Raw genomic sequence first — 258,899 nt, forward strand, 5'->3', positions numbered from 1 at the left:
AGTTGTTCAAATCTGGTTTTAAGAGAGGGTTGATGATTACTACACTCATCTGTGGATAGTTCGGAGAAGGCTTCACGTGCATCGTCAAGCCAAGACTGATCATTAATAGGCCCCGATAAAAATCCAGCCATACCAGAAGACTTTAACCAAACACCGAATTCGATATCAAGGTAATTATATTAAACCAAAAACCGAAAGACTCAAATTACCCATAAAACAATTTTATTACATATATGCCACAAACAAGGTACACACGTTAAAAAATTGATGAGAAGAAAGGTGAGAATCAATACATTCTACTCCTCACCCTTCCTGTCATACAGGGGTCGGCGTCCTAAAGTTTACTGACGCCCCTGTTCCTCGTCGGCTTGAGCCCTAAGCAATCCCTCCACTCACACTAAAAGAACACCGTGTGCCCTAATTCAAAAGTGGGTAAGGTGAAACACCCAAGAACCCGTATAGACAGTATGTGACATCCTAATTCAGTCAAAATACTCTGTCAATGGATGTCATCAATCTATGTATAGGGGAAGCTCTGGCTCAGTCGACTATTTGTCAAGAGGAATAAACAAAGGATCATAAAACTTTTGTTGCATTTGTCCAGGATGTACCCTACGCGTTTCGCCCTTTAAGTCAAGTAGGGCTCATCAGGGGTATGGCAGCATAGATCCTTGACATTTTTAGCACAGCTACAGCCTAGAACAAAAACAAAATTAAAATAAGATAGAACACTGTTACCAACTCACAAGGTCCATAGTCACCTAGAAGAAAACATGGACAAAAAGCACAATCAATACTGACCAGTAGTAGTGGATCAATACCAAAGGAATTTCCACAGTTAGTGAAGAAACCTCCTCCAGAAATACGACCAGAATGGAATATCTAATGATGCAAACAATACAGACAATATATATATCTATAAATACACAGAGGCAGGTCCACAGGATATATCCAGCCAGGCATGTTTAAATAGATGTATCTACCTGTTTAAAGTCGGACCAAGGTATATATATATCCCTTACTGTATCTGAAGGCAATCCAAAAGTCCAGGCACAGTCATATGTGCAGCCTGCAAAGAATGTTCAACACGAGACATATAACATAGTTCCATGTCTATTCAAAGGGGGGCAAAGATAATATACCTCCAAACCCAGTACCTGGTCCAAATCAGGGTGGAAATATTCACACCTAAGGATATATCCCGCAATGCAGGTTCACAAGCATGTGTGATGATACTTTTGTCCGTAGGACAAATATCCCTTAAAGACAAAGCACATATATATCCACATGTATGTATGGTATAAGGGACACCAAAGAAGAATCCGGACTGAAGGCACAAACAGTACTGACCAGTAACAATGGATCAATGCCAAAGAATTTTCACAGTTAGTGACGAAACCTCCTCCAAAAAATATATCAAGGTGGACGTCTTCACATCTGAGGACACATCCCGCAATGCAGGCTCACTTGCATATATAATGATGCTTATGTCCATAGGAAAAACATCCCTTTAAAACAAATACAAATATATCCACTTGTATGTATGGTATAATAATGAAAAAATACCACCACCTTATCTCAAAGGCCATCAGTACAGAAAAAGAATAACCTTATGCCCCATCAAAGGTGCCACACATACCTCAGGAAAATCCTGATCCTGGAAGGAGCACAACACCTCCGCAATACCTAGAGGGAGAGGTATAACCTGGCTCAGATCTCCCACATTAAGCATTAACAGTATAAGATTCAACACAACAGAATAGCAAGTTGAAAAACTTTTTCTTGCAAATACCTGGTCAGTTGGTATCACCTGGGTAACGGTATGTATCCAGTGCGGGTGTCAGCTTAAATCCTAGCTGGCCCGGTCGGCTTTTAAATGTCCTGTTTCGCGCCAAAAATGCAGCCATTCAACGACCCCCCCCAAACGTCACTTACGGGGAGCGCAACCAAAAAAGGATTCACCCGGATATACGGCTGATAGGTATGGTACCACATAGCTAAACGTTCCTAGTCATTGCGCATGCGCAAAACGCGCATGCGCATAACCTCAAACATAACTCAAGGCGGTCCTATTTCGCACCACCGCGGCAGCTATTCAGCTACTCCCCCGACGTCATTTCCGGGGAGCGCAATCACAAAAGCATTTCACCCGGACACATGGCTAATAGGAATAGTACCGCATAGCCGAACGTTCCTAGTCACTGCGCATGCGCAAGTCGCGCATGCGCATAACCATAAACGTAACCCAAAGCGATAACACAGAACGGGGGCTAAAATCAGTTGCGCGTGCGCAGTCAACACATTCTACGCGTGTGCTAGAAACCACTACAAACCACTACAAAGATGCTAAATGCTAATAGGAATAGTACCGCATAGCCGAACGTTCCTAGTCACTGCGCATGCGCAAGTCGCGCATGCGCATAACCATAAACGTAACCCAAAGCGATAACACAGAACGGGGGCTAAAATCAGTTGCGCATGCGCAATCAACACATTCTACGCGTGTGCTAGAAACCACTACAAAGATGCTAAATGCTAAGTTAAGGCACCATCCAACTTATTACCAATCTTCAGGGGGCATGCGATCCCACCAATGGGAGAGAAGTATATAAACCAGGTATAAGTGCGCGAAAAAAATATCATATTGACCAGATATACAATCTCAGTCAAATATAATGATAGTATAGTCACAGAATTTTATAAGGCATTCCAGAAGATTATAGCTCAATAAGCCATGTCCATATCACACAATCATAGACCAAAAAAGAAAACAACAGTGTTCTACACCTAGAAGCAACAATTAATAATAGTCCCAGTTTACCACTGGCAACCTGATTATGTCACATTTTGTCACCATCAGTAATAATGTCCACTTGTCAACAAATTTGGTGGACAGTAATTTCAATCCAGGCCTACTACAGGCCAAGTATATTAAGATATGGTAGGAATTACTTTTATCAAATTAAATGAAGCAAGTATAGCTAATATGTTCATTCAAGCCACTCGGATGCACGGACTCCAGCCAAAAAATCCACCTAGCCTCTCTTTGTAACAAAATCTTGTCCCAGTCCCCTTTCCTCTCCGGTTCTGGGACAGATTCAATAGATTTAAACCTCACATCATCATATCTGCCACCATGCTCCTCATTCATGTGCCTAGCTATTGGCGTATCCCTTTTGTTACGAATATCCCCCAGGTGCTCTCCTATTCTAACTCGCAGTTGTCGTTTTGTTTTGCCCACATAATTTTTCGGGCAGCTGCAGGTGAAGAGGTATACGACCCCCTGGGTACGGCAGTTCGCAAAGGTACGATTCCTATACACCCTGCCAGTTGACACACTTTTAAACTCTTTAGATGGATCAATATAGTTGCAAAATTTGCAGGAGCAGCACTTAAAAGTACCATGCTCCCTTTGTGTCAGCCAACTAGTCCCACGCATGTCTGGAGGAACATAGTGGCTTTTAACCAAACGGTCCCGGATGTTACAGCCCCTTCTAAATGTAACCGAAGGAAAAGAATGAATAGTATCTTCTAGTTCTTTATCTTGTCTGAGGATACCCCAGTGATTCCTTAGGATCCTCATTACTTGAGAGTGCTGATCGTCATATGTTGCAATGAGGCGAGTCTTATTTTCTGCCTCCTTCTTTTTGGTCACATTTAGTAGACTATGTCTATCGGTCCGGGCTGCTTGGGAGAAAGCTACATCAATAGTTTTTTTCGGGTATCCCCGATCAGAGAACCGCTTACCGAGTTGTAATGCTTGTCTATTAAATTCCTCCTCATTCGAACAGTTTCTGCGTACACGCAAAAATTGTCCCTTTGGGATCCCTTTTCTTAAACTCAAGGGATGATGGCTTTCCCATCTCAAAAAACTATTGGTGGCGCTTGGCTTCCTAAAAAGTGTGGTATCCAGCAGGCCATCTGCCCCCTTTTTGATAAAGATGTCCAAAAAGGATATTCTGTCAATACCAACTTCACATGTAACTTTCAACCCCAGATTGTTAATATTAAGTCGTCTTACAAAGTCTTCAAAAGACTGAGCACTTCCAGACCAGATAATAAATACATCGTCGATGTATCTCCCCCAGAAAACTATCCGGGGGGACCACTCAGTCACCTCATCACCAAATACTATCGTATTCTCCCACCAGCCCAGGAGCAAGTTGGCATACGTGGGGGCACAAGGGCTCCCCATTGCTGTGCCCCTGAGCTGGTGGTAGAATTTGGATCCAAAAAGAAAGATGTTCCTAGTGAGAATAAATTCCAAAAGCTCCAATATGAACTTATTATGGGCCTCAAACTGGTTCCCTCGTGTTTTCAGGAAATACTCTACTGCAGATAATCCGGCGGAGTTTGGAATACTAGTGTATAAAGATTCAACGTCAATAGACGTAAGGATCATATCATCATCAAGTGTAATCCCTTCCAGTTTGGTTAACAGATCCAGGGTATCCCTAATATACGAAGGTAATGAGGTAACAAAAGATCTAAGGACGCGGTCCACATATGTGCTACAATTCTGGGTAAGGGAGTCGATACCCGACACAATTGGTCTCCCCTTAATCGGGTTCGTCCCCTTGTGGACTTTAGGTAGAGCATAGAACGTTGCAATCTTTGGGAATCTGGGATAGAGGAATTCAAATTCGGTTGAGGATATAATTTTGTTGTCCTTGGCCCTAGACAAAATTTCTTTCAGTTGTTTTTGATAGACACCGGTTGGGTTGTCCCTTAAATATTCATAACTAGATCTATCCTTTATCAGGACCTCACACATTCCTGTGTATGTATCGTGGTCCATAAGTACCACGTTTCCTCCTTTGTCGGAGGGTTTAATTATCACCGATTTATTAGATTCAAGGGACTGTAAAGCTTTTCTCTCAAGTTCAGTCAGGTTTGGTAAGGAAGCATTTCTCTTAGGATGGATATTCCTAATCTTGTCCGTCACCATTTTACAGAAAATATCAATGGCCGCATAATCTCCAATAAGGGGGATTTTTTACTTTTATTTCTCAAGTCCGTGAAAGGACCTTCACCTTGAGTCCTAGTCCCCTCATTTTCCAGCTCCACTATGTCCAGATCTTCCAACATATCAGGTGTGACCCCAAGTTCAGAACATCTCCTCTTGTCAGATAAAGAAAAATACTTCCTCCATTTTAACTTCCTAACAAATAAATTCACGTCTTTAACCCAACTAAAGGCATCAAACTTTGTCGTAGGGACAAAAGACAGGCCAGTTCTTAATACCTTCTCCTCAATCTCAGATAGCTGGTATTTAGATAAATTGATAATTTGCATGTCATGATCTATTATGTTGTTGTTCTCTCTTTTACTCGATGCTCTCCCCCACTTCTCAGATTGTATGTATTCATATTCGTTTGTTCTAAAAAAGAGGAAGAGGTAGATGAGGCCGATGATGATGATGCTGCGGATTTTGGGGTATCTGTCTCCACATGGGTTCTGTACCCTTGATTTTGATATCCTTGGTACCTCCCCCTTCTCCAGTTGCCCTGACCCCTCCATTTTTTCTTATAGTATTCTCTCTGTTTAGGAAAGTTGTTGCTCCTCCCCTCTGTATCAGAGGTCTCACCGTCAGTGGATGATATATCAACAGGTGCCTTATTCAGGAACGCATACGCCTGCTTATCACGAAAGTCCGCTAGGTCTCTTATGAACCTTTTATGCTTTCTATCCTTAATTGTGGTTCTAAATTTTTCCACAGCGGTCTTGAGTGATAACTCCCTTGTTTTGAAATCAGTCTCGTTTTTCGACTTCAATGTCTCATCAATTAGTTCCTGTAGCTTCCCTGACGTTTTTTCTAGAGTAACCTTTTCCTCGTCCCGAAGTATGGTCATAAAACGGACTGAGGAGGCAATAGATTCCTCTTCCCACTTCTTTAGGAGTTCAGGTGATCTACACCTACTGGCCGGGGTGATCTGTATACGTAGACCCCTGGGGACTACCCTCTGCTTAATATAATTCTCTAAGGATTGAACCTCCCACCAGGACTTAATATTGTTTTTGTAGGCTACATACAGTTGTTCAAATCTGGTTTTAAGAGAGGGTTGATGATTACTACACTCATCTGTGGATAGTTCGGAGAAGGCTTCACGTGCATCGTCAAGCCAAGACTGATCATTAATAGGCCCCGATAAAAATCCAGCCATACCAGAAGACTTTAACCAAACACCGAATTCGATATCAAGGTAATTATATTAAACCAAAAACCGAAAGACTCAAATTACCCATAAAACAATTTTATTACATATATGCCACAAACAAGGTACACACGTTAAAAAATTGATGAGAAGAAAGGTGAGAATCAATACATTCTACTCCTCACCCTTCCTGTCATACAGGGGTCGGCGTCCTAAAGTTTACTGACGCCCCTGTTCCTCGTCGGCTTGAGCCCTAAGCAATCCCTCCACTCACACTAAAAGAACACCGTGTGCCCTAATTCAAAAGTGGGTAAGGTGAAACACCCAAGAACCCGTATAGACAGTATGTGACATCCTAATTCAGTCAAAATACTCTGTCAATGGATGTCATCAATCTATGTATAGGGGAAGCTCTGGCTCAGTCGACTATTTGTCAAGAGGAATAAACAAAGGATCATAAAACTTTTGTTGCATTTGTCCAGGATGTACCCTACGCGTTTCGCCCTTTAAGTCAAGTAGGGCTCATCAGGGGTATGGCAGCATAGATCCTTGACATTTTTAGCACAGCTACAGCCTAGAACAAAAACAAAATTAAAATAAGATAGAACACTGTTACCAACTCACAAGGTCCATAGTCACCTAGAAGAAAACATGGACAAAAAGCACAATCAATACTGACCAGTAGTAGTGGATCAATACCAAAGGAATTTCCACAGTTAGTGAAGAAACCTCCTCCAGAAATACGACCAGAATGGAATATCTAATGATGCAAACAATACAGACAATATATATATCTATAAATACACAGAGGCAGGTCCACAGGATATATCCAGCCAGGCATGTTTAAATAGATGTATCTACCTGTTTAAAGTCGGACCAAGGTATATATATATCCCTTACTGTATCTGAAGGCAATCCAAAAGTCCAGGCACAGTCATATGTGCAGCCTGCAAAGAATGTTCAACACGAGACATATAACATAGTTCCATGTCTATTCAAAGGGGGGCAAAGATAATATACCTCCAAACCCAGTACCTGGTCCAAATCAGGGTGGAAATATTCACACCTAAGGATATATCCCGCAATGCAGGTTCACAAACATGTGTGATGATACTTTTGTCCGTAGGACAAATATCCCTTAAAGACAAAGCACATATATATCCACATGTATGTATGGTATAAGGGACACCAAAGAAGAATCCGGACTGAAGGCACAAACAGTACTGACCAGTAACAATGGATCAATGCCAAAGAATTTTCACAGTTAGTGACGAAACCTCCTCCAAAAAATATATCAAGGTGGACGTCTTCACATCTGAGGACACATCCCGCAATGCAGGCTCACTTGCATATATAATGATGCTTATGTCCATAGGAAAAACATCCCTTTAAAACAAATACAAATATATCCACTTGTATGTATGGTATAATAATGAAAAAATACCACCACCTTATCTCAAAGGCCATCAGTACAGAAAAAGAATAACCTTATGCCCCATCAAAGGTGCCACACATACCTCAGGAAAATCCTGATCCTGGAAGGAGCACAACACCTCCGCAATACCTAGAGGGAGAGGTATAACCTGGCTCAGATCTCCCACATTAAGCATTAACAGTATAAGATTCAACACAACAGAATAGCAAGTTGAAAAACTTTTTCTTGCAAATACCTGGTCAGTTGGTATCACCTGGGTAACGGTATGTATCCAGTGCGGGTGTCAGCTTAAATCCTAGCTGCCCCGGTCGGCTTTTAAATGTCCTGTTTCGCGCCAAAAATGCAGCCATTCAACGACCCCCCCCAAACGTCACTTCCGGGGAGCGCAACCAAAAAAGGATTCACCCGGATATACGGCTGATAGGTATGGTACCACATAGCTAAACGTTCCTAGTCATTGCGCATGCGCAAAACGCGCATGCGCATAACCTCAAACATAACTCAAGGCGGTCCTATTTCGCACCACCGCGGCAGCTATTCAGCTACTCCCCCGACGTCATTTCCGGGGAGCGCAATCACAAAAGCATTTCACCCGGACACATGGCTAATAGGAATAGTACCGCATAGCCGAACGTTCCTAGTCACTGCGCATGCGCAAGTCGCGCATGCGCATAACCATAAACGTAACCCAAAGCGATAACACAGAACGGGGGCTAAAATCAGTTGCGCGTGCGCAGTCAACACATTCTACGCGTGTGCTAGAAACCACTACAAACCACTACAAAGATGCTAAATGCTAATAGGAATAGTACCGCATAGCCGAACGTTCCTAGTCACTGCGCATGCGCAAGTCGCGCATGCGCATAACCATAAACGTAACCCAAAGCGATAACACAGAACGGGGGCTAAAATCAGTTGCGTGTGCGCAATCAACACATTCTACGCGTGTGCTAGAAACCACTACAAAGATGCTAAATGCTAAATTAAGGCACCATCCAACTTATTACCAATCTTCAGATGGTGCCTTAACTTAGCATTTAGCATCTTTGTAGTGGTTTGTAGTGGTTTCTAGCACACGCGTAGAATGTGTTGACTGCGCACGCGCAACTGATTTTAGCCCCCGTTCTGTGTTATCGCTTTGGGTTACGTTTATGGTTATGCGCATGCGCGACTTGCGCATGCGCAGTGACTAGGAACGTTCGGCTATGCGGTACTATTCCTATTAGCCATGTGTCCGGGTGAAATGCTTTTGTGATTGCGCTCCCCGGAAATGACGTCGGGGGAGTAGCTGAATAGCTGCCGCGGTGGTGCGAAATAGGACCGCCTTGAGTTATGTTTGAGGTTATGCGCATGCGCGTTTTGCGCATGCGCAATGACTAGGAACGTTTAGCTATGTGGTACCATACCTATCAGCCGTATATCCGGGTGAATCCTTTTTTGGTTGCGCTCCCCGGAAGTGACGTTTGGGGGGGGTCGTTGAATGGCTGCATTTTTGGCGCGAAACAGGACATTTAAAAGCCGACCGGGGCAGCTAGGATTTAAGCTGACATTCGCACTGGATACATACCGTTACCCAGGTGATACCAACTGACCAGGTATTTGCAAGAAAAAGTTTTTCAACTTGCTATTCTGTTGTGTTGAATCTTATACTGTTAATGCTTAATGTGGGAGATCTGAGCCAGGTTATACCTCTCCCTCTAGGTATTGCGGAGGTGTTGTGCTCCTTCCAGGATCAGGATTTTCCTGAGGTATGTGTGGCACCTTTGATGGGGCATAAGGTTATTCTTTTTCTGTACTGATGGCCTTTGAGATAAGGTGGTGGTATTTTTTCATTATTATACCATACATACAAGTGGATATATTTGTATTTGTTTTAAAGGGATGTTTTTCCTATGGACATAAGCATCATTATATATGCAAGTGAGCCTGCATTGCGGGATGTGTCCTCAGATGTGAAGACGTCCACCTTGATATATTTTTTGGAGGAGGTTTCGTCACTAACTGTGAAAATTCTTTGGCATTGATCCATTGTTACTGGTCAGTACTGTTTGTGCCTTCAGTCCGGATTCTTCTTTGGTGTCCCTTATACCATACATACATGTGGATATATATGTGCTTTGTCTTTAAGGGATATTTGTCCTACGGACAAAAGTATCATCACACATGCTTGTGAACCTGCATTGCGGGATATATCCTTAGGTGTGAATATTTCCACCCTGATTTGGACCAGGTACTGGGTTTGGAGGTATATTATCTTTGCCCCCCTTTGAATAGACATGGAACTATGTTATATGTCTCGTGTTGAACATTCTTTGCAGGCTGCACATATGACTGTGCCTGGACTTTTGGATTGCCTTCAGATACAGTAAGGGATATATATATACCTTGGTCCGACTTTAAACAGGTAGATACATCTATTTAAACATGCCTGGCTGGATATATCCTGTGGACCTGCCTCTGTGTATTTATAGATATATATATTGTCTGTATTGTTTGCATCATTAGATATTCCATTCTGGTCGTATTTCTGGAGGAGGTTTCTTCACTAACTGTGGAAATTCCTTTGGTATTGATCCACTACTACTGGTCAGTATTGATTGTGCTTTTTGTCCATGTTTTCTTCTAGGTGACTATGGACCTTGTGAGTTGGTAACAGTGTTCTATCTTATTTTAATTTTGTTTTTGTTCTAGGCTGTAGCTGTGCTAAAAATGTCAAGGATCTATGCTGCCATACCCCTGATGAGCCCTACTTGACTTAAAGGGCGAAATGCGTAGGGTACATCCTGGACAAATGCAACAAGAGTTTTATGATCCTTTGTTTATTCCTCTTGACAAATAGTCGACTGAGCCAGAGCTTCCCCTATACATAGATTGATGACATCCATTGACAGAGTATTTTGACTGAATTAGGATGTCACATACTGTCTATACGGGTTCTTGGGTGTTTCACCTTACCCACTTTTGAATTAGGGCACACGGTGTTCTTTTAGTGTGAGTGGAGGGATTGCTTAGGGCTCAAGCCGACGAGGAACAGGGGCGTCAGTAAACTTTAGGACGCCGACCCCTGTATGACAGGAAGGGTGAGGAGTAGAATGTATTGATTCTCACCTTTCTTCTCATCAATTTTTTAACGTGTGTACCTTGTTTGTGGCATATATGTAATAAAATTGTTTTATGGGTAATTTGAGTCTTTCGGTTTTTGGTTTAATATAATTACCTTGATATCGAATTCGGTGTTTGGTTAAAGTCTTCTGGTATGGCTGGATTTTTATCGGGGCCTATTAATGATCAGTCTTGGCTTGACGATGCACGTGAAGCCTTCTCCGAACTATCCACAGATGAGTGTAGTAATCATCAACCCTCTCTTAAAACCAGATTTGAACAACTGTATGTAGCCTACAAAAACAATATTAAGTCCTGGTGGGAGGTTCAATCCTTAGAGAATTATATTAAGCAGAGGGTAGTCCCCAGGGGTCTACGTATACAGATCACCCCGGCCAGTAGGTGTAGATCACCTGAACTCCTAAAGAAGTGGGAAGAGGAATCTATTGCCTCCTCAGTCCGTTTAATGACCATACTTCGGGACGAGGAAAAGGTTACTCTAGAAAAAACGTCAGGGAAGCTACAGGAACTAATTGATGAGACATTGAAATCGAAAAACGAGACTGATTTCAAAACAAGGGAGTTATCACTCAAGACCGCTGTGGAAAAATTTAGAACCACAATTAAGGATAGAAAGCATAAAAGGTTCATAAGAGATCTAGCGGACTTTCGTGATAAGCAGGCGTATGCGTTCCTGAATAAGGCACCTGTTGATATATCATCCACTGACGGTGAGACCTCTGATACAGAGGGGAGGAGCAACAACTTTCCTAAACAGAGAGAATACTATAAGAAAAAATGGAGGGGTCAGGGCAACTGGAGAAGGGGGAGGTACCAAGGATATCAAAATCAAGGGTACAGAACCCATGTGGAGACAGATACCCCAAAATCCGCAGCATCATCATCATCGGCCTCATCTACCTCTTCCTCTTTTTTAGAACAAACGAATATGAATACATACAATCTGAGAAGTGGGGGAGAGCATCGAGTAAAAGAGAGAACAACAACATAATAGATCATGACATGCAAATTATCAATTTATCTAAATACCAGCTATCTGAGATTGAGGAGAAGGTATTAAGAACTGGCCTGTCTTTTGTCCCTACGACAAAGTTTGATGCCTTTAGTTGGGTTAAAGACGTGAATTTATTTGTTAGGAAGTTAAAATGGAGGAAGTATTTTTCTATATCTGACAAGAGGAGATGTTCTGAACTTGGGGTCACACCTGATATGTTGGAAGATCTGGACATATTAGTGGAGCTGGAAAATGAGGGGACTAGGACTCAAGGTGAAGGTCCTTTCACGGACTTGAGAAATAAAAGTAAAAAATCCCCCCCTATTGGAGATTATGCGGCCATTGATATTTTCTGTAAAATGGTGACGGACAAGATTAGGAATATCCATCCTAAGAGAAATGCTTCCTTACCAAACCTGACTGAACTTGAGAGAAAAGCTTTACAGTCCCTTGAATCTAATAAATCGGTGATAATTAAACCCTCCGACAAAGGAGGAAACGTGGTACTTATGGACCACGATACATACACAGGAATGTGTGAGGTCCTGATAAAGGATAGATCTAGTTATGAATATTTAAGGGACAACCCAACCGGTGTCTATCAAAAACAACTGAAAGAAATTTTGTCTAGGGCCAAGGACAACAAAATTATATCCTCAACCGAATTTGAATTCCTCTATCCCAGATTCCCAAAGATTGCAACGTTCTATGCTCTACCTAAAGTCCACAAGGGGACGAACCCGATTAAGGGGAGACCAATTGTGTCGGGTATCGACTCCCTTACCCAGAATTGTAGCACATATGTGGACCGCGTCCTTAGATCTTTTGTTACCTCATTACCTTCGTATATTAGGGATACCCTGGATCTGTTAACCAAACTGGAAGGGATTACACTTGATGATGATATGATCCTTACGTCTATTGACGTTGAATCTTTATACACTAGTATTCCACACTCCGCCGGATTATCTGCAGTAGAGTATTTCCTGAAAACACGAGGGAACCAGTTTGAGGCCCATAATAAGTTCATATTGGAGCTTTTGGAATTTATTCTCACTAGGAACATCTTTCTTTTTGGATCCAAATTCTACCACCAGCTCAGGGGCACAGCAATGGGGAGCCCTTGTGCCCCCACGTATGCCAACTTGCTCCTGGGCTGGTGGGAGAATACGATAGTATTTGGTGATGAGGTGACTGAGTGGTCCCCCCGGATAGTTTTCTGGGGGAGATACATCGACGATGTATTTATTATCTGGTCTGGAAGTGCTCAGTCTTTTGAAGACTTTGTAAGACGACTTAATATTAACAATCTGGGGTTGAAATTTACATGTGAAGTTGGTATTGACAGAATATCCTTTTTGGACATCTTTATCAAAAAGGGGGCAGATGGCCTGCTGGATACCACACTTTTTAGGAAGCCAAGCGCCACCAATAGTTTTTTGAGATGGGAAAGCCATCATCCCTTGAGTTTAAGAAAAGGGATCCCAAAGGGACAATTTTTGCGTGTACGCAGAAACTGTTCGAATGAGGAGGAATTTAATAGACAAGCATTACAACTCGGTAAGCGGTTCTCTGATCGGGGATACCCGAAAAAAACTATTGATGTAGCTTTCTCCCAAGCAGCCCGGACCGATAGACATAGTCTACTAAATGTGACCAAAAAGAAGGAGGCAGAAAATAAGACTCGCCTCATTGCAACATATGACGATCAGCACTCTCAAGTAATGAGGATCCTAAGGAATCACTGGGGTATCCTCAGACAAGATAAAGAACTAGAAGATACTATTCATTCTTTTCCTTCGGTTACATTTAGAAGGGGCTGTAACATCCGGGACCGTTTGGTTAAAAGCCACTATGTTCCTCCAGACATGCGTGGGACTAGTTGGCTGACACAAAGGGAGCATGGTACTTTTAAGTGCTGCTCCTGCAAATTTTGCAACTATATTGATCCATCTAAAGAGTTTAAAAGTGTGTCAACTGGCAGGGTGTATAGGAATCGTACCTTTGCGAACTGCCGTACCGAGGGGGTCGTATACCTCTTCACCTGCAGCTGCCCGAAAAATTATGTGGGCAAAACAAAACGACAACTGCGAGTTAGAATAGGAGAGCACCTGGGGGATATTCGTAACAAAAGGGATACGCCAATAGCTAGGCACATGAATGAGGAGCATGGTGGCAGATATGATGATGTGAGGTTTAAATCTATTGAATCTGTCCCAGAACCGGAGAGGAAAGGGGACTGGGACAAGATTTTGTTACAAAGAGAGGCTAGGTGGATTTTTTGGCTGGAGTCCGTGCATCCGAGTGGCTTGAATGAACACATTAGCTATACTTGCTTCATTTAATTTGATAAAAGTAATTCCTACCATATCTTAATATACTTGGCCTGTAGTAGGCCTGGATTGAAATTACTGTCCACCAAATTTGTTGACAAGTGGACATTATTACTGATGGTGACAAAATGTGACATAATCAGGTTGCCAGTGGTAAACTGGGACTATTATTAATTGTTGCTTCTAGGTGTAGAACACTGTTGTTTTCTTTTTTGGTCTATGATTGTGTGATATGGACATGGCTTATTGAGCTATAATCTTCTGGAATGCCTTATAAAATTCTGTGACTATACTATCATTATATTTGACTGAGATTGTATATCTGGTCAATATGATATTTTTTTCGCGCACTTATACCTGGTTTATATACTTCTCTCCCATTGGTGGGATCGCATGCCCCCTGAAGATTGGTAATAAGTTGGATGGTGCCTTAACTTAGCATTTAGCATCTTTGTAGTGGTTTCTAGCACACGCGTAGAATGTGTTGATTGCGCACGCGCAACTGATTTTAGCCCCCGTTCTGTGTTATCGCTTTGGGTTACGTTTATGGTTATGCGCATGCGCGACTTGCGCATGCGCAGTGACTAGGAACGTTCGGCTATGCGATACTATTCCTATTAGCATTTAGCATCTTTGTAGTGGTTTGTAGTGGTTTCTAGCACACGCGTAGAATGTGTTGACTGCGCACGCGCAACTGATTTTAGCCCCCGTTCTGTGTTATCGCTTTGGGTTACGTTTATGGTTATGCGCATGCGCGACTTGCGCATGCGCAGTGACTAGGAACGTTCGGCTATGCGGTACTATTCCTATTAGCCATGTGTCCGGGTGAAATGCTTTTGTGAATGCGCTCCCCGGAAATGACGTCGGGGGAGTAGCTGAATAGCTGCCGCGGTGGTGCGAAATAGGACTGCCTTGAGTTATGTTTGAGGTTATGCGCATGCGCGTTTTGCGCATGCGCAATGACTAGGAACGTTTAGCTATGTGGTACCATACCTATCAGCCGTATATCCGGGTGAATCCTTTTTTGGTTGCGCTCCCCGTAAGTGACGTTTGGGGGGGTCGTTGAATGGCTGCATTTTTGGCGCGAAACAGGACATTTAAAAGCCGACCGGGGCAGCTAGGATTTAAGCTGACACCCGCACTGGATACATACCGTTACCCAGGTGATACCAACTGACCAGGTATTTGCAAGAAAAAGTTTTTCAACTTGCTATTCTGTTGTGTTGAATCTTATACTGTTAATGCTTAATGTGGGAGATCTGAGCCAGGTTATACCTCTCCCTCTAGGTATTGCGGAGGTGTTGTGCTCCTTCCAGGATCAGGATTTTCCTGAGGTATGTGTGGCACCTTTGATGGGGCATAAGGTTATTCTTTTTCTGTACTGATGGCCTTTGAGATAAGGTGGTGGTATTTTTTCATTATTATACCATACATACAAGTGGATATATTTGTATTTGTTTTAAAGGGATGTTTTTCCTATGGACATAAGCATCATTATATATGCAAGTGAGCCTGCATTGCGGGATGTGTCCTCAGATGTGAAGACGTCCACCTTGATATATTTTTTGGAGGAGGTTTCGTCACTAACTGTGAAAATTCTTTGGCATTGATCCATTGTTACTGGTCAGTACTGTTTGTGCCTTCAGTCCGGATTCTTCTTTGGTGTCCCTTATACCATACATACATGTGGATATATATGTGCTTTGTCTTTAAGGGATATTTGTCCTACGGACAAAAGTATCATCACACATGCTTGTGAACCTGCATTGCGGGATATATCCTTAGGTGTGAATATTTCCACCCTGATTTGGACCAGGTACTGGGTTTGGAGGTATATTATCTTTGCCCCCCTTTGAATAGACATGGAACTATGTTATATGTCTCGTGTTGAACATTCTTTGCAGGCTGCACATATGACTGTGCCTGGACTTTTGGATTGCCTTCAGATACAGTAAGGGATATATATATACCTTGGTCCGACTTTAAACAGGTAGATACATCTATTTAAACATGCCTGGCTGGATATATCCTGTGGACCTGCCTCTGTGTATTTATAGATATATATATTGTCTGTATTGTTTGCATCATTAGATATTCCATTCTGGTCGTATTTCTGGAGGAGGTTTCTTCACTAACTGTGGAAATTCCTTTGGTATTGATCCACTACTACTGGTCAGTATTGATTGTGCTTTTTGTCCATGTTTTCTTCTAGGTGACTATGGACCTTGTGAGTTGGTAACAGTGTTCTATCTTATTTTAATTTTGTTTTTGTTCTAGGCTGTAGCTGTGCTAAAAATGTCAAGGATCTATGCTGCCATACCCCTGATGAGCCCTACTTGACTTAAAGGGCGAAACGCGTAGGGTACATCCTGGACAAATGCAACAAGAGTTTTATGATCCTTTGTTTATTCCTCTTGACAAATAGTCGACTGAGCCAGAGCTTCCCCTATACATAGATTGATGACATCCATTGACAGAGTATTTTGACTGAATTAGGATGTCACATACTGTCTATACGGGTTCTTGGGTGTTTCACCTTACCCACTTTTGAATTAGGGCACACGGTGTTCTTTTAGTGTGAGTGGAGGGATTGCTTAGGGCTCAAGCCGACGAGGAACAGGGGCGTCAGTAAACTTTAGGACGCCGACCCCTGTATGACAGGAAGGGTGAGGAGTAGAATGTATTGATTCTCACCTTTCTTCTCATCAATTTTTTAACGTGTGTACCTTGTTTGTGGCATATATGTAATAAAATTGTTTTATGGGTAATTTGAGTCTTTCGGTTTTTGGTTTAATATAATTACCTTGATATCGAATTCGGTGTTTGGTTAAAGTCTTCTGGTATGGCTGGATTTTTATCGGGGCCTATTAATGATCAGTCTTGGCTTGACGATGCACGTGAAGCCTTCTCCGAACTATCCACAGATGAGTGTAGTAATCATCAACCCTCTCTTAAAACCAGATTTGAACAACTGTATGTAGCCTACAAAAACAATATTAAGTCCTGGTGGGAGGTTCAATCCTTAGAGAATTATATTAAGCAGAGGGTAGTCCCCAGGGGTCTACGTATACAGATCACCCCGGCCAGTAGGTGTAGATCACCTGAACTCCTAAAGAAGTGGGAAGAGGAATCTATTGCCTCCTCAGTCCGTTTTATGACCATACTTCGGGACGAGGAAAAGGTTACTCTAGAAAAAACGTCAGGGAAGCTACAGGAACTAATTGATGAGACATTGAAGTCGAAAAACGAGACTGATTTCAAAACAAGGGAGTTATCACTCAAGACCGCTGTGGAAAAATTTAGAACCACAATTAAGGATAGAAAGCATAAAAGGTTCATAAGAGACCTAGCGGACTTTCGTGATAAGCAGGCGTATGCGTTCCTGAATAAGGCACCTGTTGATATATCATCCACTGACGGTGAGACCTCTGATACAGAGGGGAGGAGCAACAACTTTCCTAAACAGAGAGAATACTATAAGAAAAAATGGAGGGGTCAGGGCAACTGGAGAAGGGGGAGGTACCAAGGATATCAAAATCAAGGGTACAGAACCCATGTGGAGACAGATACCCCAAAATCCGCAGCATCATCATCATCGGCCTCATCTACCTCTTCCTCTTTTTTAGAACAAACGAATATGAATACATACAATCTGAGAAGTGGGGGAGAGCATCGAGTAAAAGAGAGAACAACAACATAATAGATCATGACATGCAAATTATCAATTTATCTAAATACCAGCTATCTGAGATTGAGGAGAAGGTATTAAGAACTGGCCTGTCTTTTGTCCCTACGACAAAAGTTTGATGCCTTTAGTTGGGTTAAAGACGTGAATTTATTTGTTAGGAAGTTAAAATGGAGGAAGTATTTTTCTATATCTGACAAGAGGAGATGTTCTGAACTTGGGGTCACACCTGATATGTTGGAAGATCTGGACATATTAGTGGAGCTGGAAAATGAGGGGACTAGGACTCAAGGTGAAGGTCCTTTCACGGACTTGAGAAATAAAAGTAAAAAATCCCCCCCTATTGGAGATTATGCGGCCATTGATATTTTCTGTAAAATGGTGACGGACAAGATTAGGAATATCCATCCTAAGAGAAATGCTTCCTTACCAAACCTGACTGAACTTGAGAGAAAAGCTTTACAGTCCCTTGAATCTAATAAATCGGTGATAATTAAACCCTCCGACAAAGGAGGAAACGTGGTACTTATGGACCACGATACATACACAGGAATGTGTGAGGTCCTGATAAAGGATAGATCTAGTTATGAATATTTAAGGGACAACCCAACCGGTGTCTATCAAAAACAACTGAAAGAAATTTTGTCTAGGGCCAAGGACAACAAAATTATATCCTCAACCGAATTTGAATTCCTCTATCCCAGATTCCCAAAGATTGCAACGTTCTATGCTCTACCTAAAGTCCACAAGGGGACGAACCCGATTAAGGGGAGACCAATTGTGTCGGGTATCGACTCCCTTACCCAGAATTGTAGCACATATGTGGACCGCGTCCTTAGATCTTTTGTTACCTCATTACCTTCGTATATTAGGGATACCCTGGATCTGTTAACCAAACTGGAAGGGATTACACTTGATGATGATATGATCCTTACGTCTATTGACGTTGAATCTTTATACACTAGTATTCCACACTCCGCCGGATTATCTGCAGTAGAGTATTTCCTGAAAACACGAGGGAACCAGTTTGAGGCCCATAATAAGTTCATATTGGAGCTTTTGGAATTTATTCTCACTAGGAACATCTTTCTTTTTGGATCCAAATTCTACCACCAGCTCAGGGGCACAGCAATGGGGAGCCCTTGTGCCCCCACGTATGCCAACTTGCTCCTGGGCTGGTGGGAGAATACGATAGTATTTGGTGATGAGGTGACTGAGTGGTCCCCCCGGATAGTTTTCTGGGGGAGATACATCGACGATGTATTTATTATCTGGTCTGGAAGTGCTCAGTCTTTTGAAGACTTTGTAAGACGACTTAATATTAACAATCTGGGGTTGAAAGTTACATGTGAAGTTGGTATTGACAGAATATCCTTTTTGGACATCTTTATCAAAAAGGGGGCAGATGGCCTGCTGGATAAAACACTTTTTAGGAAGCCAAGCGCCACCAATAGTTTTTTGAGATGGGAAAGCCATCATCCCTTGAGTTTAAGAAAAGGGATCCCAAAGGGACAATTTTTGCGTGTACGCAGAAACTGTTCGAATGAGGAGGAATTTAATAGACAAGCATTACAACTCGGTAAGCGGTTCTCTGATCGGGGATACCCGAAAAAAACTATTGATGTAGCTTTCTCCCAAGCAGCCCGGACCGATAGACATAGTCTACTAAATGTGACCAAAAAGAAGGAGGCAGAAAATAAGACTCGCCTCATTGCAACATATGACGATCAGCACTCTCAAGTAATGAGGATCCTAAGGAATCACTGGGGTATCCTCAGACAAGATAAAGAACTAGAAGATACTATTCATTCTTTTCCTTCGGTTACATTTAGAAGGGGCTGTAACATCCGGGACCGTTTGGTTAAAAGCCACTATGTTCCTCCAGACATGCGTGGGACTAGTTGGCTGACACAAAGGGAGCATGGTACTTTTAAGTGCTGCTCCTGCAAATTTTGCAACTATATTGATCCATCTAAAGAGTTTAAAAGTGTGTCAACTGGCAGGGTGTATAGGAATCGTACCTTTGCGAACTGCCGTACCCAGGGGGTCGTATACCTCTTCACCTGCAGCTGCCCGAAAAATTATGTGGGCAAAACAAAACGACAACTGCGAGTTAGAATAGGAGAGCACCTGGGGGATATTCGTAACAAAAGGGATACGCCAATAGCTAGGCACATGAATGAGGAGCATGGTGGCAGATATGATGATGTGAGGTTTAAATCTATTGAATCTGTCCCAGAACCGGAGAGGAAAGGGGACTGGGACAAGATTTTGTTACAAAGAGAGGCTAGGTGGATTTTTTGGCTGGAGTCCGTGCATCCGAGTGGCTTGAATGAACACATTAGCTATACTTGCTTCATTTAATTTGATAAAAGTAATTCCTACCATATCTTAATATACTTGGCCTGTAGTAGGCCTGGATTGAAATTACTGTCCACCAAATTTGTTGACAAGTGGACATTATTACTGATGGTGACAAAATGTGACATAATCAGGTTGCCAGTGGTAAACTGGGACTATTTTTAATTGTTGCTTCTAGGTGTAGAACACTGTTGTTTTCTTTTTTGGTCTATGATTGTGTGATATGGACATGGCTTATTGAGCTATAATCTTCTGGAATGCCTTATAAAATTCTGTGACTATACTATCATTATATTTGACTGAGATTGTATATCTGGTCAATATGATATTTTTTTCGCGCACTTATACCTGGTTTATATACTTCTCTCCCATTGGTGGGATCGCATGCCCCCTGAAGATTGGTAATAAGTTGGATGGTGCCTTAACTTAGCATTTAGCATCTTTGTAGTGGTTTCTAGCACACGCGTAGAATGTGTTGATTGCGCATGCGCAACTGATTTTAGCCCCCGTTCTGTGTTATCGCTTTGGGTTACGTTTATGGTTATGCGCATGCGCGACTTGCGCATGCGCAGTGACTAGGAACGTTCGGCTATGCGGTACTATTCCTATTAGCCATGTGTCCGGGTGAAATGCTTTTGTGATTGCGCTCCCCGGAAATGACGTCGGGGGAGTAGCTGAATAGCTGCCGCGGTGGTGCGAAATAGGACCGCCTTGAGTTATGTTTGAGGTTATGCGCATGCGCGTTTTGCGCATGCGCAATGACTAGGAACGTTTAGCTATGTGGTACCATACCTATCAGCCGTATATCCGGGTGAATCCTTTTTTGGTTGCGCTCCCCGGAAGTGACGTTTGGGGGGGGTCGTTGAATGGCTGCATTTTTGGCGCGAAACAGGACATTTAAAAGCCGACCGGGGCAGCTAGGATTTAAGCTGACACCCGCACTGGATACATACCGTTACCCAGGTGATACCAACTGACCAGGTATTTGCAAGAAAAAGTTTTTCAACTTGCTATTCTGTTGTGTTGAATCTTATACTGTTAATGCTTAATGTGGGAGATCTGAGCCAGGTTATACCTCTCCCTCTAGGTATTGCGGAGGTGTTGTGCTCCTTCCAGGATCAGGATTTTCCTGAGGTATGTGTGGCACCTTTGATGGGGCATAAGGTTATTCTTTTTCTGTACTGATGGCCTTTGAGATAAGGTGGTGGTATTTTTTCATTATTATACCATACATACAAGTGGATATATTTGTATTTGTTTTAAAGGGATGTTTTTCCTATGGACATAAGCATCATTATATATGCAAGTGAGCCTGCATTGCGGGATGTGTCCTCAGATGTGAAGACGTCCACCTTGATATATTTTTTGGAGGAGGTTTCGTCACTAACTGTGAAAATTCTTTGGCATTGATCCATTGTTGCTGGTCAGTACTGTTTGTGCCTTCAGTCCGGATTCTTCTTTGGTGTCCCTTATACCATACATACATGTGGATATATATGTGCTTTGTCTTTAAGGGATATTTGTGCTACGGACAAAAGTATCATCACACATGCTTGTGAACCTGCATTGCGGGATATATCCTTAGGTGTGAATATTTCCACCCTGATTTGGACCAGGTACTGGGTTTGGAGGTATATTATCTTTGCCCCCCTTTGAATAGACATGGAACTATGTTATATGTCTCGTGTTGAACATTCTTTGCAGGCTGCACATATGACTGTGCCTGGACTTTTGGATTGCCTTCAGATACAGTAAGGGATATATATATACCTTGGTCCGACTTTAAACAGGTAGATACATCTATTTAAACATGCCTGGCTGGATATATCCTGTGGACCTGCCTCTGTGTATTTATAGATATATATATTGTCTGTATTGTTTGCATCATTAGATATTCCATTCTGGTCGTATTTCTGGAGGAGGTTTCTTCACTAACTGTGGAAATTCCTTTGGTATTGATCCACTACTACTGGTCAGTATTGATTGTGCTTTTTGTCCATGTTTTCTTCTAGGTGACTATGGACCTTGTGAGTTGGTAACAGTGTTCTATCTTATTTTAATTTTGTTTTTGTTCTAGGCTGTAGCTGTGCTAAAAATGTCAAGGATCTATGCTGCCATACCCCTGATGAGCCCTACTTGACTTAAAGGGCGAAACGCGTAGGGTACATCCTGGACAAATGCAACAAGAGTTTTATGATCCTTTGTTTATTCCTCTTGACAAATAGTCGACTGAGCCAGAGCTTCCCCTATACATAGATTGATGACATCCATTGACAGAGTATTTTGACTGAATTAGGATGTCACATACTGTCTATACGGGTTCTTGGGTGTTTCACCTTACCCACTTTTGAATTAGGGCACACGGTGTTCTTTTAGTGTGAGTGGAGGGATTGCTTAGGGCTCAAGCCGACGAGGAACAGGGGCGTCAGTAAACTTTAGGACGCCGACCCCTGTATGACAGGAAGGGTGAGGAGTAGAATGTATTGATTCTCACCTTTCTTCTCATCAATTTTTTAACGTGTGTACCTTGTTTGTGGCATATATGTAATAAAATTGTTTTATGGGTAATTTGAGTCTTTCGGTTTTTGGTTTAATATAATTACCTTGATATCGAATTCGGTGTTTGGATGCAGTTTTCTGCCAGGAGGTGCAAATTTTGGCGCTGAAATGTCTGCACCAAATTTGCACCCCCTGGCAGAAAAACAGTTTGTGTTTTTTTTGCATTTTTGGGCCAAGAGATGCACATTTGGTGATAACATTTTTACACCATATTCATGCATCCAATCTGCAAAAAATGCACAAAACCACATGAGGGATGATGCGGTAGTGATGCTATTTTTTTTGCCACATCTAGAACACAGGAGATAGAGACGCTGGTCTGTACAATGGAGCTCTATGTTGTATGTAAGAGGATGCATTGTAGATTCATCTATATAAAATCCTCCACCTGACATCCTCACTCCTTGTGGCTCAGTAGCTAAGGCTGCTGTACACATGTTTGAAAGTTGCTGGTTTGAATCCAAGGGGGTGAAAATAATCATATATGTATATTTGTATTTTTTTTCTCATTTCTTTATAGTAGTTTTGTAGAAACAAATGAATCTGATTCTTACATCCACCTACACAGAGATGCAGTATCTATCTATCCATCCATCTACTATATGTATCTATCTCTCTATCCATCTATTATCTATGATCTATCGATATCTATGATCTATCTATTGTCTATCTATTATATCTATCAAGTATCCATTTATCTATCTATTATCTATCATCTATTATCCTGTTATCTATCTATTAGCTATCTATTATTTTTCTATCCATTATCTATCAATTATCTATTTATCCCTCTTTTATCTATCTATCTATCCCGCTATCCATTACCTATCTATCTATCTATTATCTATCAATCACCTATCTGTCATCTATGATTTATCTATTATCTATCTATCCATCTATCTATTATATCTATCAATCTATTATCCATTTATCTATATATTATCTATCATCTATATATTATCTATCTATTATATCTATGATCTATCTATTATCAATTTATCTATCTTTTATCTATTATCTATTTTTCTATCCATTATCTATCATCTATTATCTATCAATTCTCTATTTATACCTCTTTTATCTATCTATCCTGCTATCTATTACCTATCTATCTATTTATCACCTATCTATTATCTATCTATTATCTATTTATCTATCATCTATCTATTATGTATCCCTCTCTCTCTCTATATATCTATTATGTATCTGAATAATCTGCTTCTGGTTTCTGCTATACAGTTGTCAAGGTTACCAAATCTGCTGATGTCTTTCATTAGAAGCAGTAGCTCAGTGGTAGATGAGTTCACGAGTTCGAGTCATCCCGGAAACCCAGAGCAGGTGACAATTAAATTTAATTTACTCCCTGCACTGAGGGGAGGAGCCAGGACAACAGCTGTGAGCCCCGGGACTGCGAGAGAGAGTTCTCAAATTGGGACAATCCCGCAAAATCCGAGTTGGTTGGGAGGTATGGTGACACTCTGAGCATGTCGTTCTGTAGTGTTACCAGCTAGCCATGTCCCCTATGGCATATGCCTGGGTTCTTGACTTCACGTCCTATAGATGACACTTACTTGCCCCTCAGATGATGCACACCATGTCATCTTCACTCTGCCTACTCATGCGCAGTGTTGCACTGGGCTTCACAATCCAAAGGTGAACATGTTTGTTATGAATCCAAACAAGCATGTCTTCTCCCTAAAACAATTCATTCTGCCCCAAAGAACAGGCTACATGCTTTCTGAGTAGATATCCTTGACCCCACATTCTCCAGTTTGTACAGCTCACATCTCAGGATGATGTAGGAGGTTGACCCGTGCCCTGCAACCCCCCTGAAGACATCATGATTTATTGGTGTATATGTGTGCAATGTTGTTTACATGTGTGTACTTTTCAGGTGCAGTGTTGTTCAGTCACCACTAGGGGTCACTTCTCGCTGTACCTTTAGCTTAGGGTAGAGCTTAGGGCTGAGATGGTGTAATAGGTCTGAAGGAGTTAAAGGGGAAGGAGGCCGGCCCATTGTAGGGGTTAAGACAGAGAATACTTGCTGATTCTATTCAGATAGGAACACCATGAAGTAGAGAGAAGAAGCTGTGTCTGAGGGATATAGTGAGAGAAGTCAAAACAAGAATGCCGCGGAGACACGATCACATGTTTCTCAACACTGGCAGGCAACTAACCAGGTCTTTCACCGGGAAGGAACAACCATGGGAAGGGCAGTCTCCAGTCAAGGAAACCGCCTATACCAAAACATCTAAATCCATCCACAGACAGCTGTTTTGGGGTATTTGCCCCTCATCAGTGTGGAGTAGGAAACTGGCTAGTGGGAGCAATGCCTAGTAGAAGAGTACATAGGTAAGGATGGTTGACCTCGGGGAGATCAACATCCAACACCGCGGAGACACCATCACGTCTTTCTCAACGCAGTGACACAAGAACAAGGCCCCCTGGGAAAATATGCAAAACAAGAATTCCGCAGAGACACCATCACATGTTTCTCAACGCTTGCAGGAAAGTAGCTAGGTCTTTCACCGGGAAGAAACAACCACGGGAAGGGCAGTCTCCAGTCAAGGAAACCGCCTATACCAAAACATGGTATCCATCCACAGACAGCTTTTTCGGGGTATTTGCCCCTCATCAGTGTTTTGGGAGTAGGTATGTTTTGTGCAGTGTGTGTGTTGGAGGAGTAGTCCTGGGGAGAGAGGAGTATAATAGGAGGAGTAGTCCTGGGGGAGAGGAGTATAATAGAAGGAGTAGTTCTGGGGAGAGAGGAGTATAATAGGAGGAGTAGTCCTGGGGTAGGTGTCTAATAGGTGGAGTAGTCCTGGGGGGGAGGTGTATAGGTGCCCAATGTGTGCGGGGGGGCATGGCCGAGCAGGCAAAGTGCGCTGGGGGCATGGCCGAGCGGGCAAAGTGTGCGGGGGGGCGTGGCGGAGCAGGCAAAGTGTGCGGGGGGCGTGGCGGAGCGGGCAAAGTGTGCGGGGGGCGTGGCCGAGCGGGCAGAGTGTGCGGGGGGCATGACCGAGCGGGCAGAGTGTGCGGGGGCGTGGCTGAGCGGGCAAAGTGTTCGGAGGGCGTGGCCGAGTGGGCAAAGTGTGTGGGGGGCGTGGCTGAGTGGGCAAAGTGTGCAGGGGGCATGGCCAGGCTGAGCCGACAGTGTGCGGGATTCGTGGCCGAGCGGGCAAAGCGTGCAGGGGGCGTGGCTGGGTCAAGCGGCCAATGTGTACAGGGGGCGGGGCCAAGCCGAGTGGCCAATGCGTGCGGGGGGCGGAGCCAGGCTGAGCCGAGCGGCCAATGCGACGGTTGTCACTGTAATTACGTCATTTTGGAGCAAGACAGACAGACAGAATAAGGCAATTATATATATATATTTATATTACATATATATATATATATATATATATATATATATATATATATATATATTATATGATAGTCACTGTCAGAGGTCCTTTTGGATTGATGAGAATCCCTACACCAACCATTATCCTATGTTGCAGTTCTCGTGTTTTGGTCTTTTGGCGCCACCTGCTGACCACTGTTTATAACACCTGTATTTGTTATTTTTAACAATTTTCTAATAAACAATTGTATTTTTTAAATTACTTGGTTGTTGGTGTACAGAATTTTTTCAGTTTGAATCTTGATTTCTGTATTAGCCATTATCTATGACTTTGGGCACACATTTACATTCCTTTTATTTGAGATGTGTTTTTTGTATGCTCTCTGCTTAATACACACACATGTACGCAGACGACACGTACACACAGCGTACAGGCATATACACACACATGTACACAGACGACACGTACACACAGCGTACAGCCATATACACACACATGTACACAGACGACACGTACACACAGCGTACAGGCATATACACACACATGTACACAGACGACACGTACAAACAGCGTACAACCGTATACACACGTACACAGATGACACGTACACACAGCGTACAGCCAAACACACACACACACACGTACACAGATGACACGTACACACAGCACAGCCCAAGAAACACAACACCAGATACCAATATACAGCACACAACAAGGAAGAGACAGTGCACAAGGGTGAATACCGTGAAATAACGCAACGCATACAATACACAAATGCAGAACGATGACATACAACAGATATGTTGGAAAGCGCAAACAGTGTGACACATGTACACTGCTCCTGTCAGCACCACTAAGCATAGACAGATGTTCATTTCACTGCACTCCCGATGCGATAGCATAGGGCCTATTTTTAGTAATGTCATAATATCCACTGTTTTACTACTACTGTACTACTAAATATGGATTGGAACCCTACTCTGGCAACTCATCACCTATTTCCAGAGTGCTGTATATGAATCATCCACAGTAACAACAACATCACATGTTCTGTCCCAGCAGAGAATTCAGCTACTCAGAGAGTTACTGTAAATAAGTCATTGACCTTGCTGTTGCTTGTTTTGTTTAGTAAGAGCACCACCTGCTGGTATTTTTATATATCTGTTCTGGTTCAATAGCAAGGTATTGTGGGAAGTCTCAGGATGCCTTATGGTTTGTTTGTCACAGGTTCAGCAGCCATGTTAATCTTCCACCATGGTGAGAAAACATTTTAAGTGCTCATCAGTATCTTGTCACACATTAAAGTCTGTTAGCTAGCATAGATGGTAAGAGAACTACAATGGCATGCTGTGGTCAAAATTACTGTTATTGTGAACTTTATGCAAGCTGAAGGTGAAATGATCTCAAAAAGGCATAAAGATAAAGATGACACATTTTCTTTGTATTTTAGGCAAAAAAAATATTTGAATCTTTTACATTTTAAAAATTACAAAAAGGAAAATGGACTAATACAAATGTTTGGACACCCTTGGGGATTTTTGTGCTCAGATAACTTTGATCAAAGTATCAGACCTTAATTAGTCTTTTAAGGTTAAAGCTTGTTCACTATCATCGTTAGAAAAGGCCAGGTGATACACATTTCACAGCTTTATAAAAACCCAGCCACCTCTAATGTTGTGCCAAAAAGCAGCAGCCATGGCCTCTTCTAACAGCTGCCTAGCACTCTGAAAATGAAAATGGTGGAGATCCACAAAGCAGGAGAAGGCTATAAGAAAATTGAAGATAAGTGTTTTCATGTTGCCCTTTCCTCAGTTTGAAATGGAATTAAGAAATAGCAGTTAACAGAAACAATGAAGGTCAAGATGAGGTCTGGAAGACCAAACAAAATTTCTATGGTAGCTGCTCTTAGGATTGCTGGAGAGGCTAATCAGATTTCCCTGCCTAAAGGCCAAGTCACACACAACGACTTACCAGCGATCCCGAAAACGATGTGACCTGATGGGGATCGCAGATAAGTCGCTGGGAGGTCGCAGGTGAGATGTCACACAGTCAGATCTTACCAGCGATGCAGGAACAATACAGGTCGCAGTAGCGACCTGTATAATGATCTCAGCAGTCACTGTGACCCTGTCACACAGTGTCAAACACAGCGATGTGACCTGCCCAGCAGGACATCGCCTTTGAAGAAAATGACCTGGACCATTCTGCAACAACTAGAGATCTCACAGCAGGGGCCTGCTCGCTGGTAGGTGTCACACATAAGAAGATCGCTAACGGGATCGCTACTGCGTCATGGAAACCGTGACTCAGCTGCGATCTCGCTAGCGATCTCGTTATGTGTGACGGTACCTTAACTGCAAAAGACCTTCAGGAAGATTTGGCAGCCTCTGGAGTTGTGGTACATTGTTTTACTGTTCAGAGACATTTGCACAAATATGGCCTTCATGGAAGAGTCATCAGAAGAAAACCTCTCTTGTGTCCTCACCATAAAATTCAGCATCAGGAGTATGCAAAAAAACATCTAAACAAACCTGATGCATTTTGGAAACAAGTCCAGTGGACTGATGGGGACAAAACAGTACTCTTTGACTACAATGATCATAGGTTTGTGTGGAGAAAAAAGGGCATAGAATTTCATGAAAAGAACATCTCGCTAACCATTTAGCATAGGGGTGGATCAATTATACTTTGGGTTTGTGTTGGAACCAACCAATGATAAGGTGAGCATGGATTAAATACAATTTCAACAAATTCTTAATGCAAACATAACACCATCTGTAAAAAAGCTGAAGTTAAAAAGGGGATAACTTCTGCAAATGGATACTGACCAAAAAACACACATCAAATCCAGAATAGACTACCTCAAAGCTGAAGGTTTTACAATGGCTTCACAGTCCCCTGATCTGAACATCATTGAAAATCTGGGGCTAGACATCAAAAGTGCAGTGCATGCAAGAAGACCCAGGAATCTCACAGAACTGAAAGACTTTACCAAGGAAGAATGGATGAAAATCCGTCAAATAAGAATTAAAAGACACTTTGCTGGCTACAAAAATAGTTTACTTGCTGTGATACTTGCCAATGGGTGGGCTACTAGGTACTAACCATTCAGAGTATCCAAAGTTTTGCATAAGCCCATTCTCCTTCTTTGTTAATTAAAAAAAATGCCTAAAACACTAAGGAAATGTGTCATCTTTAACTTTATGCCTTTTAGAAATCATGTCATCTTCAACTTGCTTAACTGCTCACAATAACTAATTTAGACTAGGGGTGCCCAATTTTTGCATGCCACTGTATTCATATAATCTCATTCTATGTCTCACTGATTACCTGTATTTTTTGTATTGTACAATTACATATTCTGAAATACCGTTGTTATATCACCCCATAGTTTCACCCTTGCCTGTCATATCTACCATGAATAAATAAGGCTAGTTTCACACTTGCGTTTTTTTTTCCTTCAGTCGCAGTCCGCCGTTTTAGAAAACAGCGGAATCCGTTAACGGATTCCGCTGCTTCCCATAGACTTGTATGGATGACGCATTGTGACTGATGGCCCTGTGTTGCATCCGTCGGTCGATGCTGCGTTGCATCCGCCGGGCGGAAAGAACGCAGCATGTAGCATTTTTCTGCACTTCCCAGAGCGTCAAAAAAACGCAATGTGCAGGATTCCATCGGCGTCCGTTATTTTATACTCAGTTGAGTAAATTGCTGAAAAAAAAGCTACAACGGATTCCGTTGTTTTGCAGGATCCGTCGCATCAGTTGTGCCACTATATGCAACGCATCCGTTACATCCGTCACACAACACAATACGGCGGATGCCACACAACGCAAGTGTGAAACTAGCTTAAAAAAATGTACAGTTCAAAAGACTCATTGTTAAGTAGAAAACAGGGGGTTTAGCTACATGTCTCACTACACAACATGATAATGCGTGAAAACTGTATAGTGAAACGTCTGTTTAGAACAGGCATAGAAGATCAGATCATTCAGAGCCTACCACTATCCATGCAGAGGCCACATATACATATCACAGCAGCCTAACGGTCCCACCAAATTATCCAACCATATGGAGCCCACCAGAGCCCGCATATGGATATCGCTGCAGTCTCCTAATTGTCGTATTATGTCTCAAGTAGAGTATCTTCTTTCAAGACAAGATCACTGGTTGGATCCTTAAAGGCATCATCTGCCAGCAATGCCTCTGGAATCACCCACGCAAAAGCTAAAGCAGCCAAAGTACTAGTCACTTTTGCTGAGCAAGAGATCCAACTCAAACTATAGCAAGTATCCCTGGATGCAGTAAAGGCGCGCCTAGAAGCAGAAAGAGCCTGTGAAAATGCACTTCTAAAAGCATAAAGAGCAAGTGAAAGGGTGTGCCTAGAAGAAATAACAAAGCGACATTAGAGAAGCGCAGTATCAAAAAGGAAAATCTAAAAGTAGAAATAGTACCAGCACAAATCCGTGAAACTAAAAAAATTAAATTTATAAAAGCAAGAAAGTAACTAGATAAAAAATATATATAACCAGTGCAAGACAGGTACAGGTAGCGCGTTTCTGGCCCAACATGGCCTTTAGTCTCAACCACGTTGGGCCAGAATCTTGTTACCTGTACCTGTCTTGCACTGGTTATATATTTTGTATCCACTTACCTTCTTGCTTTTATGCCTATTTATACTAAATAAATTCAATTTTTTTTTTTACAGATTTGTGCTAGTACTATTTCTACTTTTGGATTGCCATGGAGCTGCTCTGCACTGTGCACTTTATCAGGTGAGCTGAAAAGCCATTCTCTATATCAAAAAGAAAAATAATAGATGCCATAGTGGAAGCAGAAGGTAGCCTTTTTAGAGTCAACCATATCTCCAGACAGTGAGTAAGGCAGACGCAGTAGCATTCTTTTAGTCTACAGCAAATTCCTCATGATTCACTGCAGTGTACTTCCGAGTACGACCATCGATATTCCAAGCCGTATGATGACTCAGATCCACGGCCGGATACATGGCATCTTGTTAACAAGCTAAGCTTATCTGATTATTAGGACCAACAGAAAGTCAACTATGCTGTAAAAAAGGAGAATAATCATCAGAGTGAAACTGGCTACAATCATCCTTCTCCAGAACAGAAGATCCGTAATGTGCCCCAGCTAAAAGACACACCCTTCGCTTCAGAAAGGTGTGAAGCCCCACAGGTGTTGTGTCGGTGCATTACCTTCAGGGACTCCACGTAGCTGGATCTGGTCACAGGTAGGAGATCTTCTTCTTGTCGTGACGCCACTCTCAGTATTGCGGCCAGTAGGGACCGCCACTGCAGGTTGAGGGTCGCCTGGGGCTGATGGTGTGTGCAGTTAGTTGGAATAGCCTCCTGAGAGTGAGGCAAGCCCCAGGGCCCGATGTAGGTGCGTAGTACCACAAGGCGCAGAATAACTCCACACAGGCAGAATTGTCTTTCAGGGTTTTTACTCACTTCAGGTGGCAGGGTGAGTAACCCGGGCGTAGCTGGGATGAACCAGATGGGAACCAGGTATCCTTCAGGCTGACTTTATGAGGGTGACTACTGACTCGCCTTCCTTAGCCCTTGGTGGTTTGGGGTGACCCCGACTTTGAGTCCCTATGGGGGTCACCCAGGGAAGTTGCTGAAGCCTCACTCCCCTTTTTGGTTGCCGTTTGCTTGTTCCCCGGACCAGGCCACTCCAGCTGCTTGCCTCCTGTGACCTATGGGCCCTCACTGCGGTTACGTGGCTGCGGCTTTTGTGGTGTTGTGGTGTGGGCTTTGAGAGCCCCACACCGGCAGGTTTAGCAGAAGAAAGCTGGATCTATCTTCGCTTCGGGATCTGCCGCCCGGTTGGGCCTGGTGCTCTCTAGCAGTCTCCTTACTTCCCACTCCGTGCTTTCTCTCTAGCTGAAGCTGGCTTTCAGGTAGCACTCCTAGTTGACCGTTCTCCCCCGTCAATAGCCACTGCGCGGGCGCTGTTAGACAGCAACAGCCCCACAGGTCTGCTCCTCACTGAGCCCTACGGAGTTCTCTGCTCTAACTGACTCACTGCTCCTCCTCTCCTGTTCTTGCCTACGCCACCTAGCAACCAGACTCTCTTACCACACCCCTTGAGAGGAGATGGAGGCTTTTGGCCCCCTCCACTATTCCAGTGAAGGTCAAGGCTTTTCCCCCTCCTGGGATCCCCAGGGGTCCTCTCATGGGTACATGTGTGAGAGCTGATTACTATGCGCCTGTGTTCCACACCCCAGTCAGCCTTCTGGATTACCTGTATTGTACTGTCCCCAGCACGGGTGCAGTACTCAGTGGTGCCTGACCAGGTCAGGGGCGCCACATTCCCCCTTAGTTATCACCAGCACGTCCTCGGGCTGCAAGACAACATTTTAAATTGCATAAAACATTAAAACATGTAAAACATTTTTAAAAGCACCAGGTACCATACATCACCACCCTCCACCCACAAGTCCGTTAACCCACCCAAAACCCTCTCACGTTGGCCGCGGCTTCAGCCACTTCTGGCAGGATGTAGAGGCGGCTTACATGGGCTGGTGGTTTCAGGGTATACCTGGCCTGGTGGATCCGCGCCTTCAGCCTCTTCTGGCAGGATTCAGAGGCGGCCTCCACAGTTGGTGCTGACCAGGTGCCCTCTTTGTGGTGGAGAGCCAGGCCCCATAAACAGGCATGCTCTCTGGTCGCAGGTGAGCCAAGGCCCTATATACGGACGGGCCCCTCCTGGTTGCAGACGAGCCAAGCCCCTAAACAGGCTGACTCTGGTGGTGGTGGTGCCCTCTGGTGTAACTATTTACACTGCGAGAGTTTGTGGCTATAGCCAGTTCATAGCCTTAAGGTTTATGGTTTTCTCACAATAGTTTTTGTGGGCACATTACTTGAACTTGAGAACGTTGCAAAACAATCTTTTCAAAACTTTAACTGATAACTTCTTTCTTTACTTTACTTTACTCCTCTTTACCAGGGCTTGAGCCTGTATGGCGGTGGCACCTGCTGCTTTCCTGCTCTCTGTCGTCGTCTGTGGTCGTCTCATCCGTAGGTTCTTTTTCTCTGCTTTGTCTTCCTTCTCTTTCTTTAGGACTTTGTGTTACGTCCAGGGCATACAATCCTCTTTCACCTTGATGCATAGTAAACTGGACTGAATCTCCCATCTTTAGATTTCTGCCAGGGTGTCCTCTAGGCAGATGAGCCCTCACATCTCTTCTGTTGACAAATATCCCTTCTTTGATACCAGGTGCTACGATGAATCCATATCCACTTCTCAGATTAAAATCCTCCACTACTCCTCTGCAATGGGGTCCTCTGACCTGGGCTTTGGCTCTTCTCAGGAACCTTTTCTCCTGTAGGTCTCTGGCTGTGACTTCTCTCTGCTCTGGAGACTGTGGTGCAGGGGACAGCGTTGTCCTGTTGCGACGCCTTGTCTTGCGGGCTGGGTTCTGCTGGGCTGTTACCTCAATGCCTGCAGGACCCCAGGTGAGGTTTCTGGGCTGATCTTCATCTGCAGACGGTGTCAAGTCCTCCTCATCCCAACGGGAATAGGGTAACATCTCCGGCTCTGAGTATTGCTCCACTGCCGGTGGCTCCGGAGCCAGCTCCTCAGCTTCCTGACCTCCTCTCCCCCTTAGTGCTTCTGAGCACTCTGGTTGTGGTAGCGCTGGAGATGAGTGGTCCTCAGCTGGTCTGGGCGGTGGACTCTCTGGCGCGGCTGCAGGGGTTGCCTGAATCTCCTTGGGGGTATGCGGAGGGAGCAGATACCGATCCACCATCTCTTGTGGGAACTGGGCCTCTAGGTCAGCCTTCAGCTTCCAGTATTCGGGGTCCTCTCCTATCAGGGTCTTCCTAGCAGGGACCTCTTTGGACTGGGGAGCGGTGTCTGCTCTGGCCTTGCAGGCCGGGGTAAATGATGAGGTAATCTCTTCTTGGCGGGCCGCGCCTGGCATGGCGGCGGCCTGGTCTTGGCGGGCCGCGCCCTGGATGGCGGCGGCCTGGTCTTGGCGGGCCGCGCCCTGGATGGCGGCGGCCTGGTCTTGGCGGGCCGCGCCCTGGATGGCGGCGGCCTGGTCTTGGCGGGCCGCGCCCTGGATGGCGGCGGCCTGGTCTTGGCGGGCCGCGCCCTGGATGGCGGCGGCCTGGTCTTGGCGGGCCGCGCCCTGGATGGCGGCGGCCTGGTCTTGGCGGGCCGGGCCTGGCATGGCGGCGGCCTGGATCTGTGTCGCTGTTGCAGGGGGCTCTGTGCAGGCTGGGCTGGTCGTCGCTGCAGCAGTCTGGGCTTGGCGGGCCGCGCCTGGCGTGGCTGCGGCCTGGTTCAGCACCTCACTTGCGGCGCGGACGAGCGTTGCTGCGGCGGTGGGGTCTCGGCGGGCCGGGCCTAGCAGGGCGGCGGCCTGGGTCAGCGTTACGCCTGCGAAGCGGATGAGGGTCGCGGTGGCAGCCGGTTCTTTGCGGGCCGGACTGGGCGTTGCTGCAGGGACCGGGTCTTGGTAGGCCGAGCAGGGCACCGCTGCGGCCGCTGGGGCTTGGAAGGCCGCACCTGGCGTGGCTGCGGCCTGCTTCAGCGTCGCCGCACCGGACGCCTCTTCGGGGACCGCGGGCGTGGCAGCAGGGGTCGGGGCACTTGCGCTGGCCGGGGCATCACTCGACTCACCCACCGGTGGCAGCATCGGGGTCTGCGTCATCGCCGTCCTGTCTGGCACTCGGCGCGCGGCTCTCCTTTCATAGGCCCGAACCGCCGCGGTCATCTCCAGCATTTCCATTCGTTCTTCCCGGATCTGCTCCACAACCCGGGTCTCCAGTCGGTCGCAGAACTGGGCCAGCTCCCGATACCACCAGGCAGCGGAGCCCGGTTCTGGATTTCTGCGGTCAGACGCCATTTCTCCTGCGCCCTCTTCTGCACGACTCTCCAGCTGTGGACTCGCCGTTGCCTCTGATAGCAAGCTGTTCAGTTTCTGCTCTGCCTCTTTCAGCAGCTCCTCTCCCAGCAGCAGGCTTGTGGCTCCCTTTCTGTCCCGACGTCTCTGGACGCTTCCACTCTCATAGCTGGCAAGGTCAGAACTCTGCAGGGGATCTCTGGGTAGCCACACCTCTTCGTGGGCGGTAACTTCTTCCAGCGCGGGCTGCTGTTGTTTTTCAGCGCGCTTTTCATGGTGGCAATATGGCGGCGCTTCCAATTTTTCAAGCGGACCGCCCAGGCACATGGTCACCTGTCTGAACAGGTCTAGTCCTTATCCTGTTCGTGATGCCAGATGTGAAGCCCCACAGGTGTTGTGTCGGTGCATTACCTTCAGGGACTCCACGTAGCTGGATCTGGTCACAGGTAGGAGATCTTCTTCTTGTCGTGACGCCACTCTCAGTATTGCGGCCAGTAGGGACCGCCACTGCAGGTTGAGGGTCGCCTGGGGCTGATGGTGTGTGCAGTTAGTTGGAATAGCCTCCTGAGAGTGAGGCAAGCCCCAGGGCCCGATGTAGGTGCGTAGTACCACAAGGCGCAGAATAACTCCACACAGGCAGAATTGTCTTTCAGGGTTTTTACTCACTTCAGGTGGCAGGGTGAGTAACCCGGGCGTAGCTGGGATGAACCAGATGGGAACCAGGTATCCTTCAGGCTGACTTTATGAGGGTGACTACTGACTCGCCTTCCTTAGCCCTTGGTGGTTTGGGGTGACCCCGACTTTGAGTCCCTATGGGGGTCACCCAGGGAAGTTGCTGAAGCCTCACTCCCCTTTTTGGTTGCCGTTTGCTTGTTCCCCGGACCAGGCCACTCCAGCTGCTTGCCTCCTGTGACCTATGGGCCCTCACTGCGGTTACGTGGCTGCGGCTTTTGTGGTGTTGTGGTGTGGGCTTTGAGAGCCCCACACCGGCAGGTTTAGCAGAAGAAAGCTGGATCTATCTTCGCTTCGGGATCTGCCGCCCGGTTGGGCCTGGTGCTCTCTAGCAGTCTCCTTACTTCCCACTCCGTGCTTTCTCTCTAGCTGAAGCTGGCTTTCAGGTAGCACTCCTAGTTGACCGTTCTCCCCCGTCAATAGCCACTGCGCGGGCGCTGTTAGACAGCAACAGCCCCACAGGTCTGCTCCTCACTGAGCCCTACGGAGTTCTCTGCTCTAACTGACTCACTGCTCCTCCTCTCCTGTTCTTGCCTACGCCACCTAGCAACCAGACTCTCTTACCACACCCCTTGAGAGGAGATGGAGGCTTTTGGCCCCCTCCACTATTCCAGTGAAGGTCAAGGCTTTTCCCCCTCCTGGGATCCCCAGGGGTCCTCTCATGGGTACATGTGTGAGAGCTGATTACTATGCGCCTGTGTTCCACACCCCAGTCAGCCTTCTGGATTACCTGTATTGTACTGTCCCCAGCACGGGTGCAGTACTCAGTGGTGCCTGACCAGGTCAGGGGCGCCACAAAGGTATTACATGGGTTGGACTAAACCAGAGATATTTAACAGGTATGGCCGCACAGCACACATGTATTCTGCCAACACACCATCAGCTGGTTTCAGTACCAATTAAGCCACAATCGACTTTGTCAAGAAGTTCCTTGTTCAATGCGAGCTGGTCACCAAGGGACTTGTAAAGTTCAGCAATTGTGCAGAAAACGACGGCGCTTGGCAAACTGCCTTCCAAAATGCCATCAGAAACTATCTAGATCTATCCTGTAGCGAAGAACTAGATTTTCTAGTAATCTGGCTTAGAAGTGAGTCCTCTGAGCATGCTAAGAAAATCAGAGACATTAATGTGAATTATCCAGATGGTGGTTTCAAAAAAATCCGGGATAGACAGGGTGAATGTTATGGCTCCATAGAAGCTATAAAATGTGCATTGTTTAATAGAATAGAGGACTTTTCTAAAATAGTGAACAAAAACTATCCAAAGTTTAGAGAGTTAACAGACTTGTTAATGGAGTTGTGTGTGACAAAGACAGAGGGAGATCTGGTAGGATTGACATTCCTTGACATTGTAGTGCCCCTGAGCCACTCGGAGCACTACAAGGAACTGCAGCCTCTTGGGGATGCCGGACCTACCCCCTGGGACCTGGAGTACCAGTGCTGAAACCACCAAAGCACAACCAAAATCCTTGTTCTCCACTCCACACTGGGAATATGGGGTTAATCCAAAAAGGGGATGTTCGCCTAGAGGTAGGAACGAGTCCTGGGATTAGCCAGCCTGGTGGGAGAGGTCAGCAGTCAGAAGAACGGTGGCACACAGGTGTGTGGACGTGCCTAAGCGGGGTCCATGCAACGGTGATCAGGGGGCACGGGAGAGCGGTCACCAGGGCTGGTGCGGACAGGTATCGCTGGGAATGGAGCACGCACGGGGCACAGGGCCCTAGATAAGGCGCCAGTTCTACGCGGCTTGATAAACATCTGCACGGTGAGGACACCTTTATGAACTTTACCGAACCAAATAATCTGGGGGCATCAGCAGGAAACTAGAATTGGGGTTCGGACACTTATCTCCCAACAGGGTCCGCATTGCCCGCCGTACGGAGAAGGAGACTGTTACCCCAAAAGGGACAGTCAGGCCCCAAATACTCCTCGCTATGGGGACCCAACCAACAGAGAGTGCTGGGGACAGAGCTACCTGGGTTACTACATTGGCACTGATTCTCCATGGGACCTGAACCAGTAATCCAAGGGCCTGAGTGAGTAGAGACTGTTCATGACAACCTGGTGTGGTCTACGTTATTGCCCTTCAGATCTCCCAGGCATGGCTCTACCTGCAGAGAACCTAACACCATTGCTGCAACCACCACCAGCCATGGGAGTGCCCACATTCAGCAGCGGCGGTTCTATACCCTTAACCGGTGGCGTCACGTACAATAACTTTCACCCCTACTTTAAATAACTCCCCTTTTACAAGAGAAGCCCCAGGGAGGGACCAAGCAATGGCCACCAGAGTGATATTCCGATTTGCAACCGCCCGGGACTGAGTACCCCCTTCCCTGGGCAATGGTTCAAAAGCTCCCACACAACCTGAAAGAAAAGAGAGTCACATATAGATTTTGTCTCTGAGCAAGTGAGAATTAGAAATGATCCTAGTCCAAGAGCATAGCAGAGAGTTGAAGAACACAATTATTGACACTCCAACAGTTACTTCTAAATGTATAGAAGTTTTTGGAGACTCTAGGGGAGGCAAGTGATGCTTTAAAATCACCCTAGTAAAAGTTAACCCAGCAGATGAAAGGGTCAAACCCATCAATGTATATGCAATTTTAGATGACCAGAGTAACAAATGGCTAACCAAGTCTGCCTTCCTTCATAGCTTTAAAAGTAGAGGATCTAGTGCCCCATATTCTAAGAAAACATGTGCCAGTACAATAGAGACAGGTGGTAGGAGAGCAAGAGGCTACATAGTCGAGTATATAAATGGCCAAATGTGTCTGCCCTTACCAATTATGCTGGAGTGTAACCAGATTCCCGACAATAGGTCCAAGATACCTACGCCTGAACTGACATAGTATCATCCTCATCTGAACTGTATAGCCAGCCTGATCCCTAACCTTGATCCAGAGGCTCAAATAGTTTTGCTCCTTGGGATTGATATCATACAAGTCCACAAAGTTAAGGCCCAGTTACACGCTACGATATATCTAACAATATATCATCGGAGTCACGTCGTTAGTGATGTACATCCGGCATCGTTTGACATATCGTAGTGTGTGACAACTATGAACAACTGTGAACGAGCAAAAATACTCACCTTATCGTTGCTCGTTGACACGTCGCTCATTTTCAAAAAATCGATCGTCCTTCTGCCCGCCGGTTGTTCATTGTTCCCGAGGCAGCACACATCGCTCCGTGTGACACCCCGAGAACGATGAACTGCAGCTTACCTGCGGCCGCCAACAATGCGGATGGTAGAAGGTGGGCGGGATGTTACATCCCGCTCATCTCTGTCCCTCCACTGCTATTGGGCGGCGAGGTTGTTCGGGAGGTAAGTACGTGTGACGGGGGTTACCGACTTTGTGCGACATGGGCAACAAACTACCCGTAAGGCACAAACAATGGGAGCGGGTGCGATCGCACATGCGAACGCACGATAAATTGACACATGTAAAGCGGCTTTTAGACAGCAGATCAATATGCCCAGAGACTTGAACTAGAATGGATCATCGTAGGAGAGGTCTGCTTAGGATGTGCACACATGTCAACAATAATTAGGAGCATACTTACCAGTATGCTTGAGAATGGACATCTATCTCTCCTCCAACCATGTGAATTACTACTTCATAAAGGAACTGCCACATAGAACATTATCACTAGGTACCTTAGTAGGTTATGCCTACGATGATTGCATCTGAGATGGCGACCAAGATCCCCTTAGATGCACAGTCTTTCAGAAGACAAAAGAAGACAATTGTACAGTGATGTGTTTCAGGGTAGACTCTCCCTAGAGATAATGGAGCAAGGAATGGGGCAGGACAAGACCAAGAGCTGGGTTGCACCTCTACCCTTCAAGCCTCAAAAACAATGTTTACCCAACAATAGACAGCAAGTTTGCAAACAATTTGTCTCCCTTAGGCTAGTTTCACACTTGCGTTGGGTTGAATCCGCTGGGTCCGTTGCTGCGTCGTTTTGACGCATCCGTTATTTTTGTGTTGTCAACGGATGCAACGGGTCCATTATTTCACAGGAATCCGTTAGCTGATTCCTGTGAAATAACAGACCCGTTGCATCCGTTGCATCCATTTGGCGTCTGTTAGGCGTCCGTCTAACGGAATGCATCGGCTCCGTTTTTGTTTTTTTTTTTTCCATTTTTTTTTCATTCTGGGCATTCTCAGTAGAAATTAGCGGAATCCAGCGGCGGATTCCGTTGTAAAGCACTTTGCAACGGAATCCGCCACCATAGGGATCCATAACTATTGACGGATGTAACGGAATCCGCCGCACGGCATCATTTTAATGCAAGCAATTAACGTTACATGCTGCGTTCCTTCCGCTCGTACCTCCAGGTACTTTTGGCACAATCCGTCATCCATACAAGTCTATGGGAAATAGCGGAATCTGTTAACGGATTCCGCTGTTTTCCAAAACGGCAGATTGCAACTGAAGGAAAACAACGCAAGTGTGAAAGGACCCTTAGGCACAGCCTATGCACTAAACCTGAGATGAGAGATCATTTCTTTGAATTCATGAAGAAGATAATGAAGAAGATCATTCCTAATAATGATCTTTCAAAAAGACATTATGGAGTATCGTATGAAAGTACATATCTTTGGTAATAGTCCTTCTCCTGCAGTGGCCATCTACAGGCTGAGATGTGCGACTCGAGGTTGAAGCAAAGTATGGAACAGACATCAGATTTTTTTGTAGAGAAGGATTTTTATGTAAGTGACTATTTGAGACAAACACGCAAAGATGAGGCTGCAATTAGTATTCTTAAAAGAGACCATGAAATGCTCGCCCAAGCTAACCAGAGGTTAATTAGATTGCTTTTAATAGTAAGAAATTGATGGAAGCCTTTTCTTTTGAAAACCACTCAAATAATTTGAAGAATTTAGATCTTGGCCTAGACTTCCCACCAATTCAGCGGAGCATCGGTCTGCTCTGTGACATAAAAGACAATACCTTTATCTTCCAATTCAGGGGAGAAGAAAAGCCCTTCACTTGCAGAGCAGTACTATCAACCATAAGAGCCACTAGGATTTTCAGTTCCTGTAATCGTCGACGGCAAGGCTATGTTTAGAGACTTCACCAGAGAAGTGTCAAACTGTGATACTCCACTTGCTTTGAAAGAAAAAGCCAAGTAGATGGCCTGCAGAAATTCCATCACAGCCTTATCAAGCCTTCACATATGCATCTGTACAACTACTGAGATCAAGACACAAGCTGTGTTTTCTTTCACACTTTAATCAAGGCGATTGGTGCTGTAGCTTATTGAAGATGATAAGCACTAATAGACAATGCCATGTAAGATTCATCATGAGCAAAGCAAACTTATCACCGCTTAGTAAACACACCATAACACTCCTGGAACTGTGTGCAGCTGTGTTAGCCATACCTCCCAACTTTTAAAGAAGGAAAAGAGGGACAAAGTTTGCGGCGCGCGTAGCGCGCGGCGGCAAATTTTTAGGCCACGCCCCCTAACCACACCCATTTCACAGTCATGCCCATATCCACTCCCCATCCACACCCATTCAGCACAAACACGCAGGCAGCCGGCGGGCCTCCAGCACGGACACGCAGGCAGCCGGCGGGCCTCCAGCACGGACACGCAGGCAGCCGGCGGGCCTCCAGCACGGACACGCAGGCAGCCGGCGGGCCTCCAGCACGGACACGCAGGCAGCCACAGTGAGGCGGCCGGTCGCCTTCACAGACAGGCGGCCGGCCGCCTTCACAGACAGGCGGCGGGCCGCCCGCACAGAGAGGCGGCCGGCCGCCCGCAGAGAGAGGCGGCCGGCCGCCCGCACAATGAGGCGGCGGGCCGCCCGCACAGACAGGCGGCAGGGGGGCGCCCGCACAGACAGGCGGCAGGGGGGCGCCCGCACAGACAGGCGGCAGGGGGGCGCCCGCACAGACAGGCGGCAGGGGGGCGCCCGCACAGACAGGCGGCAGGGGGGCGCCCGCACAGACAGGCGGCAGGGGGGCGCCCGCACAGACAGGCGGCAGGGGGGCGCCCGCACAGACAGGCGGCAGGGGGTGAGGGGGGAGGGAGGGAAATCAGCGCTGGGGAGATTAGTTTACTGTACCAGCAGCAGCACAGGCAGCGCTCCTCTCTATGCCACGTCTACTAGGATGGTAGGAGGGAAAAGCAGGGAGGCGGAGAGAGAGTGGGTGGGCGGAGCCCGGGAGCCGGCCGTCCCGCCCGTGGCAACGGGACAAACAACGTAAAGCGTGAAAGTCCCGCTGTATCCGGGACGGTTGGGAGGTATGCAGCATGTTAGAATGTGTACATAAGATCCCGCTGGTGGTGGCCGCAGCTTATAGGCCCCAAATCTGGTGACAGGTTCCCTTTAAAGTGAACCTGTCAGGTGCAATATGCACTCAGAGCCAGGAGCAGTTCTGGGTGTATATTGCTAATCCCTGCCTAACCGTCCCTGTATACACTAGCATAGATAAAGAGATCAAGAACAAATATTTTTAAAGATCTTATATCTTATGCTAATGAGCGCGGGGACTAGTCACAAGGGCGTTACTTCACTTGGCTAGTCGGCTCGCATAGCATGTTAGCATGTTATTACGCCCCTGTGTGAGTACTAACACGCTATATGAGCCGACTAGCCAAGTGAAGTAACGCCCTTGGGACTAGTCCCCGCGCTAATTAGCATAAGATATAAGCTCTTTAAAAATACTTTTTCTATAGATGCCTTTATCTATGCTGGTGTATACAGGGACAGTTAGGGAGGGATTAGCAATATACACCCAGAACTGCTCCTGGCTCTGAGTGCAGATTGCACCTGATAGGTTCCCTTTAAAGGGAACCTGTCACCAGAAATTTAGCAAAAAAAATAAAAGATTCCCCTCTGCAGCTCCTGGGATGAATTCTGGAAAGGTTCCTGTTGCTATTGTGCCCCCTTTGAGACCTAAAATAATACTTTATGAAGTCTTACCTTTTTGTATGCAAATCTGTTTTTATGGTCACGGGGGCGGGCTGCCTGGCGTCCGTTATTCCCCCTCCTGCCGTTGTACGCCGTCCCCCATTGCTCATTTCCATACATGAGGACGCCTTCCTCATGTAACTGTCCTCCTGAAGTTTTGTGCATGCCCAGTGCCACTCTCGCGGGAGTAAGCACTGTGCAAAGTGTGAACGCTTTTGAGGTGATTGCGCAGGCGCGAGATTATGGGCGGCGCTGTGATTGTCATCAGCAGCGTCATCCAAGTACCTTCCCATAATCTCGTGCCCGCGCTTCTCACTCTGCCTCCACCGTTATGCGCAAGCACTGGCCATATGAACCACGTTACCTATTACCATGGGCGCGAGATTATGGGCGGCGCTGTGATTGTCATCAGCAGCGTCATCCAAGTACCTGCCCATAATCTCGTGCCCGCGCTTCTCACTCTGCCTCCACCGTTATGCGCAAGCACTGGCCATATGAACCACGTTACCTATTACCGTGGGCGCGAGATTATGGGCGGCGCTGTGATTGTCATCAGCAGCGTCATCCAAGAACCTGCCCATAATCTCGTGCCCGCGCTTCTCACTCTGCCTCCACCGTTATGCGCAAGCACTGGCCATATGAACCACGTTACCTATTACCATGGGCGCGAGATTATGGGCGGCGCTGTGATTGTCATCAGCAGCGTCATCCAAGTACCTGCCCATAATCTCGTGCCCGCGCTTCTCACTCTGCCTCCACCGTTATGTGCAAGCACTGGCCATATGAACCACGTTACCTATTATCATGGGCGCGAGATTATGGGCGGCGCTGTGATTGTCATCAGCAAAGTCATCCAAGTACCCGCCCATAATCTCGTGCAAGCAGTAATAGGTAACATGGTTCATATGGCCAGCACTTGCGCATAACGGTGGAGTCAGAGGGAAAAGTGCGGGCACGAGATTATGGGCGGGTACTTGGTTAACGCTGCTGATGACAATCACAGCGCCGCCCATAATCTCGTGCCTGCGCAATCACCTGAAAAAGCGTTCACATGTGCAAAACTTCGGGAGGACAGTTACATGAGGAAAGCGTCCTTGTGTATGTAAATGAGCAATGGGGGACTGCGTAAAGCGGCAGGAGGGGGAATAACGGACGCCAGACAGCCCGCCCCCGTGACCATAAAAACACATTTGCATACAAAAAGGTAAGACTTCATAAAGTATTTTTGTAGGTCTCAAAGGGGGCACAATAACAACAGGAACCTTTCTAGAAGCAGCCCAGGAGCTGCAGAGGGGAATGTATTACTTTCATTGTGAAATTTCTGCTGACATGTTCCCTTTAACTGGTAGAGGAGCCAGGATAAAGCAGAGCTGAAGCTGTTGGGAAGCTAGGACCCAGCAGCTCCACAGGCAGGAGACCACTGATCGGTAATAGAAGCCTGCAGATGTCACTCTGCATAGGTTATTGCCAGTGCTATCTGCAGGAGATAAGTGCTGATTGCACGGTCTCCTCAGCTTCCTGACTCCCCGCGTGTCTGCAGCAGTGAGAAGCCGCACACGGGGAATCAGAGAACAGCTGCAGACAAACGCAGGCTCCGGGACTGGGGGGGGTCGGCTCTGGTGCAGGGGGGGGGGGCTCTGCTGCAGGGGGGGGTTCGCTCTGCTGCAGGGGGGTCGCTCTGCTGCAGGGGGTGATTCATACCTCAGCAGCAGTCACAGGAGTAGGTGCGCGCTCGGCTCTGTAATGAATAGTAGAAGGGAGAAACAGCGAGGCGGGGCTACAGTGGGTGGGTGGAGCCGTGACAAACAGCCTCACGGGCGGGACCCGGGATCAAAGGCTCAGAAGAGGGACTGTCCCGCTGTATCCGGGACGGTTGGGAGGTATGGTGTTAGCAGTTGAGCTAGCCAAACTCGTCACTATGGAAGTGAACATAGAGATCAATGAAGTTAAGTTTTACAACGACAGCAGGATAGTACATAGATACATCTATAACAAAGCAAGACATTTTTATGTCTACATCAACCACTGGATGCTCAGAATCAGAAGGTCTACCTCACTTGAAAATGGTGATATGTACCTACAGATTTCAACTCTGCAGACCAAGCAACCAGATCCTTTGCTGCCAACAGCATCAAGGACACAATTTGGTTTACAGGCCCACTGTTTTTGTATAACTCACTGCCCACTATTACAGAAATATCCTTGTTTAAACTAGTAGATCCACATGCCAAAGGTCAAAATATGCCCTCAAGTATCTGTATTGCATACAGAGTCTATGAACCATCACCTGGGATCGCATCAATTTAAACACCTGAGGAAGGAGACAGATCATCCCAGAAATGCATATTGTCTGTCTAGCCGTAACCTTTATTATTAAACTGAAACTTTCACTTTTAACCTTTCCAATTCAGTGTCGGTTACCAGATCGTCTGCACGCCAATAACCATATTTTTCTTTTTCGCCTATGCTACACCACCTGGTAGTGTATGGTAGATGCTGCAGCGATCGTACCAACCCATCTGTCTCTTCTACCTTATCTTCCCCGAAGGCGGTTGATGCAAATCAGCTCTTGCTGGTAACCTCCAGTGTGATTCAGAGGTTCCCCGTACACTGGGCAGCGGAGGCAGTGAATCATCAACTCCCGTCTCGAGTACTCTCTTGACACGGCACCAGTGATATCCTCCTGCACTGGGCAGTGAGCGGATCTCCTCCATCATGTACCACAGCTTCTGAGGCAACCGACAGTGCAGAGGAGACAGTGCTGGGACAGGTCAGTAGCAACGAATTATTCCTTGGTTCCATCCACATGCATACCAGTGTTGTGCCTGCAGCGCAACCTGCTTAGGAGAGTTTGATCACGCCCCTTTTTTTGTCCTATTAGTCCTAAAGGTTCTTCTAATAAGCGCTTTTCTTGTTTTTTTCTTTTTGCAGTAATTGACAGCAGCATCTAATTGGTCACAGAAGTGTTTGGAGCTTGGTCTGAGCACTGCTATTCAAGACAGATGCTGGCTATGTTACACAGTCTGCATCTGCCGCATATGAAACAGGGTAAGCTGCAGAGTTCACTTTGTACACAACGCAGAAGTAAAATAGAACCATATTAAAGGATTATTCGCAACTTAGCCTTTCTTGTACTAGATGGAAATAGCTGATTTTAGTTGCCAGCCATCAGATGAGGGGCTACAAAAACAGCCTAGTGTAGCTATACTGTTTGCGTAACTCTTGGATCAATAAATGTAGGTTACACTGTTTCTGTAACTTCTATTCAATTCTATAGAAGATAAAGGGACTCAGCCATCCCCAAAGTGCAAATTAAACTGCATAAAATTTTATATAATGCCTTAGCCCTTATAAAAATCATACCAGGGACCTGTATGTTACTGTTATATTTGCAGTGTGGCGAGCGATTAGAGGGGGGAAAAGTGTTGAAGAGTTGTGATCGGCAAGAGCCAGACGTTAGAGCACTGTCAACCAATATAAGGGACTTGGCTTAATATGCAAATCAGAGGGTGTAATGATGCCCATAGCCATAGGACACTCCACACTGCACAAAAACAACCTTATTTTCCTTGTAAATAAAAGTTGATTTTCTACAAATATAACAATAAAATCTATATGTACTGTTAATATAATTGTCAATGTACAGGGGTTAAGCCCCCTATATACATTTTAATAGGATAGGTGCACTTTCGGGAAGGCATGCTCCGTTTAAGCCATCAGCATAGTGTAATGTAGCTGTACCTGGCTGTTTTGACCCTGCCAACACTAAGAAGCATTTATTCCTAATTTGGCCATGAAAGGCAGAGATGGGAACAATCTTTTACAACTAGTGATAGGCGAATATTTTAGCAACTCGATTGAGCAGCGGATTGAGCTGACGCGGTTCGAGTATAATCTAAGTCAATGGGAAATGCGAGCATTTTCTAATTCAAATGCATGAGGGAGTAACGAGCTGTGGTGAGCACGTTCACCCACCACTATTTACAACATCTGGTTTACAGTAGTTTAATTTAGTTTTATATTTTGATGTCAAAAGAAAGGGCTCGTCCAGGATTTGAACCTGGGACCTCTCGCACCCAAAGCGAGAATCATACCCCTAGACCAACGAGCCTGTTGTACGTGCTGCTCCCTGCATGTTTCTCAGTGCTTAGCCAGTCCTCACAGCATCACTAAGCAGTTGGATCATATTACTTTCTAGAAATAGCTTACACAGCAAGCAATGCATAGCACAGTGTAATCTCCACTAGTATGGGACAAACGAAACTTGAAAGCAGAAATGGCGTAAATCAGTGAGAAAAATATTATTCACTTGTACACTCCCAGTCACATTTACCATGAATCAGACTAAATTGCAGCCCAAAACACCCATCGCACATAACGACACCTGACACCTCTGATCCACCTCAAAACTTTATACCTAATACTAAAAAGTGCAAACATAACAATATCAGTATGCTCAGGTTAGTTTCCAAATCACTGTTGTTTTAACATTAATAACCAATATTAAAATGCAAATAAAATAATAAGTGAATATCTGTTTAGTGACATGAAACTTCCCATAAAAAAATACATTTTATTCAAGATAATAAAATCTCAGGAGAAAACCTGATAATGACATACAAACGAATCGACACTTTGCATACAGAAATACTATAATTAGAATGTGTAAAACTCACAAGGCTGCGGACGTGAAGCGATACCTCATGGAGACCTTCCTACAAGTCATTGGGTATGGTGGCTGCATGGAGTGACCTCTACGCTCACCTGACCTGACCCCTTTGGACTTCTTTCTGTGAGGTCACATCAAATAGCAGGTGTATGTGACCCCTCCACCAACATTGCAAGACCTATGATGACGTATCACAGATGCTTGTGCAAATGTCGCGGGCGGGGAGGACACCGTCGCTGCTGTGCTCTCGCTAACACTCGGGTCCGGCACTGCTGCGATGGCTGCTCGAGCGGTGGGCTGGATCCGGGGACTCGAGCGGTGCTCCTCGCCCGTGAGTGAAAGGAGGGGGGTTGGTTTGGGGGATTTAGTCAGTGACGCCACCCACGGGTCGTGGTGAAGATGGGCACCACCGCTGCTGGTGATGGGGATCCCGGGAGCGATGGTAGGGAGCAGCTGGGATGTTGTTTTCCCCCTCCCTGGGTAGGGGTCAGTGGTCCCAGGGCCCGGTGATATTGTTGTGATGGGGAGGCAGGGTTGGTGAGGTGCAGGGTTGCAGGGAGAGCGCGGCGCGGTGCCGGATGGCACGGGTGTACTCACTCAGCAAGAAAGGTACAAAGTCCTCGGTAAACCAAACGGCTGGATGGATGGGTCCCGCAGCCGGCTGCAGTGTCTCTCCCCGGACAGGTGATGGCGGCTGTCTTTCCCTGCACCTTGATGTTCTTCTTTCTGACTACTATGGATTCCCAATGGTAGTCCGCTCCCCGGTGTATGGGTACCGGAGGAGCCTGTTTGCCCACAGACGCTGTCCCTTGGGTCTGTAGCCTTAGGCGGTAGCTGTATACCCTCACGGTGTGGGCTGTTGCCTTCAATCGAGACTTTTGCTGTTGTGAAACCCCTGGGGTTCCAGTCACATTCGGATCTGACTATTGTCGGCGGCTCCAAGCCTGGTCGGGGTCCGATGGCCCTGCCTATGTGTGCTGGCTTCACTTCGCTCCCCGGTCGGTACCGGCGGGCCGTCACCCGTCCCCGGTCCTACGGTTCCCCGTTGCTCCACCACTCCTGCAGACGGCCACCACCGTCTGCCAACCTTGCTGTCAGTGCCTGGGCCACAAACCCAGACACCCAAGTGTTTACTCCTCTCTCTTCCACCTCCTGGACTAAACTGTCACTTTTCCCGCCTCGAGGCCTGTGAACTCCTCGGTGGGTGGGGCCAACTGCTTGGCTCCGCCCCACCTGGTGTGGACATCAGACACTGGAGGGAGGCAACAAGGGTTTTTGTTTGGCTGGTGTCCCTCTCAAATGGGGTGGGGTTGTTGTATGATCCCCCTAGGTGAAATGCAGACCGTCCGCGGGCTGCCCGTCCATCACCGGTTTTATTTTTCAAAACTGTAAAAAGATATAAATAACATGTAAAACATTTTAAACATAAGCATTTCTTGTAAGGACACTTCAACGTTGCACATATATAACATGTTTAATAACAACAGACGGACGGACGGATGTCTTCCACTCTCCCACCCAAGCAACCTAGCCCTGATGCTGCCCCTAAGAAGTGGGCAGCACCCCTTGACCCCAGTCCAGGTTCAGGCTGCCCGAGCGGGAACGGGTATGGTTACTCGCACCCGGCTGTCACTTCAGGGGACCCCACGTCCTTGGGGGACCCCTGACCCCCGGAGGATGGCCACCGGTTCTGGTGGTGGCCGGGCCACAGCCTGCTCTGCTGCGGGCCCTTCCTCCAATCTGCCTCTCCGGAGGCGGCAACGGTTCCCATCCCTCAACTTATTTACAAGCCCACAAGTTCGTGGGTGGCCTGCCAGTTCTCGGCCATGTCCATGAGCAGTCTCTCATGCAGGTTGTAAACACACAGGGTCCCTCCGGGGACAACTTGCCGGCAACGGCCGGAATAATCATGTAGACAATCAGGTAAAGTTTCACGGTTCATTAGAGTCATTCATTCAAACTGCTGAGGGTCCCAACGGGGGACAACTGCTTGCAACGGAGGACCGCTGCCATTACTGCTCACTTTCGTACTCCTCACCCGGCTCCGGGTGCAAAAGCACGGGTTCCAGCCCCTCCAGCGCACGGCAGGCGCGACAAGGAAGAGCTGCCCGGTATCCATTATTTCCGCTCCGAGGGATGTAAGTGGCCTCCATGTCATACAGGCCGAATACTCCCTCCTCCTCTGAGACAGGCTCCGTGTCAGCCCCCGAGCCGCTGTCCTCTGACTCCAGGTAACCACTGGTGGGACTTGGCAGGCCAGTAACGGTTTCCAGCTGAGCCCAGACTCGTGGCTCCTCAGTGGCAAGTGACCCGTCATCGGCTGGGGTGGGGAGGTCTGCTACCGGTACGTCTACGTTACCCGCTCCAGCGGTTGATGGGTTGGCTTCCTCTCGGGCCTCTGGGCCCTGGCGGGGCAACACGGACTCTGCCACCTCCATCGGGGACGGTGATCTGGGTGGGGTTGTATGGGCGGTCAGCACAGGCGATGGGTCGGGTCCTGCTGGGGCCAGGGGTAGACTGGATCCTTCAGCCGCAGTGGCCAGTCCTCTAGGAACACAAGGGTGTGGGTCTCTCACCAGCTCCTCTAGCATGGTCTCTATTTCATGCGCCCGCACGACCGCAGCCAGCTCCTCCATCTCAGCGGTCCAGCGATCTAACAGGTTCCGTACTTGGACCCGGTTACGGCAGCACAACAGCATCACTTGGGTGTTCAGCCAAGCCGCCGTCCCGGGGGCAGGCTCCGGAGATTCAGGCCTCTCTGATGCTGCGCACATGTTGCAAGCTGCTTCCAGGAACCGGTTATGTTTGCAGAGTCCTGGCGTCCCTGCTTTTATAGCCTCGGCTACATCAGGCAGACACACACTCGCGCCCCCTTGGAACTCTTCAGCACTTCCGTTTGTTGGGGGCGGGGCTTCGCTTTCGCGCCTTCCCTGCTCGGAGAAGATGCTCGAGCGGGAGATTTTCGCGCCAAGATGGCAGCGCTTCAAAATTTTCGGCCACACACCGCCGGCGGAGATCACAAGGCGCACTTCTACTGGTAAGTAGATGGGTTCAATCTTGTTCGTGACACCAAGTTGTCGCAGGCGGGGAGGACCCCGTCGCTGCTGCGCTCTCGCTAACGCTCGGGTCCGGTGCTGCGGCGATGGCTGCTCAGTGGCTCGAGCGGTGGGCCGGATCCAGGGACTCGAGCAGCGCTCCTCGCCCATGAGTGAAAGGGGTGGTTGGTTTGGGGGATTTAGTCCGTGACGCCACCCACGGGTGGTGGTGAAGATGGGCACCACCGCTGCTGGTGATGGGGATCCCGGGAGCGATGGTAGGGAGCAGCTGGGATGTTGTTTTCCCCCTCCGTGGGTAGGGGTCGGTGGTCCCGGAGCCCGGTGATGTTGTTGTGACGGAGAGGCAGGGTTGGTGAGGTGCAGGGTTGCAGGGACAGCGCGGCGCGGTGCCGGATGGCACGGGTGTACTCACTCAGCAAGAAAGGTACAAAGTCCTCGGTAAACCAAACGGCTGGATGGACGGGTCCCGCAGCCGACTGCAGTGTTTCTCCCCGGACAGGTGATGGCGGCTGTCTTTCCCTGCACCTTGATGTTCTTCTTTCTGACTACTATGGATTCCCAACGGTAGTCCGCTACCCGGTGTATGGGTACCAAAGGAGCCCGTTTGCCCGCAGACGCTGGCCCTTGAGTCTCTAGCCTTAGGCGGTAGCTGTATACCCTCACGGTGTGGGCTGTTGCCTTCAATCGAGACTTTTGCTGTTGTGAAACCCCTGGGGTTCCAGTCACATTCGGATCTGACTATTGTCGGCGGCTCCAAGCCTGGTCGGGGTCCGATGGCCCTGCCTGTGTGTGCTGGCTTCACTTCACTCCCCGGTCGGTACCGGCGGGCCGTCGCCCGTCCCCGGTCCTATGGTTCCGCGTTGCTCCACCACTCCTGCAGACGGCCACCACCGTCTGCCAACCTTGCTGTCAGTGCCTGGGCCACAAACCCAGACACCCAAGTGTTTACTCCTCTCTCTTCCACCTCCTGGACTAAACTGTCACTTTTCCCACCTCCACGCCTGTGAACTCCTCGGTGGGTGGGGCCAACCGATTGGCTCCACCCCACCTGGTGTGGACATCAGACACTGGAGGGAGGCAACAAGGGTTTTTGTTTGGCTGGTGTCCCTGTCTAATGGGGTGGGGGTGTTTGTATGTTATCTGTGACGACCTGGCTAGGCCAGGGCGCCACACAAACATGTCACCTACCATATTGCACAACATGCAGCAAGATACAGAATGCTGTCCAGAGTCCAGATGTGCATTGCAGCTGACGGTGGCCACTTTGAGCATCAAAGTTAAATGAGCGCCATATGCGTGACCAGCATTCAATGTTTTGGGGGGGTCATGGGTTTCATATCATAGTATTTCCATATGCAAGGTGTCGATTCGTATTGAATTGATGATGCCCTACAACTTTGTAATTCATTTTTTTTCTCGTTGCGTTTTCAAGATAAAAATGCTAACTCCGTTGTTTTCCATCAAGTGGTGCTATAGGTGCTTTCATTGCGTAACGCATGGCTACTTTACTATACCTAGACACCACTTCTATGCCTATAGCTGCCGCCGTTCTCAAGTTAATTGCGGTGGACAGGATATGGGTTGACACACTGTATAAATGAATACATATGAAACCGCAGGAAAATCCACCGTCCCATGGTAGATAGAATGATGCAATAAACTCCAAAGCGAGATATTCAGCTCCCCTAGTATGTTTTAGGACACAGTATGTAGAATAAGGGAGGAATTTGAGGATAAAGTATGGGGATCGGGAGGGGGAGAATTTTAGGACACAGTAGGGGGAGCAAGGTGGGGAAGTATGAGGATACCGCATAGGGTGGAGAGAAATTTGAGGACAGTGTATGGGGAGCAAGGGGGTGATGTATAGGGAGCAATGGGGATATAAATGGGGACATAAAATGGAGTGTGAGCGAGGGAAAGAAATTTGAGGACACAGTATGGGGAGTGAGGGGAGAGAGAAATTTGAGGAAACAGATTGGGGAGTGAGGAGGATGTATGAAGACATTGTATGGGGAGAAAATGGGGGTTGATGATAGTATGAGAAGCAAAGGGGGATGGATGAGGAGACAGTATGGGGAGTGAGGAGGGAGAATTTTAAAATAAAGTGGGTGAGCGAGGAGGTGGGATAGGTATGGACATAATATATAGAGAGAGGGTGGATTTGAGGAAACAGTATTGGGAGCAAGGGGGGGATAGGTACGGATACAGTATGGGAAGCAAAGGGGGTACAGTATGTGAAGTGAAAAATAGAAGAAATTGGAGGACACAGTAAGAGGCCCGAGGAAGTGGAACTAGTATGAACACAGTATTGGGATCGGGGGGGGGGGGGGATTTGAGGACATAGTATGGGGAGCAAGGGAGTGAGATGGGTGCGGACACAGTGTGGTGAGTGAGCGTAGGAATTTCAGGAAACAATATGGGAAGCAATGGTATAGAGAGGCGGTAGCATTGGGCAACAGCAAGAATAGGACAGTATGCCGAGAAGGGGTAGTGTGATGAAGGGGCACAGTGTAGAGATGGGGTAGCACTATAGGGGGGACACAATGTGAGAGGGGGCCCAATATGGAAGAGAGATGGCAATATGGAGAGCATATACCATAAAAGGGACAGTGTATGGGTCATATTTTGTGCAGAGAACACAATGAGTGACAATTATTTATTTAGGGACAAAGTGTAAGGCAGATATTTTTTTTCATGAGCATTGTAATCACACTGCTATTTTTAAGGGCACCAAGTTGGCATATGCCGCAGAACACTGCAGGAAAGATAGAAGTCTGCAGAGACGAACTGTGGTTTTGAGAAGTCACCCAGCTTATACCTGGATGTAAATATTCATTTGTGATACTGACTAATTCTCATTAATACTGTGGTCCCTATACAGTATACAGTCTGATGACTCATAACAACAACTCCTAATAATTCTTTTCCATTGCTAAGGACAGTCTGGCGGTTGTAGATTCATGTGATACAAATGTATACGAGGCTGACATTATAATTGATGTACCATGTACTGATGATAGTTCTGGTAATGTATTCATGTTTCAATGGTGGTTCTTGTGATGAATTCCTATACTGATGAAGGTTGTGATGCTGTGTTTCTCTACTGATGGGGGTTCTAGGTCCAGATGTGGGCGTCGCTGTGGAAAACCCTCCTGATGGCACTAGAGAGACTCTTAGCCGATACAGCTCCTAAGGGTCTCCAGAGACCCTGCCCGTCCAGCTCTTCCTCCTGCTTCTGCAAGCCACAGGATGCGTCAGGGGGACCACTTGTGTGAACAGCGACAAGAAGTCTGGAATGACCCTCATCCTGGGGCTTTGAGATTGTCACGGAGGAGATCGTTACAAGGAAGGTCAGAGTCAAGACAGAGGTCATTGTTAGGAAGGAGCCCAGCATCAGTGCGGAGGTCGTCTTCAGGGTGGAATTCGCATTCAAGGAGAAGATTATCATCGAGGAGGAGGTCGTGATCAAGAAGGGGATCATCCGTGAGGTCATCTAGCACGTAGTTCTCTCCCAGGTTTTCCGGACACATCTGAGCACGCTGGCTTTCCAGGATCCTCCTGCTAAAGTGGCTTTAGTGAGTGATCATCCTGGGGTAGATAGTAGTATGGAGATCGGCGTTCCAGCTAGTGTGTTTTGTGAAGCCTGATTAGTATAATTCTATGTTATGTGCGCCATTATCTAGTTCAGGTTTTCCCTCAGCAAGTGGTAACCAGGCTCAAGGTATCAGTGGGAGTCTCAGTTTTATCGTGGTGAATATGGCCATGGTAGGGTCCAAAAGTAGGATTGGCAGTGTATTAGGGAACATTTGGAAGTTGTTAGAATGATTCGATTGGTCAAATACTGGGTTGGTGGGGTCCCCCATTTCCGTTTTGGTACCGGGTGTTGAGGCGTCAGGGCGAGCTATGCTATTCTTGGTGGTGGGGTCTCGATGTCAGTGCGCACTGAGAAGGATCAAGAATGGGATAAGATAGTTTTGGACGATAGAGCGAGAGACAAAGTTTGTGTCTTTTGAAGTTTCCCTCAGAGCTCACTTGAAGAGGTTGAAAGAGAAGATCTAGAAGGATGAATACGCGGAAATATTTTCTCTCCTTCCATTATAAAGGTTTAATTTAGACAAAGGGAAGAAGGACAAATGTAAAAATGAAGGGGAGGAGAAGCAGAGGTGGAGTTTTATTCCTCAGATTTAAATTAACTGGCTTCAGATGTTTGCCATTCTAGCCAGTGTCATAGGTGAAAGGCTCCGGAAAACTGTTCAGAACTGTTCTGCTATATGGATGCTATAGGGGAGGCTCAAAGGATTTATGGTGGGCAAACTTGATTGAGCTATGATGAGAAGTTTAGGCAGAGGAAAACCATGCGGCCCAGCATATGGTGGGATCAGAAGGACATAGCGCTTGGTTAAAGGAAATGGCACCGGCTCCTTACAGTCAGTTTTTTCTGGAGGGGGGGCAGGGCATTCAGCCAACATTCTGCAAGGGGGCCATGGCCTATGCTGGGAGAGCCGGAGCAAAATCTGTTGGCAGTTTAAGGAGGTTCGGTGCAAGTGTGGTGGGAACTGCAGGTTTAAACATCAATGTTTGAGATGCGCAGGTTCGTCACACAGAGTGTCTCATTGTTTTAAGAAAATTAACAATAAATCCAGGAGAGATACTGGGAAAGGGAGCGAGTCCAGTGAGTCTTCACATGATAGTTCCTTATCTAAATAGATACCCTAAGCAGGATAGGTGGTGTTTTTAGTGAAGGAAGGATTTTGTTTTGGTTTTAAAATTCCTTCCCTGCAGTTTCCTTTTAAGTTAAAATTTTGATGTTGGCTCACCATGACCCGTTGGTAGTAGATAAAAAAAATTGTCATGAAATATCATGCGGACGAATAGCAGGTTCAATTAAATGTCCCCCGGTTCCTGGTTTAGTTATTTCACCATTAGGCGTCATGCTTAAGAAGGAGCACAATAAATTCCAGCTCATTCATCATTTGTCATTTCCAAAAGGTTTGTTAGTAAATGACGGCATAGATCCAGAGCTTTGCTCCTTGGTCTATGCTTCCTTTGATGCAGTAGTCGGTTGGGTCCGGGCGTACGGACAAGAGGCATTGTTGGAAAAGACAGACATTGAGTCGGCTTTTCATTTGCTATCGGTGCATCCTGAAAGTATGCATTTGTTAGGACGGTTTTGGATGCTTCGGATTTCGTAGACAAGTGTCAACGGATGGGTTGCTCAATTTCTTGCACTTATTTTGAAGCGTTCAGTTAATTTTTAGAATGAGTGATATGTGATGTGGCTATGTTGCCATCAATAATTCATTACATTGACGATTTTTTGTTTATTGGGCCACCTAGGCCCCCCAATTTGCTGAGGACCGTGGAATGGATAGCTAGTCTGTTTGGAGTGCCATTAGCGCAAGACAAAACGAAAGGCCCTAGCACCTGTTTGACTTTTTTGGGAATCACCATTGACAGTGAGAAGATGGAGTGCAGATTACCCAATGAAAACAAAAATCATGGCTTTGTAGGCAGAGGTTTGTAAGGTGGGTTGCAATTTTCAAACTTTGAAATTTTATCGGAGAGTTATGTCACACAAAATAGTTACTAAATAATATTTCTCACATGTCTACTTTACATCAGCGCAAATTTAGAAACAGATTTTTTTTAGTTAGGAGGTTAGAAGGGTTCAAAGTTCATCAGCAATTTCTAATTTTTCCAACAAAATTTACAAAACCATTTTTTTTAAGGGACCACATCACATTTGAATTGACTTTGAGAGGCCTAGGTGACAGAAAATACCTAAAAGTGACACCATTCTAAAAACTGCACCCCTCAAACTGCTCAAAACCACATTCAAGAAGTTTAATAACCCTTTAGGTGCTTCACAAGAACCAAAGCAATGTGTAAGGAAAAAATAAACATTTTACTTTTTTTACACAGCAACTTTAGCGATAAAATTTTGCATTTTCACAAGGGTAGCAGAAAAAAATTCACTATAAAATTTATTGTACAATTCCTGCCACGTACGCCGATACCTCATATGCTGTGAAAGTCAACTGTTTGAATTTTTGAAAGAAAAATTAGCTGGAATCATTAGTGGATGCCATGTTGCATTTGAAGACCCTCTGTGGTGACTAAACAGTGGAGTTCTTCCACAAGTGACCCCATTTTGGAAATTAGACCCCTCAAAGAATTTATCTAGATGTTTAATGAGCACCTTGAACCTCCGGGGTCTTCACAGAAGTTTAATAATGTTGAGCCATGAAAATAAAAAAAATACATTTTTACCACAAAATTGTTACTTTAAAAACCCCTTAACGACCGCGGGCAGTAATATTACATCCTAGCGGTCATAGTGTTACTGCCCTCGGTCTGCCGCCAGCAGCACGCAGCGATCGGCACACATCTCAGCTGATTTTCACAGCTGAGATGTGTGGCTGCTAGGCACGAGCAGAATTGTTACCTGCCCGTGCCGTTTAACCCTTTAAATGGTGCTGTCAATATGTGACAGTGCCATTATAGTGGCATCGGCGGTAAACATTTACTTACCGGCCGATACCAGAAGTCACGTGACGTGATCACGTGACTTCCGGTGGTTGTCATGGTAGCACAGGGTCATGTGATGACTCCTGTAGCTCACATGACTCACTTTCAGTTTCACCCGGCCGAGAGCTGGGTGAGACATGAATCGAGCTATAGCTGGGATCAGCAGATATGGCAGACAATCAGTTTGCTGATCCATATAGTCCCCTGGGGGGCTAGTAAAATAAAAAAAAAAGTAAAAAAAAGTTTTAAAAAAGAAATTAAAAAACCTAAAAGTTCAAATCACCCTCCTTTCGCCCCATTGAAAATTAAAGGGTTAAAAAAATAAAAAATATACACATATTTGGTATTGCCGTGTTCAGAAATGCCCGATCTATCAAAATACGAAATCAATTAATCTGATCGGTAAACGGCATAGCGGCAAAAAAATTCAAACTCCAAAATTACGTTTTTTCGTCGCCACAAATTTTGCGCTAAATGGAATAACAGGCGATCAAAACAAAGCATCTGCGCAAAAATGATATCATTAAAATCATCAGTCTGAGATGCAAAAAATAAGCCATCACTGAGCTATAGAACCCGATAAATGAGAATGCTACGGGTCACAGAATATGGCGTAAAACATGCCCCACTTTTTCAGACAAACCTCTGATTTTTTTAACTCCTTAGATAAAAGTAAGCTATACATGTTTGGTGTCTATGAACTCGCACCAACCTCAGGCATCACATCCACATATCAGTTTTAACATATAGTGAACACAGTGAATAGAATATCTCAAAAACAATAGTGCTATCGCAATTTTTCAGCATTTGGAATTATTTTGCTATTTTCCAGTACACTAAATGGTAAAACTTATGGTTTCATTTAAAAGTACAGCTCATTCCACAAAAAATGAGCCCTCACATGACCATATTGCTTGAAAAATAAAAAAGTTATGGGTCTCGGAAGAAGAATGTCAAAAAAAAAAATGGAAAGCAAAAAATCGGCCGGCCGTGAAGGTAGTAATCAGATAGCTTTTTTTTCCCACAAAGATATAAGGAAAAGTGTACATAAAAGTTATTGTGAAATTTCTCCCGAGTACATTGGTACCTCATATGTGGTGGAAAACAATTGTATGGGCGCACAACAGGGCTTGGAAGGGAAGGAGCGCCATTTGAATTTTTGAAAGCAAAAATTTCTAGAATCATTAGCAGACTTTGTTTGGCTGCTGTCATCCAGGAAGGTTGAGAAGTCTGAGTCAATCCAGATCTTGTTCATTTTGATAAGTCAGCCAGTCAGTCAGACACAACTATAAGTTATTATGCCCCCGACAGCGCTAAAAGCCTGCTCTGACAAAAAGCTAGTTGCAAGACAAGCCAGCACTTCCAAGTTGTAGAGGAAGAGTTCATGCTACTTATCCAACTTGGATACCCAATAGTTGTATGGCACAGAGGAATCATGGAGGAAGGTGGTACTGTCATCTGGGTACTCGTTCACCATATTCCATAACTTTTCCCTCCTTGTCAGAGGACCCCAGGCATCAGGGAATGGGTGCTGGGAGAGTCTAATGAAACTGTCCCAGGCCTTTGATAGTGTTCCTTGCTTCTGATGGACCTGGTGTGTGTCTCCCTCCTCTCTTTTCCTTGATTCCCAACGAATTATCAACTTTGCTGCCAGCATTGTCAGATGTGAATTTTTTTACCAATTCTTCAACTATGGCCTTCTCTTCTGGTATTCCACTGTTTTAGTAGCCCTCTCTGCCACAGGAAGGAGAAATGGAAAGTTCTCCATGTATAGGTGGTCGAGAAAGGTGAACAACCAGTAATGTCCAAAATGCACATAATGCAAGGGTCACAGGAAAGGCAGCAGAGCATAAAGTCAGGCATATGTGCTAAACTCCCAAAAGGCAAGACTTTCTCCATCTCCTCCATCTATTCCTTCTCCTCTTCTTTAGGAAATTGACACTGAACAGACAATATGAAGCTGGTGTGGGTAGTACCCTCTGTAGCACAGGCAACCATGCTCCTCCTCATTATCACCCAATCTGCGAGGCAAATATGGGATGAGGCTGGGCTGGCTAGTATTGTAGGAAGGGGCTGAATAGCGCCCTCTCCTACAAATATAGTGCTAGTGTAAATTGCATGTGCTTGCAAGTATATTGTCTATTGTAATGTATATGGAGAATGTAGCAGAGCCGAACGGGCTCACCGTTCAGCTCCACCTGGTGGTCACCGCTGGTCATGTGGTAGGAAAAAAGTATATGTCTATGTATTGCAAATACCGTGTAAGGCCTGAAACACACTTCCGTTAAAAACACGCACGTGCCGCGAGACACGTATTTACCCTGCGTGTTGCTTGTGGTAAGTACGTGTTTCGGGTACGTGCGGTCCACGTGTGTTCTACGTGTGCTATCCGAGATAACACACGTAGAACCGGTAATTTGCATACTCACGTGGTCCGCGCTGCTGTCCGTGGTGCTGATCTTCGGTCTACAGCCATGCCGTCTCCCCGCTGCTGCTGCTGCTGCCGGCCGCAGTGAAGTGAATATTAAATGAGCATAATGAGCGGCGGTCGGCAGCAAGTGGCAGCAGCGGCAGAGACAGGAGGGCTGGAGAAGGTGAGTAAATGTTTTGGTTTTTTTTCACTGACACGTGTGTTTTCTCCGGTGCGTGTCACACGGGACCGCATCCACACTACATTCGTGTGGTACGGGTGCGGGCCGTGTGACACCCGTGCTGCTGGAGAAAACGTGGACATGTCAGCGTGTAGAAAAACGCACACACGTACAAACGCACACGGACACACGTTCCGTGTGGTTTTACATGTGTGTGCCTGCTACAATAGGGTAGCATTGCTGAACGTGTCTCCGTGCCGCCGGTATGTGCAAAAAATGGCAAACACGTACCGGCGGCACGGATGTGTGTCGGAGGCCTAAAGTGTATAGAGAATCCAGCACCCTTGTGCTGTGTTAGGCAGGGGATGTGGTACAGGCCAGGCTTATTATAGATGCAAGTTTAGGAATAGGAAGTAAGGTTAGATGTAGTATTAGTAATAAGATAGGAATAAGTGGTAACTAGGGAAACAAGCAGCAGAAGGAGGATTGGAAGAGTAGTTAGTTAGCATAGGAGTTAGACTGGGAACACAGGAAGGGCAGCCAGTTGGTTACCAGGGAGATGAGACAGGGGGAGGAGAAAAGCAGAGGGTGTAGCATGTGTGCAAAAAGAGTTAGTCAAGTGGCAGGTGCTGAAACAGAAGCAGGACCCAGTGCCAGGGCCTGCCTAGTAAAGGGGGTACCCCCTAGGTGTCATGATCTCACTCAACAAACAGGCGGCAGGTTGACCTCATACCGGTAGGACATTGGCACTTGGAGACTCCAGCGGGACCTTGTACTGACCAGGAGTGGCTGCGCGCCCGGACAGGGGCACGAGTGAGACACGGTAGCTGCACAGAAGGGATTCTGTGTGACAGAAGACATATTGGGCTTAGCCGCTGGAAGACAGTACCCAGGGCAAGTGGTCCAGGGACAGTGAGGTTTTTCTGCGAGGTTAGCTGGAAGCAGCATGACCAGTCCTACGGACCTGAACTGACGTACGGATGCAGAACGTGCCACAATAAAGGAGTTCCAGTTGTTTTTATTAGAGATTGTCATGTGTTCATTGCCGCCTCTACCCCGTCTAAGATGAGGAGTCAGCAAGGAGACATGGGGACAATCCTGAAGGTAACACACCCGTACATTCATATGTACAGAAGTCAGGGAAAGCAATGTCAGCCATCACATGGCTCTCCACTTCACTATCACTCTGTGAACTTTCTTCTTCCATCTAGTTAGTTAGCATGCAAAGATTTCTTTTAACTTGTAAGCAGCAAGCATTTGAGTAGACACAGAAGTGGGATGATTATCCTGATGGCATCAACACCACTCACCATCTTGGTTGATTCCTCAAAGTTTTAGAGAACTGCACAAATGTCAGACATCCATGCCCACTCTTCAGTTCTTATGTGCAGAGGCTGCCTTCACCGGGAGCCGCGGAGGAGGACATCGTTGCTGACGACACCCAGGTACTGTCTCAAGCTGCTGTCAGTGACCTGTCAGCAAACTGTCCAGTTGCAGAAAAAGAAATCCCTGAACCGGGCAATAAGGGAGCAGTAATCGCCACCTGGGAGTGGTCCGAGGTTGAGGAGAGCACCCGTGGGTCATGCGAGGCCATAATCACCAAATTTGCCCAGGAGCAGGAGCAGCAGGAGGCTCAGTGGGCACAGGCGGAGGCCAGAGACCTCCAGGAAAAGCAGCGTCTGCGATGTGCTAGCTACAGGGCATTGGACTGCTCTACCGGGGAGTAGTGGAGTTTTTCAGCATGAAAAAGGGGATGGGGTTTCATTGCAGAGCCCGGTCTGAAGGAGGTAGTCTTCGTCTCCTGCCGGGATGTGAGACCCCATCTCCCTAAAGGACACCCTGGTCGTGATCTCCACTTGGGTGATGTAGTCACCTATACCCGCCACTATGGCTGGTATGCCCTGGATGTAGAAATATGTCCAGCAGGAGCCACTACGGAGATACCAGCCACCGCTCCTGCAACAGCACCAGTTCCCGAGCTGCCACCAAGAGGCAGTAAAGGTGCGTGGGACCAGTGCACTCAAACCCAGAGTGGTGATCCCAGAAGGCCTGTTGATCCAGAGGGCCCCTTTCTAGTTCCCTGGTAGATATGACCCGTTGTGCTACCAGTTGTTTGTTTGTTTGTTTTGGTTCCAGTGGTAATGCCTGAAAGAGTTAATGTTACCTTTACCCAGTTTCAATAATGTTTGATAAAAATGGACCCAGACTGCAGGACTGGCAGCAGTCAAAAACTTTACCTGTACATAAGTTGCACCAGTTGTGCCTACTACCAGAGTACAACTCTGCCAAAAAGTACCCTCATTGACATTACCAATAAGGAGAGGAAAAGGTCGCAGGAAGGGTCTGCGGCAGAGGCGGCCGAGACCCAGTCACCATGGACACCAGTGATCTTCCTCCTAGGGGTTTTGGGACCAGGACATTTGGGTGGTGGTTGATGGGGGTGTACTCCAGTTTGCAACGTTTAAGAAAGTGCCTCCCCTGCACGGGAAGAATGTTTTACTGTCTTAGAGATATCAAAAATTAAAAAAAAGGCTAACCTATGTTAACCTTTGCAGCCCGAGGACGTGCTGGAATTAACCAAGGAGGAATGTAGCGCCCCTGAACCCATCAGGGCACTACAAGGTACTGCATCCTGTCAATGATGCATGGTCTACCCCAGGGACCTGGAAGACCAGTGCCGATAACAGCAAAACACATTAAAATCCCAGTTTTCCCCCATCCACACAGACTGGTGACAGACTAGAACCGGACCCAATGGATGGCCACCCAGGGGTGGAGCCGATCCAGTCCACTAGACAATGACCAGGTGGGAGGAGACAACAGTGAGAGTTAGTAAGTGGGAGTGAGAGGACACGGACGTAACTGCTCTGACACGGGAGTGTGACGGTGACCTGAGGGCCCAGGCGTGTGGTTGCCGATGCAGTATGGCGAAGTACTCCTGGAACCCTAGCACCGACGGGGCACAGAGCCGTAGGTCAGCCAAAGGCTCCAGGCAGACCTAATAAACATCTGCACAGTGAGGGGACCATCCAGGACCTCACTGACCTTAAAAATCTGTGGGCATCAGCAGAAACGGGAGAACCAGGGATTGGAACCGAACACCGACCCAACAGGGTTCACACTGCCACCGTATGGACCAGAGACTGAGAGAGAAACAGGAGGGGACCCCAAGACACTCTAAGCCATGGGGACCCACCAACTTGAGAAAGATGCAGGGGAAAGAAGCCACCAGGTCATCAACTGGCACTGGGACAAAGGGAACCAGAGGTGAATACCAGCCATCTTCCGGGTACCAGATACCATCTCCTGTGAGTAAAGCAACCAGTTACACAGCAACACCTTGTGTGGCCTACGATTATTTCTGCGCCTAACCTCATCACCTAACCCCCTGGGGCCCCGGCCCTACTTGCGGAGGGCCCAACATCCAGGCTGCCCTCACATCAGCCCCGGGTAAACGGAGGAGAGAAATACGGGTATAAGCCGCACTAAAACCACGATATCCAGAAAATTTGATTAATTCTCTTTTTATTTTCACAGGTCAATGCGTTTCAGAGATATATCCATCTCCTTCATCAGGACAAACCAAAGGAATCATATATCAGTAGCTGCCAAACAAGGCTCATATACAGTGGTACCTTGCTTAACGAGAACAATCCGTTCTGGGACTGTGCTTGTTAATCAAGGTACTCGTTCAGCAGAGCAAGATTTCCCATAGGAAATCATTGCAATGCTGACGATCCGTTCCACAACTTCTAAAATGTCCCATCCTGGTCCCCTATTCTGTCATTCCACACATGCACAAACACACACAAACACACACAAACACACAAACTCACACAAACACACATGCACGCACACACACGCACATATTATATGCTCATCTTACTTTCCGTTCCATCGCCGGTCTGCTGGGACTTGCTGTTCTCTGGTAAGGGTCCGGGCTGTGTAACGCGTTACCATAACTGTGACGCCCTGGGCAAGCCAGGGGTCACAGGTCATCACACCACCACACCCTACACCCCAGTTAGGAACATCCAAGCTACCAAAATCCTTGTTGCCTTCCTTCAGAGGCTGATGTTCACACCAGGGGGTGGGCCAGGCGGTTAGCTCCACCCACCGAGGAGTTCACAGCTCTGGAGGCGGGAAGATCCAGGCAGTCCAGCTAGGGACGTGAAGGAGTAAACAAGTAGTGAAGTGAAGGAAGTAAAGTGGTAAAGGAGGACAGTAAGAGTGGTGACAGAAAAGAAAGAGTTTGAAAAGCCTGAAGTTGGTCCGGCTGTGTGCCCGGACTGACACCGCGGGACCCGCCGCCCAGATTCCTGGCAGTGGGCAACATCCAGAATGTCCCGCGGGGCCCGACCCGTGCGCCGGAGCTCGCAGCAGCGCCGTATTGGGATAGGGAGCCGGTACCGCTGGGCCTGGAGATCGGTGAACGGGAGAGAAAGAAGGCCGAGCTGGTGGCCCGAGCGATAAGGGAGAAGGAGAATCTCCGCCAGGCCACGTTCCGTGTCCGGGGTCCGCTGTACGAGGGGCAGGTGAGGCGGTTTGATGTCCGCCGGGGCTATGGGTTTATTTATGAACCGGGCCTGGAGGCCGAAGTGTTTGTAGCCCGGCGGGATGTAAATGCCCACCTGCCTGAAGAGCATCCCGGCTGCAACCTAATGCCAGGTGACATTGTCCAGTATACCCGGCACTGTGGAGAGAGGGGGTGGTTCGCCCTGGATGCCAAACTGAGGGGCAGCCAAGAGAGCCGAGTGAGTCCTGCACCCCCTCCCTCGGATGATGCTCAATATCCGGAGTAAGGGCAGCGGAGCATCGTTGTCCAGTCCCCGTTGGGACCACCACTGAGTTGTGTTTGTTTGAAAGTTTGAAAAGTTGAACAATGATGAAAAATGATGATAACCGAAGAAGTAACCTGATTGACCGTGATTTGGAAAACCGGCCATTGCCGGCACCGTTGTCCCCGTGGGGACCGTTTAAAAAAAGTTTGCATGAGGAACTGCTCATGGACAAGCCCGTGAACTTGCAGGGCAACCACAAACGTTAGTGGCTTGTAAATAAGTTGTTTACCGTTACCGTTTCCGTATTGCCGCCTCCGGAGAGGCAGGTTGGAGGGAGGGCCCGCAGTAGAGCCGGCTGGGGCCCAGCCACCACAGGGACCGGTGGCTACCTTCTGGAGGGGAAGGACAGATCCCGCTCGGGTAACGTGTGCTGGACTTGGTGACAAGGGGTGCTGCCTGGGTTTTAGGGGCAGCATCAGGGCCAGGTTACTTGGGTGGGAGAGAGCGGAAACCGTAACCGTGAACCATTTTGCAACGTTTAAGTAAAGTGCCTCCCGTTATGGGAAGAAGTAATAAAAATGTATATATGTTACTGTTTTACAATGTTATATATATTTTCAGAAAAATAAAACCGGTGTTGGACGGGCAGCCCGCGGACGGTCTGCATTTTGCTAAGGGGGAATGTGACGCCCTGGGCAAGCCAGGGGTCACAGGTCATCACACCACCACACCCTACACCCCAGTTAGGAACATCCAAGCTACCAAAATCCTTGTTGCCTTCCTCCAGAGGCTGATGTTCACACCAGGGGGTGGGCCAGGCGGTTGGCTCCGCCAACCGAGGAGTTCACAGCTCTGGAGGCGGGAAGAACCAGGCAGTCCAGCTAGGGACGTGAAGGAGTAAACAAGTAGTGAAGTGAAGGAAGTAAAGTGGTAAAGGAGGACAGTAAGAGTGGTGACAGAAAAGAAAGAGTTTGAAAAGCCTGAAGTTGGTCCGGCTGTGTGCCCGGACTGAGACAGCAAGGTCAGCAGACGACGGTGACTGTCTGGAGGGGTGATTGCTCGGAGGTTCCTGGAAGGACCGCGGACAGGTGGTGACCCGGCGGTCTGGAGCAGTGTACAAAGAACAGTCAGCACCAGGGCAGGGGCCTATCGGACCCCGGCAAGGCTAGGAGTCGCCACAATTTGCCAAATCCGTCAGTGAAGGGGACGTCTGTCTCCCAACAACCAAGTCCCGATTGAAGGCAACAGCCCAACCATTAAAGCAGAGACACCGCCACCGCCAGGGCACCAGTTTCTGAGGGCCAGCGCCTGCGGGCAACGAGTAGAGCTACTCCGGTCCAGCTTGAAGCCGGGGAGCGGGTTACCGGTGGGAACCCATCGCAACCATCATCAACATAGGTGCAGGACAGAGGGACCGTCACCGTCACCTACTGGGGAAAGCAAGTGCAGCCGTCCGTGGGAACCGTCTTTCCAGCCATGTGTTTTACCGAGAATTGTGTCATCGTCTCTGGCTGAGTGAGTACCACAGTGCCGCAAGGCACAGCGCTGCCCCCGCGTCCCTGCGCCCACCAAGCCCTGCATCTCCCACCTCATCACTGGGCCCCGGGATCACCAACCCCTACCCACGGAGGGGCAACACAACAACTAGCTGCTCCATCCCATCATTCCCGGGATCCCCCACACAGAGCAGCGGTGGTGCCAACAAATCACCACAACCGTGGGTGGCGTCACGGACAATAGACTATATCCCAAAACCCAATGGCCACCCAGTGACCCATCCCAGTAATACACTGCCCAGGACTGAGTACCCCATAGCCCTGGGCGGCACAGGACCGCACTGTCAAAAATGCATCCGAAATGCATGTAAAATGCATCCAAAGCGCATGAATTTTGGATGCATTTTTTTTGTCAAACGCAGTGTTTAAAGTTGTCCAGTCTGCCAGGGGGTGCATTTTTTTTTGACAGTTGCAGAACGCAGCGTGCGCACATACCCTTAGACAAATTGTCTATAAATGGACCCACTCCCTTAGATGAAAAGCAACACCACATATGAATGGTCCCAAGATGCTTTGCTGTTGGCATGTCACAGTAAGCATAGTTTAAGGGGGAACACTTCTGTTTATGGACAGTGCTAAGCTGTTGTAAGGAGACTTATGTCGCGGGCGGGGAGGACGCCGCTGCGCTCGCTAACGCTCGGGTCCGGCGCTGCTACGATGGCTGCTCGGTGGCTCGAGTGGTGGGCCGGATCCGGGGGCTCGAGCAGCGCTCCTCGCCCGTGAGTGAAAGGGGGTAGTTTGGTTTGGGGATTTGGTCCGTGATGCCACCCACGGGTTGTGGTGAGGTTGGACACCACCGCTGCTGGTGACGGGGATCCCAGGAGCGATGGTAGGGAGCAGCTGGGATGTTGTTCCCCCCTCCGTGGGTAGGGGTTGGTGGTCCCGGGGCCCGGTGAGGTGACGGGGAGGCAGGGTTGGCAAAGTGCAGTTTCGCCTGGATTGCGCAGCGCGGTGCCGGATGGCACGGTTGTACTCACTCAGCCACAAATGTACGCAAAGTCTCTGGTAAACCAAACGGCTGGATGGACGGGTCCCGCAGCCGGCTGCTGTGGCTTCTCCCGGACGGTTGGTGGTGGCTGCCTTTCCCTGCACCTTTGTGTATGTTCGGTCCCGATGGCTTCCCACCAGTAACCCGCTCCCCAGCGTATATATGTGCTGGAGGAGCCCTTTTGCCCTCAGGCTCTGGCCCTTGGAACTCTAGCTGTGGTGGTAGCTGTATTTCCTTTTGCTGGTCGGACGGTTGCCTTCAATCGGGTCTTGGCTGTTAGGAAACCCCTGGGGTTCCGATCACTGACGGATTTGACCTCTAATGGCGACTCCAAGCCGTGTCGGGGTCCGCAGGCCCTGCCTGTGTGTGCTGGCTTCACTTCGCTCCCCGGTTCGGTAACGGCGGGCCACCGTCCGACCCCGGTCCTACGGTTCCGCGTTGATCTGTCTCTCCTGCAGACGGCCACCACCATCTGTCAACCTTGCTCTTAGTGCCCGGGCCACACACAGTCAGTTTACTCCTTCTCACGCCTCACTTCACTCCTCTCACTTCCACTTCCCTAACTGAACTGACTTCCTTTCCCGCCTCAAGGACTGTGAACTCCTCAGTTGGTGGGGCAAACCGCCTGGCTCCATCCCACCTGGTGTGGAAATCAGCCCTTGGAGGGAGGCAACAAGGATTTTGTGTCTGGCTGATGTGCCTGTCTCGGGGTGGGGGTGTGTGTTGTAGTACCTGTGACGACCTGGCTAGTCCAGGGCGCCACACTTATAGGCCATGCAATGTTCCTCTGGGAATTTAAATATGCAAATGGCCTCTTCAGAAGTAAAGGGCTTGAATTGTAGCACCATCTATTGGATATAGCAATCCTAAAAGTCAAAATCCACCCTTTAAAATGTCTTGCCATATAACTTATGATAGCAAATCAGACTCCATTTGCAGACACTTTTCAGGGTGTTTTCCCTTCATCAGTGCAAATCAATAGATCTAAAGCGGGCTTTACACGCTACGATATATCAAATGATATGTCGTCAGGGTCACGTCGTAAGTGACGCACATCCGGCATCGTTTGACATATCGTAGCGTGTGACAGCTATGAGCGAGTATGAACGAGCAGAAATACTCACCTTATCGTTGCTCGTTGACACGTCGCTCATTTTCTATAAATCGAACGTCCGATTGTTCATTGTTCCCGAGGCAGCACACATCGCTCCATGTGACACCCCGGGAATGATGAACTGCAGCTTACCTGCGTCACGCTGGCAATGCGGAAGGAAGGAGGTGGGCGGGATGTTTACGTCCCGCTCATCTCCACCCCTCCGATTCTATTGGCCGGCCGCTGTGTGACGTCGCTGTGACGCCGAACGTCCCTCCGCCTTCAGGAAGAGGATGTTCGTCGCCCATAGTGAGGTCGTTCGGGAGATAAGTACGTGTGACGGGGTTACCAACAGCAAATTGCCCATGCCGCACAAACGATGGGGGCGGGTGCGATCGCAAATGCGATCGCACGAGATATCGACGCATGTAAAGCAGCCTTAACTTGGCTATCTGACAGGCCTTGGACAGTTGGTTTAAGGCTCTGTTCCTACAAATGAGTGTTGTGTGAGTTTTTGATGTTGCAGATTTTACAAAACCATCTCTAAAAATTAGGAGTCATCTCACACACAGTCAGACAGACTGTAGATAAATGGAGGAAATTCTAGACCCTTATTACCTTCACTATCACTTTGTTATTGGAGTGTGGAAGGACACCCACAGAGAAAATACAAACTGGCAGATAATGTCCTTGGTGGGAGTTGAACTCAGGACAGTAAAATGTATTGAAGGGAGAAATAAAGTACAGTTCCTCAAAGTCTGTGCAGGACTAATCATCAATTAGAGGCTTAGATGCAGTTATTGCTGAACAAGGAGATCACACAAAATACTGAAAACAAAGGTTTATATACTTTTGTGAAATTGGATCAATTTCCACAATACAAAAATGACAAAGTCTAATATTTTTGATTCATTTGTTTGATTAGGTTTTCTTTATCTACTTTTAAGATATGTATGCCAAGCTTATAGTTTTACATCCAATGTATGCACAAATATGGAAAATTCGGAATGGCATACAAATATATAGACAAGTGTACATTTTCATTTAATGATGCAGAAATCGAACCCGCAGTTTCTAGACACATTCTAGTATGAGATGTGTCTCAGATGTATAAATAAATCCTTTTCTTAAACTCTGCACTATGAGTCAGAGCATCTATAACTGTATAAACCTTTTACAAGAGGCTTTCCATAATACTTTGCAGTGCAATATAAGCTAAATAACTGTGTTTATGGATAATAAATGGAACATCTCGCTGAAATGTTTTCCTCCTTTTCTTTATATTGTATCTAAAGTGTGCAGGTCGGTCTGACTGTCCCTTGACCAGAGACATACACACAGCTGAAAGCCTGTGTGCTAGAACAATGGATAGGCCCCAAATTACTAAGTATTCCCAGCACCCACTGTACATGGTAAAGGGGCAAAAATTGAGCTCCTCCCTACTGTAAGTGGAAATATACTTAAAGGGAACCTGTCAGGTCCCATATGCATTCTGACCTACAATCAGGGTGATGTGTGGTCTAGAAACCCCTTCATATGCACATGTGACGCCCTGGGCAAGCCAGGGGTCACAGGTCATGACACCACCACACCCTACACCCCGGATAGGAACACCGAAGCTACCCAAAAATCCTTGTTGCCTTCCTCCAGGAGCTGATGTTCACACCAGGGGGTGGGCCAGGCGGTTGGCTCCGCCCACCGAGGAGTCCACAGTCCTGGAGGCGGGAAAACCAGGCAGATCAGTGAGGGTTGGAGAAGGAAGTGGTGGAGGAGCAAGTGAGAGGAGTAAAAGTGGAAGAGAAAGTGACAGTTGAGAAAGCCTGAAGTTGGTCTGGGTGTGTGCCCCGGACCGAGACAGCAAGGTCAGCAGACGGCGGTGACCGTCTGCAGGAGAGGCTGATCGGAGGTTGCCGAAAGGACCGTGGACGGGTGGTGGCCCGGCGGTACCGGAACGGTATACAAAGAGAAGCCAGCACCATTGGCAGGGGCCTTTCGGATCCCGGCAAGGCTAGGAGTCGCCGTGAATTTGCCAAATCCGTCAGTGAAGGGGACCTCCTGGGTCTCCAAACAACTAAGTCCCGATTGAAGGCAACAGTCCAACCGTAGGAGAGAGACACCGCCACCGCCAAGGCACCAGTTTCTCAGGGCCAGCGCCTGTGGGCAAAGAGGGGCTCCTCCGGCCCATATCCAAGCCGGGGAGTGGGTTACCGGTGGGAACCCATCGCTACCAACATTTCACTAGGTGCAGGGACAGAGACCGTCACCGTCAACTACCGGGGAAAAGCAACAACAGCCGTCCGTGGGAACCGTCTTTCCAGCCGTGTGTTTTACCGAGAACTGTGTCATCGTCTCAGGCTGAGTGAGTACCACCTGCCATCCCTCATCCTTCACCTCATCACTGGGCCCCGGGACAACCACCCCCTACCCATGGAGGGGAGAACTAACAACTTTGCTGCTCCCTGTCACCGCTCCCGGGATCCCCATACAGAGCAGCGGTGGTGCTATCAAAAATCACCACAACCGTGGGTGGCGTCACGGACAATAAATCCCCAAAACCAAAACTCTTTCACTCACGGGCGAGGAGCGCCGCTCGAGTCCCCGGGATCCGGCCCATCGCTCGAGCCACTGAGCAGCAGCAAGCCGCAGCAGCAGCGGCAGCCGGACCCGAGCAGTGGGAGAGCGCAGCGTCCCTTCCTCCGCCCGCAACAACTTGGCATCACGAACAGGATCTTACCGCTCTGCCGTTGGGTAGAGGTGCGCCTTGTTACCGCCGGAGGTATCCGGCCAGAAAATTTCAGAAGCCGCCATCTTTGGCGCGAAAAGTTCCCGCTCGAGCGTCTTCTCGAGTAGTGGAGGCGCGAAGGCCAAAACCCCGCCCCGATAGAGGAGGGGCCGGAAAGAGGCTAAGGGGGACGGAAACAAGATGTCTCTTGAGAGACGGATTAAGAACATGGTCGTTCGAAACGCGTCCTCAAGTGGGGCAGTTTGATTTAACATGGACTGTTTTTAATAAGGATTTATAAATAAAATAATGAATTTTAAATGAAGATTTTTTCCATGGACTTGCTTGCTGGAACATTTTTTCTGATCATGATATGAGTTCTGCTACCTTCCTTTCCGTGCACGGTCCTGGATAAGCGGTCTCCTGTGAGAAGCAGGTGAGCTGGACAAAGATTTTGGGTTGTTTTAGGGTGGTGCGGGAGTATGAGCAAGTTTTCAGCAAACATCCACTAGACTTTGGGCAGATCAAAGGGGTCCAACACCACATCCCCACCGGTGAGCACCCCCCTATCAAAGAGAGGTACAGGCCTATTCCCCCTGCGCATTACCAATGTGCCAAAGATATGTTGAGGAACATGAAAGAGGCAGGGGTTATTCAGGACAGCTGTAGTCCCTGGGCCGCCCCGTTGGTACTGGTCAAGAAGAAGGATGGCACCATGCGGATGTGTGTGGACTACCGGAAGATTAACCAGATAACGCATAAAGATGCTTACCCACTGCCCCGTATTGAAGAGTCTTTGGCCGCACTGAGAACTGCGAATTACTTCTCTACCCTTGACCTCACCAGCGGGTACTGGCAAGTGGCAGTGGCACCGGAGGACCGGGAGAAAACCGCCTTCACCACCCCAATGGCGCTCTGTGAATTCAATAGTATGCCGTTCGGGCTGTGCAACGCCCCTGGAACCTTCCAACAGCTGATGGAGTGCTGTCTGGGGCATCTAAACTTCGAGACCGTCCTGTTATACCTGGATGATGTGATTGTGTACTCTCAGACGTATGAAGCCCATCTGGAGCACCTGGCCGAGGTGTTCGCGTCCCTTACCAAATACGGGATGAAGTTGAAGCCCTCTAAGTGTCACCTACTGAAACCCAGAGTGCAGTACCTGGTGCATGTAGTGAGTGCAGAAGGTGTCGCCCCTGACCCCGAGAAGATTACTGCCATCCAAGACTGGCCGAGACCAACCACAGTGAGAGAAGTAAGGCAGTTTCTGGGTCTGGTGGGGTACTACCGACACTTCATCAAGGAGTACACGAAGATGGCTGCCCCCATGCAAGACCTCCTCGTGGGACAGACCAAAGGTGGTAGACCCATCGGAGCCCCACTGGTGTGGGAAGACAGATGCCAGAAATGTGGGTTTGGGGGCAGTCCTATCCCAGGTCCAGGACGGGAAGGAAAAAGTGATTGCTTATGCTAGCTGAAAGCTCTGGCCGACTGAAAGGAACCCTGAGAACTACAGCTCCTTCAAGCTCGAGCTCCTGGCACTGGTATGGGCTATCACCGAGCGGTTCCGCCACTACTTGGCCGCAGCAAAATTCACCGCTTTCACGGATAACAATCCGTTGACTCACCTGGACACGGCCAAGTTGGGCGCGTTGGAGCAGCGGTGGGTGGCCAGGCTAACCAACTATGACTTCACAATCAAATACAGGGCCGGTCGTGTAAATATTAATGCTGATGCACTCTCTCAGATGCCCCACTTGTCAGAAGAAGGGTGCGAGGATGACGACCTCGAAGAGATCGAGTTGCCTGCATTTCACCAGCCACCAACTGAGAAGGTACATGTCCACCAACAACGGGTGAACTTGGATCCACTGCCCAGTCAGGAGTGGCAGGAAGCTCAAAACCAGGCGCCCGCTGTCCGCCTATTCAAGACCCTGGTGGAGCAAGGCGCTGCTGGGATGGACCCTGCCGCCCCAGCTGAAGCCCAACACTTGTGGAAGGAACGGACCCGGCTGTATCTACATCAAGGGAAGTTGTACTGTGAGCTGATCAACCCGAAGACTCATGAGAAAATCCGCCAGTTGGTTATTCCCCAAGCTGATGTGCCCACTGTTCTGCAGGCATACCATGATGGTGCCGGACACTTCGGATGGAAGAAGCTGGAGATGCTGTTGAGAGAGCGGTTCTATTGGAGTGGGATGCGGGAGTCTGTAGAGGCCTGGTGCCGAGAGTACGGTCCTTGCACGCTGAGGAGGAAGGACGAGGCCAGCCAGAAGGCGCCCCTACACCCGATTATTACACATCAGCCGCTAGAGCTGTTCGCCCTGGACCATGTCAAGCTCACCCCCAGCCGAAGTGGGTACACCTACGCGTTGACCATAGTAGACCACTATTCGAGGTTCATGGTGGTTGTCCCAGTCAAGGACCTAACTGGTCGTACTGCCGCTAGAGCGTTCCAGGCTTATTTCTGCCGAACACATGGATACCCAGAGAAAGTGCTTACTGACCAAGGCCCGGCCTTTGAAGCGGAGGTGTTCCATGAGTTCTGCCAGTTGTTCGGCTGCAAGAAGATCCGGACCACCCCTTACCATGCCCAGACCAACGGCATGTGTGAGAAGATGAACCACTTGGTCCTGGGACTCCTCAAGACATTACCGCTGGAAGAGCGGAACCTGTGGCCAGAGAAGCTACCCGACTTGGTCGATATGTACAACAATATCCCTTCCAGTTCGACGAAGTGCACCCCAGCATACCTGATGAGGGCTCGGCCCGGTCGGCTACCGGTGGATCTGGACATGGGATTGGAGGCCCCAGAAGCACTCCCTTCGACAGCTGAATGGGAAACTCGGCGGAGGGTACAATACCGGCAGATTCAAGAATATGTCGAGAAGAACTTGAGTCGGAGTCGGGAACAGCAGGAGCAGCGCTTCAATCAAAAGGCGTCTGCTGGCCCTTTTCAGCCTGGAGATGTAGTGCTGAAGCGGAAGAGGAGAACCCACAAGCTGGATGATCAATGGGAACAAACCCCATACGTCATACAGCCCACAGGATGGGAAGATGGGAAGGCCTACCAAATCAGTCGTGACCAAGGGGGCACTTTGGCAACGGTTTCCCGGGACCATCTGAAAAGGTGCCCACCAGCATTGAGGGCAACGGCTGAAGTACCGGTTCCTCCACCAGCAGAGAAGGCAAAAGAGGTGATCCACACTGTGATGGGTGACTTCCCAGCAGACTGGCCTACACAGAACTGCGCGGTGATTCTTCCAGTGATACTGTTCCCACAACCCATGGATGAAGAAGTGATGGAGGCGGTCAACCGTGAGTCAGTGCCAGTGCCCAGGGATGAACCTGTACCCAGCTCCCCTATGCCTCCGCCTGCCCCACACAATATCAGGGAGGAGGAACTGATTGTTCCCTCTGAACCACTGCCTAGCCCCACTTACACCGGACCCCGGAGGTCCACCCGTCCCAACCTAGGTAGACCCCCACTTAGGTACAGGGAAACCGTCCTTTCAAAGGGGGGAGGAAGTGTGTGTGTGTTTGTTTAAAAGTTTGAAAAGTTTACAAATGAAGAGAATTAACCGAGTAAGTCACCTGATTTGAACCGTGATTGGAACCGGCCGTTGCCGGCATTGTTGTCCCCGAGGGGATCATCTAAGATGCATAGAAACTTCTATGAACAGGCCCGAGAGCTTGCAGGGCAACCACAAACGTTAGTGGGTTGTAAATAAAAATATGTTTGTTGCAGCTACTGTTACCGCCTACGGAGAGGCAGGTTGGAGGGAGGGCCCGCAGTGGAGCAGGCTGGGGCCCAGCCACCACCGGAACCGGTGGCTACCCTCTGGAGGGGAAGGACAGATCCCGCTCGGGTAACTTGGTGCAGGACTGGGGTCAAGGGGTGTTGCCTGTTTCTTAGAGGCAGCATCAGGGCCAGGTTACTTGGGTGGGAGAGAGCGGCAGCAGCAACCGTTTAAATGTTACCGTAACGTTTAAGAAAAGTGCCTCCCGTTGTGGGATGATGTTATTCTACTTGTATTGTCTTTCTTTTTATCTTTTAAGAAAAATAAAACCGGTGTTGGACGGGCAGCCCGCGGACGGTCTGCATTTTGCTAGGGGGGAATGTGATGCCCTGGGCAAGCCAGGGGTCACAGGTCATGACACCACCACACCCTACACCCCGGATAGGTACACCGAAGCTACCCAAAAATCCTTGTTGCCTTCCTCCAGGGGCTGATGTTCACACCAGGGGGTGGGCCAGGCGGTTGGCTCCGCCCATCGAGGAGTTCACAGTCCTGGAGGCGGGAAAACCAGGCAGATCAGTGAGGGTTGGAGAAGGAAGTGGTAGAGGAGCAAGTGAGAGGAGTAAAAGTGGAAGAGAAAGTGACAGTTGAGAAAGCCTGAAGTTGGTCCGGGTGTGTGCCCCGGACCGAGACAGCAAGGTCAGCAGACGGCGGTGACTGTCTGCAGAAGAGGCTGATCGGAGGTTGCCGAAAGGACCGTGGACGGGTAGTGGCCCGGCGGTACCGGAACGGTATATGAAGAGAAGCCACCACCATTGGCAGGGGCCTTTCGGATCCCGGCAAGGCTAGGAGTCGCCGTGAATTTGCCAAATCCGTCAGTGAAGGAGACCTCCTGGGTCTCCAAACAACTAAGTCCCGATTGAAGGCAACAGTCCAACCGTAGGAGAGAGACACCGCCACCGCCAAGGCACCAGTTTCTCAGGGCCAGCGCCTGCGGGCAAAGAGGGGCTCCTCTGGCCCATATCCAAGCCGGGGAGCGGGTTACCGGTGGGAACCCATCGCTACCAACATTTCACTAGGTGCAGGGACAGAGACCGTCACCGTCAACTACCGGGGAAAAGCAACAGCAGCCGTCCGTGGGAATCGTCTTTCCAGCCGTGTGTTTTACCGAGAACTGTGTCATCGTCTCAGGCTGAGTGAGTACCACCAGGGGCGTAACGACCGCGGTCGCAGAGGTCGCCACTGCGACCGGGCCCGCAGGGTTATAGGGGCCCGGCAGCCGCTCTGGAGAGCCGGCTGCCGGGCCCCTATGTGTAGTGCCGCTGTGTAGTGGCCGACTACGCGACCGTCAGGGGGCCGGCCTGTGAGAGGGGCTCTCTGACCTGCGGCAGAGCAGAAGTGCTCCTACACAGCACACGGAATCCATCCTTCCAGGACCTGCGATGATGTCACGCCCATGTGACTGTGTGGGAGGAGACACAGGATGCCGGGGAGAAAGCAGAAGATACTGATTCCTGAACGATTTTGGACATATGACTCGTAATGAAAAAAGAGAGGACATGAGGGGGCTGCAGGGTGAGTGGCAGATGAGGGCTGCAGACTTTGACAGAAGGTTGTGAAGGGGTGCAGAGTGTTTGAGAGGGGTAAGTTGAGGTACAGGCAGCAGGGTGTGAGACATATGAGGGTGTAGTGTGTGTGATATGGGGGGTGCAGGCTGTATGGGGAGCAGGGGTGTGACATATGGGGACAGGGGCATAACTACTGCGGTCCTAGGGGTCGGAAGGAGAAGAGAGGTACTTGTTTTTTTATTTTGCTGGCTGCATGACACATGGAAACCATGGTGGAGCTGGCTGCATGACACATGGAGGCGGGGGGGGGGGGGGACGCTGGCTGCATGACACATGGAGGCCCTGGTGGGGCTGGCTGCATGACACATAGAGGCCCTGGGGGGGCTGGCTGCATGACACCTGGGGGGGCTGGCTGCATGACACATGGAGGCCCTGGAGGGGCTGGCTGCAAGACACATGGAGGCCCTGGCTGCATGACACATGGAGGCCCTGGTGGGGCTGGCTGCATGACAGAGAGGCCCTGGGGGGGCTGGCTGCATGACACCTGGGGGTACTGGCTGCATGACACATGGAGGCCCAGGGGGGGGGGGGGGCTGGCTGCATGACACATGGAGGCCCTGGTGGGGCTGGCTGCATGACACATAGAGGCCCTGGGGGGGCTGGCTGCATGACCCCTGGGGGTGCTGGCTGCATGACACATGGAGGCCCTGGTGGGGCTGGCTGCATGACACAGAGGCCTTGGGGGTGCTGGCTGCATGACACATTGAGGCCCAGGGGGGTCTGGCTGCATGACACATTGAGGCCCTGGGGGGGCTGGCTGCATGACACATGGAGGCCCTGGGGGGGCTGGCTGCATGACACCTGGGGGGGCTGGCTGCATGACACATTGAGGCCCTGGGGGGGGGGGGCTGGCTGCATGATACATGGAGGTCTATGGGACTGCATAATAAAAATGAAGGACACCTTATACATGGACTAGGGGTGCATTATACATGGAGGAGTATGGGGCTGCATAATACAATATGATGATTTATGGGGCTGCATTATAATACATGGAGGACTATGGAGCGTACCTTATACATGGACTATGGGGGTTATAAAACATGGAGGACTGTGGTGTAGTATAAAATATGGAGAACTATGGGGTGAATTATAATACATCGAGAACTATGGGAAATGCATTGTAATACATGGAGGACTATGGGGGTGCATTCTAATATATGACGGGTTATGTGGGACCCTTTATACTATATGGAAGGCTATGTGGGGGCCATTATAGTATTTGGAGAACTATATACAAGGGGGACAAAGATACAAGCATGGGATGGTAATATTTTGTGGTGAAGGGGAAAAGGCTCTTTCCCTCAGCACCCACCTTTCCCATGCTCTGCTATACATCTTCTCTCAGCACCCAGCTTTCCCATGCTCTGCTATACATCTTCTCTCAGCACCCACCTTTCCCATGCTCTGCTATACATCTTCTCTCAGCACCCACCTTTCCCATGCTCTGCTGTACATCTTCTCTCAGCACCCAGCTTTCCCATGCTCTGATATGGGAAAGCTGGGTGCTGAGGGTAAAATGTGTAGCAGAGCATGGGGAAGCTGGGTGCCGAGGACAAGATGGATATCAGAACATGGGAAAGCTTGGTGCTGATAGAGGGATTTCAGATCATGGGAAACCTGGGTGCTGTGGGTAAAAGCCAAGTGTCAGCGTCATTATCCTGTACACTGAGTGTCAGTGTCATTATCCTGTACCCTAAGTGTCGGGGTACGTAGAGGGGGGCCCCGGTCCAAATTTCGCATCAGGGCCCATCAAACTCTAGTTACGCCACTGAGTACCACCGTGCCGTGAGGCACAGCGCTGCCCCTGCGACCCTGCACCTCGCCAAGCCCTGCACCGGCCCTGCCATCCCTCATCCTTCACCTCATCACTGGGCCCCGGGACAACCACCCCCTACCCACGGAGGGGAGAACTAACAACTTTGCTGCTCCCTGTCACCGCTCCCGGGATCCCCATACAGAGCAGCGGTGGTGCTATCAAAAATCACCACAACCGTGGGTGGCGTCACGGACAATAAATCCCCAAAACCAAACCCCTTTCACTCACGGGCGAGGAGCGCCGCTCGAGTCCCCGGGATCCGGCCCATCGCTCGAGCCACTGAGCAGCAGCAAGCCGCAGCAGCAGCGGCAGCCGGACCCGAGCAGTGGGAGAGCGCAGCGTCCCCTCCTCCGCCCGCGACACACACCTCAGGAATCTTTTGAGACTGCGCAGTGCGCTTCTGAAACCGACAAACAAGCACCCGGAAATGAAGGCTGTGGGAATGGTAAGCGCGCATGCGCGGGATCTCTAGGGGCTGACGGTGACGTTGCTTTTGTAAATCCATGGTATCACACCCACAGGGGCATGATACTACAGAAGGCATGCAAACTCCCACGGGGCGATGCGACACCCTGGAGACTAGTGTCTCTGATCATTTACATAGGGAACATGTAAGTAATAAAATGTTTTTTTATGCAATCATATTGCACAATATTACAACACAGGGATGAGTAGGAACGGGTTTCTAGGCCACACATGACCCTGCTTGTAGGCGAGAATGCATATGGGATCTGACAGGTTCCCTTTAAAAGTATTGGATTGATGTAAGGTAGTAAAGGGTTTGGGCTTTTTTACTATTGGTTTAGGTTGGTGAAATTGTTAGTCAAGACATATCTGGAAGGCTATATGATAGCAAATGGGTAAATTATAACATAACTGGAGACGTTGAACAATAAATAGTTTCAATGTGACCAATCCATGTGAGGCGCTAAACTGAATATTGCAGAATTGGGCAACTTGCTTAAAAATTATCACTTGTCAGAATAAAATTTCACCAAGTAATAAGTTGCTGCCACCTTGTTAACATGTTTTATAAATGATTACCGACATTTCATCCACTGCAACAGTTATCTTTTGAGCAACATTTGCTTGTATAATAATGAGCTTGTACGAATGACGACGTGATAAATATTTGCTTGTCATTTAGTATTGTTATAAAATGTTCCTGTCTAATAGGGCTTTAAAGAGAATCTGTTAGCAGGTTTTTGCTACTTCATCTGACATCAGGATCTTGTAAGCAAAGTGATTCTGAAACTAATCCATGTTTAACTTAGATCACTGTGAGCAGCCCTTCTGTTTTTATCTAAAGCTGGGTTCACACTAAACGACAGCGACAACGACGTCGCTGTTACGTCACCATTTTCTGTGACGTAGCAGCGACCTTGTAAGTCGTCGTTATGATCGCTGCTTAGCTGTCAAACACAGCGACGCAGCAGCGATCATAACGTCGCTACATGTGCAGAGAGCAGGGAGCCGCGCACACTGCGCTGGCTCCTCGCTCTCCTAGCTACAGTACACATCGGGTTAACCCGATGTGTACTGCAGCTACATGTCACAGTGCAGAGAGCAGGGAGCCGCGCACACTGCTTAGCGCTGGCTCCTTGCTCTCCTAGCTACAGTACACATCGGGTTAATTAACCCGATGTGTAATGCAGCTACATGTCACAGTGCAGAGAGCAGGGAGCCGCGCACACTGCTTAGCGCTGGCTCCTTGCTCTCCTAGCTACAGTACACATCGGGTTAATTAACCCGATGTGTACTGCAGCTACATGTGCACAGAGCAGGAGCCGGCACTAGCAGCAAGATCGGTGGAGGCTGGTAACGAAGGTAAATATCGGGTAACCAGGGAAAGGTCTTCCCTTGGTTACCCGATGTTTACAGTGGTTACAGCTTTCCGCAGCTGCTAGATGCCGGCTCCTGCTCTCTGTTCGCTTCATTTCGTCACTCTCTCGCTGTCACACACAGCGATGTGTGCTTCACAGCGGGAGAGCGACGACGAAAAAATGAAGCAGGAAATTCAGCAACGAGCAATGACCTCACAGCAGGGGCCAGCTCGTTGCTGGATGTCACACACAGCGACAGCGACGGGACGTCGCTGCAACGTCACAGAAAATGGTGACGTAGCAGCGACGTCGTTGCCGTCGTCGCTTTGTGTGACACCACCTTAAGACTTGAGTTTAGCAGAGCTGGGAGCTGTCCCACAATCATATGAGGCTCTCAATAGAGATTGTGCATTGACTGTGAGGTGTCAATCACAGCAGGGGGGTGTGTCTGACTGAATTGCATGAGCCAAGGAGTCACACCAATGTTAACCACACAGCAATAAACCCTTTAGTTTAGATAAACTATAGCTGGAACACAGATAAGAGAAGCACAGTTGTATTAAATTTTTTAACCTTGCAGCATTCTATCCTTGGCTAACAATGCAAAATCCTGGTCACAGATTCGCTTTAGGCTAAGTTCACACACTGCGTTTTTTTGACGCTGCGTTTTTGTGCGTTTTTTGGCCGCTAAAACCGCACAAAAACGCGGCAAAAAACGCATGCGTTTTTACCGCGATTTGGTGCGTTTTTGGCTGCGTTTTGCTGCGTTTTTGATCTCTGCGGTTTTCCAATGCATTGCATGGGGGGAAAACGCAGAAAAACGCAGGAAAGAATTGACATGTCCATTTTTTTTTTAAGCTCAAAAACGCAGCTTAAAAAAACAGTTGTGTGCGGACAGCAAAAATGAAAACTCATAGACTTTGCTGGGGAAGCAAAGTCATGCAGTTTTGAGGCCAAAAACGCACCCGAAAAACGCGCAAAACCGCCGCGAAAAACGCACTGTGCGCACATAGCCTTAGTGTGGTATACTCAAATCCATTAAGACGTTATCAATGTTGGTGTCTTTTATGGACCAACAAATAGCTGTACTTTGCCTGTTGTTTGGCCTGTCAGTTTAGTCCAAAACCAGTCTGAACTGTGTGAAACAGACATTGAGTGAGGGGGACACTTAAAGGAAATTGTCCCACAAAGCACATTTTAATGACGGTATCTCTGTGGTCAACCTATAGGATTTGATAATGGTAACGTCATTGACGGGCGGCTTGGCTGTTAAGCATAGGAATGAAGATCTTTGTTAGGGTCATTGGAGCCCTTTAAGTGGACTGGCTTTGCTACTGTAGATTTTCAGAGCATGTTGCCTCTGGATTGCTGACTGCCAATTGCGATATGCTTAATATAGTAGTGGACGCCGCAGGAAACACTGTAACACTTGACTCTCCTAGGAAATAGAGACAATCTATTGTTGCTGGCGGGGGTTGCTGCCGCTTCTCTGGGCCCGCTCGGATCCGGGTTTGCTGCTGCGGCTCGAGTGGTGACCGGACCCAGGCTCGCACGGCTGTCTGTCCTCACAACCGTCAGAAAGGGGAATATTTACAGGGGGGTTTTGTTGTGTCGGTGACGCCACCCGTGGGTTGCTGTGAGGGATGGTGACACCGACGCTGCCTGGCGATGGGGCGCTTGGGGCTGGTGTAGAGGGGCAGCAAGATGGGATCCCCTCTACGGGTAGGGGAGGTGTAGTCCCGGGGCCCGTGGTCGGTACACGGGAGTAATGGCTGCTGGAGGTGGCGTGCCGGGTTGGACCGGGGGTCAGTGGTGTACTTACAGTTCAGTAATCTCACACAAGTCCAGTGGTAAACCAAGTTGCCAGTGACCGGCTGCCGTTGGAGGGTGTATCCGGGCCCCACACCCAGGTTAGTGAACAGGTGTCCCTTCCTCCTGCACTCCGTGTTTGTCTCTGCTGTCGGACGACTTCGCATGGAAGGGAGAAGTTCACTCCCGGTACTGTGTATGATTGGGAGCTGTGGCCCACGAAATCGGACCCTTGGGATTTCTGTGGGTACTGACGTACACCCTATCCCCCGCGTTGGGCTTCTGTTTCGCTCTCTGGGCTCAGGGAGAACAAGGCCTGAAACCTCGTCCTCTGCTGGTTGATTAACAAGGGGCATGCAACCTTCCCCGTCCTAGGGTCCAGGCGCCCCTGTCTGTGCATGGCTTTTGGACCGGATTCCCGCTGTTGGCACTGGCAGGCTACGACCCTGCCCCGGTCTACTTAAGGTCTCCTGCGAAAGGATCTCCATCGCCTGTGGCCCTGTTCACTGTCTGCCACCTAGCCAGGTAGTCCAGGGGCCCCTACCCCTGACTCTATTGCTGTCAGACTTGAACTTTCACTTCCACTCTCTGCACTTGACTGTGGTGTCAAGTAGACTCTTGTGTAACCCAGACTTAACTGTTGTGTTCCCACCTCTGACACCTCAGGACCCCTAGGTGGGCGTTCTCATCCACCTGATACCGCCCACTGGTGTATCCTTATTATCATGAGGGGGTGGTTAGGCTTTAATGGCTGTGTGTTGTACCTGGGTGTGGGTTTTTGGTGGTCACAAGGAGGGTGGACACTTTTGTGACTACCTGGTTTTGCCAGGGGCGTCACACTATCACCACTGAACACTGAGGAAGGACCTTTATGAACCAAAACATTTGTGCTTGGTAGTGTCTTAGAATAAAAATCACAGTTCTTTCACGTCAACTCCTGAGTGCCAAGTTGTCTATTATAATGCCATTTGCGGTATGGTAGCCAGCTTGGAGATTTCAAGGTATCTGTGAATCAGAAAATTTACTTGCCAAGCTGTGGCAGGAGTGGGGATTGATAACAGATGCATTTAATCCCAATTTGCTTGTAAACCTGAGAAAAAAGGTCTGTAAATTATTCTACTATATATTTGGGTTAATCAAGAAATTGTGCAACATTGTCTACTATAGCTGTCAAAGTGACATTAACCAAAAAGTTATATTTGTCTTCAGTTCTATTGTTTGCGTGCAGCAAAATTGAACTGGTGACATAATAGATTGTTTTATTTTTAAAAAGAAAACACTTAAGAAAATCTTACATCACCTTAGGTTATCAACCGTCCTGCCATATGCAGTACAAACAGGAGCTTACCGGAAGAACAGTGACACATAGGGTGACAGCAGATTTGCACCCCAGCACAGGACAAACCCTTTATGGCTGCTCACAATAGCACAAGCAACATGCAGCCTTGCGTTGTCATGTTAAGAAATGGTTCCTGGGACACTTTGGGGAAATGGCCACAGCACTGGTACCACCACTGACCCATTACGCACTGCAAGTGAAATTGTTTGATGGCTTAAGGGTGCTTTACACGCTGCGACATCGCTAATGATATATCGTCGGAGTCACGTCGTTAGTGACGCACATCCGGCGCCGTTAGCGACATCGCGGTGTTTGACACCAAGGAGCGACGATCAACGATTGCAAAAAGTCAAAAATCATTGATCGTTGACACATCGCTCCTTTTCATAATATCGTTGGTGGTGCATGCCGCTGGTTGTTCGTCGTTCCTGTGGCACCACACATCGCTGTGTGTGACACCGCAGGAGTGACGAACATCTCCTTACCTGCGGCCACCGGCAATGAGGAAGGAAGGAGGTGGGCGGCATGTTCCGGCCGCTCATCTCCGCCCCTCCTCTGCTATTGGGCGGCCGCTTAGTGACGCCGCAGTGACGTCGCTATGACGCCGAACACACCTCCCCCTTGAAGGAGGGATTGTTCGGCGGTCACAGCGACGTTGCTGAAAAGGTATGTGCGTGTGACGCTGCCGTAGCGATAATGTTCGCTACGGTAGCGATCACGATCACCAAATGTCGCACGAACGACGGGGGCGGGTGCTATCGCGCACGACATCGCTAGCAATGTCGCAGTGTATAAAGCTCCCTTTACGTTTGGTATGCAACATTCAGTCTCACACACCAACCAGAAGGTCTTTAAATAAACCTTTCATGTTGTTTTTTTTTATATTAACCCACCTCCCCAATGTGTTTTACATGTTGCAGTGTGCATCACTAACATGGTTAAAAAGAAAAAAAATCCATGTATTTATTTGAACCCCTTCATGACCGGACAATTTGTCGCTTTCCATTTTTTTGTCACCATTCTTCTTCTGAGAGAGGTAACTTTTTTATTTTTCAGTCAATATGGTCATGTGAGGGCTTGTTTTTTGCGGAAAGAGATGTACTTTTAAATGAAATCATACGTTTTGTCATATAGTGTACTAAAAATCTAAAAATTCCAAATGCGGAAAAATTGCAAAAAAAAGTGTGATAGCACTATTGTTTTTGAGATATTTTATTCACTGTGTTCACTATATGGTAAAACTGATGTGTTGGTGTGATGCCTGAGGTCAGTATGAGTCTGTAGACACCAAACATATATGAGTTTACTTTTATCTAAGGGGTTAAAAAAAATCAGACGTTTGTCCGAAAAAAATGGGGTATGTTTTTCGTTATATTCCGTGACCTGTAGCGTCGTGACCTGTAGCGTTTTTATTTTTCAGGATCTATGGCTTACTGACAGCTTATTTTTTGCGTCTCAAGCTGACATTTTTAACGGTACCATTTTTGCGCAGATGCTACATTTTGATCGCCTGTTATAGCATTTAACACAAAATTTGTGGCCACCAAAAAAACGTAATTTTGACATTTGGATTTATTTTGCCAATACGCCGTTTACTGATCAGATTAATTTATTTTATATTTTGATAGATCGGTTATTTCTGAATGTGGCGATACCAAATGTGTGTATATTTTTTATTTTTTTAACCCTTTAATTTTCAATGGGGCGAAAGGGAGGGTTATTTGAACTTTTAGTTGTTTTTTTATTATTTTTTAAAACTTTTTTTTACTTTTTTTTATTTTACTAGGTCCCCTAGGGCACTATATGGATAAGCTGTCTGATCGCTCTGCCATATCTGCTGATCACAGCTACACAGCTTTGAACAGCAGATATGCTCCTAACCTGTCTCACCCAGCTCTCGGCTGCATGTGGCAGGAAGTGAGTCATGTGAGCTATAGGAGTCATCACATTACTCTGTGCTACTATGACAACAACCAGAAGTCACGTGATCACATCACGTGACTTCCAGTATCGGCCGTTGAGTAAATGTTTACCGCCGATGCGATTATAATGGCGCTGTCACATATTGCCAGCGCCATTTAAGGGGTTAAAAGACATGAGGGGATTCCGATTTTGCTCGGGCCAGGCAGGCACACATCTCAGGTGTATAAATCAGCTGAGATGTGCGCCGATCGCTACAAGCTGCTTGCAGCAGACCGCGGGCAATAACACTATGACTGCTAGGACGTAAGATTACTTCCCGCGGTCGTTAAGGGGTTAAAAAAGACTTTATATTCTTAAGTGAATGCAGTAAATACCTTAGATTTCAGTCATGACGTTGGTGCTTTTTTTGGGATCAGTCAGTGTCACTCAAGTTCAGGCATGATTCATTTTTAAAACTTAGTCCCACCCCCCAGCATTGTGATTGATTAAACTCCAGGTCCTTCAATATCACTTCTCTGATGAACTCCGGCCATTACGGTCACATGATCGTGAAAGCACCAGTTGCATTTTTTGACTCTTTCTAAAATATCTGAACAAGTAAAGTCGTCGAGGAAGAATAAAAAAAGACTAAAAAAAAAGAAAGACGTCGTAAAAAAATGGCGCAAAATGTACAGAGAATAAGGCGCAAATACTAAAGTCAGTGAAAAGATAAAATTCAGAAACTGGAGAAACAGCAATGCTGAATAGAGTTCCTGATGAGAAGGCTACTTGCACATGTTGAGTATTTGTAGCAAAAACCAGGAGTGGGTTAAAAAATACAGAAGTGGTGCTCGTGTTTCTATTATACTTTTTCTCTAATTGTTCCATTCCTTATTTTGACTTACTAATACTGAGGTAAAAAATTCATGAAATACTCAACGTATGCATGATACCTAAGGTAGGTAGAGTTTTCCAATTTGGATAGCACTTTTAGGCTTTGTGCACACATTGCATTCGTCTTACATTTTTTTATAATTAAATAAATAAATGAATGAATGAACAAAACAAGTTGGGGTCCCCCTTTTTTTTGATAACCAGCGAAAGTAAAGCAGACAGCTATAGGCTAAAATTATCAGGCCGGGAAGATCCATGGTTATTGGGCCCTTCCCAGGCTAAAAATAGCCCGCAAGCACCCGAGAAGTAGCACATCACATTAGCTGAGCCAATTCTGGAACTTTGCCTCAGCTCTTTCAAATTGTCATGGTGCGGTGGCAGTCAGGGTAATGGTCGTTGGTGTTAGGCCTCTTTCACATGTCAGTGATTCTGGTACGTTTGTGCTTTTTTTTCACGTACCAGAATCACTGACATACGCAGACCCATTATAATGAATGGGTCTGCGCACACATCAGTGATTTTTCACTGACCTTGTCTCCGTGCGGCGTACCCGCGTGTCCGTGATTGTCGCACAGAGACATGTCCATTTTTTTCTGGCATCACTGATGTTCCACGGACCACGCTGTGGTGTAATCCGTGAAACACGTGCCAGAAAAAAACGTGCATATAAAATAAAAATCATTTTTACTCACCCGGCTCCAACGTCGCTCTGTGCAGCCTGTGCTGCCTGCTGCTTCTAAGCCGGCTCATTTCTGTCGTGCATATTCATGAATACACGACACAGCCGACGCGGAAGCAGCTGCTGCGGAGGTCAGCGCCGGCCGGATGCTGCACCGCGGGAGTGTTCAGCAACATGGAGAGCGGGAGCGGGCACAGGTGAGTTGATCTCTATGTGCAATCACGGACCACGGAGAACGGAACCCGGATTGCACTTAGACAACCCATATGTGCCGTGAATCACAGCCCACGGAGGGACATAGGCGTGTTTTACACGTCAGTGAAGAGCGTCTGTGTTTATCACTGACGTGTGAAACGGGCCTTAATGTCAGCTGTGTAGTGTCAACTGGCATCAGGCCATGGTATTAGTAATGGGAGACGGGTCTATCAGACACCTCATTACTAATCCAGTAAGTAAAAAGAAAAAAACAAACACTCAAAAATATACTGAACAATAATATAAAAGCAAATCTTTGAAAGAAAAGATAAGTAGAACACCGTGCATCAAGTGGGGATTACATGTAATGATGCTAAACAAATAACACCCAAGAAGTCCTTTTAATACTCTAATAATAGGTTAAGTTTCAGGAGAAATACTTTTCCGGTGGTGTCCCGGCTGTAATGGAGTTGCGTATGGAATAGCGTGTGACATAATAGGGTCAGGCAGTGAGCACTATGGTCTCACACTAGGTCCAAAAACCAATGCATTTCAAAGGACTGTGCATCCTTCTTCGTCAGGGATTACGGATCCAGGAGTGAAACTGCTATTTAAAGTCATGGGACCCCTAGTGGCGGATCCGAAACAGTACATGCTATCTACTTTATTCACAACTTGCTAGAATCCCTGCAAACCTCACATTGAACTTTGCATGCACATCTATATATGTGTCACGCTCCCCGGCTCCTCTGCCATGCTCCCCGGCTCCCCTGCCATGCTCCCCTGCCTTGCTCACCGGCTCCCCTGCCACGCTTCCCCGCTCTCATGTCACGCTCCATCGCTCCCGTGCCATGCTTCCCGGTCCCCCGCTCCACAGCCTCCATGCCCCATCACCTGCGGTCTCCAGGCAGCCCGGTCCCCGCTCCCGGCGCCCGTCGGCAACGCTGAGCCAGCCCGGCACTCCTGCCTCCTGTGCACCGCTCCCTGCTCTGGCTTCTGGCACCCGGGCCTCGCGCATGCGCATTAGGGCGCGCGCGCGGTCATTAACCCTCTCTTAAAGGGCCAGTGTCCTCCAACAGGATATTGAAGAATCAGGTACAGGGTATATAGGGGGATCCTTTCCAAGTGGGCGGGGCCTGTTCTTCGTGTTTGCTAAGCTAGGAGTCAGGTCTCCCTGTGTCTTCTTCCATACTTACCTATCTCTCTTGTAGAGTCGCTCCTGTCTCGCCAACCGGTCCTGACGATTCCCGAACCCCGAACGGTGACTGTCTGCCACCTCGTCAGTCCATACCATCTCCGATCCCTGGATCCGTGTGGTGACCCACCTCCTCGCTCCGTTGGTTCCGGATTCTGCCTGACATCATCTCGGCCTCCGAACCTGAGCTCCGTCACCCGGACTACCTTCAGAGACTCCGTGGTCCCAGGGACTTCTTCACTCCACTCCTCTGAACGGACTGTCCTTCTACCCGTAGTGCTCCAGCTACCGGGCACCTTGCCCTCGGTGAGGTGTTCAGCCCAGTGGATCCACCTCCTGGGCCTACCCGTCCACCTGGTCCTAACAGTAAGAACAGGCCATGGATCCCGCCGAAGCACTAGCGGCCCAGCTGGGCAACTTGCAGCAGGAACTCGGACGACAGCGCGAGACCCAGTCCCGCATGCTGGCCTTCATGTCCTCGGTGGATACCCGCCTGAACACGCTGCAAGAAACTGCCACGTCCCTGGCATCTCAGGCTTCTACAGCACAGTCCACGGCCGCAGTTCCCGTGGCGGCTTCCTCGGAAGCTTCTAAACTCCGCTTGGCCTCTCCACCCCGATATGCCGGAGATCCTAAGACCTGCAGAGGATTCTTGAATCAGTGCTCCCTCCACTTTAAGCTGCTTCCGCACCTGTTTGCCTCCGACCAAGCCAAGGTGGCGTTTGTGATGTCCCATCTGGAGGGTGAGGCACTGGCCTGGATGAACCCCTTGTGGGAGAGGGAGGACCCTGTAACTGCTAACATCCAGGACTTCCTGCAGGTGTTTAGAACCACCTTTGACGAACCCGGATGTGCCGCCGCGTCCGCCTCATCACTCCTCAGGCTACGTCAGGGGACCTTGACGGTGGGCCAATATGCCATCCGCTTTCGCACCTTGGCCTCAGAATTGGGGTGGAACAATGAAGCCCTTACCGCCGCCTTCTGGGAAGGACTCTCCAGTCGTATTAAGGACGAGCTGGCAGGCCGCGATGTTCCTTCCACTCTGGATGCCCTAATTGCACTAGCCACCCGCGTTGACCTCCGTTTTCAGAAACGATCCAAAGAGGTGTCCCGCGAGAGACGTCCGATACGGCATTCCTCTCCTCCGCAGAAGCCCGTCGTTCCTCAGTCGGCATCGTCTGGCGTCTCTGTCCACGAACCCATGCAGATTGACTGTCTGAGGCAGTCCGAACAACGCCGAGCAGAACGGCTCGCTAAGGGTCTCTGCTTCTACTGCGGAGAGGGCACACACCTGCTACGTTCCTGTCCAGAGAGGCCGGGAAACTCCAAAGCCTAGGGTTGGTAGGAGAGGCCACCCTAGGTGCTGGGACTCTCTCAGACCCGGTTACATGGACTGTTCAAGTGACAACGGGAGAGACGCGGTTCACGGCCGAGGCGTACCTCGATTCCGGGGCAGCAGGCAATTTCATCCAGCAGGCCACGGTGGACAAGTACCAGGTGCCGGTTACTCCACTCGACAAACCCCTTGTGATTGCCTCTGTAGATGGGAGACCCCTCTCTGACACCATCTCGTGGATCACCAAGCCAGTAGAACTACGTATCGGTGCCCTGCACACCGAGAACATCACTCTCTACGTCCTCCCACACATGTCTCATCAAATCCTGCTGGGACTCCCCTGGTTACGGACACACGAACCGTCGGTCAGCTGGCGTACTGGTGAAATTACCCGATGGGGCTCCTCTTGCCACGAGAACTGCCTGAAGTCTATACAGCCCATCCGACGACCTCCGGTTCCGGAGTCCCTACCAGGACTGCCTTCAGCCTATTGGTCCTTCGCGGACGTCTTTGATAAAAAGGAGTCAGAGGTACTGCCGCCACATCGTCCTTACGACTGTGCCATCGACCTACTCCCGGGAACTACACCACCTCGAGGACGGATATATCCTTTGTCCCCTGCTTAAACAAGAGCCATGTCTGCCTATATCACTGAGAACCTGGCAAGGGGATTCATCCGGAGATCCTCCTCTCCTGCTGGAGCAGGCTTCTTCTTCGTTAAGAAGAAAGAGGGCGACCTGCGCCCATGCATTGACTACCGGGGATTGCACCAAATCACCGTAAAAAATAAATATCCCCTGCCGCTCATCCCCGAATTGTTTGATCGGCTTGGAGGAGCTCGTGTGTTTACCAAGTTGGATCTTCGGGGTGCCTACAACCTGGTCCGCATCCACTCTGGGGACGAATGGAAGACCGCATTCAATACTCGCGATGGGCACTACGAGTATTGTGTGATGCCCTTCGGCCTGTGTAACGCACCAGCAGTCTTTCAAGAATTGGTGAATGACGTGTTCCGGGACCTTCTCTACGTCTGTGTGGTGGTATATCTGGATGACATCCTGGTCTTCTCTCCGGACCTCCAGACCCACAGAGAGAACGTGCAGCTGGTACTACAAAGACTGAGAGAGAATCGTCTGTACGCCAAGTACGAGAAGTGTGTCTTCGAGCAGTCTTCTCTTCCCTTCCTGGGTTACATAATCTCCGATACCAGCCTGCAGATGGACCCAGAGAAGGTCTCTTCCATTCTCAACTGGCCCCCTCCTTCTGGACTGAAGGCAATTCAACGGTTTCTTGGATTTGCGAACTATTACCGTCAGTTCATCCCTCACTTCTCTGCCCTGACTGTGCCTCTCTCCGCCTTGACCAAGAAGGGGGCTAATCCAAAGGACTGGTCACCTGCGGCCGACGCCGCGTTTGGCTCCCTGAAACAGGCAATTGCTTCCTCTCCTGTGCTCCACCATCCTGAGTTAAACCGACAGTTCACCTTGGAGGTGGATGCCTCCTCCTCTGGAGCCGGAGCAGTGCTCATGCAGAAGTCCTCCTCTGGGAAGATGGTTACTTGCGGTTTCTACTCCAAGAGCTTCTCAGCGCCTGAACGCAACTACACCATCGGTGACCGAGAGCTATTAGCAGTCAAACTGGCTCTGAAGGAATGGCGCTACCTTCTGGAGGGAGCAGTGTACCCCGTGATCATTTACACGGACCACAAGAACCTGGAATACCTGCGATTCTGCTCAGCGACTGAACCCACGACAAGCCAGGTGGTCCTTGTTCTTTGCCAGGTTCGATTTTCAGCTCCATTTTCGGCCCGCGGATAAGAATGTGCGAGCAGATGCCTTGTCCAGGTCATTCGTGCCCATGGAACAGGAGGAGGAGACATCCCAGCCCATCATCTGCCCAAGTAAAATCATTCCGGTGGTGCCTGTCACTCTGGCCCAGATACCGCCCGGGAAGACCTATGTCTCTGAGACTGACAGACAAAAAGTGTTGCATTGGGGCTATGTCTCGAAAATAGCCGGCCATGCTGGTCAGAAGAGAACATGGAGTACAATTGTACGTCACTACTGGTGGCCATCCCTTCGCACGGACGTCTTTTGTCTCAGCCTGCTCCTCTTGTGCCCGGAACAAGACGCCCAAACACCTGCCATATGGTCGCCTTCTGCCGCTGCCAATTCCCTCCGTTCCGTGGCAACACATTGCAATGGACTTTATTACAGACTTGCCCTTGTCCGCCGGACACACAGTCATATGGGTCGTGGTGGATCGGTTCTCCAAAATGGCTCATTTCGTCCCTATGGCTGGACTGCCCTCTGCCCAGGAACTCGCTGACGCCTACATACAGCACATCTTCCGGTTGCATGGCTTTCCATCACACATTGTGTCCGACAGAGGAACTCAGTTTACCTTCCGCTTCTGGAGGGCCCTCTGCAAACATCTGGGAGTGGCTCTGGACTTTTCTTCAGCCTACCATCCTCAGTCGAATGGCCAAGTGGAACGAGTCAATCAGATCCTGACCTCCTTCTTGCGTCACTACGTTAATACCCATCACGACGACTGGTCCACGCTTCATCCTTGGGCTGAATTCTCCCATAACCACCACGTCAGTGAGTCCTCCTCCAGCTCTCCCTTCCATGTCGTTTACGGACTTCAGCCTTCCGTCCCATTACCTGTATCTTCTTCCTCAGATGTCCCTGCTGCTGATGCTGTAGTCCGTGACTTTACAACGATTTGGGACTCTGTCAAGACGTCCCTTGGACGTGCTTCCCTGCGGATGAAGAGACATGCAGACAAGAGGCGTCTGGATCCTCCGTGTTTCTCTGCAGGAGATCTGGTCTGGCTTGCTTCCAAGTACGTCCGATTGAAGCTACCATCGTACAAGCTGGGTCCTCGCTACATCGGGCCGTTTAAAGTCATCGGCAAAATAAATGAGGTCTCCTACAAGCTGCAGCTCCCAGCCACGATGAGAATCCCCAACTCCTTCCACGTCTCCCTGCTCAAGCCGGTTGTCCTTGGTCCCTTCTCCGCTGCTGCCGGTTCTGCTCCTCCTCCTATTGCTGATGATGACATCTATGCGGTAAGGGATATCGTGGCCATGAAGACCGTGCGGGTCCGACAGTTCTTCCTGGTGGACTGGGCTGGGTATGGTCCTGAGGATAGGTCCTGGGAACCCCGGGAGAATGTGGGTACTTCCCTGATATGTGCCTTCCTGTCCCGGTTGCGGGGAGAGGGGCGTGGGGGAGGGGGTAATGTCACGCTCCCCGGCTTCTCTGCCATGCTCCCCGGCTCCCCTGCCATGCTCCCCGGCTCCCCTGCCTTGCTCACCGGCTCCCCTGCCACACTTCCCCGCTCTCATGTCACGCTCCGTCGCTCCCGTGCCATGCTTCCCGGTCCCCCGCTCCACAGCCTCCATGCCCCACCACCTGCGGTCTCCAGGCAGCCCGGTCCCCGCTCCCGGCGCCCGTCGGCAACGCTGAGCCAGCCCAGCACTCCTGCCTCCTGTGCACCGCTCCCTGCTCTGGCTTCTGGCACCCGGGCCTCGCGCATGCGCATTAGGGCGCGCGCGCGGTCATTGACCCTCTCTTAAAGGGCCAGTGTCCTCCAACAGGATATTGAAGAATCAGGTACAGGGTATATAGGGGGATCCTTTCCAAGTGGGCGGGGCCTGTTCTTCGTGTTTGCTAAGCTAGGAGTCAGGTCTCCCTGTGTCTTGTTCCATACTTACCTATCTCTCTTGTAGAGTCGCTCCTGTCTCGCCAACCGGTCCTGACGATTCCCGAACCCCGAACGGTGACTGTCTGCCATCTCGTCAGTCCATGCCATCTCCGATCCCTGGATCCGTGTGGTGACCCACCTCCTCGCTCCGTTGGTTCCGGATTCTGCCTGACATCACCTCGGCCTCCGAACCTGAGCTCCGTCACCCGGACTATCTTCAGAGACTCCGTGGTCCCAGGGACTTCTTCACTCCACTCCTCTGAACGGACTGTCCTTCTACCCGTAGTGCTCCGGCTACCGGGCACCTTGCCCTCGGTGAGGTGTTCAGCCCAGTGGATCCACCTCCTGGGCCTACCCGTCCACCTGGTCCTAACAATATGTACATGTTTGTGCATCTATCTCAGTGTATATTTAAATAAGACAATGAAAAAATGAGAGGATGTTAAAATACATTTGTATGTAAATGACTGGAAAATTAAAAAGGGCAAGATAGGATATAATTAAATTTTTTATTTATAGATTAAGGGGGGGGAATGTAATGAATTGTGAGTATTAAAAATTATTTTTCAATTTAATACAGAATGAATATATAACAATGATGAAAATGTAAAAAATATAAAATATGTAAATATATAGATTGGAAAAATATATACATATATATACAGAGGCTTGGGAAAGTATTCGGCCCCATTGATTTTTTTTCAACCTTTTCCCACATTTCAGGCTTCAAACATAAAGATAAAAGTTTTAATGTTATTGTGAAGAATCAATAACAAGTGGGACATAATTGTGAATTTCAATGAAATTTTTTGCTTATTTTAAACTTTTTTAAAAAAAGTGCAATATTATTCGTCCCCTTTACTTTCAGTGCAGCAAACTCACTCTAGAAGTTCATTGAGGATCTCTGAATGATCCAATGTTGTCCTAAATGACTGATGAGGATAAATATAATCCACCTGTGTGTAATCAAGTCTCTGTATAAATGCACCAGCTCTGTGATAGTCTCAGTGTTCTGTTTAAACACATAGAGCATCATGAAGACCAAGGAACACAACAGGCAGGTCCGTGATACTGTTGTGGAGAAGTTTAAAACCAGATTTGGTTACAAAAAGATTTCCAAAACTTTAAACATCCCAAGACGCACTATGCAAGTGATCATATTGAAATGGAAGGAGTATCATACCACTGCAAATCTACCAAGACCCGGCCGTCCCTCAAAACTTTCATCTCAAACAAGGTGAAGACTAATCAGACATGCAGCCAAGAGGCCCATGATCACTCTGGATGAACTGCAGAGATCTACAACTGAGGTGAGACAGTCTGTCCATAGGACAAGAATCAGTCGTACACTGCACAAATCTGGCCTTTATAGAAGAGAGGCAAGAAGAAAGCCATTTCTCAAAGATATCCATAAAAAGTGTTGTTTAAAGTTTCCACAAGCCACCTGGGAAGCACATAAACATGTGGAAGAAGGTGCTTTGGTCTGATTAAACCAAAATCAAACTTTTTGGGCACAATGACAAACGATATGTTTGTAGTAAAAGCAACACAGCTCATCACCCTGAACACACCATCCCCACTGTCAAACTTGGTGGTGGCAGCATCATGGTTTGGGCCTGATTTTCTTCAGCAGGGACAGGGAAGATGGTTAAAATTGATGGGAAGATAGATGAAGCCAAATACAGGACCATTGTTGAAGAAAACCTGTTGGAGTCTGCAAAAGACCTGAGACTGGGATGGAGATTTGTCTTCCAACAAGACAATGATCCCAAACATAAAGAAAAAATGTGCAATGGAATGGTTCACAAATAAACGTGTCCAGGTGTTAGAATGGCCAATTCAAAGTCCAGACCTGAATCCAATCGAGAATCTGTGGAAAGAGCTGAAAACTGCTGTTCACAAACGCTCTCCATCCAACCTCACTCAGCTCGAGCTATTTGCAAAGGAAGAATGGGCAAGAATTTCATTCTCTCGATGTGCAAAACTGATAGACACATACCCCAAGTGACTTGCAGCTGTAATCGCAGCAAAAGGTGGTGCTACAAACTAGTATTCACTTAAAGGGGACAAATAATATTGCACGCCCCACTTTTCAGTTATCTATTTTTTAAAAAAGTTTAAAATAAGCAATACATTTCGTTCAACTTCACAATTGTGTCCCACTTGTTGTTGATTTTTCACCGTAACATTAAAATTTTTATCTTTTTGTTTGATGCCTGAAATGTGGGAAAAGGTTGAAAAATTCAAGGGGGCCGAATACTTTCGCAAGGCATTGTAACTTTGTCCAAGGTTTCAGACCTTAGTCTGTTTATGGTTATGGCTTGTTCAGTATCATTGTTAGGAAAGGCCAGGTGATACAAATTTCCTCTAGCCTTGTGCCAAAAAACAGCAGCCATGGGTTCTTCTAAGCAGCTGCCTAGCACTCTGGAAAGGAAAATGGTGGAGGTCCACAAAGTAGGAGGAGGCCATGAGAAAATGGCGATGCATTTTTAAGTTTTACTTTACTCAGTTTGAAATGTAATTATAGTTAACAGGAACAGAGGAGGTCACGATAAGGTCTGGAAGACCAAGAAAAGTTTCTTTAAGAGCTTGTGGGATTGCTAGTGAGGCAAATCAGAGCCCCTGCTTCACTTCAAAAGACCTTCAGGAACATTTATCAGATATTGTTCTACTGTTCAGCGACATCTGCACAATTATGGCCTTCATGAAAGAGTAATCAGAAAAAACTTCTGTCTGCTCACCATAAAATTCTGCGTCAGAAGTATGCAAAAGATCATCAAAACAAGTTTGGTGCATTTAGGAAACAAGTTCTGTGGAGTGATGAAATTAAAATAATAATATTAATAATAATATTTATTCATTTATATAGCGCTTTTAATTCCACAGCGCTTTACATACATTGGCAGCACTGTCCCCAATAGAACTCTTCGGTCACAATGATCAAAGGTATGTCTGGAGAAAAATTTCAGGAATTTCAGGGAAAGAACATTTCGCCAACCATTAAGCATGGGGGTGGATCAGTCATTCTTTAGGATTGTGTTGCAGGAAAAAGCACGGGGAACATTTCACGGGTAGAGGGAAGAATGGATTCAATGAAATTTCAACAAATTCTTTATGCAAACATAACACCATCTGTAAAAAAGCTGAAGTTGAAAAGAAGATGGCTTCTACAAATGGATAATGATGCTAAACACACATCAAAATCCAGAATAGACTACCACAAAAGGCGCAAGCTGAAGGTTTTACAATGGCCCTCACAGTCCCCTGATCTGAACATCATTGAAAATCTGTGGCTAGACCTCAAAAGAGCAGTTGCATGCAAGACGAGCCAGGAATCTGACAGAACTGGAAGACTTTTCCAGAGAAGAATGAATGAAAATTAACAAGAAATGAAAGACTCTTGGCTGCATACAAACATAGTTTAAAATTGTTATTTTCCAAAGGGGGTGCTACTAGGTACTAACCAAGCAAGGTGCCCAAATTTGTGCATTAGCTTAACTGTTCACAATAACAGTCATTTTGACTAGGGGTGCCCTAACTTTTGCATGCCACTGTAAATCCACATGCTGTCGTGTAGCTACATAGAAACAGACACCGTTTACTATAAACATTGTTACATATGTAATACACTGTGTACACAATATTACATGTACTGAATACCATATACACACTGTCATGTACACTATATACTACATACTATTATGTACACTATATATTATATGCACTTCTATGCAGTGCTGGATATCCCATTAGGCACAGTAGGCACTATGTCTAGGGCCTACAAACTGAAGAAAAGTAATATCCGAAGGTAACAAAAATAATGTGAACTAATACATTTTTATGTGATTTTAATAGGAACTTCCAATAAACTAGAATCATATAATATTTCACAACATATTGAAATTAATACAGAACTAATCCAGGCAGTTTCTTATGGCTTCTCTTTTCACTAAAGTCGTTAATGATGTCTCAAAATTCCATACTTTTTGTCAATTCACTTTCAATGCACAGAAGAGCCAAAGATGATAGACGATCTTGACCAATGGGTGAGCGGAAATAGTTGTTAATGTGCTTCAGCTTAGTCAGATAGTATAAAATGCTTGGGATCGAAAAGTGTCTCTTGCAGTTATTTCCTTTTCTGTTTCTCCTTCAAACAAGAAATTTATTTAGCATTTTCTGTCTAAGCCTTCTTTATACTCTACATTTGGAAGAAGCTCTTTTGCAGCCTTTTCAAACTCATTAAATTTTTCTTCACCTTGAATATTAGCCAAGTATTGCAAAAGTCCGTCATGTAAGGTAGCGATTGTGCATAACTATACCAGTTCTTGAATTGAATTGCTTTGCTTACCAAGTTGATGTTCTTTAAGATATCGTCCCAAACGATGGTCATTAAACCATTTCAAATCTGTTCAAATGTGTTAGTAAAGCACTGAGTTTGTGAGCAACTGCTGGTTTTTGTCCTTCCCACTCAGCAATATGAACTAATACTGTGTTTGTTTGTTTGTTTGTTAAAAACAGAGAATTTTTGGCCGTAAAGTAATTTGTAATTACTGTGTTCCAATGGAAACGTTCCATACGTTTTGATTTTAAGTTGGTGTGCCTAGGGCCTACGAAGGCCTAAATCTGGCCCTGCTCCTATGCACTATATACACACATCATATGGCATACACTTTATACTACGATACACCATTACATACACCATACCTCCCAACCGTCCCGGATTCTGCGGGACTTGCACGATTTATCAGGGCTGTCCCGCACTCCCGCGGCTCACAGCTGATGTCCCGGCTCCTCCCCTCAGTGGAGTGAATAAATTAAATTAAATTATCATCGGCTCTGGAATTTCGGGGCGGCCGGGACTCGAACTCGTGGAGCTGTGAGTTCATTGTTTCAAAGGCAGCAGCTCTAACCACTGAGCTACTGCCTCTATTGAAACCAATAGGAAGATTTTGTTATCTTGACCTATATACTGCAGACAACAGAAGCAGGTTATTCAGCTGCAAAGATGGATGGAGGGATGAATGGAGGGATAGAGGGAGGGATAGAGGGAGGGATGGATGGATGATAGAGGGATGAATTGAGGGATGAATGGAGGGATACAGGGAGGGATGAATGGAGGGATAGAGGCAGGGATAGATGGATGATAGAGGGATGAATGGAGGGATAAATGGAGGGATAGAGGGAGGGATGGATGGATGATAGAGGGATGAATGGAGGGATAGAGGTAGGGATAGAGGGAGGGATGGATGGATGATAGAGGGATGAATGGAGGGATAGAGGGAGGGATGAATGGAGGGATAGAGGGAGGGATGGATGGATGATAGAGGGATGAATGGAGGGATGAATGGAGGGATAGAGGGAGGGATGGATGGATGAATGGAGGGATGAATGGAGGGATAGAGGGAGGGATAGAGGGATGAATGGAGGGATGAATGAAGGGATGAATGGAGGGATGAATGGAGGGATGAATGGAGAGATAGAGGGAGGGATAGAGGGAGGGATGGATGATAGTGGGATGGATGGATGATAGAGGGATGGATGATAGAGGGATATATAAATACACGACAGATAATAGATAGATAGAGATAGAATCATAGATAGATAGAGGGATAGAATCATAGATAGCTAGATAGATAGATAGATAGAATCATAGATAGATAGATAGAATCATAGATAGATAGATAGAGGGATAGAGATAGATAGATAGATAGATAGATAGATAGATAGATAGATAGATAGATAGATAGAGGGATATAGATAGATACATAGATAGATAGATAGATAAATACTGTATCTCAATGTTGGTGAAAGAGTCAGATTCATTTGTTCCCATAAAACTACTATAAAGAAATGAGGAAAAAAATACAAATACAATGTTGTTTTTTTTTTATCTTCACCACCTTGGATTCAAACCAGCAACCTTCAAAACTTGTGTCTAGCAACCTCCTGGCTTTCCTAGCTGCTCTAGCTGTTGAGCCACTAGGATTGATGATGTCAGAGGGAGGATTTCACATAAATGAACCTACAATGCAGCCTCTTACACAGCAGATTACACAGGACACAGCTACATTGTACAGAGCAGCATCTCTGTCCTGTATTCTGGAGGGAGAGGAAAAGAGGATTTTTTTTTCTTCTAATAAAGTTACTAAAAATAATAAAAAAAAATAGAATAATGTAATTTTATTGCACTTTTTTATAAAATAATAAACATCACAAATCAGCAAATAACATGGACATATTTGGTGTCCCTGTAATCGTAATGACCTGAACAACACAGCGATCAGGTTATTTATGGGGATCGGTAAATGGCGGGAAAAAAAGGCGCAATTTATTATTTTTCATTATTAAAACCCATAAAAAATGTAATAAAAATGGATCACTGAGGCCGTGTACACACATAGCGTAAATGCGGCATTTTTTCTGCAGGTGTCCGCGCCACGAGTGCAATAACAATGTTCTATGATTATTGCGTGTTTGCGGTATTTTTTATGCATTGTTCCCCTTATTTGATACATGTTTGTTGCTGATGTGAATCCTGAAGCTTATAAAGAAAGAAACACCAAATCCGCACAGTTCAGCGGCATCTTTCCACGCACCAGGGGCGGAGATTTCAGGACGTCTCATCAACTTTGCTTGGACAATTAGTCCATATTCACATGTAGTGTAAATGCTGCATTTTTTTCTGCTGTTTCTTTGCACATTTATTCTGCTGTGTGTAATTGTCCAAGTAAAGTGGATGTGATTCCATGAAAAGACGCTGCTGAATTCTGCGGTTTTCGGGGGGGGGGGGGGGTTCTCTGGAGGTTTCTATGTGGAGCTTAAAAAATGCAGGGAAAAGCTTCTCTGTACAATAAAAACACTTAAAAACGCAGATTCACATCTGAACCAAAAAAACAGAGAAGATTGTTATTGTGTAGTTTGGTGCAGACAGAAACAAAAAGAAACAGAATTTATGCAACGTGTGAACACGGATTGATAGGCACAAATAAGCAACATGTCATATAGTGACACATAGAAATATAAAAAAATTCTGACTGCTATAAATATGAATGAACAGTCCGGGGCATCTGCTGAATGACCCTTACTGCTAAATGGGTGTGGCTAGGGGTGTGGCTAGGGGCGTGGCCAAAATTTGCCGCATACTTTGTCCCTCTTTCCTTTCTTGAAAAGTTGGGAGGTATGCATACACTATCATATATACACACTCGTATACACTATTATCTACACTATATATTTACCTACATACTTACATACACTAGTATATACACTCTAAACTGTATAAACAGTATTAGATTTACTTACCTACCTTGAAGTAATCTCCAGAAGCTGAGGGGCCTGTACACATACCTGCTCCATCCCAGGACAGCAGCCATGACCAGTGCACAAGTCACTGGTCAGAAAGAAATAGAGGACACAGCCCAGGATAGGACTGAGAGCAGAGCAGCTCCCTGTTACAGGCTCTGCAGACAGTAAACCTGCCATGTCTTCACTGTCCCTCTGCTCTCAGTCCCGACTACTTCTAGTGAGGAGAAGCAGGGCAGCTGTGGAGAATGGATAGTGCTAACATGGCGGTGGTGGGAGCTTTCGTACTCGAGAGCCTGGACACATTCCTGCACCCCATACTGCCTGCAGCATAAAACTTCTCACAAGTCTAGCAGGCAGCAGCATCAATCTGTGATGCCGTCACCTGCTAGACACAATAATGATGTTTATGTAGTGCCCCTGAAGCCATCAGGGAGCTACAAGGTACTGCATCCCCACCAGAATGCAGGGCCTACCCCCAGGGACCCAGAAGACGAGTGCCAGTAACAACAAAAACTTTTCCATTAATCCCTGTTTTTCCCCAAATTCCCCATAGACTGGTACCAGACTAGGGTTGGACTCATGGATGGCCACTTAGAGGTGGAGCCGATCCAGTCCACTAGACGACCAGGTTGGGAGGGCCAGACAGTGGACAGTCAGACAGTCAGTCTGCAGGAGTCGGTGACAGAGAGAGGAAGTGAGCAGACGCACTGACAGGAGTGAGACAATGACCTGAGGGCCCAGGCGGTTGGTTGCCGGTAGAGTACGGTGGAGTACTCCAGGAACTACAGCACCGACGGGGTACAGAATCCTAGGTCAGGCAAACGCTCCAGGCAGACCTGATAAAATCTGAACAGTGAGGAGACCATCAAGGACCTCACTGACCTTGAAGTTCGGGACTCAGTAGCAACGGAAGAACCGGGGAATAGGACCAAAGACTCCAACCCCACAAGGTTCATGCTACCTTCATTCGGACTACAGTTAAGAGACTATCAGGAGGGGACCCCCAGTTTTCACCTTGCTGTGAGTAAAGGAACTAGTTATACTGCAACCCCTTGTGTGCCCTACCTTCTTTCAACACCCATCTACATCATCTATCCTCTGGGGCCTGGCCCTGCTTGCGAAGGGCCTAACATCCAGCCCCAGTAGTGAGAACTGTTCAGTGAAGGCTCCATCCACATAGCCGCAACCCACAAGTGGCGTCACGTGATAAACTTCAATTTAATTCCCCTGTAAATATACCCATTTTAAAAAGCACCCAGGGCACGGAACCGGGCAATGGCAACCAAGTCACATTTCCCCAGTTATACACCGCCTGGGACCGAGTACCCCATAACCCTGGCTGACACATTTACTAGTCATTAACTCACCAGCAGCATGAAGGCTGGTGTCCAGGGAGTGCAGAGCTGCCACAACCCCACCTCAGGTTACCCAGAAGGAGCAGACAGAGGGATTCTCAATGTAATTCTCAGTGTGTGTTTGCGGGCGGGAAGGACGCCGCCGCTGCTGCGCTCTCGCTAACGCTCGGGTCCAGCGCTGCTGCGACTGCTGCTCGGTGGCTTGAGCAGTGGGCCGGATCTGGGGACTCGAGCGGCGCTCCTCACCCGTGAGTGAAAGGGGTGGTTGGTTTGGGGGATTTAGTCCGTGATGCCACCCTACAGGTCGTGGTGAAGCTAGGACCACCGCTGCTGGTGACAGGGATCCGGGGAGCGATGGTAAGGAGCAGCTGGGAAGTTGTTTCCCCCCTCCGTGGGTAGGGGTCGGTGGTCCCGGGGCCCGATGATGTGACGGGGAGCCAGGGTCGGTGAGGTGCAGGGTTGCAGGGACAGCGCGGCGCGGTGCCGGATGGCGCGGGTGTACTCACTCAGCGAGAAAGGTACAAAGTCCTTGGTAAACCAAACGGCTGGATGGACGGGTCCCGCAGCCAGCTGCAGTGTCTCTCCCCGGACAGGTGATGACAGCTGTCTTTCCCTGCACCTTAATGTTCTCCTTCTGACAACTATGGATTCCCAACGGTAGTCCGCTCCCCGGTGTATGGGTACCGGAGGAGCCCGTTTGCCTGCAGGCGCTGGCCCTTGGGTCTCTAGCCTTAGGCGGTAGCTGTATACCCTCATGGTCTGGGCGGTTGCCTTCAATCGGGACTTTGCTGTTGTGAAACCCCTGGGGTTCCAGTCACATTCGGATCTGACTATTGTCGGCGGCTCCAAGCCTGGTCGGGGTCCGATGGCCCTGCCTGTGTGTGCTGGCTTCACTTGGCTCCCCGGTCGGTAGCGGCAGGCCGTCGCCCAAGCCCGGTCCTACAGTTCCTCGTTGCTCCACCACTTCTGCTGACGGCCACCACCGTCTGCCAACCTTGCTGTTAGTGCCTGGGCCACAAACTCAGACACCCTCCTCAAACTCCAAAACTGTTCTCTCTGTTTTTCCCACCTCCAGGCCTGTGAACTCCTCGGTGGGTGGGGCCAACCGCTTGGCTCTGCCCCACCTGGTGTGGACATCAGACACTGGAGGGAGGCAACAAGGGTTTTTGTTTGGCTGGTGTCCCTGTCTAATGGGGGGTGGGGATGTTTGAGTGTTATCTGTGACGACCTGGCTAGTCCAGGGCACCACATGTGCCCCTCTCTCCCCGCAACATCTCCTGCAGAGATCCTGTCAACGGTGGCACAAACAGTAATGGGAGATGCGGTGCCCATGACAGTGTCATTTGCAGAGTAAAGCAGAGCGTACCCTCTGACACCAGATTGGGCATTTTCCCCTCCTCTAATTAGTGTTCCTGCTGCCAATGATGAACCCAGCGTCTTCTGTAGTTTTTTGCCCCCCTCCTTTGGGCCTCTGTGCAGCTGGACCAGCTGCCTTCTTGATATATCCGCCCCTGTGTCCTTTAATAAGAGGGGTTTAGTAAGAGGGGTATAATGAATTGTAATAAAAGGAGTTATAAAAAAGGGTTACTAATGATTTGTAATAAGTGGGTTTATAATAAGAAAGGTAATAATTACTTAGAATAAATGGAGTTATAATACCTTATATTGATGTAATAAGAGGAATTATAATAAGAGGGGTAATAATGACTTGTAATAAGAGGGGTAATAGTGACTTATAATAAGAGGGGTAATAGTGACTTCTTGTAAGAGGGATTATAATAAGAGAGGTACTAATTACTTGTAATAAATGGGGCAATAATGACTTGTAATAAGAGGGGCAATAATGACTTGTAATAAGGGGGGTAATAATGACTTGTAATAAGAGGAGTTATAAGAGCGGTAATAGTGACTTATAACAAGATAATAAGAGGGGTAATAATGACTTGTAACAAGAGGGGTTATAATAAGAGGGGTAATAATAACTTGTAAAAAGAGAGGTTATAACAAGAGGGATAAAAAATGATGACTTGTAATAAGAGAAATTATAATAAGAGGAGTAATAATGACTTGCAATAAGAGGGGTAATAAGAAGTGTAATAATTAGTTGTAATAAGAGGAATTATAATAAGAGGGGTAATAATTACTTTGAATAAGTGGAGTTATAATACCTTGTAATGACTTGTAACAAGAGGGGTTATAATAAGAGGGGTAATAATAACTTGCACCAAGAGGGGTTATATTAGGAGGGGTAAAAAATAATGACTTGTAATAAAGAGGAATTGTAATAAGAGGGGTAATAACTTGTAATAAGAGGGGTAATAAAAGGGGTAATAATTAGTTGTAATAAGAGGGGGTTGTAATAAGAGGGGTAATAATGACTTGTAATAAGAGGGGTGATAATAACAGGGGTAATAATGACTTGTAATGAGTGGTAATAATAAGAGGGGTAATAGATAATGACTTGCAATAAGAGGAATTATAATAAGAGGGGTAATAATTACTTAGAATAAGTGGAGTTGTAATTCCTTATAATGACTTGTAATAAGAGGGGTTGTAATAAGAGGGGTAACAATTACTTGAAGGTGGCTCAGTGGCTAGCACTGCAGTTTTGCAGTACTGGGGTCCTGGGTTCATATCACATGAAGGACACCCTCTGCAAGGAGCTTTTATGTTCTCCCTGTGTTTGTGTCGGTACACTCCCAAAGACATACTAATAGGGGATTTAGATTGTGAGTCCCAATGGGGACAGTGATGATAATATATGTAAGCAATGCATGATAAATAAATAATCCTTAATAAATTCAGATGATATAGGAGCCATACAAGTTGTCCCTTCATCTGATACTTTTTCCAGGAAATTTTATTCTGAGTCACTCCCCACTTGTTTGGTACGTTTAATAATAATGATAATAATAATAATAAAAATAATAATTAATAATAAATATATTGATATTTAATTTTAAGCAGTTACCCTATATTGTATGCCCCAATAGGGACAGTGTTGCTGATGTACTGTATGTAAAGTGCTATGGAATTAATAGCAGTATATAAGTGAATAAATATTATAATAAGAGGGGTAATAATTACTTGGAATAAATGGAATTATAATACCTTATATTGACGTAATAAGAGGGATTATAATAAGAGGGATAATAATGACTTGTAATAAGAGGGGTAATAGTGACTTATAATAAGAGGGGTAATAGTGGCTTTTTGTAAGAGGGATTATAATAAGAGAGGTACTATTTACTTGTAATAAATGGGGCAATAATGATTTGTAATAAAAGGGGTAATAATGATTTGTAATAAGAGGGGTAATAATAACTTGTGATAAGAGGGGTTGTAATAAGAAGGGTAAGAATGACTTGTAATATGAGGAATTATAATAAGTGAATAATGACTTGTAATTAGAGGGATTATATTAAGAGGGGTAACAAATTAATGACTTATAATAAAAGGGATTATAATAAGAGGGGTAACAATGACTTGTAATAAAAGGTGTGATAATCAGAGGGGTAATAATGACTTATAATAAGAGGGGTGATAAGAGGGGTAATAATTACTTAGAATAAGTGGGGTTATAATATCTTATAATGACGTAATTAGAGGGATTATAATCAGAGGGTTAATAATGACTTGTAATAAGAGGGATTATAATAAGAGGGGTAATAATTAGTTGTAATAAGAGGGATTATAATAAGAGGGGTAATACTGACTTGTAATAAGAAGGATTATAGTAAGAGGGGTAATAATTACTTATAATAATAAGGGGTAATAATGCCTTGTAATAGAGGGATCTGGCTCAGAGAAACCCATGTGAAGCAGTAGTTTGCCAATAAATTAAAATGTAGGTAGTTTATCGGTACACTAAATTTGTTTCCCATTTCATTAGGTATGATATGATACGTGCCCAGGGAATAGATGCCAATAAGCATAATATGTCCGCTAATACCATTGGATCAGGCTTCTAACAGAAATAGAGCACAGACATGTTAATATCTGGGCTTGCACTACAATCTTGGCTTCCTCAGCGGCTAGCCCTCTTGCATACAAATACAGGCACACAGAACTCCAGTGGAGGTACTGTATGTTATGTGCCTCCTTCCTCCTCCTCTGTAAACGCTGCTTAGTAACCATTCAGTGGAGGAACAGCAGCCCTCCTCCTCTCTAATCCTTGATTCTTGCTAACAGAGGTACCAGGTCGATTCCGATACACTAGGCTGGGACTGAACATCTGCAATACAACCCTCTCTACCAAAATTTCTGGTAAGGATCCTAAAATTATTATTTAATATTGACTAAATCCATCCGTTGCACGAGTAGCTTTCATCTCGCTTATCTTAGATCATATACTTTAGTTGAGACCATCTATGAAATATTCTTCTCCCTGAATTGCCGGTTTAAGTTTACTGCAGGGGAGCGTTGTCCTTTTCGTTACTCCATGGTCGGCTGATTTCTGAAATTTAAGTCACCAGTAATGATTGTTCTTGACAAATGACAAACATGTCATTGCGATGCAGGACTTAATCTCCTAGTCATAATGCATATATTGTCATAAAGTGGTCCCGTCAATCAGAATTCAGAAGGATTTATTTGGTGGTGGCCAAGTGTTGGCATAAACAGCATTGCGATGCAGATTAGAAGCAGCTGCAGTGACAAGTTCTGTATTCTCTCTATATCTAGAGGTAAAAAATATAGGTAGCTTTTCTTTACATTAAGTCGTTTTATATGAAAAAAGCATATTTAGAAACTAACACGCCACAAAAAAAAATATTGGTATCACCTTATTCCTCATGGACCAATCTACAAAAATGTAAATTTTCCCCATGCCATTGCCTTACTGCAGTGAATGCTACAAAACTCTGATATTGACCTGCAAAAATGGAATAACCGCTCAAAATTAAATATCAATATAATTTTATTAAATGTTATTATAATAAAACACATCAAATAAGTGGGGAGTGACTTAGAATAAAAGTTTATGAAAAAAAGCATCAGATGAAGGAACAACATGTATCACTGCTATATCATCTGAATTTAATAGGGGTTATTTATTTATTATGTATTGCTTATATATTATCTTCACTGTCCCCATTGGGGCTCACAATCTAAACTCCCTTTCAGTATGTCTTTGGAGTGTGGAAGGAAACCCACACAAACACGGGAAGAACATACAAACTCCTTGCAGATGTTGCTCTTGGTGGGATTTGAACCCAGGACCCCAGCGCTGCCAAGCAACAGAGCCAAGGGCTGTACGTTAAAAACATAATATTATACATAGCTATAGAATAAAAGCTAAAATGTTTTAAAAACGACAAGAGCAAAGAGAGATAAAAGAGAGAATTAACCCACACTATGCCACATAAGGTAAAAATAGACCCAATATTAAATATACCACTGCAACAGCAATAATATCAAGGTGGACATGCCATTTGTGTTATAAGACGGACCAGACATTGAATGTGTGGATATGCTTTTACAGGCTGAAAACACAAAAAGTCGTTTTCCATAAACATATAAGGGGCTGCTGATAAGTCTTTGACTTTACCCAAAAAAAAACGAGATAGGATGATGAAACTTCACATTTATTCCACATACTCTCCACTGATGTCAACATACTTCTTACTTTGGTATTCCAGGTTCTGTAAGCCTAGCAAAAAAGAAGGATTTCAGTTGTGCCTCAAACCAGGCATCCGTAGCAGCCATAGCATCAGAAATGGAGTGAAATTTAGTATCCTTGAGGTATTTCTTCAGGTTTGGAAACAGATGATAGTTAGAGGGAGCTAGATCTGGTGAATAAGGTGGGTGGTCAACCAGCTGGTGCCCAGCTCTGCCAGTTTTGCCGTGGTTGCTTGTGCAGTGTGAGCGGAGGTGTTGTCTTGCAGGAACAAGATTCCTTTGGACAGCTCGCCACACCTTTTGGCCTTCAGAGCTGCCTTCAATTGGTCCAAAAGTTCAATGTAATACCTTGCATTGATGGTGGAACCCTTTTGAAGGTAGTCCACTAGCAGCATACCCTCCTTATCCCAGAACACAGATGCCATTACCTTAGTGGCTGATTTTTGCACCCTGAACTTCTTTAGACGAGGAGAACCACTGTGCCTCCACTCTTTTGGCTGCTCCTTGTTTTCAGGGTCATACAAATAAATCCACGTTTCATCCATAGTGACCATTTGATCAAAAAAGTTCTTATCAGTCCGGAAACGCTGACAAATGGACCGGGGAGTTTTCACTCGCATGCTTCTCTGATCGGTTGTCAAACATTTGGGGACCCACTTTGCAGATAGCTTCCTCATGTCCAAATGTTCATGGAAAATTACACAAACACATTTATGGAAAATCGCCATGATATCTGCTATTGCCTTAGCTGAAATTCGTCGATTCTCAAGTATGAGGTTGTGCACAGCATCGACAATCTCCGGAACAAAAACCACTCTTGGCCGTCCAGGACGTTCCTCATCATTGGTGCTGAAGTGGCCCGTTTTAAATTTGGCAACCCAGTTCTTAACTGGGAATATGAAGGGCATTGATCCCCCAATGTCTGTTACATATCACCATGAATATCCTTCGTGGACTTTCCTTGCAGAAACAAGAATTTTATCACTCCTCTGCTCTCAGTTGCTGTGAATATCACATTAGGCTCCACCATTTTTTTTTATCACAAGTTGCCATAAGTAACAAACACAAAATTGTGAAAACATACTGTATATTAGACACATAAGGCTTTCATGTGATGTAACATTCGTTACCATAGAAACAAAAAAAGATCACAAAACCAAAGACATCGGCAGCCCCTCATAATCAGAAAATATGCTTTGGCCACCCTTTGGTGATATGCGCTTCGCTGTGAACTGTTGCTGTCACTTTCGGTTATGCACGTCTGGTTGGATACATTAGGTGGTGCTCATTTCACCAGCAGGTGTCACCTCCAGAGTGTCGTAAGGTCCACTGTGGAATGGACTGGCGTTCCACTTTCAAATGTTTTTGTCACTTCCAGTGCTCATGATATACAATGCACACCAATACATTTAGTAAGCACATATAAATAGACAACACATTCATTGGACACTTATCAAAACCGACATATTATATCAATATGCTATTTCCTATCTTGATCCTCATTGGCTAAATCTGGCTTAAATGGTGACTAGAGATGAGCGGACCCGTTGAAGTTCAGATTCTGTGGGTTAACCCAGATATTCAATAAAGTTCTGTTCTGGATCTGACCTTGACCTGAACCTCATTGGGAGTCACTGATTGCGCAGTTCTCTCCTTAAACATACGGCCAGCCATAAGCAAAGCACTTCCAGCGTAGGCAGAGCGGGAGGTTTTTTTTTATGCCCACACTACATCCGACAATGTTGATTTTACTCCCAAACACTGCAAGTGGCTTACACTGGACCGACCATACCCAAGCACAGAGATGCTCGCTCGAGTGGTTTGCATACGCAAAGCACCCAAACTCCGAACTCGAACACCAATTGTTTTGTAAAGTCTGTGATTGGTACCAACACCAAATTTTAAAGTTTGGATTCACCCATCTCAAATTGTGACTGCTTCCTTTAAAAAAAACACTCACTCCTTGAAAAAGCTAAGGCAAAACATATGTTGGAGTTCAACAAATGATGTGTATTACATTGATATTACTAATGTTGTATTGATATATTGAATATTGGGTCTACTTATACCTTAGTAAAAGTAGACCCATCCCTTCCATCCCTCTTTATCCTTTATTCTATAGCCTTTTATGATATCCTATTTTCAATGTAAAACCTTTATTAGAGTCAGATTATTCACAGTCCATACATTTTGTCCCTTGATCTGATGATTTTTTTCATGAATGTTTGTTCTGTGTCACTCCCTACTTATTTGATGTATTTTGTCATAATATATTCAATTCAATTATATTAATATTTATTTTTGAGTGGTTATTTAATATTTGTGTGTCTTTATCACTTGGAATATTCACTAAACATTTATATTAGCGATTTGCTGCTATTTGTAGGTTAAAACTCTGATATTAGTCTATTATATGTAATGTTAACTATAGATTTTTGCATTTGAGTGTTACATTTGTTGGAGTGTCCTATCACCAGATGGTCCAGCAGTTGTTGCCATCTCCTATTTCGATTGCACCTTTTGTAGAACGGATTGGATATTTCTCTTTTCTCCATTTTCTATAAATTGCCAGAGATGACAAATTATTTGGTCAAATGCTTCATTCTTTGTGACCACACTACCATTCACATTGTAACATTCTCTTCTACTGTAATTTGTGAGGGCAAGAACAAATACGTAGAAGAGAAAATTCATTGATACAAATGTTGGTGAATGAAAGCTGAAATAATCTTCATAGATACATTCAGTTATTCAATACTTACCAGGCACAAATCACTGACAAGGATCTTACTTTTCTGATGATCAGTTTTATGTCTTACCTATGGGCATTTTCTAAAAGGTAGCAGATAGTGGTAGCATAGTGGCCTCCATTATACCCACTGCTATAGGGGCTTACAAGCTATTTTTGAGTTATTTTCTGGTGTAGTCCCAAGAAAGAGTAATCTCAAGTTTCTGAGAGGTAGTCATTTATTTTGCATGAGTGGATTGTGAACAAAATGATTAAATATTGCTGAAAAATTTTGCCCACCCTTCTTTCCAAAGGTAATTTAATTTGCTGGCTCCAGTTCTGGCCATATCGCCTCTGGTTTATTAGGATTATTCTTGATCAGAATATTCTAAAGCGGGCTTTACACGCTACGATATTTCTAGCAATTGCTAGCAATATCGTACGCAAAAGCACCCACCCTCGTCTTGCATGCGATAGCGTGTGATCGCTGCCGCAGCGAACATTATCGCTACGGCAGCGTCACACGCACTTACCTAGACGGCGGCATCGCTGTGACCGCCGAACAATCCCTCCCTCAAAGGGGAGGTGCGTTCGGCATCACGGCGACGTCACTAAGCGGCTGGCCAATCAAAGCGGAGGGTCGGAGATGAGCGGGACAAACATCCCACCCACCTCCTTCCTTCCTTATTGCGGTCGGGACGCAGGTAAGGTGAGGTTCCTCGCTCTTGCGGTGTCACACACAGCGATGTGTGCTGCCGCAGGAACGAGGCACAACATCTATAAACAACCATTAACAATTTTTGATTTTAGGACGACCTCTCCATGGTGAACGATTTTCACCACTTTGGAGGACGTTTAAGGTCGCTGGTAAGTGTTACACGCTGCGATACCGTTATTGACGCGGGATGTGCGTCACTAACGACGTGACCCCGATGATAAAACATTAACGATATCATAGCGTGTAAAGCCCCCTTAAGGGTCCCACAATGCAGAAGATACAGATCAAGGTGGAATGAATAAGGGTGCAGATTCTGTGATGGGGCGTTGATCCAGGAAACCTAATGTGGAGCTTACTGTCTGTCACATGGGGGGTTTTTTCTGCGTTGAGACTCCTAACAGAGGATCCATGGACCTTTTTTGATTTACATGGGTTTTTTTGGCTTCCTCTGGATCAACATGTTAGATTAGGTCATGGGTTGAACTCAATGGACTTAAATCTACTTTCAAGCTTAAACACTATGAAACTATGAGTTTACAGGTAATACAACAGAGTTAGCAGAAACTCATGCACTCAATCAACTCCATAGATGCAGGTGGTCTTAGACCTTATGTGTCTGCGGCATTAGGGGATCCTACCTTAAGGGGAACCTGTCACCAGATTTGGCAACTATAAGCTGCGGCCACCACCAGTGGGCTCTTATATACAGTATTCTAGAATACTGTATATAAGACCCCAGGCCGCTGTGTAGAACATAATAAAACACTTTATAATACTCACTTAGGGGACCAGTTCAGTTCGATAGGTGTCACTGCTCAGGTCCGGCGCCTCTTCTCTGCTGCGATCTCTGTCCTTCTTCTATCCAGCCTAGGCCAGCATTGTGGTCCTGCACAGTCGCACTTTGATCTTCCCTGCTGAGGGCAGATCAAAGTACTGTAATGCACAGGTGCGAAGAAAGGTTAAAGACCGCCCGCTCATGCGCCGTACAATACTTTGATCTGACCTGAGCAGGGCAGATCAAAGTGTGCTTGTGCAGGACCTCAATGCTGGCCTGTGTGGATGACATAGGATACATCATACACAGGGACCTCAGAAGAAGGAGGACAGAGATCGCCGCAGATAGGAGGCGCCGGATGGGAGTGCAGCGACACCCATCAGACCGGACTGCCCCTTAGATGAGTATTATAAACGTGTTTTTTACTTTCTACACAGTGGCCGGGGCTCTTATATACAGTTTTCTGGAATGCTGTATATGGCCGCAGCTCATAAGGGAAAAACCTGGTGACAGGTTCCCTTTAAATTAAACCCATTACTGCTATAAGTCATGTACTAATAGACATCCTCCATAAAGATGTTGATCAAGACATACCCATTTTCCAAATTTGAAGCCCCTGAGGTTGCCACAGGTCCTGAAATAGATCCTGCTGATGGTTGCACAACACTAACTACAGCGCCCATTCAAATGAATGGGCAACCATGGAATTCTTCAGAATGGTAGCAGCTCTTAGCTGATTATACTGTATTTGAGCCTTTAGTCGGTAGTATATAGACAGTGGTAGGCTGTGGTCTTCAAAGTCAATTTTTCATGGCGTTACACTAAACTTAGTAAGATATGATTGCCTGGGAATGTGATAGTTTGACAGCGCCCAGTACCTGGATTGATGGACTTACAGAATACAACACTATAAATCTTTCACTTTACCCATAAAGCTTCAGAGTATTGATAGGGTCATTCACATCTACAGACTCCATTAGGAGACTGTGTGGCAGATTTAGTTATTTTTACTGAAATAAAGCGCAGCGTGTTCTTTTTTTCTTGTAAAATGATAGAAAGCTAACAGATCCCAATTTGAGTCAGTGGGTCATCTGGCACTGCTGGTGTCCATAATGTGACGGATTTGTTTTAGCATGGATTCTATTTTTTTATTCCTTATACGAGGATAATAACTGAATTCAAAATTCGACAATAGCAATACTGTAAGTTGTAGAATAATAGGATTAGACCAAAGATGTAAGGGACAATGGTCCTCAGTTAGTAGAACATTGGACTAATGATGAATGAGTGTGCTTAGCACTGCTCATTAATCGATTGAGCTCCAGGGTGCTCGGGTACTCCTGGAGCTCGGCCGAGTATTGCGGGTGCTTGGATGTGAAACGATCACAACGCACAGGCTTGCTTCACTGCATGATGTGAACAGACACCACAGGGAAAGTCTTTCACAGTCTCTGAATGGCTCTCACTAGGGTTAAAACAACATTTTCGGATGTAGTGCATCCAAAGAGAAAAACCCTGCCCTCCCTTTCCCCGGAAATGCTTTCTTTATGGCTGGCTGTATGTGGACGGAGAGACAAACTGGCCAATCATTGGCTTCCATTAAACTCGTTACTCAAGTTGAGCACTTTGAGAGCATCTGACCTGCTTGATTTGAGGATCGAGTACCCAATCGTTTTAGTGCTCGCCCATCTCTACATGGGACCATACATTCCCTAACAAGATATGTTGAGTTGAGTGTCCAAAAGATTTCAGATAATACATTGCCTAAATAATATGATAAAATCAGAACAAATAAAAATTCTGATTCAATGTCAGATCCAAGATATACTTGGAGAACATCTGAGGTACATACTCCCCAATTGTGTTTTATATAATTGTAAGGTCTAGCCAATAAATCTAAAGCATATAGATTAGACCTCATTGGGTTATCTTTACAAGGTGAAGATAAATCTGTAATAAAATCAGCTACCTTACATAGTAAATTGAACTTCATGCTTCCTGAAGATTCTGATCATAGAAATATTTATTGGCCTTTTTAAAGACTTAAGGCCGCTTTACACGAAGCGACATCGTTAGCGATGTCGCTAGTGAAAGCACTCGCCCCCGTCGTTTGTGCATCATGGGCAAATCACTGCCCGTGGCGCACAATATCGCTGGTACGCGTCACACTACTTACCTTACAAACGATGCCGCTGTGGCTGCCAAACAACCTCTTCTGTAAGGGGGCAGTTCGTTCGGCGTCACAGCGACATCACCCAGTAGAAGACCAATTGAAACGGAGGGGCAGAGAGGAGCCGCAGGATCGTCACTCCCACCTCGTTGCCGGAGGACGCAGGTACGCTGTTGTTCGTTGTTCCTGGGATGTCACACGTATCAATGTGTGCTGCCTCAGGAACGACGAACAACCTGCGTCCAAAACAAGCAACGATATTATGGAAATGAACGACGTGTCAACGATCAACAATGTGGTGAGTATTTTTCGTTAGCGGTCTCTCGTACGTGTTACACGCAACAACGTTGCTAGCGAGAACGGATGTGCGTCACGAATTCCGTGACCCCAAGGATATCTCGTTAGCGATGTCGTTGCGTGTAAAACAGCCTTAAGGAACAGATATTAACTCTTACCAGACACCTCCAAATTAATTTTCGCTATGAAGACAATAGCACACAGCTAACACAAATTGACAATAAGGAATGCACCACACAAGTGAGAAGAATTCCACAGCTGGACACAGCAGACACTTTTCATGTTTTGTTGGTGTGAGGAATGTTATGAATGACCTTCAATGGTGGATGCTTGTGGAATGAGTCCTTAGTATGAACTACACAATGGTATATACTTAGAGCACTTGTTTTATGGCTGTTTTGGCCCATGGCCAATGTAATCTATGAATAAGATGATCTAGGAGATCAATAATTTTTATGTTTTCATCTGTTTAGACTGTCAGTTCCTTGGTTGCAGCACTGTGACCATTTTCAGTGACTTGTAGAGATGTAGACCATGGTGTACTTTTAACATACTTCAAGGCTGTTATTTCAGCTATTTTTTCCGAACAGAAATTATGCAAATTGTATTATGAAGTGCGTGGTTCAGTACTTGGCCCCCTGTGTATTCATATATGCTTAAATATATATCTTTCAGGCATTTATTGCATGCTTCTATGTATGTACAAATTTAATACCATGGTAACCAGGATTACAGTTTCTGTAGATAATAAGAAAAAAAATTACAGTCGCACGAAATTGAATTATTTTCTAGTTTTGAACCATCAAAGTACCAGTCAGGTATCTTTCTGTCTATACCAAAAGTACTGTCTAATTAACACCTTATAATTACACAAATGCTGTATATCGGCACACAACCTCCCTCGGTTCAAGGGTGCACCTGGATATTTTACTTTGGGGGTCCCTGAGCTGTGGACAGCCTCCACAAGTGCCTGGCAGATCCTCAATCCCTCGCTAACGCATCATCTAGTGCTGTTAGCCACGTCTGACCTCATCCTTGGCTTATCTAACATGATGTGGAGACTGAGGTGATACAGATTCACAGCATTGAAACCATATTCATGAGCATCAGGCGGCTGACATGCAGTTTTCTTCTTCAGGCTCTGCTGATCGGTTCCCTGTTTGCTGTAACGTGTTGATGTTGGAACTAATTCAGGAATTAAATCTAGTGTAAGAATATAGAACAGGGATGGGGAACCTTTTTCTGCAAGCAATAATTTGGATATTAATACTAGTGATGGACGAGCACTAAAACGCTTGAATGCTTGTTACTAGGGCTGAGCGGATCCGGACTGTAAAAGTCCAGATCCGTGCCGTTTCAAAGATGCCCAGGTATACGATCCGGATTCAGCACTGGTGAAATTAAAGGAAAAATAAAAAAAACAAGAATTAAGCGAGTATTTCATACTTACGGAGACTCAGTGTCATGGTGGCAAACTCCTTCCGGGTCGCGCATTCACTTCCTGTACTGTGCAATAGGCTCGTCGCATACACACAGCTTTCCATGCTTTCCGCGCACACCAGCCATCCTGTCGTCTGTGATTGGTTGCAGTCAGACGCACCCCCAGCCTGTGACAGTGTCTGCCTGCAGTCATTGCTCATTACAGCTCAGTCATTGTCTGCACTCACAGCCGGCTGTCTTGTTCTATGGCCGCTCGCTGTGAGATGTATCAGAGCTGGAAGTGGCGTGGGACCCCGTGTGGATTACGCCAGACCTGGAGGGGTGTTTGGGATTAATACAGTGGTGAAAGAGGGTATATTTTTGTATTTTTTTCCAAATAAAGAATTTTTTCTCTGTGTACTTATTTACTTTCATGTACAGGTTTGTGATGCAGGTAGACTATTGTGCCATCACTAACCTAGGATTTAGTAGCAGCTGTGCACTGTTATTAACCCCTGCTATTACCCCAATTGCCACCACACCAGGGCAACAGGAAGAGCTGGTAAAGCACTGGGATTGTCACACCTAATGGATGCGGCAATAGCGGACGGCTGCGGGCTGAGAATACCAGCCCCCAGCTGGCTTTCTCTTTGCTGGGTATCTAAATTGGGGGACCGCACATCGTTTTTTCTTAAATTATTTAAATAAAAAAAAAGCAACATGTGGTTTCTCTTAGGCCGGAGGCACACTTGAGAGGGTCTCCTGTTACATCACCCGGCATAGCTACATACAATCCAAACAGGAGCAGGTCTGCCATTGTGTTTCTATAGAGCTGCATGCTCGTGTTCGGAGAGCGGCAGATCGTGCCAGGTGATGTCATGCCAGACTCGCACGAGCCCGGCATTGCATCACCCGGCACAGCCGCACACTCTTCTGACAGGGGCGGGTCGACCGCATGTGTTTCTATGTACCTGAACGCTCATGTTCGGAGAGCCGCAGGCCATGCTGGATGATGTGATGTGAGTCTCTCGCACGTGTGACTCTGGGCTTATTTTGATACACAGCACAGATAAAGCCCAACAGCTGGGGGATGTAGCCATGGGCTTTATCTGTGCTGGCATCAGAATATGGGGGATCCTGCACTGATTGTTTTATTTATTCATTTATTTTTATACCACCATACTGACCTGCAGACACTAGCACTACTTTCCCCGCCTACTGGTCGTCCTGGCATCTGTGATTGGCTGCAGTCAGCTGACACGCTGACACTCAGGGTGGGGGTGAATCTAACTGCAACCAATTACACGCACTGGTGGGCAGGCAAAGCAGTGAATATTCAGTGAGAGTTAATTGTCAACTCCGGAAGGGAATGCGTGACCTGGAAGCTAGTTGCCACCATGACACAGCCTAGGTGAGTACACCGCACGCACACCTACCCCCATAAGCCGTTTACCAACGTTTGTAATCTCCGGATTCTGGTCCCATTGAATTATATGGGTACCAGATTCCGGATTCTGTTTTTTTTTTTTTTAAAATTTAGCAGGGTCCCGGATTTTTTATAACCACTGGTCCCGGATTTTTGCGAGTTCGACCCGCTCTACTCATTACTAAAGTCAAGCTGCTCAGATGCTCGAACGAGTTTGATGTAACAAGTAATATGGAAAGTCAATGATTGGCCTGTTCGGGGTTCTGCTCACTTACAGCCAGCCATAAACAGAGCATTTTCGGCGCAAGGGAGGGCGGCGTTTTTACTTTTTTTTTTGGGTGGGAGGGGTTTCACACTATGTCTGAGAACCACTGGCGGACACAGACAACTAGGGGTTCCTGTGCAATAACAATATATGGGTCCTTTGTGTCCAATAGCTGATCATAATGCACAATTCCACCTGCTTTGAAGGTGGAAATGGGCACCCTCATTTCTTAAGCTCCCGTATGACTACACAGGTTGCATCAATGATATGTCCACCCCTGACAAGAATATTGTTTTATCCTCAGGGAAAGCCATTCAGAGACTGTGAATGGCTGTCCCTGGGGTGCTGAACACATCATGCAGTGAAGCAAGCCTGTGTGTTGTTGTCGTTGTTTCACGGGCCATGCTCCGCGAGTACCCAAGCACCCCAATGCTCGATCAAGTGAAGAGCAGTGCCAAGCACAACGGCTCATCACTAATTAAAAGCATCATTCAAGGGCCAAACAAAATTATTAACTTGAAATTTATCCTACTTTGTTTGGTCAAATACTTACTTGGCCTATCACACTCCTTAGCCGAATTAACTTCACATAGCTCCTCCTCGACCTCTCAGAACATAACTCCACGTCAAACTCCACCGCACCAAAATGAATTTCAAGTTTTTGGCTGACTGGTTCAGGCAGCCTTCATCTATCCCCATTTCTTTGAGATGGTTGGATTGTCATTGTAAATAAGCACTTATACCTTGTCCCCAACCCCCACCTTATTGTAGATTGTAAGCTCACACGAGCAGGGTTGTCTTTTTTACTACTCTAATTATTGTATTTTCTATAACTGTTATTTGTTTGTATATGAAACTCCTGAATTGTAAAGCGCTGCGGAATATATTGGCGCCATAGAAATAAAGATTATTTTTTATTATTATTATTTCACTGACCCTTAATGGGACAGGTGGAGCTGCTTCTCTTAACGTAATGTATAATGTTAGGTGATATTGATGTGGCTACAAGCAACCACATTTCCAAATCTGCGTCAGTCTGGTGCACAGTCGACTCTTTGCGATTAATTAAAAGGAGCACTAAAATACCACATCCTAGATTTTAATGAATGAAATATTCCAGTTGCAAATCTTTATTGATTACATAGTGCAATGTGTTGAGAACAATTAAACATAAAAATGATCAATGTAAATCAAAATTAATATTTATGGAGGTCTCTAGATTTGGAATGATACTGAAAATCAAAGTGGAAAATCAAACTACAGGCTGATCTAATTTCAGTGGAAATGCCTTAAAATAAGGAAATGATGCTCAGTAGTGTGTGTATGGTGGCCTCCACATGTCTTTATAATCTCCCTACAATGCCTGGACAGTTCTCCAGAGGGATTTTCTCCCAGACCTGGATTAAAGCAACAATCAACTCCTGGACAGCCTGTAGTGCAATGTGGCGTTGGTGGATTGAACAAGACATGATGTGCTCAATGTGCTCGACTGGATTTAGGCCTGGGCAATGGGCAGGCCAGTCCATAGAATCATTGCCTTCATCATGCAGGAACTGCTGATACACTTGACCACATGAGGCCTTGCATTGTCATACATGAGAAGGAACTCAGGGCCCACTGCACTTGCATATGGTCTCACAATGGGTCTGCGGATCTCATCCTGGTACCTAATGGCAGTCAGGGTACCTCTGGCTAGCACATGGAGGGCTGTGCGGCCCTCTAAAAAATTGATTCCCCATACCATTACTCACCCACTGCCAAACTGGTCATGGTGGAGGATTTTGCAGGCAGCAGAACGTTCCAAATGGCATCTCTAGACTCTGTCACATGTGCTCAGTGTAAACTTGCTCTCATTCGTGAAGACCACAGGGCACCATTGTCGAATCTGCCAATGTTGGTGTATTCTGGCAAATGCCAATCATTCTGTATGATGTTAGGCTGTAAGCACAACACGCACTTGTGGACATCGAGCCCTCATACACCCTCATGAAATGTTTCTGACAGTTTGAGTAAACACAAGGATATTAGTGGAGCTCATTTTGCAGGGCTTTGGCACTGCTGCTCCTTGCACAAAGCAGGAGGAAGCAGTCCTGCTGCTGGGCTTTTGCTCTCCTAAGGCCCCCACCAGTGGCGTAACTACCGCGGTCGCAGCGATCGCGACTGGGCCCGGAAGGATAGGGGCCCGGCGGCCGCCAGGCAGATCAGCAGCCAGCTCCTGTCAGTGTGAGAGGAGCTGCGCTGATCTGTCACAGACCTCGCAGCCGCTATTTGACCCGCTGCCGCTGCCGACACCGGGCCCCCCTGCCTGATGTCAGCGGCGGCACCGGGGCCCCCTACCTGGTGTCAGCGGCTGCGGCGTCTCCCCCGTCACCGCGCACAGTAATGATGAAGCATAGCGCGGCCGGTGCCGCGCTATGCATCACCATTCTCCCCCTGTGCGATGACGTCACTCCCGAGCGACTGCTGTGCTGAGTGCACAGAGTGCAGGACAGGAGGACGCCGACCGCAGCACCGGGAGAACGAGCAGCGAGGAGGACAGCAGCGGTGGAAGGAAGAGAGAAGGTGAGTACTTGGGGTTTTTTTTAATATAAGTGAGTAAACGGCGGCCAGAGGCTTGGGAAGGCAGTTCTGGGGAAGCTGCATTATTGTACATGGAAGACTGGAGAGGCTGCTTTATACATGGAGGTCTGAGGAGGCTGCATTATATGTGGAGGTCTGGATAGGCTGCTTTATACATGGAGGTCTGAGGAGGCTGCATTATATATGGAGGCCTGGAGAGGCTGCTTTATACATGGAGGTCTGAGGAGGCTGCATTATATATGGAGGCCTGGAGAGGCTGCTTTATACATGGAGGCCCTTAGAGGCTGCTTTATACATGGAGGTCTGGGGAGGCTGCATTATATATGGAGGTCTGGGGTGGCTGCATTATTATACATGGAGGCCTGGAGATACTGCATTATACATAGAGGCCTGAGGAGGCTGGGTGCATTGTTATACATGGAGGCCTGGAGAGGCTGGCTGCTATATTATACATGGAGGCCTGAGGAGGCTGGGTGAATTGTTATACTTGGAGGTGGTCTGGAGAGACTGGGTGCTATATTATACATGGAGGCCTGAGGAGGCTGGGTGCATTGTTATACATGGAGGCCTTGAGAAGCTGGCTGCTACATTATACATGGAGGCCTGAGGAGGCTGGCTGCATTATTATACATGGAGGCCTGGAGAGGCTGGCTGCATTATTATATATGGAGGTCTGGGAGGGTTGCATAATACAAAATGAAGGACACCTTATACATGGAATATAGGGGTGCCTTATGCATGGAGGAGTATGGGGCTGCATAATGCAATATGAAGTTTTATGGGGTTGCGTTATAATACATATAGGACTATGGGGGCTACATTATAATATATGGAGGACTATGGAGGCTACCTTATACATGGACTATGGGGGTGCATTATAAAACATTGGGGACTATGTGGTGCAGTGTAATATATGGAGAACTATGGGGTGAATTATAATATATGGAGAACTATGAGAAATTCATTATAATAATTGGAGGGCTACTTTATACAAGTAGGACTATAGGGCTGCATTATAATATATGGAGGCCTATGTGGTGCAGTATAATACATGGAGAACTATGGGGTGAAATATAATACATAGAGAACTATGAGAAATTCAAGATAATAATTGAAGGGATACTTTATACATGGAGGATTATGGGAGTGCATTATAATATATGGAGGACTATGTGGTGCAGTATTATATATTGAGTACTATGGGGTGAATTATAATGCATGGAGAACTATGGGAAATGCATTATAATACATGGAGGACTATGGAAGTGTATTCTAATATATGAAGGGTTATGTGGGACCCTTTATACTATTTGGAAGGCTATGTGCCATTATTGTATTTGGAGAACTATATACAAGGGGGGACAAAGATACCAGCAGGGGATGGGAACGTTTTGTGCTGAGGGAAAAAGGCTCTTTTCCCTCAGCACCCAGCTTTCCCATGCTCTGCTATACATCTCTCAGCACCCAGCTTTCCCATGCTCTGCTATACATCTCTCAGCACCCAGCTTTCCCATGCTCTGCTATACATCATGTCTCAGCACCCAGCTTTCCCATGCTCTGATATGGGAAAGCTGGGTGCTGAGGGAAAGATGTATAGCAGAGCATGGGGAAGCAGTGTGCCGAGGACAAGATGGATATCAGAAAATAGGAAAGCTGGGTGCTGATAGAGGGATTTCAGATCATGGGAAATCTGGGTGCTGTGGGTAAGAGCCAAGTGTCAGCATCATTATCCCGTACCCCGAGTGTCAGTGTCATTATCCTGTACCCTAAATGTCGATGTATGTGGAGGGGGGGCCCGGGTCTGAACTTTGCACCGGGGCCCATCAAACTCTAGTTACGCCCCTGGCCCCCACCATGCCTGCTAGTTTATTGGCCTATCTCCTGCTCCATGCTCTGGACACTGTGCTGACAGACACAGCTAACCTTCTTGCCACAGCTCACATTGATGTGCCATCCTGGATGAGCTGCACTACCTGAACAAGTTCTATGGGTTGTAAACACCGCTTCATGCCACCTCTAGGGGAGAGAGCAATGACAAAATGCAAAACTGACCAAAACAACAGCCAAAAAGGAGGAGAACAGAGAAATGGTCTGTGGTCACCACCTGCAGAACCACTCCTTTATAGGAGTTGTGTTGCTAATTGCCTCTAATTTCTACCTGTTGTCTGTTCCATTTCCACAACAACAGGATTAAATTGATTGACAATCAGTGCGGCTTCATAACTGGACAGGTGGATTTCACAGAAGTGTGATTGAATTGGAGTTACATTACGTTGTTTAAATGTTGCCTTTATTTCTTGAGCACTGTACATCACACAATGGTATATACTTAGATCACTTGTTTACGGCTGCCAGGGCCAATGTAATCTATGAACAAGATGATCTAAGAGATCAATATTATTTATGTTTTCATCTATTTAGACCGTACTTAATTATGACCTAATAGACAATAACAGAGCTGCAGGAGAAAATGTCAGTTCCTTGTTTTCAGCACTGGGGCCATTTTCAGTGATCTGTAAAAATGTAGACCATTGTGTACTTTTAATATACTTGATACTTAATGGCTATTATTTCAGCAATTTTTTTCCGAAACAAATTATAACAGACTGCTTTATATGCATCACTCAGGAGACAAGGGGACTGAAGCATATACATTACAGGAGATGCTGGAGCATATATGTCACAGGGAACGTTGGGGCACATACAGTCATGGCCAAAAGTTTTGAGAATGCTACAAATATTAATTTTTACAAAGTCTACTGCTTAAGTTTTTCTAATGGCAATTTGCATATACTCCAGAATGTCATAAAGATTGATCAGCTTAACAGCAATTACTTGCAAAGTCAATATTGGCTAAGAAAATGAACTTTAACCTCCAAAACACATTTCAACATCATTGCATTCCTGCCTTAAAAGGAGCAGCTAACATTGTTTTAGTGATTGTTCCATTAACACAGGTGTGGGTGTTGATGAGGACAGGGCTGGCGATCAATCAGTCATGATTAAGAAAGAATGACACCACTGGACACTTTAAAAGGAGGGTGGTGCTTGGTATCATTGTTTCTCTTCAGTTAACCATAGTTATCTCTAAAGAAACATGTGCAGCCATCATTGCTCTGCACAAAAATGGCCTAACAGGGAAGAGTATCGCAGCTACAAAGATTGCACCTCAGTCAACAATCTATCGCATCATCAAGAACTTCAAGGAGAATGCTTCCATTGTTGCCAAAAAGGCTCCAAGGCGCCCAAGAAGGACCAGCAAATGCCAGGACCATATCTTAAAACTGTTTCAGCTGCGGGATCGGACTATATACATCTCAGAAGACATTGGGGTATATATGGGATATATACATTTCAAGAGACACTAGGACTAGAACACATACACTGATGAGAAAAAGGGTAACAATGTTTTGAACTAGCAAAAGGGTAACAATGTTTTGAACTTTTGACTTTCAACTCAATATCTCACCATCTACTACAGTTTCAAATGTGAAACTACCTTTATTTTATAGTCAATCATCTTGGCTATCTCATACATAAATTTGACTTGCAACTATTTAGCTTAAGATTAGTTATGCAGATTCTTGCCAGGTCACTGCATTGTTATTGTTTTGCTCCTGGTGGTGGAACAATCTTTTTCTTCTTGTATACTACAAATTACAACCAGTTCTCACATTCTCTAATAGCATAGTGCGTTACTAGGTTGATCCCCAAGCGAAAGATCACTGGTTCAAATCAAGGTCCAGCTATGAGAAGGATTTCCCAAAAAAAAAGAAACAGTATCATCAAGCTCATCGATGGTGGTCTTTCAGCCAAGAGAATTGTGAAACTGCCTCATGCTAGTGTAGCGCCCCTGAAGACATCAGGGTGCTACAAGGTTCTGCATCCCCAAAAGATGCAGGGCCTACCCCCTAGGGACCCGGAGACCCAGTGCCTGTAACACCAAAAACCCAGGTAATCCCAGTTTTTCCCCAACATTCCTCCATACAATGGTATATAGCTAGGGTCGAGACCAATGGATGGCCGCCTAGAGATGAAGCCAGACCAGTCCACTAGTTGACCAGGTGGGAGGGGCAGACTGTGGAGAGTAGTCAGTGAGTTGACAGCAGTAGAAGAGTGAAGGTGGAGGTGAAGCAACGTCCTGACTCAGGTTAACGGTAACCTGGTAGCCAGGAGAGTAGTTGCCGGTGGAGTACGGTGGAATACTCCCGGAATTACGCACCGACGGGGTACAGGACCCTAGGACAGGAAAGGGCTTCAAACCAACCTGTTCAACACCTACACAGCGAGGGGACCATCAGGGACCTCGCTGACCCTAAAAATCTGAAGACAGTAGCAAAGGGAGAACCAGGGACAGGATCAGAGACTCCAACGACACAGGGTTCACGCTACCGTCAGGCAGACAGAAGTGGAGAAACCACCGGACGAGGAAACCCAGTTGCTCTACGCCACGGGGACCCATTTACCAGAGACAGGTGCAGGGGAAGAAGGTACCATTGTACTAAACTGGCACTGGGACGAAGGGGTCCGGAAGGTGTAACCAACCAGCCTCGGGTAACCTGTTACTTTCTACAAGCAGTGAGTAAAAACCAGTTGCACTATACCTTTGTGTGGACTACCTTCTTCTGACGCCCATCACAACACCCATCCTCTGGGGCCAGGCCCTGCTTGCAGAAGGCCTACCATCCAGGCTGCAATTACCACCAGCCCCAGTAATGATATTCTGCAGCGGCGGTTCCATATATATATAGCCGCAACACCGCAAGTGGCGTCACGTATAAACACTAACTTAAATCCCCTGTAAATACACCCCATTACAAAAAAGGGCCCAGGGCACGGAACCAGGCAACGGCCATTACCGTGACATTCCCAATAGAGACTCTGCCCGGGACAGAGTACCCCATATCCCTGGGTGTGACAACCCTCTTTTCCTGGTGTCACGAACAGGATTAAACTGGACCCATTCAAACTGGATGACGGATGCCTTAAAGACTGTGTTTTGTGTATTGTACTTTATTGTTTGAAAAAGCGCCACCATTTTGCTGTGATAAATAACTTTGCCACAGCAGACCAAAAGACGCCAAAAAGAAAGGCCTGCCCCCTGGGAGTATCCGGAATGTAAAACGAAGCCGTAAGCAGGGAGCCTGGAGGCCCTGCACCAGAATGCCTCCAGGACTGTATCCAGGAACATGTCTGCTTCAGGGGATCGTGCCAGTGCACCAGGTCAACCAGGGACCTGGACCGTGGAATGGCTAGAGGCAGAGGTCCAGCGGCTGTGCTGGACTCTGCGAGTGGAACACCTGCAGCGAGTCAAGGAGTGGAAGGCGGAGATGATGGAGGTGGTGGCAGCCATGTGGGCTCAAGAGAGTGGAATTCCGCTTGACAAGGCTGCACTGATCCAGACACCGTGATTCGTCCTCGACCAGGCCGTGTCGCCGCCAGAGCCAGAGAGACCAGAAGTGGTCGTGTGCCGCCCTCGCGACAGCCGACGGGGTGCTCGGACCTGGATCCGCAGTGGTTCGAGGGGTCTCGGACCACCGTGGAATGGCTAGAGGCAGAGGTCCAGCGGCTGTGCTGGACTCTGCGAGTGGAACACCTGCAGCGAGTCAAGGAGTGGAAGGTGGAGATGATGGAGGTGGTGGCAGCCATGCGGGCTCAAGAGAGTGGAGTTCTGCTTGACAAGGCTGCACTGATCCAGACACCGTGATTCGTCCTCAACCAGGCCGTGTCGCCGCCAGAGCCAGAGAGACCAGAAGTGGTCGTGTGCCGACCTCGCGACGACCCGGATCCGCAGTGGCTCGAGGGGTCTCGGACCCGAGGCGGGGTCGCGCGGCCGCTCGAAAATCAAAAAGGGGAAGAAACGATGGATTGGATAGTGTTCGTGACGCCACCGACGGGTCATGGTATATGGGATACCACCGCTGCTGCATTTAGGAGAAAGGGAGAGCGCCCGGGAGCGATGGGATGGCAGCTGATGATGTTAACCCCTCCGTGGGCAGGGGAAGGTGTCCCGGGGCTCGATGATGGCAGGCTGGGGACCCGTTGGAAGCAAAGGCGCACAACATACTCACACAGTCCCGAGATTCTGACACTGACACCGGGTAAACCAAAGTCTTGAACACCCTGTAGCTTTAGTTCGAACACGCTGGGTCCGTGCCCTTTTGCCATTGCTGGTTGGTCTGAAGCCTTGTCCCTTGGCACTGTGTTTACACTTGGTGGATCCCTTTTGCCTAAAACTACTCTGGTCCCGCTCACCTGCGTGGCTAACAGGCTGAGATTGCTCTCAGGGTTCACGCTTGGGATTTTCTGGATGGTTTTGGGAAGTCCTATCCCCCTCATTGCGCTAGTACCCCAATTTCGGAACGGGTGGAGAACAGTTCATGAAGATTTCGTCCTGGTCGGGTGAATTACTGGGCTGCATAAAGCTACTTCCCAGCCTGGGGTCCGCGTACCCCGTTGTGCCCTGGCCCCTGTCCGGTTGTAGCACAAGGCTGCTGAACTGCCCTCCGTGGCAGTACCGTACCCCTTGCCACTACCCCCTGCGACCGGGGTTCCAGCTCCTTCCAGGCCAGGCCAACGTCTGGCACCTGGGACGGGTACAGGAGCCCAGCTCCGCAGCATGACCTTTGCTGTCACTGCTCACTGACACTCTCTGACTACAACTGACACTTCTGGCCCTCCTTCTACCATCCCTCCATCTGGGCGGCCTTATTCCCCTCAGGCTGCCCAATGGGTGATTGGTGGGAGTGGTGCAGAGTGTTACTCAGGATTTGTATTTACCTGTTCTTAGCAACACCAAAGGGACAGGACCCACCATAACCAAGGAGGAGCAAGTACCATGCAGAAGGGCAAATTGCACGGCACCCTTGTGATGACCTGATAGGCCAGGGCATCACAGTGGCATCTCCTTCTCCGCTGGAAAAGGGCAAAGTGGCACCAGCTTCCCCTGCCAGACCAGAAGCGGTCGCATCACCTTCTCCGCTGGAGAAGGAGCAAGCACCCTCTGATCCAGTGGCGGCAGCCCAGGCGATGATGTCATCGGGAGCCGCGGAGCAGGCCACCGCCAGTGCTGACAACTGTCCCCAGGTACTGTACCCAGTCGCTGTCAGGGACCCGGCAGCGAGCTACCCTGAACCAGGTAGCGGGAAGTCAGCAGTTGTCACCTGGGAGTGGGCACGGGTTGAAGAGGACACCCATGGAGGCTGCCAGGCTATGATCACCCAGTTGGCCCGGGAGCAGAAGCAGCTGGAGGCGCGGTGGCCACAGGCAGAGGCCAAAGACCTCCAGGAGAAGCAGCGTCTGTGACTCGCCACCTACCAGGCAACAGCCACCACCGTGACATTCCCAATAGAGACTCTTCCTGGAACCGACTACCCCATATCCCTGGGCGCAACATTAGTGCCATGACACGTAATACTCCTGCTCATATCACCCCCTTTCAGCCCTTTGAAAATAAAAGTTAAAACATGTTAAAAAATACACATATTTGGTATCGCCACGTTCATAAATGCTCGATCTATCAAAATATAAAATCAAATAATCTAATCAGTAAGCGTGGTGATAAAAAAATTCCAAATGCCAAAATTAAATTTTTTTGGTCATTGCATTTTAAAAATTTTTTGCAATGACCAAAAAAATTTAATTTTGGCGTTTGGAATTTTTTTATCACCACGCTTACTGATTAGATTATTTGATTTTATATTTTGATAGATCGGGCATTTATGAACGTGGCGATACCAAATATGTATCAGGCAATCAAAACATAGTATCCACATAAAAATGGAATAATTAAAAACGTCAGCTCTAGATGCAAAAAATAAGCCATCACTGAGTCCCAGATCCTAAAACCTGAGAACACTACGGATCTCGGAAAATGGTGACAAAAGCGACACTCTTTTTTTGGACAAATTTCAGAATTTTTTTCACCCCTTAAGGCTGCTTTACACGCTGCAATTAATCGTGCGATCGCATTTGCGATCACACCCGCCCTCATCGTCTGTGCTGCATGGGCAATTTGTTGCCCGTGTCACACAATGTTGTAACCCCCCGTCACACACACTTACCTTCCAAACGACCTCGCTGTGGGAGGCGAACATCCACTTCTTGAAGGGGGAGGGACGTTCGGCGTCATAGCAACGTCACACAGCGGCTGGCCAATAGAAGCGGTGGGGCAGAGATGAGAGGGACATAAACATCCCGCCCACCTCCTTCCTTCCGCAATGCCAGCGGGACGCAGGTAAGCTGTGTTCATCGTTCCCGGGGTGTCATACGGAGCGATATGAGCTACCTCGGGAACAATGAACAACCTGACGTTCGATTTTTTGAAAATGAGAGATGTGTCAACGAGCAACAATAAGGTGAGTATTTTTGCTCGATCATACTCACTCGTAGCTGTCACAGGCTACGATATGTCAAATGATGCTGCATGTGCGTCACTTACGACGTGACCCCGACGACATATCGTTTGATATATCGTAGCATGTAAAGCCCGCTTTAGATTAAAGTAAAAGTATACGTTTGGTATCTACGGACTCTTACCGATTTGAGGCGTCATACCAACACTCCAGTTTTACCATATAATGAACCCAAAAACTATCTTGTAATTGCATTCTTTTGCAATTTCACCGCACTTGGAATTTTTTTTTCTATTTTCCAGAAAACTATTTGATAAAACGATTTCTTTCAAAAGTACAACTCGTCCTGCACAAGACAAGCCCTCATATGACAATATTGTCGGAAAAATAAAAAACGTTATGGCTCTCGGAAGAAGGGGAGGAAAAAATTAAAATGAAAAACGAAAAATTGCCCAGGGGTGAAGGAGTTAAGATATTTAAATCATTAGTTATATTTATTATAGTTTTAAAAAAAAACAAACAAACAAGCCTTGAACTTTTAATTAAAACATGGAAATCAATTGTTGTGAAGACCCCTTAAAATTGGTAATCAGATGTTTAGCTTACAGATAACGTTTGCTGCATCAGGTTTTGTAAGAGGGGCATATACAGTTAATATTCATGGAATAGAACATTTCTGTACTCACACTGTAAGTCAGGGAATGAACAGCTGGAGAAGTCATTTCATCAGTACATGCAGGAGTGAAATTTGATCTGACCTCTACTTCAGTGTGGATGTGGCACTTCTACATATAATCTGGAGACAGATGTTAACAGCTGGCTCGTTGGTCTAGGGGTATGATTCTCGCTTAGGGTGCGAGAGGTCCCGGGTTCAAATCCCGGACGAGCCCTTCTTTTATTTGGAATTTTTATGAATTAATTCGTACATTTACATAATTATCTATTCTCAGAACTTTAGTATGAAATATCCAGCTTAAATATATTATGTGTAAAATGCAAATAGAAGCAATCCGTATTTGAAAAGAGCTGGTTGAGTATCATTATACATTAGTTTTTTTATACACAAAAAACACTAGTGCCTACCAAGGGGGGTAAACAAATCCGTGATGTTAGCTGCTGGCAGACCAATGGGACCTGTGTGCTGACCCGGGGGAAATTGTAATGAATACAGAGTGAAAACAATTGTATTGCTGCACATATTGAATATGCAAATGACTAAAACACAATTACCTATATACTAACGTGCTAGTAATATACAAGAGATAAAACCAATACATCAGCAGCTGTTAGACATATGAATAGACACTATACAATAAAGTTAGTGCAACAAATAAGGTGCAGTAGATTGAGAAATATCCCATTTAGCTACAAGAATGGACAACCTGATAGCTATAGTTAGTCAATGGGTGGAGTCTCCCAAAGGAAAATGCTAACATGCCAATAAGTGGACACAACAAAGCATAAAAAGCATCTTCTCCAAGAAAAATGTGAAGATCCACTTACTCCAAGTGCTCTGTGTGGACACACCAATATACCAAACTAAATAGTGTACCATACACCATCAGTGATAGTATAGCGGACAATCAGCAGTATACACCAAATACAAAAATAGCAGCAATAAGGTTATACAAAGTGCTTAGTGCAATGTTAGGTGCTGTTGAAAATATAAACAGTAGTGGTATTAAATTATAAAGTACATTCAAAGTGCTGGAGGTGTGCCGCCCCTGTACCAGCAGCCGGGCTGCTCGGATCCGGATCTGCAGTGTGGCTCGAGGGATTCTACCGGACCCGGGGGTCACTTCAAATAAAGGGGACGTATTTGTACGGGATTTGCCGTATACTGTCTGTGACGCCACCCACGGTGTATGGTGAAGTGTAGCACCACCGCTGCTGTTGTGGGGCACCCCAGGGGCGATGGAATGGCAGCTTGATGTTAACCCCTCCGTGGGTAGGGATGGATGCCCCGGGGCCCAATGTCTCTGTGTTGAGGGTGATGATTGCAGGGGCCGGCGCACCCGGTCAGACCGGGGATTATTAGTTTACTCACACTTAAAGAATTCAGACAAGTCCACTTGTAAACCAAGGTGATGGTGGCCGGCCGCCGCGGCCGGTGTATTCGGGTCCCACACCCGGGCTAGTGGTCTGTATCACTTCCCTCTGCACTTTTGTAAGTTCTCTTTAGGCTCTCCGGTTTGGAACACGGAAGCCCACTCCCAGAACTACTGGTCGGAGCCGTGCCCGCTGACGCTGGCTCTTGGGATCTACCGGGCCCTGGCAGATGCCCTATCCCCCGCGGTGAGCTGTTGTCTGCTTTTGAGACTTTTGGTGGGACAAGACTTGTAATCCTGCCCTCAATTGGTTAATTAGCTAGGCCGTTGGTTCCGGTCCTGGCTTCAGGGTCCAAGTACCCCCTCTGTGCACAGTTCCCTGTCCCGGTCCACGTCGGATCTCCGGCAGCCATCTTCCTGTCTCCTGCAGACACGGACCACCATCTGCCACCTAGCCAGCATGCCGAGGCTCCAACCCCGACGACCTTGCTCTCTGAACTTGAGCTCCCACTCCTCTCTCTCCACTTGAACTTCAGACTGCACTCTCCGCTTAACTAAACTTAACTCAACTGCGGTTTCTCCCTCTCCGAGTTCTCCAGACCCCTAGGTGGGCGTTTCTCATCCGCCTAGTCCGGCCCACTGGTGTGTCTGTCCTACCCTAAGGGGGGTGGCTAGGATTTCAGGTCGGCTGCTGTAACTCTTTGTGGGAAGGTGTTGTGCGGGGGCCTAAACTGTGTGACTACCTGGTGTGCCAGGGCATCACATAAATATGTCCATTTGTTACCAGATGCAGGATAAGATGATCAAAGCATGTGCCGCCCACCCCGATGCGCGTTTCAGTGTCACTTTCTTCAGGGTATCACCTTATCTTTCTTGTTTAATGCCTTGTATATCCGATTCCACATGGTCTTTTTTACCTACCCTTACAACCCATGCACTAATAACAATTTTTTTATCCAGTGAGATACTGATAGATATCATGTACCCCATAGTGTTTTCACATTTCTGATTATGTGCACACACAGGAATCTTTCTCAGGTGTATGTACAAACTTGGTAGTTGAGGTGCCGTGTTTGGGACGTGAGCTGGTTTCTCAAGATCAGGACAGTTCTCTTAATTGCAATAGAATTGTAAATTGAATATTTTTTGCACTTTATTCTTTATATTAAAACAACTGTTTTCTTGATGGACAACTTCTGTAAATACAGCAACCTCTATTAGACAAATGAGAGAGTCCTTATTTAGGATAAGAGGTATAGCTAAATGCTAGTAAGACAGCTACCGCCGTGATTACAGTAATGGGGAGATCTCCCTCTGATGTGGGTGAAAGGGAAGGCTTCAGACCAGACTCATATTTAGCTAAGGTTACGAAAACTGGAGAAATTCTGCAAAATCAAAACCTCACCAAATACTGATTGTGGGAATGTAGCCTACGAAGTCAGTAGAGTAGAGGCCAGAAAGAGATGGTTGATGATTATTATGGAAGGACCTGTTTTCCCTACACAATTTGAGAGTGGAACAATTAGATAATCCTGAGGGAACATGCATGTCATACCAAACACTAAAATTAGGGAATTGAGAGGGAGTTTTCCCACAAGAATACTTTAAGAAGTCTCAGATCGAAAAGGAGTGTCTCATGAGAAGACTAAAGAGAATTTGTCAGTATGATCAACTATCCTAAGCTGTCTACATAGACATGCCTGTCATATATAGATGAATAAAATGATACCTTGATATCTGCAATTCTATGTCTTATTCCAGAAAAAGCCATGTTTTCTTAATATGCAAATGATCTGTTAAGATTTTTTGGCCTGGATACATCTCCTAGGGAATCTGCTTCCGGAGCTTATTTTAAATGAAAGGGGGTGTTACTAGTGTGAGACATGTAAATCAGGAGTGCAGACTGTCAGTCGTTACCTGCCTCACTCTCATAACAACCCTTTAGTTAGAAAGGTTTGGAGGCAGACTCTCTGAGTTATCTATGTTTGGTCCAAAGATCTTAATAGCTCATTTACATATAAGAAAAATGTGGATATCTCTTAAATAAGACATTGGATAACAGATATCAAGGTAGCATTTTCTTCAACTTTCTATACCCTACATGCCCCTACAGATAGCTTAGGATGGTTGATCCTATTGAAAAAAGTCCTTTTAAGTATTTGTGTCCTGTGTTGATCGGGATCCAAAAGTACAAATATATAAGAACAGGGCCATAATTGGCACTCATGCTGCCCTAGACACTTTGACATGATAAGTTGTCACGCCTCTTACTGGTAAATCAGACTAAGGATATGTGCACACATCTCTTTCAGGCGGCTCTGCTTCATAAAAACCTGCTAAATAACATGTAAAAGACTGGATATGTGCCCTGCAATGTAAAAATGACTCACTGATCATATATTCAGTCTTTTGAGCTTTTTTTTAACCCACTTCAGGTTTCCAAAGATGTCAAACGGTTGAATGAAGTGACCCAACCATCCTCAGTCGACTTCCGCTTGTAAAGGTTGCTTTACACGCTGCAACATTGCTAGCGATGTCGTGCGCGATAGCACCCGCCCCCGTCGATCGTGCGACATTTGGTGATCGCTGCTGTAGCGAACATTATCGCTACAGCAGCATCACACGCACATACCTTGTCAGCGACGTCGCTGTGACTGCCGAACAATCCCTCCCTCAAGTGATGTCACAGCGACATCACTGCGGTGTCACTAAGCGGCGGTCCAATAGAACCGGAGGTGCGGAGATGAGCAGGACGTTTCATCCCGCCCACCTCCTTCCTTCCGCATTGCCGGTGGACGTAGGTAAGGAGATGTTCGGCGTTCCTGCGGTGTCACACATAGCGATGTGTGATGCTGCAGGAACGACGAACAACATCGTACCTGTGGCAGCAGCGATATTAAGGAAAGGAGCGATGTGTCAATGATCACCGTTTTTGAATGATTTTGCGATCGTTGATCGTCACTCCTTGGTGTCACATGCTGCGATGTCGCTACCGGCGCCGGATGTGCGTCACTAACGACGTGACCCCGACGATATATCGGTAGCGATGTTGCAGCATTAAGTTGCTTACAAGTTTATTTAATACAATTTAATTTAAAAACAGTCCCCAAAAGATGTCAAAAAAGATGACTGAAAAGAAGCAAAATAAAGTAGCTTTATCACAAAAGACACAAGTGTGTCCTGAAGAGTCTTCTGCAAGAGAAACCCAATGAATTTGCAGATGTCAGTAGTTAAGCCTTCCCATACACATCAGATTCGGCTTAGGCTAGTTTCACACTTGCGCTATTTTGACACAAACGGAATCCGTCACTAATGTAGTACAGTTCATTTATTTACAGTGGAAGCGCGTTACTATGGCGCGTGTGTGTGTCATGCAGTACCCGCTTGCGTCCACATGATGTCGCGCTTCCACTGTAAATAAATGAACTGTACTACATTAGTGACGGATTCCGTTTGTGTCAAAATAGCGCAAGTGTGAGTGGGTCCTTACATTCTAATGTGTATGGAGGCCTCTGACTGATGTCCAGGGAGATAAGGATGCAGCATGTCAGATTTAGGACTGAAGATCCTTATAGTCTCTGAATGATAAGCCTCCAGAGATATCGGGCAGCGGCTGTGTTATAGAGTACACAGGAGAGCTCGGCAAAATGAGCAATCCGGTATATGGGAGTGGCAAGATAGCTGCTGGCCAAATAGTTAAACACTTGTTCAGCTGACAAAGATTGCCTAATTCACATGGGTGCATTATCAACCTGGAATAATGAACCTATAATGATCAAGTACCATGTTGTGACGAATCCCCCCTGTGCATCTTAGAAGCAATAGGTGATTGTTTCCTGCACTATAAATTCCGGGTATGCTGAGCTGTTGTATGCTGATTCCCCTTTCATTGGACTCATAGCGTATAATTCCAACAAAAGTGCCCCCCAACACTGTACATTTCCTCCACAGTACTCTCCACACGCACAGTATGATGACCTGACTGTATTCATCTACACTAGCAAAGTATGGTGGCCCCAACAAAGTATAATCCACAACTGTGACCCCCACACAACCTTCCATGCATTATAAATGGCTTACATACAGTACACCGTGTGCAGAATTATTAGGCAAGTTGCATTTTAGAGGATTTTTTTTATTATTGATCAACAACTATGTTCTCAATCAACCCAAAACACTCATAAATATCAAAGCTTAATATTTTTGGAAGTTGGAGTGGGGTTTTTTTTTTTTAGATTTGGCTATTAGGAGGATATCTGTTTGTGCAGGTAACTATCACTGTGCAGAATTATTAGACAACTTAATAAAAACCAAATATATTCCCATCTCACTTGTTTTTTTTCACCAGGTAAACCAATATAACTGCACAAAATTTAGAAATAAACATTTCTGACATGCAAAAACAAAACTCAAAAAAAATGAGTGACCAATATAGCCACATTTCTTTATGATGACACTCAGCAGCCTACCATCCATAGACTATGTCAGTTGCTTGATCTGTTTAGGATCAACATTGCGTGCAGCAGCCACCACAGCCACCACAGCCTCCCAGACACTGTTCCGAGAGGTGTACTGTTTTCCCTCCCTGTAGAGCTCACATTTTATGAGGGACTACAGGATGTCTATGGGGTTCAGATCAGGTGAACAAGGGGGCCATATCATTATTTTATAATCTTTTAGACCTTTACTGGCCAGCCACGCTGTGGAGTGGTTGGATGCATGTGATGGAGCATTGTCATGCATGAAAATCATGTTTTTCTTGAACGATACCGACTTCTTCCTGTACCACTGCTTGAAGAAGTTGTCTTCCAGAAACTGGTAGTAGGTCTGGGAGTTGAGCTTCACTCCATCCTCAACCCGAAAAGGTCCCACAAGTTCATCTTTGATGATACCAGCCCATACCAGTACCCTACCTTCACCTTGCTGGCGTCTGAGTCGGAATGAAGCTCTCTGCCCTTTACTGATCCAGCCTCTGGCCCATCCAGCTGGCCCATCAGGAGTCACTCTCATTTTATCAGTCCATAAAATCCTTGAAAAATCAGTCTTAAGATATTTCTTGGCCCAGTCTTGACATTTTATCTTATGTCTCTGTGATACCCTGGCAAAACCAGGTAGTCACACAATAGGCCCCCACACAACAACATCCCTCACCTAGGTCACACACAGCCGACCTGAAACCCTAGTCACCCCTCCTCAGGGCAAGACAGGCACATCAGTGAGCGGGACCAGGCGCTTAGGGAACGCCCACCTAGGGGTCTAGACAGCCTGTGGCGGGAAAGAAAGCAGATTGAGTTTGTAGTTCAAGTTGAGAGGAGTGTGGGCTGGAACTAGGTGTAGCTCCAGCAGAGGAGAAGTTCAAGTTGAACGGTACTAGGGTTGGAGCCCTGGTGCCTTGGCTAGGTGGCAGACGGTGGTCTCAATCAGCAGGAGACGGGTAGACCGCTCGGTAGATCCGAGGAGGAGGACCGGAGCAGGGTTGGAGCCTGCCGGTACCAACACTGGAGACCCGACCGGAAACCGTGCACAGAGGGGGTACTCGGACTCTGAAGCCAGGACAGGAACCAACGGCCTAGCTAATCAACCGATTGAGGGCAGGATTACAGGTCCTGTCCCAACCAAAGTCCCAAAAGCAGACAACTACCCACAGATAGGGATAGGGCAACTGCCAGGGCCCATAGATCCCACGGGTCAGCGTCAGCGGGCACGGCTCCTCAGGCACACAGAAAGCCGGGAGCGGACTCCCGTGTTCCATACCGGGAAGTCCAAACACACAACTACAGCCAGTGCAGAGAGACAGCGACCACCAGCCCGGGTGGGGGACCAGAGTACAACCGGCCGCGGCGACCATCCACCAGCACCTTGGTTTACCAAAAGACTCGTGTGATTCATTTGCTTATATATTATATTATAACAGCCTCCACATAGCCCTCTAATTAGTATAATGGTCTTTACATAGCCTTCCAAATATTATAATGGACCGGCATAGCATTTCATATAGTATGATGGGCCTCACATTGCCTTTCATATAGTACAATGCACCACCCATAGTCCTCTATATAGTTTAATGCACTCTTCATAGTCCTCCATATAATATAATGCACCCTCCATGGTCTGCCATATAAAATTTAAGACCCATTATATTAAAATGCACCCTGTAGTCCTCCATACAGTCTATTGAACACTCCATAGTCTTTAATAAAGCATAATGCACCCCCAATAATCCTCTATATAATATAATGCACAGTCCATACTCCATGTAGAATTCACCCCCATTGTCCTCCATATAGTATAATGTACTCCATAGTCCTTCATATAGTATCATGCACCCCGTAGCCCTACATATAGTATAATGCACTTCCAAATATAATGCAAAACCCAGTGTCCTCCATGTAGTATAATGCACCTCCATATATAACGTACAGTCCATAGTCCTCCATATAGTATAATGCACTCCATAGTCCTTCACGTAGTATCATGCACAGCCCATAGACCTTCATATAGTATAATGCACTTCCCATAGTCCTCCATATAGTATAATGCACAGCCTATAGTCATTATTATTATTATTATTATTTCATGGCGCTTTACAGGTAAAAATTCATTATAGGGACAAGTACAATAATCATAAACAATAAAAGGCATAGACAGGTACAGGAGGTGGAGGACCCTGCCCGCGAGGGTTCGCAATCTACAAGGGATGGGTGAGGATACAGTACATGAGGGTAGAGATCATCTATGTAGTATTATGGCTACCATGTACTCATTGATTTAAAAAAAAAAAAAAAATACTCCGTACGGTAGATAAGAGGTAAGGTTGGAGGAGCCAGGCAGAATGAATTCCATTGTCACACTTGATAGATAGTGATAATTGCTGCTTGATGAGAGAGATGAGGCCCTAGAGCAAATATGGTGTGGGCCATAAGTTGCAAACTGGAGACACCTAGAGGCCACGTCACACTAAGCAACATCGCTAGCAACATTGCTGCTAAGGAACAACTTTTGTGACGTAACAGCGATGTTGCTAGTGATGTCGCTGTGTGTGACATCCAGCAACAACCTGGCCCCTGCTGTGAGGTCGTTGGTTGTTGCTGAATGTCCTGGGCCATTTTTTAATTGTTGCTCTCCCGCTGTGAAGCACCGATAGAGCAACAACTAAATGTGCAGTGAGCAGGAGCGGGCTTCTGCGGACGCTGGTAACCACGGTAAACATCGGGTAACCAAGGTAAGGGCTTCTTGGTTACCCGATGTTTACCGTGGTTACCAGCGTCCGCAGAAGCCGGCTCCTGCTGCCTGCACACGTAGCAGAGTACACATCGGGTAATTAACCCGATGTGTACTGTGGCTAGCTGTGCAGGGAGCCAGCGCTAAGCGGTGTGCGCTGGTAACCAAGGTAAATATCGGGTTGGTTACCCTATATTTACCTTAGTTACCAAGCGCAGCATTGCTTCCACGTAGCGCTGCTGGCTGGGGGCTGGTCACTGGATGCTGATGAGATCTGCCTGTGTGACAGCTCACCAGCAACCCGTGTAGCGACGCTCCAGCGATCCCTGCCAGGTCAGGTTGCTGGTGGGATCGCTGGAGCATCGCTTAGTGTGACATCTCACCAGCAACCTCCTAGCAACTTACCAGCGATCCCTCTCAGGTTGTATCGCTGGTAAGTTGTTTAGTGTGACTGGGCCTTAAGGCCTTCTTCACACGTCCGGGTCTCCAATACGTGTTTGGTCCGTTTCCTCATGTGCTGGAGACACAAGCACACGTAGACCCATTAAAATCAATGGGTCTGCATTCATGTGCGTGTTTTGCCATAGACCGTGTGTCCGTATGGAGCATACATGTGCCCGTGTGCTCCACACGTAGACATGTCCGTTTTTCTCCGGCATTACAGGTGTCACATGGACCTCACACCGACCGCACGGATGTGATCCGTGTGACACGTGCCTGTGAAATAAAAAGAATTTCTATAGTTACTTTCTCCAGCACTGATGTCTCTGCCGCTGCTGTCACTTGCTTCCAACCCCCGCTCATTATGCTCATTGCATATTCACTACACTGCGGGCCGGAAGCAGCAGCAGCGGGGGTCGGCAGGGCGTGAGACCATAGATCAGCATCACGGACAGAAACGCTAGGGACAGGTAAGCAGAAAGTTCCTGTTCTCCATGTGTTACACGTGATAACATGTTCTCCATGTGATAACACATGGAGAACACACGTGCGCCATAAACACAGCACACGGAGCGCAATATGCACCTTTGACACATCCGTGAAAAACGAAACGTGCGTGATTTTCACGGACGTGTGAAAAGGGCCTAAGAGTGTGAGCAGAAGCAGGACCAAGTACTTGCCCAAGAGGTAAGAGGGCACAGAAGCTGAAAGTGTTAGAAGTTCAGAACAGATGACTGCTTGAGAAGTGTGTGCTCAAGGAGAGGAGAGCTGCACTACATGTAATAATTCAGCTAGATTTTGACTAGCAGGAGTTGATGCAACAGTGTAGGGCATGGAGCACCTAATTTAGAAGGTATTAGAAAGACTTTGACTGGGAAAATAATGGTAAACATACGGCTTGAGGCCATACTCTAGTGCCGGGAGATTCAGAAGTACTGTTGTGAGTATTTCTGTAACATCAATGAGACTTAGGCGGGCTTTACACGCTACAATATATCTAACGATGTGTCTGCGGGGTCACGTGGTAAGTGACGCACATCCGGCATCGTTAGTGATATTGTAGTGTGTGACACCTATGTGCGATTGCGATTGAACGAATAAACGTTGATCGCATGCACGTCGTTCAAAACTTAAAAATTGAACGTCGGGTTGTTCAATGTTCTCGAGGCAGCACACATTGCAGTGTGTGACACCCCGGGAATGATGAACTGCAGCTTACCTGCGTCCCACGGCTCCCGCCGGCAGTGCGGAAGGAAGGAGGTGGGCGGGATGTTTACATCCCGCTCATCTCCGCCCCTCCGCTTCTATTGGCCGGCTGCCATGTGACATCGCTGTGACGCCGAACGTCCCTCCCACTACAGGAAGTGGATGTTCGCCGCCCACATCGAGGTAGGTAAGTACGCGTGACGGCAATTAATTGTGCGACACGGTCAACAAATTGAACGTGCCGCACATACGATGGTGCGTGTCACATCGCATACGATATCGTATGCTTAATTGTATGGTATAAAACAGGCTTTAAAATCAGTAATCTTACAATTCATGAGTTGTAACTATTAAGCAGAAGAATCCGGTCCCGTGTCTATTCGTTTCTCGCTTGCTTTATCCCAGCAAACAGTCTGATGAAATTTAAACAGATGTAAAGGCCGCTTTACACACTGCGATATTGGTCCCGATATCGCTAGTGTGGGTACCCACCCCCATCTGTTGTGCGACACGGGCAAATCGCTGCCCGTGCCGCACAACATCGCCCAGACCCGTCACACATACTTACCTGCCCGGCGACGTCGCTGTGACCGGCGAACCGCCTCCTTTCTAAGGGTGCGGTCTGTGCGGCGTAACGTCACTGAGCGACCGCCCAATAGAAGTGGAGGGGCGGAGATGAGCGAGACGTAACATCCCGCCCACCTCCTTCCTTCCGCATAGCGGCCGGGAGGCAGGTAAGGAGAGCTTCCTCGTCCCTGCGGTGTCACACGGAGCGATGTGTGCTGCCGTAGGAACGAGGAACAACCTCGTTACTGCTGCAGTAACGATTTTTGAGAATGGACTCCCATGTCACCGATGAGCGATTTTGCCCGTTTTTGCAACGATGCAAAATCGCTCATCGGTGTCACACGCAACAACATTGCTAATGCGGCCGGATGTGCGTCACCAATTCCGTGACCCCAACGACTCAGCATTAGCGATATCGTAGCGTGTAAAGCCCCCTTAAGGCTAAAGTGTCTCCCTCTTGCCAAAGTCCACGATCCAAGGACCTGTGTGAAACCAGGTATAAGAAGTAAAGATTTCCAAAAATGTTGAGAGAACTATTATAAGAACTCTAAAAGATAAAACATTTTAAGCAAAAGGTAATGCATTGATTTTAGATTCAGATTTGATTGTTTGATTTGATTGTTCAATTTCAGTCTGCCGACTCACTTTCTGTCCTAAACGCTGCTTTCAAACCAGTCGATGGTGGAAAACATTGTTCTTTCATAATACAAATATTATTTCTACATAAAATACGTGTTCTGCTTGAAAAATGCAGACCAAATCTCCAACTGTTTTCATATTGCAAATAAAAGAGATAAAAATTATGGATAAGGATTGCCACCATAAATGTGGGATAGATAGTAATGTCACATAGACAGATGTCCATTTCGCATAACCTTTTCCTATGTCATAAGTTCCCTGAGAATGAGGTAGTCACAAGGGAGCCCACTGCCTGGACCACCAGTGATGAGCGACAATTGCTGGGTAAAGCTGTCAGCGTAGTCTTTTGTTATAGGGTAAATGAAGAATTGCAAGTGAACTATCAAAAGAGATGCCCTATAGTTGGAATCAAAGGCTGAGGTTCAATGAAGGCACCACTTATACCATAATGGGGCATATGAGGATAACTGTTTTGTCTTATCTGGTGAGGTGGATCCTCAAAGCACAGGGTCTAAATGAGCAATTCTTGAGGAACTCAGACAGGTAGAAGTAGTGTAGCAGGATGGCCGAGTTGCCGTGCAATAGTGTTGAAAAATAATCGGGTGCAAGAGAAGATGCTGCAATGGTGTAGCAGATCTGGAACAAAGTTGATTGGTGTAGCATAGCTGGAACAAAGTTGATTTGTGTAGCAGAACTGGAACAGAATTGAATGGTGTAGCAGAGCTTGAGCAGAGTTATTTGGTATAGCAGAGCTGCAACAGCGTTAATTGGTGTAACAGAGCTGGACAGAGTTAATTGGTGTAGCAAAACGGGAACAGAGTTGATTGGTGTAGCAGAGCTGGAACACAGTTGATTGGTGTAGCAGAGCCAGAACAGAGTTGATTGGTGTAGCAGATCTGGAAGAGTTGATTTGTGTAGCAGAGCTGGAACAGAGTTGATTGGTGTAGCAGATCTGGAACAGAGTTGATTGGTATACCAGATCTGGAACAGAGTTGATTGGTATACCAGATCTGGAACAGAGTTGATTGGTGTACCAGATCTGGAAAAGAGTTGATTGGTGTAGCAGAGCTGGAACAGAGTTGATTGGTGTAGCAGAGCTGGGACAGAGTTGTATGGTGTAGCAGAGGTGGAACAGAGTTGTATGGTGGAGGAGAGCTGGAACAGAGTTCATTGGTGTAGCAGAGCTGGAACAGAGTTCATTGGTGTAGCAGAGCTTAAACAACTATGAATGGCACACTAGTGTCTTAGCAGTGGTGGCAGTTTTAGCGGGGTCCTGAGCGAGGTGTAAATGACCCACGAGGACGATGTAATTGGTGCTTGGCAGCATGGCATGCAGGACAGGAGAGAGGAGCAGACAGAGGGGACACAATGCAGCTCTCAGTTTTGGAAGTAGGACAGGTGAAACATTTTTTTACAAACTAAATACAGTAGTTCTCAGTGATAGCAATATAGCAACAGCAAACCCACAAACCCAGAGAAGTCTGCTAATATTGCTTCTTCCTAAATATGATAAATCAACAAAAGCACTTCAGCACTAATGAAAACATATATCACAATAATATTTAAGAGAGAAAAAAGTGGAGTGATTAAAAATATAATTAGAAGTATCCTCTTGAAGGAGTGTAAAAATCTGACTGTGCGGGGATCTATTTTCCTTCTCCGGGACATTCGGGGATTGTATAATTAGCTGTGATGCGGTTCATACACTGAAAGATGAGAAAAGTAGCTTATGAGTTGCCATGTAAACAATAGGGTAATTAAAAAATAATTAATTTGTTACTGATGACACTTATATATTCATGATGCCAAAAAAACAACATGAAGCCGCTAGCAACATGTAACCGTTACGGAAGAGTGTCGAGATTTGTGTGGGAGGATAAAGGATTGTGAGTGTTTTATGCAAGTGCTAGGCAAAAACCCTTTTCTATTATACATTCATGTGTTATATATAAGTGTATTATTAAAGTACTTATTGGACTTATGGATCATGAGTCATTGCATAGAGACACAAAATCTATAGTCCTTCTTTACTTACCAGGGTATGCATTATAAAGTGCTGCCCTCTGCTTACCATTTTCATGGCCAGCAAGAATTTGTATGTTGTGTGCTATAGGTGCAAGGGTTTCCAAGTGTTCATTAAAGCATTAAAGCACCACTCTAGTGTTGTGGTTTCTTTGTTTGTTTGTTTGTCTAAGGGGTACTTTGCACACTGTGAGATCGCTACTGCGATATCGTCGGGGTCAAATCGAAAGTGACGCACATCCGGCGCCGGTAATGACGTCACAACGTGTAAAGCCTAGATGCGCCGATAAAGGATCGCAAAAGCGTCGTAAATCGGTGATAATGTTCGCTACGGCAGCTATCACAAGATATCGCATGTGCGACAGGGGTGGGTACTATCGCGCTCAGCATCGCAAGCATCGGCTAGCGATGTCGCAGCGTGCAAAGTACCCCTAAGTCCTCTACCTATACTGAGCCTCTGACATCTTCACCCTCAATGGCCACCGCTCCCATCTTGTGACCTGCCGCATTGCTCCAGTTTCTCATGAAGAGCACTGTAGGTCACATCTCAATACAAGTCTATAACAGCCTCGCTCTGGCTTTCATAGACTTGTATTGAAAGCTTGTAACGTACCTCCTGATTTCAAACAAGTCTGAAGTTGCAGTCACAACATGGCACTGTGAGACCATAGTGACACTAAAAGAAGGTGAAAACAACAGAGGGTGAGTATATTACTAGGGTCAGGGAGATTAGATTAAAAGTACCACTATGGCGCTAAAAACAAAAAGCTGGAGTGGTGCTTTAAAGGGTGCATTTCTTCCATGCAGTTCTCTGAAGTCGGAAGGGGGAGCTTTTATATATACTACCAGAATGCTAGACTTGAACAATAACACCAGAGGACCAATGACTTCCTGACGAGCCAGGATTGGGTTGTACCCCTACACAAGAATAACATGCCACTTTGGGGCCAATTTATTAAAAATGGCGTTTCACACACTAGCCTAAATGAAGACCTCGCTAGCGTACAATGCCCCTGTCGCGGGCGGGGAGGAGGGTGTCAGCACACCGCGCTCACCCCTTCTGCTCGGGTCCGGCAGCTGCTCAGTGGTGGCTCGAGCGGTGGGCCGGATCCCGGGGTGTCTCGAGCGACACTCCTCGCCCGTGAGTGAAAGGGGGTGTTTGTTGGGTGAAGGGATTGTTATAGTTCGTGACGCCACCCACGGTTGTGGTGATTGCACCACCGCTGCTCAGTGTGGGGGTCCCGGGGATGGTGATGCGGAGCAGCCAGGTGTTGTGTTGCCCCTCCGTGGGTAGGGGTTGGTGATCCCGGGGTCCGGTGATGAGATGTAAAGTGTAGGGCCTGGAGGGCGCAGGGACGCGGGGGCAGCGCTGTGCCTTGCGGCACTATGGTACTCACTCAGCCTGACACACGGACACAGTTTGTACGGTAAACCAACGGCTGGTAGGACGGTCCCACAGACGGCTGCACCTGCACTCCCGGTAGGTGACGGTGATGTCCCTCTTCCTTGCACCTGTGTTGACTGATGGTAGCGGTGGATTCCCTCCGGTTACCCGCTCCCCGGCTGCAATCTGGGCCGGAGGAGCTCTACACTTTGCCCGCAGGCGCTGGCCCTGAGAAACTTGTGCCGTGGCGGTGGCGGTGTCTCTCCAATACGGGTTGGGCTGTTGCCTTCAATCGGGACTTGGTTGTTGGGGGATCTGCGTCCCCGTCACTGACGGATTTGGCAAATCTGGCGACTCCTAGCCTTGCCGGGGTCCGAGAGGCCCCTGCCCTGGTGCTGACTGTCCTTCGGAACACTGCTCCAGACCACCGGGCACACAGCCAACGGGGTCCTTCCAGGAACTTCCAAACGGTCCCCCTCCAGACAGTCACCGCCGTTGCTGACCTTGCTGTTCTGGCCCTCACAAAGCTGGACCCTTCAGGCTGTCTTTCTCTTCTGTCACTTTACTTGCTTTCCTCCTTTACTACTTTCCTTCCTTCACTTTCACTTAGTTGTTTACTTTTGCCCTGTCTAGACTACTCCTCCACTCCTTCCACTTCCTCCTCCCTGACTAGACTGCCTGGTTTCTTCCTGCCTCCAGAGCTGTGAGCTCCTTGGTGGGCGGAGCCAACCGCCTGGCCCACCCCCTGGTGTGCATCATCAACCTCTGGAGGAAGGCAACAAGGATTTGTGGTTAGATGTGATGTGCCTACCTGGAGCGTGGGGTGTGGTGGTGTTGTGACCTGTGTCCCCTGGCTTGCCCAGGGCGACACATTCCCCCTTAGCAAAATGCAGACCGTCCGCGGGCTGCCGTCCTACACCGGTTTTATTTTTCTGTAAAAAGGGGTAACAAGGTTAAGCAAAACATAAATACATTTTTAATCAAAAACTCTTCCCAAGACGGGAGGCACATTTACTTAAACGTTGCAACGGTATACGGTCACGGTTTCCGCTCTCTCCCACCCAAGCAACCTGGCCCTGATGCTGCCCCTAAAACCCAGGCAGCACCCCTTGACCCACGGTCCAGCACAAGTTACCCGAGCGGGATCTGTCCTTCCTCTCCAGAGGGTAGCCACCGGTTCCTTTGGTGGCTGGGCCCTAGCCTGCTCTGCTCAGGGCCCTCCCTCCAACCTGCCTCTCCGGAGGCGGTATAGCAGAAACGGTAACGGTACCCAACATATTTACAAGCCACTTAACGTTTGTGGTGCCCTGCAAGTTCACAGGCTTGTCCATGGATAGTTCCCATGCAAAACTTAAACGGTCCCCACGGGGACAACGGTGCCGGCTCCAGCCGGTTACAAATCACAAAGCAAATCTGGTGAAGTACTCGGTATCATTTCACTTATCATTCTTTCAACAACTTTTTCAAAACTTTTTCAAACAAACTGCAACACTCTTACATTTGCGGACCCCTTTCATTCATAGAACGGTCTCCCTGTACCTAAGTGGGGGTCTACCTAGGTTGGAACGGGTGGACCTTCGGGGCCCGGTGTCAGTGGTGCTAGACAGTGGGGTAGAGGGAACAATCGGTTCCTCCTCCCTGCTATAGTGTGGAGCAGGCGGAGGTGCAGGGGGGCTGGGTACAGGTTCATCCCTGGGCACCGGCACTGGTTCTGGCTCACGGTTGACCGCTTCCACTACTTCTTCATCCACGGGTTGTGGGAACAGTATCACTGGAAGAATCACCGCGCCGTCCTGTGTAGGCCAGTCTGCTGGGAAGTCACCCATTACAGTGTGGATTACCTCTGCTGCCTTCTCCACTGGTGGAGGAACCGGTACTTCAGCCTCTGCCTTCAGCGCTGGGGGGCATTTTTTTAGATGGTCCCGGGAAACTGTGGCTAGGGTGTCCCCTTGGTCACGACTGATCTGGTAAGTCTTCCCGTCTCCCCATTCTGTGGGTTGTATGACATAAGGGACTTGCTCCCACTGATCATCTAGCTTGTGGGTTTTCCTCTTCCGTTTCAGCACCACATCCCCTGGCTGGAAAGGACCTGCGGGCGCCTTCTGGTTGAACCGGTGCTCCTGCTGCTCTCGACTTCGACTGAGGTTTTTCTCCACATACTCCTGGATTTGCTGGTACTGTGCCCTCCTCCGACTTTCCCACTCTGCCGTTGAGGGGAGTGCTTCCGGGGCTTCCAACCCCATCTCCAGATCCACCGGCAGGCGGCCAGGCCGAGCCCTCATCAGATACGCTGGGGTACACTTCGTCGAGCTGGACGGGATATTATTATACATGTCGACCAAGTCAGGTAGCTTTTCCGGCCACATGTTCCGTTCTTCCAGCGGTAGCGTCTTGAGGAGCCCCAGGACCAAGTGATTCATTTTCTCGCACATGCCGTTGGTTTGGGCGTGGTACGGAGTGGTCCGGATCTTCTTGCAGCCGTACAACTGGCAGAATTCGTGAAACACCTCTGCTTCAAAAGCCGGGCCTTGGTCAGTCAGCACCTTCTCGGGGTACCCATGGGGTCGGCAGAAATAAGCCTGGAACGCTCGAGCAGCGGTTCGACCAGTTAGGTACTTAATGGGGACTACCACCATAAATCTTGAGTAGTGGTCTACCATGGTCAATGCGTAGGTGTACCCACTTCGGCTAGGGGTGAGCTTGACATGGTCCAGGGCAACCAGCTCCAGCGGCTGATGGGTGACTATGGGATGTAACGGTGCCCTCTGGCTAGTCTCGTCCTTTCTCCTCAGTGTACAAGGACCACACTCTCGACACCAGGCTTCCACCGATTCACGCATCCCACTCCAATAGAACCGCTCCCTCAACAGCATCTCCAGCTTCTTCCACCCGAAGTGGCCAGCACCATCATGGTATGCCCGCAGGACAGTAGCGACCTCAGCTTGAAGAACGATCAACTGGCATATCTTCTCATGGGTCTTCGGGTTGATCAGCTCACGGTACAGCCTCCCTTGGTGTAGGTAAAGCCGTTTTCGTTCTTTCCACAAGCGTTGAGCTTCGGCTGGAGCGGCAGGGTCTATTCCCATAGCACCTTGTTCCACCAGAGTCTTGACAAGGCGGACAGCCGGCGCTTGGTCCTGGACGTCCTGCCACTCTTGACTGGGCCGCGGGTCCAGATCCACCCTTTGCTGACAGACTTGTACCCTCTCAGTAGGCAGCTGGTGAAACGCAGGCAACTCGATCTCCTCGAGGTCGTCATCCTCGCACCCCTCTTCTGACAAATGGGGCATCCGGGAGAGTGCATCAGCATTTATGTTGACACGACCAGCTCGGTACTTTATGGTGAAATCATAGTTGGCTAGTCGGGCTACCCACCGCTGCTCCAGCGCGCCCAACTTGGCCGTGTTCAGGTGAGTCAGCGGGTTGTTGTCCGTAAACGCTGTGAATTTGGCTGCCGCCAAGTAGTGGCGGAACCGCTCCGTGAGAGCCCACACCAACGCCAATAGCTCAAGCTTGAAGGAGCTATAGTTCTCAGGGTTCCTTTCGGTCGGCCGGAGTTTTCGGCTAGCGTAGGCAATCACCTTCTCCTTTCCATCCTGGACCTGGGATAGGACCGCTCCTAGCCCCACATTACTGGTGTCCGTGTGGAGGATGAACGGGCTCCCATAGTCAGGGTACGCCAGGACCTCTTCTCCGGTCAAGGCCGCCTTCAACTGGCAAAAGGACTCCTCATGCTTGTCCTCCCACGACAGTGGGGCCCCAATGGGTCTACCACCTTTGGTCTGTCCCACGAGGAGATCTTGCATGGGGGCAGCCATCTTCGTGTATCCCTTTATAAAGCGCCGATAGTACCCCACCAGACCCAGGAACTGCCTTACTTCCCTCACTGTAGTTGGTCTCGGCCAGCTCTGGATGGCAGTAATCTTCTCAGGGTCGGGGGCGACACCATCCGCACTCACCACATGCCCTAGATACTGCACTCTGGGTTTCAGCAGGTGGCATTTTGAGGGCTTCAACTTCATCCCATACTGGGCAAGGGACGCGAACACCTCGGCCAGGTGCTCCAGATGGGCTTCATACGTCTGGGAATAAACAATCACATCATCCAAATACAGCAGGACGGTCTCGAAGTTTAAATGTCCCAGACAGCACTCCATCAACCGTTAGAAGGTCCCAGGGGCATTGCACAGCCCAAACGGCATGCTATTGAATTCGCAGAGTCCCATCGGGGTGGTGAAGGCGGTCTTCTCCCGGTCTTCTGGGGCCACGGCCACTTGCCAGTATCCGCTGGTGAGGTCAAGGGTCGAGAAGTAGTTTGCGGTTCTCAGTGCAGCCAAGGACTCTTCAATACGAGGTAAGGGATAGGCATCTTTATGGGTTATCTGGTTGATCTTCCGGTAGTCCACACACATCCGCATGGTACCATCCTTCTTCTTGACCAGTACCAACGGAGCGGCCCAGGGACTACAGCTGTCCCGAATAACCCCTGCCCCCTTCATATTCCTCAACATATCTTTGGCACACTGGTAATGTGCAGGGGGAATAGGTCTATACCTCTCTTTGATAGGGGGATGTTCACCTGTGGGAATGTGGTGTTGAACCCCCTTGATCCGCCCAAAGTCTAGGGGGTGCTTACTGAAAACCTGTTCGTACTCCTGCACCACCCGGTGTACCCCGGCCCTGTGATGTGTAGGGGTATCATCAGTGCCTACATGTAGCTGTTGGTGCCACTCCTTTGTGTCCCCCTGGGGTGGGGAAGTGCTGGGGGTAGGTGGGAGTGTGGATGGACTGGCTTCCTGGATAGTGTGAGGGTCCAGGGTGAGCAGCTTGGCAATGGTGGCATACCGGGGGAGCCTGACTTCTTCCTCCCCACAGTTCAACACTCTCACGGGCACTCTCCCTTTCTTCACATCTACCACCCCTCGGGCGGCCACTACAGTGGGCCAGTGCTCGGAGGGCATGAGCTCCATCATCGCAGGGTAGTCACGCCCCTGAGGCCCTACTGCTGCCCTACACCAGATCATCATCTCACTCCTAGGGGGCACAGTCAATGGAGTAACATCCATCACTCTCACTCCACCAATCTCCCCTCCTGTTGAGCTTACATGCTGGCGGTACATCAGGGCGCGGATCTCACGCTGCACAGCCCTCTGCCGGCTCCCCGCCGCGGTGGCGGCTAGCTGTTGCAATAGGTTCAACACATCAGCCATGCAGTGTTCCATCACATTGGTTCCCAGCACTATTTTCGGGTTATGATCACTGGGTTCATTCATGATCACAATCATACCCTGGTGTTGCAGTTCAGCTTGCCCCACTGTCATAGCCACTTGTTTATACCCCACCTGGGTCAATGGAAGTCCATTAGCGGCAATCAAATTTATACTATCGTCTGGAGGCGCCAGCTCGTCTGTGGCCCAATACTGCCGATACAACGTGTACGGTATGGTAGTTACCTGTGATCCAGTGTCCAAGAGAGCCATCACTGGTATGCCGTCCACAGCCACGGGGATGATAGGGCGGGCCCCGACATATCGGTCTCGCCAGTCCGGGGGGCCACGGTGTTCTACTCCTGAGGATTGGCCCGGGGCCCCAGGGGTTGCTCGTTTAATGGGCACTGTCGGTAATAATGACCCGGCTTACGGCACTTGTAGCAGATTGGAGGTCTGCTCCGCGGGTTGTTAGCGCTTCTCCGCTGCATCCAGGGAACATCTTCGGGACTGTCAGCAAGCTGTATCTGCGCTGGAGGCTGAGATCTGGTCAGAGGTTGTAGCGCAGCAAGGATCTTGGCAAGGTCTCCGTCCAGGCGACGGACCTGGGCTGCCAGTTCTTCCACGGTGCTGCTCGGGGCTGCAGGTATTAAGGAGGTTGGTTTGGCTGGGGCCGCCACAACGGGAGCTGTCTCGACGGGCCACGGGACGGGTTCCAGGACTTCAGCAGCTGGGGGCTGTAGTGCCTTGATAGCCCGCTCCTTTAACACAGCAAAGTCCACATCAGGGTGTTCCAGGGCCCACAGCCGGAGTTGTTTACGATCCTCAGGGGACCTCATCCCCTGCACAAATTGCTCCACTAACATCTTGTTGCTATCCGCCTCATTAATAGAGTTCACCCGCTTCAGCGTGCGGAGGGCGGTCTGCAGACGTAGAGCATAGTCCCGAATGCTATCCCCAGCTCGTTGCCGGCACTGGTAAAACTGCATCCTCAGCTCAGCTTCAGTCCGGGTCTCGAAGGCAGTCTGTAGCTTCTCGAAGATGGTGGCTACAGAGAGCCGGTCCCCCTCGGCCCAGGTCTCCGCCTCCTGCTCCGCCGCACCGGTTAGCTGGCCTAGCACTATCGCTGCACGTTGCTTATCAGTCAGGGGATACAGCTCTAGCAACGGGTTAAGCTTTTTCCGGAAGGCCTGTAGGGCATCCGGTTTCCCGTCATACCGCGGTAGCCAGGCAGCTCCGGGCGCATAGGGCAAGGAGAATGGCATGACCTGAGCAAACGCGGGGGCCGCGGCACCTCCCGCCGGTACGACCGGGACCTGGGCAGGCCCATTCCCATCCGCGGGTGCCGCTGCGGCTGCGACCACCGCTCCTCCAGCGGCTCCGTCGGACGCAGACATCTTGTTTCCGTCCCCCTTAGCTCTTTCCGGCCCCTCCTCTCTCGGGGCGGAGTTTTGGCCTTCGCGCTTCTACTGCTCGAGAAGACGCTCGAGCGGGAACTTTTCGCGCCAAAGATGGCGGCTTCTGAAATTTTCCTGCCGGATGCCTCCGGCGGTAACAAGGCGCACCTCTACCTGACGGCAGAGCGGTAAGATCCTGTTCGTGACGCCAAGTTGTCGCGGGCGGGGAGGAGGGTGTCAGCACACCGCGCTCACCCCTTCTGCTCGGGTCCGGCAGCTGCTCAGTGGTGGCTCGAGCGGTGGGCCGGATCCCGGGGTGTCTCGAGCGACACTCCTCGCCCGTGAGTGAAAGGGGGTGTTTGTTGGGTGAAGGGATTGTTATAGTTCGTGACGCCACCCACGGTTGTGGTGATTGCACCACCGCTGCTCAGTGTGGGGGTCCCGGGGATGGTGATGCGGAGCAGCCAGGTGTTGTGTTGCCCCTCCGTGGGTAGGGGTTGGTGATCCCGGGGCCCGGTGATGAGATGTAAAGTGTAGGGCCTGGAGGGCGCAGGGACGCGGGGGCAGCGCTGTGCCTTGCGGCACTATGGTACTCACTCAGCCTGACACACGGACACAGTTTGTACGGTAAACCAACGGCTGGTAGGACGGTCCCACAGACGGCTGCACCTGCACTCCCGGTAGGTGACGGTGATGTCCCTCTTCCTTGCACCTGTGTTGACTGATGGTAGCGGTGGATTCCCTCCGGTTACCCGCTCCCCGGCTGCAATCTGGGCCGGAGGAGCTCTACACTTTGCCCGCAGGCGCTGGCCCTGAGAAACTTGTGCCGTGGCGGTGGCGGTGTCTCTCCAATACGGGTTGGGCTGTTGCCTTCAATCGGGACTTGGTTGTTGGGGGATCTGCGTCCCCGTCACTGACGGATTTGGCAAATCTGGCGACTCCTAGCCTTGCCGGGGTCCGAGAGGCCCCTGCCCTGGTGCTGACTGTCCTTCGGAACACTGCTCCAGACCACCGGGCACACAGCCAACGGGGTCCTTCCAGGAACTTCCAAACGGTCCCCCTCCAGACAGTCACCGCCGTTGCTGACCTTGCTGTTCTGGCCCTCACAAAGCTGGACCCTTCAGGCTGTCTTTCTCTTCTGTCACTTTACTTGCTTTCCTCCTTTACTACTTTCCTTCCTTCACTTTCACTTAGTTGTTTACTTTTGCCCATGTCTAGACTACTCCTCCACTCCTTCCACTTCCTCCTCCCTGACTAGACTGCCTGGTTTCTTCCTGCCTCCAGAGCTGTGAGCTCCTTGGTGGGCGGAGCCAACCGCCTGGCCCACCCCCTGGTGTGCATCATCAACCTCTGGAGGAAGGCAACAAGGATTTGTGGTTAGCTGTGATGTGCCTATCTGGAGCGTGGGGTGTGGTGGTGTTGTGACCTGTGTCCCCTGGCTTGCCCAGGGCGACACACCCCAAATTCAATAAAAGGCACACGCCACTTTATGAATTTTGGGTATCTTCTCGATGGCGTGCACCTCCTCTGTAGAGGACTGGAGTAGTATTTGTAGGGTAAAAACGCTGGCAGTTTTGCATAATTTGATGGGAAGCATAGTAAAGTCCCATCCTGCCTCGGTCACTCCCAGCTTCGGCCATTTTGGTGGAGCTACTTCAAACTAAAGGCCACTTTACACGCTGCAATGTATCTTACGATGTATCGGCGGAGTCAAGTCATAAGTGACGCACATCCGGCATCGTAAGCTACAATGCAGTGTGTAACAGCTACGTGCGATTGCGATTGAACGGTAAAACGTTCATCGCACGCACGTCGTTCATTCCTCATGAATTGAACGTCAGATTGTTCATCGTACCCGGGGTAGCACACATCGCAGTGTCTGACACCCCGGGAACGATGAACAGATCTTACCTGCGTCCTGCGGCTCCCGTCTGGTAATGCGGAAGGAAGGAGGTGGGCGGGATGTTTACATCCCGCTCAGCTCCACCCCTCCGCTTCTATTGGCCAGCTGCCGCGTGACGTCGCTGTGATGCCGAACATCCCTCCCACTCCAGGAAATGGACGCCCACATCGAGGTCGTATGGACGAGTAAGTACGTGTGACGGGGGGTTACTCGTATGTGCGGCACATTCAACAAATTGAACGTGCCACACATACGATGGGGGCGGTTACGATCGCATACGATATCGTATGCTGGATCGTAAGGTGTAAAGCAGGCTTACGAAACATCAAAATTAGTAAAATTTTATGACTTTTCAAGGTGTTTTATGCCAATTATCTGAACACTCTGATGAATCGCCCCATTGTACTTGCAGTACGACCAAAGGAAGAAGGACGTTCCGCCCTCAAACTCCGGCCTTTGGCAGGGCTGGAGAGCTGTTTTTTATTATAGCCATAAAAATCTCTGTTTTACTGTTGTATCCCCCCTTCTGATGTCTTATAACAGCAGAGCTTCTTGGCTGTTATACTTTGGTGCCGCAGAAGGAGTAGGATAGGAAAAGACTGTCAAAATTTCAGAAAAAGAAGCGGAAATTTAAAATCATTTTTTACCTGATAGGTAAAGAAATCCTTCTGTGGAAACCCAACTTTTTACGGCTGAACACCCTCCTCACCTGGCAGTGACTTTGCATGGGCTGCCCACAACCATTGGAAAACCTTGAGCCTCTTAACCCATGAAGGTTTGCATTCCCTCATTCCATGCCACCAGTTCAGTACTGAAATCCTTACCACCAAGCACACGCATTGTATTTTAAGAAAATACAGATTATGTGATATTTTTACTATTTTTGTGTGTAAATTAATGTTTTTTTATGTAACTATTTTATTACTTTAGCCCTAAACCTAGTACCATCTCTAGGCCTAGGCCTACTCCTAGATCTATCTGTACCCTAGTCCTTTTGAAACTTTGGCATAGAAAAAAGTATTTAAAAACTCATCCAACCTTCTAAAAAGATGATCATGTATTGAAGAAACTGGAAAGAAAAGGTGCAAATAGGGTTTTATCCGAGTAGGATGGGATAATAAACACAAGGAGGTTGCTCACCTGGTGCAGTTGGGTAAAGTGACAACCACTATAGAAGCGTAACCGATAGGCACAGCTGCTGCAGTCCCCATAGAGAGATATCAAATCGATGCTGGAAGGGAAAGGGTTAAAAACCACAATGCTGGGAAGAAGACACTAAAGTATCTGCAGGATGTGATCTTTATTTCTACGCGTTTCAGAGGCACCGCTCCTTCGTCAGGAAAAAAAATCACATCAAATTTATACTGTTCTATAAACTGTGTGAAGCCCCACAGGTGTTGTGTCGGTGCATTACCTTCAGGGACTCCACTCGGCTGGATCTTGTCACAGGTAGGAAATCTTCTAGTTGTCGTGACGCCACTCTCAGAATTGCGGTCAGTGGGGACCGCCACTGCAGATTAAGGGATGCCTGGGGCTGATGGTGGGTGCAGTCGGTTGTAATAGCCTCCTGAGAGTGAGGCAAGCCCCAGGGCCCTGTGTAGGTGCGTAGAACCACAAGGCGCAGAATAACTCCACACAGGCAGAATGTCTTTCAGGGTTTTTACTCACTTCAGGTGGCAGGGTGAGTAACCCGGGCGTAGCTGGGATGAACCAGGCGGGAACCAGGTATCCTTCAGGCTGACTTCTGATGGTGACTACCAACTCGCCTTCCTTAGCCCTTGGTGGTTTGGGGTAACCCCGACTTTTAGTCCCTATGGGGGTCACCCAGGGAAGTTGCTGAAGCCTCTCTCCCCTTCGTTTGCCGTTTGCTTGTGGCCTGGACCAGCTCACTCCAGCTGCTTGCCTCCTGTGAGCTATGGGCCCTAACTGTGGCTACGTGGCTGCGGCTTTTGTGGTGTTGTGGTGTGGGCTTTGAGGGCCCCACACCGGCAGGTTTAGCAGGGAAAGGTGGATCTATCCCCCGCTCCGGGATCTGCCGCCCGTTTGGGCCTGGTTCTCCCTAGCAGTCTCCTTACTTCCCACTCTGTGCTCTCTCTCTAGCTGGAGATGGGTTTCGGGTAGCACTCCTAGGTGACCGTTCTCCCCCGTCGGTAGCCACTGCGCGGACGCTGTCAGACTGCAACAGCCCAGGGGAAGGGGTCAGCTCTCCTCGGAGCTCCCTGGACTCTGCCCTGAACCGGCTCACATCTGGGACCTTCACTGCTGCTCCTGTCCGAGCTTCACTTTCCTGCTCCTCACTCCTCCACACTCTGCTGCAGACTGTTTACTCCTCCTTCTCTTTTCCCTTTTGTGCCTGCCTACGCCACCTAGCAACCAGACTCTCTTACCACACCCCTTGAGAGGAGATGGAGGCTTTTGGCCCCCTCCACTATTCCAGTGAAGGTGAAGGCTTTTCCCCCTCCTGGGATCCCCAGGGGTCCTCTCATAGGTACATGTGTGAGACCTGATCACTATGCGCCTGTGTAGTCACACCTCGGTCAGCCTTCTGGATTACCTGTATTGTACTGTCTCCAGCATGGGTGCAGTACTCAGTGGTGCCTGACCAGGTCAGGGGCGCCACATTCCCCCTTAGTTATCACCAGCACGTCCTCGGGCTGCAAGACAACATTTTAAAATGCATAAAACATTAAAACATGTAAAACATTTTTAAAAGCACCAGGTACCATACATCACCACCCTCCACCCACAAGTCCGTTAACCCACCCAAAACCCTCTCACGTTGGCCGCGCCTTCAGCCACTTCTGGCAGGATGTAGAGGCGGCTTTCATGGTCTGGTGGTCTTCAGGGTATACCTGGCCTGGTGGAGCCGCGCCTTCAGCCACTTCTGGCAGGATCCAGAGGCGGCCTCCACAGTTGGTGCTGACCAGGTACCCTCTTTGTGGTGGAGAGCCAGGCCCCATAAACAGGCATGCTCTCTGGTTGCAGGTAAGCCAAGGCCCTATATACGGACGGGCCCCCTGGTTGCAGACGAGCCAAGCCCCTAAACAGGCTGACTCTGGTGGTGGTGGTGCCCTCTGGTGTAACTATTTACACTGCGAGAGTTTGTGGCTATAGCCAGTTCATAGCCTTAAGGTTCATTTCTCACATTAGTTTATGTGGGCACATTCTTAAACTTGTAAAACGTTGCAAAACAAACTTTTCAAACTGGTAACTTGCTTTACTTTACTTGAACTTATGCAGACTCCTCCTCACCAGGGCTTGGGCCTGTAGGGCTGCGGCACCTGTTGCTTCCTTGACCTCTTTCTTCATCTGTGGTAGTCTCATCAGTGGGTTCTTTGTCTGTTCTTTCTTTATCGCTGTCTTTCCTTTCTTCTTCTTTAGGACATGGTGCTACATCTAGCGCGTACCAGCCTCTTTCGCCTTGATGCATGGTAAACTGCACTGTGTCTCCCATTCTCAGGTTCCTTCCAGGATGTCCTCTGGGCAAATTAGCTCTGACGTCTCTCCTATTGACAAAAATGCCTTCTTTGATACCAGGTGCAACGATGAACCCGTATCCTGACTTCAGGCTAAAGTCTTCCACAATTCCTCTACAAAGGGGTCCTCTGACCTGTGCTTTGGCTCTTCTCAGGAACCGTTTTTCTTCTAGGTCTCTGGCCGTTATGTCATCTCTTTGCTCTGGGGATGGCGGAGCAGGTGACAACTGGTTTCGGCTACGGCGCCGTGTCTTGCGGGCTTGATTCTGCTGGGTGGCTGCTTCACTGCTGGCAGGCTCCCAGGTGAGGTTGCTGGATAAATCTTCCTCTTCATCCCAGCGAGAATATGGCAACATCTCCGGCTCTGGGCATGGATCCACTGCTGGTGGCTCCTGAGTCAGCTCCTCAGCTTCCTGGCCTCCCCTCCCCCTTAGTTCTTCTGAGCACTCCTTTGGTGGCAGTGCTGGGGATGGACTTTCTTCAGCAGGCCCAGGCAGGGATCTTTTTGGCATGATTGCTGCAGGAGTCGTCTTGGGGGTATGCGGAGGGAGTATGTACTGGTCCACCAACCATTGTGGAAACTTGGCCTCCATGTCAGCCTTCAGCTGCCAGTATGCGGGGTCCTCCCCCAGCGTGGGCTTTCCAGCAGGGACCTCTTTGGACTGGGGAGCGGTGTCTGCTCTGGCCTTGCAGGCCGGGGAAAATGGTGATGCAATCTTGTCTCGGCGGGCCGCGCCTGGCATGGCGGCGGCCTGGATGGGCGTTTCTGGCGCAGCTTGGATCGACGTCGCAGCTGCGATGGGGTCTTTGCAGGCTGGGCTGGGCGTCGCTGCCTCGATCGGAGCTTGGCGGGCCGCACCTGGCGGGGCTGCGGCCTGGTTCAGCACCTCACTTGCGGCGCGGACGAGCGTTGCTGCTGCGGTGGGGTCTCGGCGGGCCGGGCCTAGCAAGGCGGCGGCCTGGGTCAGCGTCACACCTGCGGCGTGGATGAGGGTCGCGGTGGCAGCCGGTTCTTTGCGGGCCGGACTGGGCGTTGCTGCAGGGACCGGGTCTTGGTGGGCCGAGCAGGGCATCGCTGCGGCGGCCTGGGCTTGGCGGGCCGCACCTGGCGTGGCTGCGGCCTGGCTCAGCGTCGCCGCGCCGGGCGCCTCTTCAGGGACCGCGGGCGTGGCAGCAGGGGTCGGGGCATCCGGGCCGGCAGGGGTAATACTGGACTCACCCATCGGTGGCAGCATCGGGGTCTGAGTCGTTACCGCCCGGTCTGGCACTCGGCGCGCGGCTCTCCCTTCATAGGCCTGAACCGCGGCAGCCATCTCCAGAAGTTCCATGCATTCTTCTCTGATCTGCTCCACGACCCGGGTCTCCAGTCGGTCGCAGAACTGGGCCAGCTCCCGATACCACCAGGCAGCGGAGCCTGGTTCTGGGTTTCTGCGTTCAGACGCCATTTCCTCTGCGCCTTCTTCTGCACGATTTCCCAGCAGTGGACTCGTCGTTGCCTCTAGTAGCAAGCTGTTCAGTTTCCGCTCTGCCTCTTTCAGCAGCTCCTCTCCCAGCAGCAGGCTTCTGGCTCCCTTTCTGTCCCGACGTCTCTGAACGCTTCCGCTCTCTTCACAAGCGAGGTCAGAACTCTGCAGGGGATCTCTGGGTAGCCACACCTCTTCGTGGGCGGTAACTTCTCCCAGCGCGGGCTGCTGTTGTTTTTCAGCGCGCTTTTCATGGTGGCAATATGGCGGCGCTTCCAATTTTCCAAGCGGACCGCCCAGGCACATGGTCACCTGTCTGGACAGGTCTAGTCCTTATCCTGTTCGTGACGCCAGATGTGAAGCCCCACAGGTGTTGTGTCGGTGCATTACCTTCAGGGACTCCACTCGGCTGGATCTTGTCACAGGTAGGAAATCTTCTAGTTGTCGTGACGCCACTCTCAGAATTGCGGTCAGTGGGGACCGCCACTGCAGATTAAGGGATGCCTGGGGCTGATGGTGGGTGCAGTCGGTTGTAATAGCCTCCTGAGAGTGAGGCAAGCCCCAGGGCCCTGTGTAGGTGCGTAGAACCACAAGGCGCAGAATAACTCCACACAGGCAGAATGTCTTTCAGGGTTTTTACTCACTTCAGGTGGCAGGGTGAGTAACCCGGGCGTAGCTGGGATGAACCAGGCGGGAACCAGGTATCCTTCAGGCTGACTTCTGATGGTGACTACCAACTCGCCTTCCTTAGCCCTTGGTGGTTTGGGGTAACCCCGACTTTTAGTCCCTATGGGGGTCACCCAGGGAAGTTGCTGAAGCCTCTCTCCCCTTCGTTTGCCGTTTGCTTGTGGCCTGGACCAGCTCAGTCCAGCTGCTTGCCTCCTGTGAGCTATGGGCCCTAACTGTGGCTACGTGGCTGCGGCTTTTGTGGTGTTGTGGTGTGGGCTTTGAGGGCCCCACACCGGCAGGTTTAGCAGGGAAAGGTGGATCTATCCCCCGCTCCGGGATCTGCCGCCCGTTTGGGCCTGGTTCTCCCTAGCAGTCTCCTTACTTCCCACTCTGTGCTCTCTCTCTAGCTGGAGATGGGTTTCGGGTAGCACTCCTAGGTGACCGTTCTCCCCCATCGGTAGCCACTGCGCGGACGCTGTCAGACTGCAACAGCCCAGGGGAAGGGGTCAGCTCTCCTCGGAGCTCCCTGGACTCTGCCCTGAACCGGCTCACATCTGGGACCTTCACTGCTGCTCCTGTCCGAGCTTCACTTTCCTGCTCCTCACTCCTCCACACTCTGCTGCAGACTGTTTACTCCTCCTTCTCTTTTCCCTTTTGTGCCTGCCTACGCCACCTAGCAACCAGACTCTCTTACCACACCCCTTGAGAGGAGATGGAGGCTTTTGGCCCCCTCCACTATTCCAGTGAAGGTGAAGGCTTTTCCCCCTCCTGGGATCCCCAGGGGTCCTCTCATAGGTACATGTGTGAGACCTGATCACTATGCGCCTGTGTAGTCACACCTCGGTCAGCCTTCTGGATTACCTGTATTGTACTGTCCCCAGCATGGGTGCAGTACTCAGTGGTGCCTGACCAGGTCAGGGGCGCCACAACTGTACCTGACTACTTTACCTTGTATCAAATCTTAAGTGTTGTCCCATGAAAAGATGTAATAAAATATGAGGGGTGTACTTACTTTTGTGATTTACTGTACGTCTACAAAAAATTAAAATGTCTCTTATTATGTTATGTCTCTTGGAATGTGACAATGAAAATAACAAAAAAAAAAAGTTTTGACCTAAGTAACAAAACTGGGGAAGTCCAAACTGTTAAATACACTGTAAACCACAAAGTTCTTGTCAAAGTGGTGTATCATTTTTTAGAAAAGTGGACCCCAATCATTGCCTCTAATGTTAAATAAGAAAATCAGATACTATTCAGTCTTCCCGAGTCCAGCACTGGCTCTCCAATGCTGCTTAAGGCTGCTTTCACACATCCGTTTTTTGCTGAGCGGCACAATACGGCGCTTTGCAGAAAAAACGCAACCGTTTTTTCTTGCCACCTGTTGCGTTTTTTCCGCATAGACTTGTATTAGCGCCGTATTGTGCCGCATGGCCTTGCGTTGCGTCCGGTTTTTGCCGGATGCGGCATACTTAGCCCATGCGGCGGCCGGATGGAACGTTGCCTGGCACTTTTTTATGCGGCAAAAAGAACGCATTGCGCCGGATCCGGCACAATGCAGCGCAATTTACAATGCAAGCCTATGGACGCCGGATGCGGCGTCCTGCGGCAAAAAAAGCATCCGGCCACCGGATACGGTTTTTTGAACTGTGCATGCTCAGTATCAAGCCGCATCCATCAAAAAACGGACGGACCGCATGGAAAAACGTATGCAACGGATCTGTTTTTTCGACGCATCCGTTGCATAGGTTTTTGAGCCGGATTGTGCCTGATGCAAAAAAACTGATGTGTGAAAGCAGCCTTAGTCTTATATTTTGGTGGTGATGTCACATGACAGCTGCAGCCAATCACTGAGCTGAGCTCAGACCCTACAGTAGAGGCATAGAGCTGATGTTGGTCCCAGGGAGGGTGAATACTACTTATAAGGTTATGTGCCCACACTGCGGAAAATTCACAGAATTTGCCACAATTTTTTCGCGGAAATTCTGTCGATTTTTCAAAAATCCGCAGTACAGCGAGTCCCCAGCCATTTCTATGGCATTTTGGAACTGCTGTGCCTATGCTGCGTTTTTTTCCGCAGAGGAAATAATGTGGATTTCCCTGCAGAAAAATCTGCAGCATGTGAATTATTCCTGTGGATTTTTCCACAGGGTCCCATACTTACCTGCCTTGATAGAAGACACCGGAGTCACTTCCTCCAGTGCAGAGGAGCGCGGTGGAGCCAGGTACAGGAAGGAGGAGATGGGTGTGGCCTGCACGAGCTCCGGTCATGTGACAGCCAGAGCTAGTGCAGGCTCGCCCACCTTCTCCTGCAGAGTGCAGACAGACATGGCTGGAAAGTGAAGTGCTGCGTGATGGAGGTGAGTATGAAGGCCCCGATTACTCTAGCACTTGTTCTGCATTGAGGATGCAGTGCCGAAGCCATGGTACTGTATCCTCAATGCAGAATGCCAGCAGCATAGCCGCAGGATATTCCGCAATAAAACCGCAGCATGTAAACAGACAAAGTTGTGCTGTGGTTTTCTGGGAGCTCCTGAAGAATGTCCTGCGGATATATCCGCAGGACACTGTCCCCGTGGGCACATAGCCTAAAAGTTTAAACTCAATCTCAGCTCACCTAAGCTAACTGACAGCTCCTGAGTGTTCCTCCTCCCTGCTGCTGAAATCTCACACTGCTCAGTACAAGCTGCAGCTGTCAGACAGGCTGGGTGGGCAGAAACTGAATACACTTGGACTCATGAGTGCTTTTACTCTTTAGCTGGTGCTCGTGTTAGTAATAGGATTATACCTGTATAGACATTCTTACATGGATATTCAAAGTAAGTTCACCAGTCTCATTAGGTCCAAGAGACCTCCTAATAACGAATGCAGTTTCTATTGTGAAATCTAATGAAAGATCTGCTTTAGGATCATAATAAAATGGTGAAATGTCTCTTAAAAAGGCACTGCCTACACAGACGAAAGAGTGAAGTGTTCTTGAAATGCATCAGGGATATGATGTGTCTTGTGAAGAACTTATGTGTATGCATAGAATATAGATTTCCCCATTGTCTCTTTGAAAGTATCATTGAATGTAAATAATGACTCAATTGAAGGCTGTGAATGATATATGTGAGGAGAAAAGAAGCTGCACAACTATCCACCGACCTTGCACCACCCCTACATATGAGTCAGTCCTTTAATGGCAATAGTCATCCTAACTATATACTGACATGTGGCTTTTTCCATTAATGATCTAAACATCAAACAGACCTTCCACTGCAAAGAAACATGAAAAAGTGTTTAGCGAGAATAAACTGATGTGTTTTCAGCTGTGATGGATAAGTACAGTTTTTGCAATTGATAAAATGAAAAATGTTGTGTATAAAGGGGAAAATCACAGAAACTAACTGATAAAAGACTCCTGTAGGGAGCCGTGATTCCATGGAGTAATGATTTTCACATTGAGGAAAGAACAGCAAAATACTTTTTGGGTAAAAGTCGTATATTCAGATCTGGAAAGTTCCTCTGTCCATAGGCAGAGAGACCCGGCAGTTGGTGGGGAGAAGCCACCGGGGACCCGTCTGTCCACCTTATCTGCCATATGGCTTGGTCCCTGGCCACCTGTTAAGGTATGTCTTTCTCTGAACTGCTTCAGAATCAAACATACCTGGCTGATGTCATACAGCAAGTGCCTGATACATGCAGCCTATGGATTGGGCAACACCTATCAGCTGACAGGTTCTCCCTTAAATTAATTGTCCAAGACTAAAGGGGGCTTTTTCTATGATATCGTTAATGTTTTATCGTCGGGGTCACGTTGTTAGTGACGCACATCCGGCATCATTAACGGTATCACAGCGTGTAACACTTACCAGCGACCTTAAACGTCCTCCAAAGTGGGGAAAATTGTTCACCATAGAGAGCTCATCCTAAAACCAAAAATTGTTAATGGTTGTTTCTAGATATTGTTCCTCGTTCCTGCGGCAGCACACATCGCTGTGTGTGACACCGGAGCGAGGAACCTCCCCTTACCTGCGTCCCGCCCGCAATGAGGAAGAAAGGAGGTGGGCAGGATGAAATTATGAGCTCATCTCCGCCCCTCTGCTTTGATTGGCCGGCCGCTTAGTGACGTCGCGGTGATGTCGCCGTGACGCCGAACGCACCTCCCCCTTGAGGGAGGGATTGTTCGGCAGTCACAGCGACGATGACGACTCCCTGCTGTCCTGGTTCACAAAGATCTGCTTTGACAGAAAGAATAGATCTCCCAGGTGGATTATGTAAATGATTGTATAACTTAGTTAACAGGTATAATTTTGAAGTAATTAAGTGTTGTACTTAAAGGGAACCTGTCACCAGTTTGGGGCCTATAAGCTGTGGCCACCACCAGTGAGCTCTTAGATGCAGCATTCTAACATGCTGTATATAAGAGCCGAGGCCGCTGTGTAGAAAGTAAAAATTACTTTATAATACTTACCTAAACAGTTGCTGTGGTGGAGTTGGGTCATATGGGCGTCTTCGTTCTCCGGTGCCGGCGCCTCCTCTTTCGGCCGTCTTTGTCGTCCTTCTTCTGAAGCCAGGGTGCATGACGCGTCCTACATCATCCACACTCACCGGCATTGAGGTCCTGCGAAGGCGCACTTTGATCTGCCCTAAGCAGGGCAGATCAAAGTATTGTAGTGCGCCTGCGCATGACGAGCGGGTGTGTATGACGTAGGACGTGTCATGCACACAGGCTTCAGAAGGAGGATGAAGATGGCCGAAAGAGGAGGCGCAGGACCCGGAGAACGGAGATGCCCATCTGACCAGTCTGCTCCGCACCGACCATTAGGTAAGTATTATACACATTAATGCCGGCGAGTGTGGATGACATAAGACGCATCATGCACCTCGGCTTCAGAAGAAGGATGACAAAGATGGCCGAAAGAGGAGACGCATCGGAGAACGAAGACGCCCATATGACCCAACTCCACCACAGCGACCGTTTAGGTAAGTATTATAATGTGATTTTTACGTTCTACACAGCGGCCTGGGCTCTTATACAGCATGTTAGAATGCTGTATATAAGAGCCCACTGGTGGTGGCTACAGCTTATAGGCCCCAAACTGGTGACATGTTCCCTTTAATTCCTTCCCAAATGTTTTCAGGAATAAAATGACACTTAAAAGCAAGGTTCAGAATTTGAATTTTGAGTTGGATTCGAAAAGATTTTGTGGGACCCTCTGGTAATTGTTCCATTTTGAGGAATTGCTGTAAGTTCCAATTTCAAAGAAATCCAGATAGAAGGCCATAGAACCAGTCTGTCCAAATTATGCAGATACTTTAATATTAGAATTTTGTTGGATATGAAATTTTATCACTTAAGAAACTTGAATGTTGCAGGCAATCTATGTCGTCTATGGAGGTCAGGGTTTGAGCTTAGCCAAACTCACAGAACACTGTCTCAAACTGGGATAAGGTTGGATCTAAATGTCCAGGTAAAGCTTAGTATCATACCTTAGTCAGCAAAAGAACAGCTCCTGGTGTCCCATTATGACTTTATATAAGCAGCTTTCCTGCTTTGCCCCAATTCCACATGTACAGAAGTAATAGTAGGAGTCAAGCAGGACACCATTTAAAAAACGTCACAAATTAACGCAGTACAAAATATTTCTTGGACTCAAGACACCCAGCTATCAAGTTGTTAGAAAGCTCTCACATCTCACATAATATACAAGTCTTTACAAAACAGCAGTTCTATTTAAAGCTATAGCTAGGCATCACCTGGCACAAAGATTGTATGCTCCCCCATATACAAACACAGCTCGAACCTAACTACATTATCCCTTCAGAAATGTAACTAACATAGATAACTTCTATTATATACAGAACATACTGCACACATACATAAAGTATACCACTCACATTGATAGTATCAGTACACTGTACACAAACATAGAACCACTATACAACGGATGCTTAAAGTACCATTTTACAATATATGTGTTACCGCTGCTGAGTCTGACCTGTACAAATACATCATACATCTATATAATACAAATATACTACTTACATTACACACTGAGTAATATGCCTTAAACCAGAGGTATCAAACACGCGGCCCCCGGGCCGCAAGTGGCACATAAGGCTATTTGTTGCGGCCCGCAGACACCTAGACTACATGACAATTGCGGCCCAGTACATACACAGGGGCGCCGCCATCAGCGATTTCCTTCCGGCGATTATAACTTGCGGCACCATGCAGAGAAGCACGCCTCTACAAAGCTTTACTAATGGCAGCTGCTGCCGGCCAATCAGAGGCCAGCAGCTAATGTGGGTGTATTCTGATTGGCCGCTGCGGCTGCCTTTAGTAAAGATGTAAGGAGAGCAGTAGCGCCCCAGTAGTAAAACGCTGATGGTGGTGGCCCCATGTACAAGACAGTAATCGTCACGGCCCTCATGGGGTCTAGGTGCCAGCTGGCTGCAAGACACCAAAGGAAAGGTGAGAAAATTCTTTTTTTTCTTTTTTAATTGTGAACAATGTCATAACGGCATACTACTACTAGATGAAACATTACTACAAGATGTGGGCAATATGGGCACATACAGTAACTACAAGATGGGGAAATATGGGCACATAACTACAAGATGGGGCAATATGGGCACATAACTACAAGATGGGCTCAATATGGGCACATAACTACAAGATGGGGCAATATTGGTACATAACTACAAGATGGGGCAATATGGGCACATTACCACAAGATGGGAGACAATATGGGCACATTACCAAAAGATGGCTGCAATATGGGCACATTACTACAAGATGGAGGCAATATGGGCACATAACTACAAGATGGGGGTGTGGCGCCCCTAAGGCGTCAGGTGCCATAGGATACTGTATCCAATGACAGGTGCAGTACTTATCCAGGGTTTCTGGGAGACCTGTGCCGGTAAACACCAAATAACACCATTTAAAACACACATTTCTTTGCCCTTTTTCCAGACTAGGTAACAGGCTAGAGACGGATCTGTTGATGCCCACCTATTGGTCGGGACTTTTCCAATTCCGCTAGTCAGAAACCCGGGAGGGGGAGGGGCTAGTCTGGACTGTTGACAGTTGACAGGGAAATTTGAAAGTCAGTCAGGAGTTGACGTTGAGTCAGGGAGGGTGTGAGGAGACTCAGGTCCAGTGAAAAACACGAGGAGTAACATCGGTGGGCTAAGGGAGTACAGTCGCCGGGGGAAGTACAGTGTCAGTACTCACGGGACCGAGCACAGGCGGGGTGCAGAGCCCTAGTTCAGAAGAAGGCTTTAGGCTCACCTGTTAAATCTGCTAGGCGAGGGGATCATCAAGGTACCTCACCAACTTTAGAATCCGGGGCACAGCAGCAAAGAAGGAACCTGGGAACGGGGACAGAGGTCCAACCCATTGAGAGGTTCAAGCTGCCTGCCATATGGGCCAGGACTATGAGACCAGGAGGGGACCCCAAAACACTTCAGGCCACGGGGACCCACCAATTACAGAAGGGTGCATGGAGGAAGAGCTCACCAGGTCACAACACCGGCACCGAGATCAAAGGAACACAGGATCACCTGAGACTCACATTGGCAGAGACCAGCAGCAGGTAGATGGCAGTACCACTGAACCAGTGAGTAAATAACAAAGCAGCCCCTGCACATTAATGCAACTCTCGCTGGAAAGTTAATTTTCTTCCCATTACGAATATCATATATTCAAGCTGCTAAGTACAAATACCTGTAGAGGGTAGCTCTAGTAATGAAAACTAATGTATGAGAATTTCCTTATAATGCTTAGCTGACCCCAATTTATTCCTTTAAATTCTGCAGATCTCACAAACAAATAAATTGTAATCACTATCACATTCCTCTTAAAAAATTGGTGCATTTTTCGAACTGCTGAAATCTGAAATCTTAGCTAGTTATGAGCTGGCAACTGTGTAATTATTTATGAGGCCTCCGTCAGTCATCACATAGTTCATCTCAGAACAGTCTAAGGTGCATTCGCATATACTGTACATCATAGATTATTTTTCTTAAAAAAAAAGGGACTTCTTCATTTTTGATCCAAGACATGGGTCAAAATATCCCATACAATTCCAGGAGTCAATTAATGTAATTGACAGCACACGGATGACAGTGTACCTTCCATGTGTTGTCTGTGATTAACATTGTAATGTGTAGAATAAGCTTTGAAATTTACTGTATATTCAACACAGAAAGACTGGCCAAGCATGAATGAAAATCAAACCTAAAACAATGATGAGCAACGGTCCGCATGATTTTACATAAGTGGTAAATCACAGCTATCTGAACGAGGCCAAGTGGCATAAATTGCATGAAGAATTACCTTCTAAGGGTGCGTTCCCACAATCAGTGCTTGTTCAGGTTTTCAAGCAGCTAAATTTCCTCCTGAATCCTACACCTCTGCTCAGTTGCATTTTTGTAACGTTTTTGTCTTAAGAAAGTTGGTTGATAGTGTAGCACCCACAGGGCAAAGGTTAAATACTCATCATTGGGCCGGTGATGTAGGGTCTGGGATGTCACGGGTAGCCCTGCCCGGTTTTGTGACCCCGAGGTGTACACCAAAAAGGGGAATGGAGATGGGATGAGGATGGGTGATGGGAGCTGTCTTGTAACGCCACCCGCGATATGCGGCCAGGGATTAGCCGCCACTGCGGTTGCAGTCCTCTGGGGCAGATGATGTTCCAGCTAGAATAGTTCAGCTTCCCACAGATGAAGCTAGGCCCCAGGGAGGATGATGGAGGAAGTAGTGGCCGTTGGCGCCGGAGCGCGGGACGACAGCGCTAGCTATGATGGGCTGACACAGTGGTTGTGGTTCAAGGTCTTTTAGTCACAGTTCAGTTGTCACCCTTGAAGTGCCGGTTTTCGCTGTGGTAGACCCCAGCCGATCCTGGGTACCTCAGAAGCCACCCCCGGTGTTGTGAAGTTGTGAGACCTTACTTTCTGTGCGCTTTAGTGTGGATCCCCGTGACTTGAAGCTGCTTGAGGATCGCGGTGTTCTTGTAGTGTTAGCTCCCATCTCGTGTGCAGGCGACGTGGGTCCGTGGTGGGGCCTGACGTTGATCACGACTCTGGACCCTATGTGCCGCTGTGCTCCGGATCTTGTGGTGACTAGAGGGACATACAGTCTCCCTGTCCTACTGAATCTGGTGATACAACGTGAAGTCTGTTCCACCCTAGGGCTCTGCACCCTGAACTGCACCGGTCCTGAGGGAGCTATTGAGCTCTACCTCCAGCTACTGTGTTGCTCCTCTGTCTCTTCAGCTCACCCGTTAAACTGCTCCTTTTTCCAGTCGGGCTGGTTCTAACAGGGGAAGCTCTGAAGCACTCTCCCCTGCAACCATGTTGTTCTGTGTCCCAGCCTATTCTGAGGTAAAGTTTGTGTGTTCTCTAACATTCCTACTGCTGCCCCCACCTTCCTGATGACTCACTGGTGGCTGGGAAAAATCTGTTGTTATGGTGACCATCTTTAGCCCAGTTTTTGTGGGAAAGCACCTACTTTGTGTGTTGTGTAAGTCATGAACACCAGTGGTTAACCTCTTCCTTACCCGGGATGAGTATTGCACCTTAAGTGAGGTACAATACCCTGTGGCAACTGACACAATAGACATGAAGCAGAACAAACAGGAAGTTGACCAGACAAAAAAAAAAGATCCCACCCTCCTACATATTTTATACTTGCACCCTTTACTGTCTGGCACTAAAGGGTGCTGTTTAGCCTTGTTTAACCTAATAAATAAACAAATAATTAAAAAAATGATGTTGGATCCCCCCTCTATTTTTGATACACAGCCAAGGTAAAGCAGACAGCTGCAGGCAGATATTATCAGGCCAAGAAGGCCCATATTTATTGGTCCCTTCCCAGCCTAAAAATACCAGCCCACAGCCCCCCAGAAGTGGCATATCACATCAGCTGCACCAATTCTGGTACTTCACCTCTGCAATTAATCCCATCCACTGTGCTTGTACTGTACAATACAGCATTTTGTACCCAATGAAAATATGCTGCATCCAGAACACTAGTAATACTGATCATGGACACACAGCCTTAGTGTTGCTACCGTTTTGTTCGTTCCCGTTTCATTGCAGCTTCGTCCACTCTCAGCCCAGTTGACTATCAACACATTACGTGTGGCAATTGCAATCATTTTTGTATTATTCTAATTCTATGCATGATCACTTTAAGTTCCAGACTATAAGAATTTCATATAAATTCCGAAAATTACATGCCTACTTTCCCTGATTGCTGCCATGGTGATGACAAGGTCAACATATGAACTCATATTTTACTGTTACAATTATGTTCTCAGGCAGATTACGCAAAGTAGGGATGTTAGGCAGCATGTACGGCACAGGCAAAATGGAAGGCAGGGAGCTGCTCCTCACACCAGATACGGTCAAATTCATTGACCTTCTGCTCCTCTGCCAGCACACACTGATGGACACCTAAGGAGATTGCAATTGTACGGATTTGTATTTTAAGATCACACGTGTCTGTCTCGTCCCTGTTCGCTTGTATAATCTGATAGGACACTCCTCTCATTAGCTTCTCTGGCAAACCTTCACAAAGACATTACTTTAGCATTGTGTTTGCCAGGCATACAAGAGCAGCTTGTCCTTCCCGGACTTCAGGTAGGAATTATTTTATACTGGTTTCGTCATACTATAAAATTCACTGAATATCTCATAAACCTAAGGATAACTCAATTTCAAGCCTTCATGTCTACATAACTACCCTAAGATGCATGTTTGTGCCTTACGGAGTATTACCCATGAGGTAGATGAATACACTCCACAATGATATAATTACCATTTACCATCATTAACACCTTTTGAAATGTTTCTGATAACTTTGTAATTACTCTTATAGATCATTTCCATTTGTTGGGATATATTAGACCCATCATTGGTTATATTGTGTCACAAGCCATTACGATCATGACTCCATAGTGTGAGGGTGTTGTTGCTGCTTTATAACGTTCTCAAGATTGTCAGACAGATAAGTGATGCTCTTGGTGGATAACTTCTTGTCCGGTTACTTCTAAAAGTCAACTCTCCCATAAGGTTTGTCAGCCAAGCACAATAAATCAGAACGAGCAGTTTTTAAAGTTTTTATTATGCCATGGTCTTCCATAGAAATGAAGGCTACATAATAGTCATATACTGTGAGATATACTGGGGCTTTAGGAAAAACGCTCTAGAAATGACTTAGGATATATAATATGGTCCATTCTTATTATAATTAGTCATAGGAAGAAAATGTTCACTTGAGGAAGGGTTCGTTTGTAGGGATGATCGAATACTTCAAATATTCGGCTTCGCGAATATTTTCCGAATATCTCGCCGCTATTCGACTATTCGATGCACAATGTAAATAGACTTACATAGACGGGAAGCCCGAATAGTTGTTATTCGGGTTTCCCATAGACTTACATTGCGCATTGAATAGTCCAATAGCGGCGAGGTATTCCAAAAATAATGGCGAAGCTGAATAATTGAAGTATTCGATCATCCCTATTTGTTTGCTTTAGTTTGACTTTAGGTAAAATATCAAAATCATCTAAAGATTCCCATACACCTTCTATGGCTGTCCACAGATTTTCTTCCGGATTCCCGCATACGCCCTATTTATTTTCAACTTATTAGCTGCTTCCATACTTCTCTGAGGGTGAGAACTTCTGCAGGAACAAATTACCACGCATGTTGTATCCAGCATGACGGATTCTTCTTTTGCAAACTTCTGCTGTTAGAGAAGAGTTGGGATAAATCCATACAGACAAGATAGACTAGCAATTTTCCTGCATTGTGTATTGACACTTTACCTTCTTGTATGTTAAATCTAAAGTAACCAACGATGTATAGTATCTCTCAACAGCACAGATGATGAGATGGTTGTTCTTAAAGGGAACCTATCATGTTGAAAATGGCATCTGATCTGCAGGCAGATGTTATAAAGCTGGAGTAGCAGGTCAGATTGAGATATATATGTACATATATATATATATATATTTTTTTTTTGTGAGGAAAGTTTTCACTAAGCCTTGCACTTTATTCATTGAAATCCCTGGTGTTTATATGCATATGAGTCAAGTGGGTGGTCCTATTTAGTGACTGATAGTCTCCCATGTTTGACTGTGCATGTCAATCATTCAGTAGGACCGCCCACTGGACTCATAAATATAAACATCAGGGATTTCAATGAACAAAATGCAAGATATATACTGAATGTTTTCCAACACATTTATATATCATTCTGCTCATCTTCTCCATCTATATAATGTGCCGACCACAGATCAGACTGAATGCACAATGTGACAGGTTCCCTTTAAGAAACATGGGAATATATTTTTCTGGGATTACACCTTTTAGAGGACCTTTGCATTCGAGTACACTTTAGAAGTTGCATAGCATGGGTTTTCAAATTATTCCTGGTATATCTGCTCTAAACTCTTTCAGTGTGATGTCTTTTAACATGCAGTGTATACTTGCATCTCAGTTGTCTTTATAAGTGGGTTTTATGTCTTTAATATGTTATACTGCTCTCCAACCTATTAATGTTTTATGTGTTCGTAATTTTTTATTGTTGTACCATATTCTATCTCCATGGGGATGCCCTTGGAAATAAATTTGAAACTTTATTATTTTTGCTGTAGGAAAATGTTTTCACTCTGTGTAAATGTAATAAATAATTTGGAGAAGTTTGTGAGGCCATTAATGTCCTTTCTGCTCCTTCCTCCTTCTCCACCTGGGGAGCTTCCTCTGACTTCACGTGCAGGAGTCTTATGGCACACACACGCCATACGGTCAGCTGCTGCAGTTAAGAGGACTATCCTGGAGTGGTACCTGGTATCTACTAGCAGCCTAATCCATTCTCACCGTCAGAGCCTCTGGTGAAGACTCAGTAGGCACTTAGTTATGACCCTTCAGGGTAGGCATGGTCATAGCTTAGTGGGTCCACAGCTGCCAGCATGACAGCTTTTTTTGGGCATGGACCCCGCTGACTCCATTCCTCCTACACACTTGAAACTATTTCATGAGTTGGCTCACCAACATGAACAGCAAGATCAAATCCTGTTCTTCCTTCGTGAAAGTCCATTTGAATGCACTGATGCCAGCTATACCCCTTACACCAGCCTTTGCTGAAGTAATCCCGGCTCTACTGTCCAGCCTTGTGACCTTCGCTTCTGGATCCGGTCCTTTTCTGTCTTTCCTTCTTCAATTTGATAGTGTACCCAAACAATGCTGAGGGTTCATTAATCTGTGCAGGCTGCATTTTCAACTACTGACCCATCAGTTCTTTTCTGACCATGCCAAAGTGGCATTTTTAATGTTTCACATGGGTAGAGAAGCTCTCACTTGGATCAACCCTCTATTGGAGAGAAGAGACCCTGTCACCTGACAGTCAGATCTTCCTGGGGGTCTTGCGCAAAGTCTTCGAAGAGCCAGGTCGTATTTCCCCTGCAGCATCCTCTCTTTTCAGGCTGCATAAGGGCAGTCTGACCATGGGTCAATATGTGGTTCAATTTTCTGAGTTAGGATGGAATAATAAGGCGTTGGTAGCCGACTTCTGGGAGGGTCTGTCTGGGAAGATCAAAAATGAACTGGCTGGTCGGGATATTCCAACTATTCTTGATGATCTAATTTCCTTGGCTACTTGGATCAATCTCAGGATCCAGGAACGGACCAGAGAAGTGACATGTGAAAGGAGACCACTGAGCCTGGCTAAATGGGGAAGCAGAGAACATCTTATCCATTCATGTCTCACAAGGCCGAGATACGCCTTAGCCTAAGGTCTGTTGGAGAGATTACCCTTGGCGAGGATAATTCCTCTCCTCCTCTGACTCTGTCTGTGTCCATGTTGTGTAGAAGTACCTGATTGTTTAATATGGCCCTCTTGGACTCCAGATCAGCAGGATATTTTATGCAGGAAGCCATGGTATCAAATTCCTGTTCAACATCTCCAAAGTCCTTTGATGGTGTCGTCCGTTGATGGAAGGGCATTATCAAAGTCCATACACTTTGCTACTGAGCAGATGGAATTGCGGAACCTTCTAGTGCTCCCAAACCTATCTCACCCACTCCTACTCAAGCTGCCTGGGTTCCATACTCCCAAACCCGTTTTGAACTGGAGATCTCGAAAGGTGCTTCATTGGGGTCAAACTTGTAACTAAGGGTGTTTTCATTCCAGTACAACCAGTCTGGCTTCTTGTGACACCATCTAGCCTACAGGGCTTGCCTCCTGTGTACCAATCACGCGCAGATGTCTTTGACAAAAAGGAGGCGGTGCAGTTGCCTCCACACAGGCTGTACAACTGGCCCATTGTCTTACTTCTGGGATCCTCACCTCCCCAAGGCTGTATCTACCCTCTATCATTGGTAGAGACCCAAGCCATGTCTGATTACATCAAAGAGATCTGTCAAGAGGATTTATCCAAAAATCGTCCTCTCCGCCAGGGGCTGGCGTCTTCTATGTGAAGAAAGATGATACTTTCTGGCCTTGTATTAAATATAGGGGTCTCAACCAGATCATGGTAAAGAACAAATATCCATTGCCACTAATCCAGGAATTGTTTTATCATGTTAGAGGTGCTAAGATCTTCTCCAAGCTTGATCAAAGGGGAGAGTATAAGTTAATTCATATTTGTCAAGGAGACAAATGGAAGACCGCTTTCAACACCCGTAATGGTCACTACAAATATTGAGTTATGCCTTTTAGGGTCAGTAGTGCCCTTGCCATTTTTTTAAAAAATTTGGAAACGATATCTTCAGAGATCTCTTCTACTCTTGCGTGGTGATGTATCTTGATAATATCTTGATTTTCTCTCCAGACCTGACTTCTTATAGGAAGAACGTTTGTCTAGTCTTGCAAAGACTTAGGAAGCATCAACTATATGCCAAAATTGACAAGTGTGTTTTCCAACAGTCCTCCATTCCATTCCTTGGTTATATCATCTCAGATACTGGATTAAAGATGGATCTTGAAAAATTGTCCGTAATTCTCAAATAGCCTTGTCCTCCTGGCATAAAGGTAATTTTTAGGATTTGCAAACTACTACCGCCAGTTCATTCCTTATTTCTTGTCTCTGACCACTTTAATCAGTGCAATGATCCACAAGAGCAATAGTCCAAAGACTTGGACTGCGAAAGCAGATATTACATTTCTTTCTTAAAATAGGCCTACTCTGCTCCCGTGTATCAAAGGCCAGAGGTTAATAAACAGTTCTTCCTGGAGGTAGATGCTTTGTCTTCCGGGGCTGGTGAGGTAGTCATGCAAAAATATTCCTCTGGTCAGATGGGGACTTGTGAATTTTTCTCTAAAGTCTTTTCTGCCCCTAAGTGCAAATATTTGATTAGGACTTGTGAGTAACTTACAATTAAAATGGCTATAGAGGAGTGATAGTACCTGCTCAACAGTGAGTACATCCCTAAGGGTGGCTTTACACGCTACGAGATCGCTAGCCGATGCTAGCGATGGCGAGTGTGATAACACCCGCCCCTATCGTTATGCCGATATATGAAGATCGCTGCCGTAGCGAACATTATCGCTACGGCAGCGTCACACGTAGTTACTTGCTCGGCGTAGTTACCTGCTCGGCGACGTCGCTGTGACCGGCGAACCGCCTCCTTTCTAAGGGGGCGGTTCGCTCGGCATCACCGCGACGTCATTAAGCGGCCGCCCAATCAAAGCGGAGGGGCGGAGATGAGCGGGACGAACATCCTGCCCACCTCCTTCCTTCCTCATTGCTGGCGTGTGGCAGGTAAGGAGAGGTTCCTCATTCCTGCAGCGTCACACGTAGCGATGTGTGCTGCCGCAGGGACAAAGATCAACTTCGCCCAAGCGACAGCAGCGATAATTGGAAGAGGACCCCCATGTCAACGAGGAGCGATTTTGGACGTTTTTGCAATGATCCAAAATCGCTCCTAGGAGTCACACACAACGAGATTGCTACAGCGGCCACAAAATCCGTGACCCCAACGAGATCGCTGTAGCGATCTCGTAGCGTGTAAAGCCCGCTTAAGTTAAAATGGGCAAATTATGCCCAATTAGACATTTTCTCTAACCCAGTGTTTTGTGAATCATTAGTGTTACAAGGTCTCAGGTGCGAATGGGGAGCAGGTGTGTTACATTTGGTGTGATCACTTACACACTCTCATACTGGTCACTGGAAATTCAGCATGGCACCTCATGGCAAAGAATTTTCTGAGGATCTGAAAAAAAGAATTGTTGCTCTAAATAAAGATGACCTGGGCTATAAGAAAATTGCCAATGCCTTGAATCTGAGCTGCGGCACGATGACCAAGATCATACAGCATTTTAACAAGACAGATTCCACTCAGAACAGGCTTCACCAAAGAAGATGAGTACTCGTATTCAGCGTGATATCCAGAGGTTCTCGTTCCAAAACAGACGTATGAGTGCATTGCTGCAGAGATTAAAGAGGTGAGGGCTTAAGGGTGCTTTACACTGCCGATATGTCGTCGAGGTCACGTCGTTAGTGATGCACTTCCGGCGCTGGTAGCGACATCGCAGCATGTGACACCAATGAGCGACGATTAACGATCGCAAAATCATTCCAAAATGGTGATCATTGACACGTCGCTTATTTCCTTAATATCGCTGCTGCCACCGGTATGATGATGATCGTCGTTCCTGCGGTAGCACACATCGCTATGTGTGACACCGCAGGAGCGACGAACATCTCCTTACCTGCGTCCACCGGCAATGAGGAGGGAAGGAGGTGGGCGGGATGTTACGTCCCGCTCATCTCCGCCCCTCCGCTTCTATTGGCCGGCCGCTTAGTGACGCCGCAGTGACGTCGCTATGACGCCGAACGCACCTCATCCTTGAGGGAGGGATTGTACGGCGGTCACAGCGACGTCGCTGACAAGGTATATGAGTGTGACGCTGCCGTAGCGATAATGTTCGCTACGGCAGCGATCACCACATATCGCTGGAAGGATGGGGGCGGGTGCAATTGCTCGCGACATCGCTAGCAATTGCTAGCGATGTCGCAACGTGTAAAGCACCCTTTAGCCTATCACTGCTCAGATCATAGACCGCACACTGCACCAATCTGGTCTGCATGGCTGTCATCCCAGAAACAATCCTCTTCTAAATATGATGCACAAGAAAACCCTTAAACAGTTTGCTGAAGATAAGCAGACAAGGGACATGGAATACTGGAATCATGTCCTGTGGGCTGATGAGACCAAGATAAACTTATTTGATTCAGATAGTGTCAAGTGTGTGTGGAAGCAATCAGATGAGGAATGTAAAGACAAGTGTGTTTTGCCTACAGTGAAGTATGGTGGTGGGAGTGTCATGGTTTGGCGCTGCATGAGTGCTGTCGGATGTAGGGAGCTACAGTTCATTAAGGGAACCACGAATGTCAACATGTACTGTGACATGCTGAAGCAAAGCATGATCCTTTCCCTTCAGAAACTGGGCTTCAGGGTTTTATTCCAACATGATAATGATCCCAAACATGCCTCCAAGATGACCACTGCCTTACTAAAGAAACTGTAAAGGTGCTTGACTAGCATATCTCCAGATCTAAACTCTATTGAGCATCTATGGGGCATCTAACTAAAGGTGGAGGAGCACAAGGTCTCTAACATCCACCAGCTCCATGATGTCGTCATGGAGAAGTACGGTGGTAACCTTGGGCGCTGTAGTGAACTCCATGCCCAAGAGAGTTAAGGCAGTGCTTGAAATAATGGTGGCCACACAAAATATTGACACTTTGAGTGTACTCACTCACTTTTTTGTGAGCGGTTTAAACTTTAAGGGCTGTATGTTGAGTTAGAGGGCACCAAATTTACACTGTTATACAAGCTGTACACTAACTATTTCATATTATATCAAAGTGTGAGATCTTCAGTGTTATCCCATGAAAAGATATAATAGATATAATAAATTATTTACAAAAATGTGAGGCGTGTCGGTGACTTGTATTGTTCATGAATATGGTACTTGTTTTAAATATGTATACCCCTTTTCACATGTATAGTACCATGAAATAAATTTTTCCCAGCAAAGATATCTTGTTTTTCACTTAGGATTTCTTCTTTCATTAGTTTTTTGACTGTTTGTTACTTCTTTCATTAGTTTTTTGACTGTTTGTTACGAAAGATTTTTCCAATCTGGGCATTATATCAGACTTTGCCTGAGCAGTTCTTGTCATTCTTTATAATACCTAGACATTTTTTGTAATGGCTAACTTTTTCAATCTGGGCACCTAGACATTTTATGTAATGGCTAACTTTTCCAATCTGGACATTATATCAGACTTTGCCTGAGTAGTTCTTGTCATTCTTTATAATACCTAGACATTTTATGTAATGCCTAGGGAAAGTAAAGAACAACGCAGATATTTCATATCTTTCCTGAAAACGACAGGGATTGTATACATTGCCTGGGTATTCTATAGAATGCCAGGTTTTCATACATTGCCTGTAACATATACACTGCACATTACCATTTCTCTTGTCCTATATACTGGGTGTAATCCTCAGTATATGTATATTCTGTATATATACAAAGCACAGTACCCCTTCTCCTGTATACTAGGTGTAATTCTCAGTATCTTTATTATTCTGAATATATACACTGCACATTACCATTTCTCCTGTGCTGTATACTGGATGCAATTCTCAGTATCTGTATTATTCTGTATATATACACTGCACATTACCATTTCTCCTGTGCTGTATACTGGATGCAATTCTCAGTATCTGTATTATTCTGTATATATACACTGCACATTACCATTTCTCCTCTTCTGTATAATGGATGTAATTCTCAGTATCTGTATTACTCTGTATATATACACTGCACAGTACCACTTCTCCTGTCATGTATACTGGGTATAATCCTCAATATCTGTATTATTCTGTATATATACACTGTGTACAGAATTATTAGGCAAGTTGTATTTTAGACGATTTTTTTCATTATTAATCAACAACTTCAACAACATTGTTCTCAATCAACCCAAAAGACTCATAAATATCAAAGCTTAATATTTTTGAAAGTTGGAGTGGTTTTTTTTTTAGATTTGGCTATCTTAGGAGGATATCTGTTCGTGTAGGTAACTATTACTATGCAGAATTATTAGGCAACTTAATAAAAACCAAATATATTCCCATCTCAGTTGTTTATTTTCACCAGGTAAACCAATATAACTGTACAAAATTTAAGAAATAAACATTTCTGACATACAAAAACAAAACCCCCAAAAACTAGTGACCAATATAGCCACCTTTCTTTATGATGACACTCAACAGCCTACCATCCATAGATTATGTCAGTTGCATGATCTGTTTACGATCAACATTACGTGCAGCAGCCACCACAGCCTCCCAGACACTGTTCCAAGAGGTGTACTGGTTTCCCTCCATGTAGATCTTACATTGTATGAGTGACCACAGGTTCTCTATGGGGTTCAGATCAAGTGAACAAGGGGGCCATGTCATTATTTTTTCATCTTTTAGACCTTTACTGGCCAGCCACGCTGTGGAGTAGTTGGATACGTGTGATGGAGCATTGTCCTGCATGAAAATCATGTTTTTCTGGAACGATACCAACTTCTTCCTGTACCACTGCTTGAAGAAGTTGTCTTCCAGAAACTGGCAGTAGGTCTGAGAGTTGAGCTTCATTCCATCCTCAACCCAAAAAAGGTCCCACAAGTTCATCTTTGATGATACCAGCCCATACCAGTACCCCACCTCCACCTTGCTGGCGTCTGAGTCGGAGTGGAGCTCTCTGCCCTTACTGATCAGCCCCTGGCCCATCCATCTGGCCCATCAAGAGTCACTCTCATTTCATCAGTCCATAAAACCTTTCAAAAATCAGTCTCAAGATATTTCTTGGCCCAGTCTTGACATTTTATCTTATGTTTCTTGTTCAAAGGTGGTCGTTTTTCAGCCTTCCTTACCTTGGCCATGTCCCTGAGTGTGGCACACCTTGTTCTTTTTGATACTCCAGTAATGTTGCAGCTCTGAAATATGGCCAAACTGGTGGCAAATGGCATCTTGGCAGCTTCACGCTTGATTTTCCTCAATTCATGGGCAGTTATTTTGCACCTTTTTTGCCCAACACGCTTCTTACGACCCTGTTGGTTATTTGCCATGTGATGCTTGATTGTTCAGTGATCACGCTTCAAAACTTTGGCAATTTCAAGACTGCTGCATCCCTCTGGAAGACATCTCACAATTTTGGACTTTTCAGAGCCCGTCAAGTCTCTCTTCTGACCCATTTTGCCAAAGGAAAGGAAGTTGACTAATACTTAAGCACACCATATATAGGGTGTTGATGTCATTACACCACACCCCTCCTCATTACAGAAATGCACATCACCTTATTTACTTAATTGGTAGTTGGCTCTCAAGCCTATACAGCTTGGAGTAGGACAACATGTATAAAAATTATCATGTGATCAAAATACTCATTTGCCTAATAATTCTGCACACAGTGTACACAGCACAGTACCCCTTCTCCTGTTCTGTATACTCAGTGTAATTTTCATGAATTCCAAAGAGGGGATCCAGCAAACAAGTCCAGAAAATTATTATATTAAAAATTACAAATTTTATTCCATAGGATTAAAAATAATTTTCTGGACTTGTTTGCTGGATCCCCTCTTTAGAATTCATGTTACAAAGCCTTGCCAACTCTCCTGCATCCATGCATGGTCCGATCTAGTGGTCTCCAAGGAACAGGTGAGCAGGATAAAATCCTTTTTACCTTTTCCAGTGTACAGGCCACTTTACACACAGAGATAAATCTGCAGCAGATCTGTGGTTGCAGTGAAATTGTGGACAATCAGTGCCAGGTTTGTGGCTGTGTACAAATGGAACAATATGTCCATGATTCCACTGCAACCACAGATATGCCAAAGATTTATCTCTGCGTGTAAAGTGACCTTTAGTCTCAGTATCTGTATTGCTCTGTATACATATTCTGCACAGTTCCCCTTCTCCAGTCCTGTATACTGGATATAATTCTCAGTCTCTGTATTATTCTGTGTATATATACATATATATATATATATATATATATATATATATATATATATAATGCACAGTACTACTTCTTCTGTCTTTTATACTGGGTGTAATCCTCAGTATCTGTATTGTTCTGTATATATACAATACACATTACCACTTCTCCCATCCTGTATACTGAATGCAATTCTTCTCAGTGTCTGTATTATTCTGTATATACAATGCACAGTGGTACAGCTCCTGTCCTGTATACTGGGAGTTAAGGCCGCTTTACACGCTAGCGATGTCGAGCGTGATAGCACCCGCCACCATCATATGGTCGATATGTGGTGATCGCTGCCGTAGCGAACATTATCGCTACGGCAGCGTCACACGCACATACCTGCTCTGCGACGTCGCTCTGGCCGGCGAACCGCCTCCTTTCTAAGGGGGCGGTTCATTCAGCATCACAGCGACGTCACAGCAGCGTCACTGAACCACCGCCCAATAGAAGCAGAGGGGCGGAGATGAGCGGGACGTAACATCCCGCCCACCTTCTTCCATCCGCATTGCGCAGGTAAGATGAGGTTCCTCATTCCTGCGGTGTCATACATAGCGATGTGTGCTGCTGCAGGAACGAGGAACTATATCGCTAGCTGCAGCAGCAGCGATAATTGAGAATAGGGGGGCATGTCACCGATGAGCGATTTTGAACATTTTTGCAACGATTCAAAATCACTCATAGGTGTCACACGCAACGACATCGCTAAAGCGGCCGGATGTGCATCACAAATTCCGTGACCCCAACGAAATCGCTTGAGCGATGTTGCAGCGTGTAAAGTGGCCTTTATTCTCACGGAGTATGAAAAAGGGTGTCCAGCAGAGTCACTGAATAAGGACTATGTCCGAAACATGTCCCTGTCTGCATTTTTAAATGTTTAAAGAATGGATTTTTTATTACCGGATGTAGATGCTGGATACCCTTTTCCGCACTCCTTGCATTTTGTGGCCGACAACTATGTGTCCTTGTTTGATAAATCTGGCTTTCTGAAGTAATAGGTGAGCGGGATATACCGTTTCTGATTTTATTTTTGTTTATGTTATTCTCAGTATCTGTATTATTCTGTATATATACACTGCACAGTGCTAGTGTATTTAACTTCGGAAGCCATCATTTTTGGTTTATTATATGCTACATTCCCATGGGCAAATAAAAATAAATCTTTAAAAGCCTGTTTAAGTGGGTTATTCCAAGTGTGGAAGTTATCCCTTTTCCCTTGGATAGGGATGACTTTCCATTCGCTACAGGTCTAACCACTGGGACCCCCATAATCTTGAGAAACGTAGTTTTGAAGAGGATCATGTAAATGGAGCTGTGGTTGATCATGGGCATTATGGCACCATTCACATGTGGCTCTTCAAATAACTCATTTAAGAAAGTGGTAAGGGACATGACAACGTAAAGGAAAAATTCACTGATCAGGGCTGATGGGTGATATAATATACCATATGGGCTGGTGAGTTTTGTGTATCAGAACTGCTTTTTGGACTCAGTCTTTCCCTGATCTTGAGCATGAATCCAAATCAACAAACAATGGCACAGCCAGAGCAATTGGGAAGAGCCATTACAAAACTCCAGAATTGAAGGAACTAATGAATGCGCGAACTCTGGGCGACTGCGTGCTGCTATTTTAAGGCTGGGAAGTGCCAAATAACCATGGGAAAAATTCTGCATCTGCATCTAGTGCTGACTGCGAGTGACATATGGAGCCTTGTTCTAAGAACAAAGCTCCATAAGATTCCATGTAAGTCATGGGACATTACACCATTGGATTATGTCGTCACTTTGAGGATTTTTAATTTAGTGAATGAGGAAGTGAGGAGGAGTCTTTATTCAAATAAATTATATTTTCCTGTGTATGTTTTTTTTTACTTTACACTTACCGAGTTAGTAGACACCTCTCCATGACTAACCTATGGGCTTGATGCCAGCTGTCAATTCACAGCTGACATCGTCTCCAAAAATATTACCCTGATTGCCACTGCACCAGGGCAATTGGGAAGAGCTCAGGTGAAGCGGCAGAATTGGAGCACCTAAGGGGTGCACCACTTCTGGAGCGGATGTGGGCTGCTATTTTTAGGCTGGAAAGGGCCAAGTAACAATAGCTCTTCCCAGCCTGATAATACCAGCCCACATTTGTCTGCTTTATCTTGGCTGGTTATTAAAAATGGAGGGGACCCCAAGTCTTTTTTATTTATTTATTTATTAGTTAAACAAGGCTAAAAACAACCTTTAGTGCCATGTGAAAGGCACTAAAGGGTGCAAGGGTACAATATGTTGGGGGGACTTACTTTAATTTTTTCATCTTCCAGAGGACAGTGTTCCTGAACATCCAATATGTAAGACCCGATCATGCGATGCAGCCGGCCAGTACTTGACCTAGCTGTGATGGCTCAGGAAGTGCCCACAGCTCAAACGTTTGTTCATTGGCTGTGCTGCAGCCTTTCAATAAACTGTTTTCAGCATCCAAACAGCATATGAACTCAACTACAGACTTTCGTGAGAAGTCCACATTCAAGTTCGAGCACCGGACACCAGGTGTCTGGTACGGAACCTGAACCTTACAGTTCAGGTTTGCTCATCCCTGTCTTTCACCCTACATCATACTGCTCCTAGATGGAGTAGCAAAACCTGATGACAGATTACCTATAGTATGTGGTTTCAAGGGATGCAATTGAGGACATTACAGCTCAAGGAAAGAAATATGGACAGAAGATTCTCAAATGGGGTTATAACCTGGAACATGCCAGCCAGAGGCGCATGGGCTAATTTTTGATGGATTGTTTCCTTCACAATATAGGCTCCAATCTATAGCATGGTGAGCAAGTATAATCATTTTACTGTTAGTATTTACAGAGAATTTACACCATTGTGACAGCTCTTTACATTGATAAAATACAGGAACCATAAGTGATACCTGGAATCAGCTGATTATGCCAAGAGCAGTTGTGAGCAATTGGATTATCCCTCTATTGCTGAGGCAATCGCACCTCACTTCTTCTCTGAAAGGGATTGATTCCTGTAATAAATATATTTTAGAAAGATGTTGATATTGGAGTTTCCTAATATACAAGCGCAGGTTAACCAAAGGTGAACCTTTATATTAAATAAATTTAATTTATATGTAAGGACTATCACCAATCCCACATGTGCTGTAAAGCTGACCACAGTTATGGTCTAAGAGAGAAAGAATACATATGAGACATAAGGGCAGCTCGGATCTGGAAGGCAAACTGTCATCTAAGTAAGAAAAATTACCAAAAATAATGCATCTCCTCCTACCAATTAGTTATTGCAGAAATCCTGAAATTCAATAAAAAATATCTAAACTTCAAGAGACCCCATTAAAGTCAATGGGTCCATCTAATTTTGCCATTGTTTTTATTTGAAAACCTATCTAGCATAGCTGTATTAAAAGGAATCTCTCACCACGTTTTCACCACCAAATCTGAGAGCAGCATATTGTAGAGACCTGATTCCAGCGATCTAGTAGTTGCTGGGCTGTGTGCTGTAGTTTTTATAAAATCACTGCTGCAGCTCCCACGCACACCCAATGCACGTTTCCTGGAAGAAGCATCGTTAATACAAAACGTGCGTTTGGTATGTTGGACGTCATTACATCTTTTCTGCTGAGTCCCTTATAGGTATATTGTGGGTTAATATAGGACCTTTTCAGTACAGCTATATGTTCGTAATGTGAATTCCATTTAACATCTTTTTACACACTTGTGTGTTTACTATGTCACTTTACTGGATGCTCGTTTTTTTTCGAATTTAAGTATTTTATTGGTTTTTATGAAAAATAGAACAGGTCACAACATATAATTACATATTGCATACCAAATTGGGAATATAGGGACCACAGAGTCCAACAAAAAAAGGAAAAAAGGAGCCAAAAGGTATATCTCTTATACTTCGTTGTGACAGTTATCAGATGTACCAAACACAGAAAATCCTTGTACAAGAACTCCTTCTCCCCTCCCCCCCATAAAGGAAAGTTATCACAAAAGAAAAACTTCTGGATACTTGTTTTTTTTATGTACTAATTGTATATTTGAATACATTATTATTATAGCCTGGTCCGGTCGTAACTCTTAATTACATTTGAAGGGGAGTTGTCTGGCTAGGTGTTCCCAGTATAATATCTACCCTTTGAGGGGTTCTGTTTTTCGGAGACATTCATCTGTATGTTTTTTAACATTTTTATTCATTTAATAAAGACTTATATGTGGTTGCATATGTTGTTGGTGCCTTATGCTAAGTGGTTCATTTTCCCACCTTTTTGATTGTGTTATCGGTGTTCTCAGCTTAGGTGGCAAAAACCCGGTGACAGATGCCCTTTAATATACAGTATACTTGTGCAGTATTATTGACAGTTGTTTCTTGGCGATATAGTTTTAAATATTAATCTAGCAATCATAGTTTTAAAATCGGATAATTCATATTCAGTACATCCTGGTACATCTGCACTGTTCCAATCTCTTGTTCTTTAATATTCTTTCCGTTAAATTCTATTTTCCACTAATTAAGCCCACAGCTCATTGCTTCTGTCCTCTTTAGAATATTCCCATAACGCAGTCTTATCAATCAAGTCCTAATCAGTTTGTTCAATTTCTTTCAGGTTGGATTTTAGAGCTGCTAAAATGCCAAGTGCCAAGTTGACTGCATTTTCCCCAGTTGGTAAGTCAATTTTCTTATAAGTAGATATTAAGACAGCTACTGAATGCTAAATAAACTTGGGTTTCTAAAGCAAAAATGAAGTGGTTGTTCCATCTGTCCTGCCATAAAATTATACATATACTTTGTCATTTTAATCATCGCTTTTGACGTCTTACTTGTTTTAAAATTGTGATTTTTACAGCAATTTGTGCTACATTGCATCAACTGCATTGATTTTAAGCTTTTTGAGTGTGACATATGGACTTTCCATGAGCCTATTGCTTCATTTTCTCTAAATCACTAGATATGTTGTGATGAAAAGCAAATGTGATGCTTAAAGCAAATGTGATGCTTTGAGCAAATGCTCAGAAAAGACTTAAAACATGCTATAGGTCTTGAACACTGAATGGATTTTAAGAAAGACAAAAGGAGCAATTAACAAGAGCCCTCCTTCACCTAGACGTCACTCACCTTCAAAATCTCTCAAATGCTTCCAAGATACCCAAAATGTTTTGCAAACAATGCAAGTGTTTTAAAATATCTAAAAAGGAGTAAAAAGAAGAAAAAATAAGTGGCACTCACCATTCTATTAAAAAAAAATTATTCAAATCCTAAAAAATATGGATTCAGGTGCAAGCGTGCAGGCAGCATTGTGGACCAAGGCAATTTCGAGCAGAGGTGCGCTTCAATAGGTCCTAATACCTATTATTACTGTTGTGCAAGGAAGACCATCTGAATATCCCTCAAAAAGGTGATTTTTTTTCTGGACCTTGATTTGAGTTGCATCACTTTAACTGTGCTGGACTCTACTTTTTATATATTTGATAAAGGAAGGAGGTTGTACACAGTTTTAACTCTTCTATAAAGTTGGTAGGAATTGATTGGGACCTTCTTCTTTTGATTAACCAGCAAATGTTCGTCAAGCTGCAATGTTGACATTGAACCAAGCCGGTTAATTATAAAATGGGGATGCAATCAGGTAAAATTTGGTTCTCACGACTCCCATCCTACGGTCACCAATTACTGATGTGGCCAATAAACAGGGTCCTGTGAATCAACTTAAACCAGCTCTACTGTATATATTGTGATATAAAAGGACCTGAAATCCGTTGTCCTTAGCTTTAGCCATAGCCACTCACAATGATAAGGGAAGAAATACAGCAGGCAAGCTTTTATGTTTGTCACCAAAAGATGGAAGTAGACACTAGATGACTTCAGCTTCTTTATTAACGGGGCAAAGGGTCAAGGATATTGACCTGCAATAAACCCATTCCTTGTTTTCCCCCCAAAACACATATATTTGGACAACTGGGCTAATTTTAGGCACACTCAGTTTTTGGATCCTGCCAACATTTGTGGCACCTGAAAGCAATTATCTGATGTATATTGCCAAATTCCTTTAGTTATTCAACCAATCACCCTATTCCTGGGGTGTCACCCTCCTGAAGGTACCGCGAGAGCCATTGACACAGAAAATGACCTGAGAAAGCAGCAGCCTGTCCGCTAGTGTTAGTAAAAACATCAACCTATGACGTGTTGTAATAATACTACCCAGATTATCTTTTTTCAAAATAGCATTTGTATGGATTTTAGTTCTGTATTAATTAAAATAAATTAAAATGAAAAAATGAAAATATCTTTCTATTCATAAAAGAAAAGAAAGCAGAACCTTGCTTAGAAAGAGGGTGCAAATCTCAGGACCTCAATTCCGCGTCCTCCCAAACAGGAGATACAATCTACCGAAAAAAGGAGATCCCGGATCCTTTTGAATAAAATCAACGTTTATTAAATCTCATTAAAATCCATGTTTAGCAGAAAAATTCAAAGCCAAATGTGTTTCAGGCTTACGCCCTTGATGACTGGGTAATGTTATCCAGTGTTCAAGGGCATAAGTCTGAAACGCGTTTGATTTTATTCATAAGGATCCAGAATCTCATTTTCTTTCGCTGTGTTACCACAGGCCAGCGGTTTAAGGAGTGTGATCCTGGATTGATTCATACCACAGGTGATTTATTCATTCAGTATATTGGTGAACATACAAAATCTTTTCTTTTGCCAGGAAATACAATCTATCTTGCATAAATGGAAGTTTCCTTTAATTTTTAGAAAATGCTCAGTAGTTTACTATCCTGGTTAATAGTAAATCTGACTACAACTCATCCTACTCTTGCAGAATTTGCAGTATCCACTATAGAAAAAATGAGCCGCAAAGAAGAGGAGAGTGCTTGCATTTGGAAGAAGCAAACAAACAACATACGTGACACTTTCGTATTTATGGAAGTTCTTGGATCGTAAGTTATAAAATCTAGTTTTTTTACTATATGGTTAGATTTTAGATATGCTACGTGTTCATGGCTGCTGGTATGTGTTTACTAGAATGTTCTGATATCTGACGCGAATAACATTATCCAAAGATCTGTCTATTTACGGCCTTAAAGAGGATCTTTTGTACAGACCAAAAGTGATTAAAATGTGTTCTTATTTTATTGCCAGTACTGTTTTGTTTTTTTATATCACCATATGGTTCTTGAGAAATAGACCTTTTTATTAGTGCTAATTTTTATGGTCTTTATAAAGGGTACGGTGGTCACCAGGTAATAATACAGAGCATCCTAAAGACCTGCCCACCAGGGAATATTGTGTACAACAACCCCTTGGTACAGATTATAAAAATTAGCATTAAGTAAGAAGTAAATTATAAAAAAAGAGCCTGAGTACTCAGGGTAGCAATGGGGATAATAAAAGAGCAAAAACTGCTCACTTTTGACCTAACGACAGGTCGTCTTTAAAGCCGCCCATACATTTTCGTATGTAAACCTGTACTCATCATTATCATGTTTAACACTACAGTTTTGTTGATATTAGAAACTACATATTAGGCCTCATTCACACGTAGGATGGCATCCATGTGCTGTATGTGCTTTTAACGATCCATATATTTGTATTGGCCCTTTTCATCCATGATACTGTAAAAAAAACAATATGTCTCCATGAGTTTTGCACGGATGCTCAGTTGTGTCCATGAAAAACACATATGTCAAACACAGACGTGGGAATGAGGTCTTTATACACACACTACACATTATTTCTCCTTCTGCAGTTGTCGCGGGCGGAGGAGGGGACGCTGTGCTCTCCCACTGCTTGGGTCCGGCTGCCGCTGCTGCTGCGGCCTCTGCTGCTAGGTGGCTCGAGCGATGGGCCGGATCCCGGGGACTCGAGCGGCGCTCCTCGCCCGTGAGTGAAAAGGGGATTGGTTTTGGGGATTTATTGTTGTCCGTGACGCCACCACGGTTGTGGTGATTGTGTGGACACCACCGCTGCTCTGTATGGGGATCCCGGGAGTGGTGACAGGGGGCAGCTTTGTTGTTGTTCCTCCCCTCCGTGGGTAGGGGGTTGGTTGTCCCGGGGCCCGGTGATGGGGTAGGGATGGATGGCAGGCCGGGTGCGGGGCCTGGTGAGGTGCAGGGTCGCGGGGGCAGCGCTGTGCCGTACGGCACGGTGGTACTCACTCAGCCTGAGACGTTGTCACAGTTCTCGGTAAAGCACACGGCTGGAAAGACGGTTCCCACGGACGGCTGCTGTTGCTTTTCCCCGGTAGTTGGCGGTGACGGTCTCTGTCCCTGCACCTAGTGAAATGTTGGTAGCGATGGGTTCCCACCGGTAACCCGCTCCCCGACTTGGATATGGGCCGGAGGAGCCCCTCTTTGCCCGCAGGCGCTGGCCCTGAGAAACTGGTGCCTTGGCGGTGGCGGTGTCTCTCTCCTACGGTTGGACTGTTGCCTTCAATCGGGACATAGTTGTTGGAAGACCCGGAGGTCCCCTTCACTGACGGATTTGGCAAATTCATGGCGACTCCTAGCCTTGCCGGGATCCGAAAGGCCCCTGCCAATGGTGCTGGCTTCTCTTCGTATACCTGTCCGGTACCGCCAGGCCACCACCCGTCCACGGTCCTTTCGGCAACCTCCGATCAGCCTCTCCTGCAGACGGTCACCACCATCTGCTAACCTTGCTGTCTCAGTCCAGGGCACACACCCGGACCAACTTCAGGCTTTCAACTGTCACTTTCTCTTCCACCTTAACTCCTCTCGCTTGCTCCCCCACCACTTCACTCTCCTCTCAACTTCAGCTCCAACTAATCTGCCTGGTTTTCCCGCCTCCAGGGCTGTGAACTCCTCGGTGGGCGGAGCCAACCGCCTGGCCCACCCCCTGGTGTGAACATCAGCCCCTGGAGGAAGGCAACAAGGATTTCTGGTGTAGCTTTGGTGTACCTATCCGGGGTGTAGGGTGTGGTGGTGTCATTACCTGTGACCCCTGGCTTGCCCAGGGCGTCACATTCCCCCTTAGCAAAATGCAGACCGTCCGCGGGCTGCCCGTCCAACACCGGTTTTATTTTTCTGAAAAAGATAAAGCATAATACAAATAGAAGAACATCATCCCACAACGGGAAGCACTTTTCTTAAACGTTACGGTCACGGTTGCGGCTGCCACTCTCTCCCACCCAAGTAACCTGGCCGTGATGCTGCCTCTAAGAAACAGGCAGCACCCCTTGACCCCAGTCCTGAACCAAGTCACCCGAGTGGGATCTGTCCTTCCCCTCCAGAGGGTAGCCACCGGTTCCTGTGGTGGCTGGGCCCCAGCCTGCTCCACTGCGGGCCCTCCCTCCAACCTGCCTCTCCGGAGGCGGTAACGGTAAGCTGCAACAAAACATATTTACATGCCACTAACGTTTGTGGTTGCCCTGCAAGTTCACGGGCTTGTCCGTAAGGAGTCCCTTACGCAACTTTTCAATCAGTCCCCTCGGGGACAACGGTGCCGGCAACGTCCAGTTTCAAATCACGGTTGCAGACAATCAGATGAGACTTCGGTGATCATTTTCATCTTTCTCATAACTTTCAGAACCTTTAGGTTATGTGCGCACTAGAGCTTTTTACCTGCGGATTTACCCGCGGATTTGCCCCGGAAATTTCTTGAGAAATGTCTGCAATCTTTGTGCAGAGATTTCCCATGAAATTCAATGAGAAAAAAAAATAGCTGTGCGCACTGTGCGGATTTTTCTCAAGAAAATTTCTTGAGAAAATTTTCTCGAGAAACTTTCTTGAGAAAATGTGCATGTCCATTAATTTCCGCAGGTACCTGCGGTATTCCGGGGGTATTCCGCAGGTAGCAATGATGTGCGGTATACCACCGGAATAGCCGCGAATTACCTGCGGGAATGCTCATCGCTGCCTGCGGTTTGGCAGGAAGCGATGTCATTATGCCAGGAAGAGGAGGCGGAGCAGAGTAAACACAGACGTCGCACTCCCTGGACGCCGCACAGAAGCACTTCCGTGCGACCTCCAGGTGCCCGTGCAGTCTGTGTCCTGCTCCGGCCTCGCGGCTGCCTGCACTGCTGTGTTTCAGTGTCTGCCCGCAGTGTCAGCAGCCTGTCACGCGGCAGCGCAGGCAGACACTGACATCCTGCAGTGCTGGGAGCCGCGGGGATGACGATCGCTGCTGTCAGGAGGTGAGATCATTACCTGCTGTGACGATCTCCTGCCTCCTGACGTCACCGCGGTCACTGCTGTCTATGCCCGTCTCGCGAGCGGCCCGAGACTGTCACTAGCGGTGACGTCACGGGCTCTCGCGATACTTCTGACAACGCGGCGGGCATAGAAGTCAGTGACAGCGCTGACGTCAGCAGTACAGGAGATGATCACAGAAGGTAATGATCTCATCTATGCTCCTGATGGCAGCGCTCGTCATCCCCTGCAGTGACCTGAGCTGACCTATTGATGTTAGCTCAGGTCACTGCATTGCTCTCCCAGCCAATGGGGAACATTCTGTTCTTCATTGACTGGGACAGCGACTATGGTATGGATCGCCGTGCCCCCCCCCTTATTGGATTACGCCGGACGTGGAATTGATTGTGCTCTTTTCAATAAATTGGTTAAAGAGGGAATGTTTTGGGGAGTGTTTTTTCAAATAAAACTTTTTTTGTTGTCTATTTTTTAATTATTACTGACTGGGTTGGTGATGTCGGGTATCTGATAGACGCCTGACCTCACCAACCCCAGGGCTTGATGCCAGGTGACATTACACATCTGGCATCAACCCCATATATTACCCCGTTTGCCAACGCACCAGGGCGCGGGATGAGCTGGGGCAAAGCGCCAGGATTGGCACGTCTAATGGATGCGCCACTTCTGGGGCGGCTGCGGCCTGCTATTTTTAGGCTGGGGAGTGTCCAATAACAGTGGACCTCCCTAGTCTGAGAATATCAGACCCCAGCTGTCCGCTTTACCTTGGCTGGTGATCCAATATGGGGGGGGACCGCACGTTTTTTGTTTTAAATTATTTATATAATTTAAAATAACAGCGTGCGGTGCCCACTGTTTTGGATTATCAGCCAAGGTGAAGCTGCCAGCTGTGGTTTGCAGGCTGCAGCCGTCTGCTTTACCCTAGCTGGCTACAAAAAATGGGGGGACCTCACGTCGTTTTTTTTTAATTATTTATTTATTTTATGGCTAAATACAAGGCTAAGCACCCTTTAGTGCCACATGAAAGTCACTAAAGGGAGCCAGCTTAGAAAATGCAGGGAGGTGGAACATTATATAGGTTTTTCTCATCTATCTATCTATCTATCCCTCTATCTATCTATCCCTCTATCTATCTATCTATCCATCTATCCCTCTATCTATCTATCCATCTATCCCTCTATCTATCTATATATTCATCTATTCATCTATCTATCTATCCCTCTATCTATCTATCCATCTATTCATCTATCCATCTTTCCCTCTATCCATTATCTGTCTATCGATTATCTTTAATATTTATTGCAGGGACAAACCTGCGGTAAATCCGCGGTAAATCCGCGGCAAATCCGCGGCAAAACCGCATGCGGATTTGGTGCGGATTTTTTCCGCAGGTCTGGAAATCTTTCACTGGCAGAAGTTTCTCAAGAAATTTTCTTGAGAAACTTCACATTTCTAGTGCGCACATAGCCTAAAACACACACATATTCACCCCCCCTCTAAATAGTAGTTTCCCTGTACCTAAGTGGGGGTCTACCTAGGTTTGGGCGAGTGGACCTGCGGGGTCCAGTGTCAGTGGTGACAGGCAGCGGGGGAGAGGGAACAATCAGTCCCCCTTCCCTGTTATCATGTGGGGCAGGCGGAAGCATAGGGGAGCTGGGCACAGGTTCATCCCTGGGCACTGGCACCGGCTCTGGCTCACGGTTGACCACCTCCATCATTTCTTCATCCACGGGTTGTGGGAATAGTATCACTGGAAGAATCACCGCGCCGTTCTGTGTAGGCCAGTCCACTGGGAAGTCACCCATCCCGGTGTGGATTACCTCTTTTGCCTTCTCCGCTGCATCCAGGGAACATCCTCAGGGCTGTCGGCGAGCTGTATCCCGGTTGGAGGCTGGGGTCTGGTTAGAGGTTGGAGTGCGGCGAGAATCTTGGCGAGATCTCCATCCATGCGACGGACCTGGGCAGCCAGTTCTTCCATCGTGCTGCTTGGAGCTGTAGGTACTGGAGAGGTTGGTAGGGCAGGGGCCACCACAACGGGGGCCGTCTCAACTGGCCACGGGGCTGGTTCCAAGACTTCCGAAGCTGGGGGTTGCAGAGCTTTAATGGCCCGTTCCTTTAATACAGCAAAGTCCACATCAGGGTGTTCTAGGGCCCACAGCCGGAGTTGTTTGCGATCCTCAGAGGACCTCATCCCCTGCACAAATTGCTTTACTAACATTTTGTTGCTGTCCGCCTCATTGATGGTGTCCACCACATTCAGTGTGCGGAGGGTGGTTTGCAGACGTAAAGCGTAGTCCCGAATGGTATCCACAGGCCATTGCCGACATTGGTAAAACTGCATCCTCAGCTCAGCCTCGGTACGGGTCTCAAAGGCAGTCTGTAGTTTCTCAAAGATGGTGGCTACAGAGAACCGGTCCCCCTCGGCCCAGGTCTCCGCCTCCTACTCAGCCGCGCCGATTAGCTGGCCCAGCACTACTGCTGCACGTTGCTTATCAGTCAAGGGGTACAATTCCAGGAGCGGGTTAAGCTTTTTCCGGAAGACCTGTAGCGCATCAGGTTTCCCGTCGTACTGCGGTAGCCAGGTAGCTCCGGGCACATAGGGCAAGGAGAACGGCATCACCTGAGCGAGAGCTGGGACCGCGGCACCCCCCGCCAGCGCGGCCGGGACCTGGGCAGGCCCATTCCCATCCACGGGTGCCACTGTGGCTGCGACCACCGCTCCTCCAGTGGCTCCGTCGGGCGCAGACATCTTGTTTCCGTCCCCCTTAGCCTCTTTCCGGCCCCTCCTCTATCGGGGCGGGGTTTTGGCCTTCGCGCCTCCACTACTCGAGGAGACGCTCGAGCGGGAACTCTTCGCGCCAAAGATGGCGGCTTCTGAAATTTTCCGGCCGGACACCTCCGGCGGTAACAAGGCGCACCTCTACCCAATGGCAGAGCGGTAAGATCCTGTTCGTGACGCCAAGTTGTCGCGGGCGGAGGAGGGGACGCTGAGCTCTCCCACTGCTCGGGTCCAGCTGCCGCTGCTGCTGCGGCCTCTGCTGCTCGGTGGCTCGAGCGATGGGCTGGATCCCGGGGACTCGAGCGGCGCTCCTCGCCCGTGAGTGAAAAGGGGATTGGTTTTGGGGATTTATTGTTGTCCGTGACGCCACCCACAGTTGTGGTGATTGTGTGGACACCACCGCTGCTCTGTATGGGGATCCCGGGAGCGGTGACAGGGGGCAGCTTTGTTGTTGTTCCTCCCCTCCATGGGTAGGGGGTTGGTTGTCCCGAGGCCCGGTGATGGGGTAGGGATGGATGGCAGGCCGGGTGCGGGGCCTGGTGAGGTGCAGGGTGGCGGGGGGCAGCGCTGTGCCGTACGGCACGGTGGTACTCACTCAGCCTGAGACGTTGACACAGTTCTCGGTAAAACACACGGCTGGAAAGACGGTTCCCACGGACGGCTGCTGTTGCTTTTCCCCGGTAGTTGGCGGTGACGGTCTCTGTCCCTGCACCTAGTGAAATGTTGGTAGCGATGGGTTCCCACCAGTAACCCGCTCCCCGACTTGGATATGGGCCGGAGGAGCCCCTCTTTGCCCGCAGGCGCTGGCCCTGAGAAACTGGTGCCTTGGCGGTGGCGGTGTCTCTCTCCTACGGTTGGACTGTTGCCTTCAATCGGGACTTAGTTGTTGGGAGACCCGGAGGTCCCCTTCACTGACGGATTTGGCAAATTCACGGCGACTCCTAGCCTTGCCGGGATCCGAAAGGCCCCTGCCAATGGTGCTGGCTTCTCTTCGTATACCGGTCCGGTACCGCCAGGCCACCACCCGTCCACGGTTCTTTCGGCAACCTCCAATCAGCCTCTCCTGCAGACGGTCACCACCGTCTGCTAACCTTGCTGTCTCAGTCCGGGGCACACACCCGGACCAACTTCAGGCTTTCAACTGTCACTTTCTCTTCCACCTTAACTCCTCTCTCTTGCTCCTCTACCACTTCACTCTCCTCTCAACTTCAGCTCCAACTAATCTGCCTGGTTTTCCCGCCTCCAGGGCTGTGAACTCCTCGGTGGGCGGAGCCAACCGCCTGACCCACCCCCTGGTGTGGACATCAGCCCCTGGAGGAAGGCAACAAGGATTTCTGGTGTAGCTTTGGTGTACCTATCCGGGGTGTAGGGTGTGGTGGTGTCATTACCTGTGACCCCTGGCTTGCCCAGGGCGTCACATTGTCATTATCCATTAGCCTACAGAGTTCAGTCTACACTTACCATGATATCACAAGCACGCAGACAGGTTTTTATTCATGCCAATGGTTAAGAATGCAATCACGAGGCATTCCATGGGCTGCACATCCCTGCCTGCCATCTGTATGCTAGGAAACCTAACAATCCTATTAGAGCACTAGGTGATAAATAGGGGCATTGGAATGCAATGGTCCTGGCTTAGGCTTAAGATATACAGTATTTCCTGGAAGTATTTGACAACTACTTTAATCTTTAGCAAACTATATTAAGACATACATAACTGTGTAATTGTTTAGCTTAAGAGAATAATGTATTAATGGAATGACTAATAACATCATCTACAAGTGAAGTGTGAAGGCAAGAAACATCTTTGGGAGTGAAAAGTATCTTATTAGATTATTGGTGTCTATGTCTCCTTGAATTTATTTAGAGATAAAGTGACCTAAAGGCCACGTCACACTAAGCAACATCGCTAGCAACATCGCTGCTAAGGAACAACTTTTGTGACGTAGCAGCGATGTTGCTAGCGATGTTGCTGTGTGTGACATCCAGCAACAACCTGGCCCCTGCTGTGAGGTCGTTGGTTGTTGCTGAATGTCATGGACCATTTTTTAGTTGTTGCTCTCCCACTGTGAAGCACAGATCGCTGTGTGTGACAGCGAGAGAGTAACAACTGAATGTGCAGGCAGCAGGAGCCGGCTTCTGCGGACGCTGGTAACCACGGTAAACATCGGGTAACCAAGAAGCCCTTACCTTGGTTACCCGATATTTACCTTCGTTACCAGCGTCCGCCGCTCTCAGCTGTCAGTGCCGGCTCCCTGCTCTCTGCACACGTAGCCACAGTACACATCGGGTAATTAACCCGATGTGTACTTTGGCTAGGAGTGCAGGGAACAGGGAGCCGGCACTGGCAGTGTGAGAGCGGCGGACACTGGTAACGAAGGTAAATATCGGGTAACCAAGGTAAGGGCTTCTTGGTTACCCGATGTTTACCGAGGTTACCAGCATCCGCAGAAGCCGGCTCCTGCTGCCTGCACACGTAGCAGAGTACACATCGGGTAATTAACCCGATGTGTACTGTGGCTAGGTGTGCAGGGAGCCAGCGCTAAGCGGTGTGCGCTGGTAAGCAAGGTAAATATCGGGTTGGTTACCCGATATTTACCTTAGTTACCAAGCGCAGCTTCGCTTCCACGCGGCGCTGCTGGCTGGGGGCTGGTCACTGGTTGTAGGTGAGATCTGCCTGTGTGACAGCTCACCAGCAACCCGTGTAGCGATGCTCCAGCGATCCCTGCCAGGTCAGGTTGCTGGTGGGATCGCTAGAGCGTCGCTTAGTGTGACATCTCACTAGCGACCTCCTAGCAACTTACCAGCGATCCCAATCAGGTGGTATCATTGTTGGGATCGCTGGTAAGTTGTTTAGTGTGACTGGGCCTTAAGGATAATTTAGAAGTAACACCTGACAGACATTATGAACCAATTGTTTGGCCAGACTGAGTATTCTTCTGATAGCAGAGGAAAGCTCAAACCGGAAAACTCAAGTGTTGAAGGCTCATTGTCACAACAACATAATTCATTGATTTTCAATATTATTATATACCATTATTTACCCCTTTACCCCCAAAACTGGTTTTCACCTTCCTGATCAGGCCATATTTTTCCAATTCTGACCAGCATCACTTTATGATTTAATAACTCTGGAACTATTCAACGGATCCCAGTGATTCTGAGATTGTTTTTTCACAAGAAATAAAGCAATGTGGAAGGAAAAAACATGAAAATGTTACTTCAGCCCCAAATTTTGCATGTTGAAAAGTGTAAGAGGAGTAATGGGCCATGTCTCCTGAGTATGCTGATATCCCATATGTGGTGCAAAACTACTGTTTGGGGGCACAGCAGGGCTCAAATGGGAAGCAGGACCATTAGACTTTTCAAACGCAAAATTAGCTGTAATCGTTAGCGGATGCCTTGTTGCATTTGGAGAGCTCCTGGTGTGCCTAAACAGTGGAAACCCCCACAAGTGACCCCGTTTCGTACACTATATCCCTCAAGGAATTAAACTAGATGTGTGATGAGCACTTTGAGTCTCCAGGAGCTTCACAGAATTTTATAATGTTGAGCTATGAATATAAAAAAATCACATTTTTCCCCACAAAAAAAATTTTCTTTTAGCTCCAAATTGATAATTTTCACAAGGGGAATAGAAAAAAATTACACCATAAAATTTGTTGTGCAATTCCTCCTGAGTATGACGATATACCAAACATGGTGGAAAATGACAGGGCGCACAGCAGGGCTTGGAAGAGAAGGAACGCCATTTAACTTTTCAAACGCAAAATTGGGTGGGATCGTAGGAGGACGCCATGTCACGTTTGAAGAGCCCCCAATGTACCTCGACATTGGAAACCCACCAGAAGTGACCCCATTTTGAAAACAAGACCCCTTAAGGAATTTACCTAGTAATAAACACCTTGAACCGCCAAGTGCTTCACAGAAGTTTATAATGTTGTGCCATGGAAATAAAAAAAAACAAAAAAACTTTTTTCATCAAAATGTTGTTTTAAAACCAATTTTATAGTTTTGCAAGGGTAATAGGATAAAATGCATTATACAATTTGTTTTGCAATTTCTCCTGAGTACACAGATACCCCATATGTGGTAAAAACAATTGTTTGAGTACACGACAGGGCTATTTGAATTTTGGAAGACTATTTTGACATGAAAAGATTGCAGACACCATCTCACATTTGAAGAGCCCCTGAAAGGCAAAAACTGCAAAAACCCCCCACAAATGACCCCATTTTACAAACTGCACTCCTCAATGTTGTTTTAACTGCAGATTTCCAATTTTCACAAGGGGAATAGGTAAAAAAAAGCCCCATAATGTGTTACACAATTTCTCATGAATGTGGCAATACTCCACATGTGACTGTACAGTACTGACTGGCCACACCACAGGACTTAGGAGGGAAGGAGCCCCTAAGTGTCAGATCAGCAGAAACCTCCTCCACTGATGACATTTTGGAAATTAGACCCAACTGGGAATTCATTTATGAGTGTAGTGTTGATTTTGTCTCTGGAAAACAGCCATGAAGTCAAATACAGTGAATGTTGCAGACTTAACAATTGCAAAAAGGCCATTGTCATGCCCAGTAGATTGTAGTGCCCATACATTGTGCCCAGCTCATGGTACCAGAAACACATCCCATTAATTAAGTGGGCTTTCTCACTAAAACAATGCCAAACATGTGGACGTTAACTGTGGTTTAGGCACTTTGTGGGGCTCAGAAGGGAGGGGGACATTTGGATTTTGCAGTGTAAATTTTGCTAGACTGCTTTCCTGGGGGAAACCATAGCGCTTTTCCATAGGCTTTGTGCTACCAGTAAAGTAGAAGCCCCTATATTTCTGTTAACAGATAGTGGACCTGAGTAGACACTTCTTTTTTTGTGAGTTGAGTTGAATGCTATTGGTAGCAATTTGGGGTACAGAGGTACAGAACATTGTGAAAAGTAATAAGACAGATTTGTTCTTCGGGCCAGTATTTATATATTTTTTTATGTTTTGCAAATTTTACACCATAAAAATTATTTCATAGAAAAAAAGAATGTTTTTGAATTGCTGTATTCTGAGTTTGTTTTTTTCTTTCTCCACTTACGGAGCTCTTTGGCAGCTTTTTTTTTCGTGGGACAAGATGATGTTTTCTGTGATGCCATTTTTATTTACATGCAACTTTTTGATCACATTTTATTCCACTTTTTTGGCGGTATGATGAAAAAGAATAGTTTTTTTGCAACATTCTTTATTTTTATGGTGTTCACTGAAGGGGTTGTTGCGGGCCTGGCGATATGAAATATGTGTACTTCTTTTTTTTTTTTTACATGCATAAACCCATTTATTGGTATCATTTTTTTCTGCTTTTTATTTTGTGATTTAGAAAAAAATGTTTTCAATTTGTTAAGTTTTTTACTTATTCCATATATGGGACATTAACTTTTATTACTCTGATCACTTGTATGATCTAGTGGAATGTACCGGCATTGCAATGGATTATACCTGTCAAGTTTTCCACTGACAGAAGCTCCTGGCATAGACTAAGGGGCCCTTTTCACACTACGACATCGCAAGCCGACGCTGCGATGCCGAGCGCGATGGTCCCTGCCCCCATCGCAGCAGCGATATCATGATTGCTGCCGTAGCGAACATTATCGCTACGGCAGCTTCACATGCACTTACCTGCCCTGCGACGTCGCTCTGGCCGGCGAACCGCCTCCTTCCTAAGGGTGGGGTCGTGCGGCGTCACAGCGACATCATACGCCAGGCGACCAATAGGAGCGGAGGGGCGGAGATGAGCGGGACGTAAACATCCCGCCCACCTCCTTCCTTCCGCATAGCCGGTGGACGCAGGTAAGGTGATGTTCCTCGCTCCTACGGCTTCACACACAGCAATGTGTGCTGCCTGCTGGAACGAGGAACAACATCGTACCGTCGCTGCTGCGAAATTATGGAAATGTCGGACCCTACACTGATCATACGATAACGACGCTTTTGCACTCGTTAATCGTATGTAAAAGGATTCACATACTGCGATGTCGACAACGATGCCAGATGTGCGTCACTTTCGATTTGACCCCACCTACATCGCACCTGCGATGTCGTAGTGTGCAAAGTACCCCTAAGAGGCTTACCGTAGCTGGTTGACGCCGCGGTCATCATGACGTCGTCGTGAAAGCCAAGATGTGCCCTGTAGGTCATCATTTGGGAACACTTTGTCAACCCTGATGTATGAGGTACAACATATGTTGTGAAGGAGTTAATCAAAGGATCAATGCATTTCTATATATCAGGGGTGGGCAATTAATTTTCCCAAGGGACCACATGAGAAATTGTGACTGTTTTGGAGAATTGAACCAATTCTGTTTTTTATTATTATTATTGTTATTATTATTATTATATATTAATTTTTAACACTTAATATGGAGCTAAGTAAAGACTGTTAAATAGCTGCTACTGCTAATACATGTTATGATAGGACTTATTGTGTTTGTAACCTATACTCTTATCAGAATTAGCTAATAAAAATCATATCATTTACTGCTTTTTATAAACAGCTTTCCAACACAGTATGTTACCCCCACAGCCCTACATAAAGTATGATACACCCACACACAATATGATGTCCACCAACAAAGTATGATGGCCCTACAGACCCCCACATACAGTATGACGATGCACAGCCCCCCTAATACATACATTTTAATTCACTCAAACTCCCAAACATAGTATAATGCCCCAACAGCTTCCACACAGTATGAAAACCCCCACATCCCCCTAACACTATATGATGGAACCCACAGCCACACACATACATGCACAAAATGATGAACTTCACAACTCCCCTCACAGTGTAATGGACCCCATAGCCCCCTACACAATATGATAGTCCCCACAACTCTCCATACAGTATGATGGAGTTTGCAGGACCCCACCACACAGTATGATGCTCCACAGCCCTCCACACACAGTATGATGGCCAAATCACACCTACACACTGTATGATGAGCCCACACAGAGTATGATGATATATTCAACCCACCATAAAAGTATTATGTCCCTACAGCCCTCCACACACAGTATGATGACCCATACAATCACCAATGCAAGTATGATGTGCCTAGAGGCCCCTCCCCCCAATACACACAGTATGATGGCCGTCCCAATTTCTCCTAACAAAAAAAAAACAAACTGAAAAATAAAACTACTCACCTAACCCCATTCCCCCAGTTTGCAGCACGTGGACTGTGGCTCCATGCAGCAGGTGCCCTGTAGTGCGAAATGCCATTGTTTCCAGCCCCTTGGCTGTTATGGGCTGGATAGGAACAGCCAAAGTGCCAGATGTGTACCACGGACTGCACTTTGCCCGGTTTTGGTCTATATCTGTAAAAAGCTATATATTGCTCAGTGACAATGTAGCGCTAAGATATACGGGTTCTTTCAGACCACTAGTGAGCAACCATATTTTTTCTGAGCTAAAAGCAGCAGTTACATTTATTTTTCTAGCCAGACAAATGTCAAAAGGAGGCAATGTGAATGTGGAATAGCCTGAAACTATTAAAGCCGAGATCATTGCTATGCTTAGATCGCACAGCCCTGGATGCACAGATACTGAAGCTTTGATGATGGTCGCTTCATATCACTCAGAGAGATTGACTCTGGTATCCAGGCAACACAAGCACCATTATCATTACCGGGAGACGGTGCCGTATTCACTTTACAGCAGTGTCATTTAAAGGAAAACACTTGGAGGGGGCTGCAGTCAGGAGCTTTTCTAGCAGTTGTCTCCTACGTGCGTCTACTTTAACGTAACACCAGAAAAATAAACATTGAGTAAATGATCGTTTATAAAGATGTCACTTATTTCGTCCTCTTGTAGTAAACAGCCCCAGTTGTGAACCTGGCTGTCATTTTACATCACTGCTGCTATTAACAACACTTATTTTTGAAGAAGATCCTACGCCATCCATCAGACTCTTGTTAGGGTATGTTCACATGAAATCTTTTGACATGTTCGCGCCCTTCTCAATTTTTCAAGCAGAAGAGGTTTCAGAAAGCACAGGCATTTTATTTTCTGAAGCGTCTTTTGCAGCAATTTTTTTTACAGATGTTTTTGTGCCGTTTTTGCCACTAACATATTTAACCCTAAAAGGGTGGTCTAGTCAAAATCCACAAACTGCAGTCACTCTACGTGTCACTGTTTGTGACTGCAGACTTGTGAATTCTGAAATCTGTGTCAGTGCTGGGAATGACGGTAATGTAACCGCAAGTATGCAATATCCATAATCTTTGCCAGAATCCAACTAGATGGCCGCGACCTCACTCAATACACTTGTGTAGCGCCTCATGGGGCAGGTGTTTTAACCTACTGCTTGCTGGGCCGGGGCTGCAGATCCTCTGTGTTGTCACGGGGTGGCCTGGCCCTGTTCAGTTGCCCCAAGGCGCAGGATTGGAGGGTGGCAGGGAGGATGGAGGTAGTAGTTGGAGGTTAGGAAAGTCTTTTAAGGTGATCGTAACGCCACCTGTGGTACGTGTCCAGGGATGGGGGCCGCCACTGCAAGGTCTCTCACTGGGGAAGATGTTAAATGCAGCCGGGATGGTGTCGCTTCCCACAGGCGGAGCATGATTACACCGGGGAGGATGGCGGGGGTTGGTGGTAGTCCCCATTGGTGCCACAGTGCTGGGCGTCGGTGCCGGTTAAAGGAGAGGCAGAGGCAGGGACTGCAGTTCCAAGTCTTTTTACTCACAAGTTGTTCAGACACTGCCCCAGAGTACCGTCCTCTGCCACGATGGGCTCCAGCTAATCCCGGATCCATCAGCAGTCACCACAATTGCCCGTGAAAGTCTGTTAGTGAAGTGTCCCTCTGTAGCTATCTGGAACCTGGGCTGAGCCTCCTGCTCCAAGCCACGGGCCCACGAAGAGAGAGAAACACTAACTCCAGTTGTCAGTGCTAGGTTTTATCCCAAACTGTGATGGGATAACAGGAAGGTTCTGTCTAAAGTGTGATGGTTGCACCTACTTCTACCCCATGTGGTCCAAGTGTCGCAGGCGAAGGAGGGGACGCTGCGCTCTCCCACTGCTCGGGTCCGGCTGCTGCTCGGCGGTGGCTCGAGCGGTGGGCCGGATCCCAGGGACTCGAGCGGCGTTCCTCGCCCGTGAGTGAAAAGGGGGGGATTGATTGTGGGGATTTGATATTGTCCGTGACGCCACCCACGGTTGTGGTGAGATTGGTGACACCACCGCTGCTCTGGACGGGGATCCCGGGAGCGATGACAGGGAGCAGCCTGGATGTTAGTTCTCCTCTCCCTGGGTAGGGGGTTGGTTGTCCCGGGGCCCGGTGATAGGGTAGGGATGGATGGCAGGCGGGTTACGGGGCCTGGCGAGGTGCAGGGTCGCGGGGGCAGTGCTGTGCCGCATGGCACGGTGGTACTCACTCAGCCAATGATGTACACAAAGTCTCCGGTAAAACAAACGGCTGGATGGACGGGTCCCACAGACGGCTGCAGTGTTTCTCCTCCCGGCAGGTTGATGGTGACTGCCTTTCCCTGCACCTGTGTAGTGTAAACGGTTCCAATGGGTTCCCACCGGTAACCCGCTCCCCAGCTTGAAGGTTGCTGAAGGAGCCCCTTTTGCCCGCAGGCTCTGGCTCTGGGAACTTTAGCCTTGGCGGTGACTGTGTTTCCCTCTAACGGTTGGACTGTTGCCTTCTGTCGGGACGTGGATGCTGGGAAATCCAGGAGATTCCCTTCGCTAACGGATTTGACAAATTGCACAGCGACTCCTAGCCTTGCCGGGATCTGTAAGCCCCTGCCGGATGGTGCTGGCTTCTCTTTGCGTACCGGTCCGGTACCACCAGGCCACCGCCCGTCCACGGTCCTTACGGCTAGCTCCAATAGGCCTCTCCTGCAGACGGTCACCACCGTCTGCCAACCTTGCTGTTCCATCCGGGCCACACACCCGGACCACTTTCTGTCTGCTCCTTTACCACTTCACTCTCCTCTCACTTTCACTTCCCAACTGAAACTGACTCTTTTTCCTGCCTCCAGGACTGTGAACTCCTCGGTGGGCGGGACCAACCGCCTGGCCCACCCCCTGGTGTGGACATCAGCCCCTGGAGGAAGGCAACAAGGGTTTTTGTCTGACTTAGGTGTGCCTGACTGGGAGTGTGGGGTGTGTTGGTGTAGTCTAAACACACACTTGACATCGAATTATCGGCCAAGAATGAAGTGAGTTCACACAATATTATCTATGAAAGTTATTTTATTATTAATAAACTTAAAATTACACTTTCAAACAAGAGAGCCACCAGGGGGGCGCAAGATTCCAGATTGTCTACATGTCATATCAATCCTATGTATACATATATAACATATCAGATTGAATCCAAAAACACCGGATAATTGTACTCAATATTTATACATAAATGCTTATTTAAGTCATGAAATTATATCCAATGTCTGTTTATATCAACTGACAGAATATAACAAGGAATAATTGTAAACAGTACTAAGTGTGTAATAAGAAATAATTGAAAGCAGTCCTCAATCATTATGACATATATGGCTGCTTTCAGTGCTTATATAAATATTGCTGCCCAATACATAAACACCTAGACCTTATTTGCCTTCATCAGCGTGAAAATGAGGTAAATCATAAAGACAAACCCCCTAACATTAAATTTGGGGCTGTCACACATACAGCTGAGCTGTCCATCAATACATTAAGTCAGCATCCACTGACTTGTATGGACTGCCACTCAGCTGCTGTGTCTCCGTCTTCGATTAACACTGAACCCCCACAGAATCACGCTGATAATGCACAGGCATCAATGCCAAATAGGTAGTAAAATGTATACCAGGGCAACCAGAGATAACAACCGTTACACAACAAGGTACTTGCATTACATATTCAACAGGTAAAGTTATAGAATAGATACTTACATTGACTGATTCGTCTGGTCATGCACCCCACCACCCCTGACGTACGTTTCGCCGCTGCTTTCTCAAAAGGGGGCGCCCCCTTTTGAGAAAGCAGCGGCGAAACGTACGTCAGGGGTGGTGGGGTGCATGACCAGACGAATCAGTCAATGTAAGTATCTATTCTATAACTTTACCTGTTGAATATGTAATGCAAGTACCTTGTTGTGTAACGGTTGTTATCTCTGGTTGCCCTGGTATACATTTTACTACCTATTTGGCATTGATGCCTGTGCATCATCAGCGTGATTCTGTGGGGGTTCAGTGTTAATCGAAGACGGAGACACAGCAGCTGAGTGGCAGTCCATACAAGTCAGTGGATGCTGACTTAATGTATTGATGGACAGCTCAGCTGTATGTGTGACAGCCCCAAATTTAATGTTAGGGGGTTTGTCTTTATGATTTACCTCATTTTCACGCTGATGAAGGCAAATAAGGTCTAGGTGTTTATGTATTGGGCAGCAATATTTATATAAGCACTGAAAGCAGCCATATATGTCATAATGATTGAGGACTGCTTTCAATTATTTCTTATTACACACTTAGTACTGTTTACAATTATTCCTTGTTATATTCTGTCAGTTGATATAAACAGACATTGGATATAATTTCATGACTTAAATAAGCATTTATGTATAAATATTGAGTACAATTATCCGGTGTTTTTGGATTCAATCTGATATGTTATATATGTATACATAGGATTGATATGACATGTAGACAATCTGGAATCTTGCGCCCCCCTGGTGGCTCTCTTGTTTGAAAGTGTAATTTTAAGTTTATTAATAATAAAATAACTTTCATAGATAATATTGTGTGAACTCACTTCATTCTTGGCCGATAATTCGATGTCAAGTGTGTGTTTAGTCTAATGGTATAGAAGTGATTATAAGGAAGTGGACTTTGGTGATTAATTATGTGTTGGTGTAGTACCTGTGACATTCTGGCTTGTCCAGGGCGCCACACAAGCCCCCAGTGGTTGTCCCAGCAACTGGGGAAGTCCGATGCTTTGTGATGGCTGGCTACCCTGTCTGCCCTAGTCCATCCCCCTGTGAGTAAGCACCTGCTGTTGTTTGTGTGTGTTTTGTGAAGGCACCGGCAGGTTAACCCCCTCCTGACCCGTGATAGATATTACCCCTGAAAGGTTGTGTAATACCCTGTGGCTTTTGTTTATAAAGCAATTGGTAATAACAAATAACTTTTATTTAATATTATATTAAAATGACTCAAGGTCCTCATTCACACCCGTGATTCAATTACTACAAAATTATGGACAAAATAGCAATTTCGTTGTTTTATCAAAAAGGGTCTGAGGCCTATTAGACCTTCTCCAAACCAGTTACAGTCAGATTTGTGCCTATATGAATTTACTAATAATTATTGACATATGGTGCCCACATAAATTATTATCTCAAGATCTGACTGATTTACCTCAAATTCCTGATCAAAAATCTGGCAGGAGTAGGGTATTGTGTTATAACCCGTCCTCACCATCAGATAGATGCATGGATATTACCTCAAAAGTGTAATATTGGGTATAGGGGGCTCCACAACACCACAATCCACCAAAGGTAACATCCAGAATTGCTCAATGCTCTCCTTCCCTTCCCGACCCGTTTCCTCAATTATGTTTCATCAGGGGATTTTGGAGGCTGTCAAAGGAGCATAAGGCTTCTAAATTCCCTGTGCATGAAACGCTTGTCACGCCAAACAGGGGCCGCGCTTCCTTTAAGGTCTGGTAATACCTACTCAATTAATACCCGGTGGCGCCTGAAGCCCAAGAGCACCACACTTGGATTGAACGAGGGCGCTCTCATCTAGTCGGATTCTGGCCAGGAGTATGGATATTACATTCTCCCGGCCATGTGACCGCTGTTTTCGGCACTGACACTAGCTAATCCTCACAGTACACAGTGCACACAATGTGAGAATTCACAAGTCTGCAGTCACATCGAGTGACACATAGGTTAACTGCAGACTTGTAGCCTGAAGAATGGTCAGGTCACTTCTTTTAAAGCACCACTCCAGAATTTGTTTGTTTTTTCAGGCCTGGAGTGTCGCCTTAAATCTAAACCCCCTACCCCTAGTAATATACTCACCTTCCGGTGGCTTCACTTTTTGGCCCCACGGTTCCATTTGTGACTGTAACTTCTGACTTACCTGAAGTAAAAAGTTACGTCATATTCTCCCAATGCATCTATGAGAGCAAGAACGAGGCTCTCATAGACTTGTATTGAAGAGTGACCTCTGGCACGCTCCATGAAACATTCTCCAGCGCTGGAAAGTCACACATCACAAGAGATCGACTGGAGTGCCGCTGGAAAAAAGGGAAGCCGCCGGAAGGTGAGTATAAGACAGGGGGCAGGGAACTTGCATTTAAAGCACCACTCCAGCAATTAAAAAAAAAATCCTGGAATGATGCTTTAACAGCTTTGCGTCTTTGAAATCATGAAGCGGTTAATAAAAGCTCCAGAGATTGAACATAAGCTGGACAAACCGCTTATCATCACTATTTTTAGTGTTTATTCAGCACTTTTTCTGCCAGATTGAGTGAATCCACCTAAGGCCTCCTTCACACGTCCGTGTCTCCGGTACGTGTTTGGTCCGTTTACTCACGTGCTGGAGACACGGGCACACGTAGACCCATTAAAATCAATGGGTTTGCGCTTACGTCCGTGTTTTGCCATGGACCGTGTGTCCGTGTGGAGCATACGTGTGCCCGTGTGTCCGTGTAGAGCATACATGTGCCTGTGTGCTCCCCATGTAGACATGTCCATTTTTCTCCGGCATCACGGGTGTCACACGGACCGCATACAGACCGCACATGGACTGCACGGATGTGAGCCGTGTGACACACACCAGAGAAAACACACGTGTCTGTGAAATAAAAAGAATTTCTATACTCACCTTCTCCTGCACTGCTGTCTCTGCCGCTGCTGTCACTTGCTTCCGACCCCTGCTCATTTTGCTCATCACATATTCACTCCACTGCGGGCCGGAAACAGCAGCAGCGGGGAGTCGGTAGGGTGAGAGACCGCAGATCAGCACCATGGTCAGCAACGCCAGGGACAGGTGAGTAGAAAGTTCCCATTCTCCGTGTGTTATCACGGATAACACACGGAGAACACGCGTGTGCCATAAACACGGCCCACTGAAAGCAATACACATCTTTGACACGTCCGTGAAAAACGTGCATGATTTTCACGGACGTGGGAAGGACGCCTAAGAAAGATGTCATGTGCACATACTCTCATTATCCGGATCCCCCTTTTGCAATCCTCATTAGTTTAGCAAGTAACTAATTTCATAAATTTATATTGTTTGTAAAAATTCCAGTTAGATGATTGATATAAACAATCCGGCCAATAACATGCCAGATGATCATAGCTAAAAAATAATAGCAAAATTACTGAATGATCCTGCGCTAATTGTCAAATACTCAGGGGCATTCATCGTTTGATGACACTTGTAGTTTATAGCTGATAGTTGCTGAAAAATATCTGATCAGTCAGATCCCATTTTTAGCAGACAAGCTGGTGTTGGAAATCATAAATGATTATGATTGTTAGCAGAAATCATTCAGATCAGCCATTTTATCCAACCTTATGTTATGTATATGAGAGAATTCACACACCGCAGACGAATTCAACTGAAGTTTAGTCACAAAAATTTCAAAAACAAATCTGTTTTATGTCAGTGCAGTATATCTTTTCAGATTCTGCCCTCTGTCTTATAAGCCAGCAATGTTATTATTCACAGCCCTGCTAGTTCTCCTTTTTGGATGACTCATAAGCGATGGACTCATAAGCTTTCTTTTAAAAGGTTGCCTTAATCTACTATGAGCCATAAGTGTCAACATTTAGCCAATGTTGTGGCAGTTTCAGCAATTTCTAGAACATTTGTGCCTTCCAAATCCTCTTGTGACGCTAAGCATACCTCCCATAACTGTGCTCCAATCCACCCATGTAACTGGTCAACCTAGCCATGATTCAGGGTCATTTCATTAGTCATAATACTTAAAGTAAATCAAAATTATCAAAGTTTGTAACATGAAACTTGGGAGACTTAAGGCCCCGTTACATGCAACGACATCGCTAACGAGATATCACTGGGGTCACGGAATTCGTGACGCACATTAGGTCTCGTTAGCGACGTTGTTGCGTGTGACACCTACGAGCGACCGCTAACGATCCGAATACTTACCAAAATCGTTGATTGTTGACACGTCGTTCATTTCCCAAATATCGTTGCTCGTTTGGTACGCAGGTTGTTCGTCGTTCCTGAGGCAGCACACATCGCTATGTGTGACACCTTGGGAATGATGAATAACAGCGTTCCTACGTCCTCCGGCAACTAGGTGGGTGTGATGTTAATGTGGCTGCTCTCCGCCCTTCTGCTTCTATTGATAGCCCGCTGTGTGATGTCGCTGTGACGCCGCACGAACCGCCCCCTTAGAAAAGAGTTTGTTTGCCGGCCACAGCGACGTCTTTAGGCAGGTAAGTATGTGTGACGCGTCCAAGCGATATTGTTCACCACGGGCAGCGATTTGCCCGTGACGCACAAACGATGGGGGCGGGTGCGATTGTTAGCGACATCGCTAGCAATGTCGCTGCGTGTAAAGCGGCCTTTCCGGTTTGCTTAATTTGTTAGCCAAACTTAAGCCCGCATTAAAGCTCAGCCCCTCCACATCCTTTCTCCACCCTTCCACTCCATGTTCCTCACCTCTTTGCAACTCATTTTGTCCTCTACATTGTGCTATGGGACACAAGAATATGAGATTCATTATGAATTACTAGCATTTGGAGGATTAAGGTGCCCAAAAGATTTACTGGCGGGTCAGGGAGCCTCTTCGATGGTCAAGGAAAGTTAGCACATATGAGGCAAACATAAAGCACTTAAATTGCTCTTCTGCCAGATCAATCCATATTCTATATCCTAATCTTTGGCAATAGCATCAATAGTCGGTGCATAGTAAGTTTAATCTAAAGAATACCCTTTGTTTTCCTGCATTACCCTCCATTTATCTACTATAGTCATATATACTGTATATGAATCTCTTCTTTTGGTAAAATTCAGAGCTGTGACATTACAACTAGATTATTATCCATCCATCATTACACTTTAATAACTTTAATATGGAGCAGAAGATTGTCTCTTAATTCCTCCAAATGAGCATAAAACAAAACACAAAAGCACTCAAGTGATATAACCATAATGTAGCATTGCTCCAGCATGTCATAGCATTGCCTAGTAACATGTGATCACAATGGGTTACCAGATACCGGTAGTTCCCAAATTGTCAATTCATTCCTTTTACAGGGTTTCACCATCTTCATAAATAGTTATCGTCGAATAGAGCTTGTAATACAGGCAATTATACAATTTACTGCTTATTACATTTTTCAGCCTTTCTTAACCCCTTCACCCATGGAGTAATTCTCCATTTTTTATTTTAATTTTTTCCTCACTTTTTTTCAAGAGTTATAATTTTTTTATTTTTGCCATCAGACATGTGCGGAAATCCACGGTAACGGGACAGACATACCAGTACATCCTTGGTCATTAAGGGGTTAAGATTGTAACACTTTTCTTTAGCTAACAGCTCGTTGACTTGAAGACCGACAACTACTGCTTGAAAGCAGTACGTAGTGAGTATAAAACACAGTCTAATAGCTAAAGTTTTCCATGTTATACCATACATATAATGCAGGAATTTCATAAACGCCTAGTTAGTGCTCCATGCATAATGTGTATTATCTTTGGTGGCCAACAAGTGTTTCACTGTGGTTTCTCCATTTTCCCCCTCTGGAAGAAGTCATGGCGAAACCAGTGTCAGACATCAAAGGTAATATACAATATGCACTGTGCACTCACTAAGAGTTTATGACACTGTTGCAGTATTTGTATGGGCTAACATGGCCATATGCGTGCAACATTTTGCTGTTATACTGTGTTTTATACTTGTAGGATGTATTCTCTTTGGTCTCTAGCTCTTTTATGATTTGGCATTTAGCCTATATTGTCAGGTTGAGACATTTTTATCATTTATCACTTTGTTATGTATCACCATTGATGACATCTTACTTATTCAGCTATGCGTTATAGTTGTGTACCGTTGTCTGGGTTAATTTTCTGTCTATTATATCCATATATCATTTTATTTTTTTGTATTTTATCTCTACATCGTTAGTTATACCCTATATCTTTTCTGAATTTTTCCATGATTAAATCACCCATCATGTTTTTATTTATTTTTTTTATTCTGTTTCATTTGATTTTATTTAGTATATTTTATTTTTTTATCCAATAAAGTTATTATTTTAATATGTTTGCAGTCATATATGTAGGATTTGTAGACAAACATACTTTGAAAGTCACCGAGGACCGAGCCGAACTGAAGACTAGTTTGACTGGTCCCCTGGCTGCCCTTGACAGGTCTCTCTCTGCATGCAGAAGAAAGACACCTGTCACTCCAGATCTGTATTGGTGCCTGATACATGCTGCCCGTGGACCGGGGGTCATGTATCAGCTGTCAGTTTCACTTAAACTTGGGCAAAGACTCTCAAAGCTTCAATGTTTTGTGAGATTGCTTTTAAACCTTTATTTAGGTGGATCAGTAGAAGCAGTGTATAAATGTACATATAGACTTGAAAATGGAATGAGAGGCTCTTAATGTTCAGTTTTTGTCTTATTGAACAAACGCAGTGACATGATATCTGTATTTATGTAGTTAGAAAATTAGAATGGAGGTAAGAGAAACACATGGCCGGTGAAAGTAGGGCAGGGAGGATGAAGTTAATTTGTTGATAAGGCTTTGCCTGCTCAATCCAGGTTTACAGATGGTAAAGGTTTGTTGCATAAGTCTTCCTTGTGTAACTAGGATTTCAGCTTTAACTTTTGATATACTGAAATAGCTCACCAGCAAATTACCGTTTAAGCCTAAATTAATAAATGGAGCTTTGATCTGTTATACTTTCCATTTACGTTACGGTAATTGAAATTTATGAATGTTAAAGACGTTCTGTTAACAAGCTAAGAATAATAATCTTACCACTTATCCAGTCTTAGGCCAAATGATTAACAGCTCATATTTTATATGACAAAGCAGACAGAAACAACAGATGAAATAAATATTGAACACGTCATCAGTTTTCTAAGTAAATACATTTCTAAAGGTGCTGTTGACATGAATTTCTTACCAGATGTCAGTAGCAACCCATTCAAACCACACAGGCAAAGAAATCAAACCACAGATGTCAATAAATTAAATTATGTGTAATAATGAAAAATCTTTTCTCCTTGCGGAGTCTGATACACCAATCCGGCATGCCAGTTGTGAGGAGACTTATAGCTGCATTGCTCCTCTGGGAAATAAATTAATTTCCCAGAAGAAAATTGCAGCTATAAGTCTCCTCACTACTGGCATGTCGGATTGGTGCGTCAGTCTCCACAATGAAAAAAGCTTTCCCCTTAAAAGCCATCTTAATGTCTCATAAAGCCAGATCAGATAGCATAATTTTCACTGAAGAGGGGCAATCGCCCCAAAGGAGTGTGTCTGGAAATTGAGGTTCTGATCTGGTATAAATCCTAAGTAAATTGACAAAGCTTGTTAACACTAGAAGTCCCAGAGAGGGGTCATTTTACATTTCTAGCTTTGGAACCCAGAGACAGGGTCCAATGACTTGAAGGATTTTAGCTAACATCCTATAATCACAGTCTTTTGTTCTGTAATTAAGGCCATTACTGTCGCACCACAGGAGGTTGTTGTTTTCCATTGAGTTTAGCCATTTAGTTTCTAGTTAGTTCTATTCAGTTTATTGTATGTCATCTGACCCTCTTTCGGGACTTCAGGGGGGAGCTCAAAATTTCTGCGACTTCTAGTGTTAAAGGTTTACTTTTGACTTTTAGGATTGCTACTTCCAATAGGTGACACTAGAGTTTGTCTATTTCTTCCCTGAAGAGACAATCTGCATAATGAAAAAGTATTGAACACATGAAGAAGAGGTGCAAAAAGCCATGGAAAGTCATCACACCAGCTGAAATCTATCAGTAATTAGAAAGGAATCCTGACACTTAGTGAAAAATAATATCATCTGGTTCAACTGATGGCCTGTATAAAGGTGTCTCATTACCATGGTGCCACACAAGAAACATCTCATGATAGGTAAACCCAGTGAGCTGTCTCAAGATCTTCACAAACTTATTGTTGCAAAACATACTGTTGCATTAGTTACAGAGGGATTTCTAAACTACTGAACATTTCAGTGAGCACAGTTGGGGCCACAGTGGAAAGAAAATAGTTTCCCAATAAACCAGTGACAACCAGGTGTTCCCTGCAAGATTTCAGACAAAGCAGTGAAAAGAATTATCAGAAGAGTTCTCCAAGAGCCAAAAACCACCTGTGGAGAGGTACAGAAAAACCTGGAATCAGCAGGTACAATTGTTTCAAACAAAATAATGCTTAATGCACTCAACCTCCATTGCTGAAAAAAAGCATCTTCAAAAGCATTTAAAATTTGTACAACAACATTTAGACAAGCCTGTGAAATATTGGGAGAATATAACCTAGTAGTCATATGAGACAAAAATGAAACTCTTTGGAGGCCTTAATACTCACCATGATTGAAGGCCAAAAGTCACTGCATATCACCCCAAAAATACCATACCAGTAGTGAAGGTTGGAGGTGGGAACATCATGGTGTGGGGCTGTTTTTCAGCATATGACACTAGCAAACTCATATTATTGAAGGAAGGATGAATAAATACATATATCGAGACATCCTTTATAAAAATCTGCTGTCATCTACCAGGATGAAAAATATGAAATCAGAGTGAATATTTCAACAAGACAATGATCCCAAACAAATAGCCAAGGAAACTCTCGGTTTCAGAGAAAGAAAATAAATCTTCTAGAATGACCCAGCGAATCACCTGACCTGAATGCAATAGAAAATGTATGAAAAGAACTAAAGTTCAGAGCTCATATAAGGAGCAGTCGGAATCTTCAGGATTTGAAGAGTGTTTGTGTGGAAGAATGGGCTTTGGTCACACCTGAGCAATGCATGCGACTAGTTTCTCTATACAGGAGGCATCTTGAAGTTGCCAGACTCATCACCAACAAAGGCTCTTGTACAAAGTAGTAAATAAACTTCAGTAAGTGTGTTCAATACTTTTTCCCTGTAATTTCACATTATTATATGTCACTAAATTTATGGACATCTATTGTTTGATTTCTTTTCTTATAAGTAAATATATTTACTTATAAAATTGGTGACATGTTAAATATTTTTTTTTACCTGCTGTATTAGTAAAACTTTTTTATGATGGTACTTTATTTTTTCTTTTTTTTTTGTTCTTTCATTCACTTTTGAGTCTTCTTTTCCTCAACATTACAGATTTGTAATTATCAGAGGATCCCATCAAAATCCAATACAATATGTCTTATGTTTATAGTCAGCCCAAAAAAACAAGTCTTTTATCTAACTGCGCACTTTTGCAAAAATGTTACAAAACCATCAGAACTCTTGATTCTGACAGCTCCCTCTGATATTCCAATCCTTTTCTTAGTGGACAGAGGACAAAGAATATCAAGGAGGACAGAGAAAACAAGCAATAGAAAAAAAGGAAAAAAAGTACAAGATAGAAGCTGTGCTTAGAAATAAACTAACAAAGGCAGCAATATCCTGGATACACAGAGTTCACATCCAGCATACATTACTGGGAGAAACACTCCCATAAAATCGGAAACTTGGATCAGGTTGCATAAAGTCTGAAAAGGAATGAACAAATTAAGCTTGCAGATTAATTCATAGCATCAAACTCTGACCTGCGAATGTTTTAGGAAATAAAACATTTAGATGTCAATTAAGAAAACTAACCTTACATAATGGTATTTTGTGCATTTGGGAGTGGCACTCGCCAACATTAGAAATGTGCTCCACAGCAGTGGATAAAATTCTTTCTGCTTCATTTAATCTTCTACTTACAATGTGATCATGTTTTGGTCTTTCATCAGATTGCTTTTCTACAGATTTCCACTATTTCAATTACCTTTGTCCATAGGGAAATAACTCTTGTGTTACAAAGTACATTTATTCTACCAGGGCAGAGACAGAACATTTATAGTCAATATAAAAGCAGACTCGTTAAAAATGTAGTTGACAATGAGCAAAGTATAATCTGCTTTTCTTATCGAGAAAGAGAAATCCATCCTGATAGTTGTGCCAAGCCTTATGTACAGCGCTAAAGAATATGTCAGCACCATTTAAGCCAGGGGAAATAGATCAATCCAAAATGTGAATATGTTAATTTCTGTCATCCAAGAAAGGACAGGGACGGGGATTATCCGAAATGTAAACTGTCTACCAGAAAAACAGGAAAGTGTTTTAGTAACCCCTTCTCCACGTTTATATACTATAATGTATACCGCTAAGTAAGCCCAAACATTGGGACCGCCACTTTCTCTCCTCAGTCCCCTTCTTTAACATGATGCTGACAGATCAGATTGCATTTTCAATGTGACAGGTCCCTTTTAAAAACACAATCGATAACAATGAACAAGATGTTCCTGATTACATCTAAAGGCTTCTTACGACTGTGTCCCCAGCTGAAATCATCAGAAGTTAAAGACATTGAGGGATTTAGTAAGGATTAGTGGCTGCTAATCAAGGAGAGAGGTACTTGATGCCTTGGAAGTAACCACGATTAACCAGTATGGGCACAGAAAAAGCTTATCTGATTATATAATATGGCAATTTGGATGTATAAATGACTATAATGTGCAGCTACGCAATAAGTGATGAAAAAAGAATTTGAAGTATTGTGAACATAATACTCCTATCTTGGGGGATATTTATGAAACAATTCATTAAAAGAATGTCTCAAATTTTGACAAGTGAGCTACATTTTGGGGGGGCTCTACTTTCACCACATTTCAAAAAGTTTCCAGACTTAGCTGGAAACACACAACAGCGGGAAGCTTAAAGTGGCTATGCTATTATAATAAAGTCATTGGAATGGGCCAACCATGCAATGTTTACTTGCTGTTTGACTGACAGCTTTCAACAGCGGTCAGGGAATAAAGCATCATCTCTGATCCTTTTTCCTCAAGGTCGATAGGTCACTGCCAGAGGTGTTTGGCAATGGTGTAATCTCCAGTGCTCATTCTTGGCCGAATCAAGCGTGCTTGTATGTGTAGGATCGCCTTTGGCTAAGTTTATATCAATACTCTTCAACATTTAAATTATACCATAAAGAAAAAGTGGTGGAATCATGGAAATTATAAGATCAATAGACAAGTTAATAATATGTAAGAGGTGAAAAAATGGAAGCAACATTTTGAAAATATCTTAACTAATTCAGTTACCAATATGAAAGCCATGCGCAGAAATGTCCATGCTATTAATGAGGTTGTTAATGTTTGTCTGAGTAATGTTCCCCTATATTGAATGCACCTAAGCACTCTATTCATTAAGTTCCGCTGCTGGCAGCTCTTTTTGCAATTGCTCACTTATGATATCCTAGATGTGCTTGATGGGGCATAAGTCTAGAGATGCCCCAGGCCATGCTAGCACATGTAGGCCTCGCAGGCTGCTCACAGTAGCATGAGCAACATGGTCATGATGTGCTTTTTGTGGACACGTTTTGGCTATCTTTATACCTAGTTCTCAGTGCAACTACTGTAGGGGGAGTGGTCAATGAATATAGCTCGCAAACGTATCTCAGAGCTCCATGTGGCTCTCGTGGTAAGAAATGTTGGCAACCACTGCTTTTCGGGCTGTCCAGATGGGGCAACTCCTTTAGTGCACAGAACAGAAGATATGCACAGAAGAATGTTAGAAAGAGCTAAGTATTGTTTTGGGTTAAATTGAAAGTAATAATGAAATGACGCAGTCAAGATGATTTTTAATTTTGATGTTAAATTCTCCTTCATACAAAGTTGATACACTAATGTCTTCTTTCTCTCCTGCAGTGGAGCCTTCTCCGAGGTGTTTCTAGTAAAGCACAGAGCTACTGGACACCATTATGCATTGAAGTGTATCAAGAAAGTGAACAGTTCCAGAGATCGAAGCCTGGAAAATGAAATTGCAGTGCTGAAGAGGTAAGACTTCTATATGTCATGTGTACCAAAATTAAGTGTTTAGTATTTAAACTAATATCTCTGAGATTGCTTGTTTATCAAGTCATTCAACTTCAAGACAAAAACTGTGGACTGTGATATTGATGACCATTCCATACGATAAGTCATCAATATCATATTGGTGAAGGACTAAAACCCATCATCTTCACCAATCAGCTATTATCAGCTCTAGCAGTGTCTGGATGTACCCAGTGTACACAACTGGAACACCATAGCTCTATTTACTATGTATTGGCCATTATAAGGTGTTGCAGCTAGGTTCCTATTGAAATTGTTGGGAGCTGAGCTCCCAGGAATGGTTGACCCAGAGTGCACAGAGCTGCACTGTTCCAGCTACCATAATACACTGTTTTCAGGCTTCTACCAAAACTGATATAGCTGATCTTGAGGATGCTGAGTGTCAGACCCCATTCAATCTGATATTGATGATGTATATTGTGTCAATAATTTCACTCCTGGACAAACCCTCTAAAATCAGTTTAAGAATCATATTAATCAGTTAATAATGGCTTGAAAGGGTTTTTGTACTATATTGTGATATGCCAACACCCAGTGAGATCAGAATGCCAGAATCCTCACTAATTTGTAGATTGATGTGGACTGCTCAGTTCAAAGTTGTTTTTCCTGCACAGTAATGCTCACAGCCAACAACCGCTATGCAATACAGGTCCTTTCACATGGATGGAGCTGTGTGGCAGCTATAGGCTATAATATTGTATGATGGAATTAGTTATCCACAATTTAAAATCTGTATTTTAGCAACAAAGTTATTGTCTGAATCTGAAACAAATTAACGCTGATGAAAGTTTACAAATACTTGACGTATACAATGTTATGTTGATTAATTTCTCTGAGGCTCTATAGATGACTGATGACTTTACTGGTTTTAGTTAAATCCTTAAAGGGAACCTGTCAGGTGCAATATGCATCCAGAACCACGAGTAGTTCTGTTTGCATATTGTTAATCCCTGCCCAACTGTCCCTGTATGTAAAAGCATAGATTTTTTTCTAAAGATCTCTAATCTTATGCTGATGAAGTTAGGGACTAGTCACAAGGGCGTTATATCCCTCGACTAATCCGCCCTCTTAGCATAGTAGTACACCCACAGGGGTGTGCTAACATTCTATTCAATGCAGCGTCACCAGCAGTGATGTGCGTACCTGTGCTCGCTGTGACCACGCTTCAGAATGCCCAGTACTTCCGGTCATGCGCAGTAGACCTGTCTAAAGCCGGAACGCGTACACCTGGCTTCATACTGCACATGACTGGAAGTGCCTGGCATTCAGATCAACGTTCACAGCAAACACAGGTACATTGGTAGCATCTTAGCATGCCCATGTGGGCGTACCACCATGCTAAGAGGGCGGACTAGTCGGGGGATATAACGTCCTCAGGACTAGTCCCTGAGCTCATTAGCATATCATAAAAGATCTTTAGAAATACTTTTTCTATAGATCTCTTTATCTATGCTAGTGTATACAGGGATGATTAGGCAGGGATTAGCAATATGCACCCAAAACTGCTCATGGTTCTGAGTGCATATTACACCTGACAGGTTCCCTTTAACATGTTTAGCTCACAAATAAAGTGTTTCCTTTCTCAATCTTCACTATCAATTATAACAATGTAACTGAAAAAACGCCAAAACATTTTGTCCCCTTCTATCAGGATTAAACATGATAACATTGTGACCCTGGAAGACATCTATGAGAGCTCTTCACACTTCTACCTCGTTATGCAGCTGTAAGTAATCTCCTGAACTGGATGCATCGGTTAATAGAACTAAATTCACTCATTTACTACAATATATTGTTGTCTATAGTTGGAATATTCTAGAATTGCAGCCCCTCAAGTTACAATAATAATTGTTTCCAAGACAGCCATTAAAAGTTGAAACTTTTGCATCTTCAGACTGTAAATGGAAAAATTTAAATTGTTCCCAAGCCCCAAAAATGTTCGCTCAAAATAATACAAACTTAAGAAGATTATAAAAAAATTAAGCTAAAATAAAAAATGTAAGTTTTAAAAACACACTATTTTAGCTGCTGCAGCTCTGTATTTTAAGGTCCTGCTATATAATACTCAATAATTGTATGACTTAGCCCACCATTGGCAAGTTTCTGCCTATACACAGTGTAGGCCAGACTAAGCTCGACAAAGAGAGGACTAGCAGACCTGATGTAGCTAAAGCCTCATTCAGTGATTTTCACATACGCAAGTCCGAGTGTCATTGGTGCATTAATTCGGCTTTTCATCATTGTTTGGTGAGTGTTAGCTTTTACCATCAGTGTTTGATTTGTGATTTTCATGTATGGAAAAATATATATATTACAATTTTTTTCGATCCTTTACAATATAAATCATGGACAGTACACGAATTGCAGACTCATGCCATCCGTGCTCATTTCCACGGAGCCATAGACTTGCATGGCTGATTTTCATCCGTTGTGGACATGTCTTCAAAATTTTTTTTGCAGCTACATGGCCTGTAAAGAGCACCATTCTGTGAATAGCTCTAAAGAGTTTAATGGGTACATGGTCTATCCATGAAAATCAGGATAGCACACATACGTGACTCACAGATGACTGGATGAGGACTAAAACTGTGAATTTCTAAGGCTACTTTCACACTTGCGTTGAACGGCATCCGTAGCATTGCGTTGTGTGACGCATGCAACGGATGCGTTGCATATAGTGGCACAAGGGATGCAACGGATCGTAAAAAATAACGCAATCCGTTATAGTTTTTTTTCCTTGACTTTACACATCTGGGCATGCGCAGTTGTGTAAAGACGGATGCGTTAACGGAATCCGTCAAATGATAGATTCTCATGGAATCCGCCATCATAGGCGTCCATTATAAAAACAATGGACGCCAACAGATTCCTGCAGGTTGCGGTTTTTTGACACTCCGCCAAGCGCAGAAAAATGCTACATGCAGCGTTCCATCTGCCCGACGGTCACTGACGGTCAGCGACAAAGCAACTGATGCGCCGCGGTGCGCATGCAACGCAAGACCATCCGTTGCTATCCGTAGCTAATAGAAGTCTATGAGGAATAAAACGGTTTCCTGCAAAGGTTACCGTAATTCCTCTAGGCTGCGGATAGCCATCCAACACAAGTGTGAAAGTAGCCTAAAATCTATAGGAGTAATAATTAACAGGGCAAAACTACACACCACCAGAAGGTGTCTAGTGTCTACCCTTATTTTATGCTGCCATGAGATTGGAAAACATAAATCTGGGGACCGGTTCCCTTAACTTGAAATAATTTGAAGAACATAATAATTTTAGAATTATGGGTGGTGATATGCATTTATAGTCACAGAGAGAGAACATAACCCAAAATCAATCTCAAATATCTACAGATCTATAAAATAAAGTCCAACATCCTGGGGTTCAAAATCCTCATTGAGAAAAGTCTGTCGTATGAACGATCTTCATGAAGAATAATAACATTATCACAAATAATACCTACTTCAGATGAATCACTGCTCCTTCTCTAGCTGATCAAGCATCCCTTTTTGTAGCCATGGAAATTCAGACTAGAAGGAACATTGCCAGTATGTTACACATGTACGGAATGAAATAGATGTAGAAGTAGCATTGTGTTACTCATTTGCAATAAAGTAAACTTCCATCCAAAATGTTAGTCTTGCCCTTTGACTAGTATGGTATAGTGTAAATAATACCTACTTTTTTCCAATCATAGGGTATCGGGAGGAGAACTTTTTGATCGTATATTAGAACGTGGAGTGTATACAGAGAAAGATGCCAGTAATGTAATCCGTCAAGTTCTCTCAGCTGTAAAATATCTTCATGACAATGGCATTGTTCACCGGGACTTAAAGGTAAAAAAACATAACATATCACCTTGAGTCTAGAAGGCCAAAAATTGTAACCATTTTTATTAAACTGCACTGAAATGAGAAGTTATATTTTTTATTATCTTTCTTTGAAATAATGAGCTAATAAAAACATAAAAATCCATGAAAACACGTAAATCCATGTGTAAAAATCACCATAAACACAGATATTGTTATTGTTTTTAAGCACAAAGGTCTACCTATGCCATAACCTTCTACATTGTACATTGCAGCCAGAAAACCTTCTTTACCTCACCCCAGATGAAAACGCAAAGATTATGATAACAGATTTTGGGCTTTCGAAAATGGAAGAAACTGGCATTATGTCTACCGCCTGTGGAACGCCAGGATATGTTGGTAAGCTTGATAAATATTTTCACTTGCTAAACTACAGAAACAGACAGAATGTATTTCCTACATGGACCAAACATCTTGTTACAAATGTAAGACAGAGCCTAGACTATATTAGCCATATATATGAAATACCTAATGTAAAGCTGCATTTACACTGAAAGATTATCGAAAATAATAATTCTTAAAATGCTCATTTCACAATAATCTTGTAGTGTAAATAACCTGCCAATCACCTGATGAATGAGCAAAATATTCCTGGTGGTGTATCGTGGTCTGTAAACAAGCCTTGCGCTGCCGGAAACAGTGGCAGTCTACGTCCACTGAACCTTCTTTACATTGAGTATGACCCACTGAGTTCTGCCTATATAAACAGGTCACTATATGACCACCAATCAGTAAATGTTAACCAATCATTGGTTGTTTAGTATCACTTGACCATCCATCTTAACGGACCCTAACTCTCACTATGTTCGGCCAAGCATTCATATGTTTTCAGTAGTATGTCTATTCTCTTCCCTTGAAAACAAAATGATCAGGACTTTACATTTGAATTGCCCAAACCTTATCTACTCCAATATCTGTCACTGGAGAATAGTGAGGCCATCATACATATCAACTGGATGTCCGGTACTGTCTAAATCAACTATTATTATCCAATGTGTATGATATAAGGAAAATAGAGAGGCATTTGACAGCCATATAAATGGTTAGAACTTATTAAAGTCTCTATGGAGGCAAGCAGAAACAATTATTACAGTACTAGGGAAGTCTGAAACAGCTGTTTAATAGTGGTAACAGAGGTTGCACCCTCAGTAAACTATCCTTACTAATGATAGGCAAGTGTGCTCGGCAAGGCTTGGTATTCGATCAAGCATCAGGGTGCTCGGGTATGCTTAGTGCTTGGCTGAGTATCGTGAGTGCTCAGATGTGTCGTTTGTGAAACATCAAACACAAACCGCTGGCTCGCTTCTCTTAATCATGTAATCTGGCAGCCCAGTGAGAGCCACTTGAAGTCTCTGAATGGCTCTCACTGAGGGATGAAAAAAATGTTTTCGATTGTAGTCTGCCCCCCCACCAAAAAAAAATGCTCTCCCTCCCTATGTTTAAGGCTGTATGTGGGTTGAGAGCCAAACTGGCCAATCATTGATTTTCATTATACTCATTACATGACTTAAGCCTGTCCAACTTGACCTGCTCTTCTTGAGTAAGAGCACTTGAGTCTCGTAGTGTTCACTCATCATTTTGAGTACTAAACATTGTACTGCTCACCCACCATTAATCCCTCCCTTAGGATAAGTCATCAATATTATTAAGCCAGAAAACCCCCTATAGTAATGATAAACCTTATCTTATCTGAGCCTTTAATCGATTCCCAGATTTACCTATAGGAATTTGAAACCAAGGATAACATAGACTTGCACCTGGCTCAATGTTTTTATGTTGAGTCTTTTTAGAATTTCTTAGTTACTAAAATGTAACACTTATTCAATTGAATACAATTAATACATTTTTGTGTAGTTGAGATGAAATATGTTTTAATTTTCTTTTAGCTCCAGAAGTCCTTGCACAAAAGCCATATAGTAAAGCAGTGGATTGCTGGTCTATTGGAGTAATTACATATATTTTGTAAGTAACTCATTTAGTACGTACATTTCCACAGATTTCCGATTTTTGTTTCCCATTGTTTGATAAAGCAACAAAATATATCATACATGTTAGAAGTGACTGAGACCAATGATTATTTGGTGGTGGGTCACCAGAGCTCAAAATGTTAATTATTGCCAAATACAAGCAAAAAATAAAGAAAAAAAATGAAATTCGCCTAAAATGGTAAAATTGGGAAGTACAAAAGTGAATATATATATATATGTTCTGATGTATAGGCTTTGTGGATATCCCCCATTCTATGAGGAAACGGAGTCTAAACTCTTCGAGAAAATAAAAGATGGATCGTATGAGTTTGAATCACCATTTTGGGATGATATTTCCATATCCGGTAAGTGAATTTTTATTGCATTGATATGAAATACATTTTCTTCTCTTAAGAACCTGTAAAAAAATAAAATAATAGAAATTGTTGCACCAGAATTTATACTAGATGACGTCTTGGAGTCTAGTTTTACTATTTTTTTGGTTGTCTTAAATCTTGACTTCTTAACTTTAGTCTTTGATATTTTTTTAGCAAAAGATTTTATCACCAGTCTTCTGGAAAAAGATCCCAAGAAACGATACAATTGTGAAATAGCCCTGAAGCATCCATGGTGAGATACCGTTCCTAAGTCCTCTCTGTAGGGCAGAATCATTTTACTGCGATTTAACCACATGAACAGCTGTTAAAAAGGAATCAAGTGGTACTTCACATATTAGTACTACACATCTATCCGTAGTGTCATGCTACAGCTCCCGTCCTAGCAGAATAAAATCAAAATGATCCAATAAACACAGTATAGTAATTTGGAAACATCTCAGTATTATATTCGTGTCTACCAATTATGATCACCTAATTAGGCCACGCTTGGCAGAGGGAATTAGAGACAGTTAATACAAAGCACACTTGTAAATAGCTTTCTGAAAGCAGAAAATTAGTGTGCTAATGTATTTGCTGACAAAGACAGTCCTGTGTATGCAGTTACTGATAATACGTCCAGGCTCAGACATTTTATAGGAATGGCGCTTCTTAAGATAATAAAATGAGCCCTTAGGATAAATCATGATGGACTCCCTGAGAACGAGAAAGAAGTGGCCCCCAATATATGTTCTAATACATAAGTAACATTTATCAAATCTTATTAGTTGACGCTTAAGACATCAGAAACGTCAAGGTTACTTTTAATATTAAGCACAAGTCAGAAAAACGACCCCTTCTTTAAAGAAGTTGTCCCCTTTTAGGAAAGTGGCCCCAAACTCTGTAAAATAGCTCAAATAAATATGTTAGCAGATACTCACAACCTTAATCCAGTGCCAGCTTCCTGCCACTGCTTCAGTCTGAGGGTTTTAATTGAAGTGATGATATCAGGTCAATACGGTAGCATGTGTCACCACTCTAGTCAATCACCTAGTTCATTATTCGTTCACTGAGCTTAGTGGCACCTGATGTCAAGTAGTGATGAGCGAGCACTACCATGCTCGGGTGCTCAGATGCGGTCGGACGCTTAGATGGGGTCAACTTGTGTGCCAAGTATAATGGAAGTCAAAGGGAAACGAGAGCATTTTTTCCAGAAGATCTTACGAAAAAATGCTCAAGTTCTCCCTTGACTTTCATTATACTTGGTATACGAGTCGAGCCCCACTGAGCATCCTACTGCTTGTTACAAGTACTGAGCACCCGAGCATGGTAGTGCTCGCTCATTGCTAGTGTCAACCTCTAAATAGAGTCTGGCAGAGCAGTGATGCGTGCTATAGACATGACATCACTGCTGCAGCCATAACACCGGACTGGCGGAGCAGCAAGGCGCTGTACCTAGGAAGCGTGAGCACCCACTGAGTTGGCAGCTGAAGCTATTTTACAAGTTTGGGGTCTACTTTCCTGAAAATGGACAAACCATTTAAATACAGTATAAGGCACCTTCTCTAATCCTGGCAATCAGCGGTTAATTCCTGTGCAAGCTGCATCCGGCCACATTTGCCATTCAGAGGCCAATCTGCGGAGGTGTAGCGTCACATGGCAGCTATTCAAATGGATGGCTCCCCATGTATCGCGTGGGCAGGCAGAATTTGCTGATAGAGAGGGACCTTGACATAAATAGCAGTACAGTACATTAGTAATACTAAAAAATTAATAAAAGTGAAACTGATGTGAAAGACAAACCTCTTCCACTCCATACTGTATAACAGCAATTATCGGACATCAGCATGAGGTATCTGTCAAGCACTACTGGTCTCCTGTGTGGGAGCCTTGTCTACCTTCCTGCGAATCTGAGAGCTATTCTCACATTTGTTTCCCCCACATATCGCAAAAAAGGTATGAAGTATGCTCTCTAGTACATTAACAATGGACTTTCATACTCTGCAGGATTGCTGGGAATACAGCTCTCCATCGAGACATCTACCGCTCAGTCAGCATCCAAATCAAGAAGAACTTTGCTAAAAGTAAATGGAAGGTGAGTTCTGCTGTACTGAGTCATAATTTTATTGTTATCTTCATGGCTTCGTTCTGCAACGTAAAAATTAATCCATTTATCACAGTGTAATGCACAGGGGTTTTGTGGTTTTCAGCATTATCACAATGCATCTTTTTTACTAAATGGCAACACTTGGTTAACCACATCATTGTGTTCCCTACTGATCTTTTAATATTATGTACGTGCATAGGATTTTATATGAAAAACTGAGCTCCGAATTGCATGTTCTGAAATTAAGTCAGGTGCAATATGGACCCAGAACCACGAGAAGTTCTGGGAGCATATTGCTAATTCCCTGTGGTTGTGCTAACATGCTAATGAATGCGCAGCATCAGAGGATGATCTCACTCACCTCTCTGCTGCCAATGCGTCCAACTCTGGACTTCGGCTCAGTGTGCATGATCCCGAACTTTCGGTCATGCGCACTACACGAGTTTGAAGCCAGGACGCATACACCTGGCTTCATAGTGCACATGACTGAAAGTTCGGGATCATGCGCACTGAGCCAAAATCTGAGTTGGACGCGATGGCAGCAGATATGTGAGTGTGATCATCCTTTGACGCTGTGCATTCATTAGCATGTTAGCATGCCCACAGGGGCGTGCTTACATGCTAAGGGGGCCGACTAGCCAAGGGAACTAACACCCTGGCCTCATTAGCATATCATAAAGGATCTTTAGAAATACTTTTTCTAAAGATCCCTTTATCTATGCTACTATAGGCTGGGACTGTTAAGGCCCCATTACACGCAACGACGTATCTAACGATATATCGCCGGGGTCACAAATTCTGTGACGCACCCCCGGCATCGTTAGCGACGTAGTTGCGTGTGACACAACAAACAGCCGTTAACAATCAAAAATACTCACCTTATCGTTGATCGTTGACACGTCGTTCATTTTAAAAAAATCGTTGATTGTTGCTGGACGGAGGTTGTTCGTCGTTCCCGAGGCATCACACATCGCTACGTGTGACACCTCGGGAATGACGAACTACAGCTTACCTGCGGCCGCCAGCAATGAGGAAGGAAGGAGGTGGGCGGAATGTTACGGCCGCTCATCTCAGCCCCTCCGCTTCTATTGGGCGGCCGCTTAGTGATGCCGCTGTGATGCCGCACGAACCGCCCCCTTAGAAAGGAGGCGGTTTGCCGGCAACAGCAATATCGCTAGGCAGGTAAGTCCATGTGACAGCTCCTAACGATTTTGTGCGCCACGGGCAGCGATTTGTCCGTGACGCACAAACAACGGGGGCCAACGATACCAACTATCGCTAACGATATTGCTGCTTGTAAAGCCCCCTTTAGGCAGGGATTAGAAATATCCACAGAGCACTGCTCACGGTGCTGGGTGCATATTGCACCTGACAGGTTCCCTTTACACTATAAAGTCTATTGTGTTATGTAGAAACAATACATCATAATCTGAACATTTTTTGTATATTTCTTTTTGAAACAAATGAAAAAAAAATAATAATAAAATATTTTTTTTGCAGCAAGCCTTTAATGCAGCAACAGTGGTTAATCACATGAAAAAAATGCACATGCATACCGACCAGGGCAGCTCAGGATCTGCCTGTGAAGTGAAGAATGGATTGCCCACTATCAAAGTGACCAATGCCACAAGACCAGGGACTCCCAGTACTATCAGTGAAGAGCTAGGAAAAACCCATGAGAACTATAATTTGCATCCTAGCAGAGATGGAAATGTACGTGAAGCAGCCAATTTAAGAAATAATTCTGATCTAAAGAAAGCAACAGTAAAGGAAGCTGGTTCCTCCAAAAATACCAGTCAATTGAATCATCAGTTTCAGCAAAGTAATGTATCGCATAGAGATTCCAGTGGACTTAAATCAACAGATTGTCAAATGTCCCCCAAGCCAAGTCATGAGGTCCAGAAGTCTAAGAAGCCAGTAACAAATGTAAAACAGAATAGTGCTACACAAACTAGCCCAGTACATCCAATGTCACAAACAAAGTCCATGGCACAGGCCTGCAAGATTACCACTGTAACTCATTTGGATAACAACCCCAAAGAAACCAAACAAAGTTACCCAAAACCTAAAAGTCCTTCTCAATCACTTGATCTCCCCTCTTCACCTAACTGTAAAAGTCACACACATCACAATTCACTACAGAACACACCTTCAAGAAAGAACCCTGAGAAAGAAGCTAGTTGTTCAAGGAGCCCAAATAAGAAGGTCAATGCTCAGTCCTCTGTCCAGGAAAGTACATCAAGGAACAGTACTCCAAAAAAGGTAAACCTGGATATCCTGTGCATGGATCTCCCTCATTGCAAACCTTTGGATTTATCAAATGGGACTGTGAAGAATGAGAAAATTCCAGTCGCCACTAACATATTTGTGACTAATGGCATCTCAGTAGAAACGTATGAGAAGGGAAAACCTATTTCATGTCCAGAAACTGGCCAGATGAAGAAAGGTCACAAGAAACAGTAAGTCATTCTAAACACTACCAACAGTTTAAATAAAACAGGCAGAGATTCAAGTAAAATAATGTCTGACAGAATGGAGCAGAAGGCCTTTCGTAAATAGGGTTGTTATACACGGCAAATGTGTGAACATGGCAAAGTGACATACTTTTGGGTTCCCAATCTGATCTTACAAAATATTCTCTATGTTTTCAACCTAAAGGCCCCGTCACACTAAGCAACATCGCTAGCAACATCGCTGCTAACGAACAACTTTTGTGACGTTGCTAGCGATGTTGCTGTGTGTGACATCCAGCAACAACCTGGCCCCTGCTGTGAGGTCGTTGGTTGTTGCTGAATGTCCTGGGCCATTTTTTAGTTGTTGCTGTCCCGCTGTGAAGCACGGATCGCTGTGTGTGACAGCGAGACAGCAACAACTAAATGTGCAGGCAGCAGGAGCCGGCTTCTGCAGAGGCTGGTAACCAATGTAAACATCGGGTAACCAAGAAGCCCTGTCCTTGGTTACCCGATATTTACCTTTGATACCAGACTCAGCCGCTCTCACTGCCTGTGCTGCCGGCTCCTGCTCTGTGCACATGTAGCTGCAGGACACATCGGGTTAATTAACCCGATGTGTGCTGTAGCTAGGAGAGCAAGGAGCCAGCGCTAAGCAGTGTGCGCTGCTCCCTGCTCTGTGCACATGTAGCTGCAGCACACATCGGGTAATTAACCCGATGTGTGCTGTAACTAGGAGAGCAAGGAGCCAGCGCTCAGTGTGCGCTGCTCCCTGCTCTCTGCACGTGTGGCTGGACACTGGTTGCTGGTGAGCTCACCAGCAACTCGTGCAGCCACGCTCCAGCGATCCCTGCCAGGTCAGGTTGCTGGTGGGATCGCTGGAGCGTCGCAGTGTGACAGCTCACCAGCAACCTCCTAGCAACTTACCAGCGATCCCTATCGTTGTTGGGATCGCTGGTAAGTTGCTTAGTGTGACTGGACCTTAAGAGTTGGATAACAGTGACCCTAATATAATTGTATTGCCCATGGGTTTACATATGCCTAAAGCTAGCCCTGTTTTCTAACCCTCCGATTAATTCTTTATTAAAAAGTAGCAGTATAGTTTTTAGGTTTATTTTTATTGTTCTAATAGAGCTTATTCCCTTATTAAGGAGATTACCTAAAGATTTTAATGTACAGATGTCAAGGAATTAGATGTATTTAGACTGTCACTGTTCTACAATGTTTAACCTTTGCACAATGTTTTAGGAATAAAACTATATAATAACTAAGAAAAAAATATCAATGCTTGAAAAACCCATTTGGTGATTTTCTAAAGAAGTCTTATGATGTTCCTCAATAACTCAATGTTGACCCGACATCACCGAGGCAAGACTCCGTGAGTGACTGGGCTGTGGCGGAGTTTCATCGCACGTTACAGCCCATCATCTCACACTCTCTCCTTCACCGTAGAGCGCCGCAAGCACGAGCAATGCTGGGCTGTTATGGGTAGGGAAACTTTGCCCAGAGCCCAGTCACTCACCGAGATTGGGTCCCGCCTCTGTAATGCTGGGTCAACTTGCAATTCTGAAAGTTGACGTGACATCACCAGGCATCAGAGGTCACTGCAGCTCGGGTCACAGGCAATATAAAGATATTTGTACCGGGTTCAGTCCCAGCAGCTACACTTTAAGCTTGCACTTGACTCAGAAGAGCGCATTCTGTGCCAGCAGGAAGGGGCCAGCCTTAGATATTGACCATAGCCAATCAGCCGGCACAAGAGTCGCCAACACAGGAAACTCTATCTTATGTGAAGCAGAAGAACAAGATGCTGTGACATAACACTAACAAAAAATCTTAAGACTGACTGACCTTTGTTAATTGAAATATATTGGTAAAATCTATATTGTGCTATTTTAAAGGCATTTATAGAGGGGTTTTTTTTTAAGTGTTTTTAAAGGGTTTTTAAAGGAGAAGGTTCTTCTGACATGTCAGGAAGTGCCATCTTGAGGATACAGAACAAGGGCTAGATAATGTCATTCACTTTTACGCTACCCAGAAAGAGCTCATTTTGCTGCGCTCACAGAGAGACGAGTACGTTGGGGGATAGCTAACTTTTGGTTTGCATTTTTATTTAGTGGACCTAGTTTTTCATATCCAGATGAAATGAATAAAAGGATTTATGAATTTGTTTCTTATAAGTAACAGTAGAAAACAAACATTTAAGTAACACATCAGAAAATAAAGCCATAAAGTAAAGAACAAATAGCCCTGAAAATCACCTTATTTTAAGATTGAGAACCGAAAATGAGACAAATCATGAAAATGTAATTATCTCTTGAATGAAAGGAATAAGTCACATACAGTAATACTGCCTATAGAAAATGATGAAAAAAATGTCATGATATTTGTCACTTATTTGGAAATAAAAGAGATATATTTCTGGAAACAATCTAATTCCTGCTCATTAACACAACTGCATGGATGGCTGTTATAAAGGCTAGTGGGGGTCAAACCTACATTCATAGCCTGCAGCTGTAAGAAATAGGGAGCTTTCCAGAATATCTACAGACTGCTTTTATAGGGGGTAGATGGTGGTAAAAATAAACCACAGACTGCTGGTATAAAGGATACGTGGTGGTAAGACAACCCACAGACAGCTGTTATAGAGGAGAGGTGGTGGAAAGACTACATCCATAAACTTCTGATATAGGGGATACTAATGGCCCATACTACATCCACAGACTACACAGTGGAGCACTTACCTTATCCCTCACCTTCACCTTTGTGGTGCTCTATCCCACACACGCTGCATCCCCATATCTCACACCCTGCACCACTAATATCCCACACACCCTGCACAGCAATATCCCTCAAACCTTACAATCCAATATCCCTTCCAGACCTTGCACCCCAATATCCCACACACAGCCTGTACCCCAATATCCACATACCCTGCATCTCCATATCCCTCACACCTTACATTCTCATATCCCCTACAGAGCCTGCACCCCCCATACTGCACACACCATGAACCCTGTCTCACACATTTTGCCTCCCATATCGCACACATCCTGCTCCCTTATGTCACACACTGCCCCCATATACCACGCAACCTGCACCCCCTTGACACCTCTCTCAAGCACCCCTCTGTCATAGTCTGCACCCCTAATATGCCACTCACCCTGCACCGCCCATATGCCACTCACACTGCACCCCCATATGCCACTCACCCTGAACCCTGCAACACCCATGTCCCCCTGTACTCTCATTACCTGTCACACATCTTTGTATCTCCTCCAGCTTCTCCTTCACCACCTGCTGCTTATTTACTGACCAGCAAAATTCTGTGGCTCCTACCAATTGGGGTCACATGTGAATGACATCATCACAGGTCCTTTACTAATAGCAGGTATTGTTTTCTTTCTGGGAAGGAGCTCATTCGCCCTCCTCTGCGCCAGCAGCACTCATACAGCGAATTCCTCCAGTTCAGCCCTGAGTAGCAGTAGCTCCGAGTGGGCTCCTCCAGGTCTGGGGCTCGGGGCGACTGCCCATCTAATAGTTGCGCTACTGATCCACAGTCTGCTGCTATTGGGCATAGGTGGTGGTAAGGCTATATCAACCTACTGTTCTTGTAGGGCAGGGATTGGGAATATTTTATCTGTCAGGGGCCAATTGAATGTTTATACCATCATTCGAGGGTTGTACAAAATTATCAACTTCAAATTTATCCTGCGTTATTTGGTTAAACATTTAATTTATTCAACCCTAATATGATGGCTTGATCTGCTTCTCTTTGGTGTACAGTGTGATATTAGGTGGTATTAATGTTGTTGCTACTTGCAGCTACCTTTCTAGATTTCACTTGACCTGTAGCGCAGTCAACTCTTTGTTGATGAATTTTTTAAAGTACTCGCAGCAGTAAGTTCTGAACACAGATGTTAATAAAACTGCATGTATAATCACAGTGAGATATTCATCACTGCTCACGTGACATTTATAGAACTCAAGCAGTAGGATATCTGAAGTACATATCACATGGGAGACACTGAGACTGCTGTATATACATCACTTAAGGGACACAGAGACTACTGTGTATACATCACATAGGAGACACTGAGACTGCTAGAAATAGATCATATAGGGGACTCAGAGACTGCTGTACATATTGTGTAGGCACGAGGTCAGTGAGTGCTCTCGTCCACTTGCCTAGCTGTCTTTATAAAGACTGCAAAGACCAGGACTTAAACCACTGAATGCTCGATCTCCTTTCATGTGGGCAAAACACAACTCAGACAATACAGGATGAGTAAACCACACATCAGTAATACTTTATTGGTTCACCAACAGGTAAAAACATATAGTACATTCCCTGTAAGAACAAAAGATGGTACAAGCAACAGAGTCTCAACCTTATGCTGACCTGCCAGGGATTAGAATCTTTTTGACTTCAGGGCATTCAGGGCTAACTATCCCAGTTCAGCAGCACCCACTTTTGACAGGCACCCACTGAGAAGAGATAGCGGCAAGCTTAGGAAGCAGTTCTGTGTTTCTGCAGTGGGAACCTAGGTTCCTCCGCTGATATCATGTAAAATCAATTCTCTTTGTGAAGTTCTGTAATTCCCCAGCTGGAGCCAAAACTCCTCAGCTAGGACATGTAGAATAATAATCTTGGTGCAGTTCTGTGTTCCCCAGCTGGAGCCAAAGTTCCTTGGCTGGGGGCATGTAGAGGCTAACATACTGTTGACAAGAGCAAAGCCCTTGTATAGCTCTCAGTTCTCTTACAGGATTGGGGGAGATGACTGCTCTCTCATTGGTCGCAAGTTGAATCCGACTGCATAATTTTTCTCTCAACTATGTAATCAGAAGGGCTGAGTGAATACGCATATATAGACAATAAGGCGCCGATCAGTCTGGGAGAAGAGAATGGTTATCTTCTCTTGATTTAACAAACAATATGAGCCATATGTCTGGCCTAATTAAGAACAGTTCACCTTCATACAAGAGGTCAATGCTGTATCGTCATATCTCCCCTTCTTAATTTGCCCCGGAAAACTGCTGGATAATAGCAAGGGTCACAGTTGATGTGGTGGCCAGACGTGATATATTCTACCAATCATCATTGCCCTTTTCTCAGGACGATATCTTAACATTTTCATAATCTTTGCTCTTTTGGTAGTTAGGTCAGCAACAGAGGCTCCCATCTCCCTCTGATTTACTCCCCCAGGTTGGTTAGCCGCACTACAGACAAACTCTAAGGTGGGGTCCATGAGTTGGCTTCCCTAAACTCCTTACGATATATCTCCCCCCAGTAAATGGCCTCAGTTTGGTTAGGTATACTCACTGCAGTCAGCTTAGGGATGGGCAATGGAGGTTGGAGATGTGGGTCATCCTTGGAAGAGGTGGCAGAAGGATCCGCATCAAAGGGCTTCTTGGCTTGTTTGTGCATGATGGCTGTGATATACAGAATGTATAGTTCTTGTCCCTGGTCATTCAAAGCAAAAAATGAAAAAAAAAAAAAAAAAACTAGAAAAAATCCTCCAGCCAAATCAGGTCAAAATGGCAAATGCACTTGCAGGATACAGCCAGCCCCTCATGATAAAGATGTAGGTAACACAGGTGCTGAATACCGATGAGATACACTCTCAACTTACCAACACATGGAGGGGGTGGCTGCTGGTATTAAATATGCACACTAATGAGATTTTACATAGGGCACCAGTCATTCCCCAAATTAACAGGTGTGGGATGGCCGTCCATGAGTCCCTTTTCTAACTGGTCGGTGCCCCCGTCTAAATGCACATGTGCCAGAGGGATGTCCGAGAGTTGGCGGCAAGCCAGTGAGGTGGTCACTTGGTGGTCTGGTAAAGGGTGTTCTGTGGGAACAATATCTGGGCTTACCAGGGTGATAGAAGACTCAGTGTCTCAAAGTGCTTGGGCCTGTATGTCACTGACCTGGACAAGCTGGATGAGGCAATGGACGTTGTCTGGGGTAGGGTTTCTGACCGGGTAGATCACTTCCTCCACAGCTGGTGTATCCTGGGGGTAACATCCCTCAGACCCTGATGGCTTGTCTCAGCAGATGTTGACTGGATGGACCTTCGGGCAGGCTCCAGGCATGTGGCGATGGAGGTTGGCTGGGGTAAAGTGTTTGACCGGGTAGATCACCTGCTCTGCGGCTTGTGTATCCCAGGGGTAGCATCCCTCAGACCCCGATGACTCATCTTGGCAGGCTTTTACCAGCTGGGTAGGCAAACAGGCTTCAGGCATGGGGCCACGGCTTTGTAGAAAATCTTTGTCCATATGTCCAAGGCGACCGGACATATAACAGCGTGGTGGATTGGACAAGTCACAGGCACTGTTTGTAAACCTTTGCCCTGGTGGGGCTTTGCTGGGTAGTGGGATAGTCCTGGGAGAGTAGCTAGTACTAGTTCAACTGGAATTCCCAAAACTGAATACTCGCTTGTGGCTTCGGGTTCAATTGCGGCCAACAACCCCTAGATTTGGGTTGCTTGGTACCGTTTGTTGATTGCAGACTACCATGGAATCCTTGATCTGGGAAGTAGTTTACTTTGTCTGTGTCATCCTCGTCAGAGTCTTCATCGCCCTCCACGATTTTCTGGGCATCCCAATCGACCTATTCCTGGATTAAGTCTGACCAGGTGTCCTTGGCCCTGTATTCAATCTGTCAACATTGGCACAGCTCTTGTAATATCCATTTACTGCTGATGCTGTATTACCACTCTGGTCCTCTTCCCAAGGCCGAGCTGGTGGGGTTGGACATTGTAGTGTCCGTAACCTGTGCCTCACCTATGGCCTGCTAGGTATGTCTATATGCCTTCCTGGTTATGGAGCTCATGGATGGTGTCTATGAACAACTGTCCCCTGCAGCTCCCCAAGATCAGCCAGACTGAGTAGTGTCCCGCTTCTGCCACCAATTGTGGAGACAGGAGGGTCAGTGAGTGCTCTCGTCCACTGGTCTGGCTGTCTTTATAAAGACTGCATGGACCAGGGCTCATACCACTGAATGCTTGCTCTCCTTTCCCATGGGCAAAACACTACTCAGACTACACAGGGTTAGTGAACCACACATTGGTAAAACTTTATTGGTTCACCCACAGGCAAAGACATATAGTACATTCCCAGCAAGAACACAAGATGGTACAAGCAACGTCTCACCCTTCCTCTGGCCTGCCAGGGGTTAGAGTCTTTGTGACTTCGGGGCTTCCAAGGCCAACTATCCCCGGCCAGCAGCACCCCGCTTTCAAGTCTGTGGATGCTTGCAAAACATTGAACTATATTTTGATGTCATCTGAATGCAGTCCAATTTACACCATCATAGACAATGGAGAAGATGGAGAAATTAAGCTCTCCATCTTCTCCACACCTGTGCTCTTATTTTCTCACACAAGACATTCGCTTCACAGTACAATGACACTCTGACCCTAGTTTCAGCCGAGTGTCGTTTGCATAATCCAACCAATTATCTCGCATGAGAGGCTATACGCTAGTGTGAGCTTACCATTATAGAGTGACGTCAAAATTACACTAATATGCTACCATTACGGTAATTAGGGGTAGGGGCAGTCTGTCATATTGCATGGTTATGGTGGTAAATCTACTAAGAGTCTCTTAAGAATATGCTTTATTTTCATATGTATGGACAATATACATTAGTTTAACCTTAGCACATTTAATAGTAGACTTCTCAGAAACTTATATTTTTCATAAACCAGCTGTAACAGATGTTATCTTAAGATTACAAGCTCCATCTAGGAAAATGTATGAAGGCAATGGCCCTGAGTTCTACTTTGCTCAACTCATTTCCATTTTCTTTGCAGGACTTTTATGAATGGTGTTACGGGACAGGGGAAATCCACAAACTACACACACTGTGGCAGTGGACAAACGGGGGTCTGCTCAATTATGTGATGAATATAACAATGCATGGACTTACAGCATTTCATTGTAAGTATTTTTGTATGTAATGTAAAGGGTTAGTAGAATTGGGTGATCTCACATAACGTAGTGAACTTTATGACCCACTGCTTTTTGTTGGTTAAAGGGGTTGTCCATTCTTATCTTAAAGTCTGCAGTCACTTTATGTGATTGCAGACTTGTGAAACCCCTCAACGCACACACTGTATGCTGTGAGAACTCTTCTGTGCTGACACTGGGGACAGCCGGTGCGTGACCACAAGTGTGTGATTTGCATACAAGCGGTCACATGCCAACTAGACTGTATCCGACCTTACCCAATGCCAGTTGATTGAGTAATGCCGCATACAGTCTAGTTGGAAAGTGGCTGAGGTATGCAAACTGTCACTACTGACACCAACACACTAGACTGTATCCAGCCTTACTCTGCCAGTGTATTGAGCAAGGCCGTATACAATCTAGTTGGAAAGTGTCTGGAAGTATGTAAACTGCCGCTCCTGGCACCGACACAGGTGAATCCTTGCAGTGCACAGTGGTGCATGCGATGTGAGGGTTCACAAGCTGCAATCACATAGCATGACTGCGGACTTGTAGTTTAAGACCAGACAACCCCCTTAAGTAAAAATTTGAGCAATTATAAGTGGTTTTTAGTAAGAATTACTGGTTTCATTGTAATTACACCAGTCAGTGTAAATGCTGTGTTTTTTTTCTGCTGTGTTTAACTGTCCAAACAAAGTGGATGTGATATCATTGTTAGGTTGACCTAACGCTCACAGCTATTGCCAGCGATGTCCGAATGCAGAGAGGGTACCGGTGACCCCCCTCTGTCCCCCTTTTAGCCTTCAATGAAAACAGGCAGACACCGTTATACACGTAAGGCTAGGAGACGTGCGGCTCCCAAAAAGAAAACTGTATTATTTTGTTTACATTACAAGGTTATACAAAGTTGATTAGGGCGTAACTATGCAGCATACATATTCATTAAAGGCGTGAATTACACTGAATTACATGTTCCCAGCAAGAGAAATTAACATAATGACTTATTCTCTCATAATAGTCTATTCCGCCTCTCATTCTCATAACAAGATGTTTGTCAGTCATTTCTAAGTCAAAACATTCTGTGTCCTTGCAGTTAGTCTCACGGTTTATTACGTAAGTAAGTCTGGTTTGATATTGCCAGGGAGAATGAATTTCCATTATTTTTTAAGTCAGTGAAAAAGGTTAACTCTTTCCTCACAATCCCCCCTATTGGCGTGATTGATGGACAGGGGGCCATTGAGAAGCTGTGGACTATAGAGAAAGCAGGCTAGCCTCCAGATAGTTTCTGAGCCGCGGGTTTGCTCAGGGAGTGTCGTCTCACATCCGTCACCCAGGACTGCCTGCATGCCTCTCGATAGGAGTCTCATCATGATACGCCAAGGTGATTTCTAGAGGAAAGAGTAGAGAAGAGAAAAAGGCATATTAGTGATTTCATACGGGTGCTGAGTAATCATTGTATCTACATTGCTTCAAGCAGCGGGAAAACAAAGCCATTAGCAACTTGAACACTACATAAGCAACTAGTAAACAGAGTAACACTTGGTGTCATTGACTGATAGTCTATTGTAACAGCCTCCCCATTGAAACACTTCGTTTATTGGGACTGGTATGGCTAAGTATCGCATGGAAGAGGCTGTCACAGGTGCGTGTGTACATATCCAGCAGTCTGTGATCTCAAGTTTTTCAGCTAACACTTCATGATGGGTCTCAAATGAATTCTGCCGTGGTGTAGAATGCCCCAAAAAGGGAGTACACATAGAAATACTTATCAGCAGTATTAGGCTTTCTTGCAGTGGCTTGCATGGACCCATGTCGATCTCCCCTCAAGTTTGACGGAGGTTGGAGTGGTCAGCTGGACAGTCAAAGGCCCTTCGAATCGTGGCTCAAGGGTCTTTCTCACGTGCTTCTTTAGGTAGACCCAGTCACCAGGCTTTAGAGAGTGGGTTCCTGGAATGGTATCAGGATCAGGTAGAGAAGAGTAGACCCTTTGGTGGGTTTCAGTTAGTCTCTTCTGCAGGGAAACAACATAAGACGTTAGGCTATCACATTGCAGGTGTAACTCCTGCGGGAAGTAGCATCCTAATCTGGGTGCACTACCAAAGAGTATTTCAAAGGGTGAGAGCCTGTGCTTTCCCTGCGGGGTAGTCCTTATAGAGTAAAGAGCTATGGGGAGACATTCTGTCCATGGTCTACCAGTCTCCTCCACTGCCTTGGCTAGTTTGAGCTTTAGAGTTCCATTTAACCTTTCCACTTTCCCTGATGACTGTGGGTGGTAAGGCGTGTGTAAGGCTGACTGAATGCCTAACAGGGCACAGGTGTTCTGGAAAACTTGTCCAGTGAAATGAGTACCTCGGTCTGACTCTATGACTTCAGGGAGTCCAAACCGAGGCACCAGCTCACAGGCCAATTTCTTTGCTGTAATTCGGGCTGTGGCTGAGCTGACAGGGTAGGCCTCTGGCCATCCTGAGAAGAGGTCTACACAGACAAGTACAAACTCGTAGATGCCATGTTTTGGCAACTGTATATAGTCTATTTGTACTCTTTGAAATGGGGAAAACGTCTTTGGCATGTGTCTTTGCGGGGTTTTAGTTAGCTGGCCTGGATTGTGTTGTTGACAGATGTGACAAGCTTTTATTCTCTGGGAGGCGTATTGTCTGAAGCCGGGGGCTACCCAATATGGTTGCATCTGGTTCATGATTGAGTTTGTGCTACCGTGTGTGGGGTAGTGGAGTACTTGAAAAATAGCAGGGAACCAACTGCGTGGCAGGATGGGAAGTCTGTTTAGGCGCCAAATCCCCTCCACCTCTTCTGCCCCCTTGGCCAGCCATCCGGCCTTTTCTTCCTCAGAGGCGTTTTCTTGTGTCTCAAAGAGGTTCTGCATTTCTTCCTCCGTCGTTGACACTGTTTCCGTCTCCTTCAAAGGGAGTAAGGCTGCTTGTTTTGCTGTTTGATCGGCCAAGCGATTTCCCCTTGCCTCGGGTGTTTGAGCCTTGGTGTGGGCAGCAACCTTTATGATTGCTGGCTGTTTTGGTATCAAGGCTACTTCCATTAGTTTCTTCACTGAGGCTCCATGCCTGATGGGATTTCCTGTTGCTATGAGGAATCCTCTTGTCTGCCAGATAGTGCCAAAATCGTGCACAATGCCGTGTGCATAGGCTGAGTCCGTGTAGATGTTCGCTGTTCGTTCTTCCAGAAACTCAAGTGCCCAGATGAGAGCAAGAAGTTCTGCTTCTTGAGCAGATATGCGTGGAGGTAGCAACAGCGTGCACTGGAGTCTGACTTGTCTTGCCATGGAGAGATGTTTCAACTGCACTTGATTGAGAACAGCATAAATGTCATGGCTGGTAAGGATGGTAGTCGGGAAATCGAGTGAGATTTCAGATGCTTTCTGCAGTATATTTGAAACTGTTGTAACAGCACGGACACAGGTTGGTGCTGCTCTGGTGACGTCGAGTTGAGAGGAGTAGTACCCGATTATGTGATGTTTGTCCGTCTTCTGGGTGAGTACTCCTACGGCAAATCCTTGAAGCTCTGCTACGAACAGATTGAAGGTGAGATCATAGTTTGGTAGTGCCAGAGCAGGTGCATCAATCACTAGTTCCTTGAGCTTTTGAAAATTTTGTCGAGCTTCTTCTGTAAGGGAGAAAGGAACATTCTTTGTGCAATCATACAGCGGTTGCATGAGTAGTGACGCATTGGGAATCCACCGTCTGCATTTATCTCTGCTTGCTTTGCATCCTACTTCTGCCAGAAAGGTAAGCATTCCTCTTCACTAGGGCAGCACAGTAGTAAATCATCCACGTACTGGTAGATGTACTGCGAGAGGTAGCGGGAGGGGGGATTGTCTCAGCTGCGGTGGCGTAATTCCAGGCTTGACTGAAACTTTTACTGTGGGCACGGGTAGTGTGCCGAGGTCAGTTTTTGATGTGGACCAGAGTTTTGCAGGAACTTGTAGAAGTATTGGATCCGTGTTTACTTCACGTGTAACATCAGATTCTGCTTGATCTTCTATCATCTGAAGAGTGCACAGGACTTCTTCTGGGATATCTTCTGGAATTTGCAGGATAGCAGATCCCTCTTCTTCTTTCTACAGTCTCTGATCACATGTCCTCTGACTCCCACAATAGTAGCAGGTCGGTGCCTTCCTTCTTGTACCTTCTGGCTGACCGTCCACTGCTGCTATGACAACTTTCTTGTTGCTCCTTTTATCCTTTGCGTCGGTTTCTAAGCCACTTGCTTTGTTGACTAGAAGATCTATGTCTTCCATGCTCCTCCATTCTGGGCAGCACGCTTTCAATCTTTCTGCCAGAGGTGCATGTATTCCATCCATGAAGGATCTTACCATCAGGCGACGTATTGCACCCGCTTGTAAGTCCAGCCCTTCATCTGCGAATGACTGCATCAATCTGTAGTAAAATGAGCTGACATTCTCCACAGGACCTTGATGCACTGGTCCCATTGTGCCCTTAGTTCTTTGCTCCTGGGCGCAGAAGAGATTGAGTCTTATCATGAAGTCTTGGCCCGATTCCACATTACGGGTATCATCCGGAACATGTCCCGTCAGGTGGGCAGTGAGTTTGGCATACAGTTCGGGAGACATTTTAACTCTACACAAAACTTCCATGTCCAACCAAGTGCTTCTGTAGGAGACCTGTATTTGGTTCAGGTAACGTGAAAAACTGACTGGGTTTTGTGGATTAACAGGTGGTCTTATCAGGACTCTTCTTTCCACCACGGGATAAAGAGGCACTGGTGCTGTAGCTTGTAGCTTGTGCTGTGGGGCTCCACAGGCTAGGCATGTTTCACTCCAGTCCGGATTTTGTTGGCCACAGTTTGTGCAGGTCCATCCCGGGGATCCTGTTATTTTTGGAGCTGTTCCAGGAGTAGCTGACAGGTACGGAGGAAGCTGCTGTTGATCCTTATTAGCCTTCTTCCCAGCTTCTTCCCATGTGTCTGATTCTTCATGGTATATCCAACCTTGATCGTGGGCTGTTTTTGCCATGTCAGAAAGAGTTCTGACTAGTTTAGTCCATGATTTATCTGCTATCACTCCTGCTCTAGTAGCTCTTATTGTGTCCCATTTGTTGGGGTCCAATTGATCCTTCCCCTTCAATCCAAATGTCTTAAAAACTTCCTTGGACTGACTGGCTGTTCTTTTGCCATGATAACACGTAATGAGATGTTGCAGGGTGCATCCAGCTCTTCTGTCTTTTGATATTCCTTGCCCCATTCTTCTTCTTCTATCTTCTTCAGCTTTTAGACCCTTGAACGTCCTTTGGACTAAACCTACCTATCCTGGAGATACTCAGAGACTAACTCCTTTTGTATTCCTACCTAAGGTGAGGTCTAGAACCACCTTTCCTGGAAGTACCCAAAGACTGATTCTTGATGTGTATTCCTACTGAAAGGTGGTGTCCTAACTTCAGAGGGGGCTGAGAATGTTGAATGGCGCTGGGTTGCCCTTCTTGTAACAGAGATACACTCTATATCCGATAACAATGGCAAACAGGGCTATTCCCACTAACACTAGGGCAATGAATATCACATCCATTGGACAGAGCAGGTACACTATTCCCTTTCAACACTCACTGATGTATGGGATCTATGACAACCAACAAGGACAACAGCACAGAAGTAAAGCGCGGGAGAGCAGACACGCGACACACGGAGAGGCAGAGAAACAAACAAGCAAACAACCAAACAAGGCACAGAAAACATCAGCTGGCAAGGCTCTCTCAGAGTTCAGAAGAAACCCGCCAATAACCCAGTTTCTACTCACAGTGTACCATTTTGCGCGTTGAGGAGAGGGGAGATCAGATGTGGGGAGCATAAAGAGAAGAATAAGGTTCAACTCTTACCTGGCCAGGTGTTTCTGGTCCCCACGTCTGGTCCACTCCTCCTCTGAATGGCAAGACAGTCCACTGCGTCCTGGGATTACAAACACGGGTCCCTGCTTTTCGGGCGCCAGATAATGTTAGGTTGACCTAACGGTCACAGCTATTGCCAGCGATGTCCGAATGCAGAGAGGGTACCAGTGACCCCCCTCTGTCCCCCTTTTAGCCTTCAATGAAAACAGGCAGACACCGTTATACACGTAAGGCTAGGAGACGTGCGGCTCCCAAAAAGAAAACTGTATTATTTTGTTTACATTACAAGGTTATACAAAGTTGATTAGGGCGTAACTATGCAGCATACATATTCATTAAAGGCGTGAATTACACTGAATTACATGTTCCCAGCAAGAGAAATTAACATAATGACTTATTCTCTCATAATAGTCTATTCCGCCTCTCATTCTCATAACAAGATGTTTGTCAGTCATTTCTAAGTCAAAACATTCTGGGTCCTTGCAGTTAGTCTCACGGTTTATTACGTAAGTAAGTCTGGTTTGATATTGCCAGGGAGAATGAATTTCCATTATTTTTTAAGTCAGTGAAAAAGGTTAACTCTTTCCTCACACATGAAAACTCCTGCCTACTGTCCGCTGTCAAAAGACGGTGTTGATTTGTGTGGTTTTGGTGTTATTATTCTTTATATACTTCTATTGGGATCAGTATGGCCGTCAACGGCCATGCTGAACTCATTGTGCCTGCCCTTGTCGGATCGCAGGTATTACTTAGTTTGAGGCCTGGAAAGTACCAGCGTGGGAGGCTGGCTGGGAATTCCCGGTTCCGTAGACTTCTATTGGGAGTCTAGACAACGTATGTTTAAAAAGCATGTAAAAAAAAACCACATTAGAAAAAACTCACTTGAATTTTGCAGTTTTTCGCTATGTAATCTGACAGCAGCAAGATTTAAGGGCAGAGATCCAAATTCCAGAGATGTATTACTTAGTTTATTGTGTGCAGCAGCTATGTTAGGGTACCTTCACACTTTAGCGATGCAGCAGCGATCCGACCAGCGATCTGACCTGGTCAGGATCGCTGCTGCATCGCTACATGGTCGCTGGTGAGCTGTCAAACAGGCAGATCTCACCAGCGACCAGTGACCAGCCCCCAGCCAGCAGCGACGTGCAAGCGACGCTGCGCTTGCACGGAGCCGGCGTCTGGAAGCTGCGGACACTGGTAACTAAGGTATACATCGGGTATGGTTACCCGATGTTTACATTAGTTACCAGCGCACACCGCTTAGCTGTGTGTGCAGGGAGCAGGGAGCCGCGCACACTGAGCGCTGGCTCCTTGCTTTCCTAGCTACAGTACACATCGGGTTAATTAACCCAATGTGTAATGCAGCTACATGTGCAGAGAGCAGGGAGCCGCGCACACTGAGCGCTGGCTCCTTGCTCTCCTAGCTACAGTACACATCGGGTTAATTAACCCGATGTGTAATGCAGCTACATGTGCAGAGAGCAGGGAGCCGCGCACACTGAGCGCTGGCTCCTTGCTCTCCTAGCTACAGTACACATCGGGTTAATTAACCCGATGTGTAATGCAGCTACATGTGCAGAGAGCAGGGAGTCGCGCACACTGAGCGCTGGCTCCTTGCTCTCCTAGCTACAGTACACATCGGGTTAATTAACCCAATGTGTACAGCAGCTACATGTGCAGAGAGCCGGAGCCGGCAGCACAGGCAGCGTGAGAGCGGCGGAGGCTGGTAACTAAGGTAACTATCGGGTAACCACCTTGGTTACCCGATGTTTATCTTGGTTACAGCTTACCGCAGCTGCCAGACGCCGGCTCCTGCTCCCTGCTCGCTTCATTTGTCGCTCTCTCGCTGTCACACACAGCGATCTGTGTGTCACAGTGGGAGAGCGCCTTTGAAGAAAACGAACCAGGGCTGTGTGTAACGAGCAGCGATCTCGCAGCAGGGGCCAGATCGCTGCTCAGTGTCACACACAGCGAGATCGCTAATGAGGTCACTGCTGTGTCACAAAAAGCGTGACTCAGCAGCGATCTCGGCAGCGAGCTCGCTGTGTGTGAAGCACCCCTAAGTCACAGTTTTCTGAGTGACACCTATAGCAGAGCTCAGTTAATGATCTGTGTATAACCACAGCTTTCTGTGTACATTGTATAGTAACAGAAAGCTGCTAATCAGTGCTGGGGGTGAGGTTGGACTAGGATGCATGAAGCCAGTTGTCTTGCAATGATAATCTCCTACTTATAAAACACTAAGGCCCCTTTCACATTGCGTTTTTCTCTACGTCCACAGGTCCCGTCGAGGCATCCGTCCGGACCGCCCCTCCTCCACTCTGCAAAGCGTGCTCCGGACTCATGCGCCCGACAGGGCCATTCACTGTTATGGAGCGCACTGCGTTAGCGTGTGCTCTGTTTTTGGACGAATGCCCCGACGGGACCTGTGGACGTAGAGAAAAACGCAATGTGAAAGGGGCCTAATTGTTTAGAAACAGCAAAACCCGGCCTAGTAAATGACACACCACTGGAATCAGGGTTTCTACTGTTACATCACGGTATTATCAAATTACATAGCAAAAACCTGCTAACCTTTCCTTTTAAGTCCAGAATTAAAGCTTTTCCGTACTCTGAAAAATCACATTAAAACACTGCATCAAATGAGTAACAAAAACTTATCAAATAATGGGCAGTAAAAATACATTAACCAAAGAAGATTGGTATTGAAAATGCTCATTTCCACAGTATGCGAACACAGCCAGACAGACACATAAAAACAAGACATATGAAAATGAAAAAGTTATGACTGAAGCATGACAGACCTAAAATTAAAGAAATTGTTCACCTTGAACAATCCTTAAGTTATAAGGGTCACTTTACGGTAGTCTATTGCAAGGTAACCCTTATATTAAATAGAAATGTCTAAACTATGATCATATTTCTCACCATTTGGTATCTTGTATATCTAAATGCTGATTAAGTGACAGCAGGGCAGGAGTTTCTAAGCCACCAAGTTAACACCATGGTGGCCTCAATATCTACTCCCCTAACTTTGATTTACTGATATTCGATACTTTTACATTTTGGGATCTGGCATCTATAGACAATTACACTCATGCCTTATGTTTCTTTTCCGCAGAAGGGCTACAGAGTAAACTGTGTACTGAAGCCAAACATTGATCACGCTTCAAGGGGAAGCTCTTACATTTCCTCTTTGAGAACATCGCTTGGATAACAAAGGCTGTTTCCAGAGGACACATCGGTGGTTTTTGTTAAGCAGGAGCTGATCGCTCAGCAAAGAGATATCATTACCTCTGCATTATGGCCATGACCAGGCGTGAAAACCATCTACAAACATAATGGACATTACAAGGAGGACTTCAATTATGTGTACAATCAAGAGTTTTCCTTGTGCTACATATGTACAATTGTAAAATTAACGGGCAACAACGCCTTGTAAATGACGTGCTTGGAGGTGTAGCTTTTTATCACTTTTAAGTAATGTATTTGGTGGTTTACATAGACCATCGGGAGACTTTCACAACTTCACCTTGTATTTGATGCTACACTTTAAGGTATTTATTGGTAAGACTAAACGCCAAGACTAGGGTCCTACTGTCGTATTTTGTCTCATCTGAAAAATGATGCTAGTCAGACTCTGATCAGAATGGGATCCGATTTTCACGGATGTGGAGAATATCGAGAAAAAAATTCTCCATCTTCTCCATTGTGTCAGTCCATGAAAATCGAACCTCTCTCAGATGTCCACCCATTGACTTACATAGATGAGTGTGATCAGACATATACACAGCCCCACAGAATAAAATTGGTCCGAGTGTGATCCAATGTTATTTTGGAGTGCAGTTGGACGGAAAGTACAGCAATATGAACATGTCCTAAAGTCCATTTGCTTCATGCATGACTGTCAATAAAGGCAAGTAGAATAAGGTGTATGGCACACTTGAAAATATAGGTTCTCAAGAAGGGTTCAAACCCGTCTCAATGAATAAAAGAAAAACTTGGCACACCAAAATGAATATAAGGACTTTATTGTATAGGCTGTCCAAAAACTGTAACGTTTCGACCCCTGTATTTGGGTCTTCATCAGACACAATAGACTCTTGTACACTGATACGTCAATAAGAGCACACATTACTGGCAAGGTCTTATTGGGAACATTATGTAGTCATTTCATAAATAGATGCAGTCAATATATTGTATGAATGAGCAAACGTTTGTGCAACGTCACTTTAGAATAATTAGTAAAATATTGAGCTACCCACAATGTACTCTACGAGCAAAAATATACCAGCAAATGTATTTCCAATGCAACACAAGACACGACACTTCCAATATATATAGACTTGTAAGTTTTTTTTACTCTAGAAGGAACTATATTGATGTTATGTATCTTGAGTATTGACCACTTAAGAGCGCAGCCACTTTATTATAGTGTTATTGCTCAGGCTTGGAATTACAAAGACCATAAGACAAATTTTTGCTGGATATTTCAGACGCAAAAGCCTATTTATAGCTTATTAATGCAGTAACTTTATTAAAAATTGACAAGTATGCCTTTGTAAATATAAATACAGTGATATGGTTCTGCTTCTGTAATTCTGAAATAAATATGACTTTTTTTAATGTAGAAAGCCATGGCTGTGATTTATTTATTGGCTGTAGAGTTTGTTACTGCAAGTCTGTGTGTCCTACACCTTGGCCTAAAGGCTCACGTAGAGATGAGATTATCCTTAACAATTGTTATCTGCATTGATTTTCTAGGGGGCAAATTATCAGCCTTATCAACTGCGTATCTCATACCTGACACATTGATTTAGCCATCTTCTGTAGCTCAGAGAATAGTTAAAGTGAAGGTTCATCTTTACATATCTTCTTGTTTTGAGACATCTTATACAATCAGTTGGATCACAGGGGCATTGAGAGAAAATCTAACAATAGGAATTTAATGCTACATCTGTAAAGGAATTTGCAGTGATAAACTTGCTAAAATGTTTTACTTTTTCAGTAATATTTAAGTTTTTTAGAGTTTTCCCATGCAGCTAAGGCTGTAGGATTGGTCAGCAAGTGAATGATCTGATTATACTAGCTGTTACATCTAGTCTAACGTTACCAAGGCTGCCATTAGGAATTTCAGGATCTCATACTGGCAAAAGTTTTAGGCCCCTTGAGACTCCGCCCAGACTCCACCCCAGCTCCGCCTCCACCCCTCAAACATTCCACAGTCCTGCCACCACTCTTGGAAAAACTAATATATATACTAGCTGTAGCACTGGGCGTTGCCTGGGATTGTAACTAAGTGTCTCTCTGTCTGTCTCCCTCTCTCTCTGTCTCCCTTTCTCTGTCTCCCTCTCCCTCTGTCTCTCCCTCTCTGTCTGTCTCACTCTCCAACTCTGTCTGTCTCTCTCCATATCTCTCTGTTTGTCTATCTCTCTATCGCTCTCTGTCTGTCTCTCTCTGTCTATCTCTCTTTGTCCTTCTCTCTCTCTCTTTCTTCCCCTCTCTGTCTGTCCCTCTCTCGGTCCCGCTCTGTCTCTCTCTCTCTCTCTGTCCATCTGTCTCTCTCTGTCCATCTCTGTCTCTTTCTGTCGCTCTCTCTATCTGTCCCTCTGTCCACTGAAATCACATGTACTGACACATAAGCTGTCTTATACTAAGAATGTCCTTCGTTGCCTATAGTAACAAATCAGAGCTCCTATTAGTGACCTGTAGCAAAATAGAAGCAAAGCTGTGATTGGTTGCTATAAGCCACTTGATAAATATCCAGGGTAACTGTGAAAACAGCCAATATAGTATATATAGTATATAAAACATCAAAATAGTTTCTGTGTGTGTCTTTTTCTGTCTGTCTCTTTCTGCATGAGTCTCTTTCTGTGTGTGTCTTTCTGTGTATGTGTCTCTTTCTCTGTGTGTCTCTTTCTGTGTGTGTCTCTTTATGTCTGTGTGTCTCTTTTTTTGTGTGTCTCTTTGTGTGTGTGTGTGGGGGTCTTTCTGTGTGTCTCTTTCTCTATCCATAATAGTCGTCTTTAATAACAGATGTTCCCAGTTCCATTGACTTTAATGTAAGCAGCTTTTTTGACGAATAACTGTAAAGCGCGGGGTTAAATTTTCCCCTCAAAACATAGTCCATGACGTTCCCTGATTCAAATGAGGTGGCTGTTCAAAATTTCATGATTGTAAATGCGACGGTGCGGATTCCTTTTGTGGACATACACACATACATACAGACTGTACATGCATACATACATTCACTCAGCTATATATATATATATATATATATATATACTAGAAGGTGGCCCGATTCTAACGCATCGAGTATTCTAGAATTTATTGTGTAGTTAATGTATGTTTTTTGTTATATATATCGATGTTGTTGTGTGTAGTTGCCAGTGTTTGTGTAGGGCGCTGTAAATGTTCTGGGTGTTGTCTGGGTGTGGGGGTGTGTGAGAGCGGTGTTGTATGTGTGTTGCGTTGTGTGTGTTGTGTTGTTTGTGGAGCACTGTGTGTCTGCAGCGTTCTGTGTGTGTGGTGCTGTGTGTGTTGCGCGGTTTGTGTGGGTGTGGAGTGCGTGTATGTGTTTTGGGGGAGGTATGTTTTGTGCAGTGTGTGTGTTGCACGGTATGTGCGTATATTTGTGTATGCCGCGGTGTTTGTGTGTTGGGTGTTGTGTGTGTGCGGCGTTGTCTGTGTGTGGGTGTCTGTGTAGGGCAGTGTTTGTGGTTCCCAGTGTGTGTGTGGTATGTTGTGCGGTGCGCGTGTGGCGCTGTGTGTGTGTTTTGGGGGGTGGTGTGCACCCCCATCGTGCTCCATCCCCCATGCTGCGCACCCCCCATCGTGCTCCATCCCCCATGCTGCGCTCCCCCCTTCGTGCTCCATCCCCCATGCTGTGCACCCCCCATCGTGCTCCATCCCCCACGCTGCACACCCCCATCGTGCTCCATCCCCCATGCTGCGCACTCCCCATCGTGCTCCATCCCCCATACTGCGCACCCCCCATCATGCTTTATCCGCCATGCTGCGCACCCCCCATCGTGCTCCTTCCCCCATGCTGCACACTCCCCATCGTGCTCCATCCCCATGCTGCGCACTCCCCATCGTGCTCCATCCCCCATGCTGCGCACCCCCCATGCTGCGCACCCCCCATCGTGCTCCTTCCCCCATGCTGCGCACCCACCATTGTGCTCCATCCCCCATGCTGCGCACTCCCCATCATGCTCCACAGTCACACATCTGATCGCATACACTCACACCCCACTTCTCCCTGTGCCCTCCGGTGGGCGGTCCCAGCAGTTGTGCTGCACGACGTGCTCCTCTGCCTTCTGCCGACACTCACAGATCCGATCGCATACATTCACACATCAGAACACACGCACACATCCGATCGCATACACGCACACATCCGATCGCATACACGCACACATCCGATCGCATACACGCACACATCCGATCGCATACACGCACACACACACACTGACGATATCGCACATACGTGCTCACACACTCACAACATCCGGAGATACCACATGCTTCCGGCCATGTGATCCTCCGGCAGGTCCTGGAAGGTCACTGCACGCACAGTATCGCCGCCGAGAAGTAAGCGATATCACTAGATGTTGTGAGTGTGTGGATGCGATCTGATGTGTGTGTGAGGTGTGTGTGAGAGTGAGTGAGTGTGATCTGATGTGTGTGTGTCTGTTCTTATGTGTGTGCGTGTGTGTGTGTTCCGCCGCTGCAGGACCTTGATGCGCTCACCTGCTCCCGGTCGGCGTCTGGTGAGTATGACTGTGGGGTCTTCTTTCTTCTGTCTTCTCTCTTCTGGGGGTGCCCGCTGCCTATAATGAAGTGTCTTGCAGTGTCTTTAACTCTTTCACCGCTGCATGACACTTCATTATTGACCGCAGCGTATGCCGGCTCCCTGCACATGTGTACTGGGAGCCGGTGTTCGCTGGTAACCATGATACACATCAGGTAACTAAGGGAAGCGCTTCCTATAGTTACGCGATGTGTATCATGGTTACCAGCGTACACCGGCTCTGTCACGATCCCAGCATCGCAAGGTTATGTCCACCGGGGGCGGAGCCGAGTGTGCCAACGTGTGGCGGTGGCGAGCGGGCGAGGCGTCAGCGTATGCCGTCTCCCTGCACATGTGTACCGGGAGCCGGTGTACGCTGGAGCGGGCGATGCGTGCGGAGGGCCAGGGTGAGCGGCTAATCTATGCGGGGGGCGGGGCCAGGCCGAGGCGAGCGGCAAATCTGTGGGGGGGGGCGGGGCCAGGCCGAGCCCAGCGGCCAATCCGACAGTTGTAACTTTTATGACACTATCACGGTGATACTGTCACAGTGACACAATTTTGGAGCAAGACAGACAGACAGACAGAATAAGGCAATTATATATATACTAGAAGGTGGCCCGATTCTACGCATCGGCTATTCTAGAATTTACGTATTGTGTAGTTAATGTATGATTTTTGTTATATATATATAGATGTTGTTGTGTGTAGTTACCAAGTGTTTGTGTAGGGGCTGTACATGTTCTGGGTGTTGTCTGGGTGTGGCGGGGGGTGAGAGCGGTGTTGTATGTGTGTTGCGTGTGTTGCGTTGTTTGTGGAGCGCTGTGTGTCTGTAGCGTTGTGTGTGTGTGTGTGTGTTGCGCGGTTTGTGTGGGTGTGGTGTGTTTTGGGGGGAGGTATGTTTTGTGCAATGTGTGTGTTGCGTGGCATGTGCGTATATTTATGTATGCCGCGGTGTTTGTGTGTTGGGTGTTGTGTGTGTGCAGCATTGTCTGTGTGTGTGGGTGTTTGTGTAGGGTGGTGTTTGTGGTTCCCAGTGTGTGTGTGGTGTGTTGTGTGTGTGTGTGTTGGGGGGAGGTGTGCACCTCCCATCGTGCTCCATCCCCCATGCTGCGCACCCCCCATCATGCTCCATCCGCCATGCTGCGCACTCCCAAACGTGCTCCATCCCCCATGCTGCGCACTCCCCATCGTGCTCCATCCCCCATGCTGCGCACCCCCCATCGTGCTCCATCCCCCATGCTGCACCAGCATCAGCCTCTCTCCTCCCAGCATCAGCCTCTCTCCTCCCAGCATCAGCCTCTCTCCTCCCAGCATCAGGCTCTCTCCTCCCAGAATCAGCCTCTCTCCTCCCAGCATCAGCCTCTCTCCTCCCCGCATCAGCCTCTTTCCTCCCAGCATCAGCCTCTTTGTCCCCAGCATCAGCCTCTCTCCTCCCAGCCTCAGCCTCCCCCAGCATCAGCCTCTCTTCTCTCAGCCTCCCCCCTCCCAGCCTCCCTCCTCCCAGCCTCCCCCAGCATCAGCCTCTCTCCTCCCAGCCTCCCCCTCTCAGCCTCCCCCAGCAGCAGCCTCCCCCAGCATCAGCCTCTCTCCTTCCAGCCTCCCCCAGCATCAGCCTCCCCCAGCATCAGCCTCTCTCCTCCCAGCCTCCCTCCTCCCAGCCTTCCCCAGGATCAGCCTCTCTCCTCCCAGCCTCCCTCTTCCCAGCCTTCCCCAGCATCAGCCTCCACCTCCCAGCCTCCCTCAGCATCAGCCTCCCCCAGCATCAGCCTCTCTCCTTCCAGCCTCCCCCAGCATCAGCCTCCCCCAGCATCAGCCTCTCTCCTTCCAGCCTTCCCCAGCATCAGCCTCCCCCAGCATCAGCCTCTCTCCTCCCAGCCTCCCTCCTCCCAACCTCCCCCAGCATCAGCCTCCCCCTCCCAGCCTCTCCCAGCATCAGCCTCCCCCAGCATCAGCCTCTCTCCTTCCAGCCTCCCCCAGCATCAGCCTCCCCAGCATCAGCCTCCGCCTCCCAGCCTCCCCCAGCATCAGCCTCTCTCCTCCCAGCCTCCCCCAGCATAAGCCTCTCTCCTCCCAGCCTCCCCCAGCATCAGCCTCTCTCCTCCCAGCCTCCTCCAGCATCAGCCTCTCTCCTCCCACCCGATCGCATACACTCACACACACCCGATCGCATACACTCACGCACACCCGATCGCATACACTCACGCACACCCGATCGCATACACTCACGCACACCCGATCGCATACACTCACGCGCACACACATTGACGATATTGCACATACGCGCTCATACTCACAACATCCGGAGATACCACATGCTTCTGGCCATGTGATCCTCCGGCAGGTCCTGGAAGCTCACAGCACAGTATCGCGGCCGAGAAGCAAGCGATATCCCCGGATGCTGTGAGTGTGTGGATGCGATCTGATGTGTGTGTGTGAGGTGTGTGAGAGTGAGTGTGATCTGATGTGTGTGTGTGTGTGTGTGTGTCTGTTGTTATGTGTGTGCGTGTGGATGTTCCGCCGCTGCAGGACCTTGATGCGCTGGTAACTATGCTACCATGGTTAACAGCGCATCACGTCCCCCACTCGCACGGGAGCCCACACCAGCATACGGCGGCAAACCCCAGCAATGCGAAGGTTTGTGTCGGCTGGGTTGGCGGAGTATGCTAGTGTGGGCTCCCGGGGGTACAGTACTCACCTGGTAGTCGTGTCTCCATGTCAGTTCGGGGGATGCGTGTGGGGGGCGGGGCCAGAGCGAGCGTGCATTGCGTGAGGGGGGCGGGGCGTGGCCGAGTTGCCAATACGTGCAGGGTGCCGGGGCGAGAGGCCAATCCGTGTGGGGGGCGGAGCCTGTGCGAGCGGCCGGCCAATCAGTGTGGGGGGAGCCAGGGCGAGCGACCAATCCGTGCGGGAGGGGCGGGGCCATGGCGAGGCCAGTGGCCAATCCGCTTTGTGTCACCGTAAGGACACAATTTTGGAGCAAGACAGACAGACAGACAGACAGAATAAGGCAATTATATATATAGATATATATATCTACATACATATACAGTGGGGAAAAAAAGTATTTAGTCAGCCACCAATTGTGCAAGTTCTCCCACTTAAAAAGATGAGAAGCCTCTAATTGACATCATAGGTGGACCACAATTATGAGAGGCAAAATGAGAAAGCAAATCCTGAAAATCACCTTATCTGATTTGGCAAGATTGTTTTTTCTAATTATGGTAGAAAATAAGTATTTGGTAAATCACAAAAGTTCATCTCAATATTTTGGCAATGACAGAGGTCAAACGTTTTCAGCAAATCTTCATAAGGTTGGCAAACACTATTGGTGGTATGTTGGGCCATTCCGCAATGCAGATCTCCTCTAGAGCAGTGATGTTTTGGGCCTGTCACTGGGCAACACGGAGTTTCAACTCCCTCCAAAAGTTTTCAATGGGGTTGAGATGCAGAGACTGGCTAGGCCACTCCAGGACCTTCATATGCTTCTTACGAAGCCACTCCTTCGTTGCCTTGGCAGTGTGCTTGGGATCATTATCATGCTGAAAGACCCATCCACGTTTCATCTTCAATACCCTTGCTGATGGAAGGAGGTTTGCACTCAAAAGCTCACGATACATGGCCCCATTCATTCTTTCATATACACGTGTGGTTCTGGGATTTTTGCTCACCAATCTTGTGATCATTTTGATCCACAGGGTGCGATTTTGCTTGGAGCCCAAGATCGAGGGAGATTATCAGTGGTCTTGCATGTCTTCCATTTTCTTATTATTGCTCCCACAGATGATTTCTTTACACCAGCTTGCCTATTGCAGATTCAGTCTTCCGAGCCTGGTGAAGGGCTACAATTTTGTTTCTGGTGTCCTTTGACAGCTATTTGGTCTTCCCCATAGTGGATTTTTGGAGTGTGCCTGTTTGAGGTTGTGGACATGTGTCTTTTATCCTGATAACAAGTTCAAACAGGTGCTATTACGACAGGCAATGAGTGGAGGACAGAGGAGCCTCTTAAAGGAAAAGCTACAGGTCTGTGAGAGCCAGAAATCTTTCATGTTTTTAGAAGACTAAATACTTATTTTCCACCATAATTTGAAAAAAAAATCTTGCCAAATCAGACAAGGTGATTTTCTAGATTTGTTTTCTCATTTCGTCTCTCATCGTTGTGGTCCACCTATGGTGTCAATTACAGGCCTCTCTCATCTTTTTAAGTAGGAGAACTTGCACAATAGGTGGCTGACTAAATACTTTTTCTCCCCCAATGAATATATATATACAGTCATGGCCAAAAGTGTTAGCACCCTTGATGTTGTTCCAGAAAATGAAGTATATCGCTCAGAAAATTAATAATACACCCTGTACACCACCACTCTCCATAATACACCTTCTACACTGCCTCTCTCCATAATATATCTTTCACACTGACGCTATGTATAATATCGCGCCCACACATTCTGCCCCTCTGTATAATATCTACCCTACACACACTGCCTCTCTGTATAATATCCCCCCACACACACTGCTACTTTGTATAATATCACGCTACACACTGCTCCTCTGTATGATTCCCCACACACTGCCGCTCTGAATAATATCTCCACACACTTTCCCTATGTATAATATTCTCCTGCTATACACTACAGTTCAAAAGTTTGGAGTCACCCAGACAATTTTGTCTTGTCCATGAAAAATCATACTTTTATTTATCAAATGAGTTGCATAATGAATAGAAAGTATAGTCCAGACATTGATTAGGTTAGAAATAATGATTTTTACTTGAAATAATAAGTTTCTCCTTCAAACTTTGATTTCATCAAAGAGTGCTCCCTTTGCAGCAATTACAGCTTTGCAGACCTTTGGCATGTTAGCTGTTAATTTCCTGCGGTAATCTGGAGATATTTCATCCCATGCTTCCAGAAGCCCCTCCACAAGTTGGATTGGCTTGATGAGCACTTTGTGCGTACCATACGGTCAAGCTGCTTCCACAACAGCTGAATAGGGTTGAGATCTGGTGACTGGGCTGGCCACTACATTACAGATAGAATACCAGCTGCCTGCTTCTTCCCTAAATAGTTCATGCATAATTTGGAGGTGTGCTTTGGGTCATTGTCCTGTTGTAAGAAGGAAATTGGCTCCAATCAAGCGTTGTCCACAGGGTATGGCATGGCATTGCAAAATGGAGTGATATCCTTCCTTATTCAAAATCCCTTTTACATTGCACAAATCTCCCACTTTACCAGCTCCAAAGCAACCCCAGACCATCACATTACCTCCATCATGCTTGACAGATGGCGTCAGGCACTCTTCCAGCATCTTTTCAGTAGTTCTGCATCTCACAAATGTTATTCTGTGTGATCTGGGCTGGCCACTACATTACAGATAGAATACCAGCTGCCTGCTTCTTCCCTAAATAGTTCATGCATAATTTGTAGGTGTGCTTTGGGTCATTGTCCTGTTGTAAGAAGGAAATTGGCTCCAATCAAGCGTTGTCCACAGGGTATGGCATGGCATTGCAAAATGGAGTGATATCCTTCATTATTCAAAATCCCTTTTACATTGCACAAATCTCCCACTTTACCAGCTCCAAAGCAACCCCAGACCATCACATTACCTCCATCATGCTTGACAGATGGCGTCAGGCACTCTTCCAGCATCTTTTCAGTAGTTCTGCATCTCACAAATGTTATTCTGTGTGATCCAAACACCTCAAACTTCAATTTGTCTGTCCATAACACTTTTTTCCAATCTTCCTCTGTCCAATGTCTGTGTTCTTTTGCCCATATTAATATTTTCCTTTTATTAGCAAGTCTCAGATATGGCTTTTTCTTTGCCACTCTGCCCTGAAGACCAGCATTCCGGAGTCGCCTCTTCACTGTAGACGTTGACACTGGTGTTTTGTGGGTAGTATTTAAAGAAGATGCCAGTTGGTTGAGGACCTGTGCAGCGTCGATTTCTTAAACTAGAGACTCTAATGTACTTGTCTTGTTGCTCAGTTATGCAGCGGGGCCTCCCATTTCTCTTTGTACTGTTACTGTGGTTAGAGCCTGTTTCTGCTCTCCTTTGAAGGGAGTAGTACACACCGTTGTACGAAATCTTCAGTTTCTTGGCAATTTCTCACATGGAATATCCTTCATTTCTAAGAACAATAATAGACTGTGGAGTTTCACATGAAAGTTCTCTTTTTCTGGCCATTTTGAGAGTTTAATGGAACCAACAAATTTAATGCTCTAGATTCTCAACTAGCTCAAAGGAAGGTCAGTTTTATAGCTTCTCTAATCAGAAAAACTGTTTTCAGCTGTGCTAACATACTTGCACAAGGGTTTTCAATGGATTTCTAAACATCCATTAGCCTTCTAACACAGCAAACACAATGTACCATTAGAACACTGGAGTGGTGGTTGTTGGAAATGGTCTTCTATACACATAAGTAGATATTGCATTTAAAACCAGACGTTTGCAGCTAGAATAGTCATTTACCACACTAACAATATATAAAGTGTATTTCTGTTTAATTTAATGTCAGTTTCATTGAAAAAAAAATGTGTTTTTCTTTCAAAAATAAGGAAATGTCTAAGTGACCCTAAACTTTTCAACTGTAGTGTATATGTCTGCCTCCTGGAATATATGTCCCCTTCCTGGTATATGTCTCCATTCTCGTGTATATGTCCTCATCTTGGGCACTTCCATATACGCTGCCCCTCTGTATACTATCCCCTCACACAAGCTTCCTCTGTTTATAATATTATCCCAAACATATTGCCCCTCTGTATATTGCCCCCCACATACATTAAGCCTCTGTAAACTTTGTACACAGTGCTCCTCTGTATAATATCCTCCTGCTATATGTCCTCCTCCTGGTATATATGTCCCCTTTCTGGTAAATATGTCCTCATTCTGGTATATATGTCCCCATCCTGGGCCCTTCCTGGTATGTATGTCCCCTTCCTTGCATATATATGTCTCCCTCCTGGGCCCATCCTGGCATATATGTCCCAATCCTGGTTTATTTGTCCCCTTCCTAGCATGCATGCACTCCTCCTGGTATATATGTCCCCTTCCTGGGCTGCTCCTGGTATATATGTCCACATCCTGGTCCCCTCCTGGTATATATGTCCCCATCCTAGCTTATTTGTCCCCATCTTGGTATATATGTCCCATTTTGGGCCCCTCCTGGTGTATATATACCGTGTTTCCCCGATAGTAAGACACCCCCGATAGTAAGACGTAGTGGGGGTTTTGGGGGGGTCGGCTAATGTAAGACGTAACCCGAAAGTAAGAATAGTAAAAATTTTTTTTTTTTTTTCTTCTTTACAGTACAGTTACAGCGGCCGAGCGCTCAGCTGAGAGCCCTGACATGCCGGCAGCAAAGTGCTCAGCTGAGAGCCCTGACATGCCGGCGGCAAAGCGCTCAGCTGAGCGCCCTAACATGCCGGCGGCCGAGCGCTCAGCTGAGCGCCCTGACATACCGCCGGCATGTGACAGCTCTCAGCTGAGAGCCCTGATATGCCGGCGGCAAAGCGTTCAGCTGAGCGCCCTAACATGCCGGCGGCCGAGCGCTCAGCTGAGCGCCCTGACATGCCGGCGGCTTAGTGCTCAGCTGAGAGCTGACACATGCCGGCCATGGACAACATACAAAATCACACAGCCTCAGTGCCCTCATGTGCAGCCGCTGGTGGTTAAGTTTCCTTAACTTGCGGTACACTTAGGGCGCAATCGCGGCAAGTCCCCATACGGTACATTGCATGGAGACTTGCTGCGATTGCTGTGGGATTTTTTCCAATATAAGACATACCCCGAAAGTAAGACATAGTGGCACTTTTGGGGGTAGAAAGAATGTAAGACACTGTCTTACTTTCGGGGAAACACGGTATATATCACCTCCTGGGCACATGATTGATATGTCCCCATCCTGGTTTCTGTCACCTTCCTGGTATATATATCCTCCTCCTGGTATATATGTCTCCTTCCTGGGCTCTTCCTGCTATATTTGTGTGCTGCAAAATGAAAAAAAAACAAAAAAAAACATTTTACTCACCCTCACATCATGGGGCATCCTCTCTGCCCCACAATGCATTTCAGCTGGAGGTGCACCCTCCGATGCACATCCAGCTGAAGCAGGGCAGGGACTGTGGTCGGTGGGCCTCCCCATCACCCCAGTGACTGTCCTGCTCCTGTCTCAGTGCACAGAGCTCTTACCTTTCCCTGCCAGCTGCCATGTCCTCGCCACCTCCACGGCACTGTGTTGCTTGCAGCAGTGTGATGGGGTCGTAGAGTGATGACCTCATCACAGTGCTGCATGCTGGGCCATGGGATAACGTATTGGTGCTTCGCTCTGCTCCACTGACCCTGCCTCCAGCACATGAATAATTTGCATACGATGCCCCTTTGTATGCAAATTAGTCAGTGCAGTGGTCGAAGCGACAGGGTCAGGCCCCTCTGCTGCTGCTGTTACTGGGGCCCATATGAACAAACAAAATTGGACAGGCACCACCTATACCACCTATAATAATACCAATAAACAGAGTATCCGTGCAGTGTAATGAAAATGATGAGAACAAGGAAGCAAAGAAGTACACATACAAGCACTGGCACTCTAATAAATAAGATGTGCTACTCCAGTATATCCAAAGTGATACATATGTCATTAAACACAGTGCAGGTAAAAAACCATTAAAACACAATTCCTCTTTACAATAAATAGGGGATCCTCTCCCACAATCCCTGTACAATATCACAAGGGAGCTGACTGGATGTAAAATCTATACAGTGTAATCCGTACAACATTGCACAGACAGTGTATGAGAAACACAGCATATAACCAGAGATATTTACCGTAATGATGGTTAAGTCAAATGACCAAAGAAATAACCCTTACTTTACATGCTGCAACATGGCTAGCGATTGCTAGCGATGTCGAGCGCGATAGCACCCGCCCCCATTGCTTGTGTGACATTTGGTGCTCACTGCTGCAGCAAACATTATCGCTACAGCAGCGTCACATGCACATACCTGGTCAGCGACATCGCTGTGACCGCCGAACAATCCCTCCCTCAAGGGGGAGGTGCGTTCGGCGTCATAGCGATGTCACTGCGGCATCACTAAGCGGCCGGCCAATAGAAGCGGAGGGGAGGAGATGAGCAGGACGTAACATCCCGCCCACCTCCTTCCTTCCACATTGCCGGTGGACGTAGGTAAGGAGATGTTCGACGCTCCCGCGGTGTCACACATAGCGATGTGTGATGCTGCAGGAACGACGAACAACATCATACCGGTGGCAGCAGCGATATTAAGGAAATGAACGAAGTGTCAACGATCACCGTTTTCGAACGATTTTGCGATTGTTGATCATCGTTCATTAGTGTTACACACTGCGATGTCGCTACCGGCGCCGAATGTGCGTCACTAACGACGTGACCCTGACGATATATCGGTAGCGATGTCGCAGCGTGTAAAGTACCCCTAAGAGTAAAGGCAGTCAGAAGGAGTGAGGAGGTTAAAACCCCCACGCGTTACGCCAAACTAGTAGCTTGCTTAGGGGTAATGTTATGGTGCACCATGAGGGGTAGTTTTATAAGATATACACAGAGGAAAGTCAGGTGTAGCAAATACATCAATAATAATTAAGAGGCTAATACCTTGCAAAAAGTATTTAAACAAAAATATATGTTACTGGGGCTCGGTGAAGAGGATGGCCCAGCCTGAGCCTGGGGCTTAAAAAAGCTAAGTAATTACCCCGTTCCCTGGCCAGACCCCTGTCTTCCCTGGGCTCCATACACTAGTCAAGGTTGTCATGCCCTGACGGTGGCCCTGAGCGCTATGCTCCCAATTTTTTACCCAATAGGAGAAATAAGATCAATCATATCTGTAGTAGATAGTTCTACCTAAGAGAGGCAGGATACAGGACCTGCAGGTTCTACAAAAGGCACTTTATGTTGCCTGAAATTTTGGGCATTGCAATATGATAGGCAAGAGAGTTTGGTGAGTCATATTTTTCCTGTTTTCTGTCATTAATCTACAAAAGATTTGAGACTGACACAATTTTACACAGTTTGCTGCTTCAGTGTTTTTCACTCTTTTAGTCCAATGTTTGGTTACTAAAGTACAATTATAATGATTTTTTAAGTTTTTAAACTTTTAACGACAAATGCATCAAGCTTATGCAAAAACTCAAAATTTAAAGCATTGACTCTTTCTCTTGTATACTTCAGTAATTTGCCCTGACGTGATTAATATCAGCCAAATCCTAACTTTTGGAAAATAGGGATCAGGAAACCTGAAAGGTAAATTTCAAAGTTCATACCGGACACCAGGTGTCTTGGGCTCAGACTTGAAGACAGATTTTCAAAAAAAAGTCTGTGTCCCAGATTGGAGTTTTGGTACTGTTCATATGTTAATAAAGTTTATTGAAATGCTGATATGCAGCCAATCAACAAGCTTTATTACATGTGGAAGATGACTGTACGCTGCTGTGAACAATAAACCTAAAAAAAAAAAAAAAAAAAAAAAAAAATAACATGGGCTTCCACCTCTTTTTGTTAACCAGGGCAAGTAAAACAAACAGCTGTCTGCTTTGGTTTGGCTGTTTATCAAAAATAGAGGGGATCCCATATGTTTTGGGTTTTTATAATTATTTATTTAAATAATTTAATAAAATGGTGTGGGCTCCACCATTTATTATCAGCCAAGGTACAATTTGCAGCTATAAACTGGTATTATCAGGCTGGGAAGGTCAATGGTTATGTGGCCCTTCCCAACCTAAAAATAGCAGTCTGCGGCTGCCCCAGAAGAGGCCTATCCATTGTCATGAGGTGACTGTTAGAATAGCGGATGACAGGGGACCCCATGCTGTTCCTCACGCTAGGGGACCCTAGGCTCCTGATGGTAGAGATGTCTGAGTCCGATTCCTGGCTATGCTCCTGACTAGTTCTACTCTGATAGATACACCCCTCTCACCAGGGAAGGATGGGGCAGTAATGTGATGGAACACAGATAAAGACAGACAAGAGAAACCAAAACTCTGACACATTGCACAAGCACAGGAATAGACAATGAGAGACTCAGAAGTGAAGCAAGAGCAGGAATGTGACATCAAAAAGGCAACAAAGGTTAACTCCACAAGCGCACACAGCAACAAGTATAACAACCACCAGTTAGTCTGGATCACAACACCTCACCAAGCCAGATAAGATAAACTATAACTGGCATAGGTGAAAGAATCTAGCCAGCATATATAGGAGGGATGTGATTGGCTTCCCCACTACATGTGATCACAGAAGATTAACAAGTAGACTTTCAGAGATTAACTCCCGCTATCTTGCCTATGAATTACCACTCAAGGTTGACGCCCGAGTCTGTCTGTGTCAATCACAGACACCAGAGGAGTTATCAGGCAGAGTGTCAGAAATTGTAGTCTGAACAAATCCCGATGCTGCCATGACAGTCTTCGAAGTTTGTAAAAATCTCCGTATAGCATCCATTAGATGTGCCATATCTGGCACTTTACCCGGTTGGCCCGGATTTCCTTGGTGCATTGCCAATTGGGGTAATATTTGTGGAGTTGTGTTAGCTGTGAATTGATAGCTGACATCAAGCCTAGAGGTTAGTAATTGTTAGATGCCTATCACACAACCTCCATTAAAAACCTGGCAAGTATAAAGTCAAAAAACACAGACACGAAGGAAAGAAAAGTTGATTTGAATAAAACTCCCCCACACACTCTTGTTCTCCAATTTATACTTTAAAATATATCCTGGAAGTTCCAACATAATCCAAAGAGTAATGTCCAACGACGTTCATCAAGTATTATGGAGTCTTGTTCTAAGAACTTTCTCAGAATGCAGCTGCTGGTCAATGGCAGAATTTATGGGACTGCTGCGGGCTGCTATTTCTAGGCTGGGAAGGGCAAAATAGCAATGTCCCCTCCCACCCTGGCAGACAGCTGTCTTCTCTACCTTAGCTGGTTATCACAAATAGGGGGGAACTCACTCAGTTTTTTTTAATTATTTATATAAATCATTTAAAAAAAATTGGTGGGATCACCTCTACTTTTGATAACCAGCTAAGGAAAAGCAGACAGCTGAGGGTTGCAGCCCATAGCTGTCTGATTTACCTGCTCTGGTCATCAAAAATTTGCTTGAGTCCATCTTTTTTTTTTTTATTTATTTCTTATCCACATGTTTG

The 258,899-nt window shown here is 46.4% G+C and overlaps 1 protein-coding gene and 2 non-coding genes across 4 annotated transcripts; 2 read left to right on the forward strand and 1 right to left on the reverse strand.

Moving 5' to 3' along the window:
• Nucleotides 1-46,560: 46,560 nt before the first annotated feature.
• TRNAP-UGG (transfer RNA proline (anticodon UGG)) lies at nucleotides 46,561-46,632 on the reverse strand. Its single transcript has one exon. It is a non-coding gene; the product is annotated as a tRNA-Pro (tRNA).
• A 58,665-nt stretch (nucleotides 46,633-105,297) lies between these two features.
• LOC142289777 (calcium/calmodulin-dependent protein kinase type 1D-like) lies at nucleotides 105,298-243,548 on the forward strand. 2 transcript variants are annotated; one of them, XM_075333707.1, is made up of 14 exons: nucleotides 105,298-105,501; nucleotides 182,897-182,955; nucleotides 185,108-185,225; nucleotides 214,164-214,292; nucleotides 216,001-216,075; nucleotides 218,044-218,182; nucleotides 218,431-218,554; nucleotides 220,102-220,177; nucleotides 220,435-220,547; nucleotides 220,734-220,812; nucleotides 222,564-222,651; nucleotides 224,164-225,122; nucleotides 232,934-233,060; nucleotides 242,058-243,548. In XM_075333707.1, exons 2-13 carry the CDS (start codon nucleotides 182,919-182,921, stop codon nucleotides 233,022-233,024), a joined length of 2,028 nt encoding a protein of 675 aa, XP_075189822.1. In that variant the 5' UTR covers nucleotides 105,298-105,501; nucleotides 182,897-182,918; the 3' UTR covers nucleotides 233,025-233,060; nucleotides 242,058-243,548. The 2 variants fall into 2 exon arrangements, with proteins under 2 accessions (XP_075189822.1, XP_075189823.1); XM_075333708.1 differs by lacking the exon at nucleotides 105,298-105,501 and adding an exon at nucleotides 167,715-167,861.
• TRNAP-AGG (transfer RNA proline (anticodon AGG)) lies at nucleotides 128,405-128,476 on the forward strand. Its single transcript has one exon. It is a non-coding gene; the product is annotated as a tRNA-Pro (tRNA).
• Nucleotides 243,549-258,899: the final 15,351 nt, after the last annotated feature.

Source organism: Anomaloglossus baeobatrachus, chromosome 2 (assembly GCF_048569485.1).
Source record: "Anomaloglossus baeobatrachus isolate aAnoBae1 chromosome 2, aAnoBae1.hap1, whole genome shotgun sequence".
In the NCBI taxonomy this organism is placed as follows: Eukaryota; Metazoa; Chordata; class Amphibia; order Anura; family Aromobatidae; genus Anomaloglossus; species Anomaloglossus baeobatrachus.

Excerpts from the sequence above, each read along its gene's own strand:
- LOC142289777 (XM_075333707.1), top strand. The coding sequence starts at position 182,919 with ATGCCAAGTGCCAAGTTGACTGCATTTTCCCCAGTTG. Across the intron at positions 218,555-220,101 it reads TGGAACGCCAGGATATGTTG|CTCCAGAAGTCCTTGCACAA; the intron begins GTAAGCTTGATA and ends ATTTTCTTTTAG. Across the intron at positions 220,548-220,733 it reads GGATGATATTTCCATATCCG|CAAAAGATTTTATCACCAGT; the intron begins GTAAGTGAATTT and ends ATATTTTTTTAG.